Below are 288358 nucleotides of genomic sequence, written 5' to 3' on the forward strand. Positions count from 1 at the left end.
AGCACAAGAAAAAGCTTGTACTACTAATACATTTCAGGAATCTGCAGCCAACATTAAACACATGGTAGTATCTCCTTTAAGCCCTAACAGTAACATGATGTATAGAGACATCAGTGGATCAAACCATCATTTTTATAATTCACCTTTACAAATGTACATTCATCCATGAAGAGAAACAGTCTTTGAAATCAAGATGATTTACTCTACACATCAGAAGGAAAGTCAGAAACTAAATCTTAGCAACAAGTGTTTTCTTTATTAGGGTAACTTCTTTCTGCAAGTTTGGGTCAGTACATGATAAAGCCCTCAGCCCCACCTACACACAATTGAAGTTGTTGCAAAAAGCTTTGAAATTCAGCCACGGGACTGCATTGACATAATAAATCCTTCGCTACTTACACAGACAACAATAAAATAGTGAGCACAACTTAAAATCTGGTTTGTTTAAAAAATGAACAATAAAAAAAAAAAAATCCAAGGCAACATTTATTCAGACTATTACCACAGTCCTTAGAGAATACGCTTTTGAAACATGGCTTCATCCAGGGATCTTAAGTGCTCTTCTTCTCCTCGAAAATGATGTTTGCTGTTGCTTTTTTGGCTGGAAAATACAATAAGAAGTACAGTTTGTTAGTAATTGAATTGACACTGCCACCCCAAAAAAAAAAAAAAAGGATAACATGCCAGAAATCATTATTCAATTTTGCAGAAGTAAAACCAGCTGTACTGAAAACAGGAGGGCTTTTTAAATAGTGTTACCAAACAGCACAGAGCTGGAGAGGAATTAAAGAAGATGAATGTTCACACCCATGTCATGTGATTCACAAAGAGAAAAGCCTGTGCTGATCATCACTATTAATAATGCATTGTATCCTGGTATGGCTGTATTGTCAGACAGTCACCAGTACAAAACGTCTGCGCATTAATGTTTCATAGGCAAAGCTGTATCAGTTACCGTGGCCCCACCTTTTTTCTAATAAACTCTCTTACCAGTTTACTGCACCTTAATGTGTTAGTCAGCACCGTGACCTTCATAAGCCACTGCATGCATAGCAAAAACAATGAAAACAAAAGGTAAAATAGAAACCAAGATAATTCGTTTGCAAGACAACCCAACCAGTCAGCTTACTATCTGATGTGCAGTTAATTGTGACAGAGTGCTCTGACAGTATATTAAGCGCTGTGCACGACAATGAAAGTGATAATTGTGACTAATTTAAATTCCACTGCAAGAATTGGAGAAGATCTGTCACCTCTGAAAAGCAGTATGCAAACAATGGATGGCATACAGACAGAAATACGGATTAAAAGTACAGTTCCTCAGTGCTGCCCACCCTTATAAAGTCCCACAGGCCTCTGGTCACATCCAGGAGAGGATACCCTTTTCCACTTTCATGGCGTCGCTGCCTGTGCGCTTACCCATCAGTAAATATGAAAGAATCATAAACAACAAGGGCACTATAATATATTAAAAGTGGAGCAAGGTGCCCTTACCCTCATTTTTGAATTTGTCAGCAGCTTCCGAAGCCTTGTCTGTAATGTCTTTCGCAAAGCGGTCGATCTTGGCCTCGTTCTTCAGGAAGATGGGACGAATGACCCGTGTGTAGATCTGGACTGAGCCGTTGGAAGGAGTGGGCGCCATGCACCACACCAGGAAAGCGCACTGGAGAGAGAAAAACACAAACAGTCATCCTAAGCTTTTCCCTGCTCAAGGTCAAACACACACACACACACACACATACAACAAAACCGGTTTCCAAAAAATAAAATATACATAAATTAGTAGATGTCCTTGCATTTGCGAGAAGAAGCTTCTTGGATAATTTAATTACTTTTGAAGTAAACTCTCAACAGATCTTCATGTCTTTCAAACATCTCCCAAAAGAAAATTCAGTAATGGCCATAGCCTTGAGAGACCAGATCAAGTTCACTTGCCAAACAGGCTGTGATTGCAAATACACTAAGCTGCTCTTGAGCAATGTGTTTCTCTCTAAATATACCAAACCACACCCAATGCCTGCCAAAGACTGACTCAGTGTGGTCCAGTCCAGCCTCTGAAACATTTGCAGGTGCCAGATCAGTAACACGGTCAGCAGTCTGTGCAGGTGTCCATCTTTATTCATACTGCAATTGGCAACATGCCATGTTTTCTTGCATATCAGCTTAACATGCACGACTCAACAGCAGGGAATGGCTAACTTTCCCTGTTCCTGTTGAACTGAGCAGCCTGACGGTACAAAAACACAGGATTTGTGCAAAATATTGTACATCCCTCTGGCAATTTAAATACAGGCTGCTTTAACAGACTACACAGCCAGACTGGGTTATTTTCAATGCTTGCAATATTAATGCATCATACTGCTAACATACTGCTAAAGTTTGAACAGACTACAGCCATGCAAGGTGTGCTGTGCTTGCAAAGTGGAGTTTAATTCTTATTTTATTTAATTGCAATGGATGTAAATGAAAACATGTTTTCCAGGAACTTAGTGCTTGCAAACTCTCTGAGTAGGTGCTCATGTGAAGTGCAGCTCACTATTGGTCAATTAGTCTCTCTAGTTAGTAACTGGGCCCTTACACTGCAGAGCGAGGAATAATCTCTGTATTAACACACTGTTTTGTTCCCAAGAGATACTAAGAACTCTTGATTAAGAATGAACGGTCTCTGTTTAATCAGCCATGTAAGGAATGATTGAATCATGTCTGCACAACAATATGTTTTTTAAATTATTGTTTTTTGGCTGCTAAGCAAAGGCATCGGGTTTCAGGGAAAGCAAAATAATAAAAGGGCATCGAGATTTCAGGTGAAAATATTAAATAATATTCTTATTATTATACCAACTTATTATCACACAAATCTAAAAACAAAAAAACAATAAAACAACAACAACACTGACATTAAAGTGCTGTAGCTCATGCCTGTATACAAAGCAGTACAAAATACATCACATCCTGTGAAGTACTGAAAGCATTTTAAACACAGTGTATTTAGAAAAATATGTAACTATTTACCTACTGATACGTACAATATTGATAGTCAAAACTGGCAGTGCCACCTACACTACTAATATTTACTTCTGCCTTATTCAGCTTTACCATCTATTGCATTTAGATCAACACAGCTTTGATTGTATTTCCTGATAGCTAGATCGCTAGTTACATAGAAGCTAAATGACGAGATGGGTGAAAAGATTATTTCTTGCTCCACTCCCGTGCTAAGCTCTCATACCCACAGATGATCATCTCTGCAGGCAGTCACCTTGCTTAAGCTGCTCCTGTGTCCTGCTGTTTCCATCTGTTTTTTACAAACCTTCAAACTGTATTCTTTCTGTTTTGGGATGGTGAGGACTCAGGTGGCTAAGAGGACGTAACACTAAAAGGTAAGGTAGTATACTGAATAGCTGTATGTCACCATGCTGAGATTGTAGTCCAGTCTATTATCTTTATTATATATAATTTGGGGACTTTATGATGTATTATCATTATTATTATTTGGCAGACACCCTTATCCAGGGCGATTTACAGGCTACTTATTAATGATCTACTTGTTACAAACTAAACAGCGATCTGCCAGATAATCTGTCCATTTCATACATAGATAAAAAGGTTGTCGGCCACAAAAACGCCAAGAAAGACAACAGAATGTTTCATTTCTAAAGTACAGAAGTTCTGGGGTGAAAAAACAAAGTTTGGTACTACAATGTTTTATTGTTATTTAAAAGAACCTTTGCATGCGTTTCAATGTTTACTTAATTCTTTACATATGGAAAAAGATAACGGACACGTCACTGTGACTCTGTGGTCACCCATATCTAATCAAACAGCTTTTTCACTAGAAATTCTCACTTGTCTGTTGCTGGCGTGGTTGGGTTCAGCTTTAATCACGCTCAAGGAGGCCTCAAGCCATCTGGTCTAACAAAGAGCAACTATAATGACAAGACTAGCTGTACTATAGTGTTAGAACAGCACCAGCAGTGAAATATTTTAGAACAGATCTGGTCTTATTCAATTACTATGGAAATGGCATGGATAATTACATAACATTTAAAACGATTTTAAAGAGCATATGACCCTGACGTTTTCAAAACAGTCACAGATTCACAGCCAATTTTTCACAACATAATGACATGTTGAAATATATATAATGCACTGCTTTCATTCAGCGTGTAATGCAATATAACCCCTTTCTCCCTGAAAAGCCCACTCTCTGTAAGCACAGCTGACTGAAGACACGTCACCGATGCACTGCCATCAGTTGCATGGTAGTTCGAATTAAGGGACTGGGAAAAATATAGAACATTTTGATCTGTGAAGATAACATCGGAACAAAGGTTTTAAGCTTCCAGAGTAATTTGGATAGTTAACGGGTATCCACTTTCACGTCATTTATTTTATTGAAAAAGAAGACTGTATCAATACCGTATAGAGCTGTTTTTCTCTTATTTTCATAATATTATTAAAACCAGAAAGAAAAACTGAGACATCATGCTATTGAACGAACTCCAATGCATGATTAAATATAATTTTGTTTTTTAAAATCATTATTATTATTCTTAAAATAAACCATTGTTTGTAATTCTTAACAGTGAAACTCATTTTAGTTTTCACAGTTCTATTAGATTCTTGTTTTCATGTGATTTTCATTAGGGATTCGCACAATAGATACCAAATTCATACATTCAAACAAAATCAAGGCAGTCTGTAATAAGCATTGTTTCAAGAGACAAACAATTTCCTGACAGCCTCTGAGATGCAGCAGAGTCTTAAGTCCTATATCAGACCATATCAATGCAATGTTACAATTTTTATTGCATTTATTCCACTGAAATGTACTGAAGAAATTCAGATATATAATATCCAACATGTGACCCTCAACAAGTGGTGGTAAAACCCAGTTACACATTCCCTTTTACTAATAAAATAGCAATTTGTGATAACTGGTACGGTCGACAGCATTACTCAACAGAAAATCTATTATGTACTTTTTATCTTTATTTATCTTTTATTTTTATCTATTATTTAACAAACAATCAGATATGGTTTTCAGTAATGTGTGAAATAACTGACATTTCCCATGATCCTCTGCTCTACTCAGTGGCTGACTGTTCCATTTGTTTTCTATGCAAATATTTATTGTGCACCCTTTCTTGCTTCTAAAAACATAGTAAGACTGGTGTTAAATACACCAAAAAATGTACATTGACAAAGTTAGCCTATATTTTAAATAAGCTAGAGAAGGGTTTAAAGACCACTAAAAAGTTACAGTGATGTTTATTAAAAGATATACAGTGCAGGGGTTCTGCTAATCCTATCACTTGTGTGAAACATCATATACAGCCTAAATCAGCAGCCGCCGAACAGCTTTCCTGTTTCATACTAACCCATAATGCTTATCTGAACTCAGTGTATGAAAAGACAGAAGTTAAAGGTTGTGTGGCTACGTTTGAATAAACTATCTAAATCACATATACACATAAGCTGTTACTGAAATTTGATACAGTATTTTCTGGAGTGCATTTTCACATTTTGAAGCTCAGTTCTGGATGAGTGATAAATATGCAAATACTCATCTCTGAACCAGGGAGCTTCAGACTTGCTTTTCAGCACAAGCTGGTTTACATCGCTGATACTGTATTCTGTAATCCACTATTCTGTCTCCCACAGGCAATTAGTGTTTCTGAGACAAAGCCCTGTTCTTCTTCACGTAACAAAATCAATCATAGATGGATATAATACAATATTGCTTTATAGTTTGCACCAATACATGCTAAAAACACACTTACCACTAAAAACATAAACTGGGAATGTTTAAATATGTTTAAAATATAAGACAAAAGCAGGATGCAGTTTTAAATTCATATTACGTAACACTTCTAACTAATACAAATGTAATCATGGGTAATATCCTTAAAATTGGTGCAGACACTAGACAGTAAATCAATTTAGTAAAAGGCATAAAATAGGTTTACACATTTGTAAACGTTGTATAAGCGAAAGTATTGGGAAATACCAGAAAATGCTTGGATGTTGCAGGAACAGGATAGACAAAACATTATTTTAGGCAACATAAAGGTTTATTTTTCATTTGTATCATTTGTGTTTTTTACATTATAATGTTTGATTATTGGATAAAAACATTATTTAATTGATACAAAAATTTAAACATTTAGCATCTTTACTTTCACTCCTTAAAGAACCACATTTAAATAAAAGCAAACACACTTGCACTAACGAAATAAAAACACTTACCTTTCCCATGTAGTAGAATGGGAACCAAGACAGAAAGATGTCGGCAAAGAATTCAGCCACACAGAAAACCCCATTCACCACCCAGTATGTCAGCCATTTTGTGTCATCCTCTTTGGTTGCACTTTCAATAGCTTTGATCCTGCAAATCAGAGAAAGAAAAGGTAATTCCTTGGGTTTTAAAATATTTATACATCCTCCATTGGCAACACAAAGTGCTTGGCGAAGACATTCACTTCAGTGCGTATGAGGGAACCACATTTAGAAAGGCAAATCGAGTGTCAGAGTGTCATGTTTTCAGCAGGTGTTTCAAAACGAATGTTGGGAAGGTCAGTGTAACGGTCACACGCAGGTTGGCTCATCATTGTTCTGGTTTCATTCTACCTGTGCTCTTAATTAGTTAATTTAAATAATTATTCACTGATCTAAATCTATTACACCCCATTCCTAAACCTAAGGTGACGTTAAAGAGACCTATAAAATCTACTGCATTGTGGCCCTTGAAAACTGTCTGAAGGACACTGAATATTTTGCAATCTCCCCAGTGATTAAATATAAACATTTCTTCACAGGGTGAGGCTACCCCAAATTGTGATCCCGTAATCCATATGTTTTAAGGAAAAGATGACTCACAGAAATTTGTCTGGTAGAGCAATAATTATGAAGTAGATGTACTAGCTACATTTGCAACAACACATCAACAATGCAGCTATTTCTGCATTTTTTAATATTACTTTTGTTTCTTCGATTGTGGGTGCATTTGTAATGTCAAATTCTATGGCTTTACAATCACAGGAAAACCCTGTAAAAATCATAGTGCAGATATGCAGCTGTAAAACATTATAGAATGTATTAGTGGATGTCTCTGGCAGTACATATTTTGGCATCAACAATAAGCCGAGACAACTTTACTGTAGAAGTACTGCATCATAAAAAGGATAATTGCTAATCTAGTTCACTGCACCGCAAATTGAGATTAAGATCTCTTACGTCGTTGCAAAAGCACAGTGTGCCTCAATGGTTCTTCCAGATAATCATAAATTCCCAGGTATAGTAAGCAAAAAAAATGTACAAAACTCCTAATGATGAATGTATCGCTAATGAACGACCTTTAGGCACATGTATTAAATAGAAAACGTTCAGATGGTTCTCAGAAGGGAATTCTCTGAATTCTTCCTGTTCATCCCAAACAAAAGCACAGTGAACTCAGTGCCAGTTTACTGTGCTCATTATTAAACCCTGCTTTAGACAAGTTTCACTCAAGCACTGTTAATTCTCTTAATCTAAGCCAAGGTGCTCCGTCCTATTACTCCAACAACAAGTACCTATTTATCCTGTACCTATTTATAATTGTACTCCACACAAATTAATCTGCAAATTGGAATACCTCTGTTGTGTAACATCTGCTTACAATATAGTTTATTTTACAGTTTCATAATAAAAATTGATTATGACTGCTGATTCATAATTGACTGCTGCTTTACATTGAAACTTGCTATGCACTTTAATATGGCCAGTGGCTACTAATATCTAGGATGATTTATAAGAATGTTAAATTCTCATTTCAGCACTTTATCCGCTGCCCTGGAGAGGGGGGTGCATCCTTAAGGTTGCCATCTGTCTGAAGTCCCTTGCAGCTGCTGCAAAAGGAACAACGACAGGCTTCGATTGTGACTTGCCAAGATGTAGGCCTGAATAAAGTAAAGACATTCTGTAGACTCATGTCTTAAACGGTTGACGTGGTGAGTTGTCATATTTAAGATCTTTTAAACTATCATTCTATTCCTTCACTACAGCAAAAGAAAATCAATTTATCTCCACATACTGTTGTCTTTATGTGACACAGATACCAGTGGTAGAGAGAATGAAAAGGCTAACAACATTTCTGCTGTGGCTTCCGTGGGCAGAAGCATGTGCCACTGAGAAGAGATTTCCTTCCTTGATGCAATTGTTTTTATTATACTTCATTTTTTTTGCATTTTAACAAAACAGCAAGTCTTAGCATTATGACAGTAGTAAATGGATTTAAATAAACAAAAAGACCTATCAGATATTTAACAGCTTAGTAATACTAGAGTGAAACATGACAGCCATGCTTTGTGTTAAGGAAAGCAACTTGTGCTATAATTTTCTTTTACCACCTCAAGCGGTGATTCAGTAAGTACTTCAGGTTTAATCCTTATAGCTGAAATATTAAAGCTTTTCTCCATTCATTTCATGCAGAGTTGCCAAACTATGAAAGCTAAATTGTCCTTGTGCTTGTAGCATGTGGAGTTGACTCATGTTAATGAACACCTTGTGTCTGCCCAGTACAAATGAGTCGATGCATGTGGGTGAATTTGAGTCTGATCAGCACGCAAGCACTTCCGGAGGCATGTACAACTCTATGACAGCATGCATGCTTCACTAAAACTACTACAAGAAAGGGGATCTGCAATATGTAGCCTGATCAATTAAGCTTACATCTCACTGAGACTTTAATTTTGGATACATGTTTCTTTAAACAATTTCTGATGTTGAAATCTGACAACTATGATATGTGCTAGAAAAACAAAAAATGATTTTGATAAAGATATGAATGAACAGAGATTATAACACTTCAGGCCTCACAGACCACATTATCTCAAAATTACACTATGCTTTACAGAAGATGGACAGAATTTTGCAGTTTTGCTGTGTCACTAACTGTGTCTCTGACTAAGAGATTTATCCAAATGCATTTATCAATATCCTGAGCACCTTCTTTTGGTTTAAAATAATTCTATTTTTGTACCTTATAGCATCCTATATTATAGCAGATGATACTTAAAGGTATAGCATATCAACAGAAATTGTTATAATTTGTATTTCACAATCCATTACATTTCCACCACAAAGCATCTCACTTAGCAACAGTACACTCCAACAGTATAAAGAGAAGTCTCTGCTTACTTTGAATTGCAATCAAAACTAACACTGAAGTAAACTGAAGGGTTACGATACTAAATCAATGTAACCTGGGAAATAGTTGGTAAAAATAATTAGTGTAATTACTGAAGTACTGTATTAATTACATTTGCATGTAGTTTACCACAGCAATATAATGCCGCATTTCCCGTGTTTAAGATGTTTTAGTTTTATTCTTTTGCCACTCTTGATAGTATTTTTATTGTGTAAACATAGTCTATGCATCCATATGACTCTTGCACATCAGATCAGAATTTTAATTGATTAGAAAGCAAACTTAAAATTGTTCAGGCTCTCTCCAGGTGGATGGGGATTCTTGGTGCACATCATTTGTTTAAGTCTTGCCACAGATTCTCAAACAGATTAAAGTCTGGGCTTTGACTGGGCCACTCTAGGACATTCACTTTCTTATTTTTAAGCCACTGCAGTGTTGTTTTGGCTATGTGCTTGGGATCATTATCTTGCTAAAATATGAATCTCCATCACAGTCTTTTGCAAAAACAGTTTTTCCTCAATAATGTACCTGTATTTAGCTCAATTATTGCCCTCCACCCTGACAAGCTTCCCAGCCCCTGTCACTGCAAGACATTCCCACAACATGATGCTGCCGCCACCACGCCTCACTGTAGGGATGGTGTTACCTGGGTGATGTCCCAAGTTATTTATTCATTTATGTTTGCAAATTCCCAGCATGATTTTACATGGGCTGGTATTTTCTACTATACTGGCAGGATAGCTAGTCTACCTGGGCAGGAATAAGGTCTCCCTGATTGTTTTGACTGCAGGATTAGGAAGATTAATTAATTAATTGTTAAAAGTCCTGGCATTAAATGGCACCCTGTACTATCACTTAATTAGACATATTCTTAATCTTTGGCAGGGCCAGCATAAATCATCAGCAATACCAACTACACACATCAAAATAAGGTAATAAGCAACTATTAGTTATATGTTTGAATATAAACTTCTATTAGGCCTAATTATATATTTTTATTTGTAGACCATATATTTTGAGGTGTGGGTAAATGTTATTTTGCATTATCTGTACTGGTATATAATAATTTACTTCTAATTCAGTGCTCTCAAAATAAGAATTGATATAATGTACTACACAGAGTTATACAACTAATTTGCATACAAGGTGTGGGGTTTCGCTCAGTCCATTCAAAACACAGAACTGGGTAATGTGTACAACACAGCATTGTAATTTAAAAGGCAGTGTTAATTGGATGAAATGATACAGATAAAACAGAACTACTAACACCACCATCAGAAAAGAGATGTCCTTTATTCATGGTTCAGTGGTAGGCACCAGTAATATTTAATCCCATTCCTTCAGACAACCACATTTTGTCTTTAAATGGAAACTGCAACAACACTGTCACATGGGAACTATGATGTAACCTAAAACCAAAGCAGTGCATAGGTCAGGCAAAATCTATTTTTTAATTGTCAAGCCGCCAGTCTAGATAGGGGCTCTTGGTTATTCCTGTTGGCACAGGGTGGGGCACTTCCTGGTGTTTATTGCAAAAGCCATCAACACCGGCTCCTGTATGTCAGGATAGCAGGTAACACACTCCAGTGCAACTGCACCGTCATTCAGAGCAGACCTTATGGGGACGGTGGCAAAGAGGGCAATGGGATACAGCTGCAAAAAATGTGTTTCGTTTAAGACGATTCAGTTATGATGATTCAACTGACAGAAGTGGTTGATATAACTGAGAAATCTATTTAATAGATATCAAGGTTTAACAAAAAATATATATAATAAGATGGTTTCAATAAAACACATCCAAACCTATCAATATATTGCACATTTTCTTTCTTGGTCATGTCACTCTCTTAAGAAGATATGAAAAACGTCTATCTACTAAATTCAAATAAATATGGATTCACATTAAGATGGATCATTGTCATGCAACCCTTTTGATGAATTTTGAAGATGCATTGTATCATTTTAGTTGTTTTGCACAAGGGGCCTACACCTGCCTACCATTATTATAGCACTCCTGAGAAAGACTAGACCTGTAAGATGCTATGATGTGCTGAGGAAAAACGTGTGAGGGAAGCATGACGTAACCCCAAGTCACGGCCTTGCTTGGTTGAACATGGGTCCTTGGCTGTGGCAGCAGATCGTGTTTCATTTCAATGCAGACAGTACATCATTATAAAAAGATCAACTTACGAGACATATGCAGGATAGACGAATCCAATGAGGTTACACAGCAGAGACGCCCCGTAGCCAATCACAAGGTAAATGGCAATTATGGCAATTGCAACTGGAAAAGAAGAGTCTTTTAGTTCATTTCCATTCCAGTACACATTCAACCACCAAATTACATGAATGAAAACGAGAAGCACATATATCAGGTCGTCGTTCTTGACTGTCTTGCAAAACAGTCTCAATCGTAAGAAATAATGAATCTCTCCTGCAAGTGCCAACAACTGCGTCAATCAACAAACGAAAATCAGCAACAAAGCTATGAAAATGGCATTCGTAGTTCACCAGCAAATACGACATCCGCAACTGGGCTGGATTTCATTCAACGTCTAAGAAAAGGGTCGGCTATGACAGCTCGTTGTGCACATGTGGGTAAATATCAGCTCGGTTATCCGTGTGATCATAATAATTTCATTAAAGCTGGGAATGCTATTTATAGTGGATTCTGCTCCTAACACACTGCTGGCACGCATCCTACGCAGCGGCGCGTTGTTTTCCCCCAGATTTCGTCTTGACTTACCCAGTGCAATGTAGGTCCTATTGACTCCCGTTTTCGCTTCAATCTTCCCCAAGACATCAGTTACGACATTTTTCTCCTTGAGGAAGTTGTCAAATCTTTCTTTTAACCCTGCTGCCATGATTGTTCTCCCCGGATGACTGTGCAGATGACTAAGCCAACTCTCCCCGTCAGAAGTTGCGATGCACTGCAATACTCGGCGCACAGACGGGGCTGCGGGCCGTCAGAGCCACGCCGCGCTGCGCTACGTCACGCATGCGTCTGCGGCCACACCCTGGCCCCGCGTAGGCATTGGTCGTGCTGTGTGGCGTAGTTTTCCGCAGTTCTGCGCTGCTTCGCCAATGGGATTGGTGGGATTGTGCAGAGCTGCGCAGAACTGCGGACATCTGCGTTACAAGAGCGCGATCATTTAGTTAAACGGGTGTTACATCAGCGAGGCGAGGTTAACTTAATACGTATATATTGCATTATCTTAAACAACTATTGAATTGTGCAAAACCAGGAATTCGAGGGAAAAACTGTCACACTGTTTACCTGAAGTGTCTGTTGAAATGTGTTTACCTCCCGTTATCCAGTTTTATACTCTTCTACATGTTAATGGCTGCATTATCTATTAAATCGTAATATTTGACCACCATTTTTAACAAATGTACATGATTTAATTAAAGACAAAACACAGATAAATCCATCTGAGTTTATACTTTAACATCTCTCGATTTGGTGGCCCACATGGGTTTGTACTCTTCGTAGTGTATAGCAGTACACATGTCTGCCTCCACTAAAATGGAAAGATGTGGGCAGCACAACTGGTTCTACTCACCTGGTGAGTTTATCAAGTTATTCATAATCAAAGCACTTGTCTTTTCAGGGAGAAATGAGTTGACTTAATCCATTGCAGGGAGGTTAATAGTTAATCTGAGTGTTGCAACATAGTTCAGCCATGCCTAGAAACCAATACATTTTGAAACCCATTAGAACTTCACAGGTTAGAGAATACATGGGTTGTATAACAAGGATAGATTTTATATTAGTTTTAATCTGATTCCTCCTGAAATGGAGTTACATGTACTTGTACTTTAGAGGAGAGTCGTACAATATTAGACAGCTCTTTGGTGATGAGCAGGATTCAGAGTATAACAAGAGTATAATCAGAGTATATCAATCCAAACCAATGTCCATCCAGTTCCATTTTAGCAGGGAGTCAAATCACCACCTTTCTCATCTTTTTCCACTGTTTTTCTGGATATGGATTTGTACATTCATTTAAAATGGACACAAGACTTCTGCTTATTTTTACACTCTGACTAAAATATTTATTGAACATGTTATTGAAAATTGATCAGTATCATACATATTCCAGGGCAAAATAATGCTGCTTTGAGTTTGGTTGCAAAAATAGAAAAACTGGAATGGCAGCATGTTTCAGACCTCACCCAACTACTCTCCCTGGTATAAGAGGAGTGTGCTGTATGATACATTAGTAAAGGATTTTATTCGTGCAGTAGGAATCACATTCAACAACAATGCAGTCAATTAATGTATATGGTTAACACCAGAGCTGTCCTTATATAATTACTTATTTCAAAAATAGTTTTTGTATATAGGAATTAATCAAAATATTTATCATTAGAAAGACTGTTTTGTTAGGACAACAGCCTTACGTTTGAACACCTAGGCATTGCAGCACCTTACAATGCCAAATAAATACATCATAGTTTGTAGTAGAAACAAATTAGAGTGTATTTAGGGTACAAATATATTTGAACAATGTAAACATTTAGCTTTGAAGTTGAATTACTGTGAAGAAAATCAGACCATTATTTATTTAACACCATTGTTTAGGGACAAAGAATCTGTCAACGTACTTCTGCATTGTTCCATTCAGAGAGCCACTGTATCCATACTGAGAAAAAGAAAACAACTAAAGTTGTGCCACTAAAGAGACTGCTACTCTCTCTGTGGTAAATTTTCAGGAGTTTAACTTTATATACACTGTCTAACTATACATCGATCAGCCATAACACCATGACCACTTACAGGTGAAGTGAATAACACTGATAATCTCGTTATCATGGCACCTGTCAGTGGGTGGGATATATTAGGCAGCAAGTGAACATTTTGTCCTCAAAGTTGATGTGTTAGAAGCAGGAAAAATGGGCAGCGTAAGGATCTGAGCGACTTTGACAAGGGCCAAATTGTGATGGCTAGACGACTGGGTCAGAGCATCTCTGTGCAGTACTGTGGAATGGGAACTGGAAGGTTGTGGGTTCAAATCCTGGGTGTTGTACCCTTGAGCAAGGTACTTCACTTAGATTGTGCCAGTAAAATGTCCAGCTGTATAAATGGGTATAAATAATGTCCAAAACTGCAGGTTAAGAATGTTATGGCTGATCGGTATATATACACTGCCATTTTAAGCAGACCAAATGAACAAAAGCTCTGCCTGAAACCTCTTTGGCCTAAGCCCTGAGTGAATCAAGACTTGATGGATGTAGGTACAAATTATCACTGCATAGACAAAGTAAAGCAAAACAAGCTAGTAACCTTTAGTTAAAACAAACAACTCAGAACAACTAAATATACAAATTCTCCCTCAACATTGTATTTTATGTTACAGATGCAAGTTCCATTAGACAGTTGTCAAATGTCTTTGATATAAGACATTATTTTAATGCTTTAATGTTGAAGAAATGCATGGAACACAGTTATCCTTATAAACATCATATTAACAACACACAGGTATGCATTATACACAGTAATCGAATAATCCTCCAAAAGACATAATGTATAACAAGGGTTGTGGCAGTTTACTTAGGGATTTGTATAGGATATGAAAAGTAGATACAGAAAGTGTCCCTGCAGATTGTACCCAATGCGCCAAGCGGTGTAGCACTGCGGCCACACTGTGTTACACTATACACTCACCTAAAGGATTATTAGGAACACCATACTAATACTGTGTTTGACCCCCTTTCGCCTTCAGAACTGCCTTAATTCTACGTGGCATTGATTCAACAAGGTGCTGAAAGCATTCTTTAGAAATGTTGGCCCATATTGATAGGATAGCATCTTGCAGTTGATGGAGATTTGTGGGATGCACATCCAGGGCACGAAGCTCCCGTTCCACCACATCCCAAAGATGCTCTATTGGGTTGAGATCTGGTGACTGTGGGGGCCAGTTTAGTACAGTGAACTCATTGTCATGTTCAAGAAACCAATTTGAAATGATTCGACCTTTGTGACATGGTGCATTATCCTGCTGGAAGTAGCCATCAGAGGATGGATAAATGGTGGTCATAAAGGGATGGACATGGTCAGAAACAATGCTCAGGTAGGCCGTGGCATTTAAACGATGCCCAATTGGCACTAAGGGGCCTAAAGTGTGCCAAGAAAACATCCCCCACACCATTACACCACCACCACCAGCCTGCACAGTGGTAACAAGGCATGATGGATCCATGTTCTCATTCTGTTTACGCCAAATTCTGACTCTACCATCTGAATGTCTCAACAGAAATCGAGACTCATCAGACCAGGCAACATTTTTCCAGTCTTCAACTGTCCAATTTTGGAGAGCTTGTGCAAATTGTAGCCTCTTTTTCCTATTTGTAGTGGAGATGAGTGGTACCCGGTGGGGTCTTCTGCTGTTGTAGCCCATCCGCCTCAAGGTTGTACGTGTTGTGGTTTCACAAATGCTTTCCTGCATACCTCGGTTGTAACGAGTGGTTATTTCAGTCAAAGTTGCTCTTCTATCAGCTTGAATCAGTCGGCCCATTCTCCTCTGACCTCTAGCATCAACAAGGCATTTTCGCCCACAGGACTGCCACATACTGGATGTTTTTCCCTTTTCACACCATTCTTTGTAAACCCTAGAAATGGTTGTGCGTGAAAATCCCAGTAACTGAGCAGATTGTGAAATACTCAGACCGGCCCGTCTGGCACCAACAACCATGCCACGCTCAAAATTGCTTAAATCACCTTTCTTTCCCATTCAGACATTCAGTTTGGAGTTCAGGAGATTGTCTTGACCAGGACCACACCCCTAAATGCATTGAAGCAACTGCCATGTGATTGGTTGGTTAGATAATTGCATTAATGAGAAATTGAACAGGTGTTCCTAATAATCCTTTAGGTGAGTGTATAGCGCCATGTGCCCTCCCGACACCCGCATCCTGCGCTTTCAACTTTGGCGCGTTGCTTCCTTCAGCGCATGCGTCACCGATGAGCCCCTGCGATCACCGGACTGTGGTTAAAGTCACCAGGTGGCGGTGGAGTGAATTCCACTCACCGAGAAAAAAACCGAGGAGACTCACCATAAACATTAAGGACAACATGGCTGCCAACTTTGTTTTGTTTAGGGGACACCAAAATTAAAATAAAATTAGAGCCAGGGGCCACACAGTCCTACCGATCATATAAAACAATTATAATTGTCAAGCATGTGATAGGCTATAAAACGGTAGTTAAAATAATCAAATGTGCACACATATAAAAATCAGTAAAACGTTATAGTTAAAATCCGCAGAAGATAATAGTTTTGAAGGAGTATTGAAAACGTTTATTCAAATAATTGAGCATAGTTTGTGTTTTTTAAACCTTATTTTTAATTTATTTCAAGATGTTGCGTAAGAGCTGAATGTATCTCACTTAATACGTCCATAAAGCTACTTCTGCAAAAGTTTCATCTGTTCTTGTCGCCATATTTCTTCACCAAACTGCGATTTCAACCCCGTCACCGGTTGATGTGCTTCCGCCTCAACCAGACATCAGCAGTGGTGAATAAAACAACGCACACATTGGGTTTGTTTCAGATTTCCTCCATATTTTGTACACTGTCCTTTAAGAAAAGACCGCGCACATTAATGCACCTAAGAAATGTGTATAGCGGAATCGCTTCAATTCAAAATGAGTTGCTATTTATTGCATTACATGGCACACACCCCGAGGAATGTATTAATCGTTTTAATCGTGTCAGCAGGGGCACGTCCGAGGCCAGGCATGCTGCTCCGGACAGCATATGACACACACACACACACGCCTGCTACTTTTCATATGCAATCCTTCAGTCCAAAGATATGAGATACAATTAAAAAAACACATCGCAGTCACACTGCATCACTATTCATCAGTTCATTTAATTTCACGCACACATGCGCATTAAACTCAGTTCGCCAGCAGGAGGCATTTGTTTCAGTTTTTCAATGCGTTCCTTCTTCCTTGTTCTCTCAACCAAACTAGGAAAATAACAACCGTGGATTGGTCAGTGGATCCCAACCGCGTCTCCTATTGGTCCACTCTGGAGCCAGTCACGCCCTCTTACAAAGAGACGGCCCTAGCCTGCCGCCTTTCTCCCGCCCTCTCGCCGAGCCGATTGGTTCAAATGATTTACGTCTTTTCCACGCGTCATTTCCGCTCAGTGTGATAGAGCGGCGCTGGTGTCAGTCTGCGCTTTCGCCTCCTGAATGGTCTCGGAGTCTCCCTCGGTGGGTCGCACTGATGTATCCTTGCGTTTCGCACTTTATTATTCATGCGAGGGTGAAGACATTTCAGTTTCTGCGCGCTATTTGTCTTTTCTTATAAGCAGTTGGGCTATTTCGGGATGTTCTTATCGTCATCATGGAGACCAAACGAGGGGAGATTCCCAGTGGTGTATTGGACGACCTCTGCAGGTAAATGTTATTAAGTGTTGTATTGTCTCTTCTTGTTCGGTGCATATATAAATATTTACCGGGAAGTCTAAAATAAAGTGTTTTCTTTGGTTGGTTTTGCTTTAGTCTAGTCACAATATGAACGATTTCTTTTTCAGCAAATGCATTGCTTGAAAAAGTGTTTTTCTGGGGGGGTGGGGGTGGGGAGCCTGCTTTATGATACATTATTTGAAATAATAAGATAAATCCGCAATATAAACGTGTTTTTTTTTAATAAAAGCACTCGTATTGTAGGAGTGTATATTTTCCCAGATCCACTGAATCTATTTCCAACAAGTCGAAACACGTTTTTGGATGTTTGATAGGTCTGCTTTAGTACTAGAGTTAAACCTTCGTAACTATTACTAGCCAGCTGTAGTGTTGTCTATGCAATGCAAAGTCTTTGTTGCAGTTTTTGTAGAACTAGATTTGTTTTGTTTCATTAGTTAAAACGAGTACGTAACAAGCAGACCGCTTAGGTTTTCATTTCCTGGTCAACATGCTTGAATTCACTTTTTTTTGTTTTAACTCCTTACCGGATTCTGTTTGATCTTTTAATGACCTTTCGAATACGATTTCGATTGTTTTTTCCACCACATTTTTGTCGCTTTAATAATGACCCCAATATAGAAAGCAATGTAAGTGAAGTCAATCGATGTTTGTTTTTGGAAAACTGCTTTAGACTGACTATAGGATGTTTCAGCGGGATTGTTGGGAAATGTTGGACTATGGGAATTTAACAGGCGCACTGGAGTAACGGAAAGGATTTGGATTTTAGGTTTTGTCTCCAATTGTATGTTTTTATATTCTGTAGCTGTATCAAAGTATCACTGGAGAAGAAAACAAGTGTCCAAGAGCAACAGATTTCCAGTAAATTTAGGCAAGCCGTTACCTCTTCCTGGTGCTGCCTCCAGCTAACAGATTCTCCACCGTTTGATCTGCTGCCTTGACTCCTTGATTTGTCTTCATAAAGAGACCGGAGTTTATTATGTTGCTGCCATAACTCTGTCATTCGTATCATTTTCTGTTGCGTATGAATAGGAGGTGGATGATTTTAGTAAAACAGTTGATAGAATTAGTCGAGCATAAAAAAGCTCCAGTTATTGTCTATATCGCTCTTTCAGTTTAGTTGCACGGTTACTGTATGATTGCGTGTGTGTTACATATTGTATTTACATGTGTATCAGTCTAACACTATGCATATACTGCGCATCTACATTTGTATTTATTTCTCCCCTTTCTAGCCGATTCATCCTGCACATTCCCAGTGAAGAAAGGGATAATGCAATCAGAGTTTGTTTCCAGATTGAGCTTGCCCACTGGTTTTACTTGGATTTCTGCATGCAGAACTCACCAGGACTGCCTCAGTGCGGGATAAGAGACTTTGCAAAAGCTGATATCCTTTACAAATATCTGTGCCATGGGCTGTGGAGTAAGTGGCATGCTAGAGAATAGCAGTTCTCAACTGTACTCCATGTAGTGGTTACACGCATACAGTATACCTAAATCAAGCAAATGTAGTATAGTTAAAAATACTGCTTATAGATCTGTATAGCATTCATTAATAGGGAATCACAGTTATGTGTTTAGTATTTACATTGCCAAGACCTCTCTGTTCAAAACTTGGCACTACTTGTGAGTCAGATTTACAGTCTTCCCCTAGTTTCTGTAAAGATGCAATAGGGTACAAGTTTGTACTTTGATTCATGGTTAGGTCAACGTTTTGATTTGGTCTAGGCCTATTTTTATTTAGAAGCTGGATTGGTTATTTCATTAATACAAAATTGCAAATCAAACTAAATGTTCTATAGCATAATTTTTAAATGTAAAATTAATTGTCATTGTAATCAAAATAGATTTAAGAAATCTAACATTTAACAGTTTTTTAATAATCCAAATATAAAATATTTAAAGTAAATAGTGTTTACAGTTGGAAAATGTCTGTACCAACATTTAGAGCTGTAACAATTTATTTCCACCCTTAGGATATAGCAACATTGGTGAGAAATTAGTAAAGACTTTGTACAGTTCATTTTATTTTTTTTCAGAGAAAATCTGATAAGGTAATTACTTGAAAGCTAGACACTATCCTCATTTACTGCACTTATCAACTTTCTCCTTGACATTTTTTACTTTTTAATCACTGTCCGTTTCTGTTGCCTCATGGAGAAGATGTGCAAAAGATTTTGGAGCAATGGAAGGAGTATAAAATGGGGGTTCCAACATATGGTGCAATTATTCTTGATGAAACACTTGAAAATGTAAGTTTCTTCCTTGTTCAAAATATACATGCCAGAGTTTAGAGTAAACCTGCATACAAATTATAATGCCAAAAGCATACAGAAGTGCTGTGAAGTATGATGAAAGCATTTTTAGTGGTAAGCAATTTAAGTTGATTGCTGGAAATCTAGTGTAAAAGATTGTATAAGACATTGTTAATGACTGGTAGATTATGCATGTGTGTTTCTGCAGTGCTTTGTCAATATTATAAAGCTAGTCTGACATCTATTTTAAAAATGCTGCAATGATTCAGTGTTTTATAGAATTGTATATATATTTTCTGAGTCATGATTACACTAGCTACAAATACAATGCAAAAGGAAATGAGAATTGTGGTTCATCCTCATCCTATTCACACTATATAAATTGTTAGTCGGTTGAGTGACATCTTGTTTTCTTTCTTTAGGCACTGTTAGTGCAGGGTTATCTTGCCAAGTCTGGCTGGGGTTTCCCCAAAGGAAAAGTCAATGAGGAGGAAGCTCCCCATGACTGCGCAGTACGAGAGGTATTGTTGGCAATTCTGATTTCAATTGGTGTTTCTCTGTATATCTAACCACTTGAATTAAAAGTAGAAGAAACAATGCCGTTATAAGGTAAAATAGGCGAACATCAAAACGACACATGCTTGAACATGAACATGTCCTGTGTGATGCACCGTGGGACTTAGTCCACGCCCTGCCCCCTGCTCTTAATTCACACCGGCACTGTAGACAGCACAACACACCTGGGTCCGCTTCGCTGCAGAGCCCTATGCAAAGGAAGTGTCCCCATCTTCTTCGCATGGTCCCTGAAGGGAAGTGCAGGAGGGAGGGAGTGCTTCAGAGCAATCGTAATTACATTTTATTTTATATAACGCTATCGTCCCTGCTTAGGTTTTACACACCCTAGACTGGCTAATGATCCCGCTTACGGGTAACACTCCCCTAGTATGGACAACAGCAGAGACCGCCTACCGAATCAAACTTTTTGCTGAGTTTTATTTGGGAAGTCGATCAGCCATAGTCAGGGACCCAACATCAGTGTTGGTAAGTGCCCTCACCCGGGCCAGGATTTGTGTATTTCAGCTTTTTTGAAAGCTGCTTTATTTTGCCAACAACCAGTGATCAGCCCACAGCACAGTGTCCAGCCTGGGATTTCAACCCCGAACCTGGGACACCCAGCACCATGCCCCACGCCCCACAGTGCCATACTGGTTTAGTAGTTTCATGATGTGGTTGTATGAAATTAAATTGTCCATCCAATTATCATTTAGCAGTTGTTCTAGTAAATGAGCATCTTCATTTAGTCATCTTATTGATTATTAGTCTTAATTGTGTGTCTCTGTGTTAGTGGTGTGATGTAATGCCTCTTCTTTCTATTTTATATAAATAAAACATTTATTTGCATGATAAATTACAGCATTTAACTTTTTCTTCAAGGTGCTGGAAGAAACTGGTTTTGATATCCGTGATCGTATCTGCAAAGACACCTACATTGAGCAGAAAATAACTGACCAGTTGGCCCGACTGTATATAATCCCTGGGGTTCCAAAGGAGACTAAGTTTAACCCCAAAACAAGAAAAGAAATCAGGGTAGGTGAAATATGGGAATTTTGGGGTAGGAGGTTAACAATCTTTGCAATGACTTCAATTTATAAAAAAAACAAAAACAAACATCCCAAGTGCTTAACAAAAAGAAGTGAGAAGCAAGTGTAAAATAGTCAAACAAATGCCCACGTATGGAGATGTTTTCAGTTCAGACTTAAAAACACTGATGAAATCACCATCTCTTATGTTCCTTGGCAAATCATTGTAGTCTAGGTGCAAAGGAACAAAAAGCAGAGTTGCCAGGGGACTACAGTATTGTTTTAGGCACAGATGGAAGGCCAGACTCCCAAGAGCATATGCTGCTTTGGTGACTGAATGGTAACCGATCAGAAATGTAGGCCGGTGCTTAGCAGTTTAGAGTTAAAGGGCTGGTTTCACAGACCCACATTAGCACTAGTTAAAGTTCATGTTATTTTAATAGTTGTTCTTGACTAGTGCTAATTGAGGTCTGAGAAACCAGGTCCTGGGTCAAAAGAGGGGTTTTACATCTGAGGCAGCCAGTGCAGGCCAAGACTGGTGAAATGTGGTTGTGTTGATTCTGGTCTGGCCAGTTCTATCAATTTAGACATTTTCGAGCCTCTCGAGACCAGTTCTCAATCCTGATCCTATTGGAAAACTGACCTTTCTGGTTTTTGTTCCAACTGAGCTCTCAATTACTTAATTGAACCCTTACTTGAAGTAATTTGATTACATTTGAATCTTGTGTAACTGATAAAAAGTTGGTTCTTTAAGATACAAATTTCCTTATACAATTTTATACTTAAAACCCCTACTGTTAAAATAATAAAAAGGCTCTCATTTAGGAAATTACTTCAATTAAGGGTTCAATTACATGGAACACAAACCAGTAGGGTCAGTGTTTTGCCAGGACCAGGATTGAGAAGCACTGCAATAGACAAGGCATGAAAAATAACTCGTCTTTACTTTGCTGGGTACAGCTTCCTTTCCATTAATGGTCAGATTAGAGTTTTCACACTTAAAATATTAACCTTTGTCGTTGCAGAATATTGAATGGTTCCCAATAGAGAAACTTCCATGTCACAGGAATGACATGACTCCTAAATCCAAGCTTGGACTTGCACCCAACAAGTTTTTTATGGCCATTCCTTTTGTACGGTGAGTTTGACTGACCTAAATATTCTGCCACAAAAGCATTTTTCCAGATGCTTGGAAAATGTTGAATTTAAGGAAACCAATAAACCAGTTTCTTCATTTTGATTACTACAATGTAATGATACTTACAATATAAAGGTAACCTGAGTGGAATTCTTGAAGTCTTGGGTTTTAATTACTTCAATAACATAATATTAAATATAGCAGATTGTCAACATTACAAAATGGACAAATCTGCATCCATTTGTTTTATTAATTTATTTTGTAAATTGTTTGGTAATACAACATCTGAAGTTGATTGCAGGGGTCCAGAAATAATACCTAAAGCAAATTATGAAGACTGTCTGCAACTAGTTAACATATTTTGGGTATGAAGTCAATCAATTAAAAGGACTTTAATTTATTTTATGTTCAAGCATGTGTGGTTTTGATGTTTTTTTCACAAATGCTTGCAGACCTCTCAGAGAATGGATAGCTAAAAACAAAGGAGAATCTTCAGACAGTGACAATGGTTTCACCTCTAATGGCAGTACTCCCTCCAAGCCTCTGGATAAAGTCCGGTAAGGGATACTTTAAATGTATTCTTCCCTATGTCAGTCATTAAACCTTTTGCAGAATTTTTGTAGTTGTCTGCATTACTCTATGATCTTTGCAATAGAGATTCCAGCTTTTGTGTCTAATGTGCAATGCTGCAAGTGGTGGAATGTTTTTTCTGATATTTATGGTTTGCATGTTGCAATATTATCTTGTTGTGGATTTAATTTCAAATCAAAATTGTTTTTCCTGTATTGGATTTCTGGCATTCTTGAAAAGTGCATTATTTGTGTGTGATGTGATGCACAGAAATCCAGCAAGAAATATTGCAATTTGATTGTGCTTAAAATATGTTGGGCGTCTTAAAGTTTTTTTTTTTTTGGGCTAGGTCAAGAGCAAAACCAAACCTAATGGTAATTGATGGATCTCCAGGAGAGGGTTTGGTAAAACAAAAGCAACAAAAGCCATTCACCCAATCAAATCAAAACGAGCTGACTGAATTCTTAAAAGTCAAAGTAAGTTTAAAAAAAAAAAAAAAATTAGAATTGTTTGTGCAAAAGTAGACATTTTGTAAATGGAAGAATGTGGCACTCAATTGATACATGTTTGAAGATACTAAATCAAGCAATAAGTATTAATTCTTAGTGTATTGCACTAACCAAATAGTTGATTATTTCATGTGAAGGCTATAAACAACGTCTACAGTTACCACAATTGATCAATGTCCTTGCAGAGTCAGGGTCTGAAAGGAAATGGAAAAAAACACCAGGACTCCCCAAACCTGAAGAAAAGGGCGAATGGAGTCGGCAATCAGCAGGTTAAACATCAGTCAACAGTGAGTGGAAGCATCCATATTTAACACTATACCAATGCCCAAGTAAAATGCACTGTTTTGTCATTTTGGCTTTAACCTGTCCCTGTATTACATTTCTTAGAGGTCTTGGATTTCATCAGGCAGTTTTATAAAAATGTGTGATTTGTAAATTACAAATACAGCGGTAGATGGATGTTGCGTGGATGAGTGTCAGAATATAGTGCTGTTATACTAGAGGAGGTATCTAGAAGGGAGATCTTGAATATATTCAAAGCATGCCATCTACAGACGGGCTTTGTCTTCACTAGCTCCAATTAAAACCTGTTTTTATTTTTACACCTTGGCTAATTGTTATTTGTCACCTTCTTCCTCTAGAAGGTGGAGAAGAAGCTTCAACCAAGACGACTCCAGGACAACTTTGAAACAGGCAAGTATATGGTATTCTAAATAATATGACTAACATATTGTGGTTAATATACATTAATATCACCGCTAATGAGTAACACTTGGCATTTTTGTGATTCGTACAGGATTTTTTTTTTTTTTGCATATATTTGAATTCCCAAGCTTAAAATGGCCTTGATTCCTAAGTTGTCAGCCCCCAGGCCTTATTGCAGTGTTTGCCTCTTTCCCAGATGCAGGTTGTGATCTGTGCAACTCCAATGACGAGCAGCATCTCAATCACAGCGACAGACACCCGTCTGCGTGCAACGGGGAGTGTGACAACGTGCTTTCTTCCAGGTCTTTTCTTAGCTTCAAGTTTGATCGGGAAGCTATTATGAAATGCTTTGACCTTTGACCTACTGAATGATCTAAGAAGGGGAGGGTTATAGAATTGAAACCTAGACTTTTTCTAAATGCCAAGCCTTTCTCTCTCAGGGGACAAAGAGATGCAGGGATACTGGAAAAAAATGGGTTGGATTTTACTCTGCTTGTAATGGAAGGGTAAACCTGTTAGCACTGTAAATGCATTTCATCTTTTTTTTTTTTCCTCCATTCTACCTTTTCAGTATTTAATTCTATGTTATAGAAGCAATGGACTGCAAACTTTTTTTTTTTTTTTTTTTTTTTTTCAAATTGTTTGGGCTTTTTCCCCTCATCATTTGGTGGTCTGGTGAATACAGTTTTGAAGGCACTGTTGCACTCTATAAAATCATGTCCACTCCAAGAGAGTGACTAAGGACATTATATTAATATTTGCATTTGAGACGACGCATTTTGTTTACGTTAAGCACTACTTTTGTGATGTAACGCAAACCATGGCGTTCTTCATTATGGTGTGTGTATGTTCCTTATAAGTGTGGGTTCTATAGGGCTGTGTTCAATGTTTGGGTTACAGATCTAATCAGTTGGGTTCCAAAGAGATGCCGATCATTGTTCGCACTGGAATATTTTATGGGCTGTGGCAATTCTTGTTTGGAGTGCAGTGGCGAGTGCAGTACTTCCCAGCCCTGGAGGAATCCCCTTGTTGACTGGTGCTCGCTCCAGCCTAGCTCATAACAGAACAAATGATTCTTTTTTTAAACCGGTGGAGATTTGGAGATGGCTGACAACTGGGCTGGAAGGAAAACATCCAGGGTGGGGAAGCACGGCCAGAGGTGCAAAAATACAGCTCACATTGCAGGCCAGCCAAACTGAGATTTAAGGGGCAAGAAATCAGTGTAAACAAGGAACAGAAAAAAGTCTGCCTTAGGCCAAGTGTGAATACAGACTATTTTTTTTACATAATATAGTATAGTTTAGCTTTAAGGCAGACTATGTAGACCTTGTTAGGGCACTCAAACTGAGGTGTGTCAGACTCCAGTCCTGGGGGGCCACAGTGTCTGCTGGGTTTCGTTCCAGCCCAGCTCTTGGCTCCTTAATTGGTCTAAGTGGACAATTTTAACCCTTTATTCCATGCTCTGGAATGTTCTGTATATTCAGAGTAATCCACAAATTGTAAGGGATTGGCTATAAAAATAAAATATGAAAGTTTTAGATCCGCCTACCTGAGTAAGTTAAATTTAAGTAATTGGGAGCTCCTGTTGGAACAGAAACCAGCAGACACTGCAGCCCCCCAGGACTGGAGTCTGACACCCCTGCCAAACCCCTTGGAAAAAGTTCAATGTACGAAAACCACCGGTATGACCACAAAGCTGACCTGGCATTCTGAAACTGATTGAATTGAAAAATCCTTTCAAGTTAAATGGTCATCACTCTGTTTACTTTTTTTTGTAAGTTTTCAGCCTTACTTATTACAAATGTAAATGACTTACTTTTGATTTTGAGGGTGCTATCTTCAGGGGGGGTTGCCTGCAATGGAATGTTTAGTATAGCACCTTCTGTGAAGATTGTTGTTTACAGGAATAGCAAACCTAAGTGGTATCTTACATGGACCAGAATAATCTGATTTTCTTTTTTTCCCCCATCTAATTATTTTCAGATAAATCAACTATTCTTTTCTCATTGCCCCTTTAGTAGCAAGCCAGTGTATTTTATTTTAAACAGACTGCAGTCGTGAGGTGGTTTTCAGAGTCTAGTTTTTTAAAAGTACATATCTTATATCTTTTGTATAAATAAGTTAACTAACTTGTATTTTTAAGTGATCTGTATTTCTCTCTTTCTGAGATGTGTGATGTCATAATTGTAGAATTACTTTTTAATCAGTGTGAAATGGGAAAAGATTCTGATTTCTTAAATCTTTTCTTTCTAAGCGGTAACCTACTTTTAAAAGTAATGCATTATGTTCAAAAGGCATGCGTTTAAAATGAACTTGCTTTTGAATGTTCCATAGCTCGAAAGGGATGGATATCTCAAGTCATTGCTCTCTCAGCAATAAATTGAGTACTTTTGGTTATTCCAGAAAGTATGCTAAACATCAACATTTGAAAAGATTCCTGGCATAATACAGAAGTACTATTTATTATAATATTTAATGGTAGTATTCATTTTGCTTCCCTGGCTTTTTCTAGCATCACTGATTTATTATAATATAAATTCATGTAGATCATCCTTCAAGGCAGCATTAGAAGCCCAGCAGATTCGTGTTTTAGTCTATATCCTGTATCAGGAGAGGTCTTCAGAAAGATATGGGAAAATGTAGCTGAAATGCAAGTGCCATCATGATCAAAAGCTGCTAGTAACTCATTAAAGATCTGCAACATTATTTAAGGAGAAAAAGTTATTGTAGAAAATTAAATCTATTCTCAACTCGACTCAAGTTCATTTTTTTTTTTGTATTAATAAGCTGAACAAAATAATGTAACCAGTGACAGTCAAAGTTAATGTTTGCTCACATTAGTGTTATGATTTTATCTAGTACTTGCATACTTTTGAACCACCAGATGTTTCGTTGTCAGTTGTTCGATTTTAATATTCATCTGAATAAGTTTACTGGGGCCATACACCTCTTTTGTTTATATACTTGTTAGAGAGGCACTTCCATTAACTCTGAAAGAGACCACAGATTATATTATTTAGTTGGAGCTTTGTTTTGGGGGGAAAAATATCCAAAGTTAAACAGCAACACCAAAGATGGAGGAATAATCTATAGAAGATACTAACACAATTATTGCTCAGCCATAAACTGGGAAGTGCTAAAACCATTAACTGTGAATTGAAACCCACCAGCCTGCATACCTGCTTCAGAGGGTATTGGTCAAAGCAAGTAAAGGGAAATATGTGAAGTTTAATTCTTGGATAATGATATATAATTATTTTATGCTTTGCAAGAGTTGGCATCTCTATTAGGGTCAGAAAAGCTGTACTGAAGTGTTTGACTATAGTGTAAGGGATTTTTAAGAGAGATGCAAGTATTTCAGTGTTTTCAAATATTAATTTTAGTGGAATTTAACCTAGATTGTATGGAAGGCGTTTTAAAAATCTAACCCAAAAAAACTTCAGCAATATTAATCACTTCAGGGATTTTACTGAATGTACTTGAATAGCTTAGTCAAGTGATGCTGATGATTATTTGAGTGATATTATACGTTAATGATTAATTAAAAAATAAATACATCTATTTCTCATAGTATGTTACTGTAAAGCAAGTGGGATTTGCAGCTCCCTGATTTGAATGTGCATATTTAAAAAGGTTGGCTGATCCCTGAGATTGTAATTTATCTAGGTCTGTAACAAACTAGAAACGACTCTTACTCCTTAATTTCATATTTAGTGTTGTGCTGTTCTGCAGCAAATGGAAATTGGAGGGACATTGTTATCAATGGTATATTTAATCTGAATTAATGTGTTTGGAGTGAAAGAGAAATTCCTTCCAAAATCTGGGTTTTTGAGCACGGAATAAATGCGTTTTCTTAGTTTTTGATTAGTGCAAACCTAACTGTAGATTTTTACATTCGGAAAGTTCCATATTAAATCGATGGATTACTGATGAAAACATTAGTAGGTAACGGGGTGTCTAACCTTTGTGTTGCAAACATTGGTTTTGAGATTCTTTTAAGGCTTTGCACATTTTTCTCCCTTTACTATTGATTTGAGGTTATCAATAATAAACTGCATTTAAGGGATGTGAAAAAATAAACATTTGCAGAGGCTACTTTAACAAGTCTGTCCCTGCTTAAGGACATTGCAGAAGAAAAACTAAAGGCTTGCTAGTTTGGGCATTTTGTGATGGTAACTATGCACAGACTGTATTTTTTTAGATTTGTCCCTACAAATATTAATAGGGTACTGAACATATTTTTCAGCATTGAAAGTGCAACTACATGCGGTTGTTGCAATGCAATTATCTCTTTGCAGTTTAGGCTTTCGGTAAAGCATCTGATGGGTGACCTGCCAGTACTTCTCACTGGATGTGAAATGGTTTTGGTCATAAAGTCAATGGATTTGATGTATTAAGAAGTGTGTGTTTGAAAAACAAGTCCATGAATGAATTTGATGGCATGTAAAGGCATATATTTCTTCTGCAAAGCTATTTGCACACTTCTTTCCTCTTGACAATGTGAACCACTGTTCAACATGTTTCACCTTATCCCCCCAATACTATGTTCTGCATTGATATAATTTGTTTTGTTTCATGTGGTGTTCAAATGCTGGTTGGTTAAGTGCTTTCTTTTAATGTATATAATAAGCGCCATATGTAGCAAGTCCGGGGTTGTCCTATGCAACCAGGTGGCTGGTTGTGTGTTTTTGTATGCGTGAGTTAATATTTTTAAACCTGTTGAGAAGGGGAAAACTGTAGGAATGCAAGACATCCAGGAAAAAACAAGAGAAAACAAGCCAACTTTTTTTTTTTTTTTTTTTTAACACTGCAGTAGAGCAATATCTTTTGATGAAAATTGCAGAGTTGCTCTTGGGCACAGTGCTGGATTTAGCTGAAATAATGCATTGCTTGATGGAAGGATTATTGATGATATTGTTTACCATAGTGTGAATAGATTGTTTGATAGTTATATTTGACAAGTGCTTTATGGGTTTTAATGTAAGTAGATTCATTTGATGGAGCAAAATTACTGAATTACTTGCAATTTAAAGCTTGTTTTATAAAGTACTTAGTATATTAGTCTCTAATGCCAGGAAATAGGTTTAGTAAAAAGTGCAAATATATAATTAAGGTCAACTCATAAATTGCACTGCACTGATTAGAACAGCAAATCGAGTGGTTTACAGTGACTGATTGAAATATAATACTAAAATAAATCAGTTATCATAAATGTTCCTATGATCATGTACCACCTATGTGTGTGCATTCCTTATTGTAGTTGAGAAATGTAAGAATTGTAATGGATAGTTATTAAGCTTTGGTGCCACACACATGATGTAAGCAAAAGTATTGGGACAACAGGACAAATAACAAGTAGGCCTGACCATTGGTTTTGGTGACAGCTACGGTCCAAGAATGGATGTTTTCCACCACTGCTTGGCAGATGGTCAAAGGAATATTGTGCATTTCCCTCTGCACTGACATTTCTAGTGGTGCAACAGAAGTTGCTCTTCCCATTGGAAGAAAACTGAACGACTCATCACCCAGTTGCATGCATCTCCATGTTTGTTTTTATCTTTTTTTTTTTCAGCACTGCTTTTGATGGTCTTGGGACTCTACCTAGGCCTTTGTATTCGTATGTTTTCCTCGTGGGCAACTTGCCTGCCATAAACTGCTTGTGCCTCCCACCTTACACATGGACACCCTGACCCTAGCAGGGACAGCTGGACAGGTGTTGTTCCTCACCTCATGATTACCTGTTTTCCTGGTCCTCGTCTGGGTTCTACTCGAGCATATCCCACAGTCCTTCACTTCTGTACTGCATTCCCCAAAGCTGACTCTGGGAACCATAAAGTGTCTGCAATCTTATGGACAAGCATAAGTGCATTATGGGAACCAGCTACTGTTTCACGTTGAAACTGTTGGCTCTGATCCATGTGCCATACTGGCAGGAACCAGCTGTAACAAGTTGCAGATTACCATTAATACACCTTTGGAAAACTACATATGGGCTTTAGTTGGCAAATAACCTTTGCAGCAATCCATTACATCTGGATTTCGACTTGTCCCAATACTTTGGTTATTATAGTGCTTTTATGTCATTAGTAAGTCTCTTTTATAATGTCCTCACCCATAGCTTGGATTATATGAATCATCCATGACATGATGTGATACATTTCTTAGTTATTGGCACTTGTCTGGCATATTGGCATTCTGTGTTTAAAAAATAAAATAAAATAAAAAAATGCTGATTTTATTAAATTGATCTACAAGAAACTAAGACTAAAATGTAATGGGAATGGCTTATAATTGTGTTGTAGTAATAACTACCAAGTCAATTATAATTTGGATCAGGTTCTGTTTAGAGACCTATAATCCATGTCTGCAGAATATAAAATGTACTTTGGGTTAGGTGTAAAATTCAGTCCACATTGATGTAACCTAAAATAAAATTGGTGCACCCACATGCAAGTACTTCATAATGACAGTCAGTCTGCAGATTGATTTGGTTTTACCATTTAATTTTTTTTTTTTTTTTTTTTTTTTTTTTTTAATAGCTGCATCATTAAGTGGATGTTTCTGGACTATAGAAAACTGCTCTCCAGATCTAGGTTTGCATCACTTACTGTTCCACTCGGTTCAGAATGTCCATTGTTGTGGGGCTGAGAATAAAACTGAAATATTTATTTTCTTCCTACAATGTTAATGTTGGGGTTGTGACCTTGGGTTTGACACTTTGTGCATTATGATTTTAATGATTTTAGTGCATCCTAGATTTAAATATGACAACTTGCCAAGGCACATGGCAAAGGTAAAAAAAAAGTCAACTTCCAGCCATATTATAGACATGAATGCAGGCTGTAATGTCATTTGGGAGAGTTTGATATCTAAAAGACCTGCCAGACCTTATGTAAGACAAATAGTTTTGGTCCCCAGCAGGGGATAGGACTAGGTGACCCTCCTGCCTAGGCTGGGCTCTTGTGTGAGGACCTGTGAGCCGTTTGCATCGTCTCACCAGCGTGGTCCTGTGATTTGCAATCATGAAAGAACTTGGGTGGTGTTGGTTCACCTCTCTGTGCAACAGTGAAACCTACGGATCGTGTCTGATAAAGCCAGGTGGACACTGCAGCAGACCAGGCTGGCCTTGTGTCTATTGGCAGCTTAGTCTTGTTTGCCACATTATTAGGAAAGATGGGTCAGAAAATATGAGGGTTTCAAATTGCCAGTCCTCCTGGTTCATGATCTGTCATACTTGAGGTGAAGAAGTGGCTTTCAAGTTGCATAATGAAGTCAACAAAAAAAAACATTGCATTTAGAAAACATGGCAGGCATAGTGGGCTGTGTATTGGGTTCCGTTTATGCCTTCAAATGAATTCTGATGCATTTCGTTGTCTAATGTTTTTGATGCACTAAAATATACTTTTCACTAATTTCCTCTTATTCTCGTTGGATGCTTTTGGAGTGGGGGTGGGGGAGAAAGTTACTCCAGTCCTGCTCCTCTCCCTCCCACTAAAGTCCAAGTGTTTTTGTTAATGTAATTCTGTAAAATGTATCCAACCTCATTGCAAAGACATTAAGGAGTATACATCTGTTGCTAACTTTTACTATGTTATACAGTATTTATCTATTTGTACCCTACTTAAAGGTAAATGGTTATCTGGTGTTATTTAAGTAAGGGGATCTTGTTCCCTCCTGTTTTTCAAATGAATACATTCACCTAAACATCAGGTTTACTTTTTTTTTTTTTTGGGGGGGGGGGGGGACCTTCAAAGAAAATGTTCATTTCAACTATGCATGGGAAATATATGCTCCTATAGATGACCTGCTTTGTGGAACATTATTTTTGATTTTGGTTTATTTTATTTCAAGACCTGTCTTATGTTCATGTTGTATTCCATATTTGCTTTGAGTATCACGTGAATGTTGTAATATAGGACAAAATAACTAATCCCAAGAAAACCATGCTGTTGACACCATATATAGGTTTTAATGTTGACAAGACCTAAGAGTGGTCATCAAAATGTGAACAAGTGTTTGCTCTAATGTGTATAGATCCAATCCAATCCAATGTATTATATTCACCCCTTATCCTAAGTTTTGCTGAAACTGTCACTATGTGCATATTGTTGTAATGTTTGAACTGTGCTGTGAATAGCAGCTGTGCATAGCATTTTCTGTTGCATAATCACCTGATACATAATGATAATATTGGTTCAGTGACGGTAAGACATAGGCTTGTTGTTTCCAGGTAGTGAGGTGAGAACAATCAAACCACACTGTTTAATTGGCTGAAGCATTCAAACCAGGTCAGAATCAATGTTCCTTTAAACACAGATAGCAACTACTTTCAACAAGCAAACAACTAGTGCAGTAATAGTTTGAGAGGTTAAGGAGGGTAATGTAAAATATTACTCTTATGAAGCCCACGGTTTTGTGTTAAAGGCTTTTTGTGTTTTGCTTTCTCAAGGAGGTAGCTGGTTCCTGAATTCTTATTTCTGTGCAGCAATAAACTAAAGGTACATCAAGCATGTTCCATTTATCAAAATCTAACACTTGGATGCAGTCAAAGATAAAGTAAGACTTCCAGGGACTTAAACATTCCTGTTTGTTAATGTGAATTTTGTTAGATATTTAGAACCTTTTGCATTTTCTGTTTGTATTGTGAAATTATTCTGAACATAACATGTGCATCTTGTTACCCATGTAGATGCTTATACAGGAAATGGTAGCACAATTAAAAATTTAAACAGATTTCCATCAAATGCTATTATGTGTCCATAAAACAAGATTTTTAAATTGGCATTTTCATTATTTTAAGTAAGCATGCCAGTAAATAAAATTTGTACAGATCTGAAAAAAATGTTGAAGAAATGGAAGCAAAAGGGTTTTAATTTTAGTTTTTCAGTATTTTGTCATGGCTTATGTAAAATTCTTTATTGACTGAATGTGTTTCTAGATCCTAGAATACATAAATTTAAGAATTTATTAGCTCACCAGATTGGTGTTTTCAGATTCTCTGGGTGCTTTAGTGTTAATGCCTTTTTGATATCCAATATAACCATGAAGCACCTATTAATTTACCAAACCCTTTTTCAGTTGGTTTCTTTGAATTCACCAGAACATGGTCTTGCATTCTGGATGGGGGACTAAAACCCTTGAACGTGTCTGGCGTGCACTAGATGTGGTACGAACAATAACAAATTAAGACGCCTTTATTCTATCCATTACTGTTCTGATCATATTGCATGTACTGTACAAGATACAAGATACCTGTTCAGGAAATTGGATTTCCAGAATGATGTCAAATGTTGCTAAAATTGGGAATTCAAAACATTCCAAAATGTTAGTTTTGTTGTGAAAATGTGCATAAATACAGTGCATCCATACAACTGAACAGTTGTCGGTTGGCAATTTGAAAGGTGTCCTTAAAATATCTATGAATAAAGGTATTGATCATACAGTAATAATACGTTAAACTGAGGGTGTCTAAGTTGCGGAAGGGGGGTCATGTGCCTTGATTTCAATGGACCTGGTATTTGTGTTGCTCAGAAATGTACTTGCACAGTATAACCGATGGGAATGGGTGTTCATTAGAGATGATGCTTTAGCTCAGCTTCTTGATTGCAGGTTTTTACGTCCCTAATATATTAAATTGTCTCCAGTAAGGTTGGTCTTTCTTCACCGGTGAAACCACAAGAAAGAAAACAATTGTTGCTAACTTTAGAGTGGTTCTAAGTTCTCAAATGGTAATATTCACAAATTCAAATACATTTTGTAACTTTAAAATGGCATTGTATAGGAAACCTGTTTGATCTGAGCCTTAATAAAAACTGGGGAAATATAAAGGGTGTGGGTGTGGTTTCTGAAAGTCTGCTGTATGTAGGTTTGCCATGGTGTATTATAAAAATAAAAGGACTCCAGCAGACACTTTGGCTGGGATTTGTGCTAAAGCTCAAAGTTTAAAGTTGTGTCAAATGGCTAAATTACTATTAAATCAGTACTATAAAGACTAGGTTTAATGCAGTGTCAGTCTACCAGAATTAGTATAAATGACTAAGGTGTTGTAATTGCTGCATTTAACAATATGAATTGGGGAAGTGACCCAATTAAGCCCATGTACCATATAAGCCCACTTGCTCTTTTATTTTGAGAAACAAAAAAGACCGGAAATATTGGAAGGATGATCTGTTTCACAGCAAATGCACAAAGTTGTTACTCTCATGTTACTTTTCATTTGGAGCCAATCACATTATTTGTTCTTGAGTTTTGTATGACTTTGTGCTGCCACTGTGCGGCAGCCTTTTTAGAAGTCACCCCAAAACTGTGCTTTAGGAGGGGCCGTCCCAAGAAGCCATTTTTCTGCAATTTGGTGACCTTGATGAATATGGATAATTGTAAAACAGATTAATAAATCAAATGAAACCTTATGATGAATTTGCTTGGTATTTAAAAGCACTTTTGTATTTTGGAAATATAGATTTCATGAGTTTCTGGCGCTATTAAGGGACACTGTCAGAATGAAGGTCACGCAGATAGATATAGTAGAACAACAAATTAAGAGAGTGCTGATGACCATAGTAAATCAAAACATTTTAGAAGCTGCTTTAGATAGAATATTACATTGTTTTATCAGTTATTCTAATCTTAATGTAATTGCTTTTGTCATATCGTCTTAAATGGAACGGCACCCCAAAAGCTTATTAGCACATGGCTTTATAGCAGAATAAATATTGAATGTGTTCTACCAACAATAATAAACATGGTCTAAGTTGTAAAGAATAACTTATTTTATTAAGATTACATGTTTACACTAACTATACAAAATTGAAGTTAATTTCCCATGGACCACTGTTGTTCTTAATAAGCCCACTGTACCTCATATTACAAAAGCCTTAAATGAATTAATATTACTCTGAAAACATCCTTTTCATTCATAAACTTAACTACTTACCTTATTTTCATTATGGAGACAAAAGAAAACATTATAGGGACTCCCAAGAACATAATGGAAGCTTGCTGTGAATTTTGGGCGGATCACTGATGGACAGAGAAGAATAAAGAGTATTTTGAGAAGCTGTTTTCGCCAAAGATCTCTGACATGGGACTGCCAAGAGTTTACATTTTTGGTCATGCCTCAGATATTCCCTGGCACTTGTGAGCAAGGCCAGACAAAATGGGGTTGTGTTTCTCCGGCTCCCATCTCTCCTCACCCACATCCTTCAGCCACTGGACAAGACGGTGTTTGGTGAAGTCAAATGTAGGGATGATCTGGGCCGATTCCGATATTCATATAACAAGATCGACCGATACTGATATTGTCCTACAGAACGAGAGCAGGTCTTGGGGGGGACTGCATTACAGTTAATGTGCTTCATTCATATTTTGTTAAAACTACGCGAGTAGAATAGAACAAATCAAATGCTTATTTAGACGCAATAAAAGCTGCACCATCAGAAATATCAGTCATTAGCCGATATAGTAATTTCTTGCCATATCGACCCGATACTGATCGGTGCATCCTTGGGTCAAAAGGTACTGGAGGAAAGAACTGCGCTGCCATTCCCGTGTTAGCAGGGGCAAAATTTGAAAGGAGGAAATCCCTGTGAAACTTGATGTGCTTTACACTGCTCTCAAGCCAGAAAACATCATCGGTGGCTGTCATCACCTGTGAGCCAGAGCCAGGTGGACAGATAAGTGTCCACAGATCATGCTCCTTTTTCTGAAGCACAATAGAAATACAATTTTAATTGGTTAGGGTGGTTATTTTGGGTCTGAATTCAATAATCTATCAAATATTAGGTGCTTAATCAATACAATTTGAAGTATTTACTGTTAAAACTCTTGTGGTCTTGCGGTTAAAGGGTACATATGTAGCTTATAAACCCACTCTGGACTTCACTTTTATAATTAAATAAGTTAATTTAGTCAATTTATGACTAAATTTACCACATGTACTTAGATGAGAGATTAATCTTTGATTTAATACCCATTTTATTGGGAAGCAATCCACATATTTATAAGAATACATGTAAAACTGAATTGGGTCACTTCCGCTACCTGTAGTTAGTCAAATTCAGCATAGCATGTTGGCTAAACTAAGAAAACTAAACAGACGATGGACGATTTCATTAATAAACATTTGCAACTTTTTCCCAATAAAAGTATTTATTCTGGATATAAGACCTTTTGTAAAATAAAGGTAATTTTAAATGTCTCTTTTATAAATAAATGCAGAGGTTTTTTTTTTTTGTTTTTTTTACAATTCTATATAAAATGAGTGGATTAACCAATATACAGCCACTAGGAAAACACAAAAAAACAGGAAGACAACATTTAAAAGAGACAACCAGAAAAACCCTAAAAAGCAATTAACCTTTCTACATACTCTGGAATGGCACTGTACATAACATGGCATCTTTGCAATTTCCTTCTAACACTTACTCTAGCAAAGTGTTATTTAAGAAACCGTTCACTGTACATTCAAGATGGTGTATATATATATGTTTTTTTCTTTTTTACCAAACATTTCATAACATTTTCTGCAGAAAGAAATCCACCAAATTACGCTGGTGTGAAAAACTGAAGACAGGTATGAAAATGTACCTCAGTTGGTTTATCAAATAACTGCAGAGGCCTGTAGTTTTATTTTGTTAAGAGAAAACTGCAGCAATAAATCAGACACCTCATTTGGCCAACCATTTATCTCCTATAGCTTTGTTTCTTGTCATATAAACAATTACATTCTGTATTAAAATCAGTGATGTTTTCAAAGATTCGATTCTAAAACCGGATACTGTACAAATCACCCCCTCTCCCATTTCTAAATTACCCTACAAAATCACTTAAGATTTACGAGAGAATTAATATCCAGCATGACTACAAATGTACTTTTTTTTGTGTAGGTGGAGATTCATAGTAGAAGGTTTAAATATTACCAGGATGCACAGCAAAAGCAATCACACCAGTTGAATGCACTGAACAGTCACATTCAAACCCTTTATTGCATGGGATTGTGTGATGTTGAGTAATGGAAGCTGCAGCAAGATATTGCATCAATATTTCCCATCATCACAATTTTGCTTCATCATGCAGCACATTGTCTTAAACTATACAGAACTTACTCAATGTTTATATTGCCTGTGATGCATTTCACTCCTCCTCCTTCACAGCTTTTGATGAACGAAGATGTGTTAGTAAACAGATCAATACGTATGCTTGAGTCTTTTAAAAATCTCTGCTTTGTAAAAAAATAAATAATAATAAAAAAAAGTTCTTATACTGACAGCCACCTCCCCCCCTGCATCTTCACTCTAGGACAAGAGTTTCAATTCCATGGAAAGGTAAGGTTCAGTTATTTTCACTTTCATATATGACAATATGTTTAGAGCTAATGAGGAGCATTTGCCCTAACCTGCCTTGGTCTCAGATCTATAGGGCCTGTATATCTCTGTTAAGAGAAAGGATGCAGACAGCGCAGCAGTTTAGTCACTTGTTGCTCAGCCGTTTAATTTATTTTATGTAAACCAAATGGCATGTGCAGAAGACAATTATCTCTTATACTGAAACGTCAATATCTAAAGGGAAGAAGCAGAAAGGGCAGAGCATTGGGGGAAAAAAAAAAACACCTTCCGTGTACGTCTCCTGTCAAGATGGTCAGATGAATCCACCAGATTCACTGAATTAATATATTTGAACTTCTTATGTAAAATGGCCAAATGCAGAGCAGACCTCGTTATGTGTATATTCAAACATTTTACCCCAAACCAAAAAGTAGTTTGTTTGTATTCAGGATACGTACCTTTTCGGAATAAATTAATGTTAAATAGAATGGAATGAATACACATATAACTACCACACAGCTTGAAGAAAAAAAAAAGTTCAAATGATAAGCCAGGGAGTGCAAATACATTATTTTCAGCAGTTTAAGTCTCCAACAGCTTCCTACTAATTAGCCAGGAGTGAAGCCACTATTCCATTAAACTTTTAAAATATATTTTTTACAATTATCTGAAGAGCACAGGCGAAGACTGCAGGCTGAGAACTGGAATAATGCAAGACAGCTGTATAATGAAATGACACGCCAGGTCCCCAGTTGAATTACCTTCAAACTCCTTTAATTTGCGAAACTGATTAATTAGGAAACTCTACACCTGCCTCAAATATGCAGTCTATGTTTTGCACGTGAACTGAAATAAACTGACATCAGACACACGAAGACCGATGAAGTATTGGAAAAACACTTATGTGGTACAATGCAAGTGTTAAAATGGCACTTTTTGTGGTGGCACTCTTTGCCAGGTTGTTCTTGTGGTGACAGAACAGAAAGGGCAAAGGCAATTTCATTATCAGGCAAATAACAAGTTCTTCCGAATAATGATTTCCTCCTTGGATATGTGCTGGGATCAATACTCGTTCTCCACCGAGAGCCGCGGCTGAACGTTCAGTCAGGCCGGGCTATGGCGGATTGCGGCAGCAACATCAAATCCACTCCACATGTAGGTCCTTCTCCTATGGGCCCTGAAGGACTGCCCGGGTCCCTTCGCTCCAGAATGACTTCAAGTTCAGCAGCTCTCAGGATGATGCAGCTGGATTCGTCTTCTCTGCACGTACAATGTTCATGCTGGTGTCACGTGAGGTGTATTGATGAACAGACATGAGAGGGCACTCCGAAACGAACAAAACCCACAAACGTGAAATAAAAAGAAGTTCTCAAGGTCACTTTATGCAGCACAGAGACACATTTGTATCTGTTATGAACGTAGAATCGGTTCGTTCTCCGTATTCGTTCAGAAAAGTGCCCGGATTGGCGAGGCCCTTCAGAGGGAGGTTTCGTTGGTGTGCGGTCGGGAGTTCTCCTCCTCCAGCAGCGCGATCCTCTGCTTCAGCATCCGCACCTGTGTCTCGTGCCTCTCCACCATGGCCATCATTTGAGACTCCAGTTTTTTCAGTTTGTTTTGGTGCTTCTTTTTCGCCTTCTCATACGCCGCCACAAGGTTGCTGTCACAAGAACAGACATTTCCAGATAGGAGAGAAAAATGGGGAAGCAATTACTTACACGGATCCATAACCTGACAGCTCTTAAAGATTGATTTAGAGAACATTCCTTAAAATGCCATCAGAGTTTCCAACACGTATTTCATTGTGTGTCTGCCAGAGCCACATGCACTTAGCCAATGACTTCACTGTCAGCTCTTTAGCTCCCAAGAACAGACGTCAATTAAATGAGGATAGACTTGCTGGTTAAGAAACAATTCAACATAAAATATAGTAATTAAAAACGTGCATTGGTGTTATTTACAGAAAATATCCTCTTATACATGTTGAAAAAATGTATGAAAGATGGTAGTAGTTACAATCAATTGACACTAGGGGGCTTTCCAAGACTACAGTAAGCAGTCACCCTTAAAAACAGCTGTGCCAAGTGTTATAAATGCTTAGCTATAAAACAAAAACTAGAACTCTGCATGTCACATGATTTTTATATGAATTGTACTATAAAATATCTAATATATGAATGGGATCTTTTCTAATTAACTACATTAATTAATATTTTCCCAAAAGTGCTTCAGAAGTCAAACCAGAACTATTGCATTTCCAACTTGTGGGACATTAATATCCAATCACAGTTCTTTAAAGTGTTTATTAATAGGAATGCACATATCTGGGGTTAGCATTTAGACGGAAAATCCCTGACTCACGCTCATGCATTCAAATACTCCTCAATCAGCGATGTTTTTTTAAGAATGAACTACATCTCAAGCCTACCCTGTAACACATGGTTAGCATTATGTTAATTGCAGAGCTGCTCACTTATCTCAACGGCCAGAACCACACCAGTAACCTCCGCACAACCAGCCATAGAGACGTACACATGCGAGACGAGAGCCGAAGCCAGTGCTCGGGACTAGAACCGTTTGCATCGAGGGGAAAGTAAATAAATAATAATAATCAAATGAATCCTTCAGACAATGTGGTGCAGTCGAGCGCAGTGGAGAAGACAGAGATTAAGGCCCCATTTTGTCCAAACTCTGGCATTAGCTGCAGAACTGTGGCGCCAGGTCTTGAAAGCTCTGGTCTCTGGTGGGGTTTGACACTCCAACACTTGTGTGCAACCAGTAACCTGAGCCTCCAGCAGCCTCCCCCACCTACTGCAGCCATGCGAGGCCCAGTCTGCCGGCACGTTAATGGCCCCGTGTGAAGCCTTTTCACAGCCCTTACCTGTTGGCTCTCTTCAGGTCGTTGACGAACTCTGCAGACTGCTGGTGCCGCACTTCGCTGCTCTTGGTCAGTCTCTCCAGCGCAGCCACCAGCTCCTGAACTCTGCTCTTGAGTTTCTTCTCCCTGGAAAAGCATTGAAACTCTCAGTGGGAGAAAACTACGGCAGGATGCACAGTCGTGTCAGATCCACAGCATCGGGCTGTTTATTACATCATGCCAGTCTGATGGAAGGGGCATCGTTTCAGCTCCCACTATTCACTAGACTCGGAGACATGCAATTTGATTTGAGATAAGGTTATCACTTTGGAAGGAGCTCATGTTTATAGTAATATTTAATAAACAATTGTTTCAAATGCTAAAAAAGTAAAAGTTCAAGTTTTTATATTTAATAACAGTTTTGCTCTAGAGAAGAACAGATTCATCCCTGCTGCACGTCTCCAGCCGCAGCCAATAAGTGTGCCACGAAACGGCACCGTGCAGCTCAGCAGTTCTGTTTAATGCGCTGCTCACCGTCTGAGTGCGTTGGTCAGCTCTGCCGCCAGATCGCTATCGTTGAGAGTCCTCAGATCGGCCAGCGTTATAGCAGGTGTTCCCCCATCTCCGCAGTCCTGTGAAACAAACCAATACAGTGATGACATGGACGTTTATTGCCCCTCTGGGAGCATAACTGCCAGCGCTCGACGCACATGGCACATATGCTGAACTCAGAGGTAAATGAAGCATTCACTTTTACAAGGGCTATATGAGAACATGTTACTGTGCTGCAGGGATAAGGGACCTCTTGCCCATAAATTTCTGAGGAAACAGCTGTTACAGCATATTTCCAAAGTTCATTGCTAATAAATCAATTTCATTCTGTCGTGTTCATTTTAGACTTCGATGAATTAAATGGCAACTTCTGAAAAATCCTGAACTTTGAACAGGGGGCTGAAGGGTGTCACAGCTGGGATGTGGGGTGGGGGGGGTTGTGATGACAGGCCTGAGGAAGTGAACACGCAAACCCTTGTGTAACAGATTTGCACTTTTGCAGTTTTTTACAGAACACAAACCATGTTTGTGGCTACAATCAGTTATAATTTAAACTTTGTTCTGCCGGTCAATATTTAGGAAACTGAAGTTGTACACTCAGACAACTACATTAGGCTTTTTGAATGTACATTTTTAATAATAACACAAAACCAAGAACCCTGGATTACTCATTCTCCAAAGTATTTCAAATTAAAGATGAGTTTATGGAAAATTGACTTGGCTACTGTCCTTGCATGGTGCAACAATGCAAAGACTGAACAGGACCAGCAGTTGTAGGAACACCTCTCTCCCACAAGGGGACACTAAAGAGCTGAAGTTGTTAAGCAGGATATGCAGAAACAATTATGATTAACATGCAACAGAAGTACAAATTCTACTATACCATGAAACTCACATGCATGCTTATATTTTAAGTGTTCATTTGTTGTCTATTCAGTACCATCATATGTATTGTATTTATTGTTCGCCCTGCTCATTTCATTAGCAGTGCAGACATCACATTTAGTTTAATGTATGACCAAAACCATCAACCTTGATATAGTCTGTGCAAGTTGAGATGTGGGTGCTCTTATTAACAGAGGGACGGTGAAAAGATACAATCAAGATGACCTTTTCAAAAACAAAACAAGTATTTTTTTATGGTTATGTAAGGAATAAAGGGCTCTGAAGGGTTTTAGGTGCCAAACGCAAGGGCTCTCTCCACTAAATTGCTGTTTTCCACGGCCACTTTGATAATCGGTTGAAGATTACTTTTCTGTGGCAACACAGACGGTTCTGTTTGATCTCCCTGTGTTTGTGATACAATGGCCGGATTCCTAGGATTTGTAGTCAGACCCAAAGGAGGCAGTGTGTGTGTTGTGAATGTTTCTTATCAGAGACAGAGGCAATGGACAGATTTGAAAGGCACTGTAATCATGCCCTTGAGATTATAGCGCTGAGTTTAACGAACGGGCAACCACACTGATGGAGGCAGTGATATGCCTACTTATAGCAAACTTTTATCTCCCATCTAAGATCAGCATTGCAATATTTTTGGGGTGGGTCATGTATGAAAACAAATTGGCATCTATACATCACTCTTCAAAACACAGTATCCATAAGGTGTAGATGATAGGAGTTGAATTACTGCACCACTCGTTCTGTTCCTCTGCATTTAGGGTTTAAAAATTAATAGGTAGATCTTTAACCACCTAAGAACAACGCAGTTTTGAAACAGTTAAACTATGTTTGGTTTTGTTTCATTACTGTTCAACAATGAATGCCTTTGGGTCAGACCTATTGAGCAACTCAAGAGTAGGAATGTGGTTTCAGACTGCTGAAAGAAGCAGCTTTCACAGGCAGGTCTGCAGCTAATAGCTACAAAGACACTGCATGGGGGGAGACAGAAAAAGATCCTCCAGTCATGTTTCTTTTTAGTAATACCCCCTTGATTGAAAACGTGTTTTCTGTCACAACGCGATACATTTTAGTATTTTATGTACGTGAAAATATAAACAAGGTACATGAATCAGAGCCCCGCAAGCGAAATGATTTGAAAGTCGGGAATCTGCCAGGGGAAGACGTGTTGAAAAACCATAAATCAGATTCACGATTTCTGATTCTTTAAGCTTGATTGCATTATATATGCATATTCTTTTCTGCCTGAATATCCCAGGAACCAATGTAAATAATGCAAGGGCTGGCGCTGATGGAATATAAACAAGTTTACATTTGTCTGTCTTTCTTCCACTCTGCTGTAGACAAATAAACGCGTTTAAGTGAGAAAGATTAAATATCTTATTAACTTTCTTGCCTAGATGCTAATGTTTAAGTAATAAGATTGCAGTTGACTTATATTAGAGAAGCAAGAGTGGAAGTATAATTTTTTCTGTCTGGAGAGTTATGAGGGCTGCAAATCAGTATGCTTCCTTAATATAGAAATTTAAAGCAGAATTTAAAGAGAGCGGCACTACAGGTAGTGCCGTGTTTGGACGCATTATTCCTTCACGATAAACAGGCAGGAGTGCGTTTTCAGTGTGAAAAACGGCGCGAGCTGAATATCAAACTGAATATTATTTTAAACCTGTGTCAATGCTAGTCCTCTCGCCAGATGAATAACAATGACATCTTAATCAATAACCATCTCCCTGCCACTCTTCTGTCCTCTGCCACTCAAGATTAGGCTGTGGCAAGCATGATTGACATATTGTGCCTCATTAGCCCTCCTTTTACAGTCGGATGTTAATTCTTTAGTAAGTGCTCAACTGCAGTTAATCCTTAAAAAGACGATGAAGGGAAAAAAAGGGTAAACACCGGTTGTACCAAGTGCTGCAGTACTGAGAGCCGAGGTCACGGGTCTAGGATGAACAGGAAGGAATCTGTCAGCATGGCTTTCGAAAGTCATGCTAATGAGTCACTGAATCAGGAAACAACACTATCATTTTTTTCAGCCGTGCAATTAAGCTTTCTGAGGAACAGGTAAAGGACTGAGTGTCCTCCACGCTGACCCACTAAAGCTTCTTCCTCACAGGCCAAGGTAATAATCCACCTCTCATCTTCTTTTTTAGGCCAAATAAATGCCAATTAACCAATAAGTTTGGTTTCCCTTGCAGCCAGCAAGCCAGTGCCAGCTTGGATTGTGTCCTCTCCCCACCCTGACCCTTCCAGGATGCCCTACCTTGCCCATGTCTTTGCTGCCGCTGCTGCCAGTGGAGCTGAGGGACCTCATGCGCTGCTCCTTGTGCTCCTCCACCTCGGACTTCAGGTGCTCGATGTGCACCAGGTAGGCCTGCTCCTGGGCCTCCCGTGTGCTTAACTTGAGCTCCAGGGCCTTCTTCTCCTTCTCAAGCAGGTACAGCTGGGCCTTCAGTTCTGCCATCTCCTCCTGCCAACGGCACAGCACAGGGGACACAGGTCAGGCCCGGCGCCAGCGAGAGCCAGGCAGACCAAGAGAATTGGTTCATCCTTCACTTAAAGAACCCAAAGAATACTGCCATCATCTTCTAAAAGGGCTTGTAGGGCACTGGAGATAACAGTTATGGTCTGCTATTATGGCCAGTCACCTGGACAAGAGTCACCCATCCCCGACTCTCTGAATAGACGCTCAATGGAGTGGAATTTCCTTAGCACTGTTCTCATTCTCCGACTAAAGGCTGTGAGGATAGAAGAAATGCAGCCCGGACTAATTGTAGTAGACAGGTAGACCCACTAGTATTACTCAGCCCAGAGGATTTTAATAGACATGAATCACAATTAAGTTTTGGAAGAGAAGTCGTTTTCTTTTTCTTTTTTTTCTTCCCACCCTCCCAAAGAAATGAATCATCGCGGATTTCCGTACAGGACTGCACTGTGAATGTGAGACAAGGGGATGGAAAGTAGGCCAGACCTGCACCACATGGGAGTTAAAGGAGTGACAAGCACTGTTCACTGTAACCTGTAAAGGTTATAAGTATTGTATATGTCTAAAGTGGTGTGGAACAATACAATGACTAATCTCCACGCGCGTGTGTGTCTACAGTGCGCTTAGAGCGAGTCGGGACCTTCATGGCCATGAGCTCCTGCATGAGCACGGCGTTCTCCAGGTCGAGCCGCTGGCTGTCGCCCCGGGCCTTGACATCGTAGCTCAGGGGGTCGATGTGGATGCTCTCCAGCTCCAGCATGGTGAGCTTCACGGCTGCCCGGTCGTTCCTCAGCTGGTGGATGTAGTCTTTCAGCCGCTGCTCGTCCTCCTTGGTGAAGTCTGTGTCGCAGCTGCTCGCCGTGGAACTGGTTGTGCTGAGGAATGGATTCAGAGGGTCAAAGGTCAACAGGGCATCAACACACCTTTTAAAACAACAAATTATATATTTACAGCTCTGGAAAAAAATTAAGAGACCACTCCAAGTTCAGAAATCAATGTTAAGTGGTCTCTTAATTTTTTATTTTATTGTATGATATTTAGAGTAATAATACTGATATATGTTTCTATTTGAATACCAAATGGTGTTCGGTTACAATGCAAATAAAGACATGCATAAATAGATCAGTTGCGATAAGTGTTTGCATATTGAAGAAGTAAATCACTGAGGAAGGTATGACCTAAGCCTCCGATCATCCTAGCTGAGGAGTCTCAATCAACAGAGCCTGCGGGGTTAAGTAGTTATTCATTAGGAGGCTTCCCGGAATTCCACATGATCTCACAGTATCAGCAGGGGACCGCAGGCCTGTAAGTGTGCCCTATCACATCGCTAAGAGGACTCTCTGCCTTCTGATAACAGACGGAGGGAACGGACACAGACAAGAACAAGAAGAGCACATTTACTGTATAGATATCAACTCCATAAATGGATCTGGCAAGAGTTACATTTAAGATCCGTCAGCATGAAACAGTGCAGCACTGAAATGGTACTTTACTGCCAAACAAATGAAATCTCGACACTTTCAAATGAATTGGCACACTGTTTTTTTTTTTACGTATTGGAGGTTTTTGAAAAATTTAGGTTGTGTGAAGAAGTGGATTTATGTGCATATCCCACAAGGCTTTTTTGTAGTCTGAATACTTAAGGAACAGATGAGAAATAATATATGTAGAGATGACAGGTACTGCACACTACACAAAAGCTAACCTGTTACACACTGACGAAATGTCATTATAAGTAACCTTATTTCTTTATTAATTGAAATTGTACATGTTTCACAAACAGTGACAAAATCCATAATATTCCAGAGCTGGGACACGATCTATCCTTAAGGGTTTATAATGGGGGATATTATTTCTAAAGGCACCTGAAGTTGTTATAGCAAAGTCTGCTGACAGCAACTGAAACATTTTTCGTCAAAGGAAGAGGCTGTTTATCTAAAAAGAGACCGTCAAGACCCACCAGCTGTTTTTTCTTATGTCAGACATAAATAATAAATATTCATTCCAAACAAAGAACAGGACATGTTTCCCTAGTGGTTAAAAAGGAAAAAACAAACACAAAAAATTGTTCCTGGTCTGCAACACTGACATTCTGGACTTTGAACAACGTCACTACAAAGCAGAAGAGTAAAATCAAAGATGAGATTTGAGTAGGACCTTCCGGAGGTTTTTAAATAAAGTATAAATAAAAGCAAACTATAAGTCTAAGGCGCTGTGTAAATTATATTTTAAAAGTATGGCTGTTTTAATGCTGGTAACAAAATCATATGACTAATAGCTGGCATTGCAGTTGGCAAGTTATTGCACCAGAGATGATATTTCTTATTGTACAAGGTAAAATTATTACTGTAAAAACAATTTAAGCCTCCAAGAAACAAGTCAAAAAACAGAGGCATGACAAGTTTTGAAAACCTTTACCATAATTAGCATATCAAGTAACAGGACAATGCCTTAAGTGCAGGAGTAATTAGATATCACAGGCATAAACAGTCTCTAAATTAAACCAAGCATTGTTTAATTTCAATGAATACAAAAGATTGGTTGCTAGTAATTTTATTTGGCATTTGTCTAATTGAGCAAATGAGAACACTTTTGATCCAGAGCCCAACGCTGCGGACTAGAACACAATGTACTGGTCTTGCCTGAGAAATGGTACAGGCGTCTCACTGAGGAGCTATTAATATGTCCCAAGGTGGCTGACCAATTTTTCTAGCATCTGTGAGACAGTAAAGGGTTCAAAGTGCTATTTTGAATGCATTTCCCAAAGTATGGCTTAATGCTGGTAACTGAAACAACAGCAAAACATTGTGTACACTGCAGGCTATAGAAATACACACTAATTAAGATATTTAATAGGAATTACAATCAAAACCTATTGTTAAAGTGGAGAGAATGCTGCACCAGAAAGCTCATGCCATATAAATTGAGGCGGCACCTCACGAATCCAAGTTCTAATGTTTCGAATTTCAATACAATCACATCTTCAAATATTGCATTTATCACAAAGACACCTGCAACAAAGTACTTAATCACTGTACAGCACCTACATTTCGTATTGGTTTTAAAAATAATTTCAAACTACTTCTTCAGAGCATAAAATAGCTGCAGTACAAATGATTTTAGCCCTGTGTAAAGAGTGAATATCATTCAATTTATTTCTCCCTTTTTCAGTTTTTTTTTTTCCCTCTGTAATTTGTAAAATTTTACCCACTGCACATTTCAGATTCACTACTGCTTGCCTACATCTCCTTGGAAATAGGATTACAAACTATTTCCGACATCCATATCCATGGCTCTTGGCTAGCTCAGAATTTTAAATTTCCAATCACATTTTCAACAGCCATGCATTTTTGAAAACGCAAAAACTAATCCCAGTATTTCATCATACGCACTGAAAACTGGCAAATCTTACCAGAGGAGGTGACAAGAACCCTGTTTATCTACTGCCAAACAGAACACGTCGTTCCTGTCGCATTTCAAACAAAAATCACTAAATGTTGGCAATTATCTTCAAACAAACAAAAATAACACACCGATGTAATAATTTTCATAGGTAAAGTGGACAAATGTACAAATGCAGCATCCTTTAACGATGGGACAGAATAAACCTCAACATTTTAAGCACATACCTGGGACATGACTCTATTATGTCTGCACTTGTTAGCTCATTTGTAGGGGGACGTATGCTTAGTGTATTTTGTACTGATTGTATTTACTGCACTGTGTAATGCTGTGAAAATGTGTCTTATAAAACTATAAGCATTGTGGGGAGGGCTTCTGCTAATAAATACATAATCATCATTATAATAAATAATACATTTAAAAACTGCTCTCAAATGTTCAAACAGTTTCTCACAAAATGTAACAAGGGTTGTCTGGAGGTTTGTAGAGACTATGGTTTTAATTATCACCCTTTCACCACCAGACGAATAGGATATCATCTCACTAGGGTCTGCAGTGAAACAAGCTTTGTCTCTTGGTTTCAATCCACAGTGCGTTTTAATTCCAGAGGGTAAAACTTCAACAGAGACAAGTATTCCTAGGTGGCCCAAGTCCCAGAATTGATAATGGTAGTATTCAGATGAGTAGTGGGGTAAAGAAGACCGCTCTTTCCTGGTTACTGGTGAAGAGTGTACAGGTAGTGCCTCCACACCTGTGCCTTTCGTGAGCAGTCAACTAATATTCAGGCGAAACCGTGCTGAAGTCATGGCACTCAGCTCACCTTGTGTGGCTGTTTGAGGAAAGGCTCTCCCAGGGCTGGACGCTGCAGCCCGTCACAGTGAACGCGGCCCCACAGCTCCCGTCCAGCTTCATGAGCAGGGCTTTGGCAGCGTTCTCGGCCGTCTTCCTGCAGTCGTGGGCCCTCTTCAGGATTTGGGTGATGTTTTCATCTCCGGTTTGGTCTCCTGGTTGATGCAAAAGAGGCTAAGAGTTATGATTCTCTCACAGTTAAACAGACAATGAGGCGTGTAGAGTTAATAAGCTTCTATAAGGATGATGGATCATCGCAGCTCCCCAAGTAGAGCGCCCCATTATCTTGCGTTAATTCCATCTGAAGCTGCAGTGGCTCCCGAATCTCGAAACTCCCACTGTAGCAGCGGCTTAGTTACATGCAGCACAAGCACTATAAAATATATATTTGGACTTCCTCGTTTAGCAGCATGATTTGCTCTGCTGTGCACATGACTTCTATGTTGCAGTTTGAAGTATTTTCTACAATGTAAAGAGTCATCCAATGATATGATGAGACTAGCAGAACAAAAGCAGAATGTGCATGAAAACTGTGCAGCTCCAATGCAGGGGTAATGCGTTTATGAATGCTGCATTGCCAGGACATAAGGCAGATGAACCTCAATCTCAAACAGCCCAGAGATATAATATTATTGAAAACAGCTTCTCTGGAAAACAAATACAAATCAAATGATATCGAATCAATCAATCTGCCCTTTATAGTACCTGGGATACACTTTAGGAACAGGCTGGTATGTCTAATATCCATTAATAACAAAACACGTCTATTAACATTGTATTTAAAATAAATAAATAATTGAAGTTAAATCAACCATCACTTGACTTTCACTACCACTTGTAGAGAAAGTCCAATAGGCTGCAGGTCAATACCTTAATCTCTTTTGCTTTTTCCTAATGCTAATTTGTAACTGCATGACTCCAAAAGCGAGTTAAAATAAAATAAAAATCTAGTGCCACTGGACAGCTGTGACTCATCTTCCTGAAATACAAACGGGGGCAAAATAATACAGAGATTCAACTCCTATTGAAATCAATCGAAACTGATCCAACTCCATTTTTAAATACAATCAGCTTTGTAGTCCTCTACGGGAAGATAAAAGCTGAGCACTAATGAAGAGTTTTACAAAGACGGATGACAGGATTCTTCACACCAGAATTTTAATGGTTGTCGTCAATTTTTTTTAAATTTTTTTTTTAGAAGTGCAGAGAGGGCTATTGCACCGACTTACTAGAAGAATATTAACTCTGCAAAGTCTTTCTTTCACAATCATGTACGAAAAGCCTGAGTGGATGCTGCTCAAGAACATCACCATAAACTGTTCTCAGCTATAAGATGGTCACAGGTAAATCAATGGCAATAAACAACACAATTACTCCATGTCACTATTTTTACTAAAATGTTTCACAGTCCCATTTGACTAAGAATTTTGACTCAACTAGCAGCAGGAAGGAGTCTCTGTGTCAAACAATATTCAATTTAAGTAGATTAATTGGAGGACTAAACTTTTTAATTTCTTTCGGATCATTTTACACATTTGAACTGGTACTGAAATGCCTGAATACTTGGAAAATAAGGGGTATTTATAGATTCACATTTGTCAGTCTGTAAAGACTGTCTCCATATGTGACACTTTGTTTATCTGCAATTATGGGTCATTTTGGCCTGAATGGAAAATATCCAGGCTTGAGAAAAATCGAAATGTGGTGAACGGATTCAAATGAAAAAATAAATGTACATACAAATATGTTATTCAGATCTTTCATAAAATAAAACTACAATTTCAAGTAATACTTAATTGTTCAATGATTCAGTATCAATATGACAATGAATCCTTGAACAATGAAGTAGTACATTAGCTGGTTAAACAGACTGGAAAACCTTGAAATCTTATTTTTCCCCTCTCCTTTTCTTTCTTCTTTAATACGTAAAACCTAATAAAATCTGTGCAGTTGATGGACTGCTTGCCATACAAGTGAATTAAACATTTTCTTTGTAGACATAAAAAAAAAAAAACCTGACAGCAGTGAGAAACATGGGGGAATAAAATGTTATTCATTAAAACTCCCAGTTCAGCACTAAGAGGGGGACAATGATTGTTCTTCAAAGTCTTTGCAAGTTTGTATAGTTCTCCTTTGATCACTCTATCCTGGATAGGTTCAATTTAAGGTCATGGCATTATAAGGCAGACCGGACTTGATTAAAAACCACTAACCCAACCAAAGTATGTCCTTCCTGTTACAGCACACTCTGTGATCCTGAATCATGCATTACTTACCTACAGAGCCGACACCAGCAGCTCTGAACTGGCCCAGAATGAGACTCTGTTCGCTCTCCGCCAGGGCAAGAAGTAACTCGTAGGCTTCGATGCAGTGCTCACTGCAAACAAACGGCAAATCGCATGGTAAGAAAAACATGCTGATGACAGCTCACAGCACAGGAATGCAGCACCCGTTTTGTCAAACCTGCACGAGGAGCCTGATTAAAATAGTTTATGTAAAATCAAATGATCTGACTTTGTGAAAACAGGTTCTGTAATTTTACAGACAATAAAAGGGATGCTGTTTAATAAATATAATACCATGGCTACCATGGCTAGTCCGTTCCAAAAGTCAGTCCCCTCTTTTCTCCAAGAAGAAAACATGTTTTCTTGGTTTCTGAGGGAAATATTACCCAGTATCTGCATCCAATCCACCACAGAATGATTCCAATTGAATTTTCCGAGCCTGTATCAAGGGCATGTGTACCATCTTTACTTACTGTCCAGCTGTCAAAGGCCAAGAAGGAGCTGAGAGGCAGAACAGGAACCACAGAGACCACAACATAATAAAGCACCACTCTTTCTGAAGGGTAACCTTGGCCTTACTAATAATGCCAGTCTGTTCCTGATAGTGAATTTGTGATGCAATACAAGCTGTCATACAGAATGCAGGTCACTGTGTGATGCAGTTTACAACTAGTGATCACAGTCATTAAAGTGTTCAAAATAAAACTATCTTCATGTATTTTGCAGTTTCCATCTTAAACAGAATAAAAATTTGACAGACAGTGAAGTGAGTCCAATATTTAATAAATCATTTGGCAACAGCAGAGGAATCAGCAGGAAACTTGAGGTCCCCTTTTACCTACTGACATTTTGCTCACATATTGTTGCGCTAAAGTTCTTGGCTGAGCCCCATGCAAGGAAGATGCTTCAATTAATTTACATGCAAGAGATAACTTCACCTTTATTCTGTATGAGGCAATGACCTGTTTGAAAAACACGCAATTTCCAAAGCAGGACTGTGTTCGGTGCCTTTAAATAAATCCATCAATAAAACAAGCTGGATCTCAATCTGTCCATTACTGCTTCCTAATTGGAGATAAAAGCCAGCCTATTCATCAGCTTCTTATCTTCTGAGTAAGACGTTGGGGTGATATCTAGACACAGAGATTTGCAATCCCCATTACCTCGGTTACAGTTAATAATTGCCGTATGAAGCTCTTGCGTCAGAGTAACCTTTCTTCCAAGGCAGGATTGTCAGGATAACAGATCTTTTTGGAGTGGTTTGTATTCCTCAGTCCTTAACTAATTTGAGTAATTATGCATACATGCACACTTGCAGTGATAATAAATGACACCGCTGCAGAGAGTGAAAGGTTTCAGATGGCGTTTCTCTTAAAGGGACAGCGGGAGGATGCTGAACACACACCTGTACTGCAGGGCCAGTCTGAGGGCTGTAGCATTCGACTCGTATTTCCCCACCAGCATGCTCATTCGCTCAGCATTGCTCTTGCATTCTTCCAGTGTGATTGTTAGCAAGTCATTCTGAGACTTCAAATGTTCAATGCGGCTGAAAAGCAGAAATAAACACAGACATCAACAAACAGAACACAATATTGTAATACAATACATTTTGAAAAGTAGAAATGGACTTCATTAGTGAAGCAAGCTGGCACATCACCAGTGTTGACAAACTATCAATAATGTTGATAAGTGTACAGTGCCACCCCCATGATTTAGCAGGTACCGTGCAGCAAATTATTATTTTTGATTTAATTCTTAATTAGTGTCCACTGCTGAAGTTATACAAAACAATATTTGCATGTTTTACATTTTAAGAAGTAAATCTAGTATCAGATACAGTCACAACAGATTTAATTTGTTTTCTCAAACCATACAGAAGGTATGTAAATATATCCCAGTGATAAGTGGTTTCATACACTATCTTAATATCTCAGAAATGTATGTTTTTTAAAACTATTTGACCCAACTTGTACTTTGCTTATCATTGAATTATACAGCAGCCTCATTTTCCCTATATTGAAGAGTATCTGGAAAGGAACTTTTATTGAATGCAATTGCAACATTCCATTCCCAGATTTAACTCTGAAGTTTGTAAAGATTGTTAAAGATCACTTATAACAATCAAACTAAATGAGCAACAAACCCCTCTCCCCAAAAGAGAGTCCATCTGCACTGGAAATACACATACAAGCATGTATCCTAATGTGTTAAAGTCATCTAAAGAGTCTGGCTTATTGAAAAGCCTGTCTCCAATCTTAAGGCCATTGACAATGCTCTCCGTTTATAAAGATAAATCATCCAACGGCTTGACAAGTGTCTCGTGGATGAGCCCACCTGTTCAGCCTTTCGGTTTCCACTTCAAACTCCCGGATCTTGTTCTCGGAGATGGCAGAGCCGTGCGAGTAAAGCGTCTGGAAGATTTCCTGGATGTTAGAACAGTCTTGTAAGGAATGAGCCAAGTGCTCGGCTACACTACTGGACACCTGCGCAAATAAACACAACCGTTAATCCACCCAGTATACAGTTCAGCATGCTCACACGATTGGGTGTGGCACTTCAACACTTTGTCCTTCTTTTCATCAGAACCCAAGAAGTTAAATACATCGAACTTCAACGAAACACTGAATCTTTCACAGTGATCTCATCTCTACTTTTCTGAACATTTCACAGGTTTCTGTCTTTCATTTTAAACCAAGACATATGTTGGCAAAATCAAGAAATGTGAAGTTGAGCATTCTGTGGAGTTTCCATTACCATGAATACCTAAAATTGTCAAATAAATATATAAATAAATAAAAGCATTGACTAAAATTGTGGATTATTTGTAATTTTTGCGAGTACATGCATCTGAAGGAAAGCAGGTGTCGTCCCACAGCATGAAGGACAATATCAGGTAATCTTGTAGGTTGTTAGTGAAGTTCAGAACCAATTGACAACCAAGCCCAACAGATGTGGACATAGTTGTTTTGTTTCCTGAAGAACCTTAAATCCCAAAAGCATTCAGAAGCATTCAGTTCTGGAAGAAACACATCTACATTAAGCTGACAAAACCATGGAAGACCTCCCAGCACATTTCACCTAGAGAGGAGATGGAATATATTTTAAGCCATCAGGGCTGTTATTAAACCCAAAACACATCTATTCATGAAAAAGTACTGGTTGGATCTGGTGTTCTTTACAATAGGTTCCTGCAACATTTCAGTTGAAGAGCAGCATTTATGACCCTCACGAGGGTTTTTTGGCCATGCTTGTCAGATGTATCCTGTTAGTTTTCTGCATCTTAAGCTGCCAAGTTGGAGAAACTGTCTGACTTAAAACAATTGTTAGTTCTACTGAATCCTCACTCTCGGTGATATTTTGTTTGTTTTTTTACAATGCAATAGAGCAGCTTATTGTTTTTCACAATAATAAGGCAGCTGAAAGTATTTCAATGCTCAGTATCACATGGGTCTCCTGAGACCCATTTCCCCACTCTGGGCTGAAATAGATGGGGTTCACTTCTGATTAATATTCATAATAGGCCAACTCACTGCACCAATACAGTTGGTATATTAATCGGGCAAATTATTTTTTCTCCAGGTTATGTTGAACATTAAAACATCCAGTCGCAGATCGAAAAGCAAGAATGGCAAATACAAATAATTTGTTGATGTTTAAAAACATACAGGATGACTTTCAGAGGCGTTTGCTCCAGGTTAGAATTCACTCTGCTTTTTTACAACTCCAAATACAATTCTGAATTTAAACATATTTCTCTTTCCACAGCAGTTTGTTGGAATGACACCTATTGTAACTTTTAGTTACTTGAATATTGGGAGCAAAGCTTAATCTAACACAAATAGCTTTGAAAATCACCAAGAAATAAATGCATAAATTAAAATAACAAATAAATATGTAAACACATAACAAATGATGTAATATGAACCACAGTACTAAACACAACAGTTGCTAACTACGAGCAGGTGGGACTGACCAGATGTTAATAGCACAAAACTATAAACTGTTTTTGTGTATTTCATATATAAGATTAGATTTTAATTTATATTGAGATTCAGATTTTTGGAGCATCTAATTAGATATGGGTATCCACTGTGTATATATTAGTGCTATAAACTGGTACAAGCTGTAAGTCATATTTTATACTAATAATATCAAATGGCTTTCTGAAGTCTTGGAAGTTCAAAGCATAGCTATATAAAATAACTGGTGCATTTCAAAATGACAATCCTCTAATATTGCTTTTTCATGTAAGTCTCAAGTTACTTCCCAACTTGCAGCATTTAATTCCTCTGCTGGCTTTAATAAGCTACATATGGCCCAAAAAAACCCTAGTAATTGGTTGAACTCTAGTTAAAATTAATGATACATTTAATTTTAAACTTGATATATTAAATATGAATAAAATACTAATTCAGATGTCACATGTACGTACCAATGTTTGCGTTTCATATCAGGGCCAACACGATGCCAACTGAAATCGAATTGTAATCGAAGTCAAATTAGCTTTTACAATGTTTTTATAGGTTTTATATAATCATCGTCTGAGGTTAATTAGCAGTAATTTGTGCAAGGCTGCAATGTATATCCTGTTGCAAATCTGCTAGAGCCGCCAATGGTGGTAATGCTATCAGAATCATTATAATCGATTTTCTTTCATGTAAACAAAGTACATTCCTATCGTGCAAACCGGAGGCCTCGAACAGCATTCAGATGATCAAAACAGCAAGTTGAATCTACAGACATATAAATCAATGAACCGACCCGAATGTGACTCCAGCAGCTTTATTTATCCCGGGATGGAAAAAATAAAAGTACTGACACTGCCGGTGCTCCTATTGTATGTTTTTTAAAGGAGGGGGGTTGTGTATTGTGTTAGAGGTGGCTGTCTTAGATTGCAATGAAGAGCTAGATCAAATCAGGATGAGTGACATCTTACTGCCCAAGTCCTGACCTCTCTCCCTGCAAACTGCTGCTCTTATAACCAAACTAATAATATCCAATTGACTTGGGGGGAGAAGGGCAATCCACTTTGGTTTGGAAATTGCGGGTCACATCTTACCCCTATACTGCTGATTTCCGAGCCCAGAACTGGCCTGTCTGAAGATGAGGACTCAGACCTTGTTTTGGAGAGTTTAACTCGTTCTGCAACCTATCGAAATGAAATATAAACAAAATGAAATCAACAGACAAATGAAACACAGCTAACAATGGCCACAGATGAACTGGTGCATAAGCCACGGTGAGTGAACAGAGCAGGAAACGGCAGAGGAAGCTTTTAATAAAAAGGCGTCTATAGTGTTCAGAGAGAAATGTGACAACTGTAAGGCATTCAGACACATTTAAAATGATTTTATTGCTGTCAAGTCCCCTTGTAGCATAAGGCAGGGGGCAACGGCAAGCAGAGACAGAAGCTCCTCAGAGGCCCAAGATGTTACTGCCCACAAAACTGCAGCCTTTGCCCAGAAATAGCATGCACCGAGAGCCACGTTGCTGATTAATTCATTTGTTTGTTCAGGGTCACGGCCTTCTACCCTGCCAGCTTGCCTGTAGCTGCATCCCTCACCTTGGCAATGGGGATGTCATTGCTGCTGCTGCTGGTGCTGAGCTCTCCGGTGCTGGGGTTGATGGGTCGGTTGGCCGGGGTCAGTCTCCCTGGGCTGGACGGCCCAGATGCCTGGACACTCTGCAGCCGTGTCTGTAGTTCCCGTACCTGAGGAGATGACCAGTTGAAAGAGAGTTGATGTCTCTCTTCTAGTCTCCATGCAGCAGACAAGCCAGTACGCCAGGTAACAAACAGAATGGGTTCAGAAAAAGTTCAGCCTGTCAAATCAACCGCTGCCAACACTTTGATGAAGAAGAAAAAAAAAAAACACCAACCAGAAAACACACTGAGGTTGTGTCATACATCTCAACATTTTAATGAGAATAAAAAAGACAACAAACAACTCCAATAAAGTAATCCCAGGTAACACGCAACCTTTTTATGTTTTAAATTCAAAAGCAGTTTCTCTGCTTCATGTCAACCACGGGCTAAACGCAGACAACAAAACTTCATAGCTTTCCTCCCAGTTCCCTAATGATCAAGCATAAACGAAGTTATTATATTTCAGTTAGATCTAGATACATCAAAGGAATATCACATTTTCTAGTTACAAGAGAGTGGTACTTCAACCTTCAGAGCAATAAGGACATCGTTTTGTGCTCCATGTCATCATTAATAAGTATTAAAACATTAAGGAGGAATTTCCAGAAAACCTTAAAGCATTAGCATTACCTTGCTCATAATTATTGTCTATTTATTTGGCTAATGTTTTTGTCCAAGGCAAACCACATTCAACAACAAACTACATTTTAAATATGATGACTCTGAATCAATCAGGCTACTTAAGACTATTTTAGAAAATGTGCACAGTGGAAACAAAAGTTTGCTATGTAGCATACATGACCTAAAAGTGTTAACGAGCTGTAAAGCTTTTCCGTTTGACCTCTCTTTTTTTGGACTGCAAATCCAGATCTGACCAGCTGGAAGCCAAGTAATGCATGTATATTTTGCTACTGATAGTTCCCCAATGACTCAGTTGAAAATATCAAGTATTCATTTCAGAAAGTGCATTTGGCTGTAACCTTCTGGTCATTTTCTTTTCCAGGAATATACAAGTCCCTGTCCTTGTGCCAAAAACATCCTAACCTTCTGTTAGGCACAGTAACAGTTTTTATAGACTTTACATTTACTTCCATATTAGACTCTAGACAACTGTGTATGGTCAACTCTTCCTTGTTTCACTCCTATTGAGGAGAAGCCAAACAACAATGACATCTCATTCTGCAACCAGAAAGCTCCCCAGAAACATTGCATTCACAGGCAAGCCCGATCTCAGAGAATTCATGAGGTCAGATAACACCGGCACATCTGCTGCTCTCTCCTGCCAACCAACAGTTCTATTGTTCGCATGATAATGGTTTTTGTTCCCAACATAACAAATGCAATAAAAAATATATATATTTGTCTCAGAAAAATATATATAAAAAAATCTTATCAGCATAAGCAGTTAGTGTTGAGAAAGAAATTAATGCAGGTCTTTAAATAAAACTAGATATTTGATGTTGGTTTTAAATAAAGCACGTTTATTACCAATTCTTGCAGTTTGTGACACGCAGTTTGAGGTAATAATGCTACAACACTTTGACACAGTTAACATCAGCCTGGAACATTTTTAAAAAGACAGACATATTTTAAGCATTTAATTTTTGCACAGGCTTAATGCATGTGTTAGTAAATGGCCAAATTGTATTCGGGGAATTCTATAGTAAAGCAATACAAAATGATTTTCTGGAGTGGCTAAGGGTTGCTGTGCATGCTGTTACTTAGCTACTGCTCCTACAAATGCACACAGCCCGTTAACAGCAGGACTCAGTAACTGAATGTATTTAATGTCTAATTTTATTAAAGGTCTAACAAGCCTCTGAAAGTCTTTGGAGAACACAAAATTCGATTACAAGTCTTAAAGTGGTAGACGTATTGATTTGGTCATCTCCAACTTATTTTACCCTGACAAAGTAATTCATTCAACAATTAAATCCAAAGCACATTTTAGTACTTTTTACAAATAAAAGCATATAATAAGAAACGTGTGTTCTCATACAAAGCCGTGTCCTAATATACAGAGTTCTACTTTTATTTGTATGCTGCTATCTCATAAAGGTGTAAATAAAACAATTAAAACATGTGAAAAACAATTAAAACATGTGAGTGATGAGTCTAAAGGGCAGAACAGAAGCAAATCCAAAATTTCAGATGAATTACCGTTTTCGCAAAAGTTGTCTGTGCTAATTAGTATTGACTGTTGTGAGCAATGCAGAGCAGAATAATCAATTTCTGACATTCAAAAAAAAAACTCTGAACATCACAAAACATGAATTACTCCACAAGCAGAAATAATTACTATGTGACTTTCTTTATACGGGATAACTAGCAATAAACTCTAGTATTTGTTTTTATGTAGGCCTTAATGTCTTACTATATATATGAAGACAACATTTTCATAGTTTACTTTGGCATGATGACCAGTACAGACAGGCCTATATTTTAAAAACGTGAAATTAATATTAGCAGAAATAATCTATTATTTAACAAAAAAAGAATTCATGCAAGTATATTGAATGCATTTTACAATGTCTTATTTCTACTACCTGTAAGACATCCCCAGAGGTGCAACACACTTTACTACGATACTGTGCACACAGAATTATGCAAAACCTTGGCTATCAGAGAAGCCCAGCAAAATGTTATAATCGTTCAAAGCCATACCCCCCCACCCCTCTTAAGAAACACCATCAGGGTTTCCCACAGCTATATTCAGGCCAGGCGGCCCGCCCGGACAAAACTTGGTGCCGCCAAACAAATTGCGTAAACGTCTTGGAAAAAAAAAAAAAAAAAAGATTGTTTGATGGCCCCCTCACGATGATAAACAAACATTATTATTTCCCCCATACATGAAAAAGATTATCAGAAATGTATGGGCAACACACACATTCCTGTAAAAGATGCACAGTATTGTACGCGTGAGTGTGTTGTAACTGCTCTGCTTGGACAAAGGCAGGAAGTCCATTTCCTTGACTACTCACCCGTCTCCTAAGGCGGTCCCTCTCCTCGCGGATGGCATTCATTGTGGCCTTCGTCCGGTTGAGGTCTTCCTCTTTGCTGCAGAGCATTGCCGTCAGGCTCTCATTCTCTTCCCTCAGGCCAGCCAGCTCCTTCTCCCAGCGAGACCGCTCTTCGGCCAGGCTGGGGTAGAAATCCCTCCCAAGAGCCCCCTCGATCTCCTCCACTGTCTGCATGGGTAACACACCACACCGAGAGGACGGTCAACCATCTGCAAAACCTTACGGTGTCCCGAGTTCACTTCCATTCACACCATAATTTATAAGCATCCCAAAAGGGATAGAAAGTACAACAACTGTATTGATTACACTATGTAACACAATTTTTGTTCCTGGGTAGTAAGTGTTATTTCCTAATTGCTTATGCCTCAAAAGTATAGAGAATGTCTATTATTCCCCACAAACTTTGCTTTTGTGACCAGGACAGTGATATTTTGAAATGCATCCATTTCCAATGAGGAAACGGGCGACTTTGTCTTTTCGTTCACTTAAAGTCAGAAAAAAACAACATATGAATCCAAATTAACATGTATTTACAAAAATGACTACAAAAGATTTAGAAGTGAGTAGTTTTTTGAGATTTACGATTATACTGTAAATACACTATAATCGTAAATCTCGAAAAACTAATCGCTTCTAAATCTTTTGTAGAAGTGTTATCCAGCGGCAACCTACTGAGAGATTCAGACAGAACCACATAGTTAATGTAAGAGGGCCCTACAGTAAATGTTGTGTATACTTTGATAAGGGGCTTAAAGACGGCATTACCAAGAAACAAAAGCAGCCTACATATTGTTGTATCTGGGGTAATATGACTAGTCTGAATAAATAACATGGTAAAAAGCATTTTGTATGCATTAAGTGCAGTGGATAAACATGTGAGCCCTATACTAGATGTGATTTCTATACAACTGTACTGTGTTTACTCTCCTCACTCAATGGAGGAGTGGAACAGGAAGCTGATGTCACCACAGAACACATCGGCATTAACAGATTTGCTTAATGCCAAGTCGCTCTGCACATAAAGCATTTGTTTGAAAAGTAAATCATTGCATTTTCTGGGAGAGGAGACAGCCCTAAGCCCAGGGTTTAATTCACCCTACGAGTGACAATTGTTATCGCCCTCGTCTGCCTCCTCTCATTCCCTAGACAGACATTTCACTTGAAAAGGTTTTGACACAGCAATTTAAGAGGAAAAACGTGAGCTTTACAGTCTTGGAATTCTGCTAGGCCACCACAGATGTATACATTTATCTTAATTTCATATTCAGAGTGGTCTAACTCATGTTGACTGCAAGGTCTGCCTTATAACCCTACAGTGGAGACAATAACTTGTCTTATGGGAAAGTAAAAGCCCACATTTAAAAGTCTTATTAAAAGAGTGTCAGTACTGTCTATTGCCACATCACTCTGCACTCGCTTAAATGATCACTAAAACACATTTATTATCTGGGCTTCGTTTTAAGAAGGATTAGAATCGGTTTGTTGCCGACTCATTCCCCAATAATCTGCCCTTCGAAGCTAAGTATTTGCTATCTCATAACAAAGGCTAATTGGATTAGGATTTAATGTACTTTGGGAGCAAAGATACAGTGGACCTCTATTTGGAATCATTTTAGCTAATGAAGATGACGAGTTCAAGCTGCCAATATGATTAACACAACAGCAGCTCTCGCTCTTCATTTACCCTGAGGAAGGATTTCACCTATGCAGTTGATCAGCATACCCTCTATGCTGTTTTAAGCAATTCTTTACATGTCCAGTGGGAATGATGAGCACCAGACTCTCATACCCTTATTACTGAGCACAGGCCTTGGCTGGCATACGAGATGAGTGTTGATAACAGGCCCCATGTTGTACAAGACACTACTAGACAAGTCATGAGGGTTAGATCATCTGTTTTATGATAAATCTGATTTTTTTTTTTTTTACATTATGCAGCATCTGACCCAGATGTAACTATTCACTGCACAGGCACTGAAGTAAAGTGTACATAACTTTGCCTATACCAAAATAAGTTTAAATTAATCTATGCGTTAGTTGTCAAATGTGCATATATATAATAACCTATAAAAAAAACACACACACCAATATATATCGTATGTATAGGTTTTGTTGCAGGACTCTCCAGTAATGAAACAAAAATCACATTGTTTCACTGCAATATATATATCACCATCACCACCATACACACATATATATATATTCTTCTCACTCAGTGATACAGAAAAAAGGTGAGAAATGTAAAATTCTACTCTTGTCATATGCTGCAGGTTTCAGTCATTTGTCCTGCCTACTCTTTTGCTTTAAGCCAGCAGTTGACATGTCTGTAATGAATATTCCTGCCACAACATCAAATCACATTCCATTAATCAATTTCTCACCAAACAATGAGCAATCTATTCGAGGCCTGCCTGGTATTTGTCTATCAAGAAGGCAATATTCAGCATTTTCAAGTAGTACTGTGACAGTTGTGCCAAGCAGATTATGACTGAGGAGCCACAAATAAAATTTCTGTCAACAAGAAAGCTGAGCAAAGCTCTATTATAAAGAAACTGGTTCTCGTCCAGCGGCTATAGCCTTTGGAAAGCAAGGCAATGGAGCGCAGATAAGAAAAAAAAAACAACAACAATTGCTCCGTATTTCACTATGACGACGGAGTGGAATAACATTAGAACGGTTTTACAATTTGTGTGCGTCATTTCCACAATATTCATATAACACTATAACATTCATAGTTTCTCAGAAGAGGAAAAACGAAGGTAATGACAATTATGAATGTTTACAGCTTGCCTCATATGAGACATTGTCAAGCACCACCCTAATTTCTTACTTGGTTGTGACGTGTCAAAAGAGAATGTTAGAAACAGCTCGTGTCAAACTAGCAAGCGGGAAAGCTGTCACCCGCTGTTTGAAGGCTGACAGTGTAAAGCGGCTGCATGTGTGCCACACAGTACCTTGATCGCCAGGTCACAGTGCTCACTGGCAGTGGTCAGCTGTTCGATGTGCCGGTCCACATCCGCCACGGACAGACTGCAGCTGCTCTTCTTCCGGCCACAGACCACGCTCTCCAGGCCAGTCAGGACCCTCTGCAGCTCGGAGTTCAGGTCACTACAGTTATCTGTCAACACAACGGAGCACAAGAGAGGACCGACCTAGTCTTGTGAAATGTCATATTCCAGCTCGGAAGTTTTGGTCGGGTCGTACAGTGTGTGATGCTTTGAGATGAAAAGGCATTTGAGAAAACAGAAGTGGAAAGACTCAAAAGGAAACTACATTGCCTTACTTAGGCTTTGGACTGTTGTATGATGCATAATTAATATATATATACACTCACCTAAAGGATTATTAGGAACACCATACTAATACTGTGTTTGACCCCCTTTCGCCTTCAGAACTGCCTTAATTCTACGTGGCATTGATTCAACAAGGTGCTGAAAGCATTCTTTAGAAATGTTGGCCCATATTGATAGGATAGCATCTTGCAGTTGATGGAGATTTGTGGGATGCACATCCAGGGCACGAAGCTCCCGTTCCACCACATCCCAAAGATGCTCTATTGGGTTGAGATCTGGTGACTGTGGGGGCCAGTTTAGTACAGTGAACTCATTGTCATGTTCAAGAAACCAATTTGAAATGATTCGACCTTTGTGACATGGTGCATTATCCTGCTGGAAGTAGCCATCAGAGGATGGGTACATGGTGGTCATAAAGGGATGGACATGGTCAGAAACAATGCTCAGGTAGGCCGTGGCATTTATACGATGCCCAATTGGCACTAAGGGGCCTAAAGTGTGCCAAGAAAACATCCCCCACACCATTACACCACCACCACCAGCCTGCACAGTGGTAACAAGGCATGATGGATCCATGTTCTCATTCTGTTTACGCCAAATTCTGACTCTACCATCTGAATGTCTCAACAGAAATCGAGACTCATCAGACCAGGCAACATTTTTCCAGTCTTCAACTGTCCAATTTTGGTGAGCTTGTGCAAATTGTAGCCTCTTTTTCCTATTTGTAGTGGAGATGAGTGGTACCTGGTGGGGTCTTCTGCTGTTGTAGCCCATCCGCCTCAAGGCATTTTTGCCCATAAGACTGCCGCATACTGGATGTTTTTCCCTTTTCACACCATTCTTTGTAAACCCTAGAAATGGTTGTGCGTGAAAATCCCAGTAACTGAGCAGATTGTGAAATACTCAGACCGGCCCGTCTGGCACCAACAACCATGCCACGCTCAAAATTGCTTAAATCACCTTTCTTTCCCATTCAGACATTCAGTTTGGAGTTCAGGAGATTGTCTTGACCAGGACCACACCCCTAAATGCATTGAAGCAACTGCCATGTGATTGGTTGGTTAGATAATTGCATTAATGAGAAATTGAACAGGTGTTCCTAATAATCCTTTAGGTGAGTGTGTGTATATATATATATATATATATATATATATATATATATATATATATATATATTAAGGGGATAATATTTAACAAACAAAGTAAATAAAGAAATAAGCTTATTGTGCAATGTTCTATTCCTGTAATGTGATGGCGTACATTCCTCTAGGTCTGTTATCTTTGCCTGTGAACTCAATAAAATAGGTAAACAGCCCGAGAGGGAAAATGAACAGTTTGTGCAAAAGTATCAAAATAATCGAAAAAACCAATGGTAAGTGAAATGTTATATTCACTGGCTCTTTAAACATTAAACAGAGACCCAGGGCCATTTCCCTTTTGCTTAATCTCTTGTTAAGGGCAGCCAAAGAAAACTGTAGCTGAAGGCAGATGGTTGTCTATCGAATGCCAAGGTTTATATCCTCTCTCTGCCCTTTTCTTAAAGGTTTCACACTGCAAATGTTCACAATGGAAAATCAACAAATTAGTGTTAAATTGCTGGTCTTAGAGAGGATAGCCCATATTTATTAAAACATAATCTATGTGGCAGCGATAACACACTTTGCTTAGTTTGCCTTCTGATGACTCAAGTTTAATTCCCATTCCTCATGTGCTGATGAGCCGTTTTTTTTTTTTTTTTTTTACACGCAGAAGTCAGTCCCTCAGTTCAAACAGATAAGGTCTGCTATTCAACAGCTTTCAATACTTCAAGGCTGGAACTTAGGTGTTACAGAGTAGGGAAAATCTCCACACCACATGTCACTATCTTGCTTTTGTACAGGACAGGGGAATTGATTTAGCCTGAGAATAAGTTTCAGTATATGCACATCAAAATATGCTAATGCTGTTTTTAAAAAGGGACATTATTTTTCTCTTGCAAATGCAAATTCAATTAAAAACTTTAAGGGATGTAATGATTAACTGAGAATGCTTAATGCTTCAGGCATAGTTCCTTGTTTACTTCTAAAGTTGTATTCCTCTGTGTGAGGGAAAAATCCATTTACATTAGATTATATCTGCAATGTTCTGTCAAAAGAAAAGGTTATATGAAGGGATAATTAAAAGAGTCAGGGAACTGAAATAATGAATATCTTTTCACATAATGACAGGTAGCCCGGTACTGTTATTTTCAAAGATTACCATGTAGGTACAATCATGTTTTCTAATATAAATTAATGCTGTATAATTAGATTCTATTTAAACATAATAACATCAGATTAACATATTACAATTAGCTGCTCAATTAAATCTGTCCAGAACTGACAGTCAATATACAACAAACAATTAAACTTCCATTTAAGCACCTCAAGCTTGCACAAGAGCCTATATCCTACCTGGGCAATATAAAGAGATGGGAATGAATTCCTTCAAACACAAAGACAACAATCGTCTGCTTGCACATATATTTCAGAGTTACTCATTAGAAGTGAGGGTTCATTTCAAATTAATGAGCTGAGAAACATATATACTTAAGTTAGAACAATCTTCTCAGGAGATGTACACTTACTCTATCCGATCAATAACCTTGTGTGCTGGAATAGCATGCCAAGCAAGTCTGGCAACTGAGAATGAAGGCTTGCTATAGGTTGCCTATATGAAAGGTATGATCCTTATCTTATAATAAACCTTCAAAGCTGTTCTGCATACATTACATTTTAAATGACTGTTTCTATCCCAAAAAACTACTCTTATCTTGATTCCAGGGTTTATTGAGAGATTCCCTCCATCTTAATCATAGACTCTGATGAACTTTATTTACACACAAAGAAAATAATTAAGGAAACAGAATTCTACATACATCCAGTGTGTGAACTGATTCAGGGACTATTTCATACAGACTTATAGTGCTAAATTTCCGTTAGGCCAGTGACATCTTACACGTTCAAATTAAAATCAATTTGGCAATAGATGACTTGTAAACCTTTGATATGAGAATCATGAAGGCCTTGCCCAACACATCTACACAACCTATTTAAACCACACAGCCTTCATCAAACGGTCTACTGGTCTCCTTTGGGGGCGGGGCTTCCAGGAGTTGGTGATGTCTTACCCATGTCGGCGGTGACCATGGTGGACTGGTTTTCGGGCACGGAAACAGAGTTCTGGTCCTGGTCTATACTGCGCCCATCCTCCTGGGCCTCTTGCTGGCTGTGACTGAGCTCCGAGCGCAGCTCCGAGTATTCATCCTCCTCCCTGAGGAAGACAACACAGCGAGAGCTTGGGTGATGATGAAGAGAGAAAATCTAACAGGTAATACTTCCAGGAAAACCCTAAAAAAGCTTGACCTCCCCACCCAATTAGTATTGGTAGAAATGTAAAATTGACAATTAAACACATAAGTTAAATTACACTATCTGATTGTATATTATACACTACATTTAAAGTGTTATAACTTTATGGGGCCTCTAACCTACAGTGACTTAACAGCAGACAATAATATCTGAGTTTTAATAAATTTGGTTTAAATCTCTGGTTGCTGGGCTTGGTAGGATTCACATGCCACAGGCTGGGGAATAATGTGCAAATATACACACTTAATCCAGAATTTATAGTATTTCTTAGTTAAACTTCAAAGTGTGTTTTACCAAGATATATTACATATATCTTTTTTCTTTTCTTTCTCATAAGCCGACTCAATATTGTCTGTGTTGAGAATCACTGCAGGCACTGGCAATGCATACATTTGAATAATCGTTATCTGCTGGTCATATCCAAGTTTCAGAGTGTCCTCCATTTTCACACCTCTATCAATAAGTAGATATTAGCTCCTTACCATCTCTGGGAGTAAATCAAAATAGGGAGAGAAAATATTTGCTGTGGCACAGATCCTGTATAACATAGGCTCCATACTTTTTTAATAGGATCCCTTGTTTTCCAGGGATTAGATGAGAAAAAATATTCATAGATACACACTCCTTCACATACACCCACACATACAAATACGGAAGGCAACCATATTGTCCAATTGTTAATCCACTGGTGGACAACAAAAGTCTGTCCCTCACTGAGTACTGTCCATGACTTCCCTTGACAGACAGGTTGCTGAATGTACGGGAACAGACAGAGATTGCAGTCCAGATTCTAGCAATCGTAAGCATCATTTTTCATCTCCCATTTTTGATTCTTCCAGCCTTCAGTGTCTGAAGGACCCTGTGGGTGAAGTATCTGGGCATGAAGTAAGTCTTTAAGCTGTCGGTAAATCAGATGCTGCTTGGAGCAATGTATATATTATAACAGGCACAACAGATTGATGTGTCTTTGTGACGACCAATAATGCACTCTTCGCCAAATATCCAGTTAAAAAAAAGTACTGCTCATTATAAAACACGTTTTCCTGCCAACTCCTCCAGCCAAGGAGAAAAAAACAACAAACACAAATAGACACGGGGCTTTTCCATCACTGTTGACATACGGTGAGAACTGGGCTAAATACTGCACACGTTTGACAGGCTCGAAGCACACTGTGACATGAAACTGAATTTCATGTCTGTGTAAAGTTATGATAGCACACAATACAAAGAGTTATTAGGAGCAATATTTTTATGTGGTTCTTAAACACCAAACATATGTTGTCTGAAATGCTCGAGAGCAGGCTATTATTTCTCAGATCAATGAATACGGTTGCTGATGGCGAGCTTCCTCTCGCTTCGAACTCTTTTGTAAACAGGACAATGACAGCGACTGTGCTCCCCAATTGAATCGTGCTTCATTTAGGAGAGAGAGTCAAGTGTGCAAGGATGCTAGAAATTAAAAAGTGTACTTCACAGAATTAGAATTCTACATAATGAAACCACTTAAATATCAGTTAACATTCTATGAATAGATAATTATTAGTTGCCACACATGAGTTAACAATAATTAGCTTTTTTTTTTTGCACTTAGTACTCACGGCGATACAGGTTTGTCAAAAGGGTAATTCTTCTGCTCACTGACATGCCAAGGCTCATTCGAAAAGGTACTTAAGCTTGCAAAACATCTTACTGTAGAGAGGGTATTGGCTACTGCTCTTATTTAGAGGATACAATGCACTATTCCCACAGTCCCATTCCTAGCTTTTAATACTGACTCCCAAACTAAGTCAATTGCAAAACAAAATGAATTCATTTATCTAAACACAGATTAGATTATATCTGAAAATTCAACAGCACATGAAAAAATACAGAAGACCCATTCTTTCAATTAGAACATCAGCTGCTCGTAAACTGCTTCTGAATACATGCAAGCCTTTTCCCACCTGTACTGATTTGAAAATCTTCCAACAGCCACACATAAGGCTATGAAACCAAGAACAAAAAATGCTATCACTTGTTTATTTTTCTAGGGAATGCTCATTCTTATCACCTGAAAGAGTTGGGTTTTAAGATGGGAATCATATCTGAACAGATATTTTTAGTTTTATTATTTGGCTATAGATGACTAAAACAAGTAGCGGTATGAAACCACCACAGTTAAAAAAGGAAACTCGAGTGATTGATAGTCTTCTTTCAGCACCTGTGGTTATAGTTTTGTACGCAGTTATGAAGTCAAGTGAGATTAATGGTTTAAGAGTGGTTCAAATGTTTCATAGCACAGTCCAGCCTGCAATCTCTGTTTTAAGACCTCTGAACAGCTCAGAACAGCCTTGTGAGATTCAACAAGTCCTTCACCAGCGGGAACAAAATGTAATACTGATCAAAAATGGCTTTTCTGTGACACTACAGTTGAAATGTATCTAATTTTATTACTACAGCCTTTAAAAAAAAAAAAAAAAAAGTTAAGGTTAAAGTTAATTAAGCCACTGCACTTCTAAGGACATCTGTTTTTTTTCCAGCTTCTGGCCTTTTCTGGTGTAATCAAACATTTATATCACAGGGTGTGTAAAACAGAAACCTGTTGTACACCGCACACAGGCAAACAAGATGCAGTATACTGGCATTTTGTCCATCCACTGCAGAAGGCTGACAGGAAAGAGAAATGACCTTGATTATTGCAAGTGCAGTACAAGCTGGAATCGAATTAATCATGAAAAAGTGGAACGCTTCTTACTAGGATACGGGGGAATATGTGTTCAGCAATCTATACAGGAAGAACACTGTAGGCAAACAACCAGAATTAATTCCCCCACCATCACCTTTTTTAACATAACCTTTGCTGAGTCTCATAAAGAACCTCATTGCATCTGGCAGGAATTGAACTTTTTCTTAGGGGAAAAAACTCAATAATTTACAGCTGCATTTTATAATCACTTTGATGGAGAAATCAAGTGAAGCATTTTAAAACAAAACACCTATCAAAACGAGTTATGGATGTTTTCACTTCAGTCTGTATTTCTGCTCACTTCAGGAGAGGCCTAAATCTGGTCCTTCGGCTTTATAGCGAATATAAATATGCCAGTAAATCTCTCCCCAGCCTCAATCCACTATTTTTCTCTTTTTTTTTTTGCCTGGGTGTAAAATAGAAGGAAAAATGAAATAAGCGGACGAGAGCACATTATGTTCATGATAAAAGCCACTGTACATTAAACCAGTAAAATAATATTTTGCTCTGACATAAAAAGAGGGTCATTAACTTATACCTTCAAAATACTCACTTTCTCTACCCCCTAAAGGGATCAGAAAATAAGCAATCTGTCCTCTATGAAATACATTACCGTGTGAAGTTGGTGATCTGCCCTCCAAGGGAGAAGCAGTGCCCCCGTAAAATTACTTCTTTTTTTTTTTTTTTTTTTTACTTAGCTGACAGTAAATTGCCAAAGTGCACACAATCACCTTATGTATGGAGCCTGTGTTATGATGGAACCTATTGAGTAATTTCTCGATACAAATACATTGCACACAAATCAAACTCTTTATAAACGGATAATACATGTATACTGAGAAAATAATAGGAAAATATTATAGGCAAAGACACCCAGAACATTTGCAATACTGCAGATTTCAGTTTAGTTTTCAAAAAGTTGAAGAAGGATTCAGTAACTTTATCCAGGTATATGTAGTCAGTATTTTAGAGAAAGGTTACATTATTTTAAGTACAATGATTTCCATAAATTTCTCCTTTAACCACAAATGTATTACGTTATTATACAAAGTTGCACTGCTTCAAGAGCGTGTTTTTCAGCGAATACATTACACACCATGGCTTCTGTTCTGAAAATGGAATTGCTTTCATGACCTAAAATCACCTAGGTTTTGGTGTTAGCCTAATGTTGTGCTCGTCTGTATCAAAACTGTATAATGGGAGAAATACAACCGAGAATAACATTCTCTACATGTTTGGCATTATTTTTCAAAAACCCAATAAACAAAAGAGATAGTGGGAAACCTGATTAAGCTGATTGATAGCTTCAGTATACATTAAAGGACAAAATAAACAATGTTGAAAAAAGTGTTTACTTTGAGTGGTTCATCAGGGGGAAAAGGACCTCATGTATGCTTAAAATCACGAAACAATATATTGTTTTTGACAAAAAAGATCTTCCGATCTTAGATAACTTGGTTGCTTTGAGCATCAAAAATAAATAGTTGGTTTTGGAAATGTAACCATACCAACATATTGAAATGTAATCAAGGAAGCTTGGGTCTGGTTTCTACATGGACGACCGACCTCCAAGGAAATCAACTTCTGCAAGTGGTGTCGGCATGGTACAAAATGGCAAGTCTCTGTAAACTTATCTTTCACACATTGCCCTAAAGTGTACTTGTGCGAGGTTCCATCTTCAGAAAAAGTGTTCTTATTACCCCCTATTTACTCCAAGGGAATTAAAAGTCCAATACAATTATTTTGATACAGCAAATGCTATCCCTCGTGCAATGGTCTAAAACATAATAATAATCTGCCCCATTACATGCTTTCATTCCTTGCACTTTCAACTTGTTATCTGCACTGATGTTGTGACATAGCACTAATAGACTAGATCTATTTTCTACCTCAGAATTAAAAGCAGCAAACGCTTCAGCCTATGTCCTCGACTTTGACGAAGGAAATACAGTCGTCCTCTCTGACATTCCTAACTGCAATGAAAGGCATCTATACGTGAGGCCATTACAGCAGGAATTAGTAGTTTTAAAAGTGGAGCTATAATGACATAAATCACAAACTAACACAAAATAATTAATACTAGCGCTGAGGGGGAACTAAATGGTTGAGTTGGCCATTTCAATTATTATAATGAAAACAAGTTTTTAAGGTAAAAACAACAAATATCCCAGCTGGGAAGCCAAATGCTTCAATTGTTCTCCCCTCCCCCAAAGTCTCTCTTCTAAGCACCTCAGACAATGGGGCTCCAGTCCGTGGTTCATTTGATGAAGAGCTGCCCTTATGCCCTCTGTCTGAAGATGTTACGCACTGCAGAGCGGCCTGCGATGTGAAACAGGTCACCATTAATCTTCAACAGGTAGAAGACCAGACCATGTAGCACAACCAAGAAACTGTTTCAGACATCCAGGCTTTAAAGAAGTCACACAACAGGGCAAACGTATTCTGAAGCAAAGTAACTGATATTTCTTTAGGTAAGGCACCAAATCCCTTTGATTTGTGTGTTAATTAAAATAAGGAGCTATTAACTTGTCATTATAATAATTTCTCTGCACAATCAAGCTTGCATCCCTGATTAAAAAATAGGAAACTGCATATCTGGTCTGACTGATAACAAGGCTTTATAACACATTATTCACATATTCACTGCGTAACGGCATTGTTCTCTCACATGAATGGTAAAAAAAAAGAACAAGTTCAATGCTAAAACCTTTCTTTTTTGTCTTAACTACAGGATGGTTAGACAAAAGATCCAAACCTGTTAATTTTGTACCCTTTCTTATTGCTTATAATGCACTGTACACTCCTGACTGAATCAGCCCAAGCTTAGCACTACTACTGCTGAAACTATCTGATGAGGAGTTAACGGCTCCAAACTGATCAGAGATTGCAGGCTGACTGTGCATGTGATGGCCAAACCTATACCTGAAATTAATTATCTAAGGATTTATGTACAGATTGTTTTTATTTTGGGCATACAGTATAGTTATTTACTTATAGTAATCCTTGCTGAATTGACTTATTGTACTGTTTTATCCCATTTACATGTATTACTCAATCCCAGAATCTACTGAACTCACAGATCCTTATCTTCATTACACATTTGTACATTTTCATCCCTGAGCTATATGAGCATGCGCCTCTCCCCTCAAATACAATTAATTAACAATCAGAGTTCTCGCTATCTTTGAACATTTTGTTTGAGCGACGCCACAAAAAGATGATACCACATCTGATAAGGGTACAGTCGGAAGCCTGTTGATGGTCGATTGAATCTTTAAAATAATGCATTTGCATGATGCATTTATTACGGAAATCTACATGAGCTCATTTTAACTAGAGTACATGTATTAGTTTACAATACATATATGAGATAATTATTTTATCCTGATATACAATTTAGATGTAATCTAAAGAAATGTGACTATTGAGGCAATAGATACCTGAACTTAAGTAATAGCTACCCACATTTCAAGGGACATATTTAACTGAGATTCTTCTCTAAGAATTTAAGCAAAGAGAAGGTAAACTATAATAATTTATCTTGGCTTTATAAAAGTCTGTGTTTTTCAGTACACAATTTCACATTACCCAGAAATATTGAGATGTACATGTGTGTGTGCATAGTGTTAAAGATTTCCATTAGATTCAGTTGATGCATGTAATCTGTTATTTCAAATGACATGGTCTAACTAGATTAAATAAATATATCAAATAATAATCAATGCTTTGTTTTCTAAATAAGCAGAGACAAGGAACAGACACCATAGATAAAGACAGGCAAATATTTCAAAACATACTTAAAAAAAACAACAACACTAAAGTGCATGGACATATAGTTTAGTGTGCTGAAGCAATATTGCCAGTTAAGAATAACTTAACTGTTTGATTCAATTCCCTCCGTAGCTTGAGCATAATAATCAAAACATAAATAAAATGTTAAAGGTTTTAAATATTTTCGGAATATTTCGCTTCTGTAATCTGATTTTGACATATTTTGTAAGAAATATATTTTTACTTGGGTGATTATTTCAGGTTTTGCGAGCAGTCCATGTGAACACCCCCCTTAGAATATTTATTTAAGCTGTCACACATATCAAAAGGAAAGACTTACAGCATCTGCTTTTTCCTGTTGTTCAATTTCTTTCCTGTTTAATGCCATATTGTGGGTGTCCCTAATTCTGTGTTATTGTTTCTGCTTCGATTGTTATCAGTCAGTCATTCTAATTCCAGAAATAATAGCTTCTGTATAGAGTCCTTAAGGCTTAAAAGGATAATGGAGAGGACATCACTGCAAAATGATTCAATGCACAGGATTCAATGCAAAATTCAAAAATAGTATCCTTAGACTTATTCCCTATCCAGCAGTTACTCAAAATGAGCTTTACAGGTATAAGGAATATATGTTTAGCTGTAGTTATGAAACAGCAACCTGTAGTCACTTGCAACACTATAACTTAACATTAAATGCTAAAATAAAGACAATTAAATAAAGAAAATACAGAGAGCACATACATTACTTAGGACATACAATCTTTACTTTGGGACAAATTAAAGCATTTATGATTGTATAATATTTCAAATACCAAGTATCAGATGATTTAGAGCTTTGGAAATTGAAATTCAGCCATGACAGGAAATCAATGGCAAATCTGCATTAACATCAAACTTCTTAGCAGACATTAAAGAATATGCAAATCATGGTGTTATCCTATTTGGTCAGTCTAAATCATATAGGCTAATCCCTTCTTATCCCTATGGCTAATAATGCTGGCGGTAGGTAAAAAATTATTCACAGATTGACAGAAGAATAACTCAACCAATTCCTATTCATCACCCTGACCCTTTTTCTCAATTATCATTTTTCAAATTAATTGAAGGAACAAAGGAAGTGAGGTGATAATATCCCGTTTATCTTAAAATGTAATCCCTGTATGCATCTAGATAAAACTGGTTCCTCTTAAGCAGTCTGTAAATTGAATCTAATTATTTTATGTTGTCAAGAAAAGCTAAGCTTTTGTGCTAGTTTTATTGCTAATAAAGCTAAGACTAATTGAAAGGATTAATCTTAGAACGTTAAAGCTATTTCTTAGGAATCAAGGCAAAATACTGCAAATCCTTGGGGTGGATTAGGGAATATTGTCTTCTTCAAAAGGTATTGGTTATTTCTTAGTGGAAGGCATCAATTCAAAATAACCAAACAAAACAAAGACTAATACGGAAGATAGATAGACTAGTGTGTGGTATATAGTTTACTGCCACATAGTTTTAGATAATCTGCACCAATTTGGAAGTTCAGAATCACACACATACCATTTTTAAATATAAAATACATTAAATAATTAAGTAGCCACATTAATTAAGGGATTGGGCAAATGGTCGCAGCACATTTCAAAATACAATACAGACAAATGAATGAGGTCTCTGGGAGTTGTTCAAGGCAGACCGGCTTTTTAGAAGTAGCCACTTGATTTGCATGGTTTTACTGCAATCCATCAGTGAACTGTCCTGAGCTTAACACTGTCCTGCCCTTGTTCCCTGATGAAATACTGGGCCAAAGAACAAACGCAATGGCATCTGAGATCCGGCATAAAACATGGCGCTCACTCACCTTATGGTGGTGCCTTGCAGCCGGTCTATCTTCTTGTTGAGCTCGGCGATGATGCTGTGCAGCTCTGTGATCCTCTCTTCATAGCGCAGTGTGGTCCGCTCCTGCACCTCCTCGTGCTCTCGCATCAGGTGGGACTGCTCACACTGCCAGCGAAAAACACGGTCAGGGTCAGGACTGAGGCCAGGGGTGCCGATGTGAGCGGTAAACACGATCCTGTCCTCACATTCAGCTCTGCAGTATTGTTGCTAGCAGGCAGAAGGTGCTCTACTGTGACAGATAGTCATGTCTATAATTTTCTCTACACCTGGGTCACAGAAACCAAAGGACATGTAGATGTAACCATAACCCCAATAATGGCTTTAAGCCAGCAGTTTTACATGGAATTATTATTTATCTCTTTATTACTATTTATGGCTTTCTTGTATTCGTGTCCATCAATTCTGCTGTAGATCTCAGGCGAATACAAATATAGTTTAGTGAGCCTAATCATAATCTCGGCCTTGCCTTCAAAATCTGTTTCAAGCAGGATCCAAGCCACATCAATACAATGCCTTCAATCTAAAGTCCCCCCTGGACATAGTCTGCTGACTTTCATTGAGGATGTTAAACACATTAGTTACAGTGATATCTGCTTCTAAATTTAATATGGTGTAAATTCATTCTGGGAGCTATCAATCACAAAACAAATACAAACCTAGGTATCTTGGAATTCCATGCAATATGAGTTGTATTTTTTTTGTAGCACATTGAGTGGATTTTAATGCTTTCCGAACTAAGTATAATCAGTTTAGCAATGTTGTACAACAGTGAAATGGATTCAGAGTTTCTCTCAAATGTTATTTAGATAATTTGATCAAGTTTGTCTGATAGCCCTGATTTAAGAACACAATTTGTCTTCCTTATGGTATCTGTTTTGTAATGATGTTAATAAATTGCCACTAGCTGCAGGACACATGGCAGTTACGATTTGTTTGCAGATGTTCATGTACTTGTTCAGCTCATATCATTTAATTATTAATTTAATGTATTATTTAATTAGAACTGTGCTTTGAAAACAATGTGTATTGAATTGCGTTTTGAATTTCCTTATAATTCCTTATAAATTATAATATAAGTTTAAGTAAAATGTACATACTGTAACAAGACAGCAAGACCCACGCTACGAACATTAACATATATAGATCTATATTAATGAACTTTATCATGTCTAATTAACCACTGCTTTAGTTGGAGAAACAAACACCCAATGGTACAAAAAAAGAGAAGCATTTAATTTCCTTTTGCTAAATTAAATTAGCACTCTGAAAGTTTAATGTGACACTTCCCCACCTGTTATGGTTTCCTCATTAGGAAGAACAGGTGTTAACTTAGCATAATGGTAAAAGTTTTAAAGAATATGGCCTATAATAGCCGATTCAAAGATGGTTTGTCCCTTCACAAATTCATGTGGTTTGTGTTTTTTGCCTGCTGTACACAACACATCCAAAGCATATGGCAGTGCCAGGTTTCAGTCTATTAATATGCAAATTCATAAAATATCTGAATAAAATACTGAATGCAAAAATATATTGAAAAGAAGAAACATTCCTGCTGAGCTCCTCAGCAGAAACACATGGCACTTTACAATTGAATAGAGACCTCATAAAGAATAGTGTTTGAAAATGAATTCCAAATCCGGGGTCATAAATATCTTTTTTGCTCATGAACGCATTTTAAAACGTGTAAAGATACACCTTTCATCAAATATCTTCCGCCTAATACGTGGCATAGCATTTACTGCTCTGTTGCTTTAAAATGGCAGAAGAGCAGTGATGAATGCTACAAACTGGCCCCGCTTCAAGGCTGTATTCAAGGAGATAAAATGACAGGTTGGCATTGTGGCTGAGCACTCCTACCGAAGCAGCCGGCTCAAACCAGGCATTCGAAATCTGCAAAAGGAGGCCGATTGCTTTACTGTGATGAGAACTGAAAACCAGAACCAGTTTTTGGCAGACACTGGTGTTTTTGGCAAAAGAGTTTTGGAACATTGAGTGGAGTTTATTTTGGGGGGAAAAACATAGTGAAGCAAAATTGGGCCTTTACCCAACACCCGTCAAGGTTGTCCACTTTCTCAGAGAAGAGCAGGGATAATGTGAGAGTGTAGCAGGGCTCCTCGCTCCACAGGATTTATTCTATACCCTAATTTATACTAAAACGTGCTCAATACGATCACTGGCTCTCCAGGCGTAAAAACTTGTGTGTGCAATTTCCCACCGACAGTGGACACACTTGTGAGGGCACTGATTTCTTAGGAGATGTTTTGATACTTGACATCCAGGTTAGTCTTCACTGGTAAGTTTTCTGCTTCTGTGCAATATACCACACAGTGGGCTTCAGCAAACAGACTCCAAACAATTGTATGAAGCATATGGCAACAAACTAACAATCTATATTGCAACACTGTAAGCATTGCTTGATAGAATATACTGGTAACAAATGTGGTAAAAATAAATACACTTCTATTAACTGTGGACTATGACACATGCCTAATCCAGCGCACATCTGGTACAATCTATTACCAGCTTGTTCCAATAACAGTGTGAACATCGTGTGTGTGTGAATACATACACATACATATACTTATTTTGAGAGACACGCAAGAGTGATTTTTCTTGGTTTAAGGACCAAACGTTCCTGTGCAAGCAGCAGTGAGTCAGTTCAGTTTACACATTGAAATGGAATCCTTCACAGTCCTTCGGAGATGATTTGCTCCTAAGGGCCCTTCTGTTCCCAGGGCAGGCTCCCTGACTGAATCTCAAAATGAGAGCTATAAGGATGTTGATCATTATCATGGCCGGGCTCCAAGCCGGCAGAGCACATCTGGAGACCTCAAAATGTGACTCTGGGTGTCAGCTTTCCCAGACGCCTCGCTATGAGTGCTACAATTAAAAAAGGGGGCTTCTTGGGATGACTTAGCCAAATTGGTATGCGCAACTGCGAGAGCGACCAGGTTTGGGCTGGGATGTGTAATAGTGGATTTGAAACAAACAAAGGCACTAATGAGCTGGCATGCTCATTTTCAGCCGATTAAAAACATGTTTATAATAAAAAATAAACTGCTAATGTCTTCCTAAATCGCAAAGAGCACACCCTAATCACATAATGCATAATTAGACTATTATAGCACTTAAGAGAACTGTATGAATTGTAATAAAAACAGATGACAACCACCACAAACAACAAAAAAACACTATACAGCTCTGCATTATTAATGTCAGTTTTTGTAAATACTCCTTAAAACCGATGTGGAATGATCCCATATCAATTTCAACAAAGAGTTAACCTGTGATGCAAGGATCACTGCCAACATTGCCATTACTCATTTTCAAATGTCATGGAAATGAATAGTATCTCTAATCACTCAAACCACAAACTCTGTGGCGTCAGAAAAAAGGTATTTTTTTTTTTTTAATTATTAATTGTGTTAAACATTTACACTACCTACACTGCATTTGTGAGCATTCACCGAGAAGCAGGTTTTCCCCATAATGAACCCTTTGTTAGACACTGCACAACAAGCACAATAAAGGAGCAGGAATGTTTCCCATCTAATCCTGTTCCCCTCAGGGCCACTGTGTGGGAGCTACTGAACTTCTGCAAACCCAGCATTCAAAATGGGAGGACTTGCCACCTGCACTCAATAAAAAAACGAATTTCTCAAAAAACCTGAAACTGGTCAAGAGTTAATCTGTGCTCCACAAATCTCCCAAACCACAAAACTGATCTACTCCAGTTTGCAAGTTATCAAATAGATATCTACCACACAAATGTATCTACCATACTTGAGGAAGCAGGGAGGTTAAAGTCTGTGATTGTAATAGACATTAAAAAATGCCATATCAGAATCAGTGCCTTAAAGATTATTTTATTTTACTATACTGTAGTATTGTGTTTGCTTCATGATGAGTCAGAAGACCTTAAAATCCTCTTCTGGTAAAAAGCTGCAGGTAACAGTTATAAAGGCTTAACACTAATTATTTTGCAACAGGAAGCAGTCAGCTTCAAACACTGCTGAAACTAGCTCAGCTGTTACACATTACAATTAGCTTGCTTCAATTGTAGAGCAGAACGGAGCGCATCACACATTACATTTCGGTAGCATAAATAACGACAATTACAATTTTATACTCATAGTCTACAGAGAACATACTGCAGCAGCGAAAGACACAGGTTTGTAGGCCAGCAGCTTTTATCAGATCATAGGTAAAAGACATGTGCGCAAACAAAACTCTATACTGTGATGTCAGAACAAAAGCATGTGTCAAGAAAAGCTTCTAGGAGAATGAGTCTATTGAGCTTACAACAACGTGATGTATAACTGCTCTGAGAAAATCTATTTCAATCACTCCAAAGTGAATGAAATGCACAGAGAGTGAATGACATATGGAATTAACATTAAGAAAGACGTTTACAAAGAAGCAAGGCATACAATTGCTGGAGCTGGAAAAAAAACAACAATATTTTACTTACAGGTCTTAACAAAATCATAGGCAATTATCAGCACAAAGATATAATTTGTCAGAATTATCGGTATGAAAAACCCAATGATTGATGAAAGAATGTTTAATTTTGTTAATGACAAAAAGCCTATAATATTCTTAAAAGCTTTAGGGATAATTCCTTATAGCCATCAAGGCCTCAAATCATTGAACAAAGATAATATTAAATGATACATAGCAAAAATTACAACCAGATTGTAAGGCCTTGTAAAGACAGTAAAATGATTCAGATTCATACTACCACTGTTAAACTTATGCATACCTCGCTCCCTTCACTGGTTCCAAATCTTGGCTTCCTTCAACTTACCTACCATTGTCTCAACCAGACTGCACCTCTACCTTCAGACCCTCATCTCTCCTTACACTCCCTCCAGACCTCTCTGGTCCTCCTGTGCCAGAAGATTAACTTTGCCCTCTCCATTCCCCTTCCTCCAGAGCTGCTCCTTTTCAACCCTTACCCCAAAGTAGTGGTACGACTGGATAAGGGCATCCGCCGATAAATACATCATAATAATACTATACATTTATTTATTTTTCTCCACAGATCAATTTGCCCATTTTACTGTAAGGCTCTGGACCAGAATAGTGTGACCTATGTAAGCCTTTCTCCTCTGTCACCAGCTCAATTAATGCCAAGGTCAGCAGAGATCAGCAGTGATGTGGACCTGGTGTTTTTCTGAGCAGATCTGAAATAAGTCCCAGTGACATTCACACCAAAACAGTGACCCCTGCTTTACTATGAGCTCCCATAAGCATACTATTTTACAACATTCCCCTCTTGGTTTCTCTTCCCTTTAACACTCTGATTTTCTGTCTGTTTTGGGAACTGAACACAAAAGACATTTATGCTAGAAAGCTAAGTATCTAATTGGCTTAACAAAATGCTGTAAGGTTCTAATGTTTGAATAGAAATGTATTCCCTGCTTCCCTACACCCCATTTATTTCGTTTTAACTAGTGTACACATACATGCAAACACAAATGAAGTCAGCATCCTCTCTCTACTGCACGACTTCCTAATCAAAAACACGTTCTGATTATCTTCACTATGTATTATGGTTTGCTGGCCCCGGTGTCAAAATAATGGAGACAAACCACTTTACAGAACAGAAAATTACTGAAGGTCCTTTTAACATTTACAAAATGCACAAAATCTGTGTGCCACAATGGCAGAATGACTTTCATTATGTGACATAATAGCTTTACATGCCAGACATAAAAGCTAACACTATTATACTTAAGAACTCAGAAGTGTGGAATAAAGATTGATTTGCTCCTTTATAACAATAGCTTTGGCTTTGAATCTTTTTCGAGCAGAGCCCCAGGATCTGCATTCATATCTTTCTTTTGAAAAAGGAACTGGAGTTTAGACATTTAAAATGGGTATACAGCACGAGCCTTTGATTTCCTCATGCCTTGGGTTCTAAAATTAAATATCCCACTGCTATATGCACAAATTAAATGCTTTGGGTTCACGTTCTGTGACTGACATTACTGGACCACACAGCACTGCAAATGCAGTCATTTTTTTATACAGAATGTGAGAGACAACAATATGTTAGGTAGTATATCATTCAGCAATAATACAAAAACATTCTTTCAATTTTGTTCATCCTCAGATTGTAGACGCCAAAAAAAACAATTTTTGTGGAAAAATAGCTCCTAAAAAGGACCTCTAAATTATTGGATATACTGAAGATTCCACGAGGGGGTGGAGCCCCATTCACGAGAGGTATACAACCAATTTCACTTTTTTAAAAGCTTTGATGAACAATTATGTATTAGGATAAATTACCTAAGTAGACACTAAGCCAAATAGGACAAAATTAAAGAGCTTAAACTTTCAACAAGACCATTTCTTTCATGACTGATTTAACACATGTGCAACCACCCTTTAATTGATTTTAAGGGGTGGGGGGAGGTGGTGGGTTGGTTTACTTCTGAAAAATCAGCAGCTTTTAGTTCCAATTAGAAAAACACTGGAACAAACATTTGTCCTGAAGCAAAGCTTAATAAATCTCACCAAAATCGTCAGTGCTCTGATTGGAATGTGACAGAATATGAATAGTACACTACATTTGTTTCTGGGCCAAAAAGCTGTCAACCGCACTAGTCAGTCTTGCTGTTCAGCCTGAGGCAAGGCTGTTCACCCATTTCCCTTCATAAACCACATTATTCCACACAATTCAGAACAGTTCACCCAATTTCATCTGAAAATACGGTGACAGTTCGCTGTGCATTTTCCTAAAGCTAATGATAACCCTCAACTGCCTCTCTTAGCCTGCTACTGAAATAAAGAACAGTCAATTAAATTCATGTGGGACTACATTTAAGAACAGCTGATTAATTAAATGTGCGGCTAAATTCTGCTTAATTACTTCGGCAGTGGGGCCATAGCTGCTTTAGCCTTTAATATTCCCAAACACACTCTTATAGGATAATTTAAATCCAGTGGTGAGTATTAATATTTGAACTGTTGCATTAAATTACTTTCCCTTTTCTTCCTTCTTAACTGTGTTTCACACACACGACCTTTGTTTCAGAGGAACTATTATCTAGAACAAGGTAATGTGTAGCAGGGATTTGAAACTGTACTGTAACATAGGCAAGCTTTAACTGGCTAACTATCTAACTGACATTAATTAACGAGAACCTGCATACATACATGACTAATGTACGTGTTGTCGATATCATGCATTCGTCAAGAACAGGTGTAAACCCTCTCCAGATTTCTTTGGCCAATCTAATATTCACCAACTGCCGAAATTACGTAGACACAATACCAGCAAGCAGAATTACAAGCTCTACACTTCCTGCAAATTAGTTCAGGTGTATGTTACTGAACGCCAAAGAAAGTGCCTCGTAACTAACACTTCCAACGTCCAATGAGACATACAATAAACCGTTTCTTTTTCATCTTATCCAGAAGGTAAGATATTGAGAGAGACGTGGCAGGCTGGACTGTGCAGGGGTCAGGGAGTTCCCAGAGGCGGACGTTACGTTGGAAGGAAACATTTCCGTTAAATGAAAACAAATGTCATTTATAAAACAAAGGGAAAAGGCTAAGTAAAGGATAAACTGCAGTCATGCGATTGTGTGCGTCACCGAAGGGATTTATAATGTATCGGTAGTGCAGGGGTGAGTTCTTTTGAGGGTACTTGCCTGCGCCTTGGCCAGTCTCTTCTCCAGGAGCTCCCTCTCCCTATCGGTTTGCTGCAGCCTCTTGTTCAGCTCCACTATGTCCCCTTTCAGTGATGCCAGGGCTGCGAGATGAAGCTGTGAGGAAACACACAACAAAATTAACTTAGTTATCACACAAAATCTGTCATACGTGTACCAGAAAACTCTGGATTCAAGTCAGAGATACTGGAGAAAAGCTGCCATTGATGTACACCTAGACCACATATTTTGATGGAAAGTACAATATATGTGCCATTAGAACTGGTTCTCATTAGTGTATGAAGTTTATACTGCATTTGTTATAGCAAGATTGAAAGCATTTGTGTCCGAGGAATCTGTTCCTCGGTAGAAAAGCTGAACCCAGTTCCAGCATTTAATTGGGACAGAACAGATGGGAAGGCTTTTCCTTGAAGGCTTGTGAACTGTTGCTAACCAAAATTGAATACAGGTAATAGAAAAAAAAAGGTGGACTATCTAAACTCAGCTAATACTAAAGCCACTTGGGTTCTTACTCTGCCTGTGAGAAAACTGTCTCATCCATAGTAAGTGAATGAAATGGATTTTCTACCCAGTTTGGCTACAGGGAAAACCAGAGTTTGTATTCCTCACAACATCAAAGTGTGTTTTCTTCAACAGTAAACCTGACCTTTCTTAAATGAATTTCTTCAAAATAACATTAAAGGACAGTAAACATAAATGTAACATTTCTGACAAATGAACATGCACAAGACAAATGAGCTGAGCTGTACCACAGTTAAACAAACAAATACAAAATCCTGTTTCAGATTAGCAATGCATTAGGACAACATTTTAAAATTAAATTCACACTTTAAAACTCATACTTTTATCACATGTAATGTAGAGTACAGGCACAGTGCACAAAGTAAGACCTGATAACCATTTGAAGATAAACTAAACAGATTTAACCTTGACAAATGTGACGTATGGCAAGCAAAATACTTAACTTGAGAATTAACTAATTAACTTTACATACCAGGATTGATTTCTCTCCAATTAGGAAAACCACAACAGTGCAAAATCAGCCCAATGCATATCTTGCAGCTTTAACAGTATGTTCGAGTGCAGCTTTTCAGTTTGCGTTACCATGCAGTAACAAAGTTGAAGCACATGATCTACACTACAGTCACCAAACCATGAGGAACTAATGAATAAGGTTCATTTGGTTCTTGCACTCATGGGAGGCACCCGTTGTTCACTGGACAGCTTTTTTTTTTCTTTTCATTTCCATTAACCATCTGAAAAAGTTCAAAGATAAAATCCAAATATGCTGAACTGAAGAGGACTATTTTAAGTACATCCTGTAACTTCATGCTGGCTCTGGATCTATTCACAGCCTCTCACAACCCTGTGAATTATTTATAAATGGAAGACCTATAATGAGACTTTCTACAGAAGGAGCTGGACACAGGTGACTTAGATTCATTAATGATAATTAATATGCTCCCATTTGGAATTCTCTGATTAAAATTCTAACAAGTGAACCATAAAAAGATGTTAAATAGTTCAAGTGGGGATTTATTGTAAAGTATTTCAAGGTCCTTACTTTTGATAATATATAAGGTGCGTCCATCTCTGATGATGGAAAATTCACAGGAACAAATGACAAGATCAGCAAGTGATCAAAATAAAGTTGTCATTAGAAATCTATGGTTAAATGTGAATAAATCATGACAGTTTGTGGATCTCCAAGACCAAGGGTGACTTTACTACTCCTTCACCATATAAACCCACATTTGTCATGTTAAATCATTATTTAAAAAAAGTTGTGTTTTTTGCAAATAGTTGCTTGATAAACCCTTTACATTCCTACAGAATGTGTAAGTGTCCTATGGCATCAAATTATTTATAATTGGCCACAATTTGTGAAAAAGTAATGTAATTTAGCAACAATCCCTCTAGGCTTATAAATAGATGCTGTCCTTTAAAATGATACACATCCCTCTTTCACAAATTTCGTATACCGTTTCATAAGAAAAAAAAGCTTTACAGAAAAAAACAATGAAATTAGAACTCTAAATGTACGGTGTGTGTAGCTGTGTGTTTGAGCAATATTTGGCTCAGAGGCATTTACTTGGCAAAATGCCTTTGAAAACCTATTTTTAGTTTATTAACCATCTCAGTAGAAAGAAGGCAGCAGAAGAAAAAAAAAATGCAATGACCTATTACACAGCATATCAAAAACAAAATCTATACTTGTTCACTATTGCTGTAGCAATTCTACACATCAGAGAGAATGAAAATTGCTTGGGCTCTCCAGACAGACAATTAACTAAAACAATTCACACACACGATTCTTGACCTTCTTGCAGACCGATTAGCAATGCACATCCAAACTGGGTAACATAACAAATACCTTTGTCTTTTTCTTATGTGGTTCAAGTAATATGTATCTCGTTTACACCATTCTGGTATATCCTTAAAGTACAATATAATCAATGACCCATGTTAAATACTAAAAAAATAATAATGAAATGATATAGAATGCATACTCACATTCATGAGAACTTTAATGTGTTTTAATAATGTAGAGCATTATTGGATCATCACCTCACCCTTTTGTTAGGATGAAAGAAATTCAGCATTATTTGGTACAAGGACAATCAAGGAAAAGGGAACAACTAAGATAAATAAAGGATTTTCCCCCCAGCATCACACTTATGTTTTATGTTAACTTCCTGGTCCAAAAACACTAGTTAACAGGAGCTTTGGGAAACGGAGGATAGTGGCATTTAATGACATTCAAATTTGCATTCATCCAGAGTGCACTGGTTTCCTAACCCACTGAGAACAAAGTTAAGAGAATTCTCTTAACACATATAGTATATGGTTTAAAGGCTATAGTACCACATTTCCCCCATGTATACGATTAACCCATTAAAGAAGCATCAATACAACACATTTGTAAGAATTAATTAAAATCCTAAGAGTAAAAACTGGTTTGCAAATGTACAGTTGAAGGAATGCATTACATTTCATTTTGTTGTTTTGTTTGTAGCAAACTAGAGGTTGCAGGCATTAATCTTTTAAATTGATGACTGCATTAGAAATCTATCCTGCTGCAGATTAATTGAACCAGGTTGCAGAATGGTGTCAGAGGGAGTCGAGGGAAGAAAGTCATTCAACTAACAGTGAACCTATCCCTGTAATTATTAGTTAGCATTTGCATAGGTTGTTGAAATATCTACCAAAGCAACAACTCGGAAGGAGCATATAGTACAATGAACAGGGCCCTGTGGTTCAAGCACTTATTGACATAGCTTCAGATTCACATCCAGCAGTGTTCAGCAAATAAATCTTGGGCAAGATGCTTTTACCCCTGGGATCACTTATCTTTCAGGGAAAATGACATTACAGCTCTGTAATGTACTTCCATTATCTATTTGGAGGACGGAAACTTATTTTTACAGATGTTGATGAGCTCTCGGGAATTCCAGAGGCTGCTTTCTGATGGGTAATTCTCTGCTACCTCCATCGCTGCCATTTACTATTATCTCATCTGAGTCAGGCCCGGCCTCCTTTAGACTGACAGGTGACAGACAGAACACCGTCTAGTCTGTGGTCTGAAAGTCAGAAAAGCCATCGAAACCGAAGGGCACTCTGCAGTATGAATAAGGAATATTCTCTGCTGTTAATATTTCACCCCTAATTGGCCTCAGTCTCCTTACTAACATAAAGTGTGGATCATTTCTGCAGCCCCGAGTTAGAAATAAATGCATGCGATAATTTAAGAACTGTAAAATAAAATATATGATAGATGCTGATTTCAGCCAGCTTTCAGGACTGTGCGGTGGCACTTATTTTTTATATTATAATAATTTCTGCAAAAGCATTTTCTAAATCACTGGTTATTTTACCACTATAGCTTTAACGCCAGAATGTTCGCTAGTTAGCGATTCAAATTGGGTCCAGTATGTCAGGCACCAAAACATCTTTTACCCAGTGAAAATTAAGTTAAGTTTCAGTTACATATTGTGGTGATTTTAAGACTATTTTCAGGTAAGTGATATATATTTTTAAGGAGTTTTAAGTGCTTAGTCTATGTGACTCATGCTGTTCATGAAATATACAGGTCCTCTTGGTTCCAGAGGGTCACAGATGGGTAGTGATATTATTACTTTTTTTTTAGCCTGTAACTTTACCCAAGGCAACAAACGAGTTAACATCATCACTTTGAAATTCATTTACAAAGTACCGGGAATAAAATTAAGGTATAAGATGTGATGCAATCGCTCCCAACTGGATTAAACATTTAAGAAATGCCAGAAAAAGTTGTACATTGAAGGAAAACATGATTCATCGAGCCAATAATTTTTTCGCCAAAACCCTGTCAGGGATTAATGCACTGCATGGGAACCCTAGAGTACCAAGGCTAATCAAAAGCACAAGTCTGATCTTCTAAAATGTTGTACTTTAGGATGAAACATTCCCCTTTTTCCCCAAAGTGTTAAACGCTATTCAAGCCACTTGAGCAGCATCCATGCAGATACTAAGTAAAAGATGTTCACTTTGGCGGTTGTAATTCAACCACTGCCTCAAAATTGTATCTTTCTTGAAGGTCAATGAATTGTGTTTCAGCCCAAAAAGCTAATCAATGAAGTCAATCTTTTATTTAGATGGTACAAAAGGATTTAAAGACAAGCCTCACACACATACATGTGCTGCTGTACATCTGTCCAGGTTTATACAAAAATGATTAAAACTTCTAACCTCTTGGAGTCTTCCAGTGTGGTATACAATAAAAAAACTAAACTAAACTCAAAATAACTTTTTTCATGTACATACTAAGACAAATGTAACAATATATTTACCATATCCATAGTGCCATTAAAGGTCTATATACATTAAACCCTAAACAAAGAGAAATTAGTCTAGAAACATTACAGTTCTACACAAATACCTCTACTATCTTTACCAAGGCATTTGACAAAGTAGAAAATGTTGTAGACAACAGAAGTTTGGTTGAAGTAAGTTGAAGGTCAAAGTGAAAGATATTCTTTCATTTCCACTGAATTTAGTTTCCATGTGAAGGCTGTAATCTTACTTAGTTTGTTCAATTCAAATTCTATTTAAAGAGTATATTTCTCAAAGGGATCCTTAATAGAATATAGCATACTCCAGAGGGGTTTTAATTAAGGACACTGTTCCCAGATCAGTGCAGATAGTTGGCTTCCAGTATATTTTTGTGAAAGGATGGAACAATACAGCAATGACATTTAAATAGGCAGATTAGGCATTCATGTTAATTTCAAAAAACTTCTTCCTCAGATGTGCATCTTAGTGATGACTGGATTTCCCACTAAACTTCGGCTTCCATTACGTTTGCGTTCATGCTGGGTTAACCAAGGTGAATGCAGCTGTGGATTGGGTGTCACCTCAAAATTGACTGTTGATTAGGGCTGGGGACCCGGCTTTGTTTTGACTAGGTTTTAAGATGGTAATGGCTAGATTGAAGTTAGGAATGGACTTAAGTGCTGGTTCTAATTCCCTATTGTGGAAATTATTTACTGTATTCTACACAACTTAAGTAAAATACAAATGTGGTTAGAATGCCACCCATAGATGGCAAAACAGCTGTAATAGTATGAGAGCATAGTTTATGAGTACAAACAGGCAGTTTTACCATACTACTTTGATAAGGAATATTAATCACCCTTTCAATATAATTAAGCAGAGAATGATGCCAAGATTAAAAGATCCATTCCATGTGGGCCAATAAAGAGTCAGCATTATGTGACATTAATGCAACAATCAATACTGGGAAATCAAATACCGCAGATTCAACAACCGTACAGCACCGAAATGTGACATAAAACTAAGAATTATTGTCTAGTTGGCTTTTTTCATGTCAGATGCAATAATCTACCGATTCAGCTGTGCATTTTCATTTATACATTAAAACTCTTGGGTACAAAACCCACAATATAAATTTCACATGCAGTAAATGCCAAATTTGAACAAACACACCTAAAATACAGAGGACTACAAATTATTTAATTGTCTAATATATATGTATCCTTTTTTGGAAGATAGTGAATAAAACAAAATACATATAACATTTATCAGGGAATGTAAATGTAATTCCAGCTGTGTATTTTAAGTTTAAAATGCTACAATATAGCACAAGATATTATTTAGTCATTATCCATTTCAAGTGCATCATGCTTTAGTACCAGTTTGAAAAAATAAAAAAATAAAAAACCAACAACCACACACTGACCCAAATTCTAAAATATAGGTTGATCCAACCAATTGAAATGTTCAAACAGGCATCAATCGTCAAAAGACAGGAATACTAAGCAGTACAGACGGCTGTTAAAGACATTAATTTACACCAGGAGATGGTTATTTCTGTAATTAACAACAACGTGACAGTTGCCAGGCTGTAGTCTAATATTTATGGAACACTATTATAGCTATGGTAATCAATTAACATTATTTCCAGCCACCAGCTCATCAGTTTCCTCCAATACAAGAGCAAATACCACAAGGATTGCCTTATCCTGCACACTGGCCCCAAAGCGAGGGCGGACGTTCAGTGCACCATGCGTGTCAGATACACTGCCAAGTGCCAGTAGAGCAGCATCTCTAAGCCTGGTGTATGCCAAACATGTTGCCTCTGTATATTTGCTTTCCACGTGGAAGTAAGAAGGATCAAGTTAATAATATATAGGCCTACATATATTGTACATCTCATTTCTATCCCACCTGCCACACACCAAAGATTTCACCAGCACTGCAATTGACTGCAACAGCTTTAAAAACTAAAACCTCAAATTATCCAACCCATCAGGGTGTAGACCTGCCCTGCAGCCCCGAATGGGAAGCAGAAGTAAGATGAAATTGCTGAAAACATGGCCTGAGTGACCGCTGCAAGGCAGAAGCAGTCGTTCGTCGGTGATGCAAGAAGCCAAAAGCATGAGTATAACATGCTTATAGAGACCCCTGTGAAAGTGCTCACTCTGAATTGTTGCTGAGGAGCGGAGTTCAGGTCTCATTGCTTCCTAAGTCTTATTATGACCATTATCTGGAAACTCACAGCAAAAACGTTGTAATTAGCTTGTTTTTGACTGATGTGGGAGGCACTTGTTGCACCAGCTTGACCCCTGAAGGGTCACACATACAACCTTCATTGAAGTTGCTAATTACCTGTCTAGAGTCTATTGGACTATGCAAAATGCATTTTAAACAATAAAAACCTTCCTTTACCAACTGCACATGATCCAGTAATAATGAAGCATTTACCACGGCATTGTGAAATGAATATGAAACTAATGTGCATGCCTTTTTAAGTAGTGAAAGCATGATAAACAAAAACAAAAACAAAATGAATAAATAAATAAATAAATAAATAAATAAATAAAATAATAAAAAAAATATATATACACACACACATATATTCCTTCCCTGCTGAAATAACTATAGTTTTACTTACATTGTAATGTTTAAATTGTATTTTTGTATTCACTTGGCAGATGCCTGAAATGTCTTACACTTAAAACGTCAACACAGAAAGGCAGAGGCAAGGTCTTATGTCAGATTATATGACTTTAATTTAGATATGAAGGACTCGAAGAAGACTAAGCACTTCCCTGTACATCACTGCCAGTTCCCCGTAGAATTATAATTATGATAAAAGCGTGGTGCACTGTGAGAAGACCCTGCCTCCTGTACATTAGCCGAAAACCCACACCGCTGAAAACAACATCCAATACCCAGCCTGTCATTATATGACCCCTAGCTTAGAAAGAGATCCTTGAAAAAAATCTATAGAGATGAAAATACTGCATTGTGTGCAGGGCATGCAACTGGGGAAACAAATCGTATTTAAGAAAACAGTCACAGCAGCACTTTGGAGAAAACTCAACATTGACTTTATAAAGAAGTTCAAATAAGCATAGGTTAGCACTTCTCATTCCAATTCATTAAACCGGTGCATATACTCTATTGACTACATGATTGAATTCTCGTTACAAAAGAACGTACCAGCCCCCGCTAATGTGTTTTTATTATAATTGAAAAGAAACTGAAAGGTACACTAGGTTTATTACTGGAGGGTTGAAGCTAGAAGCAGCACTACGAGTAAAAAGCCCCAGGAAAAAAAAGATTAGTATTTTAGCCAACGCTCACACCACCTGTAGAGGACAGAAGGACTTCAAATTGAGTAAAACTGTACATCGCATTGGATCAGTAAATGTAAAAACAATGTAACAAATAATTTCTACTGAGAGGCAACTTAACAAGAGTTGCAAGTTTAAGATGCATTTCTGAAACATAACTACTGTATGTTGCTTGTGTGAACTTGCAAAGTCATAAAACAAGACAAAAACAAAACACAGCGAAGGACTTAGATACACTTCTCCACCAACAGAACTGAAGGTTAACACTAGACCATAAATATATATGCCCAATGCGGAAAATACAATAAAATAAAAACATTCATATTTTATTTAATTCCAAACTCCCAGGAAAAAGTATCGAAGTTGCCAGGTGTTCAAACTCTATTTTAATTACGGTTATCATCAGTCGCTGTATATATATAACCATAATAAATCAATGAACACTCCCTTCTTGTATGTTAGTCACATTCCAAGCAAATTGAGATGTTCACAACATCAGCTTCCCTGCTTGGAACCTCCCATCACAGATTCTTTACCCCGAGACACATGCCTGCTTCCCACTGCTCAGACGTCAGCTCCCACAGCCTCACCTGCAAACTAAACACACTGCAAATCCTGTCCAGACCAAGCTCCTCCAGCTACCACAGAGACACACACTTTAGCCTCAGGGAGCAATGGCTTCTTTGTTCCAAAGCTGCCAGTTGTCCCCGTTTCTTGCTGAGCTTCAGGAAACAGACATGCTGTACATTTAGTTCTCTCTCTCTAAAAATAAGTAAACAAACACATGCCTTACCTCTGTTATGAGCAAACTTTCTAAAGACTCTTTAAATTCATAATTTTACAGATTTAAAGTTTCCCTTTCTCCTGACTGACTCCGACTACAATCCCACCGAGTGAAGTGAATGAGACAAAAGTTCTCCGAAGCTGCTGGAGTGTTTTCTTCTCCTCGCATGGCAGGGGAGTCTGGACAGAGGAGCTGCCCCGCCTGTAGTCACAGCTGCTTCCTCAATACAAGCTCTTCACTGCGCTGTCTGCTTCACTCCCAGGGCCGTGGAGGGGGGCTTACAGAGGATACATTACTTGAATCCACAACACACCACCCTCCCGTCAAAAAAAATTTAAGAAATACATAAACATCGTAACCTGACCCGGGCAGGAAAAGGAATGCGCGATTAAACTCAAAGGGGCTTTGGCTAAAAGGAAAAAACAGGCTGCAAATGGCTCAGTGTTACTCACACAGACGAGGGCCAAAGGTGCCTTAATATGCTACGACCGCCTGCTTTTCAAAATACAGACACAAGAGAGACACATTCTTAAGCGCATACCATCGTTTGGTTTTGTCCATTCCTCCCCCAAATAGGCCTAATTGCAGCATCATTTTAGTTCAGTGAAAGGACACAGTCAACAGCAATCAGTGTAACGCACTCTCTCTCTCATTTAACTGAAATATATTCCAGAAGCACTGACACTAAACTTGTGAAGAGAGAGAATCTAGTGCTTTTCATTCGAATGCTATGGCAGTTAGGATATCTTTATCCCACGACACAATTCCAACATTTTCAGCAATTTATAAACAAAAGAAGTACAAACTCCTATACTGCAACTTTCACTTTTAAAAGTACATATGAAATTCTGCCAAGTCCAGTCGCTTTCAACAATGCATGGGCCTTGGTATAAAACAATCAGTATAATATTTCCTCTTTGAATCCAACAGTTTTCAAATGATTTCCAATGCAAGAGGAGGCGAGAGCATTAAGCACGGCTGTAGACAACCTCAGTCCTATATATTCAGCCACGATAATTAATAAGATAATGCATCGTGAAGAGAGATATAAAACTTGACGTAGTTTGGTCCCAGCTAATGGGCTACTGTAAATAAATTGCCAACTGACCCTTTTACCTATAATGAAATGCAGATTGATGTAGTACATTTAGAATTCCAATGCAGTTTACTGCGGTGAAAGTCAGAAAGTGGTAGTATTGAACTATTTGAGGATGATATGGGTTTTACATTAGCCCAGTGGCTGACCCAGACTGCAGAGTGTGTCCAACAACATGGAGATTCTTGTGTCAAAAGCTGAATATGGCAGGGCATTCATAATGTTGGTGTAACTATGGACAGTACCACCAATATTGTCACAAAAATGATGCATCTTCCATGCAAAAGCAAACGTTCGCAGACCAGGCCCTTTTGGGACTGAAAGTTCTCTGAATGCCTTTGTACGATTTTCCCATTGCCGCACTGCACTGTGTCCGAATTCTAATCAGAGAATCCTTTGATTCTCCCTGGATAATGTAGGGGTTCAGTGAAGAGTTATACTGAAAGAAAATCAATTTCCAATTCTAAGAGAAGATATAAAAGCAGACGCATATGCTCTCATTAATTTGTGCTAAATAAACAAACAAATATCCTGAATCTACCAACTCGCAGAATGCACAAAGAAGCTGTCTCATTACCGAGGTGTTACCGGCAAATATTGATGCTGACATTTTGTTATTGTGCTGTCTATTTACAGATTCTGTGCTTGAAATTCATAATGGAGAGCTTTCTGAAAATCAATGATTCTGCCGTAATCACATAAAAGTGTTTTAGATGGGTCTTCATCATTTAAATAATCTCATTATATATAGTATCTTATGGATATTATGATCATAAATAGTTTCATCATTTTCTAACACACAAACATACAGTTAAGATAATGATAGAGAACCAAAAATAAACAAGAGTACAAATGACTTTCTGCTGCAAATCAGTGCAAAATATACATGCATACATACATATACAAAATTAGAAATTGTGTATATATTGCGTATACACATATATATACACAATCCAAATCCAATTTGGGTTCTTAACACAAACATGTTGTCTTTAATTATTTTCACATGCGACCGTAATGTTTGTATAAATAAGCGATTACTCAAGTGGAATTTTTCCAGGAAATCCCACCCATGACATCACTAATGAAGCATTAAGTATGCATTATCCTTCATTTTAAAAACTGGCCCGATGGACTTTATTTTAAGAATACAAATGCTGCACAGCAGTAAATTAAATCAGGCTGACAAATATTACATTACAATCTATCATCCTGTTAACTGAATTCCCTTAATAACAAATACAAAAATGCTAATATATCAGTGAGAAAAACAGCCTCCTGCATTTTTAACTTGTCCTCCAAACTGCTATTTTGTACAAAAAAAAAAAATGTCCTATGAAATAAATGTAAAATTCTGATTTGTAAACATGATCCAACTGAAGTTGATGTGTAGGTGTAATATTTTCCATTTCCTATAATGTATTACAGTCACGTCCAATCAGAGCCTATAAGAAAATCCTAATCTGCCTTTGAGAAAAGAGTACATCACCACCCCAAGGCACTCTATCCATATTAAACCAAAACAAATACATTACTTTTTAAATGCAGGGAGCTAAATGGCACATATACAGCATGTGATATAATTGTCTTCATTTCCTAGAGTGTACCCTAAAGGATGGATACTTTTTAGGGTGTCTTTTTCATTCAGGTCCATTAAAGTCCCTCAGTTTATATTCCAATTCATCACCATGTCAAAGAACAGGGAAACATCCATTTACTCTTCATCTCATTATTGTTTCTAACCATGCTGCTGTGTCATTGGTAATGGAGGAGGCACTCGGTCTAAAAGCTCACTCCTTGTGAACTGTGTATATATATATATATATATATATATATATATATATATATATATATATATACATACATACATACATACATACATATATATACATATATACATATATATGAATAAGAGTGTTTTACTATATGGGTGATGTGAGGAAAGTGCTATCTAGCAGTCTGGCTATTTTTACCGACAGTATGGGAATTAAGTGTTCACATCAAGGGAGCACCAAACATAACTCTGGTCAAATCCAATCTATGGTTCTACTGGCCATTCAATGACATGAAAAGAAGATTACTATTACTAGCTCCAAAGGGCTTTTGATCCCACTTCATTTCAAACTGGAATCTATTTTCAAAAACAATGTTAGATAATCGAATCTATTAAAAAATATTTACATTTTACTCTAACACACGCACACACACATATATACACATACACACACATATATATATATATATATATATATATATATATATATATATATACACACACACACACACAAATGTGTGGGTGTGTGTATATAAAGAGGAAAAAAAAGTTATGGTAAACTGCAGCAATAAGTATTCTAGTTCTAGTTAATATCATGGAATTATGGAATTATTCCATGTAATATTTTATCTCTTTTGAAGAACAAGAAATGCATTATTTCAGATGGAAACATTTTAAGCATTTTAGACAGTGAAAAAAGTAGAAGGCCATCTATTCCATAAAATAACAACAATCCTATTATGTTGAGAAAGCTTTACAATATTTTTTATTTGCCAGTGAATAAAAGCTTTAGCTTCTTCCCCTCCACTTTACGTGCGATTCCTGGTGCTTGGACTTCTTTTACTGCTTCAGTGTACTGTACAGTATCCGTTTTGTTATTTTACTATATCTATTAATCATAGCATTTTAGTGTGCCACAGGCTGTTAAACATCCACAATGGGCAAACGGATAGGGTACCCTTTACATTCAAAAGTGTTTTTCCATCTCCAATAAACTATGAAATTACACAATCAAAAAATGCATGTTTGGAAATGGCATCGCATTCCATCACACGGCAGGACTCCAATAACTGTGAGCACGTTGCCCTGTTTTTATAGACATCAATGTCATTCTGCATACAGCTGTAGCATAACTCTGATACCAACAACATAGCAAGTTGTGTGTGTGTGTGTGTGTGTGTGTGTGAGAGAGAGAGAGTATACTTTATTGTATAGACATATGCCTAATTAAACGACATTTACATTTCTAACATATCAATTTGTTATTGTCATTCATCTGGCTGATGCCTACATCGAAGGGTTACACAAATAAAATACACTGTCAACTGAAAACAAGTGAATAGCTTTTCAAAAGAAAGGACTGACAGAGTGCAGACATACACTCACCTAAAGGATTATTAGGAACACCTGTTCAATTTCTCATTAATGCAATTATCTAACCAACAAATCACATGGCAGTTGCTTCAATGCATTTAGGGGTGTGGTCCTGGTCAAGACAATCTCCTGAACTCCAAACTGAATGTCTGAATGGGAAAGAAAGGTGATTTAAGCAATTTTGAGCGTGGCATGGTTGTTGGTGCCAGACGGGCCGGTCTGAGTATTTCACAATCTGCTCAGTTACTGGGATTTTCACGCACAACCATTTCTAGGGTTTACAAAGAATGGTGTGAAAAGGGAAAAACATCCAGTATGCGGCAGTCCTGTGGGCGAAAATGCCTTGTTGATGCTAGAGGTCAGAGGAGAATGGGCCGACTGATTCAAGCTGATAGAAGAGCAACTTTGACTGAAATAACCACTCGTTACAACCGAGGTATGCAGCAAAGCATTTGTGAAGCCACAACACGTACAACCTTGAGGCGGATGGGCTACAACAGCAGAAGACCCCACCGGGTACCACTCATCTCCACTACAAATAGGAAAAAGAGGCTACAATTTGCACAAGCTCACCAAAATTGGACAGTTGAAGACTGGAAAAATGTTGCCTGGTCTGATGAGTCTCGATTTCAGAATTTGGCGTAAACAGAATGAGAACATGGATCCATCATGCCTTGTTACCACTGTGCAGGCTGGTGGTGGTGGTGGTGTAATGGTGTGGGGGATGTTTTCTTGGCACACTTTAGGCCCCTTAGTGCCAATTGGGCATCGTTTTAATGCCACGGCCTACCTGAGCATTGTTTCTGACCATGTCCATCCCTTTATGACCACCATGTACCCATCCTCTGATGGCTACTTCCAGCAGGATAATGCACCATGTCACAAAGGTCGAATCATTTCGAACTGGTTTCTTGAACATGACAATGAGTTCACTGTACTAAACTGGCCCCCACAGTCACCAGATCTCAACCCAATAGAGCATCTTTGGGATGTGGTGGAACGGGAGCTTCGTGCCCTGGATGTGCATCCCACAAATCTCCATCAACTGCAAGATGCTATCCTATCAATATGGGCCAACATTTCTAAAGAATGCTTTCAGCACCTTGTTGAATCAATGCCACGTAGAATTAAGGCAGTTCTGAGGGCGAAAGGGGGTCAAACACAGTATTAGTATGGTGTTCCTAATAATCCTTTAGGTGAGTGTATACTTGTTACATATTTTCCTCATTCCACCCGGCACCCACTGTTATGATTGGATTTCACTTATTTTTGTCAATTTCATTACCAATTGCGTGACTTTTCACAGCAACACAGTGAACAAGGCATTCCAAAGTGCGAATACACGTGGTTGTGCTGGTGTTAGGTGACAGAGGACAAGGTAACTTATGGTCAGTGACCCACTGTCAAGTCAAGTGAACTTCCAACATATGAAAATAACTAGCCAAAATAGTTCACTACATTTCAGACCATCCAAATACATCTGCGACCACATTCCTGGATTGCAACTGATGAGAAACACTGACAAATGAAATCCTTTATATCCAAATATATTCATATTTGTAAAATGCAAACTGAATTAGTTGGTTTAGGAAAAAAACAGCCAAAGCTTGAAATTTGAAGGCATTCCGAAATTGCTGAAGTGTCTGAACAATGAATCAGTTCTTCAATTTGAGTTCACCCTCCTTGGCAGAGAGAGCCATAACCTCCCAGTTATTGCAGCTTTCGCTTAATACCAGATGAACTCGTTGAATTCAAACAATCGCTATTAAATTAAATATTCAGTTTCTAAACATTAGCAAGGTAAATGCGTGCACTAAAATGAAATACAATTAAGTTAATTGTTTAAACACCACACTTATTAATGATTCAGTTCTTCTGATTGCTTAGATAGATCAATGGAGATTAATTTGGAAATTAAAATGGTGTCTCATTGAACCTCTTGCTTATTAAATGAGCCTATCTTACAAATCAATCCAAGAAGGGGGGGATGGTCCACAGCAGGATTAACAATTAGGACAGATTTCCAATTCCAAGCAGGATAATTTAAAACCCCATATAAACATTGTTAAATTATGTAAAAGCTAACAAAACTAAATTATTAATTTAAAATATGCCGATTCAATATCATGTTTCAATTTTATAATCTGAAATGTTGCAGTAATTAGTATAATCCACCTGCAGAAAGGCATATCAACCAGACTCTATTCAGCCTTTAATTACAAAAATACCATAAAAAGATATTATAAGAGCAATAACAGAGAACATGCCATTGTGTTAATATTTCCAAAATGTATAACTGGCAGCTCTGGAATGATCTGTAGGTAAATCTGTTTCTAAACTGATGAAAAGAAAACAAATGAAATAGTTTGATATAAAAACGTAATATGCCATGGTTTGCTTTTAAGGTTTTCATAAAACTGGTGAATGCACAGCTATTTCATCTGTAGACACCCCACTGTTCCCCTGAGCCAGAATGGCACCCTCAGAGTGTACTGCCATAGCAGGAAAGAAGTCCAGGAATAAGCTTTCCCTTCATGAAAGAAAACTAATTTGTTTTGTTCAGACTCAGTTCAGCATTTTATTTCTATAAAAGGATAGTTTGAAATGTTGTTTCTAACTCAATATTTAATGGACAGGATTGCCATATCAGTGAAGTACCTTGTGACATTTTCTGAAACACTTCTCTTGCAATAGACACTTTTCTGGCAGAAGAATATAGTATGGATTGCTGAAACCAATGTCATCACACAATGCAGCTTAAAGTTAGAATATACAAGATAAGACATGCAAATATCACGTTGAAAACTGCTCTGATGTCTATGTCTTTTCTGTCAGGTCAGTACATAGATATATTTATTAACACTGTCTCTAATTCTTTAAAAATTTGAAGTGGGAAGGGGCAAAACAATTTGCTTGCAACAGACACGGGGAAAGGACATTTAAAGAATGCTATTGCTTACTGAGTAGGGAAGTATTCATTTTAGAATGCAAGTTAAGTAGTTAAATAAAATGTTAATTTGTTCACTACTTGTTTAATGTTAATAACATTGGTTCATGTGAAAATGTAAATTTTACCCTACTTTAGCATGGGACGTTGGCTGTGCTGCTTCTGTGGAAACCTTAGATGAAAAGGACTTTACATTTTCACAGCAATCAAAAATGAGAATTAATAATTAACTCCACAGACGTGCATCAGGACTAGACCTTCTGTAATTCAGTTTCTGAATCATTTCCCCCAATTACGAGGAAGATAAAAGAGACAGAATACAAAATTGGTATAGTGCAAATTGTAAGAAACAAAGACATCAGATAAAACACTTAACAGACCTCAAATGTATGGCTTTGCATTAGCCAGTATCATGCAAAATTAAAAATTCTGGGAAAATTTAACTACACTGAATCCTTTTATAATAACCAAAAAAAGCACTTGTGTTGGGAGTAAACACTTCCACAAAGACTTCCGGAAGGAAGATGGACACCACCCATGCTACACAAAGCAAAAGTTTTTTGGATGTAAATGTTACACTTCCTTCCAAGGAAAATTTAGTCAAACCTAGACAAAAATGTACACAACATACTCAATATAGAGTCTGTCAAAGTGGTTTGTGTGCTTTTCTATTAAACATGTGATCCTTGGAAACATAGAAGTAGTTATTTATTTATCTTTTTCATCAGCTGAAAATTGTGTTCAGAAACTATATATTTTTTTAGTTCTTTACATTTTATGAATTTCTGGATTGTATTTGTATTATATGAAATGAATGATTCAACCACTTTATTTATGTTTGGTTTGCTGTTATAATGTGTTCTCTAGTAAAAATCTGATCTTTACCCTGGAAACTTTGTGAAAGCATTTGGAAGCAAGTTACTCAAGGTTAATTTATTTTAAATTAATACTATAAAATATCTGTCTACTGTGAGAGATCACAGACTTAATATACATAATATTATATATATATATAAGGTATTTTTCATCTTGACCGCAAATTAGCTTAGTCTCTAAACTAAAAATACTTAATATATGGAAAATGTTTAAAAATTATGCTTTTCATCCTTTCTAATTCATTAGTTTTGACAAAACTGAAGTTCCCTAGTGTTGTGATAAAGTTATGTGATACTGATAATGAATAATTACATTGTTATTAGTAACTATTTCTGCACATTCAGCACTTGCATCTACAGTTAATGACAAGATAAATTCTAATCCAACAATAATCAAGCTTGGGGGATTATAGAATTTATATGTGAACCAATGGCATCAATAAAACATTAGCCTTGTGAAAAGATATGTTTGTGTGTGTGTGGGGGTGGATGGGATTGTGTTAGGAAACTGATTCGAATAGTATTCTCCAGGATAGCACTGCAGTCTGCAAAACAAAATTAAAAACAGAAAATGAAAACCAACTTTCCTTTTAGTTTGAAGACCTGGAGTCTTCGATTTCCAAGATTAATGATTTCATTCATTAAAATGTATGTATCCTGTAGTAGTCATTTTCTCTAGTGGAGGCTACAGTACAAAGAGTAATACTCTGCTCTGCTTGTGACCCAAACAGATATAAGAACCACACAGCAGTTTATAATGCAAATTCAAGGGTAAAAGAAATGTAGGAACCTCTGGGAATATGAATGTCCTGGGTACTATGCCAAGATGCTGCAAGAATTCACATTTCAAACTGGGCAATGTATGGCACGTTATCTTGAATTACCAGTTGAAAAAGCCCATTTTATATTACTGCATCATGCAGAAAAGGTTGAAAATTGAAACCTCCCAATTTTTATATCAGAAGAAATTTATAATAAACTTCTGAAAACTGATGAGCAGTTGTGTTGAGACTGGATCCTATTTCGCCAATGAACAAGCCACGGGCTCCAAATTGATTCACAAAGTAAACACTTTTTGTTCCACGTGAACACTGCCAGATGCCTGACAGGCTTTAATAGCTGCAGTGCTAGAAAAATATTATTTCAACAGCAGCAAAAACTGAGCATTTTACTAGGAACATGATTTAGAGATTGTGTATATATTAAAAGCTGAACAGTGTACTAATCTTTAAGATGATGAATGTACTGCAATTATCTCCAAGGCGTTTTTGCATTTCCTTTGCAGATACAAAGGCTGGTATTTTCCCAATAGTTCAATAGTACTTAATGCTGTTACTTGGTTTCTTATTCAGTATTGTTCATTACATTCATTACAGTAGGGTTACATTTTGGTCCCGGTTAGGGTTAAAGTCCCCCGTAAACATAGGCTTTTGTCAAGGTTAGGGTTGCTTTTCTACTGAATTAGGCTACCTAGTGTAAATTCGTATGGGCCCTTCTGAAATGTTGGTGTAGGCTAGGGTTGGGGCCAGGCTGTTGTCTGTGCCTAAAACGGGGCAGGTAAGATATTCATATAATAGAATTGTGCATAGTGTCAGCTCTCTCCTTTAATCTAAACTGTGTCACTGCACTGTGAAGCAGAAAGACTCTAAATATAATTTAGGTGTTAGGCTATTTCAGTGCTAGTAACTGAAGAATTGGATGATTCTGCAAAAAAAAAAAAAGATGAAAAAGGAAAATCAGAAAACAGTAAATTTGACCATGTTAAGTTTTACACAGGGGTACAAATAAAGGTAGGAATGGTCTAACAGTTTGGTGATGGATAGGGTTAGTGTAACCAGTAAATGCAGCATTTCCTTAAGGTTAGGGTTGCTTTTCCTTTTTGACTTAAGCCAATTGGGTGTAATTTTGTATGGGCCTACCATAACATTTTGGTGTTGGCTAGGATTCGGATTCAAGCTGTTGTCAGCACAGGAAACCTACTAATGTAAAACAATCGTTTATTGTGTCTCTTCATTTGACACTGCTGTTCATGTATTTATTTTATTTCATTACATTACTGTCCAGCAAAGCTCTTGTTTGCATTACCACAACATTGCTTAAACACGGGGATCCAAAAGGCCAGGGCTGGGAATCCTGGTGCTAAGTGGAGTAGATAATGTATGGGGAGAATTTGGGAGTAGAATATTTTAATAAAACTCAATACACAGAGCAAGAAAAAAGAAACCAAAGTGGGTCACCACTTAAGTACATTCATTAAATAACAGCGTCTCTGAATGAAATCAGATCTCATGCTGTAACTCCCTCCAGGACCCACAGCTTCAGCACACAGTGTGAGATGTAATGTGTTGCATTCAAGAAGGAACACTTACTAGACCTCGACCAATACCATGTCAAAACAATATTACCCACCCCTTTGCAAAGATTACAGATCAACTAGCCTTTATGTTTTGCCGATATTAAACACACCGACAGCAAGAAATTAGTAAGACTATAAGTGTAGGGGTTCCTGATTTAGTTAGTGTTCTATATAAAATGATAGTTAATCAAATTAATTTCAGTAAAAATACAAAATACAAAAAATTAACACATATATGACAGTCTCAGGGTGTACTATGGTTTGTACAGTCTGAACTATAAATAGCAGAGCTTCTAGGCAGCAATGCTGTATTTTAAGTGATCAGATTTGTAACTGTTCAGATATATTTGCACTTACAACAGTTTACATTTCAATCACACCAAGGCCTTAAGCACTTTATAACAAACTGGATCTGCAAATTAATAATAAAAAATAAAAAAACAGCAGCAAAATAGCCATCTAAAAGTGCTCCAAAATATTACTCATTTTAGTTTTCATGTTGCTTAAATACCAAATAGCACTGTAATGGCTCATTGCAATTTAGCTTTAAGTGCTTTTATATTACTTTTTATTAACATTTAATTGGGAGCTATTATGTTTATTACATTTTAAACCTGGAAGGAAGACTTTGAAAAATGATTACACACATAAAATAAATGAAATATCAAATGGTTTTTAAGATCATTTCATAACTGTTCAGTCTTAAGGCTGGGTGTATAAGCAGCATGCAGCTGTACACTGGATCTTTAACAATTAGGACAGGAAGGACTTTTCTAGGCCAGACAACTAAGCAAAGCAGCACCTATTTGTCTAGGTCCCCAGAGGTTCAGTTTTATAGCTACTGTTAAATAATAATCTGCTGGAGACTTTGAAAGATATCAATGTTCTTAAGTAAGTATATTAATTAGTTCAATTAAGTAATTCAAGGTATACTTTGGAGACAATCCAAGAGGAGAGGAGTGGTGTCTTCTCTGACCCTTAAATTACATTTATGTATTTGTTAGACTAGTCAAAACAGATCAGCCAGGAATTTTAGCACAGAACATGAACATTAAGCAACTAACTGTTTTCAGTAAATTATTTTATTTCCACTCACATCCTTAGTTAAATACAATGAAACTGACTTGGGTAGTTACAACTGGCAAATGTTTAAATCAAAATTCATAATTAAATGTTTAATCCACATGTGAGAGCCTGGACTGGGGTCTCTGATAATAAGCAATCATAAAGGCAATAAGCAAAGCATTGTGTTTGTTTTATTTTATTTTATGAGGTAACTGCATCATTGTTACAGTCTGTATGATGCTATTTGTGTTATGGATTTGTAGGAAACAATCCCAAAGGATGAAAATTTCATTAGAATATACAATACACATATTGTTTCGGTCAGCAAAGGTCCAAGGCTGGTGAAAATAAATAAATGCATAAATACATACATAAACACAAAAAACATCTGCAAGGGAAACCATTTTTGAACCTCATGTTCAAACATGTTAAACACACAAGCCTCCCCTGGCAAACCAGCCTACATCACTAGTCTTTGGTTTCTTCCTCATTACCCTGTCCTCTACTCCCATTGTTTTTGCAGGGATTTTCAATGATTCCTGGCATGTTAATGACCCAGGGAGTCCCTGGACTGCTTTACCCTCACAAAAACAAATTCACTCGACATTGTTGTGTGCTACACTAGTCATTTCTTGTTACTTGAGGAAGTGTATGGCGTGAATCTCTTGAGCAACTGTTAAAGGTGAACAACACAATCCTGAATGTAATCACTGCTCAGTCAAACTTGTCATCCCAGTGTGTCCCTCTCTTTAGGGACATGTCCGACAGAAACAGGTTAATTAGAAGAGTTCATCAAAGCTGTATTATTGTTTAGGAGCTTTTCAGTTCCGTTACCACCGTCATAATTATAGTTTCATCTCCCAAGGTTCAGGGATCTAGTATTCCATCCTTCCAGTCTAGGGATGAAAATGATCAAAACTTGAGTGGCTGTAGTCCTTCACTTTCTCTATACGCTCAAAAGATGTGCTTTTTCAGAGACACGTGGCTTACAATATGCAAAATGAAAATGCAAAGTCTATACAAAGACAGCTAAAGCCATTTCACATTCTTAATCCAAATAACTGGAACGTTTAAGAATCGGTGCTACAATGCTATATTGTTTACTAGTGTTGTATTGTTTGACATCAAACTAGATGTAATTCAGCACAATGCTTCCATTATAAAAAAGATGTAAACATCTTAAAGAGCAAGAAGCGGGGTGAAGCAAAATCTGGCACGACATATCCAATGTGTTACTACTACAGGATAAAGGAAGTACTTCAGTTTTTCTCTTCAATGGTGTACATTCTGACAACTTACAAGTTTACAATCCAATGCAAAAAATGTACTATTTGATCCCTGCCAGTGATCGCTGTATTGAGGCAAAATGACAGGAGTTGATTTTCTCCTTCTTTGGCTGAGTATCCCTACAACATGTTCTCTAAGCTATTTCGATGTTGTTTTAACTATACAATAAATCACTTCTCCTTCCATTACATAATATTCTCATGATAATAGCCAATGCAGAAGATTAGTCTGCAGAAAAACAATTCAAGCATTATTCTAAAATCACAAACTTTTGAAGCACAGACTATGGAATCTCCCCCAGATTAAATTTAATTAATTGAATGCAGCAGACCATTTCTGAATGACAGCTGTCTCAACCACAATACAGTGATCACAGATAAAGCAACTGCACCGTGAGCTTCAAAGAACTTCCATAAATCTTTTCATGAAGAATACCCCTTTTCAAAAGGACATCTGCATAATGCATATTTCAGCACTTTATAAATGCCACCATACTGAATACATTCTCTCTAGAAGTTTTTCTTGTAGCATACAGATGTTATACACTGTAGTTGTCACACTGGTCTACCAATAAGCAAACCTACACCATATGAACCAACCACACTGCAAAAACCACATGTTCTTTACAGCAAGCATTTGTTTGGGTTGCATACAGGATGTGAACTACACAATCCCTTACAAAGAACATGTTCGTCTTTCAGCAAGATTTTGATACTAAAATACACTTAAAACTACTTGTAATGGGATGTAAGAATATCGTTTTAAATACCACCAGACCTGCTGTATATAACCTTCAAATGAAGATCTCATAGCATCAAGGGGATTTATGTGCACCATAACTAATCCTATTTTACATTTTACAAACGCCTCTTACAGAACCAGTTTTACTATGTGTCCTTGTGATGATCTTTAAGTAAAATAATATATTGCACAATTGTAAAAAAAAAAAAGATAATTGTTTGCCTGCTCTATAATATACTAAAACAAGAGTGCCCCGAGTGAATGGATCCAAGAAACAGATTTTTCTCGATATCGGTTGCCATCTTGCCTACTTTTCAGAGCTGGAACGCAATAAACTTGGCACTTGAATATCCTTTCAATGCTAAGGAATGATGTGAAACCATTTGAGAGCAAATAAATGGAAAATATTCTGATAAATAAAAAACATTACATTTTTCAGTATGAACTAATACTGGCCATTCATCTAAGGAAGAGACACAAAACTGATTGTTTTATATTTGTGCAGGACCACTTACAGACAAAAAAATATGATCTGTTTTAATAACAGTAAATGCTCGAAGCTCATTTCTTGTAAATCTGGTGTGTGTTTCTATTCTAGGCCAGGTTATTGAAAGCCACTCATAATATAAAGCAGGTTGCTCATTAAGGCCGAATGAAGCATGAGCATTTGTGTGTAAAGGTATTTGAGAGCCCTTGCAGGAATTTCTGATAACCTGTTCTGTCACATAACCTTATTATAGCAAAGCAATTGTGACTGTCTAGTGATTAGTTTTTGGTGATATTCCAGGAAAGCTCTGCTTTATAGGATCAAATCTAAAGATTGTGAACACGAGCCATTTGTGATGGAGCAGTAAGAATTCCAGACCATATTTTATTTGAAAATTTAAGAATTTAAGAACTTAAGAATTTCCTCAAAGACATCAGTGCAAAGATATCCAAAACATCAAATGGCACATGCAGTACACCACTACAGGAGTATTAGGGTGCATAAAGTAGGCAATTAAATATTTCAGTGACATAATGTGCAGAGTAAAAGTGTATTTTTTAATAGTTTGATATTTAAGTGTGTGTGTGTGAGTGAGTGAGAAAGCACGTAAATCTTTGAAATATAAAGATGCACACTGAAAGGTAGCTGAAAGAAATATATTAGTATAAAAGTAGGAATAAATATAGAAAGAAAGACAAAATACACTGATTATATTATATTATCTCTCTGTGAAACGTTTGACTAGTAAATAGAAAAATGTTTCCACACAGGCTATCAATAGATCCTGAATAAATAAGCTATACCCTATAGACAAACTGGTCCTGCAAGTAAACAAGTCAAATAAAATAAAAGCCAAATAAATTAAATAAACCATTACAACAATCCAAGCCCTTATTTAAGTGTTACAGTAAACTATAGTTATTACATAAATTGTTCCTCTCTTAAAGCTACAACACTGTTTTAGAAAACTACAAATACCTAACTAAAAATACAGGCTACATAAAGTGCGTTATCCACATTCGCCTCCATAAACACACATGGAGGCGTATTTGCTAGAAATTCAGTTTGTCTTTGGCATTTAGAAATAGCTCATTTTTCACACAGGCTCAAGTGCTTTGTCTTGTAATCAGTTCCAGTAAGCGACTGTTGTCCTGATTTCTATAGAGAGTATAGAGTTTTATAATATCTATAATATTATAATATAATATCAAAATCACACAGTGTGCGATACTATTAGATTAATCCAGCCCTTGTAGTATGTCTGATTTTTGTGACAATATAAGTAGGACATGGTTTAAACAAACAGTAAAGAGTCTGGAAAGTTCTTTTGAATCGTTCTGCTTACAATAGTCTAATTTATCAAAACAATAACATTTGAAATAATTCATTTCAGCACTAAATACAATAGAGTCCACTTTCTGTTCAACTGCTGAAGAGACAAAAAATAAAAAATAAAGGTCAAAGAACAGTCAAGGACAACAGAAGGGCCTTAGGCCTCTTTGAATGGCTAATATCCAATACAATCTAATTTGCTCTTCATATGACTCCTATTTTCTAAATCCAACTCACAGGGAATTTCCATCAACATCGAAACTCGGCATTCAACTTTTACTTAGAAAAGCAATGTGTACTGGTTTGATTTGTGTTGCAAAGGTATATCCATTGGCATCTTACCTCAAAGTTTAATCAAAATAAATAAATAAACAGTTTAGCAAGTTAGATAAGTATGTTTGGTGATGTACCTTAAATACACTTCTCTTCAAAAATAAAGAATGAAATACTATTTCAACTAAAGGACACATACAATCACTCGTTTGATTTAGTTTATTACTTAATAGCAGTAAAGTTCAAGTTGAGCACTGGCCAGCATGTCCAAATCTGCATTAAATGATTCATTAACTTAGTTAAATTAAATTAGTTAAGCAATAATATGTCCTTGGATTTTGCATGACTGATTCTGGATTATTGCTAAAGTAATAAATATAATAGTTACATGATTCTCTCTCAGGTTTTACTCAATATACTTCAAACTTAAGCAGCCTAAAAGCAAAAATAAAAATATATAGGACTATATATTATGAGCCAAGAACATATACAGAGTACAATCAGTACTGGACATAAATGAGACTTTCAATGGCATTAACTACTTTCATCTACACTTAGCCTACATATCCTGTTTTATCAGACACAGACATCTGGTGTACATTCCTTGAAAGTCAGTAGTACTCTTTGAAATATGCATGTCTTAACATGGTCAAGACTACACTGGCATGATCCTCCAATTTAAGGTACAGCAAATGGGTGATGTGTGTGTAACTTAAGATAAATAAATGCCATATTAAATACACAAACACAATTTATATTACTGCAATATAGCAAATGTTGTGGTTATTGTAGCAATACTGTTTACAAACTGAGCTACGTAAATGGATAACAATCCACAATCGTGAGCAGTAACTGACTGACTACTTTTAAAGAATTCGGTGAGGTGTGCGGTCACCGGCTTTAGATAACATTGTAATAGTATATTTTACGGCTCCGTCGATATGGTTATAAAAGTTCTTGGTCTGTCTTAATACTGCATTACTTCATTTTATGTCTAATCACAGCGTGACAGTTTGTTATCACCTTTTTAAAGCTAAGGACTGTGATTCAAGCCTGTGTTTCTGTTTTTGTTGTTGTTTTTTTGTCAGGTATGGGAGGGATCCTAAGTAACCTAGCAATTCTAAGTCAGTTTTCAGGTCAGAGATCAGGTTAAGTTAAATAACAAGCCAATTTGGTTAGCTGTTGAAATTGTGAATGTAAATGTGGGTGAAGCCTGACCTCAAGTGCAGACTCTCTAAACCAGGGCTGTACCTGAGGGACTAAACGACAATACAGCGTGAAAGCATGTCAAAACAAGTCATGGTAGTAGTAGAGCAGATTAAAAGACTGAAAATAGTGCCTGTAATATATATGTGGGAGCCATGAAGTTGGCCAATGGAGCTGCAATACTTTCTGCTTTTACCTAATGGAAAACCAATCAGGTATTTGCTGTGCTTGTGAAACATGACAATGCCCTCACCCCCCACACTGGGGAAATCACTGGCCATGTGACCTCTGAACGATGTTAATTATTGTCTTAGTCTGCATTGAGATGTCTGAATGAAATCCTCCATGCTGAAATTTGTTTAGCGAATGAGCTTTTCACTCACTAATTTCTTTAATGACAAAACAATATGCAAGGCAATTCGAGGGAAGCAAGAAATCAAGCGTGTGATAGTTGAACTAGATTAATTGTTGAATGTGTGCTGATAACCAGCATCTTTGCAGTCACTACTGTGTCAGGGTTTTAATCAAACGCCCTGATTGTGCTGGAGAAACGTTAATTATACCACGGTTCTGTTTTTCCTCGTTTCTACTGTGAGCATTTTCTTAAAAGACTAAGTAAAGGTTTAGTGACATCACTGCTCTAAAACAGCTGTAATGCATTCAACCATACTGCAGTCAATAGGACTGGGCCAATACCATTGATAACACTGAAGGCCCACATTTCTGTAAGAACTTACATGCTATATAAATCCAATTCATCGTCTAACTGCTATTCAGGTTTTTTCCACCAATAATTATTAACACTACTAAAGACAGTAATGGAAGCAGTGATTTCTGAAAGGGAACATTCTTGCTAACCTACTGAATGCACAGTATTTCAAATAGCTAACCATATATATGCTTTTTCCTGCAAAAAGGCAGGGAGCAGGCAAAGCAATGTTAAAATTCACCACCACCTGTTCCAATGACAAAATGATTGACACTATATAATTTCACCAGAGCGACTTCACAGTATGTGTGCAGTGCTACTGCTAAACATGTACGAGAGTGGGTTCTGTGGTGTGAAAAACCTCCACTAGCCATTCGATTCTCTGCTGTGCTACTGTGTTTAGTCTTCTAACCTCCAATTTCATGCATTTCCTGCTAGGAAGGTCTCCTTATGAAAAATGCTGTACATATAACGACATTATCAGGTCGGCGAAGCAATTATAGTGAATTAAATCCAGCCGACACTGAAAACTGACAGTGTTTACGGTGATACTCGCACTGAAATTAATCACATGCTCTGAGACAGCATCTGGCTGATTAGGAGAAGCCAGGCCAGGTAGGAGGCCACATTAACAATGACTGGCGTTCTCATTTCACAACATCTCCCTTTTCATTTGATGCGGGACCCTCCTCTGTCAATTACACAATGGAAGAAGAAATCATCCCTTCCTCCGGTCGCCTTGTCGGCTGTTATTTGCCATGTGGTCACTCATGTAAATGGATATGTTATTTCTTCAGCTGTGGAAGGCAATTGCCTATTACAGGACTCTGCGTCGGTGGCATTGGAGGCTCTTACTAAGAATGAGAGAGTAGATTGAAAATCACAGCCAACAGTACAAAATCATTTTACTCTCCAAACACGGCTTTTCATTTTGGTCTGCTCTTCCCGCCTGTTTATCACCTCCGCACAAGTTGTACATTCAGAGCGGTTATTTTTTACATTACTTTCCATAAGCCACCATGACTTCTTCAGATACATTTTCGAACGTTATAACCTTTTTTTCTCTCCACCCTACGGGAGCGTGGGAGGGACTGCTAAACCTGACTAACAGGAAGAAACCTTCAGAAGATGTCTCGAGTCATACCGAGTATAGTGCAGCACAGGAGAAATAAAGTAAGAGCTTCACGATAAACTTTGATCGCTGGGAAATCAACTGGAGTCTAGACGCTTCTGTAACGGCCTGCCTTTGCATGTACACACAAATAACGTATCACCCCACCTATTTTCTTTAAGTATTGCACTAAAACCTGCTCTTCTCGCTAACCCCACAGCAGGATGGAGTACAATGAACAGACCACCATGAGGATAATGAACAGAAACATATTTAGCTGCACAATTTATAGACGTGTTTGAAAGGCTGCAGAAACGAAAACAAGCTTCCTTTAACTTCTCTGCACCCAGTTTTTTTTTTTTTTTTTTCACACACGGGTCTATTCATGATTTCACAACCTAATACAAGCTGAGAGAATTGTGCTATACGCCTTAAAATAACTGCACCCATCAATATAAGTACTTTGACCGTTCTTGCTTACTCCTATCCTACTACTACGTACATTTCATTGTCTGCTTTATGGATGTACACTCACCTAAAGGATTATTAGGAACACCTGTTCAATTTCTCATTAATGCAATTATCTAACCAACCAATCACATGGCAGTTGCTTCAATGCATTTAGGGGTGTGGTCCTGGTCAAGACAATCTCCTGAACTCCAAACTGAATGTCTGAATGGGAAAGAAAGGTGATTTAAGCAATTTTGAGCGTGGCATGGTTGTTGGTGCCAGACGGGCCGGTCTGAGTATTTCACAATCTGCTCAGTTACTGGGATTTTCACGCACAACCATTTCTAGGGTTTACAAAGAATGGTGTGAAAAGGGAAAAACATCCAGTATGTGGCAGTCCTGTGGGCGAAAATGCCTTGTTGATGCTAGAGGTCAGAGGAGAATGGGCCGACTGATTCAAGCTGATAGAAGAGCAACTTTGACTGAAATAACCACTCGTTACAACAGAGGTATGCAGCAAAGCATTTGTGAAGCCACAACACGTACAACCTTGAGGCGGATGGGCTACAACAGCAGAAGACCCCACCGGGTACCACTCATCTCCACTACAAATAGGAAAAAGAGGCTACAATTTGCACAAGCTCACCAAAATTGGACAGTTGAAGACTGGAAAAATGTTGCCTGGTCTGATGAATCTCGATTTCTGTTGAGACATTCAGATGGTAGAGTCAGAATTTGGCGTAAACAGAATGAGAACATGGATCCATCATGCCTTGTTACCACTGTGCAGGCTGGTGGTGGTGGTGTAATGGTGTGGGGGATGTTTTCTTGGCACACTTTAGGCCCCTTAGTGCCAATTGGGCATCGTTTAAATGCCACGGCCTACCTGAGCATAGTTTCTGGCCATGTCCATCCCTTTATGACCACCATGTACCCATCCTATGATGGCTACTTCCAGCAGGATAATGCACCATGTCACAAAGGTCGAATCATTTCAAATTGGTTTCTTGAACATGACAATGAGTTCACTGTACTAAACTGGCCCCCACAGTCACCAGATCTCAACCCAATAGAGCATCTTTGGGATGTGGTGGAACGGGAGCTTCGTGCCCTGGATGTGCATCCCACAAATCTCCATCAACTGCAAGATGCTATCCTATCAATATGGGCCAACATTTCTAAAGAATGCTTTCAGCACCTTGTTGAATCAATGCCACGTAGAATTAAGGCAGTTCTGAAGGCGAAAGGGGGTCAAACACAGTATTAGTATGGTGTTCCTAATAATCCTTTAGGTGAGTGTATATTATACTGATGTATACAGTACTACTACAACATCCTATATCCTGCAGTGAATCTTGGAAGAGGAGCTGGTCCTTCTACTGTGAGTCAGATGTCATTGGCACTCAATTTCTAATCAATTCAGACCAAAGAAATACTGCGACTTAAAAGTGAATTGAAAATACATTTGGTGCAAATGAAAGTATTACCAGCAAGCATTTAATTCAGATCCTACCATTTGATGTCTTGTCAACGAACAGAGACAGTGTCTAATTCAAAACGAAGGCTCACGGTTTAATATTAATGTGTTGACTGCCCTTTAGGTTTTTTTTTTCCACATAAGTTAAACATTTGACTCTGGCGGGTTACGGCACAGAGCCTGTCACGGTGACGGCAATTACTCCCCAGTTCTTCTTGGATTTGCCTTTGAGGCCCCTTGAATGATATCTTATTAAGGACTTGCACTTGACAATAAGGACATGAATCAAGAGAAGCTGACACAAAAGCTGAAGTCCAAGCCCCCTGACATAGTGGACATAGCACACAAGTCCATTAGAGCTGTCGTGGGGGAGAGTATCGAGGTGGAGCACTATTGACAAAGGGCTTAGAGGAGACAGACGAGCCACGGCACGGAGATCTCGATCAACCGCAAAGCAGAAAAGGCACTAAAAAAGGCCAGGAAGCTCATTTTAAGAGGCCAACCTCTAATAAATCTGAAGACAATCGTCAAGCACCGTATCTCATTACATTTGGGTTACTGTCTATGTATATTGTACCTGAACAATTCATGGGCAGAAATGTCAGGTCCCTCCTTTTGCTTTATTGGAGTGACGCATTACTTGGGGATCGTCCGACCTAGAACATGCTGATGGAAGAAAACAAGAAAACATACAAGACTTATAATTGTGCAATAAAACCCATCTCAGGGATATCCAAGGTAACGCAAGCATGATGAAGTGCCTTGGCGAGTTTCAGAAAGGCCACTGGACGCGTACTCCCAGTTGTAACTGGTAATTCAGCTGAATACTAATAACTAGCTGTCATTTGCTTGTTAAAATGTGGAGGGTTAGAGGCCAAGGCAGAAGAAGGGGGGAGCGCTGAGGCACACGGCAAGAAGCTCAAGCAGAAAAAATACTAATGGTGAGAACATGCTGAACAATCCTGGCCTCTTTAGGGGGCTGTTTGAAACCATATGCTACGTGTAAATTACGCATATAAAAAGAATTGATGCTTTTCTTTTTGTCCCTCACCAATTTCTTCAACTTCCTTAACTCTGCAGCATGGTTTAATGGTATCTCGGATGAAAAGCAGGCATCCCGACACGAGTTTGCCAAGAATGAATGCAATCATTTTGAAGAAATAAATCATCCATTGAAGGCTGTGAAACTATTTTGAGTTCCATTTTCCCTCTTTGTATGTGTTCATATCCCATGTGGTGGTTTGTGGTTTTCAGTTTAATAACGCTGCCCTTATGTACTGCTGGGCCCGTCCACTGGGAACATTTTATCCCGGCAAATTAAAGGTCAATTAATTATTTTGCATAAAAAGATCTAATATCTTTAATCAGATGCCTACCTAGTTTACCATTAAAATAGAATCTATAAAGGATAAGGTTACAGACCAAGTTTGGGGTTAGAGCTTATACATATGATCAACATCAGAAAGATACATCAAATAAAGGCAGACAATTATGGCATATCGTATTGTCTGCAATGCTTTCTGCTGGAATTTAACATATTGTTGGTCTTGAAGAAAGAGGCCTTACAGATCAGACTAAGTGCTGGATTTACAAAAGGAGAACAATAACCCTCAGCTTGTAAATTAATCTACCTCAAAATCCATTTCATTATAAACATACATAATTATAATATGCAGATGTTTTGGCTTCCTAGGACAGGGTCACGATTGGGATGACACTCATTCTCAACGGAGGCAGTCTTGTGCTGGGCCTGACATTCCCTGTAATTTGTTTCTCATTAATGAGAATGTGTTTAAAATGCCTTATTAGCATATCTGTTTATGACAATTCTTTTAATAACATCACCAAACCGGAGAAGACACGCAGCGCCTGCTACTTTATAAATCATTTGTTTTGTTTCCTATAACACTACCAGCAATTCTCGTTCAATGAGACAGAGATAGACTTCCTCACGGTTTGCCTCCAAAAGCATGTTAAATAAAACATTAAGCTAAGAGACTGGGAGGTTATTCTTTTCTACCCAGTCTGCACAGTTACAATCTAAAGAAACTCTTTTTATGTGGTCTGCAAAGGTCTAAATCAATTTAGTTAAAGGATGCCTCCCATTTGTTAAGAAAATGTCAAAGCAGCAATTAGCAGGGAAGCAACAGAATGAATGGTTATCATCAGAACAATAGAGCTAATTGTTCACAAGACAGGGGGCACGGTTTCTATGCTGTATGGTAATTTGGTAATTAAATTGCGTGGTCTACGTAGAAACCAGGGACCCATAAACACCCAAAATTAATACAGTAAAATGTGCTCTGTAAAATAAATAGAATTATGAAGTATGAAGAATAAAGTCCATCAACTTTGGAATATTGTCTCATTCCCATTTTTTTACCTTGTATTAGTATGTCAAGTTAGAAGGATTCTACAAGTCACCGGACATATATTCAGATGCAGAACAATATTCATTTCACACATTTAAGGTCTGTCGTATTTTGCCCTTTACATGCCAAATGATGAAGTGGAAAAAGAATTTAATATATTTTAACAATATCTGTATATCATATATATTTACCACAAAAATTAAGTAAAATAATAAAATCTTACAACTGCCCCTCCCCCAAGAAGTAAACAAAGAATAATTACATATTACAGATTCCAAGGAAACATACCTGTCTCTCAGTGTTTACATTTCACTAATGCCCAGCCTTTCCTACATTTTATGTCTGTGTAAAAGCTCTGTATTAAGGAGTCAGAGGAGTGTGGTGAGATAAAGAAATTCAGATTGTACCGTGTATGTGCAGAATATTAATTACAATTTCCCCTCTGATGAAAACTGCAAATCATTGAGGTGGGCAATGTTTCAATATGAACATTTATGCACACAAAATGTCCATCGATCAAATTAAACAATGTTTCTGTCCGAGTCCTTAACCAGCAAGCAGCTCGATTGCTCTGATCTGAAGCCATGGTTAGATTTAATTTCATAGCAGTAAGTGTATGCTAAATTTGTCAGCATTGCTGGCGCATTGTCAATAGAGCTGGCAAAGCATACCTTTCGGGATTTAAACTAAATTAACCATTAAGAGATTACATACTGAAAAAACACTATTCTTATAGAAGAAATCTAGTGCAAATTAATCTGAAAATAGATTATATTGTTTGGCTTTCAGATTTGTACCTTCTTAGCCACAGTATTTAAGTATTACTTAAGTTACCACAAACACAAGTGTAAATGTACAGTACAGTTTTAGGGTTAGGCGTAGGGTTAAGGGTTAGGGATAGAGAAGGAATTAGGGCAAGGGTTGGAAGACTTGCTATAGGATTGATTGCTATTGGAATTGAATAATGTTTGTATTGCTTTATGAAATTACATAACAAAACTGACAACGACAACAGAAGACAGAGACTAAACATTTTAAATATATAGCTAGTGATTCACCCTACACTGATATAAATAATGAAAATAAGAACTGTACTGTACTGCTCATTTCTTGCATTTATTTACTTAGGAGACAAGATTCTCTCAGTCAGCCAATGCGACAACACTATTATATTCTCACAATTTAATCATACTGAAAAAAATCAATGGGTAGAGAACACTGGCTTCTCAAGAGCTTTTTAAGTTGTATTCCTGCATTGCAGGTTAAAGTCAAGGAGACAACGACTTGTCAGAAGCTAATATGAAAATTCACAGAAAATAATTAGTAAACTCCACAAGTGATGAATACAAGAATCCATATAACCATAAACCAATTTATTTAGAATTTAAAGGTTTGAGTAATTATAAAAATCTGTCCTGACATTCTTCTGCAAACAAGAATTCCTAACACAAATAATGTTCAAAGGGAAAATGTATAATTATAGAAGTCTGTATACATTCATACATCGTGAACTTGTTTTTCTCAAACATGTCTGCAGTGTGTTTTTCCTTAGGATAAATATTGGATGAAAGAAACATTTTTGGGTACGGTTTCAATTATGTCCACACTTCTGTAAACCATGTTTCCCCAAACAATGAATGAGAAATCCCAGTGGACATGTTCCTGATACATATGATACAGATCGCATGACTGATGATAGAAAATGTAAAAGGAGCCTGTCAGACAGCATCCCAGGTTTAGTCATGTCAATGTGACAATCATTCTATCAGTGTGTTGCAAGACTAATTCTTCAGCTGTTATCAAAAAGCTTTATTACCTTGGACTCTCAAATGCTCTTGATGGCTTGAGCCAGATTAAAGCACAGTCAAATGAGAAAGTTAATTTTCTTCCAGTTCAGGGCCTTTCCGATCTAACAGCAGATCCAACCTAATCGTGTAGCAAGGAGAGCACCAAAATCTTGTCTAAATGCATATATATAGTATGTGTAAAAATAAAGTTCATACAACTATAGTGTATTATACTGTGTACGAGAAATATAGCTCCTCCTGTTGTATTCAAATTGGCATAGACAGAAAGCACAAACCAGAGCAGACGCACAGGGCCATATCATGCCGCTTGCATCTGTACCTCATGCAGGACCTACTCAGAAGCTCAAGCAGAAGGGTGAAATTACAGGCACAGCTGGAAGAAAAGTGGACAATCCCACTAGGTTAGGGGTGATCATTTAACTGTGGTTGGGCTCTGTGTATCATAATTTGCTATCCTTAAAAATTGTCCAGGAAAACAAATCAAGCTGTCACTGGTTTATGCAGTAAGGAATCAAAAACCCTGTGTGTGCCCATTGCTTTTACCAACTGGTGTTAGTACACTAAGCAAAACTATAAACACGCCTGACAGGATATTGTGTAATCATAAAAACAAACACAGCGTCAAGGCTATTAAAAAAATAACACATTAGGTATGCAGCTGGAAATGCAAAACCCAACATCACCCAGCATCTACTAGGTTTCTTAGAGACAGCACGAAAACGTACTTACCAGGATTTGTGGGAGCAGCTAGCGAGTTCTGCAGTGAATACCATTTTCAGGATATGTATCCGCAATCACTAAATGACCCCATGAAATTGAATTATTTGGTATTTTATGCACAGATTGTACAGAAGATTTATCTGTCCTCAATATATCAGGGTGTAACCGAGCTTCCTTGTAAACTTCTAATGGTAAAATAATTCTAAAAATAAATGCCTGAATATTTCGGCATGGCCTAAAAGTCTTCCATTATCCAATGGCACTTGACAGACATAATTAGTCAGAGTTCAAGACAAATGTTCTAGAATATCCAACTTTAACCGAAACAGCAGCGCCCCCGTTTGCACAAGTTATTCTCAGTGGAGAGTGAAAACAAAGAAAAAATATTGTAAATCTGGAGATGAGAGTAATTAAGACTTCATTTTGAAAGAACAGCTGCACTTACTATACACAAATCTCAGCTTCCTCTAAATTTAAACGCTAGCTAATTTGAGCCAAGAATTTACTTAATCATTCTGCCAGCTGAGTATGTCCTGTACAGATGTATTTGTCATTTTACTACAAAAGTTTACGGTTTCCTCAATGGAGCTGCGCTGGCATCATATTCCACTTTTTCAGCTAAAACAACTTAATATGGAATCGCTAGTGCAAGGACTGCCGAGGAGAAACACTCCAAATAAACTCTAAACTTCATTAAACTATTAAAATGCTACAGGAATCACCTCCGGCATATTATCAAAGTCAAATGAGAGACATAGAGTACTGATATGAATAATTGTGAACATCAAGTAGTTAGAAAAATACAATTTTTGATGACAGATATAGACTAAGACTAGACATATTGATAGTTATATAATACAATCCTTTATTATGTAGGCCAATTTGTTTTGAAAAATACTGAGTGTACACCTGCATTTTGTCACCTCGATCACTTCGACAAGAGTACAAATAAATCTGGAGGCTACTGCATGATGATGAAGCATAACCCTAAACAACTCAATGTAACAGTAGTCGATGACTGAAGAGTACATGTTTTTGGTTGATCATGGATGGACAAACTGTATTTATCTTTGCTATTTATGTTCAAAGATGAAATTATCGCTTTCAGTGCAGTGGGTTTTAATGGACAGGAGTGGTGTGATCATCTGGCGCTTTGCGTGTCCTCAAAGTAAGATCTTCCCTTCATGTCTGTCAATGATCAACAAGTGAAATTGCTTCCACAGGATTCTATCATAACATTTCCTGATTAGGTAAAGCCAGACAATAAATCAAATCGGTGGGAGAGATTTCATAAGCAGGAAATGAGGACGGCCTTTTGTTATGCTGCTCTCTTGTGGTTTTTACTGTCCAGGATTGGCAGACGGTCATGTTGCACATCTTGGACAGCAGTGAACATGAATCCAGTCTTCCAACTGTTGGGAATACTATGCGAGAGTACAAAATAAACAACCAGAGGTATAGTTTATCTCATTACTTGCTCAATGTGACCTCCATCCACAACAGCCCTAACCTTCATAGTCAGCTTGACATGATAGATAGTGGACTTGCCAAGCGGTGATTTATTTATTTATTTAACCACAGAAACATGTATCTGGTGAATTCATTACTGGAACTTTTTTATTTATTATTTGCAATGAATGCTTGCTAACATCGTACAATCAAAGATGCCCTACCTCAACAAAGTATATTTTAGCTTACACTTAGCTAATGTCAAAACCAGTTGTTAAGATTTACATTTGCTCTTGAAAGTCTCAAAGGCAAAAAGTAAGAGATGCTCTTTCTATTGCTTATGGTTTCCTCTGTGACAAGGTCGAAGGTGGGAATTCTCACACCTCTAATGACTATTAATTTAAATAACTGGTTCAAAGATGTTATCCAATTATTTGTGAAAAACATGAAGTCACAAAGGCTTCAGGACTTCTGATCTTGAATAAGGTGAGGTTTTCTGTAACGTGTGCCTCTTGGGCCGGAGAAAAAGAAAGCTTGAATGAAAATAATATGGATGAATCCTCTGCTGTACTGCTATATCAACTGCAATATAAAACAGAATTGAATACAGAGCTGCCATTTAACTGTTTTGGCTGACAACAGTAGAGGTCTAGGATATGTGCAGGCATTATGGTTTGCGAACTCTTTCCCTATTCTCTGCACTTTTAAATTACACAAATCTTCTTTGTTACACTAAGAGATAAAGAAAAAGAACTGTCAGTCGATCAGGCAAGAGCCCACAGAATAGGCAAATGCATCACGTTAGAGCTCTAATAGAAAATCATCTGCTTCAGAATAAGGGTATTATTTTATATTTACACTAGGCCTTTGTTTTTAAATGGGTCAGCAAAAGGTTGTAAATTCTACATATAAACACACTTTCCCCCCCCCGCAGTTCAGTAGGTTGAGTCTGCCCTTAACAGAGGTCATTAATCAAGTTGCCAACAGCAGTAAAGTAGAAAATATAACCAGTCATCTTCAGAATAATGCAGTCTTTTAAAATATTCACAACATCAGTCTGTGAACTGTGTTTATGAACACTATACTATACCCCTGTAGTAGTATATCAGTTACTGAAGCCATGACTGAGTGCTGTGTTCACATCTTCTGGCTCGAGTAAAAATTTTAACCTCACAGACACCAGTGGGGTCTGGAGTGAAAGCATATTCTCTTCACAGCCAAAGAGAGAGAAAAAAAAGTACCGCAATACACATTCCCCTCATACCCCTTATGCATGAACTTCTGCTCTTCAACAATTGATAGTGAAAATGCTTTATCATTATTAACATTATTCTATTAACTACAATTCAGTGTGTTTTTTTCCTGAAATGTCTGAAATATGTTTGGTAATGACCTTGTTACCATTATATATCATAGAAATACAACATATTGTATATTTAATTAAATGTTTTAAACTATATTGATATATTCTCACCTATGGGACAGGCATATAATTTAATGAAAAATGATCTAGACAACAGGAAACATTTAACATTGCCCTCAGTTCAGCTATTTGTCCTCATTAAATTCAGTTGCCCAACAGACATTTTTCAATTAGGTCTCTCTAACAGCTGGAAATATTTTAATATCATCTATGGGTTATATAGACCTCTGCTGAGAGTCATTACCTATCCTGACAGCATCATGCGCTTTTAAGTAATCATTTTAAAGTGTGCTGATTTAATAACATTTACCACCAGTATTTGATAAAGTCAATGACAAAACTATTCAGCCTCCTGCATGAATGATACAAAATAGCAAATATCCAATAAAGATAAAATTAAGAAGATGCTAATTACTGATTAACCAAGCTGTAAAGAGGTCTTCCCCAGGTACTTACCCCCCTCCCCCCCATTATTCTGGCTCTAACTGAGCAATTTCAAATATATATTTAACACATTCTTATGAAGAAAGTAAAGCAATACCTTATTAAGCAGTGAATCGGTGAATGCAGATAAATACCACATAAAGGGGGTGGGGAGACAAATAACTAAATGCAAACAGCCAGCCTAAAACATACATTGATAAGACTGAAAGATTCGTTGATAGCATCCTGAGGTCTGTTGAGCCAGAAACTGAACTTCATTGAAAGCACAGTTAGTGAAGACAAAGGGGACAACAAAAAATGAAAAGTCCCTCCTCTTTACTGTCAAGCCTGATAACATTTGCAGCGTGGGCTCTTCAGGGACTGCAGATCTCTGTGAGGTGAAGAGAGGGTTCAATGCAGAACAGTACCAAGCAATCCTACTGACTGAAATTATACTTGGTGGATTTAGGCACGTTGGCCGACGCTTCAGATTTTAGTGTGACGACAATGATCTGAATTTCACAGCTAAGTCAACAAAATAATTTCTAAAGAGGAAAGGAACCAGCTCTGGATTAGTCATAGCACTGGCCTGACTTGAATCCAAGTGAAACATTAATGGTCATAAGGAAGGCATGGCTGCCAGGAACTCACCAATTTAAACACACCCAGTTACTTTAAAGAAATTGAGAAGAATTCGCAAAACAGATGCCTGCATCTCAAAGATATTGGGATCCAGTTATAAAGCTGCAAATTTCTTGGAGAGTAACTGAAAGAGAAAGTATTTACTGAATGGTAACATACGTGTTGGGAAGTAAACTCAAACTTTCGTTATTCAGACATTCAGCACACTATCATGTTTTACTGAATGTTAATTTAAGTAAACAAAATTCTCCAGATCATAAAGTCTCACAAAAAGCGCTCAAAAAATGCAGTTTTACTACAGATGATTAAATTGCACTTTTAAAAGGCATTGAGTAAGCACTAGATTTTAAATGCAGTAAAAGAAAGAAACCATGTTATCAGATTATTGAAAATCAAGTAAACAAAGCATTTGGTAGTGAAATAAACCTCATCTCATGACCTCTGCTTACATTCAGTCTGCGTACGGGGACAAGAAACCTAGTCATAATTTGAATCAGCAAGACATCAGCAATGTGTACACATATTTGTAGAGAGTAACCTCTGCAAACAGAATGTAATCTTTTAAATGGGTTCCCTATACATCCAAAGCATTCTAACCTAGATCGTTTCCAATTAACGGATAAATAAATAAATAACACTATCTAATAAACAAAATAGAAAGCCCATCTGTCATAACAAGCCCTGAAACTACAAATTTCACCTTCCTGGTTCTACATGACAGAAGCCTCCAACAGGGAATATCCTGCATAATTAATTCCTGTAAATTAGGTGATCTAAACAATTAGGATACTAGCTATGCAAAGAATGATGATAGTAAAAGCAAACCACACACATTCTACAATTGCTCTGCTGGAAATGACCTTCTTGCCTTTAAATTCACAAAGGAAAGGATGAAACGGGAGTCTTGTTAAATGACTCTCGTCTGATTTAATACAGCGCTGAAGGTCTATGCCATTATAGCTTTCACAGGTAACTGAAAAGTACATTTACAGCACGGGTTGTCAGTCATCGTGATAGAGTCTGTCAGGCTTATTGATGAGCACAACACCACCATAAAAAGTGTCAAAAAGTGCTTAAAAGGGGCATGTCAATTCAATCTTGATAGGAGTGTGGCTTCTATTACATTAAGGTAAACAAACTTATATAGAATTGAAATCTTCAATACCCCCAAAAAAAGCAGGTCCGGATCCATGTATGGACAAGGAAGTCCATAGTTAAGAACTGTTTTCAAATTTAGCATTCCACTCCCACACACATGCAACTTCCTGCCCCTTCCCCCGGCTGATAACAGCAAACTCCTGCTAGTGGTCAGAGTGCTTTCTGCCTTCAAAAGGTAAAATGACAACCCCTCGCTCCCACACAAACACATGCAAGAACTCTTAACTCATTAATTCACGAATGGCTTAGTTTAATCAATGTCACACAAGGGAAGGTACTGCTCCAACAGTCCAGAGATTTCCACCAGGTATTTCCCCCCCATTTCCTCCTTTGCCTTTTAAATGAGATGCATGGGGAAACTGATGACTCGTAAATTCAGATTATTTCCTGTTTTAGGATTTAGTCAGCCAACAGCACAATTGAAAAAAGGCATGGGGGAGCAGGGGGTGGGTGTGTAGAGGGGTGTTAATCCCAATGTGCCAAACTAATCTTCAAATGACAGCTTACCTCACTCACTTCTGATGAAGAATCATTCCCATATTTCATAGCAACTCCAGAGTTCATGATTCCAGCTTTCTGATTAAATTAGTTTCCAAGAATTGAGCAGGAAATTAGGGGGAGGACGCAGGAGAAAAAAAAGAAAATAAAAAAATCGGTCACCACTTAACAGCTACCTTCAGCTTCCAGTTCCATCCACATTCCAAAAAGCCAGCCATTTCTTTCAAAGCCACCCCCCCTCCCCAAACCTCCCCAAAAACACACCGCCTTCAGCAATTCAGGGTCTCCAGCATGTGTCTGATGGGTTTTAATTTCACACGCAAATCGGCAGCTCTACAGAAACTCATTAGCATCACAGAGTGGAAGATGCAGCCGCTACAGCCCTCTCAATTCTGTGGCAGCTCCGGCAAACTGCACAAGTCCACAAGAACTCGCTGGAGTCTCCCAGTACCTCCCCTTCAATCTGAGCTTCCCTTTTCATCCCAGCGTGTTGGCTGCCTGCACAGGCACCTCCCAAAGGGGCTCAGTTGCATGGAAAACTATTCAGTGAGCCTTCTGTTCATGCAGCAATGTCAGCGCCTCTGCTAGCTCACTCGCTGCTAGATTCCTGGCTGATGGAGATTTGCACTGCTCTCAGCCGCTCCACACTGAAGTTTCTGTCGCACTAGCAGCTCTCTCTCTCTTGCTCTCTCTCTCGCTCTCTCTCTCGCTTGCTCACACTCCCCCCCCCCCTCTCCACTCCAGCCCCTGTCTAGAGTTCGGAGGTGGTATGTGATCAAACACAGCTGTCTTGTTGCAGGCTAGAGGGCGAACCGAATGGGCGGTACCACCCAGACAGTGGTATGTAAAACCGAGTTTATTTCAGAATACCAAGCACTCATCCTGCCTGTTTTTTTCACAACACAAACTTGTCTGTGAATTCCAGGTCTGTTTCTGCTTTGCAGAACCCTGTGAAATGGCTCATTTCCAGCACGATTCAGTATTTAGCCTTCCAAGGACTATGAAACTTATTACAGAACACTCTGAGCAGTGCGGTTGCCTTAATTATCTCATGGAACTGTTTTACATACATTCAGAGGGGTTTTTATTCAGAGATATTTGTGCTTTAATTAAATTGGTTATATTAATGTAGATGTATGCCTAGACACGAGGAAACTGTAAACATACTGCACAGGTGGGTTTCTTACGTAACTTATACATGTTATTTTTGTTATTGAATCAATTCCATTTTTGTGGTATCCCCTCAGGGATTAAAAAAAAAAAAAAAAAAAAAAACATAAAAAAAACTTTAGTTTCCCAGAAAAAAATCTAAAAATGAATTAACCAAAACAAATATGGACACGGTATATACATTTTATTAACATGCATTGTAGAAAGGAAAAAATTGCACAATGTAGGAGAAAACAGGAATATGGGTATGAATTGTAACAAGGGGACAAATAATTTAAGCACACTAAGCACAAGACACAAAAAAGATTCAACAGCACCCCCTACAGATGTCTTGTTGTATTTTATTTGTTCCCTGTGGTTTGTTCTAAGCATGTATTATTTCCATCCCTACATCCAGGTACATGCACAGGGGGTGTGTGTGGGTGTGTGTGAAAGGGGTGATGGTTCCTGCTCTTTTGCCCTGCTACTCGGGAAGTGCCCTCCTGTAGTGCTGCAGTGCCCCCATGGTCCATAATTCGTTCATCCACACCCCCCTGGGTGCCAAACCATCCGCTACACCCCGCCGCCCCCCTCCCCAGTCTCACACAGTCAATAAATAAGAGGAATAGCTTTGCCAAATCTGTCCTGAAATTAGATTTGATATTGTGTCAGTGGTAACCGAAAGAATCCCAAAAGATCAATGCACCTGAAGCTTTTCCAGCAACAGTATGTGCTCCCATTAAATCCTTTGCCGTCCTGAACACCACCAAAGGTGCCAATTACTGTCAGCTGAAGCTGAGGCTGTGTCATGTGTGCCACTTGTCACAATCAGCCGGACTGACATCAACGACTCATTTTCCAGAAGGTGAGCCGACACGGACGTATTTTTCCCATTGAAAAATAAAGCTGTTTAGAGGTTTTATGTGGGTGCTTAAAAAACTAAAAATAAAACACCAACTGAGCCTTAGACATAGCTTCAGCTTGCTGTTAAATCATTAAAACATCAAAACATTGTTTTAAAAGGCAAATACATCCCTTGCAGTTAATCATTGCCAATACAAAATACACTTGAAAACCATACCGTTTTCTTAATGAAAATTGCCAATGTGTATATTCATGTGTCAGTTTCAAGCTTGTCATGCACAATGAGCGATACCACGTCATTATGTCACCAGACCAAGCTCCGCCAGACCAAGCTCTTCAGTGTGGAGCCTCGAGTTTTTGTGTTGCAAACACAATGCTATGCGCTGTGGCAACATGACTTCTCATCCTCTCAACATCATCCTCTCAAAACAGATCTATTGTTGATGGAGCAGATTCACGACAAGGGTTCTATTGTTCTTTCACAGAGTCAAAGTTTCATCTGAAACACATTTCAAATCGTTTTACTGTAAGATGATGCTGAAGGCATATGCTGGCCTAGACAATACGGTCATTTTTTCGTGGTGTGTGTCTGCTTTCTGTTCACATTGGCAAAAAAAGATTGTTGTGACTAATGACAATATAATGGAATACATCCCATGAAGTTACAAGGAAATGTGTCGGATTAGAAACCACTACCTTGTCCTTGTGTCTCTCTGCCCGTTTGTTTAATATCTCTTTTCTTGTTATTCATCATACATACATACATACATACATTAACCCGATGTGTACAACCAGCCTGTTAGTTTATAAAGCAAAAGAGCACAACAGCATCGCACATCTCAACACACAAAATAGGACAATAAGTAGCCTTTACTAATAATGTATTTTTATTGTTAAGTACAGGCATGCAATACAGTGAGGGAAAAAAGTATTTGATCCCCTGCTGATTTTGTACGTTTGCCCACTGACAAATAAATGATCAGGCTATAATTTTAATGGTAGGTGTATTTTAACAGTGAGAGACAGAATAACAACAAAAAAATCCAGAAAAACACATTTCATAAAAGTTATAAATTGATTTGCATGTTAATGGGGGAAATAAGTATTTGATCCCCTGTCAATCAGCAAGATTTCTGGCTCCCAGGTGTCTTTTATACAGGTAACGAGCTGAGATTAGAAGCACTCTCTTAAAGGGAGTGCTCCTAATCTCAGCTCGTTACCTGTATAAAAGACACCTGTCCACAGAAGCAATCAATCAATCAGATTCCAAACTCTCCACCATGGCCAAGACCAAAGAGCTGTCCAAGGATGTCAGGGACAAGATTGTAGACCTACACAAGGCTGGAATGGGCTACAAGACCATCGCCAAGCAGCTTGGTGAGAAGGTGACAACAGTTGGTGCGATTATTCGCAAATGGAAGAAACACAAAATAACTGTCAGTCTCCCTCGGTCTGGGGCTCCATGCAAGATCTCACCTCATGGAGTTTCAATGATCATTAGAACGGTGAGGAATCAGCCCAGAACTACACGGGAGGATCTTGTTAATGATCTCAAGGCAGCTGGGACCATAGTCACCAAGAAAACAATTGGTTACACACTACGCCGTGAAGGACTGAAATCCTGCAGCGCCCGTAAGGTCCCCCTGCTCAAGAAAGCACATGTACAGGCCCATCTGAAGTTTGCCAATGAACATCTGAATGATTCAGAGGAGAACTGGGTGAAAGTGTTGTGGTCAGATGAGACCAAAATCGAGCTCTTTGGCATCAACTCATCTCGCCGTGTTTGGAGGAGGAGGAATGACCCCAAGAACACCATCCCCACCGTCAAACATGGAGGTGGAAACATTATGCTTTGGGGGTGTTTTTCTGCTAAGGGGACAGGACAACTGCACCGCATCAAAGGGACGATGGACAGGGCCATGTACCGTCAAATCTTGGGTGAGGACCTCCTTCCCTCAGCCAGGGCATTGAAAATGGGTCATGGATGGGTATTCCAGCATGACAATGACCCAAAACACACAGCCAAGGCAACAAAGGAGTGGCTCAAGAAGAAGCACATTAAGGTCCTGGAGTGGCCTAGCCAGTCTCCAGACCTTAATCCCATAGAAAATCTTTGGAGGGAGCTGAAGGTTCGAGTTGCCAAACGTCAGCCTTGAAACCTTAATGACTTGGAGAGGATCTGCAAAGAGGAGTGGGACAAAATCCCTCCTGAGATGTGTGCAAACCTGGTGGCCAACTACAGGAAACGTCTGACCTCTGTGATTGCCAACGAGGGTTTTGCCACCAAGTACTAAGTCAAAGGGGTCAAATACTTATTTCCCTCATCAACATGCAAATCAATTTATAACTTTTTTGAAATGTGTTTTTCTGGATTTTTTTGTTGTTATTCTGTCTCTCACTGTTAAAACACACCTACCATTAAAATTATAGACTGATCATTTCTTTGTCAGTGGGCAAACGTACAAAATCAGCAGGGGATCAAATACTTTTTTCCCTCACTTTTCCCTCAAACTTTAAAATGTCTAGTTTTGTTGACTCTTCGCTATGGTAGTAAGATGTATAGTTATTAATTGAAACGTTTGTTTATGTAAATGATCTGAATCCTGTAGCCCTGTAGTGAACAGATACATTTCAAACAACTACAACCGAGAATAAGGAGCCCCTTCCAATAAATCAAAGCCTTCATATCATACACCAGAGGGGGGGAAATCTTCTATGCTCTAAACCTTTGGTGATTCGCCAAACATGAAAGCAGCAGAATGGGGCTGGTTTTATCTCCATTACCACAAGGATCCCCAGCAGTTTAACACAGCCTCCAAGCAATTGCAAATAGAGATTTGCATCTATCCTACATTTTAATAAAACATGTCTCAGATATCATAGTACATTTTTTACAAAAATTGGGTTGCTATATCAAATGTGAAAGCTTTTTTGTCCCCCCATGAATAAATACAACCATTCAAAAAAAAAGAAAAAAAAATGTAACTGATCATTTATAGTGTTGGAATTCAGTTTTTGCAGTTTTATTGAAACAGACGCTGGGGAGGGTGGACACACAAAAAAAAAAAAATATATATATATATATATATATACACACACTTCAGAAATATTACATTTATTAAGTAGGATGGTCTGCGTTTTGTAAAGTTGGGAAAGCTTACAGAAGTCTAATTAAAGCAAGTAGTCACAAAATACCATACTATTTGGTATGTGTTTGTTGTTATAGAGTACTTCGATAAAAACATTATGTTTTCCGTTTGAAGATTTATCAAATTATAAGAAGCTGAAATGCAGAATGCAGAAATCCAATTGAAGCTTCCAGATCGACAACCCTTTGCCCAACCTCACATACAACTCCGGTTGACAGCTGGTTTTGTACAGAAAACATTTCTAAATGTCTAGAAAAATGAGAAAGAAAAATAATATATATATATATATATATATATATATATATTTTAAATGCTATAATACTAAATCAAGCATTTCAAATAAGAGAACAAACTAAGGCCCTGACTTAGTTCAGGCCCTGAATTGTGTCTTGCTTAAACAAAAAACAGGTGCCCCTGTTAATGGTTATATACAGATGTTCAGATTTAAGAAACTACCCTTAAAACAATGAAGCATCAGAAGCATGCATGGGACAGTTAATAATCTCAATTCTGTTTTAACAAAGAGAAACACTCTGTACTTCACATCCTCACTTTTCAGAAGACAGGAGGAGAATAAATAAATAAATCAAGAACATGTCAGTGTTCTCATTGACATTCCACATTACAAGCTAACAGTACCAATAATTAAATCACTAGCACTGTTAGACTTGCACCTGGTACCAAAATAATTTAGTGGGAATATTTTCCCCCCCTCATCTAACAAACACTCAATCGAATCACTTGCTAAAGCTGCAAACACTAAGCTATCACAAGTCTGGGACTAAGCTCACCCCATTATGACGATCCTTGGGGTAATAAAAGCAAAGCAGGTGCAATTTCATGTGTAAGCTCATTTAACCTAAACATTGACCTATGGATAATTTATTTCCTCCTGCTTATGGTACGAATTTAACCATCTTCAAAGAGAAATCCATTCATAAATGCAAAATTAAGCATGTCCTTTAACTCCGGCAAATGTTGCAATCCTGAATGTCCTGGCTTATACAAATATGCATTTTGCCACACGTTTTTAAATGCCCGTTCTCGCTGACCTGCCCTTCGCAAGCTGGTCTGTTTTATCATGCTAATTGTTGGTCTGTTCAGTGGGCCTCCTGGGATGTCAGCAACAGTACCTCTTGCAGTCCCACAGCATCAAGCAGCTTCAAGCGCCCACCTCCATCCAAAGCAATTTTGCACGGACTTTGATTTCTGCATTCACCTGACCCTGCACTACCTCGAGAAATGCGGCAGCATGACAAACGCGCAGGCAAAGGGGGTGGGGAAGAAAAACATGCAGACCAGTAGGCTCCCCTTGTGTCTGATCTGCTTGTCATTTTTTTATCACCCCCCAACAAAGCTGCTGTACTGAACCCATCATATTATTCGATATAATGGTAGTAACTATTCAGAATCACTGAGTCAACTTCTGAAGGCACAATGTTTAGCTATTTTTCACCTTGACTTGATTCTGCTTTTAAAGAACCATTCATACTTTAAACTTGTTTTTTATGAACCCCTATCAACTCCCTCTCCCCCAATAGCAGGAGCACTGAGAGACAAAAGCCTGGAGGCTGTGTGAAGGTGCCTACGGGGGGCAATTAGTAGAGTGTGCCTGAAGGTATGACTGTTACGGTCCTCATGTTGCACAAAATGTGTGAAAATGATCTTTGCTGGTGCCAGACAAGCGGGAAAGTGTTTGTGATGGAGAAAGCATTACGTAACCAGCATGTTTGTTCCCTTGCCTGTTTATCCTCCGAGCACAAAAGAGCCCCCGTGTTTCAGAGCAGTCTTTGAATTAATTGGTTTGTTGTTAGAGAGGCTGTTAACATTGGCGGAATAAAAGTCAAGAAATGTAAAACAATGAATACAGAATGAACAAGCAATGCAGGGATGGAAAGAGATGGCCTCCAATCATTATTGAAGACAAAGTATTGTGTCAATGCCATGCATTTCTATTAATGGTTTGCATTCATACAAAAAACATCCCACAAATTTGTTGCATTTTTCCTGAACTGAAATGTGTGAACTTCTGTATAAACAATCACATACATCTCACTGAAAGCAGGTTGCGTCTTACCAGTAACATGGTAAATGGTCTTAAGGTTACAGTACTAGACTTCAAGAGTATTGTTTGGAGAATTACAGCTACATTTTGCACTAAAATTAAGTTTCATGTTCAAGTAATTTTTGAACACTTCAAATAAGGCCAGGATTAGGGTTGGTGTCCCAAGTAAACCTAGACTTCTGCTAAAATTATCGCCCTGAGTAAGGGCATCTGTTAAGCCTTTAAATGCTGTGGTTAATCTATGTAAAACAATGATGTATAGCATCAATTCTTTCAGGGTGGCACAAGTTAATATAATTTAGGCCTTAGGCTAATTAATTGTTATCCCTGTGAACTGAAGTTTTTGATGTTATAAAAAATAAAAGATGAAAAATGCTGGCAAGTGTTAGGGTTAAAATGGGTTAGGTATTTATGTAATACTATGGTGACTACATTATTGAAACACTGTGTTTCGCAATCGTGTGAAACATTTTAGTTTTGTTATTTTTCAATGAATATTTATCTCTCAATGTCCTCAGAGAAGTCTTCCCTTATTCCATGTTGACTGCAAATAAAGCAACAGTGATTGCTTAGTTCTAATTGTGCTTTTCCTAACCATCTTTATTAAACTCATTCTGCCCCCTGAGAATGTCTCTGAAGTGCATTTCAAATAATATTTAATTTCCCATAATGAATTGGGATATGGTCTTCAGCTCGTTTACAACCAGGGTTAAGGGTCAGATTGCAAATGATATGGAAGTTATTTTGTCATTGTATCTGTAAAAATAGTTTTTTTTATTGTAACATTGTAGGTGTTTGGTGCAATATTAAAGCAACAAACAAACACCAGGCGTCATAGACATGAATAGATCAAACACCTTTGTTTTGCAGTTTCTTAATTTGGCCTATATAAAAAGCCATATTCCTCACCACTCCCACAACAATAAGAAACTTGATTAAAAATACAGACATTAATGTTTGCCGAATGATTAAGAAACATATTTGTGCATAAAGAGAAACAATGCAAGAGGATTAGGTTTTTGAAGTAGAGTTAAAATAGTTAAATTCATAGTAATGCATTGTTGTTTACATTTAATAATTTAATATCAGAATGCAAACTTTTATTATATGCCACACAGTTCATTAATATACTACATGGAGGACACTGGATGTGTTTGTATGAGACTGTATAGAAAAACACTCAATTATAGGGGAACAAAATCATACCCTGGTATACAAATATATGTCTGTTCCATTATGACTTTAAATTATTTGTTATTCCACACTACATGTATTTATTTTACCGGCGGTGTGTGTGTTACAAATCACAATCAGATGCCTTAATTGGGGCCGGCTTCCCTGGATTGTGATGGTTTATCCTTCGAGGTGTCTGCTCAATCCATCAGGAGAGACAAAGGACTGTCACCGAAATCAGGCCCACATGGAGGAAAACATCACTGCACAGATGCTCCAGATACCAGCACTATAGACAACTTACGTATGTGTGTGTATGTGTGTGCGTGACACGTCAATGCAGAATCTACCTGCAAGCTAGATACCAGCTATTTTTACATAAGAGCATATGACAATTTGATTATATGAACACAAATATTTCATAAGCAATTGTTCTTTCCCTAAAAACACTAAGACATTAACTAAAATGTTTTCATTAATAACATATAGACACACACACTCTAAATCTATACCTGCCTCCCTTGCAGAGGGATCTCGGGTAACACAGACAGGTACGGCGAACACATGAGAATATCTGAGCGTTTCAATCTCATAACAATAAGCACCAAATGGCAGTAACAGTATGCCATTTGGAACGCAATAACAGAGTGACATTAGAAAGATGGTGAGCAGCATGTGCAGGGAATGCATGGCCTTTTGAGTTGCAAACAGTGGACACATTTTACTGAACAGCTTACTGAACTTGACCTTTAAAAGGTGCTACAAAATAAGGTGATCCCTAACCTGGGGATGTTTTCTTTCCCAGTTGCTATGAAAGCAATTTAGTTCCACAGTACACCATTAAAGTAAAATAAGTTTATAATAGAGTGTAAAAATAAATAACACAGCTTTCCTGAACAAAAACAAGGCAATACAGAGACAAAACAATGAAGATATGAAATAGGAAATGGTGTGCACAAAATGTAAATGTCTAAAAAACCACTTAAGGGTTAAGGGATACACACACACATATATAGTAATATATATAGGTAATATAGTGCATTGGTTGATTATTTGAAGGCCACGTGACCTTTGATAGAAAAATATATATAGCTCTTAATGTTTTATAATGTATATGTTTAAATGCGCTGATATGGAAAATCTCTTTTTGAAAACCATGACATTGGCTTCGGATAAGACTCCCCATAATTTTAAATAAGATTGTGTATCAGTGAAGTAAAAGTGTGTATCAGTGAAGCTGCAGATGAAAAACCGAATGCCTTCCATTAAAAGCACCTATTATCATGAGACATCCAGCTGAGCTAATGACAAGACATTTCAGCTCCAGAAAATAACTTCTCAAGAGCGTGTGAGCCTCTACGGGCAGGCAGATACAATCTTCAGAGGGTGCTTTCACCCTAAATGAACAGTACTGACAAAGCAAACGGAATTACTTTGGAAGTTCAATACAGCAACTCGATCGTTTACTTTATTCAGCGCTATTCCCAGTATTAAAAGTCAAAATAATGTAATATACCAAGGGTGGACAGCGATGAGATGAGTTACAGCATTTCCCTATTATAGCATTGACAAAGAACTGTGACTTTAATTCACTTTTTATTTGCAAATCTTATTATTCATGGCAGGCCGGTGTAAGCCATGTGCTGCATCAGAGCACAAAGAAATCTAAATGCCAAGACTAACCAAAGCATTTTTATAGTATTGCAGGCTACCCTATTGCACTACTGTGGCTGCGCCTGGTAGCTGCAAAAAGAGCAATGAACATAAATTACATTCTCCTACCCCTTGATAATCAATCTGAAATTAACTCATTTACTTATAGGTATTAAGCAGGATATTAGAACAACTAATATATCACATCAGTTAATTCAAATACCAGATAAAAATAAAAAAAAGTATATTGAATTACTTTTTAGGTGTTATTGACCAGCTGTTTACATTCAATTCTACATTTACTTAACTGAATATAACCGATTGCCATTCTCAAATTTAAACACAAAAACAGATACTGTAGCTGTATTTAACCAGTCAATGGTTAAAAACAGCTATAGGAATCTATGAGGGGCCGTTCAATTAAAAAATAACAAAAAAAATGATTCATATACCAAAGTGGATATATCATATAGCAGAAAAAAAATCATATACCAAAGTGGATATATCATATACCAGAAAAAATATGTCACGTTGCACAAAAGATATATAGCAAAGTCCTGTGGTGGAGATGTTGGGTTGGACATGTGCAGTGTGCCCAGTTGGTTGGAGATGAGAGTGGATCCTTCACAGGGTCACAGGCATTAAAGCCCAACAAGGGAGACATCAAATTGGACATTCATGCGCAGGCACTACAGACATGAGGATTCTTTTGAATCTTGATTTAAGTAGCCTACAGACTATTTTTTCTGTAATTTTTTTAAATCAAAAGGCCCCTAGGAATCAGCCTCAGAAAATGCATACAAAAAATTGAGAATATTTGAATTACACATTGAAGATATGACCAAAAGATACTCCTAAGTGACAGATTACGAGCGCATTGAACATTGAGATTTCATGCACATCTTAATGTAAACTCAATGGAACAGTCTCGTCCCTCTCCAGTGACTTGCACAGATGAAATGTGAAAAGGGATCCTGGTGATTGAATCGCCTCCTACACCACCTGCACATCATTATTATTATTATTATTGGGATACTTTACCCTAAGCACTAGTCTGGGCTCTGAAAGGGAGGCCACTGGAGCTGCATGAACATGGATAGTAACTCCCTCCTTCGCCAGTGAATAATGTGCCACCTGCATTGAAAAAGCCCTCAAACTCCCACACCAGCATAACATCAACTGCAGAGACTACCATTGTGTACATAAAAACTAATACCATTTTGATTAAAGAAAATAATATAAACCCATGTTTTAATGACATCCAGAAGAAAGCCTACATTTGATTTTACAATTAGGTTTCTTATGCCAAGAAACCAGTAGAAAAATAAAATGCTACAAACTCAGCGCCAGTCATTGACACAGCTAGTGGAAACAACCCGAAAAACTATTTCAATTTGTTGAAGGCAATCCAATCCAATCTCCCCTCTTCCCTCCAATTTAAAATGCATCTTCTGCACACAATGAAAACGCATCAGAAGAATGCAATAATGTGACCTGTTGCTCACATGCAAAATAAATCTTAGTCTTCAGAATATTAAGCAGCCAAATGTACTCTTACAGACAGTAATTCAGCAAAAATCTGACTATCTCATTTTCTTGTGCCGTTAAAACCGAGAGCGCCTTTGTTCTCGTCCTCTTTCAGACAGCAATCTCAAATTTCCTGTTCTGCTAATGGATGTTGACACATGTAATCTTTAATCTTCACTTCAGTTGTAAACAACAGATGGACAACTTATGAAATAAGGACAGAGATTGCAGAAACAAAGCAGATAGTACAGCGGTCATCACCTGAAACTAGAGGGACTTGCAACTGTATTGGCACAGATGTCAGCTGTGAATTGTACTGGTGTGGTCCGTTGTGAATTGGCACAGTTTCTAATTGGGAGATGTACCGATATAAATTCAATTACTAATCATACCTCTTTCCCATCAGTACCTTGACATCTATTTATCAGTATTATGCTATCTGAAAGCTCCAGCAAGAGAAGATTCACTTCAGTGTTTACCTTCATGTTTACTTTTAGTGCTGCCTAAAAACCGTAACACACAGACAGATCTGTAGACATGTCGGGTTAGTCATTTTCTGTAGATGCTGTGTTGCATCCAGGCAGCATTGTGGAAATCAACGAAAAAGTCATTCTTCTTCTGCTGACAATTCCAGGGTGAAAAGAGATAGTTGGACCAGTAAGGACATGTAATGGTGGACAAATGTCACTTTAGTTCAGTTTAGAATTGCAGCAAGTATATGTGAAAAACTAAACCAAACCGATTCATTTAAGAACATAAGAAAGTTTACAAACGAGAGGAGGCCATTCGACTCATCGTGCTCATCTGATTAGCATCTCAGCTTTTGTTTTGGTAACCTTCATCTATCAGATTGGAAACACATTCACAACTGTGGTTTTTAGGATAGCTCAGCCCTTTCTTCACCAGTATAAATGCCCCATAAGGACAATGGACCATTGTAATGTTCAACCACTTTGAGAGGCTGCAGAGTCAGCTCAGAGCCATCTCATCTTCAGTGTAAATGCCAGCTACCCCTTGCTACACTCATGCAGGTTAGCATTTGATTCATAGTCACATGTCTTGGCCTGAAAAACATTTGTGTTAAAAAATAAAAAATAAAAAATAGTAAGTATGTTTCACAGAAGAAATTAGACTCTTATAATCAGGAGTTAAAGAGAAAGCTTTGAATACATCTAAGCAAGTTGCGTTACACTTCAAAGCATTTCAGTCACTTGTAATTAACAAGACTAGTGCCAAGATAATACAATACCTAAGAGAAGCAACATATAATATATGAAAGTTTAACAAAGTGTCTTGATAATGTGTGTGTGTGTGTGTTTTCCTACGTTTCTTAATTGAATCTACCCGAGATACTAACCACCAGAGGTATTGGTATCTTGCACGCTTTCATCAAACAATACATATGCCACAACTCATCTGGTGTAGAGGCAAGTTAAATGCTACTAACTAAATGATATTGCCATCTCAACAAAACTCCATGACTTTCACTGAGTCTATAGGGAAAACCTTTTGCCTGCTGTACTCTAAAGCAGGATTGTGTTTGTATGGTGCAGAATCTGCAGAAGAAATACAAAGGTGCTAAACGAATACGTCCGTAATGCTCACTGCATCAGTTAAGCTGGTTGCAGGCGGTGCGTTTGGTCCAGTTCCATGAATAACGAAGCTCTAATGGACATGCCATGAACACCTCTTGCGTTTCATCTTACCTTCATGTACAACCGACAGAAACAATTCTGTATCAAGTAGTTTTCCAGATTTGCTCCAATCCCATGTGTTAAAAGCAAAATAATCAAGTCAACTGCCTTCAACGGCTTAAATTCTAATTACGAGGTTCGATGGAAGCCTTCACAGAGCTGGAGATCAAAGGCGCAGAGTACTAAACGAACAACAAAGAGACGACATGCTTTCCCGCAAATAAGCACAACGCTCATATAAACATTACGGGGCGGAGAGCGAGAAAACAACAGAGACAGTCATTTTGAAACCCACGAACACAGAGTTGGAATATGTAAAACTCCTCTGCTGTCACTTCCAGCCTGCTAGTTTGTTTTTTTGGTTTCCCTCAGAAGTGTGGCTACACTTCATCTATTCCTAATATTACACTTTCAACTAATTCTGCCACCACCATCTCCCTACATTCTCACTGCTGGATAGCATACCCTGCAAATTAGGGCAACAGAATGGGCACTAGGCAGAATGGGCAGCCATGACCGAGACAGGGCACAAATCCTCAAAGTTCTCTTACCTCAAAATGTATCTTTCTGCTCTGAAATATCCACTGATCCACAATCAGCAGCTTTTATGTCTTTGAGCATCAAGTTGAGTTCCAGGTCAGAGAAAACAGAATGTGCTGGGTCTCTCTGAACACTGTGGACACGCAGAAGTAAGCAGATAGTTCTTAATTCAGTGTCGTGGAGCCCCATTAATGCTATTCTGGGCAGACTTCCAGGATAAACACAGTCTACAGAGTGATGAGAAGTCAGCTTAATCCTCTGTGATAATCTTGAATGTGTTATTGTGCAGATAACATCAATTATGTAACTATGTATCATAGCACACCATACTGTGTGTATACTTTTTTTCATGGCAGTTCTGGAAAGAAAGCACTCCTGTAAATGTGACACTCTTTTGTGATGTAGAGCCCTGTGTAACAAAGACAAATCAAAATACACATTTTACCGCATGACTGCATGCTTATATCACCACTGCAAAACATACGCACGACCAGATGCTCTTGAGGAATAAGGCCATTATCTCAGTTACCTTATCCTTTTACTGCTTATAGCTTTAGGGATGCTTCTCCATATTGTCTTGTAAACCACCATTGGTCCCTGTGTTCCCACAAACTACTATAATTAAAGGAATAAACCCAAATAAAATGGGGACAGCATTGGTATGACACAGTATTAATGCCCTCACATCATAAGAAGCACCAACCATCCCATTTAAATGCACGGTTTCAGAAAGTGGCCACAGAAGGATTTAACGTATGGTTATCTTTCATTCAGTGCAGCTGAATCAGAGTAATTACTCATATTATAAAATCCATGACCTATGTAGTCATTCCAATTTAATGAAAGGTCAGTTACTTTTCCCATTTCAGATAATATTTTAAGTCCCAAAATATCTGATACATTCTCAAGCTTCAAAAATGAATTTGACAGATTCTGGATATACGGGGTGGGGGAGAAATTACAGTATTCTAAATAAGCTAATGTTAGAGCTATGGTCATTCAGCTTCCTATTATGAGTTACATTAACTATTTCACTTTATGAAATACAGCAGCATCTGGACTTGCATTGCATTGATTATATATGTGTGTGTCTACATACAAATTATTTTACATATACTATAAGCAGTGATATATTTTTAAAACTACAGGGATGGAAGATTGTATAGGTTCTGGTTAATACTTTTTATATTTACTCTAACCCACAAAAAGAGTATAGGCTGCAGTTACTTGAGCACATCAAACTGATTTCCACTTTCTCTGCTCATTTTATTTAAAATAATTATTAAACTGTTTAATATCTAAGGCCTCCCCAAGGCAAGGAAGGAAATGGCAGGCCCACATTTCACATTCAAGTCACCAGTAGTCCCTTGTCAGCTGCTTTTCCTGTGCCAGATTTTTACCTGGTCAAGCTGTGGCTGATTTGCCTTCCCTGCCATCCTGAGTCATTGCAGAAGAGCTTGATTGCCAATTAGTTTTATTCAATTTGACAGTGCTACTTCATGTTTTATTGTTTTAATTTGTTTAGATTTTTGCTTCTCACCTTTAAAATGTTACAACGATACAGTACATGGATCGCCTCAAAGTCAATTTAGAACTATTTATCATGCTGAAATTATTACGAAAGTATAGTTTTGGAAAACAAATACTCCTTGGCATTTCCTCAATACTATTCAGCTACTCCTATTCATATTGAAAATGACCTCTACATTGTCTTGCATTTTCTTGCTAAAATTTACTTTTAGTTATGCTAGATTAGATTAGATTAGATTAGAATACACCATGTACTTGAATTGTACATATACAGATGTAGAGATTGCAAGTACAACTGCATTTTTTAAAACATAAGTACAGATACTGGTCCCAAACACTGAGGTTAGTGAATATACTCTACTGTAATGTTTTTCATAGAATCTGGCCTAATAGTCTACTGAGTTTGTCACTTTATAGCCTATTAATTTGTTGACAATACAAAGCAGGAAGGCACAATTCAACAGTCAATGTGTTGCTCTGACTTTCTACATTGTTGTAAACCAAGGGCAATTTAGGCTCAGTGAAAATCACTGGCAATTTTTAATTAACATCGTCATGTCAGGCCAAAACCAAATTGTCAATCAAGATCTTCCCATTAAACGAATACAAAAGAACTATTAAGTAATTAAAACGTCAACCATTGCCAAAAACATCAAATATCCCTCAGGACAATTGTGGCTATGTTAGAATGAATACAATTTGTTTTTCTAAAATTAACTTACATATTGAATTTTGTTAAATCAAAGCATTTTAGGATTTCCAATTCATTAAAATAAAATAAAAATGCATGGGAAAGTGTGTTTTAGGTTTGTTTTTAATGAACGGTATACAGTATTTAAGCTTCATCTGTGGAGACATGACCATGTGATGTTCTGCTGTTTGTTGTGACTAAAATATGTGTGTTGTAGGGAAATATTCGATTGCAACCACCAAAGGGAGAAACAATGTGAAAAATGTAAATGCATTTGAAATATAACTTTAAATATGCAGAATATATACAGTATGAGACATGCAATTAAATATCCTTTTAAACTTGAATTACTTTTATATCAAATGAGTGCAAATTAAGTTTTGATTACAGAAAAAAAAAATCAGGGTACAGGGAAAAGAGAAAAATCACCTATATAACTCCTAAACTGCTGTTAGGTCCTTGATAATAAATCAAATCCTTTTTAAAGCATTTCAGAGAATCTGATTAACAACTATGTTGGTCAGATGGCACTAAGAACACCAGTCTGTCTTTAATTATAGCCTCATGCAAATCATTAGGCTTTTTATTTTAACAAACGCACAGCTCTCTCACGATCTATACTGTGGTAATTGGAGGCCATTGTGGTTACAACTCTCAGTATGGCTTCCTAGAAAACCATATAAACCTGGAGCCTGAATTGTCCATTGTCATGAGACTTGACTTATTTACACAAAAGCTTACTGTCAATCAAGTAAAAGTGCCAAAGCCAAAATAATCACATAATAATTCCGCAGACCCACTTAAGAAAATAAGAAGAGTCTTTGACTGATGTTAATTACATCAATGATCAAAGTAAGGCTTGGGTAAGTACAATCTTGTTAAGAGGTTCATATTATTGTATTATTATGGTTTAGAATTTACATATTCTAACGTTAAAACAAAATAACCCAGAAAGCAGTGTGGCATACATTTTTTGGATGGTGAGGTTAGATGTTTCCAAGCAAGGACAGCCACCTGAACATGAGGTGTTAATGGTAAACTGAAGTCTCAATAGTGCCTCTGTACCCGATTTGCCTTGATCACAGATTGCCTGGGCAACTCTCCGTCCCATGACAACTTTCTGGATACAACATGTTCTTTGATGTCTGCAAATCACCAGGTCATCTTCAAAACTGCCTGGCACCACGGGAGTCTGCAGAGTGTATTTTAGCTGTTGCATATGATAGTTTTGCAATGCTGCACAGATAAACTGCCTTTGATGTAGAGTTGTAAACATTGGAAAAAGTGATTTTAGAGTAATGCTCACTTTACTTTATTCAGCATTTACTTACTAAAGCATAAAGGAAAATATACAATATAGAGACTTTGCCATTTGAAAATGTGCGTAGTTGAATGAAAAATAGCTGCAATTGTATCTATTATACACATCGTACACAAACACACACATTATATATATTAAGCTAGTTACTTTGTTTTATATGATTATTAATTATTACCATTATACTTTTACTTTATTTTTACTATTTAAATCACCCACATCATATATCAGTAGAGATGCATGTGGCAAAATATACCATCAATCCCCTCACTTGTGCAGGTGACTGACACTGCTTGCTGGTTGTATTTAAAAAGGGCAAAACAAATACCCTTTAGCCATATAACACATTTACTAAACAGAGACAGCAACACAGAGGTAGCAATGCATTTTCTGGCACATTTGATTCCCGTGACACGGATTAAACACTGCAGTGGTGTAGGTAGCTTCACCACATAATGGATGAGGCACAAAACTACAGTTACAACTTGAGACACAAAAATGTCTTTGCCTCAACAGAAATTACTTAACCTCTAGTTCACCAGTGTCAATAGTAATCTGCTCAAGGCATTTGCCAAAATGATATTGATGATAATAAACCACTAAATGATTTATGAAATCCATAAAAGGCATGGCAACTAAAGTGCGTCCTTGAAACTTGATACAAGACATGACGACACATTAGATATCTACTCACATAAATAATAAATATGGATATGTTAATAATTGTGTGGAAAAGATGCTCAAAGAAAGCAGAAGGGGAACATATTTTTCATTTAGAAAAGCACTGTAACAATTACCAGTGCAGAGTCCTGCCAGAAAATTACGGGAAAAACTGAACAAACCAACATATGGAAATTAAAATTGCAACACTTTTCTCATTCCATTGTATTAAACAAAATAGGCATGTCATGATTAAAACAGAAAAACAGATGTTCAAATTATTTCTGTATTTATCACTCTAAGTGTGTGATGTTCAAATATTACATTATAATTTTGTTGCCTTGACTGATTAGGAAAATCTGTGGCGGATTAATTATGTTTCACACAATGTCCAAGTTTGAATAACAAATAAGGGAATCCTTCATATAAATTGGTGAGTAGCAGGAATCATGGTTAACATTGTTGGAATATACTGATTTTTAATAACTTAAATTATGTAATATTAATTACATAATACTCATTACCAATAATCCACTAAACATGTAATGCATACAATTAATGCCAACTGTATGCTATAAACACCATTGCTGCTTTTCTTATAAAAGACTTCAGTGGTTTGCGGAACAAACTCTACGCCTTGGCTACACTGTCATGTTGCCCCCTTCAGCATAATTGTACACATTACAACTACACTGAACTCACTGATGCTACCCTGTGGACGTTGCTTGTATCCACATAAAAAATACTTCTGAAATAAGTTCAGAATCTCATTCATTCAGTTGTATTCTTACTGTGATTAAATTAGCTGATTTAAAGCTTTAAAAATCCTTGAATAAACATGGACATTTTCAGTCAATTTTCCAGATGTTCATAAAATAACTACTGTGAGCACAAGATTTCCCAAACACAGATCTGGTTTGCTTTCCGCAGGTCCTTTGTCCTATGCAAGCCAAACCACTTCCTTTCGTGACTTTGTAGTTGAGGAAATCAGGGCAGGAGGAGAGCACTTACATATAGGCCTCTTATTTTGGGAGTCACGCTCAGGTCATGAACAAAAGTACTTCAGCGAGACGACTGTGGACCAAAAATAAATACAATTCTCATTCCACTACAATATTCTCCTTTCTTAATGGGAATGAACATACAAACTAACTGCATGTACTGGGCCTACTTAAAGCACACCTGATCAGCAGATAAACAGAACAAAAGTCTTAGATTTCATTAGCGGTGCTTCAATCAAATGAGTGAGACAAAAAGGAAAAACAAGAAATAGGTATTCTGCCAGTTCAATTCAATGCTCCACTTCCAAATGCACATCCACATTCAATTAATTTATCATGGAGGCAGCTGTAGTGTAGACTGATATATTTCAAATCTCACTCCAGCTTCTGAAAACTGACTTATCAAATAATACACTGACACACAGCATGACACTCTAAGCATGTCTTCAAAAATGGTTATCTACTCCTTTGAAGCTCTGCTACTTACAGGTCTCTTGACCTCGACTAGCAGAGATGTGGAATATATTTGTTGTTTCAGATAGGAACTTGATGACCTGGTGACTGGAATTATACATACATTATTTTAAGTAGGTATGTGATTAAAGATCTAATCAAAGAAATGAATTGCCACAGCAACTAAAAGGCAATCCAAGTGTCCAATTAACCAGGATTCCATTCAATGAAAAAAATGTGAATGTATTTATTTTCCATGCAGAACAGACAGGTTCTTATTAGAAACACAAAAAAAAGAATCAAAAGCTCAGCATTTACTTTGAGGACTAAAAATGGAAAATCATGCATGAGAATTAAAGCTAATCCACTGAATCATTATTTATGTAAAAATTAAGCCCCCACTTCCACGCTGTTATTTCTCCATGCTACAAAATAAATAAAATTACATACATTGAATGGAGAAGTACAGTTTTAAACTCATTCGCACGCTACACTTCTCGACCGCAGTTACAATTAAATAAAAGCACATTAACCCTTAGATGAACCTTCAGCTTTAGCCTTTGAAAGAGAAGCTCAGTACCTTCACATGCTAAAGTTCCACAGTGCCCACATACAACCACAGTAAAATTGACTGAATGGTTTTAAAACACCAAAGTATTTAAACTGATAACTGGAGTACAGTCCATCTGTAATGATTACACAGTGTAACACATTTTTTTAAGTTTATGTTCCTGAGTAGTAAGTGTTATTTCCTAATTGCTTATGCCTCAAAAGTATAGAAAATGTCTATTTTTCCCAACAAACTTTGCTTTTGGGACCAGGACAGTGATATTTTGAAATGTAACTATTTCCAATGAGGAAACGGGCGACTGTGTCTTTTCGTTCACATGAAGTCAGAAAAAAACATATGAATCCAAATTAACATGTATTAATACTAAAGTAATACAGAAATTACTACAAAATAAATACAGTATAATCGTAAATCTCGAAAAACTACTCGATTTCTAAATCTTTATACTCATTTTTTTATTACTTTAGTATAAATACATGTTAATTTGTATATACTTTATATAAAAAATACAGAAGTAGTTTTGAGATTTACGATTATACTGTAAATACAGTATAATCGTAAATCTCGAAAAACTACTCGCTTCTAAATCTTTTGTAGTCATTTCTGTATTACTTTAGTATAAATACATGTTAATTTGGATTCATGTTTTTTTCTGACTATGTGAACGAAAAGAAAGACATTTTCTATATTTTTGAGGCATACAGTGAGGGAAAAAAGTATTTGATCCCCTGCTGATTTTGTACATTTGCCCACTGACAAAGAAATGATCAGTCTATAATTTTAATGGTAGGTTTATTTTAACAGTGAGAAACAGAATAACAACAAAAAAATTCAGAAAAGGGAGGGAGCTGAAGGTTCGAGTTGCCAAACGTCAGCCTCGAAATCTTAATGACTTGGAGAGGATCTGCAAAGAGGAGTGGGACAAAATCCCTCCTGAGATGTGTGCAAACCTGGTGGCCAACTACAAGAAACGTCTGACCTCTGTGATTGCCAACAAGGGTTTTGCCACCAAGTACTAAGCCGAAGGGGTCAAATACTTATTTCCCTCATCAACATGCAAATCAATTTATAACTTTTTTGAAATGCGTTTTTCTGGATTTTTTTGTTGTTATTCTGTCTCTCACTGTTAAAATACACCTACCATTAAAATTATAGACTGATCATTTCTTTGTCAGTGGGCAAACGTACAAAATCAGCAGGGGATCAAATACTTTTTTCCCCTCACTGTAAGTAATTAGGAAATAACACTTACTACCCAGGAACAAACATTGCATTACATCGTGTTATCAGGCAACTTCTAAGATGACTTCAGCGAAAGATGGAATGATGGATAACTAACTGAATTAATTGATAAACACATCTGGCAACAACGCTGTTAAACACATTTCATAAAATGCTGCAAAAGAAAAACATGTTCACCAAGTACACAAAGTTTCCCTTTTATTGAAAGCCTAGCAGTAACATCAGAAAATGGAACGTGTGGTTTACCCTCACCGTATTGGCCAGCTCCAGGTAGTTCCCGCCCACAGGGGTGCTCAGGCAGTGGGCCTGTGTCAGGAGTTTGTGCAGAGCGGCCTGCTGCTCCAGCGTCCCTCCTCGATACTCCAGCAGCTTCTGAAGGGGCGGCTGGTGCTGAAGGTCGGGGCTCTGCAGGTCCCGAGCCCCCGAATCGTATTCCCAGCTCTCCCGGGCCCCCGACAAGGCACCTGTGCAAAATACACAGACTGAGCATGAGAACCCAACAGCAGTGGGTCCCCCAGCTCCTGGAGGCCCCAGTGCCTGTTTTTTAATTCGAGCCCCATTATCAGCTGCTTACCTGACTGACCTCCACCCACTTAGGAGTGGAAAACTGCTGACTAGGTTGAAATAAGACAATCGGTTCAGTTACATTCAGTTAAGAGTTTGATTGAGAGATTGCTTAAAAGGAGAACCAACAGACAGAGGCAACCCAATTACACACAAACACACAACAACTGCCACCTAAGGATCTTTGAATAAACTGTAAGTTGAGTAACGCATTGAACAAACATTGTAAATATGTCAGAAAATCTATTAATTCAGCTTGAAAAAGATAAGAAACATAAGAAAGTTTACAAATGAGAGGAGGCCATTCAACCCATCGTGCTCGTTTGGTATCCATTAATAACTGAGTGATCCAAGGATCCTATCCAGTCTGTTTTTAAATGTTCCCAAATTTTCAGCTTCAACCACATCGCTGGGGAGTTTGTTCCAGATTGTGATGTCTCCTGTTTTCCGTCTTGAATACCTTGAAGCCCAATTTCCATTTGTGTCCCGGGTGCGTGTGTCCCTGCTGATCTGGAAAAGCTCCTCTGGTTTGATGTGGTCGATACCTTTCATGAATTTAAAGACTTGAATCAAGTCCCCACGTAGTCTCCTCTGTTCCAGGGTGAAAAGGTTCAGTTCCCTCAGTCTCTCAGTAGGACATTCCCTTCAGACCTGGAATAAGTCTGGTTGCTCTCCTCTGAACTGCCTCTAGAGCAGCGATATCTTTCTTGAAGTGTGGAGCCCAGAACTGTCCACAGTATCCAGATGAGCTCTAACTAGTGCATTGTACAGTCTGAACATCACTGCCCTTGTTCTCAATTCTACACTTTTGACAATATACCCTAACATTCTTTTTGCCTTTTTTATTGGTAATTATAGTGGACATTTTATAGACTTGCATGTATTACTCCACATTGAATTTCATCTGCCAGGTGTCGGCCCACAACTGAATATTATCCAAGTCCCTTTGAATTGCCATACATGACGTCAGACCTCCAAATATTTCTCTGCATATGCTGAAACATTGTACAACTAATTATATATATATATATATATATATATACACACACACACACACTCACACACACACACACACTGTTTAAATGAAATCTGTTGATAAATATATGAAATTGAAAGGGATATGAAATTGTGCATTTAAACAAATAGTTTATTAAAAACCCTACGAAACTAAATATGGGCCTTATGTAGAACATGCAGCCCTGTGGGTATAGACATATTTTTTGGCTGTTGGCAGATTAAAGTAAAGCACTCTTGAAACTGAACTTTCTTTGCAAAATGTGCTAAATATTCAGGCCATTTGTGTTGCATTTATTCCTTTTGAACAATTTCATTGACAGAAATCTGTGATCTTTGACTGCTCTTTTAACATCAAAAGTAAACTCTAGAAATCTCTTTAATCAAACAACTTAGTCTCAGTCAGTCTTAGTCTCTTTAGTCAATCCTTTAAAAACAAAACTGAATAAAAGTATTTTAGTAGACCAATTAAAGTATTCCTCTACAAGATAGTAATTTGAATCCATAAATGTGTTTATCTTAAATTAGAAGTATACTGAGTATACTAACAGTGGCACGCTTAAAAGAACTGTGGTCACTTCAAAAGATTTGATTAATTAATCATTTTAATAAACTGTTGCAGCTTTGAAGCATTACCAGGTTAACATGTGTTTAAACTGAAGTGCAATGGAGTAAAACTAGTGAAATCTGAGCAACTGCTCCGATTTTAATGATCATCTCCAGAAAATATTTCAGTCCAGTACCACTGCATTTCCAGGTGATATTTGTCATCTGCATTTGACGTATTTAAGATAAGAGAACAAGATGAGTTTCATAATAGCATCATAATTATAATCCCAAACTAGCAATTACAAGTGAATACTGCAACCAAACCACAGAAAAGGGCCAACGTGTTATTAGACCAACCTTCCCTGACCTTCTATGCTTTTATAACAGTCAAAATTGCTCTGCTTATTGTCTGGAAAATGAATCAAATCAGGTATCAGGCCGTCACGCACAGTACTTATTTGTTCCAGTGGTGAAGTTGTTTGCAATAATGTCTTACAGGAAGGTTAAAAAAGAACAATGTGCACTAAGATGTTATAGCCAACAAAAACAAACACTAGTGCGCACCATGTGATTACTTAAGACCAAACCAATCAACAGAGCATTCACAACCCAAACACAAAGTCAGGCTTTCTGCTTTCATTTATTTCAGGAAATTGAAAATCCGAACAGGACATCGAGAAGCACTTGGGCACCACAAGTAAATGTGCGTCCAAAGAATGTGAAGTTCTCCGGCTTTGGAGACTGACATAAATTCTTGGAAGTGTCAAGCTGGCAGACACAATAGTCAGCATTCCTCGTCAACATAACGCTTCCTGCATTTGTATAATAATTTAGAAATTGATTAGGTTAGCATTCCAGAAAAAAAAAAAAAAGTGCTGAAACCTGCTGATTGTGTAGAACTAATGAGAGTTTTATTTTTGCTGTGAGTGACAGAGTTGTCAGCAGTGGTGAATTACCACAAGTCATCCAATCTAGGGCACTACTGGGCCTCCATGTGTTCTCAGCTAAATATTTCTAACTCAAAATTGTGTATTTTGAAGAACTTCATTTGAACACCAACTGAAGGTTGTTTGTTATGCTAAAAGGAAAACTAAAAAAAAACAATACACCAATTATCAGTTATCAAATTGAACTAATATACCATATAAGCAGAACAAAGCACTAGTAAAATTAAAAAAACAAAAAAGATTGTTTGGTGTTGCTAATATTCTCAGAATAGATGGAATTATAGAAACACTATTGATTAACATAATAACGAGATAGATACTTTAGGTATGATAACTGTAGTAAAATACCAAAGAACAACAACCCAAACGCAGCCAAAAAATATATATATATATATATATATATATATATATACACACACAAAGAAAAAAGTTTATTTTTTGTGTTCCAAAAAGTTAGTTGTTTTTCCTTCAGTGACTTATTCAGGGCTGCAAAGGTTATAAATAACTCTCAAACTTAGCAATTATTCAAATCAAACCTCTCAGCTGTCAAGAAAGCTTTTGAAAGCTAGCTAATCTGAATTTTGCCTTCAGGCTGTGACACTTTTTTCTGTTTGTCATACAGGCAACCTCGCAGTCTTTTTTCTGAAGAAATCTGACATTATTCATACAAAGACGATTGAGGTGCACACATTACATAAGCTTTTATTCTTTGATATACTGTACCTATGTCTATAAATCACAAATCCAACTTTGTATGGACTAATCTGCTGCCTGAGAAACAAAGCACAGAGTTAGAAGCAAATACATCATGCAGATAAAAAAAATTGGTTTAATCCTGAAATAGACCAAGCTGGTGTTCAATTTTATATGTCAAAAAGCGGTTACAATTCTCCATGAAAAATCTATGGGAATGAACATTTATTTCCAAAATAAAGTATTAAAACTTCATGTTTAAACAAAACCCATTAAGTAAGCATCTTTGATTGATATGTCCATTAGCTTAGAATATGCTATCTTCAATTTTCTTGTGTACTTTAAATTTGATATTCAGATAATGGATAGTGACTGATAAATCTGAGAATGCTTGTCTTTGTTAGGTCAACACCAATTTGTTTCCTGCACAATGTCCAGGGATGATATGATTATGGCAAAATTTAAGTTATTATTAAAACAGGAGGGACATTATGTAACAAATACCAATGGCTTGTGGGAATCACAGTCAGAACCCTGGAAGTCAGCAATGTATTCTTGCTCAAAGTTCAAAGGGCACTGGTAGAGAGCTGCACATAACCATATGATCTCAAACTTGCGGGATGTAAATAAAAAGACTAACAACAGTTATCATACTTAATGTGATTTGTAAATGTTTCCAGAAGTGACCAGAAAACCGTATGATAATAGCTCATTTCATAAAGACTACAGATGGAATTGAATGTGTTTAGCTGGGAAACATGCTTACACCTGAGTCAGGTATACTTACAGTAACACTCTCATACAATAAGCTTTTCCATTTGTTTCTGCAGCATTTTTAGACGTTTAGTGTAGCAGTGCAACATTAACTCAATCAGCTGATTCGGGCCTTCATTTGCAAACATAATATTAAATAGTAAAAGAGGAAATGTCTAGACCGATAGCTGAGCTTGGAAAACAATATCACTGTACCGAAAGCAACACTGGGATTAGAACTAGGATGTTAACTATTGCAGCCAGTATAACAATGATGAAAAAACTTCTCTCTCGACAGGGAATACTTTTGAGAGAAAATTAAAAATCTGAAATATTCCTTCATCGGCAAGATTTATGGAATATTAATGGGGCATTGCTTGCCAACCTTTATTTTTCTTCTTTTCATTCTCTCTCATTAACACTGGTGTTTGTAAAGACAGACTTGGTTATTATTAATTTGTGATATTTCACAGACTAGTAGAGTAAGCATGACATTCACAATTCAACTGCATATAATAGAACATTTGCATATTGAAAGCACTACATTTAATAATTTAACTAATAACCTATGTAGACCACCCTCATGACCTGGATAATTTCTCACGCTTCTCTGCCAGCTGACAGAATAGTGTATGGTCTCATTATGCCATCAGAGCAGAGCAATCATGTATTTAAATACATTATTCATTGACTATGAGCAGGCTAAAAGAATACCCAAACAATTTCCACTCCGAAAGTTATGATCGGCTTTTTGGGTTCTGTATCAAAATAGCTGCATCGTGTCGGTTTGATTCCTCTTGCTTAGGTTTTCACAATGTTCCCAAATGGCAGAGCAGGCAACTTTGATCAACGTTCTCTCAGAGAAACTGACAGCGCATCTGCAGTGCAGCTGTGTGACTCACTTGCTCCACTTTAACTTTCTCTGCCGAAACTCAAACTTAAATAGAAGTTTTTTTTAACAATATCTATAACTTTATATCCTTAACGCACCAATCAGCTAAAATACTGAGATGTTAGATTATTGTTTATAACGTTTTTATTTCTTAATGCAGTGTACAAAATTGACATACTGTTTGATTTCTAGAACTATAAATAAAAATGTATAACAAAACTAAAGTAAACAAGGTCACTACGATGATGCAGACTAAGGAAAAATTTGTTTGGCACTATTGTCACTCCTTCTTATTATTGCTTTCCACTCACCCAAACTGTTGTCGCTGCTAGTTGGCCAGGATGCGATGCGATCTCTTAACTTCTTCTTGCAGGAGTCATCCGATTTAACCGACAGCTCCCCTTCCTCTTTCCTGATCTCGCTCACGAGCTGCATGCGGCATCGTGTGAAATCCTCAAAGGAGATCTTTCCCCGCTCGTCGGCTCCAAGCTGGTGCATGATCTCTGCCACGGAGTCCTCCATATTCAGCTGGCGGCAAACCATCAGCAGGTCATTCCTAAAGAGATGGGAAGGCAGGAAGGCCAACGGGTAGGAAGGGGGAAAAACCATATTAACACTGAGGTGAAAGTTGCCAAATCTGACAAATGAGTTGTTCATAAATGAATCACACACTATCACTGCGTTTACTGCGCAAGTTCCCGAGTTGCCAACAAAACACAAATCAAGTAAATCAGGAATCCTAAGCAAACCATAATTTAGGATAAAAGGCTTTATTGGGAAGGTTATTTAGATCTATGAATATTAATTTGGGCCTAAAATGGGGCAGGTAAGTTACTGATATTATTCTATTAGTTAAAGAGGAAAAAAAATAAAAAGTCTATACTTTCTGCACCACAGTCCAGATTATAATTATGATTTCGTTGACGGCCGCATTTGATGACATCTGTATTAACTGAAGATTTGGATATAGATATATATAAAAAAAAAAAATCTCAATAGTAAAAATGGTAAATCCCAAATTTGATTGGAAAGCACTGTAGTGTATTTCTTCTACCATTTCTATCCTTTGCCAAGAAAGGTCTCCTTAAATATTTTAGCACGGTTTGCTTTGCAAATCCTGAAACAAGGCATAGGATTTAATGGTCACTTTCCTTTGCACATACAATTACAAAAAGAGCAAGTAAAAATAATAATTCATGCAGACGTTTCTCATCATATAATCAGGCATTATAATCACACGCACTTATGAGCAACATTTCATTGTGTAGCCAACTAAAACTAGCTGTTACAATAGGGCCTATTCGTGAAAGCACTGAAATATGCATTAGTTGGTTTTGACAATGATGATAATTACAATACTTCTACCCATAATGTCAGTTAACGTGAGATTTCAAAGCATGTGGGCCTCACAAACAAACACCACAAAAATAAAACGCCACCAAAACCCTAACTGGTGACCGCCTTATGCCAGTTGTCATAATGAGAAGTAGCATTCCACACAGTGAGATACAGCAACTGGTATAAGCATGTTAAAGTATAGTGGGGATTACAGAACAGACGAAAAGTGCTCCATCTTTTTGCTGTTAATCACATTCTGAAAGGAGGCCGTACTTGAATCAAACAGATGGGATTTGCCATCCTTGATATTTAAATTCCAGAGTGGTGAACTCATCAGGGGAGGGGAGTTTCAACACGATCATCACAAGGAAGCGTTTCTCTGAACACGTCTGTAGATCACTGCTGCGGTGACAGTACCGCCATCTTACAGTCGAACACACCTGACCTCAGACGCTGCTACAATGAAGAGCTGAAAGGATGTCTGCACCATTATTCAACATGCTTTTAAAGCTCCAAGTCAGGTGGATACTTAAGTCACCAATCTACTCTCATAGCTAAATTACAAATCACTGTAAAACATGAACACTCCACAAAAGAGGAGAGGCGAGCGGTTATCTTCTCCGGAGCTGTAAGTCCTGTCAAACGCGACAGTAATCTGTTACAGCTGCTTAAGCATACATACAGTACTTATGTGTTTTGCATAATGCTGCAAGACACACTGCCAAGTAAGTTATGTCAGCATCTATGTGCCTTTTATGCATTACAAAAAGGAGGAAGTATGAGGTTTTACTATTCATTATACATTATAGTTTATTACATTGGCTAGATTGTCACACTTTACAGAAACACTCAATGCTTATTATATTTCATCGCCTTCTGAGATGGCAGATGTTCTTAATCAACAGGGGAAAAGGCAACATTTTTCAAAATACAGTACATTATATACACATGGTTTTAATTATTGATAAGAAGCAGGAGTCATTAGACTAAATCACATGTCTTCAGAGTAGAGACATGAACCTTAAAACTGAACCCAGAGTATTCAGAGTTTGCCATACTCTTGCCTGACAAATAAAAGCTGTGATGCTGCATTATAACAATGATTTAATATGGATATGAATGCAGAATAGCAAAAGCATACAAAAAACTGCTAATAACCGGCTGAATTCCACCACAGTTTCACAGGAATGGAGTAGGCCAGGCTAGTCATAGATTTCTGTGGTCCAGCTACCCTTGTTTCATTGGCCCCAGAGGTCTGTACCTTCCTGGTGGGATCCCTCCTGCAGCTGGAAACAGAGGACTGCGGTTTGAATTCCAGAGATCCCGTGTGAAAGGAGGGCTCCCATTTCACTGCATCCAGCCCAGTGGACGGGAGTGTGGTCTGTGGCTCTCCCAGATAGGTGAGGAATCACAGGGGCAAGCAGGATTGAGCAGATACTGGCTATTCAAAATTTGTCTTCTCTGAATATGCATTTAAAAAAAAAAAGTGTACTATCAATTTGCACACAAGATTACTTAATTACTAGGAATAGAGAACATGCTTCACAACTGAGGCAATTTCTATTATGAATACAAAAATAATTGAACTGCCAAGTTTACTATAGAAAACACTAAAGCATTCGGTGCAGCAGAGGGCATTGACACTTATGGTTATGTATCATTTAAACAGCAGTATCATGAGTTTATATGATTTTACATTCTTACATTCTTAATGTAGAATTATTGTATGCATTTATTTATTTATTTTGTACTTCATCCAGATGAGAGGGTGGCTTTGATTTTTCTATCTGACAGATCTTGGTGGAGGAATACTTTGATGACATTTCTCTCTTATCACATCATTCTGGTTCTTGTTGGTGATGGTCATAAGTGGGTTTGACAAAAGACAGTTTTTTACTGTGAACTGAACTCCCACCACAACATGTAGGTGTTATGCAAGTTAACAGACAGGAAGAAAATAATACACAAGGAACTGGGTATAACATTTCCACAAATATGAGTGCCAACTGGTACACGATCAAATGTTTTCACAATGGTAAACACGCTACAAAATATGGCACATAGGTGCAAAACTTTAATCAGTCTGTTTACTGCCAACATCACTGCAATAAAAAATCATTTTGGACAGGAAAGTAAATATAAAAATCTTACAAAACTTAAATAAGTTTAGTAAGAGGCAGATTTTAAGTCAAACATTCACTTTGGAAAAACAAAAGGCGACTTCATCTGCCAAGTCTTGCACAGCTCTTTCCAAATGGGTTTCAAAAGACAATTTAAAGGTTATTCAAATAAGATATATATGATGCACTTCATCATATAAGCACTTCAAATAGAGTGATTGGATGGTAATAGCAAATCTAATCTAATAACTTGGCAAATTATTTTTAAATAGTTTTCTTAAATAGCAAAAACTTAGGAAGCAAAAGCAAATGTAAGATTTGTTCTCATTGCTGTGGTAAGAAATATTTTTTAGTTAAACTCCTGAAACCCCTTTTCAAAGTAATAGGAGTTTTTCTCCACATCAGAGGCTATTTATTTTTATTTTTAAGAAAAGCAGTCTCAAACACTACAGCATTGAGAACAGTACTGTATACGATTATGGCCACTGTAAAAATACACACAACTTAACTACAAGGAAAAGAAACCAAACACATTAAACAATTTCAACCAAACAATATGAATTAAAGATTAAAATACCCGTTTGTCTCAGTATATTTAAGACTAGTCATTTTAAATTATGAATGTAGAACAAAATTTGTATTGACTGGATTTTTTTTTTTTTTGTCATGCTGTTTGATGTTTAATGACAGGAAACTCAACCTTGACATGAATAAATACAATTGTGACATTCATACAAAATTAAGGTGCAAACAGTTTTAAATTCTAGTCTTGTTTTCATAGATGTGATCTTATGGCAAACAACCCCACACGATTTAACTTATTTTCTAGGCTTTAAAACAGAGTATAAGAGTAGCAGCTCCATTTCATCCTTGCGGACTCTGCCCTCGTAACCCCATGGACACTCGGGCTACTGCTCCTCACCCTGTAAGGCAGCCTGGTCACACTCAGCGACAACAGTTAAGTCTGAAGCAGCACTGACTGGGCTAGAGATTCAAACTCTGCTCCAATGAGAGGATTTACTGCCGGAGCCACACAGAGCCTTGGCAGTTGAACTCTTGGCTCAACTCTAAGCAGCAACCCTGTCACTGGTCAGGGGCCTACGAGGCAGTGTTACAAATGCAAACTGTGCCAATCCTCGGTTTGACATGAGATGTGTAAAATATTTTCTGTAATAAGGCTACAGCAAGGGAGTTGTGGGCTTGCATGTTTGAATAATATATTTGCACATGTAATCCTTATAACCTGGTAGCATACAGCACATTTTAAGCATCTATTAAGTCATGCAACATGTTAATTTTCAGCCTTCCAAGATTGTAATAAGGGGGGAGGATAACACTTCCTCACAGAGTTGTCGATTTTCAACAACAAAAATCTGCTCAGTTTTTGGAGAGGACATTCTGAAATAATCTTCCTGAAAAATAATGATAGAATTATCTGTTTTAACAAATGCCTTTTTCTTTTTGATATGCAAATAAACGTATTTACACTACACTGACCAAAGTGCTGAGAAAACAATTGTTTGAGTACAAGCAGCACAACAACTCATTGGTACCCATGACAGAAGGAGGTTAATGTTAGTTGGTTTTGCAGTTCTGCATTAAGCACTTAAATATGCAAGATCAAGAGAACTCAATATACCAGAAATGCCCTGAGCTTCTTGCAGGATCTGGCAATCCAATGGTTAAGCACTTCATTTACATTAGCTGCAGACAAAGCAAGTCTGATGAACAGGTTAACAAGAAAGAGAGCAAACATTATTCTAATGAAAAATGCTGTGCTCAAGCACAAAGCAGACTCATTAAACTAAAGACTGTTAATTAGAAACCCAGTGTTAATATAGTACTTAATTACCACTGCTGTCTAGCACTAGCTGTCTTGACAGAAAGGCACACAGGGCAAGTCCTTTGATGTTATACAGCTAATTGCGGAGAGGAGGGGGGTAAAAACATGTAAATGTAAAATGTAAAATCATCAGCTTCTGGTGATTTTGGGGGTTTTTTGTGAAGAGAAATGACATGCATTTCAAAATTATTATGTTATGAAATTATTTCTGGAGTGCACAACAGTTTTGTTGCTCTGCTGATTCCCCCATGGAGTACAGTGTTTGGAACAGATGTTAAAATTAAGGAGCTACTAGGAAGGCAAAGAAATCTATATATCAAACTTCAGTGTAAAACAGCAAATGGATTTTTGCCTAAAACACATCGCAGAACGGACAAAAATATATATGAAATCAATGAAAAAGCGGCTAAGAAACCAATAAAGACAGAGGATTTAACTGCTAGGTCACCGCACCACAGTCTGTCCAGGACTCAGCAGCTTCAGAGAACAGTGGCTTTTACAGTTACTTCACAACTTTCTCTATACGAACATAGCACAGACATTTAGACAACATTGTAGTGTGCACAAAGACATCAAAATAATTTGCAAAACTACTGCCCTAACTAAGCATAACTTAGGCCACATTCCACAACATTTATGATTTTCTCCATTCCCTGTGGGTATATACACTCACCTAAAGGATTATTAGGAACACCATACTAATACTGTGTTTGACCCCCTTTCGCCTTCAGAACTGCCTTAATTCTACGTGGCATTGATTCAACAAGGTGCTGAAAGCATTCTTTAGAAATGTTGGCCCATATTGATAGGATAGCATCTTGCAGTTGATGGAGATTTGTGGGAAGCACATCCAGGGCACGAAGCTCCCGTTCCACCACATCCCAAAGATGCTCTATTGGGTTGAGATCTGGTGACTGTGGGGGCCAGTTTAGTACAGTGAACTCACTGTCATGTTCAAGAAATCAATTTGAAATGATTTGACCTTTGTGACATGGTGCATTATCCTGCTGGAAGTAGCCATCAGAGGATGAGTACATGGTGGTCATAAAGGGATGGACATGGTCAGAAACAATGCTCAGGTAGGCCGTGGCATTTAAACGATGCCCAATTGGCACTAAGGGGCCTAAAGTGTGCCAAGAAAACATCCCCCACACCATTACACCACCACCACCAGCCTGCACAGTGGTAACAAGGCATGATGCATCCATGTTTTCATTCTGTTTACGCCAAATTCTGACTCTACCATCTGAATGTCTCAACAGAAATCGAGACTCTTCAGACCAGGCAACATTTTTCCAGTCTTCAACTGTCCAATTTTGGTGAGCTTGTGCAAATTGTAGCCTCTTTTTCCTATTTGTAGTGGAGATGAGTGGTACCCGGTGGGGTCTTCTGCTGTTGTAGCCCATCCGCCTCAAGGTTGTATGTGTTGTGGCTTCACAAATGCTTTGCTGCATACCTCGTTTGTAACGAGTGGTTATTTCAGTCAAAGTTGCTCTTCTATCAGCTTGAATCAGTGGGCCCATTCTCCTCTGACCTCTAGCATCAACAAGGCATTTTCGCCCACAGGACTGCCGCATACTGGATGTTTTTCCCTTTTCACACCATTCTTTGTAAACCCTAGAAATGGTTGTGCGTGAAAATCCCAGTAACTGAGCAGATTGTGAAATACTCAGGCCGGCCCGTCTGGCACCAACAACCATGCCACGCTCAAAATTGCTTAATCACCTTTCTTTCCCATTCAGACATTCAGTTTGGAGTTCAGGAGATTGTCTTGACCAGGACCACACCCCTGAATGCATTGAAGCAACTGCCATGTGATTGGTTGGTTAGATAATTGCATTAATGAGAAATTGAACAGGTGTTCCTAATAATCCATTAGGTGAGTGTATGCCCAATGGTTCATCTTGTCCTGTTTATAAACACACACAAACATTTACCCACTAAATTACACAGGCCATTGACTCACACACACTACCAGATCAAGTTAAACAGTCCTCTTTACAGTAGCTCAGAATCACCTACAAACAGGCAGTCTAGCACAAATTAGTTGATTTCTTCCAAAAGACAAGGAAAGTCAAGATTTTGTTTAAACATATTAAACCACATTACATTTTTTTAGGGAAGTGTGTAATAACTTAACTAGCAAGAAACATATGGCTGTTTCAGTCTTTTGGGAACAGTAAATACGACCAGTTGACCCTGAGCCACCCTAAGATTTGTACATTTTCCGAAGTGGCTCAGAGCTGGCTGGCTGTGCAGTAAAGGCAATCCTCGAGCAATCCTTGGGACAGCTATCGCAGTTGGGTTTTCAAAAGGCAACACTCCTATAACATTGTCCAAAGTCTGAAAAATTGAAATGCACAAATAAAGCAAGCATGCATATACCTTTCTACGTATTACTCCTGCAACTTTTTCATCAACCATATCAAAGAAAAAATGCAATTTTCTATTTATGTATTTATATTTCACCTGGAACATCTCCAGTGGCATTTAATAATACAGCTTCTCCAAAACCCGATGAAGGCAACTTATGGTTCTTTTACAACATATACTACCACATATAACTGTAAAGAGTCTTAGGTAACAGTGACAGAACAATTTAATGATAGCTTTTTGTTTCATGTACACATACATGTAAACACAACATGGAAATGATGTTGAAATTTGTTATCTGGCTTAGATACAAGTTATCAGAGTCAACATCTCTGATCTCTGATAGTCTGTGGAAGGGATGTAACGATGCACTCCGAGCCGGTTGAAAATCGATGCATATATGTGACGATTCAAGTCGGTTGAGATGTTAAACGAATCGCGATACACGTTTTAACCCTCAGAGCACTAGGCCCATAGGGGGTGCTCTACGCGTCAGGCCTAGCGCTCTCAAAAACATCACAGCGCTTAACATAGCGCAGCAAATTACTTAATCTTACATAAATACATATAAGCATAATATGAAACCTACATATCACAAGAAACATAAGACACTGACGTTTTCATTCTTCTATAATTCGTTTATTTTTGGAATGAATACAGAAATGTGCATTGGCAAAGAAACTAAACTTATACAGACGCCATTTTTATTTTCAAAACAACCCAGTTTTCAGAAATAACCTGGCTTATAAACACTTAGAAAATCATATTCATATGAATCGCCAGAATTTTCTTTTTAAAATACAAAAAAACGCAGATGTTTACAAATACTTGTTCAAGAGATATAATATGTTTTGCAAGGAGCGCACCTGTCTAGAAACTAGTCAGAATTACACCGCAAAACAAAAATGAAACTAATCGGTTTCTAGTCGGCTTGTGCTGTGTGTTGAATAAATATAAAAACATCTTCAAAATGTGCAGAATATTGGTTGTTGTTGTCTTTATTACTACTAGTAATATTTAATAATAAAATAGCAATACTACTACTACTACTACTACTAATAATAATAATAATAATAAATGTACATAGCTTACTTTGCATTGATTGTAACGCATGTGTTCGGCTCGGCAGATGTGATCTTTCTCCTTTGCGGAGAAAACGGCCAGTCGGGGTTGCCGTGTGGAAATACATCTCGGACTATTACTACTTATTTATTATTTATTAATCTTACCAGCTTTCTTTTGTGTCAGTTTTTCTTATCTGTTATTTATGTTGAAAAGGAGATTCTGACCTTCATGTTGACCAGCGGAAATAAACTAGAAACGTTTAATCTGCATCTTCACCACCTCGTATCTATTCCCGTAATAAACATCTGCCTCCCCATCTTCCAAATCGCTGTCATAACTGTGTACAATACTACTCGATGTGCCAAAGTAAAAGTTTACAATACTAAAAAGTTTATTGTATTTAGTTTTACCAGTCTCGGACGCAGTAAAATGTTCAAAACATGAATAAGTACAGAGCTGAAACCATTCTCCTCAATAGCTGTCCACTCAAGTGGTGGAAAGAGAATGCTAGGCTGTACCCACTGCTCTCCAGTCTAGCAAAAGCATCCCTCTCCATATCAGCCACCTCTGTCCCTAGTGAAAGGGTTTTTCATCAGCAGGGGACATGTGCAGAGATCTCAGCTTCTGCTGGAAAATGTGGATATGCTGATATTTCTTAAGAAAAAAAAACATGTACAAAAATGTTTCTGTTAAAAATTGCACACGTAATTAGGGGGGAAATAATAAAACAACAATTAAAGTTCATTAATCTTCCCTAACAGAAATGTATAGGAAATAAAATCGGTGGTTCATTTTCTACTGCGGCCCCCCATCCCATGCAACCTCGGGAAATTGGCCCTCCATCACCAGACATTGTAACCCCTGGTTTAAATGAAGAGATTTCTTTTATTTGTATTATTCATTTATTTGATGTGGGATTTGTTTTAAAATTTCAATTTAGTTTTGTTATATGACATAAAAATTATTTCAATTTCACAAATTTGTCTTAAATCTAATTTTGTAAGAAAAAAAATTGCGAGAAAATCATATTGTGAAACCAGTATCATGAATCGTATCGCATCGTGAGTTTAATGAATCATTACATGCCTAGTCTGTGGTCATCATTACTTATCAGAGTTGACTTTTTCAAATCCTTTCAGACTTCAACAAATTTGAGATATTTTTTTACATTATGAGTTTCTGCATAAATAATAATAAAAAAGCTCACAATGCAATGAAATATCTGAAATCTTAAACATCTCCTTTGTAGTGCCCCTTCTATGTTTCATTTGATGCCTTGTTTTTTATACACTATTGCTTGCAAGAAAAGTAAACACATTAATGCATTCAATACTTAAAAATGCATCCTGATTCACAGCATGATGTCCCACTTTAGTTGGCTAAAAACAGAAAGTCCTGGGATTCCTGAACCAGGCCATCAGACAAAAAATGAAATTCACATTGGAAAGTGAGTAAATACTTCTTATGACTCCCTTCTATAGGCTGAGACTTCCAAACACATCAGTGCCAAGCTAGAATAGTGCTCTGAATTGGTCTTAGCACCCATGTTGGAAACAGATCAGGACAGAAACTAAGATCAAACAGAAATTAATCTTAGCATAACCATAGTTCTCAACTACATAAGATTTATTTCCCCCCATTTGGTCACAGCTGTAAAAGGTTGAAGTCAAAGTTAAATTTTAAAAGTCAGAAGATTGAAAAAAACAGGGGATATGATTAGACTGATCCCAGCAAGAATCAGATGTTACTACTCCCTTAACTATATCTACTACTATTTCTCAAGTTAAAACTAGAATTCCAACATAATTACTGGTTTTAATTTAATGAACATTAAAAAGAAGCACATATAGAACAAAAAGTGTAAACTGTAAGTCACCCTGCATAAGGGCATCTGACAAGAAATATAATTATTAATAATAATAAAAAAGTTAGCCTCTTCTGTTGACTCACAAGGCCTAGGCTATCATCTGAGCCTTAATTTGAAGTATACTTTAATTGTATTATTAATATTAACAATAATAATAAAGACGATGGTGACGGTGATGCAGAATCTCAAATGTTTTAGGACACTTAAATGTATTGGTTCGGATAATCTTTTTAAAGATTTCTCATTACATTAATTGTGCACCAAGAAGCTTGAGTTATAATGTGATTGCTGTGCAGTTCAAGCACATGGCATAAAACACACACGGTAGTTGTATTTAAGTTCCCTGACATTTTTGTCATATGAAATATATTTTATTCTTAAACAGATAAGTTCAGCTTCAATTGAGTTTGGCTGCTGGTGAAAAGGACGAATAGCAGGTTTCTTCTTTTCATTGTATTTATAGCAGCCAAGCTTATACTTTACATTTTTAACTTTAAAACCTACCTGACAAATGTGGCATGAACGAAAACTCAGCAAGCCCACAACCCAGCAATCATGTAACTCTCTGGAATTGAAGCATACAAGTAACATTCATATGCCAAAGCATTGTTATATGGGAGACAGGCTCTAGGTTCATACTGAAATGGGATTACAGGTATTTACTTTTTAATGTATAATTATCATGAAATTATTTTGAGACATTGGAATAATGATTAATACTCAGTCACTTAAACTGCCCTCTTATTATACATTATATATATATATATATATATATATATATATATAAAAGTCATAGGGGAGATCTGAAGATCCTGTCAATGGTTAATTCGCTTTTTTTTTTAATAGTCAAAAAACTGCCTTTTTCCTGTGTGCAAAAAACAAGAATGTTATTACGTATACTGCAACCTATTTATACCGTATACTGAAAAAAAATGTGCCTGAAGACTGGTTGGTTATAATATTATTTTGCTCTTTACCTGTGAAAGTAATGTAATTGAACATTGCCTTTGATTTTTTATAGTTTGTTTAAACCATATACAGTTAGGTTCATAAATATTTGGACAGTGATGCAAATGTCATAATTTTGGCTCTGTACGCCACCACAGTGGAATTGAAAGGAAACAATCAAGATGTTCTTTAAGTGTAGACATTCATCTTTAATTTGAGGGTAGTTACATCCAAATTGGGTGAACGGTGTAGGAATTACACCCATTTGTATATGTGCCGCTCCCCCCACCCAATTTTAGGGGCTCAAAAGTATTTGGACAAACTAACATAATCATTAATTAAAATGTGAGTTTCAATACTTGGTTGCAAATCCTTTGCAGTCAATGACTGCCTGAAGTCTGGAACCCATAGACATCAGCAAATGCTGGGTTTCTTCCTGGTGATGCTCTGCCAGGCCTGCACTGCAGCTGTCTTTAGTTCCTGCTTGTTCTTGTGGCGTTTTGTCTTCAGCAAGTGAAATGCATGTTAAAATGGATTCAGGTCAGGTGACTGACTTGGCCACTACAGAACAATCCACTTCTTCATCTTAAAGTCTTGGGTTGCTTTCGCAGTATGCTTCGGGTCATTGTCCATCTGCACTGTGAAGTGCCGTCCAATGAGTTTTGAAGCATTTGGCTGAATCTGAGCAGATAATATAGCCCTAAACACTTCAGAATTCATCCTGCTGCTTTTGTCAGCAGTCACATCATCAATAAATACAAGGGAACCAGTTCCCTTGGCAGTCATACATGCCCATGCCATAACATGCTTCACAGATGAGGTGGTCTGCTTCAGACCATGAGCAGTTCCTTCCCTTCTCCATACTCTTCTCTTCCCATTATTCTGGTACAAAGTTGATCTTTGTCTCATCTGTCCATAGGATGCTGTTCCAGAACTGTTCAGAGTTCTTTAGATGTTTTTTGGCAAACTCTAATCTGGTCTTCCTGTTTCCTGTTTACATCTTGTGGTAAACCCTCTGTATTTACACTGGTGAAGTGTTCTCTTGATTGTTGACTTTGACACAGATACGCCTACCTCCTCGAGGGTGTTCGTGATCTGGCCAGCTGTTGTGAAGGGGTTTTTCTTCACCAGGGAAATAATTGTTCTGTCATCCACCACAGTTGCTTTCCGTGGTCTTCCGGGCCTTTTGGTGTTCCTGAGCTCACCAGTGCGTTCTTTGTTTTTAAGAATGTACCAAATAGTTGATTTGGCCACATCTAATGGTTTTGCCATCTCTCTGATTGGTTTATTTTGATTTCTAAGACAAAACTGAAGGCAATATGCCCCAAGAACAAGCAGGAACTAAAGACAGTACAGTACAGGCCTGGCAGAGCATCACCAGGGAAAAAACCCAGCATCTGGTGATGTCTATGGGTTCCAGACTTAATTGACTGCAAAGGATTTGCAACCAAATATTGAAATTCACAATTTAATTTGATTATGTTAGTTTGTCCAAATATTTTTGAGACCCTAAAATTGGGGGAACACATATACTAATGGGTGTTATTCCTACACCGTTCACCCAATTTGGATGTAACTACCCTCAAATGAAAGATGAAAGTCTACACTTAAATTTCAAATCCATTGTGGTGGCATACAGAGCAAAAATGATGACAACTGTGTCACTGTCTAAATATTTATGGACCCAACTGTGTGTTGAATAAATAGCTGAAAACAGGAATTGAATAATAATGGATATAGGAAAAGTAACTTCAAGATAAGGCACCAAAACATCTCAACACACATGTTTTCAGTAGAGACTAATGCTATCTTAATGGCATATTGAAGTCAATGATCCTGCTGGGTTTAACAGGCTTTTGCTTAACAATCTAGTGGCATGCAGCAACATTACTTGTCGGAAAAATAACAATCCGTCACATTTCAAGAGGAAAAGGAATCTGAAATAGGAATCTCCAGCACATGCCTAAAACTGCAGTTAAATGTGTTTTAGAAATGAATCACCTTGCCTACAGCTATCGTGCTTTTATTTTCTACTTTCTACCCACAAAGGCAGGCAGGCAGTCCAAATTCAAGCAGCTGTTCCTCAGCATGAAGTGCTAAATCATTTCAATCGGCACTTCTGAACTCCTCTCCAACTGCTGAGCCCAAACAATCAGCTCACACAATATAACAAAATCCCACCTTTGAAGCACGTGTCCCCTCTCTCAAGAAAAAGCAAATCTATACCAAAATAAAACATATAAAATAGGGCATTACATTTTTCAGGCCTTGTTATCTCTATGTGAGCGGGAAAATTGTTGCGGACATTGTGCATCTGTAAAAAAAAAAACTTAATACAGAAGGCACCTGGTAAAGCACTAAGGCAAGTCTTCATTAAGTACACAAAAACAGTCTCCAAGTCTTATATATTATACAATCCACAGTGGGTGTTTCTACCATCCTGGAAAACACCTGATGCAAAGAATGGATATTTAATAAACTGGTATAACCAACCCAACAGTCTGGAAGCTGCAGGGCATACAAGGTGATGTGTCAGCACAAAGGAGACAGACACAGACACAGATCTTGCTCATACATTCACTGATGGTACACCGAGTCAGAAGCACAGAGATCCCTTTAAGCAAATAAAATGAAAACAATGCTGTAGAAAAATATTAACCCTATTCCTACACTGTTCCCTGGAGTAAGCTATGAAATGAAAACTGAATATTTAGAATACATTAATTTTCAAAATCAAAATGTGCTTTACGCAAGTCTTAATTTATGATCAGCTTAATGTCCTTTCAAATCTCTCTCTCGTTATTTCCAAAGTCAAATAATTTATTTCAAGCTTAATTTTTCTGTTTAAAAATAGCTGGTTGTTGCAAAGACACAAAAAGATTGAAATGACTGCAGTAGTTTTAATCAACTCCAATGTCTTTGAGACTTAACCTCTGACATTTCAATTTAATGTTTCTTCCTGTGCATTACAAAGTTAATACCCATTTATTTCTAATGAGGAAATCAAAATGCAAAAAGTAGGGAAGTGGCACAGACATTTCAGGTCTCTAATTTAGGTTAACAAATGTGAAGTAAATGTTTTTCTTGTGGTCCACTGGGTTTTTGCTTTTCAGTTTAAAAAAGGGCTGGAAAATGTAGTGTCTGTAATGAATAATACCCTATGTATCTTTTGCACTATGCAGCTTTATACACTTCGATACATTTGTAAAGTGTCGCTTTATTTGTAATTTATAAAGACATCAGCCAAGTGCACTGACAACAAATATATATTTTACGTAAACCACAGATATAACCAAGCCAAGCCTAGATTAAAAAATAAAAATAAAAAAATTGCAGTGTTAATGTATAAGGTCTGAAAACCATAATTACAGTTGTGTGCATTTAAATCACTGAAGGCAAATCCTGAGGCCCTTGGTGGCATATTTCAAACACGGTCTTGTGGTTCAGCCTTAACTTATTTACGCTGGCTTCTGAGAGCTTTCTAGCACAAACTGTAATTATCTTAGTCCCAACAAGACTTCACTTCTTACTTCAAAGGTGCACAAAGAGTCGGTTACAATAGATCCCATACCAGTCTCAGATAGAGGTGGATAAGTTTGAAGTGTACAGTTGTGTTAGTTAATTCAAACTCATCGACATAAGTTATTATGTATTCAGAGCATTTAATCTACAATTATTGAAGCAACATGGGACAATGTCTCATAGAACTATGTGATAAACTGACAAACTCTTAACTATATTGTACACTAAAGTTTCCTATCAAGTGTGTAGAGGGTGCACTGATACAATTAACACCACCCAGTCACTGTTCAAACAGCAAACTTCAACCCTAAACCTAAAGCGGTCTTGCATGGAGGTGCAGAGTAAAGTACAAAGGTTGCATTAGGGTTTGGAAAATGCATTCCATGAATACCACAAATTGGCACATCCTAAATAAACGTGTGTGTGTGTGTGTGTGTGTGTGTGTGTGTGTGTGTGTGTGAGAGAGAGAGAAAATATTAATCATTTTTTGTTTGGTAACATATTCAAAGCAAATCCAGAACATTGATTGATTCATTCTTCTTATTCTTATTAATAATAATTAAAACATTTAATTCAAACGCATACAATTACCAACAGCTCTATACAAATCTTCGGAAGAATGAATGTCAAGCACATAAAAGTCCCGTTTCACCCAGATGACTGAAGAAAAAACTGCTGGCTCTACATTGCAAAGAGAATATTAAGTTTCAAAGAATTAATTAAAAGAGCAGCTTTTCAAGCAAATGTAAGTCCATAGACAAATGCATGCATTTTAGTCTGTGCTTTAAGGACCTGGCAGTGATCTAACAGTTTAAGGGTTAGATCTCCTTTTGTTATATCCGTCAAAGAAACATAACCAAAAAAATATAGGTAGACTGTTAATGTGTTAACGCGTTAAGTGAATGGTTATTACTAATCTCCTGACTCTATTCTGTAACGGAACTGCTAACCTTAAATGTCCCCTAGGTGTTGAAACCTAAATTAATTCCACTTTCAATCTAATCCATTTGGAAAGCCAGAACTTTAGATGAGAAAAAAAAAGTAAATTAGGACCATGTGTACAGATTTTCTCTACTGGGCCAGTTGTGGCTCATAAAACAGGGATGTTAAAATGCAGATCTTCGGTCTGATCGTTCTACTTTGCTGCAAATTCAAAAATGAGTGTATATGGGATGCAATCGCATAGAAGCTGAATAAGCAACTGGTGAAAGATTAATTTACTCATTCATAAAATTAAGTTCTTAAGTCAAGTCTTGGAAAGTCAGGCAATCTGTGCGGTACATGGAGTATGTTGATCTTGTAAAGAAGCCCAATGACAAAGATGTGTAGTAATAAATGCATGCACGCTGTAGGGAAATAGCGGAATTCAGCACACAATCAAACTGGCAAAATTAAACATCAGCACTGGCCACTCAAACAGAATAGGCTCATTCTTGTGTTATTTCAAAGATACATAATTATCTTGCCAAGACTGCCAAGTGCAATGTATACCGATGCATTTTCAATACAAAACTGTTCTCATTGAATTTATCTTCGGTACTATGTGTGCCACAAGAAAATGTATAAGAATAATCAGAAACAGTCATCGAGTTTGATCAATTATGTATTTTATAAGAGTTTAACTTTCTAATTGACAGCATAGTTCTTGCATGATGCATACCAAGAAGTAGCCTCTGCTAAGAAGTATGCTGGAAACTACAGTTCTGTCATTTGTACAGAAATACTCATATCAGCTGTATATGATTGCAGAATGGAATTCAATGGGATAATCAGAAAGTATAAAGTAGCTGTTGTTTGCAGCAAGTCCTAAATGCCACCTAAAATAAACCATCAACAAATGTGCAAATGTACTTTTTAGGCTTCCTGGAGATCAGCAAAGAAACGCAATGGCATAAATGGTACTTTCGCACACACAGATGAGTTGGTGCAGGAGTCCCATCGCGTCTGGGACTTTATCCAAATCGATTCGGAAGTTTGTTCAAACTTGTTGAAGCTCGGAAAGGGGGAATTCACGCGTTGCGTGCGTTTGTTTGTTTTCAATCCCAAGCTTCTATTTTGGAATGCCAGATGTGTTCCGCTTCGAAATACGAACTTTCTGCCAGAACACTTTCTCCGATTCGTCCCGTTATAGCGACGAGAGCCCCCTTTTGTGTCGCGATTACCTGCTGATGTATCCGTCTCCGTCCCCGTCGCACGTCTGGAAGAGCCTCCTCATCCTCTCCTCTTCGCCGGTGCTGGATGTGTCGCTGCTGCCGCTGCTCAGGCTCACCTCCACCGCGGCCGCCGCCATGATCTCCGGCCGTGGCGAGTCGCTCTTTCTCCGCCCTGCCGGTCTTGCAGCCTCGGGTCTCGGGTGAAGTGAGAGCCGAGGCGCCGGGTCTCTGCAGCCCCCCTCCCGGAGCACGCGCCGCTCGCGACGCAAACACGGCCCGGGAGCGCGCCGCCCGTGCACGTCGGAATTCCACATTCGGAGCGGGAGCGCGCGGTCTAAAACAATTATCACATGTTCACATTGTGCAGTTTCATCATTTGAACATGTGATAATTGTCACTTCTCGTGTGCGTCTCTTCCACCAAATCGAAAATGTGAGAAAACTGAACTTTTAATGATGCAATACAATGCAAAGCAAAAATGCGGCAGGTACCTATCTAGTGTATTTTACGGGTCCTTAGTGAAAAGTCTATTCTTTCTGCAGTGTGATCACAGTTCAGCACAATTATTACATAGGTGTTAGGCTAATTCGTGTTTGTGTTAATTGAAGACGTGTTTTTTTAAGGACATTTTCATAAGAAGAAACAAACATTTATAATAAGTGCATTTGATCAAGTTTTAATGTAGGGTACATGGCAGAGATAGGCTTAGATGCACATTGTGTTGAGAAGAGAAGCAATTGGCCCATTAAATTGCAGGCCATGCCTTACTGACTGTCTGTTTAAGGTTTTGTAAGGCACAGACTATCTGTTCTTATCCAGTCTCAAAACAGTGTCCATCACAATCAGAGCGTCAGAGTATTCTTTCTCCCCAACATCATGAAACTGAAATATACCAGGCTTATGAAGGGATATCTCTCCAGGAAAGACTAACACCCAGAGGCAAGTTTCCTAGTCAAAGTAATACAAATCTAGAAAGTTTTAATGACTTCCCTCCGCTGGCAAATTAATTTAAAGCCTTATTGTTTTTCTTTTTGTCTGATCCAGGATGCCTTCCTGACTACTGTGTGTTTCTTGTTCAGTCTGGGTAAATGTACTACATAAACAATATATTATTGAAAAAGTGTTGATAATACTAACTGAAACGTTTATGGTCGCTTTTAATGTATTGTTTTTTAAATTATAAACTAGAATTTACAGAATCTGAAAAAGTTTGCCTGCTAGTGACTTTTTGCATGCTATTTTACTGGATATGTTTCATTTTTATGTTAGTATGCAGGTTTATATCAGTGATCGTTTGTAATCCATGTAGTCAAATTATAATTTAGGTTATGAGTAATATGCATCAGTACTATGTAATAGTAAGTAGGTTAGTAGCTCTAGTATAATAGCAGGTATGTGCCATTACTGTTGGCCCTATATCCATTGTTTGATCTTATTGATAAAACTATCGTGAACAAGAACATACATGTTATACTACAGCTAGTAACCTATTTAATTGTACACAGTATTTCTGATGCATACCACTTCTAATCTAAAGGATACAGTTGTATCCTACTGCATTTTGATTGGTTAATATTAGAAAGTGGTTTCTAACAATAAATACAATTATGATAGGTTACAGAATTGTACTTTGCAATTTACAGGTAGGGCAAAGTTTTGATTTACACAAATATTCTTTCATATTATATTTATATATCCTATAAAAGTAATTAATGCAAGCATAAGGTGGATATGTCTTGTTTTTTTAAGCCTCTGTTATTCTAAATGTATGCAAACTGTCTACAACATTGTAACAGGGTTACAATTTGGATGCTTATTTTGTTTGCATAGTTTCATATTTCATATTTCATATCATATTTGGTTTTATATTTATTGATTGTATTTACATGAATAAGACTGGGAGCATCTACCTATTTTAAATACACTTTGTTTTACCCAAAAATAAACACTTAAAAATATTATGTGCCAATTTACCTGATATAAAGAACGAGTGGAATGTCTTTTGCATGTGCATGTTTGAATTTGATTTCAATTAGTATTTTTAACCTCACACTGTGCACCAAACTTAAATTGCAGAAATGTTATAGTTTACACCCATGGAGACCTCGAAATTAACCTTTGAGGGCCTGTAAAGTCCACAGAAGCAAAGATCTTTGATCTTTTCATTAGTAGCCTTTGACATCTCCTTTTAAACCATGCTACATTAATGAGTAACTTTCATGTCTGACCTTTCTTTTTAGTTGCAGTTACCTCAGCCTTCCCTCTGAAAGTGTTTCCCATGTCCACACAGTAATGCAACTGTGTACAACTAAATTCTATACTAAGTGTTATCTAATGATAAAGCCCATTCTTTTGCCATATGTTTTTCAAACAATGTTTAGATAATACACATACTGTGTGCTTATATATTAAACCATAATCCTTAATAGCTCTTTGTAGGCTACTCCTTATAGAATTAAAACCTGTAAATACGGAAATTAATTGAATGCATGTAAGCTGTATTTAGAATAATCACACTGTTACGATGTGCACAAGAACAAGTCCTTTTCTATATACCCCCTTTATCAATAGTATTGTGCTTTCAAAATGTACTTGTTTTGTGCATATTTACATACTTTCTTCTTTGCACTTATTCTAACTAATGAAAAGTGTAATTTAAACCATGCATTAACAGAGCAACATACACATTTTCGGTGTGCAGTGCCATCTAGTGGTGGATATATGAACAGTATTAATTATGTGCAGTAGCTTGCTTAAAGATTTTCATATTTGTAGTGTTTAGACATACGCAGACATGTACTTTTAGTATTATTCAGAAATACTGCCTTTTCTATACAGCCTTACTGTTAATACCTCTCTCCGTGCTGTTTAATAACAGAAACAGCGAGTTGTACTTTGACATTGCTAAAATCCAAGTGGGTGCAGCTACTGATCTTGGGTCGCGTTCACGTAGCGCAGATTTCCGCATTTCTACGCTGCTCCACCAATGGAATCGGAGGAATTACGCACATCTGCGCAAAACTGTGCAAATGTGCAGTCTGGAATCTCTCCTGAACTGCGCAGCCGGATTGGTGCGCTCCAGCCCCGAGGCGGGAGCACAGGAAGCTGGCAGTGACGTCACGGCCGGGTTGCTGGATTCGTCTTTTGAAACCGGAGAGAAACAGCACAACAGCGGCCAGAAGCCCAGGAGCTGAGACGGTCCGGCCGGGCCACTGAAAGGTTAATTTGTGAATTTTGTACTGGACAACTACGCCCTTACACGGGATTTAGAGAATGAAATACCCACACACACACAGATGTATATTGAGAGTTTGGTTCCCCTCAGTTGCACACTGGTGTCTTCGCTCAGTACGGCCTTGTTGCCGTTTCTAGTACAGCAGCAGCAATTGACATTTTTTAAATATAGCTATTATTAGCGTAAGAATTGATTTGCTCCCACATTTTCTCTCAGATCAGTGTTGTTTTAAAACTACGCTAATAGCGTGTGCTGGTGTGGTCAAATGGCACGTTTCTTGAATTAATAACTCGACTTTACTTGGGCAGGGAAAACAAGTATGACTAATTGTAACACTCATTTGAATGATTGAACTTTGTTGTCAAATATTGCACTTCAGATTCCAAAAAATGCGAATGAAACGGCACATTTAAATAAGACGTAAAATACATTAATGCGTAGACTGAAATGCCAGCACTTCATATATATATATATTTTTTTTTGTCAATAGCGGCAAATCTGACCTTATGACAGATGAAACGGACGACTTTGAAGAGAGGTGCAGAAATGCTCCTCAGCGCAGTGTTTTATTCGTGGGTTATCACAAGGCTGAGCTGAAACTCAGTCATTCATTTCCCTTTGAACTTGAGCTGCTTTTTTCACCCGATTCAAGCTCAGCTCCCAACATAGTGCTTTGACATGATGCCCCTGATACATGTGCAGAAATAGTCTTGACAGAATGAATGTGCAGATGCTCCAGGTATGTGAGCTTAAAATGAGAGACTCAAACCCATGAGACTTGACCAAGACCAGGCAGAGACAGTTGTATAGTCCAGGTTAGCCACCACGCATCCATGGGCGCAGTATACATGTGAGCCTTGTGCATGAGGGTCTGTCAGACATTGCATGATGCTGGTTTCTGTTGCTGTCCATCATGCAACAATATCTGTTAAGGCAATTCATGTTAATATTGTATGTCTCTGAATCAACGAGTTGAACAATACTTCTACCCTTATATACATTTATATGAATTTTGTAAAACATAAATAATATGGTATTAAGACTCCCCCCCCCCACCCCCACCCCCTTAATCTATCAATTACTTTAATGGGCAAGCAATGCTTTTATTTACAGTCTGTTTTCAATGAAGTTGTGTAATTCAGTTGATCAAGTTTGCCCAGGTGGGTGGCATTTTAATTTACAGATTTAGGATCAGGACTTGGGTAACTCGATATTGACAATTAAGCTTACAGATCTCGTGCGATTTCAACTGTATTTAAAAAATAATAATAATAACAAGAAACGTTACTTTTATTCTGTTTGTCTTTTTAAGATCAATATGTCACATCATAGCAGCGTTTCCCCCAGGCCAGCCATGGCCCAGTCGAACCACTCTTCCTCGAGAAGCAAAGGATTAAAGGATATCAGGATTGATGAGGAGGTGAAAATTGCAGTGAACATTGCACTGGAGAGATTTCGATACACTGATCAAAAAGGTAACGCATAAACCGTTTACTCGTTAAAGCCAAATGCTCTTCCCTTGTGGTTGTTCATACACTAAACTTGAGTTTGGTTTCCAAATTTCTTCTTTAATTGTCGTTACAGAAATGGAGTTCCCATCCTCCTTAACGAGCACAGAACGAGCATTTGTCCATCGCATGGCGCAGTCTTTGGGCCTAATTTCTAAAAGTAAAGGGTGAGTTTTTATACTGTGACCTATTTATATTTGATAAAAATGTAATTTTAATTAGTTTGAATATAAATGTGGCTTATTAAAAATAACAAACTGCATTTAAGTTTTACTTTCAAATGTATAGCTACTAGTGATCAAACTGCAATCATAAGTAATCTTGTTTAATAAAATATTATACTGAGCTCGGATGTGATTAGCAGTGGATTAAATCTTTGTGTGCAATTTGTTAAGATTTAACAATGGCACAGGGAATTTGGATTCATGTTTCTCCTACGACAAACAATTTTCTTTCTCTCCCTCTCTCTGTCTCTGTTTTGTACTGCAGTAGCAACAGAATATTATTCAGTTATTTACTTGTGGTGTGAGATTTGTGTCTTTAAAATAATTAAAAAGCATAAAAATCTGATTAAATATACTGCCATTTCAGAAAAGGGTCAAACCGATTTCTTACTATAAAGAAGAAGGATGGTTCAGAGGGAGCACAGTCCATAATGAACTTCAGCTTGACCCACAATGCTAAACATGTCGTACGAAATCTGCTGCAGAGATTTCCTGTCACAAACAAAGAGCGCACTGACCTTCTGCCCAGAACTGAGCGTGGCATGTCCCTTGCTATTGAGGCTGGTAAGTGTGTTTGACACACAGATACAACCTTGTTACCATGTCTAACAGCATTATTAATTGTCATTTTTTAAATATAGCTATTAGTATAGGTATTTATTTGCTTCTACATTTTCTCTCAATTTCATGATTATTTTAAAGAACGCTAAATAATGTGTGCTGGTGTGATCAAATGCTGAAATGGCAGCATTTTCATGAAAGGTTTTTCACAATGGCCAAAAACACTCACTTTATAACAGATAAACTACTTTCAAGAGAATTGAAAAAAATGTTACAGTGTAGTGTTTTGCATGCTAAATTATTTTTTCATTTTCTTTTGAGCCTGGTAAGTTTGTTAAACACTGCCTATTATCCATTCAAATAACTTGAAATGTTGTTATAAACCTGTGATGGCAAATCAAAATGAATTATACTTGATCATCTCATTATTATATTTGGAGATTCTTAATTTTCCAATTGAAGGAAATGTTTCTCATTATGTGTATGATGTGTTTTGTAATGTATAATTTCTAATGAAGTTGTATCAAGTGCTAAGTGACATTTATTTGGTTTATAGCTCAAATATGAAGTAACAGGGATATGAATTTAGTTGTCTGCTCAATTTTGTTTATAATTTAGATTGATTAAAATAAACATGAAGTTACTTACTCTTCCTTTTCATTTTCTCAGACAGTGGAAGAGACAAAAACCGCCTGAGTGGGCGTCTCAGCAGTGGCTTTCCTCAGGTGCCTCCCAGGAGGCGAGTCTCGGAGTTGGATTCCTTCAGGTGCTCACTGCCCGTCTCTGAGAGACAGGAAGAAATTGTTAATATTATTAAAGAGAATAGGGTGGTATTGATAGTTGGTGAAACAGGATCGGGAAAAACTACACAGGTGGGTTCTTCTGAAGTACATACAAAGGTGCTAGAGATGGATAAAAATTGGTATATTGCCTTTGAGAATAACAGCTGTCATGCATTCCTCTCTGTTTCAGATCCCCCAGTTTCTATTGGATGATTGTAACAAGAATGCAATCCCATGCCGTATTTTCTGCACTCAGCCACGGAGGCTGGCTACCATTGCTGTGGCTGAACGAGTCGCAGCAGAGAGGGGTGAAAAGGTCGGCCAAACCGTTGGCTACCAAATCCGACTGGAAAGCAGGTATTAGGCATGAAGAAAATAAATGGCACTGGTGCAACAAGCATCAACAGTTGTTTAACCAATCAAACAAAAACACCTGCAGAACACCTTTTTTTTTTTACAGTAATCTTATAAAATTATATTTTATTTATAATGAGTTCTGTTTTCCAGGGTTTCTCCAAAGACACTGCTGACCTTCTGCACGAGTGGCGTACTTCTTCGTACTCTGATGGGCGGAGATACAGCCCTGTCGACCGTCACACATGTCATAGTGGTAATCTTTCACTTTCTGCATTTAAGCTGATGCTGTAGGGGATGGCATGAATGAGTAACATGGTAGCTTTATAATAGTATTATATCTGTGTAAATCACCTGAGTTTGATTTGATTTTATCATAGGCTTAATGTGAAAACTATAAACTCAATTCTTCTGTGAGGCAATAGGACAGATGTTTAGTCCATAGAATGTGTTAGATATTCAGTCCCTACAGTGAAACAGATCTCTGTTAATTTATTTTTCAATCAAACCCAAACTGATATATGGTATCTGTTTTTAAGAATACAGGCATTCTGCTTGAATAAGAAAAGGTAGACTCTTGTCTGATTAACCAAGCGTTTCTTCTCTAAATTAGGATGAAGTACACGAGAGGGATGGGCTCAGTGATTTCCTGCTGACTAAGATTAAAGACATGCTGCAGGAGCTGCCGTCTCTCAGGCTGATTCTGTCCAGTGCCGCCCTCGACGTCAATCTTTTTATCAAATATTTTGGCTCATGCCCAGTTGTTCACAGTAAGTGAATATCTTCAAAACAACATGTTTGGTTTAAATTATCGTGTTTTTTGGGGGGGTTATGATTGTTTTATCTATACATATAAATTGTAAATCTAGCACAATATTGTTAAAATACAATTCTCAATTTTGTCAAATTACTATCATAGGAAAGGAAAATGTAAGTAGAAAGAAAGCACTATAAATTGTAGGGAGAATAAAACACATTAATTGTACTGTATGCTTCTACTTCACTATAATAGGTTGAATAAGCAGTGTTTTTTTGCTAAACAAATCTGTTTTGTATATATATGCAAAATTCTCATAAAATGTGTTTTTTATTAGTAAAAGGAAGACCATTTGAAGTTAAAGAACTGTTTCTGGAAGATATCCTCCGAACAACTGGCTATGCAAATAAGGATATGCTGAAATACAAGAGGGAAAAGCAAAAAGGTGAGGTGAATCATTCTTGCTTGGGGAATCTCAGAGAAAACAGCATAAAGTATTGATTCATAACCCTCTCAAGACAATTTGTAGGTGAAACAATGTTTGTTTTTCAACTAGAAAATGGACACTGCAACTAACCCTTAATTACTGAAATGAAAGAATAATGCATTTTAAGATTGTTGTACAAGTCTTGCTTTCTAAGATGAGCTGGACAGCAATACATTGCTGTTTCATTTGAGTCAGAATGTTTGTGCACCCGTGACTGCCTGCAAAGAAATGTTTAATAAATACGCAATACAACTATAGTAAAACATTTGCCTTCTTGGGTGTTATTTTTTACAGGGTAGTTTACATTTTAATAGTAAACTAGTGAAAAATCTTAGTTGTTTGTCAGTAACAGTGACCATAATTTGCACTGGCGGTGTGCCTGCGTGTGTACATGCATAAGTAAGGATTATTGTGTTTGAGTTATAGTCAAATGTGGCTTGTTAGTGAGTTGAATAACTGCTGCAGTGTCTTAGTGTAAGCTTGTGTATACTTGTTATATACATACAGACGTAATGATTAGATTATGACAGTTCTGAAATTGGTCATTCATACGGTCCTTAACACCTCATAATATTTATGACATTCCAGTGTTATTCAGTGTGTGTTTCCCTACGCAGAGGAGAAGCAGCAGACGTCGCTGACAGAATGGTGCAAAGTCCGGGATACTAACGCCACGCCGGAGGCTCGGAGGGACAAGCCGCCCTCCTGTGCTCTACAACACAATGACCTGCTTGATGATGGTGGAGACAGTGTATTCAGCCAGCTGGTACATTTCAGTCCTGAATCCATGAAGTTGGCATTTGTTTCTGCAATGGCTTTGTCTCATTTATATATGGAAATTAGATGTACTCTTTTCTAAACAAGTATTTACGTTATTGTGTGCTTTGCGTTGTGTTTGAATCCTGAATTGTGTTATGTGAGCAGAATAAAATGTGCACACAGTCACGTAAACAAACATGTGCAATCCGTGTGCTGCACTCCTGTAGACAGTGCTGTGTGATCATGGGGACGTTGTCTATACTGTACATCGGACTGATTTGTATGCCTTTCTACAGCAGAAGCCACAGTAACGGGAGTAGGGAAAACTGAATGAGCAACTCTTGATTTTTAATGAGAAACTAGAAGATGTCAGTCGAGCGACATAAATAACACATTTGCAGATAAATAATGTAAATCAACACTGTAATTATATTTCTTGGGAGATCTGAACAAATTACTTTCAAGTTATTTTTTGAATGTGTTTGGCATGAACCTTTTTGCATGCACTTTTAATTAGACTAATTGGTTTGGTTAAGGATTTGCATAATGTAATACTTACAAGGTGCTGTACATCAACTGATTGTGAATTGACTTCATACCGTAACTGAAACCTCAGCCTTAAAACACTTTCCCTTGCAAATCATTTCCGAATAATCCATTGGAGAAACTTTAGTGTGTTTCTGTACTTTGCAATGCAGAGTGAGAAAGATGTCGCCTCCTTGGAGCCCTGGCTGCTGAAAGAGATGGATGCCTGCATTTCTAACATCTTCCTGAATCAAGATGCCGATGAATTTGTCCAGCTGTTTAATCTCATTTTAAGTGAAAATGTCAGCGGTAAGCATGAACCCTTTTTACTCTTATAGTCTCTGTATTCCCTTTGAATCTTTACTTTTGCTTTACTTTTTAAAGATGTGAACACTGAAATTCAAGGTAACGACATTTTATACTACCTTTCAGATTGTAGTAATTAACTCCGAAACAACAAGCACACTCACACATATGAAAACATCTTGATAGGTTGTAGTTTGAATGTGCTGAATTTGAATATTCTGTTTTATAGGATATGCTTCTATATTAATTGCCCATTGGAACTAAGGGAACAAAAATATATGTATTGAAATTCAGATGCTGTGTTTTCATCCCTTGGTGGTTTGTCATTGTGCACTGCCTTCTCCTAGTTGATTACAGACACAGGGAGACCAGTGCCACTCCGCTGATGGTCGCTGCTGGCAGAGGATTTCTTAGTCAAGTAGAGCAGCTGCTTAGTATGGGGGCCAATGTGAATATCAAAGCATCCAATGGCTGGTAAGAACTGCAGTGTAACTTCTGTGGTTGTGCAATTTATTGTATGTTAATGCTGTGGAGTCTTATAACAGATGTTACTATCCCAGTTAGATATCCCAATTTTTTGCTCTGCATTTTCAAATCAATAACTGAACAATTAATTTTCCTACAATAATATTTATATAATTGTAACCAAATAGTCCATTATGTTTTTATTAATTAAATTAAAATAGCTTTTTCAAAACTATTGGAAACAGTGCTTAGTATGTATATGATTTTTAATAACATGCTGAATTTTCTCCTTTAACTTGCTTTAAAGTCAATGTCTATTTTGAAAATATTTTTGAACTGATATTCTTAACATTACAGTATCTTACAGCAATTACAGTTGTCCATATTGTTGACTTTTTACGATAATCCAGGACAGCACTGGACTGGGCTAAGCACTTTAGCCAAACTGAGGTTGTTGATCTCCTTGAATCCTATACGTAAGTACATCTGTCATGGAAGGATTTTCATAGTTTTCTTTTCTAATTGTAAAATTGATGACTCAGGAAGGAAGATGTGCCAGTAAATGAAACGTGTCAAATCTTACATAAATCTTGCACCGTGGTAAATATTCTGACACTTAATATTAATTGTTTATTTTTTTAATCAATATTGTATTCGTTTTTGAAGTACAGCAAGTAAAATTATACATTTTGGGTTATATGTCTGAGTACCATAACTAAATATCAAATTATCAAGGGATAAATTGAGCATATCAGCCAGATTGGGGGTATATCTGCCTTTCCATGAAAACAGTTCATATTAAATATTTATTTGTGCCATAATAAAGAAAACAGACATTTAGTATAGCTGTAAACAATTAACTGGATGTATTGCAAAATCATAAAAGCATGCGGGAAGAAAAACAAAATGCATAAACAATATCTGAAGTACCTTAGGCTGCCAACATTTGCTTCTTCCTGGAATTTAGCTGTAATTGACCACTCCATTGATTTTACAAGAATGTGACCACAGAGTTAAATATGTAATGCTGGCTAACACTATTAAAAGAGGAGATGTAATCCTGTTAAGAAGCCCTTGGGATTCCATTCATTCTGAAGTGTTGTTCATGTCTCTGCTTGAAGCTCTTCGTTAGAGGCTGGAGACCTGGACGAGAGCTCTCTTGTGCAGGCGCAGAGTGGAGACATGAGTGCTGAGGATCAGGAACTGCTGAAGGTTTACCATCACAGCTTTGATGATGAGAGAGTGGATCTGGATCTCATTATGCATCTCCTGTACAATATTTGCCAGACCTCTGATGAAGGTAAACAGTCCTCTGCCCATACTTCTGGTTTCTTTAAGGTTGTTAGTTGCTCTTCCTTCAATGCAGGAGTACCAGACTCCAGTCCTTGGGGGCAGCAGTGTGTGTTGGGGTTTGTTCCAGCCCAGCTCTAGGCTCCTTAATTGGTCTAATTTAACAATTAGCTGGATGAATAGAACACTTCTCTCCAGACATTAAAGTTTTCGATAAGTCTACCTGAGTAGGCTGAATGATGGCTGCAGCCCCCCCTGGATTGGAGTCTGACACCCCTGCTTAAATGCAGTCACTTTGAAACTTGTGGTGGAATATGAAGGCTATGGTTTCCCTGACATGATTGTCGCCACTGTTTCACATATTGTAACCCTGGTTCATCTGATTGTATTGTAAAAGAGTAATACATTTCGGGCTGGTTTCATAGACCCAAATTAACCCTAGTCACAGTATACCCATTTTATTTTAGATGGAGTACTCCTAATGCACACTGAAATGCCAGAAAATTGCAGGCAACGTTTTGCTGGCATTTGTGACTAGGAACCTTGCCGGCAATGACCCATTCACACAGGCCTTGCTGGCAACAAATAGCCGGTTATTTGTCTAAATTGAAAGAGAGATTTAGACGCAGGTTATGAGAACAATTGTGTATGAATAGGTTGAAGGATACATTTTGCTTTCCTACAAAGATTGATTACATAATTGTTTATAATAATAATAATAATAATAAGCTGTAAATCCATTATTGACTTTGTCAACATTATTTATTTTAAATGTAGGTGCAGTTCTAATTTTCCTACCAGGGTATGATGAAATTGTTGGACTTCGAGATAGAATCCTGTATGATGATAAAAGATTTGCAGACTACTCCCAAAGGTATAGAACTAGAGCACTACAGTCATTTTAAAAATTTCTTTTAAAATTCTTATCTGATATTTAAGCTTCTGTGGCTCTGGTTAAATAATATAAGCCTTCTCTATAAGGTCAAATACTCATTTCTGAAAACTTTGACATTGTCCTTTTCTAAACCACTTGTTTGATGTTAGTTAAAGAGCATACATATCTTAGGTTTGTCTGTCTTCATTGTTAAATTATGTGAGATAATTCTAGGCTATTGTGTTGCAATATATATTGGAAGCATTTTGTATTATTTGGAAAAGACTTGGCTTTTTCTGCTGTTCAATTGCAGGTTTCAGATTTTCACACTTCATTCCAACATGCAGACGTCTGATCAAAAGAAAGTACTTAAAAACACACCTGCTGGTGTCCGTAAAATAGTAAGTACACAATGACAGGAGAGAGAAAAAAAAAAAAAAACAGATTTAGTGATGAATTTCACTTTTAATGGCTTTGGGTCTATTTTGTCTTTCTTATGACAGATTCTCTCAACCAATATTGCAGAAACCAGCATTACTGTCAATGATGTGGTGTTTGTCATCGATTCTGGCAAAGTCAAAGAGGTATCTCTCATCTGCTTCAGTCAAATTCTTTCTGTTTCGCCATCGTTATGGAAGATTGGTTTAATCTTTTCCAAAAATAATTTGTTTTGCAGAAGTCCTTTGATGCTCTCAACCATGTGACAATGTTAAAAATGGTATGGATATCAAGGGCGAGTGCAATCCAGAGGAAAGGAAGGTGCGGTGGGCTCGATCCATTTGTAACTGAGCAAATGTGGCCTAGATCAATACTGTGATAAAATCTAAAATCATATTGTTGACATTTTTTAATTCGTTGTCATATGCAGTGCATCAACAACTGCCATCTGCATTATTATTGCTCGATGAAAATATATTTTTTCCCTACAAATCTAACTTGGGTTTTACTTGAAATTATTATATGTAATAAGGTTTGCAATATTTGAAACAGATACTAATAGAATGTAGTGTTGATTTTTTAATGGCCCTTTAAATTAGTAGGACATAAAGATTGTAGGTAGAGTAATACTAGTGCTTTTGACACCCTGGAAATTATTTCACCGCTAGTTAACATCTCTGTCCATTGAACAGGAATGAAAGGGGCATGTGAGCAGCATCGGCATGCTCCCTATTCAGCCTCCTCAAGAAGTTCATGCTGTTCTTTTTGTGTTCCTCAGAGCGGGGCGCTGTAGGCCGGGCATCTGCTTTCATCTGTTCAGCAGATTGAGGTTTCAAAACATGTTGGAGTATCAGGTCCCAGAGCTGCTCAGGATGCCACTGCAGGTATGCCTGATGGGGGGGGTATGTATATGGTATGTCTGGTATATATGGTAACTTCCAAAAATATTATGTATGCTCCACAGTCGGTCTGACTCAACTTTCATACACATCTTGTTTGCATGGCGTTTCTGTGTTCTGCTTTCTAATCATAAAAAACAATACGTTTCAAATGAAAAGCTCAGGATATAAGCGGACAGAGAGGTAACGGACAGCATGGTCTCTGGCATGAATGTGCAGTGACAATCCAAACTTCTCCCTCCTCTCTTGAAGGAACTGTGTCTGCACACCAAACTGCTGGTTCCCATTACCTGTCCTATTGCTGACTTTCTTGCAAAAGCACCAGAACCTCCTCCAGCGTTGATTGTGAAAAATGCTGTGCAGATGCTCAAGGTAAGACTCGCAGTTACCAAAGCTGAGGGGAGTGAGCTTTCTCAGGTCCTACTTCCAAATGACTGACCACAACAACCATTCTTTACAGACGATAGATGCCATGGACCACTGGGAAGACTTGACGGAACTGGGGTATCACTTGGCCGATCTCCCCGTGGAACCACACCTTGGGAAGATGGTGCTTTGTGCTGTGGTGCTGAAGTGTCTCGATCCTATCCTCACCATCGCCTGCACTCTGGCCTACAGAGATCCCTTTGTCCTGCCTGTGCAAGCAGCCCAGAAGAGGGCAGCGATGCTGTGCAGAAAACGCTTCTCTGCTGGGACCTTCAGTGACCACATGGCTCTCCTCAGAGCTTTTCAGGTGGGACACTAGTTTCGTCCTTGACATCTGTAGCTGGTGGAACTGTGTAACTACAAGAGCTGTTTAAAGAATATATGGGGTCTTGGCTGAACTTGAGGGATGTTTAGTGTGCAGTATTGAAAGTCATTGTTGTCATTTTTCATCAGCACAGTCTCTTTCGTTTATTCTTAATAACCGTTTTTTCTTCTGTAAATCTCAAGCATAACTTTTCAAACCTCGTCTGAAAATGTCAGTTATGCTTTTCTGATTGCATATTTGAGATCTGTTTAGGATTTCTGTGTGTCTGCCGACCTGCATTCCTGACAGCTCGACATATTGATCTGTTCTCTGAAAGACCCTTTATAGCACTCTGTACAAATGGATTGCTATTTGGGAGCTGACCTAAATGGAAGAGTTTGCAAGTCAAAGAACACAAAACGATTACTAATTCATGATCTCATAAATTCAGCTGCCCATCCTGCAGTCTACGGCCTAAAGCACTTAGACTGGTATTATATCCTTGGTAACATGGGACTGGTGCAGTCTAATAAACAATGGGAACATTTGCACTCGCTTTAAAACCACAAATACAGTTTATTTTTATATTTTATAGTGTATGCTAGTTATTCCTGGAGATACACTATCTGGTAGCTTGTGCGTCATGCAGGACCTGATTTGCTCTGGGGGTAAAGTGGGGCAAAAGGAGAGTGCCAGCTGAGCCCTTGGGCTAAATAAGCACCATTCGTATGTATGACAAGGGATATGATGAAGTGCTGGCCCTTGTGTACTGGGAAATCGCTTCTTGGGCTGCATAATATTCAACTTTTATGATTCCATGCTGAAGAGTGTGTATGGGATATATTGGGGCACACTTGAAAGCATGCAAGAGATTGTCAATATATATATGTTACCAATGTCATGAACACCTATGTCTGCATAATATAGCCAATAATAACATGTCTAACGTCACTTTAGTCTACATCAGTGTGCAAATAAAAATGCTTGTCTATTTAATATATATTTCTTCACACAGTTAAGATCAGCCCATACATTTTTAAGGATTACTGAATTACCTGAACGTCCATTGTTTGTTTATAAAGCTTAAGTTTTTGTATTTGTTCATGGTGTTCATGATATTTTATCCATTGTGACTCGAAGGCTTGGCAGAAGGCCCGCAGTGACGGCTGGGAGAGAACTTTCTGTGAGAAAAACTTTCTGTCTCAAGCCACGATGGAAATCATCATCGGGATGAGGACGCAGCTGCTGGGTCAGCTCAGAGCCACAGGTAATAATAATCTACGGAAGCTGAATGAATCGCTTCCTTAAAGACCTCACAGCCCGTTAACTCTACGGCTCATTCAGGATTTTTTTTAAAAAAAATTTAAAATAAAAACACATCTAAAACTATCATTGGTCCTGCAGGTTTTGTGCGGGCAAGAGGGGGTGGGGACATTCGAGACGTGAACCTGAACTCGGAGAACTGGGCTGTTGTGAAGGCCGCCCTGGTTGCGGGCATGTACCCCAACCTCATCCACGTGGACAGGGGGAGCGTCATGCTCACGGGTTCCAAAGAGAAGAAAGTGAGATTTCACCCGGCGTCGGTCTTGAGGCAGCCACAGCATAATAAGGTAAGGATGGTGCTTCTCAAATGACCCTCAAGGTGGTGCTGTTCGATAGCGAATTATGCTTAATCTTTTCTCTGTATCTATTTGATAAAAGTTGATACAATCAAGAAATTGCATACTTATTTCTCTGAAACATTCCTTTGTAAATTTAGATGGATTTTATATGGAGACAGATTATAATATTACATGAATGGCAGCTGTTTAGTATACAGATATATAGTCAGGCATCTATTGCATATCTGCTTAAAGTAATAGAAACAGATGAAATACTGACTTCTTTCTCACTATCACTTTTAGTATTCAAGCAGAGATTAATACATTGGACTGGGGTTCTAGTAGAGTGTGAACACAATATCCTGTGTGATACCTCTTTTCAGTCTGAATTCATTCATTAACTTTATTTAGTACATTTAAGACTGAATGTGAGCTCTGGGTTTGACATGTTCCTGTTTGTTATTTTTCAGATTCCACCAGCAAATGGTGAGGCTGCAGCCGTTCAGTCTCTGCCTACAGACTGGCTTATCTACGATGAGATGACCCGAGCTCACAGAATCGCCAGCGTCAAGTGCTGCTCTGTCGTGACTCCGCTTACAGTGGCGATATTTGGTGGGTGTGCAAAGCTGCCCAGCACGGCGTTGCAGGAACCATCAATGCAGAGAGGTACAGTGGAGATTTTTTTAAAATTTGCTTTTAAAATGTCATCTGCGAGCTGGTGTTGTAAGTGCTGTTTGTCAAACTATAAAAAGGCCACATTTATGCTGGTTTAGTCTGACGCTATAATCACATTGGGGTAGTACAATTTTAGGTTTACGGGACAACGAATATGAAAAAATACTTAAATGTATGTGCTTAAAAATACAAATGTCATTATTATTGGAAATGCTAATTATGATTTAATGTGACTTGCCACTGCAAAGCTGTACTTTGCACACACACGCACTCACGTCCTTCGAGTCTGAGCTGTGTAGGATGCCAAGCCTGTTACTTCTTTATTGCATGGTGAATCCATAATGCCAAGTGGATCTTGAGTGTAAGCCAGAGGAAAACCACTGCTCCCCTGGGCCGAGGCTTTTTTTGGATGATTCACTTGAAATTCTATAACGTGTTCCTTATGCTATGGTGTGTTCCCTGTGATTTTTTTTTTCTTGTGCCTACTGAGATTTTCTGCAAAATCCCTGTTGCCGCAGAGTCCTCTATAAGTAAGGTTGGGAAATGCAATTATTGTTGCGTAATGCAGACTGTAAATTGTGCATTGAAGCCAGTACCATGCTCCCCTACTTTATTTCAAAAGTGACTGATGGAATAAAAGGAAAAAAGGAACTAAGAAACTAATTTTATAAAACAAGAATTGCAAAGAACAGTGTTTTTGAAAATTAATTCAAAATGGATAAAGCATAAAGAATATATGGGACTCCTTGTGGGATAAACAATTAAAATATGTCTCTTACTTTTCCTAGTTATTACTTGAACTGGGGTTGCAATGAATACATGCAGTCAGTGTGCAAGTCCTTATTTTGATGTTTTGTTTTGGGATGGCAGCTGATGGCATTAACGATAGCAGTGACAGTGAAATGGAAGATCGGTCTTCCACAAACATGGGACATTTAAAAATCGATGAATGGCTGAATTTCAGACTAGATAGTGAGGTAAGGAAACATAAGACCTATTATTGCACTTTCTATTGTTAACCCTGGTGTTTTTGACTGTAAGTCTGAGAATAAATGGACATTCAATTCCCTAATATATGGTTGGTATTAATTTTAGAAGTCTGTTTACACGTAGGTTCTGCTTTAGGTTAGATTTTTCCATTTAGTGGTTGATCTTCTCAGAAGTACTGTACAATCGATCAGATTGAAGCATGGAATCCTGTATCTCTTAGCACTGCTGATGAATTACCATAATGTATGAAAAGGGACATATATTTTATATTATATGTTTAAAGATGTATTATACAGGGCCTTTAAGTTTCATTAATGACTGAGATTTATTTTATCTTCGTCATCAGATTGCATTTGTGATTGAAATAAGTACTTTTTGTGCCATGTCAAAGCTGTGATTATGTTGGGTTTAGCACTAATGCAGTCTGACGGATGTGTGTCTTGTTGCTGCAGACTGCCAGTCTAGTTTTCCAGCTGCGGCAGAAATGGCACAGTCTGTTCCTGCGCCGAATACGGGCCCCTTCAAAGCCCTGGTCTCAGGTGGACGAGGCGGCGATGAGGGCCCTGATGTCGGTGCTGACAGCTGAGGAGCACGTGGCCGGGCTGCAGCAGCCCACCGGGATCGGACAGAGACCCCGGGCCGTGTCATCTGAAGAGCTCGCGCAGGCGTCTTCCTGGAGATCCACAAACAGTTGGAAGAGCTCAGCTGACACAGAGGTTCCAGAGGAGACTTCAAGTGGTGATAGGTGAAGATATTCTGCACTGTGTTTCTTTTCACTCTGCAGGCCTGCACTGTCCAGATAAGGAAAGGCAGTGTAGTCCTCTCAGGGAACAGGGGAGTAAATGTGTTCAGGCTTGTCACGTTGCTGCTATCTTGTGGTGTCAGGTCGGATTTGTATTGGATTCTGCAAAAATTCTGCCGTCTACTGAGTTGGGGACATGAAAGTTCATGGATCAGATATTTAAAAAAGAAAACGCCTTTCTTAATGAAGATGGACCCATATGGCAAGTTGGCAATGCAAACTTAACCAACTGGCATTCAAGAAAACAAAAGCAGATGGTACTGAAAGACATGCCCTACAAATTCCAGGATCAAATCTATGCCCAGTGTTGCATTTACTGGGCCATTAGCTTAATTTTTCACTCAGTTTAGTCTTTATGTAATTTCAACTTGACGTTTGGCATTAAGTAATACGTTTTCACTCTCCGTCTTGTTTCAATAAGTTATAATCTAAACATTGCCAGCAAGAATGATTAGTGGGTAGGAGATTTTGGTTCATTACCCAGACCAGTGTTTCTCAATCATTTCAGGCCTAAGTATGTCTTAACATACTTAAATGTTATAATGTTTCTTAAATGTTAAATGTTATGTTATATGTCTAAAGATCACCTGTATCATTTTGTTTTTGTTTTATCAATGTTTAGTCATCATTACATTGGGTATCAAATTACATTTCTCATTTACTATAAGAATTTGTCTCATCACCAAAAATTCTAGTTTCTTTTTTTTTTTTTTTGGATGCTCACAACATAATTTCAACATAGCACTTTTATAAATGCTTTTATTTTTTTACAAAAAGCCTTGAACTATGTGTTATAGTTTTTTAAAGGCAAACAATGAAGTTATCGGTTGTATGGTGGATTATGCAAGAAAGAATGCAAGTAGTATATTTAAGATAATGAAAACAAAAGCTACAATCCATGCTGAATAATGTCTTGCTGTTATCTGGGTCAAGGACAGTAGGATCGATTCAGATTTGGAAATGCCCAGTATAGCAGACTTAATTACTTTCAAGCTGTTTGATGGATTTCCTGCAAGCTTTCATAGAATGATTGTTCCTTGTTAGATGTATTACAGCTGGAAATCAAAGCAGAAGGATAGGGCAAAGTTTTTTAGTTGTTTTTTTTCCAGTCACTTACTTGTCTAGTAACTGCATTATCTAGGCCTCTTTAGGGATCATCAAAGTATCAGCACCTTTTTACTCTTTCAGCGATTCATCACTGTGCCACCAGTGAACTAACTGTTCCTAAGTACTGTTATTTAGATTTATTTCAAATTAGAATCTTGGGTAGGAAGAAGAACTGAACTATTTAGAAAACGGAATCGGGAGCATCCTGAAAAAGATACAGTTCTGTGCATGTCAATACAACATTCAGTTTATAGATAGAGGTAGATATTTCTCTGAAAATGTAGGGTACTAATGCATATGCAATTTTTGGATGAAATGAAGGTCCCCAGTTGTACCAGCTCAGAAGAACCCAGCTGGCAGTTTTTTTTACGGCTGTGTTTCAGACGCACTTTGTAGCATTTTGCAGTGAACCACTCTCTGATCCTGTTGATCTCCACGTATAAAAGATCAGGTTAAATGTCCTGACCACAATGTGCAAAGCTTACAGCAACCCACTGAGACCTGTACCGCTATTGTTACACACTGCAAAAAACAAAAACAAAACCATGCTTCACATTGACAGGACTTTTACCCTTGAGTACCTTCCAATATAAAAAGTAACAAAATAATAATCCTTAAACTGCAACCCTGAAAGTAATGTGTTTTCCCAGCAATACTTCTGTCAACACTTTTAACTAATGAAAACTACATTGTGCCTGTGACTGGGAGAGACAATTCAGTTATCTTTTATTAAGAAATGGGGTGAAGCCAAAGCAGGGCTGTGTTACGGACAGACTCAATCCATTGCAAGAGTTAATGAGGAAAGTCTTTGAAGGGCCATCCATAAAATCTGTTAACGTCTTAATGACTGGTGACATGAAAATGATAGGTTGTGTATGCAACCCTGGTTTCTGCGCACTTCCGTAGGAACCTGATCGAAATGTCACTCTATCAAAGCTGCCATTGGCCCCTGTGCACGTCACTCAGAACAGGTCCCTTCCACTTCCTGTTCCATGAAACGTGACGTCAGTGCCCTTTTTCCGGGAGCCAGGACTCCTGTGTGACCTTGCAACCCTTGGGCAGTGCTTCCTTTTTCAGATAACCGGGGTTGCATACACAACCTATCGTTATCTTTCAAGTCAGAAGCACTGCCCAAGGGAGAGGGGTTACTGTATAACAAAACCATCGCAAGGGAGATGGCAGCGAGCTGATAAGGGAGCTTGCCCCGAGGTGCCCCGCTAGGGGTCTCGGCAACACAACTCCAGACAGTAACCTCAGGGGCCCTGTAGGGCCGCACCTGAGACGCCCAGGAGCGAGGACCGTGGTCAGGCTCTTACCGGGAACTGTCTAGAATCAGCATATACAAGGAGGGGCTACAACTCTTACGCCCTCTGCTCACAGAGTAGCCGAGCTGAACAACAATATAAAATATGTACATATTGCGTGACAGCAAGACCTTCATGCTGTCAGCGCGCAGCACAGGAGCATCCAACTCAACTGAATAGTACAGAGTGGAAGAGCTCTGTTGTGCTGATTAATTAGATTTTGTACAAACAAACTACACCACGGGGTGCAGGAGCCTGCTCATGTGCCACATGTGGGACATCAGAGCGGTGGCAGCTTGCTCCGCTAGCACAGCTAGAAGCAAGGCCACACCAGCTTGACCATGTTGTGACAAACAACCTATATACATCACGGGGCGCAGGAGCGCAGCATCTACTACAGCCACATGCTGTAGTACGGGCGCAAGCCGGTGGAGGAGCACCTCACTCGGGCGAGATCCGTTACGACACACCGAGGCTCAGGCCAGGCAGCCGGGCCTCGGATGTTACTGTGGAGGAAAAAGCCCTGTGGACGAAAAACCAACACAGCAAGCAGTCGGAATATATAAGGCACTATATAAACACTACTATTATTTTTATAAATAAGTGTATTATTTGTAGTCGAAACTGAAACCGAAGTGCACCGGAGCCCCAGAGCGCGGATGGAACAGAGTCGGATTAGCTATCAATAATAATAACTAAACAATACAAATAGACACAGATGTAAATGGTGGTGACAGCACAGCCATGAAGCCAACCAACCGAATAATAATAATAATTATTGTAAAAACTATAATAAGGTCTAATGCACGGACAAGACACAGCGAGCTCACGTTCTCGGGTCCAGGCGAAGTGGCAAAAGAGGACAAACCTGCGCTGACATCACGTTTTATGGAACAGGATGTGGGAAGGGACCTGTTCTGAGTGATGAGCGCAGGGGCCAATGGCAGCTTTGATAGAGTGATGTTTCGATCAGGTTCCTACAGCAGTGCGCAGAAACCCCTCCCCCTTGGGCTTCTGACTTGAAAGATAACTATTTTTATCTTGTGTGAGATTTTGCAGTTTAATTTGAGATTTAAAAAAAATCTGATATCCAGTATATTGCAATTTTATTTAGTGTAAAATAAGGTTGTTTTATATAGCTGTCTATCCCTGTGCAATCTTAGGGCTCAGAGGACATCTCCATCTCCTGCATTTTACCAGCCGAAGGGTTACAAGGAGAAGGGGGTCCTGCATGCCAAGAGAAGTCCTGATGACAGGTCTGATCAGTCATCCGTGAAATCAGCAGACAGCAACAGCTACCCCAGTCCCTGTGCCAGCCCTTCAACTCCATCCTCAGGGAAGGTAATTGACCCTTTAACATCAGGGCCTTTTTATTTTTATCTACGTCCTTGGAAAAGTTTCTTGACAGTTTTAAATTATAAATAGAAAGCACTGTTTTTAATTTTCTGTGAGACTGGAGGGCATGTGGCCTTGACTTGGTATTTCTTTACCCATCTCCTCAGGGAGGCACCATTGCAGTGGCTTTCTGTAGTCAGTCTTAAAGGCTAATGTAATAATTGTATTTGTGGGCTTGCACCTTCTTATGCTTACAGTTTATTGCAGTGCAGAAATAGTGCTAAGAAATTAGCTCCTTCACGTGCATGAGCAGTCATGTGGTATCTTTCGTAACCCACTGGTGGAATAATCTGTTACCATTGAGAACCATTAAAGATGACTCATTTGAAAAAGGCTGCTCTTGGACTACAAGCACAGTGTGTGCTCTTGGGAAAGGTGCTGCTTAAAAGTAAGCAGCATGCAGTAATGATATGCCTTGGGTAGCATTTTTTAATTGACATGGCTATATTTAATGAAATAATGCGACCGGAGTAATGACTGTTAAGCCACCTTTAAATTGTGTACTCGGCTTGTGTTGTAGTGCTCCAAGTCACCCTCACCCAGGCCGAGCGTGCCAGTGCGCTACTTCATCATGAAAAGCAGTAATCTCCGCAACATCGAGATCTCGCAGCAAAAGGGCATCTGGTCCACCACACAGAGTAACGAGCTGAAACTGAACCGGGCATTTGGGGAGAGCAGCATCGTGTTCCTCATCTTCTCTGTGCAGGGATCGGGACACTTTCAGGTGAGTGTGTCCAATCACTTCAGTCACACTTTCTTCCATCAATTTCGGAATGATTCAGAAACTGGGTAAAGCCAGGTGTTCGATATCGGATGCTTAAGAGTGCCGTCACCCCATCAGCTCAGTGGTGCACGGGAAGCCAATGATAATGCATCTAGTTGAACTCGCTCAACTCCTGAACGCTTGGACAGGTTTATGCTGGTCTCTGGGGCACCTGGCTACAGTCAGCTGGATTCATATTAGAGATCTGCATGCTGAGTGGCGTGTACTGCATTGTGACAGGAGGCTTTCGGCAGATAAGCCACTATACAGTCCATGTTTCTTTGCAAATTGTGGACTACATACAATTTGTGTCCACATCTAATGTTATTGTAATTTTATTAAAAAGCATTATTTTGAATAATGCTACTTATGTTTCAGTCATGTGTCATTACTGTGCTGTAATTCTAAACTTAAAACTTACACCTTATTAAGATTTAGTCACTGCAGGGTCCACTATTTCTCTTGTACTTGCTTCACTGACAAATCTGTGAATGAAGAACCTTCACAAAGCATTTCTGAAGCTACTGGTAACTCCCCTGACATTTGCACCATGCTGTGCAAGTCCAGATGGAGACTTTCCACGTTAGTAAGAAGTGTTATGTAGGCTGTATCTTTTTTTTGTTTGTTTGAATCAATATCCTTAATAATCCTGAAAAAGTTATGTAAATCTGGTTATATCTGATTTTCCAATACAATATTAGGTAAACTCTTGTTCAGTTCACTGTGCATTTCTGATGTAAGATGAGTGTTTTGTGTGTTTCAGGGTTATGCGAGAATGGCTTCGGAAATAGGGCATGAAAGAAGCCAGGAATGGGGCTCCACAGGCCTGGGAGGGATTTTCAAGGTGGAATGGATCAGGAAAGAAAGCCTTCCATTTCAGAGTGCACATCAGTTACTCAACCCGTGGAACGACAATAAGAAAGTGCAGATTAGCAGAGATGGACAGGTGAGTGCCAATCCAACTGTAGGAGCACTTCCTATTCATAATGTCATATTCTTCCTCTATAATCTCAGAATACCTGCCACCTTGATCCTACCAAGATATGTGATTTACCTTATTGCTTTTTAGAAACCCATTTAGAGATGTACATACACAGTAGTATGCTAGATCATCTGCTTGTCACCATCCATTCGGTGTGTGTGTGCGTGTGTGCGCGCACACAGTCACATGCTGCTTGTCAGTGATTTGCCGTGCCTTTGCCTGATGGGCAGTCATAAACAAACCCTAGAATCTTACCCTGCATATTGTTCAATCATTTTACTTTGAGCTTCCTGACAAGAAGCCAGTGCTTTTTGTACTATGAAAATGACTGTGATTAAGAGACTTTCTACAAAATACAATGAATTGTTAGCCTTGTAAATCATTTCAGTATTATTCTCAAGACAATTACAATATTGCAAAGTTAGGGAAATGCCTGCTTGGCTTATTTATTTCCTTGTTGGATTTAAATCATGACCCATTTTGCTCTGCATTTTAGAAAAGTACTATTTGAAAGCTAATCATAATTGCTGTTAATTAATAACCTAAGTAGATAAATAATTAAGTAGAGAAAATGCAGGGTAAAAGATTTAATCACATTTTACCTGTGTATTATTAATACGTATAAAATGAGTATTTGCTAATACATAAACCTGTTCCTATTATTTTGTATTCAAGCCATGAGTAATCCAGTTTATTTTTATTTTTAAAAGTTACAATAAACAATTATTCATCCCCTTTTTATTCATACAACCTTCTAATAGCCAGTTATCTACTGCCCAATCTGATGCATCATAACACCCAAGATTTTTAAATTGTAAGAGACAGACGCTAAACAGCCGTGTCCTGGAGAGTCACAAAACTGTAGGCTTTAATGGACTCTACATCGTCGATCATAGAATGTCTTGCTAATTAACTCCAGTAACCGAATGGGTTAAATAGTTAGTGGGATAAAAAAAACAGAAGGTTCTATCATATAAGCTGTCCAAACTGTTTGTTACAGAAAGTAGTAACTGACTCAAATTTGACGCCTTATATGAGTCTAAATGTGTGCTAATTAACGACCGACTGGTTCAATGCACAGGAGCTGGAGCCCCAGGCCGGTGGGCAGCTGCTGCAGCTCTGGGAGCACATGGCTGGTGTGCGGAAACCACAACATGGGGCATCTGTCGAGGTATGTGTTCATTCCAGACACCGCAGTGCAGGCCTGTGCCCGGTGGCAGATTTTTTACTATCGATATACCCATGAAGAATTTAGTGCAGAGGCGGGGTGGGTGTTCCGGAATTCTTAATAAGTGGGAAGACTCTTCAAATTCACTTCCCAATTCTGTTGTATTGCTCAATCTAACAGCAGAACTACACAAATACAAAATTATAATAATATTAACAAATACGCACAAACAGAATAACATTAAGATTTGAAAGAATGATGTGTGTATGACTCCATTGCACATTTGTAAGTGTTATAAAGTTGCCTTTAAAAGGAGCATTGGAGAAACACTTTTTAGGTTGAATATTCTTTTTAAAGAACGATGTGTGCTTTCTGTGATGTTTTGTGTGGAGGTTCTATGCCACAAATACCAACATATTGACTACAACAATGATCCATTGGCTGTTCATTTAAAAACAATTCTTCAGTGGAGCGTCATTCCAGATCACATTATCAAAGCGGTGGAGCCTAAATAAGCATCCCATCCTTTTATAACAATACTGTATACTACAACAAAATAAAATACCTAAAAATGGTAAAAAATAGGATTACTATAATAGGAAACGAATGTAGGTGGCTCGTGGTTTTGCATGTCTGTGGCAAGAGATCCTTTAATAGATTTTGAAACAACCTTTAGATATGCCATTGCACATACATTATATAAGGAAATGTTACAGGAACTGACTTTAGTTCCTGTCTCTCTTTTGCAGTTTTAAAGCACGACACTCTGTGTCCAGGAACTTGAAGATATTACTTCCTCAACGGAGGAGGCTGTAGCATTGTATGTGAAGATAAGTGTGACTGAAGAATGTAACTTGTAATTTACCTTATTTCATTGTTTCTTTAGCCTGTAAAACAAGTGCTGTATCACATTTTTTAATTTAATTAAATTCTTATGCATTTACAGAGTATCGATGAATATAGTTCATACTTGAATATATGTATATTTCAGTATATTGAACAGCTTCTGTACAGCTGTAAGTAACATATTTGACTTTGAAGATGCTGATACATCTTTGCAGGTTGTATACTCTTTCATACTATTGCAAAAGTGCTTTAAATCTGTTCAGGTTTTGCCTTTTATTTTTTGTTTTTTTAATGTTTTTTATTGATGGGAGCTCATCTTCTAGATAACAGTATGTTCATGCTTATGAACTTTATAATTCTCTAAGTTCAAAGTTGTCCTTCACAGAATATTGGTGAATACCTTGTGAAATGGAACATTGGTTTGGACTTGAGATTAATTTCAAGGTGTATAACAGGGTTATAACTGACTGTGATGTTTTGATTTTTTTGCACACTTAAGAATTGTGTATGAAATAGCACCCTATTATTGAGGACCATGCATGCAGATTGTTAAAAATAGAGCTTTAACAACATTCTTTTAATGAGCATTGTAGCATTCTATTGAATAAGAAACTGGCACCTTACATGAGCTTTAATGTGTAGCGGTGGACAAATGTATTGTAGCGACCTGATTTACACATCATCATTTCTTCCCCTTCATTTGTATGTCAGATTGTGTGGGAATTAATCAGCTGCCAAATAGCTGGCCCCCAAAGTCCACAGCTAATACTGGTGGGTACATTAAGATTCTGTACAACAATTTAGAGATAACAGTCCAAATCCATGCATCTGCCATAGCCGGAGTACCTGAATCAACAGATACATCAGGCAAGAACACAGGCTAGATTATCCTAAATTGATTGGGGGGGGGGGAGTCACAGTCTCGCATCTGTGGCACTGTTGTCTTGGAACATTGCCATTGAGATTCACAAAACACTCTTGGAAGTTCAGTTTTAACCTTCTCTGTAGCATCTGAATGCGTTGGTGCCATTGAGGAATTGTAAGCAGCCCACTCCTTGGCTGGAGATTAGAACCCACACTGATGAAAATGTTAAAAGATGCAATCATTTCCTCTATCACTGTATAAGGTGGGTTTGTGACTATTTTATTTTTTATTTCAGATTTTATTAATACATTGGAGTGATAAAAAGGGAAAAACTTAAATACCAGTACAAGCCAACTGTTTTGATAAATGATAAAACTCTTCCTAATATTTGCATCTTACCATATAATGCTAAATGTAAATCTAAAAAACAACAGAAATGCTAAAATCCTGTTTGACAACATTTACACTTCAAAATGTTATAATGGAATTGGAATGGTTGATTTTTTTCTAATCTGTTGTGCGTTACTTCTGTTAACGTTGTGTATGCAATAATTGGCTTGTCCTCAGTGTTATGTTTTTAGTGTTCTAACAAAATAAAACCTTTCAACAATGAAAGCAATTACAGTTGTGTTTCTTTGAATGAGTATGGACACAACATTTATCCATCATAGAATTTCTGTTCACTTGAAAATCAGGATTCTAAACATAAGCAAACTGCTCAGCTGGTTTTAGTTTTTGGGGGAGGGTGACTTGCCAGTTAGTTTAACATTTACCATTGATTTACAGTTGAAATATTGTCTCTATTGTCTACACAAGATTAATCATAATTCTGTATTCTGTGTTAAAAATGCATGGATCTAATTTAAATCTATTTTTCTATTTAATGCAGCTTTCATTTTCTTTCTATGTTTTTTATGGTGCCTTGCTGTGCAGTTTTATTCCAATGTGCCCCTTTTTAGATTTTATGTTCTACAATTGTTCTTTGATGTTAAATTGCATTCTGGAACTGAAAATATTAGAATTGTAATGGATTATAAAGAAGAGAAGGGAAAATATAATGGTTAATTTCTATTACAGTAAAGGATTCCTAGCATTTATTCTGAAATGCTCTGTAGAGTTATGAAAAGTCTTTCATCATTCTATACATTTATTTTATCATTCTATTCATTTTTTTTTCTCCAATTAGGAATAGGAGGATCTCTAGACATATATCACTAAGCAATTATACATACACTGCACTATTATGCCTGTTATTTTTCTAGAAGAATTGTGCTTAGGCCTAGAATCACCTTATCCACAATTATGTAAAATGTACTGTATTCTTCCTGCATCCATACTTTAAGGATGTTTGGTTATTGTGATGCCTCGGCTCTTTGATGTTGCACCAGATGATGTTATTTTATTACGTTATGAAGCATTATTGCATTATTTGCATTATTCATAACTTGTCTGTCTGAGATCAATTAATAAATATTAAAAACCTTTGACGTAGGGCAGGATACTAAAACATTCAAATGGATTTGGCTACCTTGATGGCAAAAAATACAACCAATAATAATAACAGGTCCCAACTTATGCACAGTTCACAGCTTGTCCATAATATTTTATTATTCCCTGAACATGGACTAAGTCCCTGGTTTTTACAGCAGTGCCAGGGGACTATTAATTCATATTCCTGTTTACTTTGGCTGTGATTCAGGATTTCCTCAGTGCTGAGGTCAACTGTTGTAAGAGAATCGAGTACAGGATGACATTAAGAATGACTCACACTTGAAGACCACTCAGGGCGATATTCTAAATCTTAATGCTCACAGATTCATGGTTGTTTCAACTGTTATTCATCTTTATTAGTGTAAAATGGGCAAATGCAAATGGTGCTTTAATTTATAAAGTAAATGAGATTTCACTTGAGGAATTAGTCTGTATTTTTATTTTATGTGTATAGGTGTGTGTGTGTGTGTGTATATATATATAAATCCCACTGTAGTTTCCCCATATACATCCAAAATCTCTTGAAAACATAATTGGTTCACTAATCCACTAAGCCTAAAATAACATCCTTTTATATATTGTGTTGGCAGCTTACCATTTACAACTGATAACTTAATGTACAGAAATAGCTAAGTTAGAAACTAGGATAGGACAAATCTCACTGTGGTTAAAAAAGGATAGTGGAAACTGTAGTTTTAGTCTTCATTCAAAGTCTCTTTGAGTCACAGTTGGGTCCCTTTCTGCTTTCACTGCATCTTTGTAATATTTTTCATGCTCTTTTCGTGCTCTTGCCCAGTTATCTACTGATATAATCGCTCTACCATTTAGAATTGGGAGGTTTATCCTTTACAAAATGTCTGTCTTCTTGAAAATGAAATGCATTCCATTTCAGGCAAATTTCATCTGTCAGAGTGATATTTGAAAAAAAATGTAGCAAACATTTAAAATACTTAATTAAATGCCTTGTCAAAGATTTATTTTCATGAGTGATGCTGCTTACTCAACAGTCTAGGACAGGCAGAGCTGCAAAATTCAGATGATAACTGCTGCTTGTGTACTTTACTTTAGGTCTTTCCACCAAACTTAAAAACAAAAAAATTAACTATTAGATTAATAAAGCACACAACATGCAGCCCATAAGCACTGTGGAAAATATTGTCTGGAAGTGGAAAGCCAGGGGACGCACCAATGTACAACCCAGTCAGGGGAGTGCGAGAATGATTACAAACTGTGAATCAATAAAATATGCAGTGGAGGCAAACCAGATGCCTGCCCAGCTAGCTACACTCCATTACACGTGTTTTTTTGTTTTAATTTTGCTTTACACAAAGTCTGCAAAATAAGGAACAAAGATTAGTGTTGAATTTATATCAATAATACACAAAACAACTCATAACTATATAAAATATATGTATAAAAAATCTTCGGTATGGACAAAAGCCAACTTGAAGTACATTGAAACTGGTTGGTTCTTTCATACCTTTCACTTCGACCCCTCTAGCTCGAATGCTGTATAGACGAACAGAAATAAAAAATGTATAAATAGATATCTGAGGCTTTTATACCCCACTCAAGAGTCCTCCCAGTGTGAATCCTCCATTGCCAAAGCTGTTGCTGCTCCTGGGTCTGTATGTGCACCCTGCATCTAATTAGATTCAGCTTACTAAGATTTATAATTTTTTGAATGAATTGGTGCATTAAGGAAAAGTCCTGAAATGCATTTCTCTGAATGACTTTTACTGTCTGCTGTCAAGGTTATCTCCTACCTACACAGTGAAGTGCAGGCCCGACAGCATCCCAGCCGTGTTCCCCTGACTTCGTTCCAGCAGTCAGCCTGGTGGCAGTGTTGCCTTTCAAACATTATCCTGTCATACATCCTGTTCTGTTTTTTCTCTCCTTAGCTTTGATTTATGATTTACTTCTGTATTTTCATGATAATCAATATTAAGTATTTTAGTTTTTAGTTTTTTACACTGATGTATAATATAAACTAGAATTTAGAAGATACCTTGTCTGCATGTAACCGTAATTGTTTGCTTGATATATTACTGGATATGTATTTTATGTTAGTATGCAGCTTCATATCTGATAGTTTGTAATCAAAGTAGTAGAATTTATGTTATGAAGTAGCATGCATCAGTAATAATATGTAAAAGTAAGTAGGTTAGTAGCTGTAGTATAATAGCATGTGTGTTCATGATAGTATGTAAATTGCTATAAATTATATAAATAATATGCAGTACTCCATCTGCCTCTCCAAACTCTTATGTTTCCTTCCTTCCTTCCAACCTTCCATGTACTCATGGCTGAATTGTGATGCTGGTTCCACGGGTCAACCATAGTGTGTTCTACCCAGCGCACCAGCATGACAACCGTCCAGACTGAGCTAACTAGGGTACATCTCTGGGGTCTTCTGTTCTTGATCATTCGTCGAGTAGCTCACGACACCTCAAGAGGGCCCGATGGTGATTCTGTCATCCCAGAGCCGCCCACTCAGCTCAGCTCTACTTACTCATGCCTCAGCTTTACTTTCTTTCTTACTGTGCTTGCTTGAGGAGCCCAACAAGAATCTCTTCGATTCAACCACAGCCAGTTGCTGCTCCTCTCTGCTGCTTCAGATTAGTTCTTCACTGTGCGGCGAAACACTTGACCACTGAATCCGACATCTCTGAGAAAGCAGGTTGTGGAGTATGCCATGGTTAGAGAGGGTACTGGTACCTGTAGCATTCCTTTACCATCAATTCCCACTGCTCTGTCAATATGGAAATCCCAACCATTTACTGCTGTATGAACTAATTAAGGCTTCCAGCTTCTGCACCGTTGTCAGGGGAGCCTCCTACACAGCCAACAGTGGCCTTGGCAGTAGACCAAACTGAAATCACCAGAGTTTCAGCTTGCCAAGTAAAGTGCTGCTGTCTCTGCTCTCCAACCCTTCCGCTGCTTGTTGTCTCGCTTCTCCCACGCGTGTCCTTTAGGTCTCCTTCATACCGTCTTCCGTCTTCCCAGACTTTTCACCGTCTTCTCAGACGCTGTTGGTATTTCCTTACTATATATGTAGAACCTTTTATCCACTACTTAACTTTACCTATAGAGATACTCCTTGATTTTGCAGGCTTGAACTGAGTTTGTGCCCATTTGATGTTGGTGCTTTATTTTCCAATTAGTGGAGGCTACTGTTGTCATAATTGTCATGTCATCCCTGTATGCTTGAATTGGTGGTAGTCGCATTCCAGACAACAAGCGTTCTCCTCCCACTATCCATTTTGATGCCCTTCCTTTGCAATAGTAAAAGCCAGTGGAGAAATGGTGCATCCTGCTATTGTTCCAACTTCTAGGCATTGCCATGTAGTGGTAAATTCTGCAGTTAAAAAAAAATGTTCCAAAGTAGGTTTTAATTAAATTTGTTATTGTCAACGGTAATGGAAAAAATTCGAAAGCTGCCCAAAGAAGTTTATATGGTACTGAACCATATGCATTAGCCTGACCCAGAAATGTCATGTGGAGCTCCTTCCTCTCCTTTTTAGCTGCTTGGATTTGTTGCCCAGTCACACTGATGTGTTCCATAAATCCTGTAAAACCTGTGATGCCAGCTTTCTGTATCGAAGTGTCAGTGAAGCAGTTCTTTAATAAGTAAATTTACAACATCTGAGCAGTAATGCTGAAGAAAATGTTGCCTTCCACGTTTAATGGGGAAATGAGGTGGAACTGACCTAATGCTTGTAGAATATTTTTATTTTGGTATAAAGACTCCACCTGCTTGGTGTGACGTATGCTAACCTATCTTTTATGTCCTCTTATAATTGATTGAGGCCTTCCTTCCTTCTGCTCTTCTCCATTGCTTCCTCAGCTGCCTCCTTTCGTGAACTAAGCAATCAATCTCTTTCTACTGTCTAGACTTTCTAGGAATAGCCTGAACCTTTTCCTTATTGTTCTGAACTCCAAATCTCTCACTTCCATGTGCATAGTTTATATCTCCAACTTTCTTCAGTCTATAATATAATCATCATCATCATAATAAAGATCTTGCAAGAGATCAAGACTCTGCATGTTCTCACATGCAGACCAATGAAGGGAGTGAACATACAGTACATACATGTATTAGATTGTATATGTGGCACACATGTATGTGGTGGGCAGCTGGTTTAAGTGTAGTGCTGTTAACACCAGGGTCTGAGACAATATCCCCAACTGCTCTCATACAATTAGTAACCTTTGTCCACCAATTGGCTGGAGACGATGCTGATGAAGTCTGACTACCTTTGTTGTATAGAAAGAACTGCAGAGCACAGCTCAGTTAACTTGCTCCAGCTGAAGTCCTGCTGAGACAGCAGTTTGAAAGTCAAAGATTTATACTCAGTCCTGACAGTTATCTCTGGAAATAGGTAACTGAAAATTGACTTTATTTCAAAGAGGCAATCTCTTTCTGCCACTTAAGGAGAACCAAAGACTTAAAGAGCAGATGCATGCCGAGAACCTCTTAAATGGGACTGGCTCCAAAGCTCTAATACAATGAAAACATGTTCTTTGATTGAAAAACAATTGTACTTTAAGACAAGATGGCAAAATATTATTGAGGCTGATTAATAGCAAAGGTCAAAAAGATTTTCTAGCATTTGATATATATATATAATTGCTAAATGTCAAATCTGCCTTCAGTAATCTTCCTTTAGATAATGTTTTGTTTAGATCTACAGACGATGTAGGATGTTGACCTTTTGTTCCAGGTTGTGACCAGGCAGCACAGTTTCCACAGATCCTGTAAAACAGGACTTGGCTGAGAACTGTGATGCTATTTGCAGAGTAAGGTGAGTTTCAACTCTTAGACTTCATGGGCAAATCATGTATTCAATAATATTTTGTATTGAACTGAAAGCAGTTCATTTCCCGTTCTTTTATATGAAACATGGGCCTGTTGATCCTAAAAAGTATGGGTGGTTTTAGGTTAGCAAGTACATTTTGATTAACAAAAGATTGCCACTGTGAAGAGGTTATGACATTATAAAAAATAAATGAACTTAAATGAATTAAATAAAGATAATGTGTGAAGTTAATATTCTTGTTTGTAAATTAAATTAAACATAGTCAAGGGGCTGGTGCCACAAGGAAAGGAGTTTACTGTATGTTATTCTGGAGATGTTATGAAAGCCAAAATGTGTCTGGATTGCCCCGCTGCTGTTGTTTTTAGGGATGGCCATGTATCACTTTCTGTCTAATACATTTTATCTATATATCTATATAAAGTAGCTTCTAACAATAAATTAAACCACAATATTAATTAAATTAATTAGCATGTATTACTTTGTCTTGTTTTACCATATTTATCAGTTTTATTGCACTGTACAATTCTATGGTCCATGTCGGCATTACAGTGCCTGTATAATTTTATTGGCAAATAAATATATACTATAATATACTATAATATATACTTCAGTAATGTAGTGTAGTAAATCTTTATTAATATGCATTTAATAGAACTTTCCTCCATGTAAGACGTGATGGTTGGTACAGTCCATTACCAATAGAAGGCAGCTCCTCCTATTAAGTTTTACAACATATTATGTACATAGTTTGTTTTGGATTGAGAGAGGGTTTTGTCATAGGGACTGGCAAAAGGCCACAAATACAGTCTGGTGCACAAAACCTTAACGCAAATAAAAACTGAAATCGCAAGATACTGCAATTGGTACAATTTAGGCTGAATCCAACACTAAAGCAGACAATTCATTCAATGTGTGATGTGTAAACTGGTCTGCTTTGCTTGGGGGCAACATTACCACCCTGTATGGACACACACATGGCTAAACATATAAGAGCAATTATAGAAGGGATCTGAAGAGACAGCTGACACATTTTGTAATTCAATTAGCTCTTGAGCGGTATCTCCACTGAGTATATAGTTAAATACTAATTTGTCATCTAAATTGCATGTGGTGCTCCAGTGTCCGGATGGCAAAGACATTTTTTTTCAATGTGTGTAAAAACTGATTTTACACAGAAGAAGCAGTAAGGTTCTATTCTCCGAAAGTTTGAAACATTATTATTATTATTACAGTGACTTGGAAAGGTATTTGAGCTCAAAGTTTATTCATATTTTTTCTTAGATCTACTGTAAGCAGGACCTAAGGAAGAATGATGACATTTTACAATGCCCCGTTGAGACCTCCTGGAAAATATTCTTCAGTTTTTAACATTACTGCCCTGGAAACTGATCACAGAAAAGCAACTAGAGCACTTCACAGTATCAAAGGAATGTCACACACCGACATGGTAAAGCAACAGCATCTCTGGAGTCTGAAAGAGAGGAGATGAGGAGAAGGTTTGAAGTAAAGATCCTGTAAGGTATTGATAAGCAAGCCAAAGGACTGTGTCAAGAGATTAACATTGAAAAGAAGAAATTAAGAACAGGTTCATTTACAACTGAAAATGTTTGTCACTTCTATCCATAAGGGGTTGTGGTTGTCTGGAAAGAGACTACTAAGCCTGTAGTTTAGGGCTGACTCAAGAAACAGGTCTAGGGATAGATTAGCATTATTTACAAGTAGCAGTCTGACCTGCTCTTGTTCTTAATCTTACTCGTGTTATGTTATCATGTTCATCTAGCTCGGATTCATTGTCAACAGCCAAAATCAACTATATACGATATATTAATATACACAGAACTGAGAGCTGACTAGCCCTGTTCTGTTATTCATGAGCTATTTGTTGGCTTTGTAATTCCCCTTTTAAAGGAACAGTCTGACAGTATCTTGGCAGGCATTTAAGAAATCAATTTCTTATATTTAATAATTTATTTCTATTTCTATCCTGTGCGTTGATGTTTTACCAGACATGCAATGTAAATGTGTGTCAAAACTTCTGATGTGGAAACAAAGGTAGAGACCCCCTATGATGCATTCCTTTCTGACTGCTGTTGGAGGACAGTGCAAATCATCTTGAAAGTGTACTTCAAAGTTGATTTGTATACCTTTTTTTGGGTGTGTGTATGTGTGTTAGTTAGGGTGGATGTCGTTTCTGTATATTGCACTATAATTATTAGTTATATTATATTATTATTATATTAGTTTAGTTTACACAGACAGTTCTTAAGCTCCAGTTGTGACAGCATTAAGAGAGAAGGATACTATGTTGTGCGAGCAAATACAAGCAAATAAACAACAAATGCTGGCAATATGAAAAGAAAAAAAATATATATATATTACTGATTTATTTAAATTATATATGATACATAACAAAGGGGAGAATATGGAAACTGTTATATGTAATTTAATATTATTTCAACATCAAGAGAAGATGAATGTGAATGATATATTGATTTGGATAAAATTACAACATTTCTGAAAAGATAATATGCTACAGAAGATATTTTATGGCAAACTTCTTTCTTTTAGATGTATTCTAGCTGTGTGTTTTAGGTCATTATCACTGAAACCATTCAGATACCATTTGCCGCCTTATTGCACTTATTGGAAGTATGGAGTGATATGGTTCCGTCGCTTTTTCACCTGTTTGTGCACAGAGTTTGATGAGAGAAAGAAATCAGGAACAAGTTTAGTTGTGGTTTAATATGATTAATGTTGTCAAGGTGCAGAAACTGGCGGCCTGAAACATTTTATATAAACCCTTTTTAAGAAGTTACTGAAGTAAGCTGAATTCCTTTTATGAAATGACCTGAATGTATGTGTTTGTACTTCACACTAAGTCGTCAAAACTTGTCAATGCTAATCTTGTGTGTGATTCAGCTGTTGATCTGTGGTTCTGATATCCCTGTTTTGCAGAAGTTTAATGGTTTCAGATGCTGAATGCTCAGATGTTCCAGTAATGATTATAAATGTGCCCTTCATAATTCCCCCTTTTGCCTTTTGTACTGGAAGATATAGTGTGCAATTTAAATAGATAATAATAATAATAATAATAATAATAATAATAATAATAATAATAATAATAAAGCAAACTGAAGTTACATTAAGAAATTCAAAAAAATGCTAACAAATGAATACATAATTTGATGAATTTCAAGCCCATATGTTGTTGTATACCTTTTTGAGATTTGTAAGTCAAAATTTTGGGAGTATGTGAGGTTGAAGTTAAGTTAAAAAGCAGATCAAACTTTGTGCTAGACCATATCAAAACATTGACCCACCTTGCAAATCGCAAATTACCAAAGTTGTACCCTATCACATTTTCATTCATAAATAGTATAAAGTTCTTTCTATCAATACATTAAACTGCATTAGGGTGCACATTGGTACTTTGTGATTTTGTCAAAGTTTTGATTTGGTCGAGCCCTTTGTCTGCTAACTTGTGCTGCCGGTGACCTTCAAATGTTTTCGTGTGACAGACAAAGCACTCAATCAGTCGAACTGTGCTAATGGTAAATTTGGTCTGACAGTTCTTAAATAGTTCGTAGCTCAGTATCTTTCAGATGGTCCATTGAGGAAACTGAACATCAGAATATCAGAAGAGAAGGCAAATTGACCATGTTGATGTTTTGTTTGTGTGTGTGGTGGGGGGGTAATACATAAATCAATAAATTAATAAATACATATGATTTTGTTGAGCACTGTGCTCTTTGTTGGTTATTGGTTTATCTATTAGGTTATTTGTTAGTAATATTTCTATAATCCTTCTTATGTAACATTTCACAATGTTACATTTTATATGAAAGCAAAAATAAAATAAAAAATGCAAATATCCTGTAACTTAAAGACTTGAAAGATAGTAAAGATACTGAAGGAGGAATACAAGATGGGAAGAATGTATTGCCCACAGCTACTGTATTTCTCAGCTGAAAATAAGAGTTTTTAACATTTGAAGCAAGCTGTGCAATAAGACAAATTCCCAAAACCAAATGTCAGGTTTCAAGTGAGAAAGAAATGCATCTTTTGAATTGCTATGTTTTAGCTAAATTGAATTTGTAATGATTGATGCCTTGTACTTAACTGTATTTTTGCACTTTGTTTGCACTTATGTTGTAAGTCACCCTGGATAAGGGCGTCTGCCAATAAATAATAATAATAATAATCTTTCCTAATGCTGTTCTTTTGGGTGCAAATTCAGCCTTCTAGTAATTTTAATCTGCTTTTCATTACCAACCAGATCAAGGACCACATTATAATTGATTATTATTCCTATGCCTAACCTCTCATATGGCTTTAGTCTTTCTGTAAGTACACTCACCACTCTCCCCGTTGTAGGATGATAAAAGACCATAAACAAATGGAAAGATTTGGATGATCATTTCAAAGATGGAAAACCTAACTGGTATCTGTTCTTCTGACTAGTGTATAAAAGCTCACCCTGGCCTCCTCATTGAAGACCATTCACAATTAATAGTACAAAGCTAATTAAAAGAACACTTGAGTGATGAACACTAAAGATACTTTGGTGGTGTGAGTTAAATATCTCAGTCAAAAAATATTCCAGATGGCTGTGATGTTTGGGAGTAATCATATTCCAAAGGATGACAGTCTAAGCGAACAAATCCATGCAGCTCAGTACACTACAGTAACCCATTTTAATAATCCGCTCACTACGCTTTAACACGATTTTCAAGGTTGTCTGTCGGTTCACTTGACTCAGTCACTTGAGGGCGTTAAAAGTCTTTGGTAATATAAACATATGGACTAGGTATTTTTAGAAAGCAGATAGAACAAAAATAATTGTATTTTCAGTATCTATTAAAAGGAGAAAGAGAGAAAAGTGAATGGGAAAACTTATAGAATGGGGCAAAGTCAAAATGAAGTTGGCTAACACTACATGTACAGTATACATTGTATATGGTGTAGAGCAGTGGTCCGCAAAGTCCTGCCAAGGAGAGGCATCTGCTGTGCCCATGAAGCTTATTCTAAATTTTAAATAAACTAAGTTTCTTGAGGGGAAAAAGCACCAAAAGATTTTAATTCTCAAAAAAATATATTTTTAATTCCAATAATGTACTGCAAAAATGAAACAAAGAATAGTTGTCAGGCACTCTCACGCACAAACGTCCATTGTAGTGAGAGATTGGAGCAGTTTCAGAATGACTTGTCTGTGGAATAGGCACTCAAGTCCAGCAAAATAACAGACTTTTGGTGGCAGTTACCAAACTAAAAATGCAGCTGTTGACGTCCACAAGCACATATCTTTTGCTGAAGTGCCTTTCTGGTCCCGAATGCACCTCCCGCAATGCACCTAAAACGTATATTGCGGAACCCTGGTGAAGAGGGTGGGTACAACACAAAAATATGGAATATGGCACAACACTATAAGCTATACTTTGCCTTGCTGTATTTCATTCATATAAATAAAAAATATAGCACAGGAAACAGCAACAGGATATTTGTGTTGTGATAAAAATGTTATATACAAATACACACTCCAGCTGTCAGATCTAATTTCTGTTCACCAGGAAGATGAAGTGATTGAGACAGGAGCCGATTTAAAAAATCATAAATTATAAAAAAGGTATTATGATGTTTGCGATTTTCAAATGAATAATTCTAAGAAAACATGATGTTGTAAAATTTGAAAACAGTCCAAAAGACTGATTTTTTTTTTTTTTTTTTTTTTTTTTATAAAGTTTGCAGCAGTACCAGCAAGTCATAAAACAAATAAGCTATCTGACACATCACTAGATGGCAACATAACACAAAATAATGCAAGATTTAATTTTCCATTATCGGGATTGATTTCCACTGGATATTTCATGTAAATTACATTACTTCTCTCTACTGTACCATAAAAATGAGCAATGATGTAGGACACAGTTGTATATAAGGAACCCATCCATTGTATCTATGTCTTCTTACATCTAAATTGCAATTACATGATTTAAATGACCTGAATAGCTCCTATATGTGAAGCTCTTTATATGTGCTTGATAATAAATGTGATCAGTGGATGTAAATGTGGGCGGCATCATCTGTTGTACTGGTTATCCTCATAGGTGGATAACAACAAGTGTGACTGGGATGTGTAATGGACGCTTGAAATAATTATATACCGGCCAATTCGAAGACATGAAGGCCCTCCTTATTGCAAATGTATTTTGGTTATAATATAAGAACATGAGAAAGTTTACAAATGAGAAGAGGCCATTCAACCCATCGTGCTCGTTTGGTATCCATTAATAACTGAGTGATCCAAGGATCCTATCCAGTCTGTTTTTAAATGTTCCCAAATTTTCAGCTTCAACCACATCGCTGGGGAGTTTGTTGCAGATTGTGAAGACTCTTTGTGAAGAAGTGTCTCCTGTTTTCCATCTTGAATGCCTTTAAGCCCAATTTCCACTAGTGCTTTGTACAGTCTTACATTACTGCCCTTATTTTAAATTCTACACTTTTGACAATATACCCTAACATTCTGTTTGCCTTTTTTATTGCTTCCCCGCATTGTTTGGATGGAGAAAGTGAGGAGTCCACATAGACTCCTAGGTCTTTCTCATGTGTTACTTCTTCGAGTTCTGTGAGCCCTGACCCATCGAGGCATGGACTCCACTAGACCTCTGAAGGTGTCCTGTGGACCAAGACGTTAGCAGCAGATCCTTTAAGTCCTGTAAGTTGCGAGGTGGGGCCTCCATGGATCAGACTTGTTTGTCCAGCACATCCCACAGATGCTCGATTGGATTGAGATCTGGGGAATTTGGAGGCCAAGTCAACACCTTGAACTCATGATTCATTAGACCAGGCCACCTTCTTCCATTGATCCGTGGTCCAGTTCTGATGCTCACGTTCCCATTGTAGGTGCTTTCGGCAGTGGACAGGGGTCAGCATGGGCACCCTGACTGATCTGCGGTTACGCAGCCCCATACGCAACAAACTGCGATGCACTGTGTTTTCTGACACCTTTCTATCAGAACCAGCATGAACTTTTTCAGCAATTTGAGCTACAGTAGCTTTTCTGTTGGATTGGACCACACGGGCCAGCCTTCGCTCCCCACGTGCATCAGTGAGCCTTGGCCACCCATGACCCTGTCACCGGTTCACTGCTTTTCCTTCCTTGGACCACTTTTGATAGGTACTGACCACTGCAGACCAGGAACATCCCACAAGAGCTGCAGTTTTGGAGATGCTCTGACCCAGTCGTCTAGCCATCACAATTTGGCCCTTGTCAAAATCGCTCAGATTCTTTCGCTTGCCCATTTTTCCTGCTTCTAACACATCAACTTTGAGGACAAAATTTTCACTTGCTGCCTAATATATCCCACCCACTGACAGGTGCCATGATGTGTGTATCCTTTCAACTTCAGGACTTTCCTTCTAGCAGTTTCCCTTTGTTTTATTTCCTTAGAGGAACATCTCCCATTGTTAGAGCTCCCTGCCCCCCTGGTCCCTAGTTTAAATGATTCTCAATTACTCTTCACATACGCTCTCCCAATACCTGTTGGGCATTTCTAGCTCTTGGGATGTCTCTAAGGGATGTGTGTGCCCTTTTCTGTGGTGACGACCTACTGTAACCCAGCAGTTCTGTACACTTTCCTGCTCTAAGGTCTCAACTCTCCTAGGTTTTGGCGTGCACACCATCTCTCTAATGGGCTGATTGACTATTTTTTCCAAATCACTAATACAGCACTGATCAACAAACTGAGCCTCAAGATCACGGACCTTGATCTCTAGGATTTCAACATGCTGACAACGTTCACAAATTAAATCTCTTGGATGAGTTCATCCAGGAAGGCAATCATTCTGACGTGTCACATGCTTCTAAATTTTGCAAGGTTTTTTTATTTTATTTTTATTTGTGGGGCTCTTGGTTTCTGTCCCCAGGTCAACTGCTTGACTTTTTTGTCCACCTGCCACAACTCACTTAACTGAAATCCTGCTAGTCCTAGACTAAATCACCTTTTCTTCAACCTATTTACTTTCACCAACTCAGCAGCTGTACTGAATTGACTTAAATTAAGGCAAACTACAGACAAGATTAACTTCAATTAAGGCAGTTAAAACAAAATCAGGAATGCTTAGACTGTCTGCAATTAACTGATGTTCAGCATTTGTTATTAGTAACAGTACAAAGAAAGGCGGAGAAAGGTCTGTCCAGAGATGAAATCATTGGCAACCCTTGTTTATACATCTTTTCTTACTTTTACTGGGAGTCTCTTGTTTCTTCTGCTTCACTTGAACTCACTGAGAAACACACATACCATTAGTCTGTCCCTTTAGTTAAATATTAAACATCACACACCAGTACAATACACAATAATACAGATTTCTAGAGCTCACCCCCCAGACTGGCACTAGCAGGGAGGGAGGGAGGTGATTTGGAGAGTACAAATCCCCTGGTAGGGATTCAGTTTTGGACTCCTGCTGTGAGTGCCTGCTAATTGGGGCTGTTCTGCTTCCTGGATTGTTGCTTTATTGGTAGCTTTTATGAAATTCATTGAGAAAGTTAATGCAGTTATGTTGATTAATGACCAGAATGAAACCTTGCATTACACCCAGAGCCCCCCAAAAACTACAATGTATAATTATTTATATATGACATCAGTGCCAGGTAAAAACACTAAATTAGCAATTACCACTTGATGAATTGAAGGCAGCAACACAGCATAATTACCAAGTCTCTGATCTCATTAGGAATCGCAGGCAAGTGGAAAAGAGGGATTGCACTCAAAAAAGATTTTTCAAAAATTATGCATTTAATAAATTCGAAAAAAAATTGTGGCCATTAGCAGCTAGAATAACGGCGGACTCTCTACCTAATTTGAATATATAATTTGGTGATCTACACACAGTATTATATTACATTTTCTTGATTTCAATTATTTCTAAGCTCAGGGTCTCTTGTCCTTCAACTCATTATGATGCAACAAGTTTATCAAGTCAAGTAATACAGCTTTGTTTGTGACATTTGAGTAGCCTTGCTGTTTTCAATGATGCAAATAAAGAAAATTATGTTTTGGGTTGGGAATTATGTTCACTGGGTTTAATTCCAGTGAATACCATTTGTATTATTGCATTAATTTGTATACTGAAAATACAGTATGAGGTACCAATATCTTTAAGGGTTGTATTTTTGTAGGATAGTTGCCGAAAAACCTTTGTAAATCAATGGATATCTGTATAGTTCTTTTAAATCCTTGCATGTGAGATACTTTGATTTAACACATTTTGTTTTCTGCATTTCTTTAATACAACATTAAAGTGCTTTGATATAATGTGTGTAGTCCAGCACCCCATTTTCTATGGGAGGCTAATCTGCAATTAAGCGTTTAAAATATGACATAATTCTTCACTTGCCCTCTGTGTAGCAGTTTACAAGAAACTCACATTGAGCAGCTACTGAGTAATGCAATGAAGTAGAATAACTAAAGTTTCTTAAAACTGATAATGATAAATACATTCCCTCGACCCAGAGTGTGTCGCAATTCACAAGGCAGTTTTACCATTTGTGGCTTGAGGGGTCCTATCAGGTCTGCAAAGTACTCAGTCCACATAACTAGATAACAGTGCCCTCAGTTTAATTGCTTTAGCCCATGCTTGTAACGGCTTTTAGTATTTCATTACCATTAAATAAGATCACCCTTTTCACTATGTGGAGCGGGGTTTGTGCAGCAAAATCCTACCGCATTTTGATAATGCCATCATGTTGGGAGGCTTGTAAGGGCTTAGACAAGCTTACCAATAAACCCATCAGCTGAAAAGTCAAACTTGTGAGACCTAAAAATTCAAATCCGTCTCTGATCTGTGACTTCTTTCTACTTCCAGTTTTCAGATGTTATTATTTACCACACTGGTGTATGCACATCTAAGAACACCAGAAAATCTTGCTTTTTTGTTGAAATGTACACACACATAAATATATTTTCATTTTATGGAGAAGTGATATATGAATTCGAAAATTAGTAATTTGCCCTTTTGACATATTTTCAGGATTTTCAGATTTGACTTGTTATATGTTATGTTAATATGTTAATAGGGAATATAAATAAGTGAACTATAGGAATGGATGTAAATTTCTCTGATTTGATTGATCCATGCCCTCTATAAAGAATAGAGATTGATAACATTTACACATTTGAAAGCTGATTCAATGATTGTTACCTGGCTACATTTATGTGTTGAAGTATATTATCTGGTGATATATATTTTACAGTTATACAACTGTCATACAATATTATACATTGAATCATACCATATGCTTTAATAGAGGAGAATTTGATTATTTTTGTCATTTATTTAATATATAAAATACAACACAGAACATTCGCAAGATTAACATGTTTTGGTCAACATCTTTTTCCCCCTGAACTATAAAAACTAGATCCAGAAAAAATAAAAAAGTTAATTCAAATATTATTATTATTATTTTCAACTGAATATTTGTATTTGGGAAACACAGGGTTAATTGTGCTTGTGTCTGTGTATGTGAGTGTGTTAGGCATCTGACTCACACTCTTGTGTTTACTTCTGAGAGATGCATACTGCCAATGCCTGAGAAAATTAATCTGCTATTATTAATAATTCAGAGGCCCTGACTACATTGCAGGGAGTTTTCCTGAGTGTTGGAAAACTCCTGCTGCTGACTAAGGAGATTCCCCCTTTGTGCTCAGTGTTGCAGCTAAGGGCTTTAAAACACATTTCAGTAATATATCTTGGTTATTTCACTGCAGAGAAGAAATTGTTAACAGAGGCATTAACTCTTAAGCTGCAGTTTTTCCGGCTTGTGTTTCCCTCTCACAGTGGTAACAGATTGAAACGTTCAATGGAATTTGATCCAATGCATTTCTTTCCTCAGTTTAAATGGCCGTTTCTGGGTAATGTAATTCCTACTGAAGAGCTATTGTCACAGGCTTTCCCCCCTTAATTTCCACTTGCACTGTTATTTCACATGAAAATAATCACCTGTGAAAAACAATGTTTTTCCTTTGGATGATGATACCCTAGTTATGATGTCAGTGAGAGATGTCGTCTCTGCTAATGTTTCTGTGTTTCTATGTGCAGTAACCCAAATTATAATTATGAATCTAAAAAGTAGCAATAACACACTAAAGCAGTTTGTCACACATTTATTACAATTTGTCACAATAGCAAACGTGAGTAAAACACGACGATCATTTTCAAAAACTACATTAAAACTAAACTATGACAAACTAATATAAATACCCTCCTAGTCTTACATGGGTGGATTGATTAAAGTAAATTTCAAAAGTTTTGTGAGGCTGACCTGCCCAGCTGTGACAGGACTGTGAAAGAACACTCATCTAACTAATGTTTTTTTCCAGGCAACTCCATTAGGTAATAGATTTGAATTCCACTGATGCAGTAAACAACTTGCATTGGATTTCTTAGAGCACAACCTCGCTGTGTTAGTGGAGAAGATGAGTTGTATTCCTGGAAGGCTTATTTCCCTCTGAAACTCCATCTCAGAATTCAGCTGAGAAGAAGTGCGTGGGCACGATGCCTGTGCATTTAGGTGTTTCTCCTCTATCTCATTAAAGCCATTAACAATACTCTAAGGTGGTCCTGGCAACGTCCATTTAGACAATTTAAGTTTAACAGCTTATAAAACATAATTGTGCGGGTTGTACATAAAAAGGTGTTATTTCCATGCTGTACCATTAATACACCGTGCCGTCTTTATTGTCTCATTCATAAAACCACTGTGAGGATAAAGAAAGTGATAATCCTGTTGTACTGGCATGTTTCTTGTAATGAAATTTTGCTGGTAAGTTTCCAGCAACAAATTCAATTTTAAATCAAAATGTACATTTTTGTTATCCTCTAAAACCATACAAAGAAAAAAAAAAGTTTATTGTGAGATAAAACCACCCCGATGTCAGAATTCTTGTAAGACAGAGAATGTGTTCCTCATACTTTTTTATTATTATTTTTATTTAGGTTTGCTTAATGTTTTGTCTGAAGCCATTTTATACTACTTACAAATCAAAGTGCAATAAGATGCAAGTTTGAAATGTGCAATGGGTTCAAATTTGTGATTCTAGCCCTTAGATAAAACTGTGGCCAACATGGATGATTTAACCATTTCAGTTCCTGTTGAGTGATACTATTGATACAGAACAGCTTTAATTGTGTGGTAGACAATGCAGTGTAAGATAAATAATGTAAAATACTCACAGAATGGCGCAAAATGAAGAGATCAACAATTGCCTTCTGAATATTTAAACAATGCCAAATAACTCTAATGTATGAGGAATATGGGTCAAGCATCAGATATGTTTAGTAAAAGTATGACTGAAATAACATCCCCACATTTATTGCAGGTGAATTTACATTAAAATATACATTAAATGCACCCAACACCATAATCCTAATTGGTAACTGTGATAAAAAAAAATAGATATTCTGTGTTCCTGAGCTTAAATTGCAATAAGGTAGTTTTGTGCGTTGTGTTTTGCAGGTAGGCCAATGATGTGATTCGGTCTAACCCTAAATCTGCGACATTCTAGTTAGTAGATAGATATAACACAGTTATATTTAAGGCAGTATTTTTATCGCATAAAATGAAAAGGTCAATTATTTTCCTCGGGTGTTTAGAATAAAACATACCAATCCATATATCAATATCATATATCAATCAGATAGGAGTGAAGAGATAACAAACCTCATGTCCATTAACTGCTGGAAAAATAGCCTCAGCAGTCTTTCTTTGGTATCTAATGCTGAACTAAGAAATCTGGCTGTCATCTTTGATCTCTATTTGGTGTGACAATTTTTCTTCACCCATATAAGAATCATTGCAACATTGAGAGGCATTCTAGCCTCATCAGATGCTGGAGAGATGGATGCTTGCTTTTGTATACTCTGTGGTGAACTACCGCTACTCTACATATATTTGGTTGACCTCCTGGAGAAAAAAAATGCAAAATGTAAAATAAATAAGTTTCCATGCGTTTTGTTTTTGATATATTTGATCAGGCAATACTGTTTGCTTAAAGCTTGGTTTTAGTGTATTATCTTTTGACTTACAAGGTCTTAAACAGTCTGGCACCTTCCTATATAAATTATATATAGTTGTATTTAAACCCCCCGTGTCCCCAGTAATCCACACAAGACGCGTTGACGTACTGTTTACGATGAAGAAAACGAACACAGGTTGCAGAGTTTGTAGTTTTCTAGCTGGAGAACTCCTAAAATTTTTAGCTGCCCCAGGCTGTTAGTGCCGTTTGAAACTAGGTGAAATCTTTTGTAGCCCATCGCACTCATATAATATATACACCAATCAGCCAAAACATTATGACCACCTGCCTAATATTTTGTAGTTCCCCCTTTTGCCGCCAAAACAGCCCTGACCCATCGTGGCATGGACTCCACTTGACCTCTGAAGGTGTGCTGTGGTATCTGGTGCCAAGACGTTAGCAGCAGATCCTTTAAGTCCTGTAAGTTGCGATGTGGGGCCTCCATGGATCGGACTTGTCGTCTAGCCATCACAATTTGGCCCTTGTCAAAGTCGCTCAGATCCTTACGCTTGCCCATTTTTCCTGCTTCTAACACATCAAGTCTGAGAACAAAATGTTCACTTGCTGTCTAATATATCCCACCCACTGACAGGTGCCATGATAACAAGATTATCAGTGTAATTCACTTCACCTTCACTTAACACAGAGAATACGGACACAGCTCTTGCTTTGGGAATAAAAGGACCGGGCGGCCCCGGCACCCCATACTCCCTCAACACCTCCCACAAGACATCCCGGGGAACATGGTCGTATGCCTTCTCCAAGTCCACAAAACACATGTAGACTGGATTAGCATACTCCCATGCCCCCTCAAATATCTGTGAAAGGGCAAAGAGCAGGTCTATTGCTCCGCGGCCCGGACGGAATCCATATTGTTCCTCCTGAATCCGAGGTTTAATTATCGGACGAAGTCTCCTCTCCAGCACTCTGGCATAGGCTTTACCAGGGAGGCCGAGAAGTGTGATCCCTCTGTAATTGGAACACACCCTCTGGTCCCCTTTCTTAAAGATGGGGACCACCACCCCAGTTTGCCAATCCAAAGGAACTGTACCCGTTTTCCACGCAACATTGAAGGGGCACGTTAGCCACGCCACCCCAACATTGTCCAGCGCTTTCAACATCTCCGGACGAATCTCGTCTACCCCTGCAGCTATACCGCCGCGGAGGCCCTTGACCACCATAGCAACCTCAGCTACAGCGATAGGTCCGATCCCGCCAGAGCTATCCAGCACTGTCTCCTGCAAGGAGGGCGTGTCCACCGGGTTGAGGAGTTCCTCAAAGTGTTCCTTCCACCTCTCAACGTTCTCCCCAGTAGTGGACACTGTTTCCCCACCCTTGCTGAGAACAGCTTGGCGCTGTCCCGCTGTCCCCTCCTAAGGCGCCGAATGGTTTGCCAGAACAACTTTGAAGCCATCCGATAGTCATTCTCCATGGCCTCTCCAAACTCCTCCCATACCCGAGCTTTCACTTCGGTGACCTCTACTGCTGCGGCCCTCTTGGCCAGCCGCTACCTCTCAATCGACTCCCGAGACCTAAACGTGAGCATCGCTCGGAAGGCCTCCTTCTTCGACTTGACAGCTTCCCTCACCACCGGTGTCCACCAGCGGGTCCTGGGGTTGCCACCTTGACAGGCACCAACCACCTTCATGCCACAGCTTGTTGAGGCCGCCTCCACAATTGAGGTCTTGAACAAAGTCCATTCAGACTCAATGTCCTTGACCTCACTCGGGATACAGGAGAAATTTGTCCGGAGGTGGGAATTGAAATCTTTCCTCACAGTATCATCAGCAAGACGTTCCCAGCAGACCCTCACTGCTCGTTTGCGTCTCCCGGGTCTATCCGGCTGGCATCCCGTTCATTGGATCCAACTCACCACCAAGTGGTGATCAGTTGACAGCTCTGCCCCCCTCTTCACCCGAGTGTCCAAAACATATGGCCTTAGGTCCGATGATACAACTATAAAGTCAATCATCGACCTTCGGCCCAAGGTGCTCTGGTACCATGGTGGTACCACCGTGGTGGTGACGCGGGAGCTGAGTCCTCGGACAAGGCTCGCGGTTTACACCTCAATCTACCTCCCCATCCTCACCTATGGTCATGAATGTTGGGTAATGACCGAATGGACGAGATCGCGGGTGCAAGCGGTGGAAATGAGGTTTCTCCGCAGGGTTGCTGGACTCACCCTTTGGAATATGGTGAGGAGCTCAGTAATCCGGGAGAGCCTCGGAGTAGAGTCGCTACTTCTCCGAATCGAGAAGAGCCAGTTGAGGTGGTTCGGGCATCTGGTAATGATGCCCCCGGGGAGGCTGCCTGTGCAGCTCTACCGGACATGCCCCATTGTGCGTTACATACACACACATTTGTGGATGATATACATACAGCATTCGAATGTCTGATGTGTGAATCTGTGCTTTTTGCTGCTTCGAGCGCATAAGCTAAGGAAATGATGTGCTGTATACTGGTGCAAAACTGGAATATAAATGATCAGTCCTTGCAAGGGAATCCAATAATTACACTAAATGTATTGGAATCCAGTAACATAACTATTACAATATTGAACTCCTGATAGCCATTAGAATGTTTCCAAATGAATTACACATCATGATGAAAATCGTTACACAAGATTACACCCAGTCATGTGCTTCCTGATTGAAATAAACAAATCTTTGCACATGAAAAACGCATGTCAGAGACAAATAAATGAAGTAGCTAAAGTTTCTGAAAAGCAGATGCGTGATATTTTCAAGGGATATAAGTACTATTTTGACATGCCCTTTGCTTCCATGATTTACACGTATCTAAACATACATTTCCATATCCTTCAACATCTCAGTCACAGCTGAGAGGCATTGAAATTAATTCACTATATATATATTCTTCCTTTGAAAAATACTTTGCTTATTCACTTTTATCCAAATTAAGTATCCTAAAGTTGTTTAACATTACTTGTAACTGATAATATTTTAGATCAGAAGAACAAACCCAAAACAAACAAAAATACCACATACTTATATCATAATTTGAAAAATGATTTTGTGATTTATTTATGAAGCAATACTTTAATTATTTTGTCCTTGAGGCAGAAAATGAAATACAGTTAGCATTGTATCTCAACAGAAGTCCTACAGCAGCTTATAAATAATTCTGCAGTAGTTTCACATAAAACTGATTTACTCTTCACACAGTTGTTTTGTACATATTAGCTGCTTGCCACCTACTGCTGATACCTGCAAAGTGTGACCATTTATTATCTGGGGAAAGCCCTGACAGAGATAAGGTGTCAGAAATAATGTCAGATTGGAGAAATATGATATGTGGGGAGGCAGAACCATATTTCACGTGAAGAAATGTCATCTTACATGATATAAACCAATCTGCATTCTGCTAGTACATTCTGAATTTGACAGAATTTGTGCTTATAATATGCATCTTCAGATTCAGTCTCTATTACTTTATTTTTCAAAACAGATAACTAAAGATTACAGTATGAAACACTGTCAAAGAAAGGAATCGAATGCAGTTCTCAAGGTAAAATACACTTATTGGAGAGTTTGATTAGTTTCGATTTCAAGATTTCCTTTCATGGATGTGATCTATAATACTGAATAGCTGAATACATTGTTTGCCAGGTACTCACTGAATCTGTTTGTTGATGATATTTTTTCTTGTATTCAATTTAAATCAGTGTTTTCCATACTGCATATAAAAAACTGTGTCTTTCACAGTTTAGATTGCTCTGCAGTGAACATCTCTTGCTCAAATTGACATTTCATATAACCTGTTCAGAAAAGAACTGGTGTTAATACCAGTTTAAGCAACAGTACTAGTTTGTTCTTTTTCATTTTTTTTTTTTTTTTTTTACAAGTTCAATTACAAGGTCAATTGTTAAAAATAATTTGAGACCAAACATCAAGAGACCCCGTTCACATGACCTATTAACTTATATGAGATCATATGAGAAAATAATTAAATATCTTAAAATTAATTGATATATATAAAACTAATTTAATTTAAATTGCTCTTATAGATTTCACTAGCTTCCCTGAAGATTCCCTTAAAAAGTAAAGCCCACATTCACCAAATCTTGGCTTTCAGTGCATAACTGTTGGGTTATGCCAGTTTACCACAGCTCAAGGGAAGCCCTGCAAGTTCATATGTATTGGGCTTGATAACTATAGAGCAGATTGTGAACCGTGGGGGAAAATAAATAAATAAATATATGGCAGCAGTTTTGTTTTCATGGAAAATTGATCATTTACTGCCAACTGAAATGCTCTGTATTCACAAACTATATGTACTGGCTCATTGCTAACTAATTTATAACAATAACAACAACCATTATATAATAATCGTCACCAGCAGCAGTATCGCCATAGAATATTAAGATATATTTAAAAATAATGTAGTGCAAAGAGTAGAAATCATATTAAGCAAAACATATTTTTAGACAAAAAACTTGATGATATTGCTTTTTTTTTTCAGGTAAAAATCATAATCTAGTTTATACAGTGAGGGGAAAAAGTATTTGATCCCCTGCTGATTTTGTATGTTTGCCCACTGACAAATAAATGATCAGTCTATAATTTGAATGGTAGGTGTATTTTAACAGTGAGAGACAGAATAACAACAAAATAATCCTGAAAAACGCATTTCAAAAAAGTTATAAATTGATTTGCATGTTAATGAGGGAAATAAGTATTTGATCCCCTATCAATCAGCAAGATTTCTGGCTCCCAGGTGACTTTTATACAGGTAACGAGCTGAGATTAGGAGCACTCTCTTAAAGGGAGTGCTCCTAATCTCAGCTCGTTACCTGTATAAAAGACACCTGTCCACAGAAGCAATCAATCAATCAGATTCCAAACTCTCCACCATGGCCAAGACCAAAGAGCTGTCCAAGGATGTCAGAGACAAGATTGTAGACCTACACAAGGCTGGAATGGGCTACAAGACCATCGCCAAGCAGCTTGGTGAGAAGGTGACAACAGTTGGTGCGATTATTCGCAAATGGAAGAAACACAAAATAACTGTCAGTCTCCCTCGGTCTGGGGCTCCATGCAAGATCTCACCTCGTGGAGTTTCAATGATCATGAGAACGGTGAGGAATCAGCCCAGAACTACACGGGAGGATCTTGTTAATGATCTCAAGGCAGCTGGGACCATAGTCGCCAAGAAAACAATTGGTAACACACTACGCCGTGAAGGACTGAAATCCTGCAGCGCCCGCAAGGTCCCTCTGCTCAAGAAAGCACATGTACAAATCTTGGGTGAGAACCACCTTCCCTCAGCCAGGGCATTGAAAATGGGTCGTGGATGGGTATTCCAGCATGACAATGACCCAAAACACACAGCCAAGGCAACAAAGGAGTGGCTCAAGAAGAAAAACATTAAGGTCCTGGAGTGGCCTAGCCAGTCTCCAGACCTTAATCCCATAGAAAATCTGTGGAGGGAGCTGAAGGTTCGAGTTGCCAAACGTCAGCCTCGAAACCTTAATGACTTGGAGAGGATCTGCAAAGAGGAGTGGGACAAAATCCCTCCTGAGATGTGTGCAAACCTGGTGGCCAACTACAAGAAACGTCTGACCTCTGTGATTGCCAACAAGGGTTTTGCCACCAAGTACTAAGTCGAAGTGGTCAAATACTTATTTCCCTCATTAACATGCAAATCAATGTATAACTTTTTTGAAATGCGTTTTTCTGGATTTTTTTGTTGTTATTCTGTCTCTCACTGTTAAAATACACCTACCATTAAAATTATAGACTGATCATTTCTTTGTCAGTGGGCAAACGTACAAAATCAGCAGGGGATCAAATACTTTTTCCCCTCACTGTATATGTATATATATATATATATATATATATATATAATATGTATAGTTATATTTCTTAGTCTTAATAAACAGCAAATATTAGGGTTGTCTTGCCTGAAAACCAGTTGGTCCGTGTAGTACAACGGCTCATATGTCATCTAGGTTACAGACTCATGTAAGATTAATTTATTTCTGAATGTGTAACATCTTAGTATAAATCTATTGAGGATTATTGATTTTTGTGCTTGTTTAACCTTAACATATATTTAAGTTTTTTTTTCCAATAAAAATTACATTTTAACTTTTTATGTGGGTTTTCATCCAAAAAGCAATATGTCTCAGCTGAAGGTCAATATGAGCTACATTCAATGTAACCTTTTGCTCCGTTTTTTGAAAGTGCATTTACACTGTTACACCATTTTAATAGGGTTGCCACCTGGCTTCATAATCCCACGAGACTCTGGGACAGGAAATACATTTCAACTTGTGTCTTTGTTTCAGAGTATCAGACAACAATTAAAAGACAAACCTTGTAAATACTTTGGTTAGCTTTCTTTACTCATTGCCAGTAATGAGACCCACTGACCAGCTGATTGAATGGGAATGAGGAGGGATCTGTTAAAATGTTTGGCAATGTCCAAATGAAAAGGAAGAATCTCTAATTATCACTCTAAGTATCTGACATGTCATTAGAACATTATTACTTGCAATTACTAGTTTAAATATGATATGAATTAATCAAAAGTGTGCTTCAGTTACTGCTATGGGAATATCTCTAGCAGGTTTCTTGTAGCAGGCAACATATCTTGTCTCAATGCCCAAGGAGTTTCAAAGACAGAAGGGAAGATACTCTACGAATGAAAAGATTATTGTGCAGTGGTGAAATTATTAAATTAATCTCACTGAATCCTTTTTTGCATTCAGTTGAACTGCAATTAATTAATTTGCAATAGTCTACTAACGGCTGGAGTTCCCATGAAACCCTTCTCCTGTGTAGATTCAACACAATCTCTATCATTGTTTAAGGATGCTGTTGTTAGTATATGACAATATATCTCCTGCAGAGCGATGCCACTTGTTGTTCACCACAGTCTGTGTAAAGATCTGTAGGTAAGCGGTCACACTAGGTGATTGGTCATTTTCTTTCACCATGAGATACAGGTTCTCTGCTTGATTCAAATATTAAGGTCTTAGTGAACCCTTGACAAGTTAAGTTATTGAATATGCTCATACGGAATTGTTTATGGCTGATGACTAATGCTTGCTATTGTACCAGTATGTAGCAAGAAAAGTGACAAAGCAAGAGAAAACCAACGATGTATATCTATGGCACGCTACTGTTTCCACTGATAAATAACTAATAAAAGCAGAGTACTTCTAATTGTATCTCTATCTTGTAGCACAACACAACAGATGGCACAAACAAACACATTGAATAAGTCAGCTACTGCTGTCACAAGAATCAATTTTATAAACTGATTTCCATGGCAGAGTATTTAAAACGCTACCCGGCTAGGCCCCAGGTAATTCATTCTGAAATGGAAACTATGTTGGAAGTTTATTTTTCCTCTTTAAAGTTGAGTACTTTATATAGGTCAGAATAAAAAATAAAAAAATATTTATTTTCTAAATCAAGGGTCTACAAATCCTGACCGAGAGTGACAGAGAAACATGACCAAATAAGGTGGTTATTATTAGGCCCTTTTCCACTCATCTTTTAATATCTACAAAATATATGCAAATGAAAGAAGATTTGACATTACAGGAAGCTGTTATACCCAACCTTTAACTTGTATAACAAGTATTTATTATAACAGGTTTTATATTACAGTGAAAATAATGCCTGGAAAACTGTGGCAATATATGTTCAATTCCTGTACATTCAGACTTTTAAACCCTTTTGAACCTTTGAAGCATTCATGCACAGAATTGTCATAGCTTAATTAATTTAACCTTTAAGCTTAAATGTGTCTCATTAAATAGTGAAACAATTGTCCTTAGATTCAAACTCTGAACTTAGTATTCTATACTTTGCAAACTGATAAAGCATGTATCTAAACAAACTCCTTAAATGTTCATGTGTGCTATTAAGCAATCGTTTTAGCTATATATAAGCAGAGAAGAGATATTAGCTCCAGGATGTGAGGTAGTGAAGTGTGTAACAATAAAAAGCTTCATTGTGAGAACACTTGAGAGGATATTAATATTACTTAATTGAAACATGAAAATTAAACAGTACAATTATAATTAACAAATCATCTAGAATATGAATACCTCTTCACAGAGACTATCCTTTTGTATTAATTCCTATAATCAGAGGATGAATGATTAACAAGTTTAGCCTCTACCTTCGAGTGACATTCATCGTTAACTACTTTCCAATAGGTTACACACAGCTGGCTTCTCAGCTCAATAAGTGTTTGTGCAGAATAGCTAGTTAATAGGTTTTTGCTTTCAAATACTGAGTTAAATGCTGCAGTAATGCAGAGAATATGGTTTATAGATAGGGATCTGTGTTTTGCATGACTTGGCTTTTAAACTGTATTTCAGTCTAGCAGCATGCAGTGCCCTACTTACAGACACTGAAATACAATATTAAACAATAGCTTTGTGTAAGTACATTTCAGGTGCATTAGTGAGTCTGAGAAAGAAAAACTGCCCCACTATTATGAATAGGCCATGGTGCACTGCAAGAATCATTTGAAAGGGTACACTATCATATTTGACTTGTGTTTGTAACGCAAGATCAGACTCCTTAATTACAGTAATCTATATTGTGATGAGGTGAAGGTTACTGCATAGCTAAAGGGGGTAGGCAAAGTACAATCCATTGTTCACTGGTGTAAGATATTGTTTATTGATTGGGGGGAAGCTTTATGGCTCACTGGTTTTTAAACATGGAAATTCAGTCATTATAGCTAAATAAAGCGAAGATAAATGTAATGTCAAGGTGACATATGAAGAAGCAACTGTAATTCAGGTCATGTATATTGGGTGTTCTGAAATAATCATTAAAAATAAAGACTTGTTTTAATCTGAGAAGTTGCTTTAGAGAAACAAGATTTAGTAAATAGAAATGTGTCCACGGCCTATGATTATGAGGGATAGGTATCAATTACACAATTTCCTGAAGTATTATTATTATTATTATTATTATTATTATTATTATTATTATTTGTTTGGCCAAAATATTAATCGAAACTGCATTAAGATTAAAAATAACAAAACAAAATAATGACAGCATTTCGTAGATGGTACATATTGCCCTATCAAAGTTTACAAGTAGGAAGCAGGGTTTAAATACACTATGGAGTTTGGATGAATGCACACATGGAAAAATGTGCCAGTGAAATGGGACAGCAGCAGCACAAAACAGTCTTTATGATCTTTCTTGTAGTCTGAAGGTGGGTTTCGAGGGGGTGATGACAGGGTTCTTTGTGGAGGACGCACTGAGCTACTGGTGGAGGTGAGGGATATAGAGATGGAGAAGCCAGAGGAGGGGGAGGAAGAAGAAGGGATACAGTGGGTGTGAGATGCGGTTGAGTTTGAGCTGGTGTAGTGCATCCGGGAGGAGATGACTGAGAGGCAGTTGGAGATGCGGGGAAAAACGTGAGGAAGATCTGAGCTGCTTTTGTACGGTGGTAGGGAAAGGTGTGTGGGAAGAGATTAGAGAGCGGCGGACGTGGGTGTAAAGAAACTGAAGTAATGGCATAGCTACCACAGTAAGCATATACTAATCCAGATGAAAGAAACCCAGGAAACAATCTGTCACAATTAATCTTACGGGTGTCCTCTGGTATAAATATACATTTTAAACAAAAACAGACACCAATCATAACATCTAGAACTTCTTGCCTCTTGTCTTTCATTTCAATACAATTCTGATAAGCCTCTTAAAAAGATTCTGGGTGTTTTAGACCATCAGTACAATATGAGACTCCGGTATGAAGGCCTGTTTAAAATAATGTTTCAGATTAGACTGTTCCTTTTCCGAATTCGTCAGAAATCCCATTCATCATAAGTCTTATTAACTTATTAACTTCTGGGCTCTTTCTCGGATGTTTGCCATAATGTAATTTACTGCATCTAAGTAATCAATAACCTTCCAATACATCTTTTAAAATTTGTATTCAGAGACAGCCATAACTATAAAGACATAGCATCTTGAATAAAACATATTTTCTACAGTTAAATATTTAGATTAACAATATATTTCACTTGGCATTACCATATATCAGATGGGCAAAAATACTGCAAATTACTGATTAGATTATAATTTGTTGTCTCCGAACACTAGACACATTCTGTTGCTTTCATATGATGCACACATTCTTTCTTGATCTTTCCATGAATGAAACAGACGTTACAGATTAATTTTTCATATTTTTTACAGCAGACATGTCAGCTTTTATTCAGATGTCCATAAAACAAAGTTGAACACATTTGATATGACTTCAAATACAGTACACTGATTTCTAGGGTCTTCAGTTCATATGAACAAAACAACTGCTTTCTAACTTGCAGCCACCACAGTGCACACCTTGAAACATTGACCTCCATGTTCATCTGCTAGTGTTGCTTTATATTCTAATTCTGGTCAGGTTGCTTGATAGAAAACGTCTTCAGCTTTTTCATTTAAACAAAAACCTGTTTTACAACCTTTGCACATTCATGTAAATAAAATCGTTAAAAAGGCTTGGGAAGAATGGCATCTGATATAAATTGCAATGCTGAGGAAAATTTTAATTATACTGGCCGTTCATAAAACACATTTTCTGCCTGACCTTCAAAGAAGCATGGAGTGTTTTATTATTGACGAAGTTGTCTATCAGTGGTTTAAACAGACAGAAAAGGTAGTCCTGTTAGCAGCCCTTTGCTATGTGAAAAGTCTAAGAGCTTTTATCCAGCTTTAGAAGGGGATGAATGTGTTTCATTGCTATTCAGGGAAAGCTCAGCAGTGTTTGAAAGCATCAAGATGTTCGACACGTTACAACCACCAGGGAGATTTAACAGATAAATGCTGGGCAGCAGAGTTGCCAGTCAGAAACCTTCAAGGTAAGTGTGAGTAAATACCATAAGTGACTGAAAATGAAAGTCTAGACTGTAGGCTGCATTTAAAGACTGAATATTGGTCTTACTGTTGTAATGTGTTATTTTACATCTATACAGGAGGAGAGAGGGCACACCTTTACTACTGCCCTGAAACAACCAAGAAACCATCACATTCTGTAGATGTAATGTATGAGGGTGTCACTCCAGTTCGAGGAGTACTCTGTGCCATTATGCAGATTATGGATTACATGTATCTGTTCTCCATACTTGTAATACATACAAACATTACACGCAAAGAAGAGAACATTTTTATTTGTTCTTATTTTTTTCATTCTTCATTCTTTCTTTATTTTCTTCTTTAAAGTACCAGGAAATCATGTATAATGTATCAGGGTCTTTGCACTCCTGTTTTGCCAAATAGTGCCTTTCAGAGATTTTTCTATCAACAAATCAGCAGAAATGTACCTGCAAAATCTATTTACTGGATGGTATACAAATACCAGTAGGTAAACGCTGTGCTATGATGAGCTCCATGCTCAGAATAAATAAATCCTTTCCATTTTATTTCCAACAGCAATTAAAGTCTGATCTGAATATTGTGAGTTCCTTTAATGTATTGGAAGGCGTGTATTTTGATACAACAGCACTTGAAAAACAATGCATATGACCTGCTTTTACAAGCACTGAATTGTCATTCTCACATGAGATGTGTATGAAATGAAGTATCAGAATAATGATAATTTTAACTTATTGATTTCAGAAGCACATAATCATACCTCTATGAATTATTCATTCATTGGCAAGCGACTGAGGGCTTATTTGCCTCAAAGAGTTGACTAATTACATAGGTCTTCTTGTGTGAGATGGAGTAAATCAAAACAGGAAGTTAATATAGCAGTGCTACTTTCCACTGGGAAAGATTAGAAATGTGATTTGTTTGCGTTTGTGCAACAGAACATTTGTTACATATGCAGACATTTACACATACTATTGTGAATGACTTTTATGAAGGTATAGATTTTTCCTTAGGAATAATCAGGCTGTTCAAATATTAATTAAATCTATAAATTAGAAAACCACTACTTAGTTGCACAAATTAATGGGGCAGTTTGGAAGATAAAATTGTCCACATAAAACCATGGGAAAACCCCCAACCCCTTGTACAAATGTATTAAGAATATATCCCTTCCCACAAAGCAAATTTTAATTAGATCTAAAAACACACACTCAAGTTATATATAGATATGGGATTAAAATATCTAGCTAGAAAATTGGTAAACAGTATTTCATTTAAGGAAGAGGAAACCATTGCCTGAACTCATTTATTAAGTAATCGCTGAGACTGATATTTAAGTTTCCGTTATACATATATATATATATATATATATATATATATATATATATATATATATATATATATATATATATACACTCACCTAAAGGATTATTAGGAACACCTGTTCAATTTCTCATTAATGCAATTATCTAACCAACCAATCACATGACAGTTGCTTCAACGCATTCAGGGGTGTGGTCCTGGTCAAGACAATCTCCTGAACTCCAAACTGAATGTCTGAATGGGAAAGAAAGGTGATTTAAGCAATTTTGAGCGTGGCATGGTTGTTGGTGCCAGACGGGCCGGTCTGAGTATTTCACAATCTGCTCAGTTACTGGGATTTTCACGCACAACCATTTCTAGGGTTTACAAAGAATGGTGTGAAAAGGGAAAAACATCCAGTATGCGGCAGTCCTGTGGGCGAAAATGCCTTGTTGATGCTAGAGGTCAGAGGAGAATGGGCCGACTGATTCAAGCTGATAGAAGAGCAACTTTGACTGAAATAACCACTCGTTACAACCGAGGTATGCAGCAAAGCATTTGTGAAGCCACAACACGTACAACCTTGAGGCGGATGGGCTACAACAGCAGAAGACCCCACCGGGTACCACTCATCTCCACTACAAATAGGAAAAAGAGGCTACAATTTACACAAGCTCTCCAAAATTGGACAGTTGAAGACTGGAAAAATGTTGCCTGGTCTGATGAGTCTCAATTTCTGTTGAGACATTCAGATGGTAGAGTCAGAATTTGGCGTAAACAGAATAAGAACATGGATCCATCATGCCTTGTTACCACTGTGCAGGCTGGTGGTGGTGGTGTAATGGTGTGGGGGATGTTTTATTGGCACACTTTAGGCCCCTTAGTGCCAATTGGGCATCGTTTAAATGCCACGGCCTACCTGAGCATTGTTTCTGACCATGTCCATCCCTTTATGACCACCATGTACCCATCCTCTGATGGCTACTTCCAGCAGGATAATGCACCATGTCACAAAGGTCGAATCATTTCAAATTGGTTTCTTGAACATGACAATGAGTTCACTGTACTAAACTGGCCCCCACAGTCACCAAATCTCAATCCAATAGAGCATCTTTGGGATGTGGTGGAACGGGAGCTTCGTGCCCTGGATGTGCATCCCACAAATCTCCATCAACTGCAAGATGCTATCCTATCAATATGGGCCAACATTTCTAAAGAATGCTTTCAGCACCTTGTTGAATCAATGCCATGTAGAATTAAGGCAGTTCTGAAGGCGAAAGGGGGTCAAACACAGTATTAGTATGGTGTTCCTAATAATCCTTTAGGTGAGTGTATATATATATATATATATATATATATATATATATATATATATATATATATATATATATATTACTGTACATAAAGGTTGCATTGGTGCATCAGTCAGCTTTGAGAGCAGTACAATTAAAGGGTAAATATATTATTCATATACATTAAGCTTTTTCATATTTTCACCCCAAATTTAAAACTCACATTTCAATGAGCCACCTCATTGCTAGAGACCACACGTGAGCACAGAGAGAAATTGGTGATGGATTATTGTCCTCCTGACCTCTATGTGAGATTATGGATCCTTGGAGCTCTGACCTCAATGACCGCCTCCTTGTCTTCATAGACACCTACTTAAAATGGGGTCAACCCAATTCAACAATGTGAGTGTACTTTTTCTTTCTCAATCCATGGGAACAATATCTTTGACAGGCTATGACAGGCTAAAGATATTCACAATAACTTTAGCAAAGGGGGCAGAATAAAAAGTTGTTTGGAAAGTGATTTTGAAAGCCTGACTGGTGTAACTGGATCAGATCGTGTGACAGCTATGCAACAACTACGTGGACAGATAAAATGGAGAACCATTAGAATGTTGTGAAGGAGAAGGACCAAAGAATTTACAACTAGACAACAGACAGTCTCTTAGTATGTCATCAACTGCTAATGGCTGGGATTCATATGACTTGGAAGCATCATTGATTACCTTGTAATGGTTACTTGAGATGCACCCCCTCTGGTAAGGCCAAATAAGTATCACTAGTGCACTGCATGACAAATTGCAAGAGGCTTCCCAACTAGTACAACAACTACAAGCCATAACACATGGCCTGTATGACACACATCAATCTCACACTGTGCTATCCATCACTGCCTGACAGCTGGAAGTGTGGAGACTGTTGGGGATACCCAAGACCCAGTTGGCACACTCAATGTTTTCAGACAAGACAAACTGGTAGATTCTACACTTCCAAAATGACCATCATTTGGGAGAACTTTTTCAATTGCTTATAAAAATATTAGCATAATTTACCATATTACAAGCAGCCTATGTATTAAACCCACATTGTAATATGAACAAATTGTGATACATCAGAGTATACAGTATTGTGTCATCTAATCAGAGTGAATCATGAAGAGCTGCCCATAAACTATAATACCCAAGATTATATCAAATATAAACGTACCCATATGGTGCAAGTAATTGTCACGTCAACTGATAAGGCTCAGTCTTCATCTCACTGTTTTATTGTTATACTGTGTTTCTTAACTGATATTCATTTGTGTTTATTTTCTTTACACTAATTATTTCAATTACTTTAATTGGTCTGACCAACCTACTTTATTGCTTTATTGGTTGCTGCACATTTTCTTTTTCTGAGCCAATTTACATACTAAAAGGTAAAAGTCACACCTTCGCTGATGAGGGCATCGTCCGGCTCCCAACTCCAGAGACCTGTTTCCCCATTTCTTATCTGGGCTGCAGGCAATAAAAGGGTAGAGATCCTTGCAGCAGCAGATGTATGGATACGGGAAACAGGGTGGACGGAGGAACCGCAGTACTAAGTTACTGATTTAGAAGTGGTTGTTTAGCTTGTGCTGTGCCTATAATTAGGAGAGTGGAGGCAAGAGACTTGACAAAGATACATCATTGACATCCTCTGTTGCCCTGCTGCTAGTGCCGTGCCACTAGGGGGAGCTTTACTGGAGGCCACCCAGGAAACTAAATTTATCTGCTTTGGTGAAAAGGACAACAGAGCTGAGGACAGTGTTGGAAAGCAAGAGGGACTGGTAAGGAAAGACTACTTTTCTTTTTGTATTATTGTATACAATGGGGTGGGGGCAGTTATTAGCTCTTTAAAGCCATGTATGAGTATTTTGTACTTACATGGTGTCCGTGGATTGGGTTCGCTGAGATCCGGTCAGAACCTGCTTTGGTAGAGTAGAGGTAGTGTTGAGGATCCCCATCCTAAGTAAACCTTGGGGTTGACACAGTCTGAGATTTAAGGGACTGAGTGTCACTAAAACCATTTGATGGAAATGTTTAATCTGATAACATTTATTATTAGTAATTATTAAGATGTATTCACTATGGTATTATTCTCTTTAAATAGCAAAAAACAGAAGCCTGGTCCTGTGATTTATTTCTGACAATCTGTGTTATAAATATTAGAGGTTCCACATGCCTTGTTCTGCCATTACTGGCAGTCAATTTAAACGCAAAACAGATAACGTTGCCCCTAGGGAATTTTAGTTTTCAGTGATTTCTTGGACCAGTCACTCTCCAAAATGTGGGATTTCCCTAACATATTGCTTAGGCATAAATATAGGGATCTGAGAACTTGGGATTTCAGGTTGTCTCTGAAAAGCCTAAAGCTGTTGATATTAGGAATCTAGAACTAGCGCGCAGTTGTTTTTGTATTGATGTAGCATGTGTCAATGCTTTTGTTTGAGGGAAGCTGTCAGCAAGAAATTATTATGGCCTTGCAGACTCAATGCGCCTCTTTCAGAGAATATGATCTAGTGAATTTTTAATATAAAGTTATTTTTATACTGATTTTTCTGAGGATAGAGCAAAGAGTGATTTAAAATTCAAAAACTATTTCTCCATTATTTTAATTGCACAATCAAAATTGGTGGGGAAAACAAAATCTTGAGTTGGAATTGAAAGAAAAATCAGTAATAAGGTCCCCATATAATGCTTTATGAAGCCTTAACCGATCATGAAGAACTCATTTATGAAGAATTATCAAATCATGCCATTCATGAATAGATACTTTATTAATGCCATTATTTCTAGTTTATAAAGGACAATACTAAGGATTAAACTATCACTTTTCAAACCATTAATAAATGCTGTTGTCAATGTTACTGAAGCCATTGATATTTAAATCTATTTATTCAACAAATTCATAGGATTCTGCAACAAGTTACAACTGTCATTATTATTATTATAAAAAGTATTTGATGAATCAACTATTAATTGGGAAGGAAGGGGTTAATTAAGAGTTTTTTGCTTACATTTACAGAGCGTTAATTATGACAGTTATAATTTGCTGAATAAATACACTCAATTATCAATGGCTTTAGTAACATCGACAACATTGGATCTGTTAAGGCTTCATAAAGCATTTATATTGGGGACCTTATTAAAAAGTGTTACCAAAAAATCATCACATATGCACAATCTTTAAACAATTTAGTTTAAATTCAGAGTCAGTTCAGTCAAATATTTAGTTGTTTTTACCTTCCTTTTCTTGTATCAGTATTTGACTATGGAAACCTATTTCTGCAACAGATTGGTGGAAAACTGCTAAACAGAAATACAGTCAGGTATAGCACTCAATACATTTCCAGAAATGTCTCAGAAGACCTAATAAAGGATTATTTTAGGAGATCTGCAGCTTTTATTCTCAATCCCTTTAGGGTGTTCACAATGTCTCTCAGCGAAGCCTCTTTGCGGTAAATTTCAAGCCAAGCAGCTTTGATGCAGGCAGCCTAGCGCCTAGAGAAGACTGCCAGGAGTCTTTATATTTAATCCACACTTTTCTCAGATCACACTTCCTTAACTGTATGGTGTCTGACAATAAAACAATTAATTAATTAATCCAAGGTTTATTTTAATAACAATGTAAAAGCAGATGACTCATATAAACAATAAATAAAGGAGGAAGGGAAACAGATAAAGGGCAAAAATTGAGGTATCTTGGAAAACGAACAAGATGTGGCAAATGTTCTAAATGAGTATTTCAGAGAGGTTTTTACAAAAGAAAAAACAGATAACATGCCACAGGTTAACAATCAGTCCAGTCAAACCCTAAAAAAGATCAGGATACATAAAGAGGAGGTACTACAGGGACTAGCAGAATTAAAATCAAACAAATCACCTGGGCCAGATGGGATATTTCCAACAGTACTTAAAGAAATTAGGGAAATTATTTATAGGCCGCTAACTCAATTATTCCAAATGACACTTAGAACAGGGGATGTGCCAACTGACTGGAAGACAGCAAATGTCATACCAATCCACAAGAAAGAGGACAAAACTGAGCCAGGAAATTACAGACCAATCAGTCTCACCTGCATCACCTGTAAAATGTTGGAAAAAATGATTAGACAGAAAATAGAGGAGCATCTTAATGAAAAACATATTCTTGGTGATAGTCAACATGGGTTTAGACGAGGCAGATCATGTCTTACTAATTTATTGGAGTTCTTTCATCATGCAACTGCAGCTGTAGATCATATGAAAGCATATTATATGATATACTTAGATTTTCAGAAAGCTTTTGATAAGGTTCCACACCAAAGACTGATCCTCAAATTGGAAGCTGTAGGCATTCAGGGTAATGTAAGTAGATGGATTATGAACTGGTTGATGTATAGGAAGCAGAGAGTGTCGATTAGAGGAGTTGCTTCTAACTGGAGTGAGGTTGTTAGTGGAGTTCCACAGGGATCAGTATTAGGGCCTGTGCTTTTTCTAATCTATATTAATGATCTGGACTCTGGGATAGTTAGCAAACTTGTCTAATTTGCAGATGATACTACAATAGGTGGCTCAGCAGATACAATCTTGGCAGCACAGGCTATTCAGAGGGACTTAGATAATATTCACTTGTGGGCTGACACCTGGCAAATGAAATTCAATGTGGACAAGTGCAAGGTAATACATGCAGGTAACAAAAATGTCCACTATAATTACACTATGGGAGGAATAGAACTAGATGAAGTAACACATGAGAAAGACCTAGGAGTCTATGTGGACTCCTCACTTTCTCCATCCAAACAATGTGGGGAAGCACAATAAAAAAGGCAAACAGGATGTTAGGGTATATTGTCAAAAGTGTAGAATTGAGAACAAGGGCAGTGATGTTCAGACTGTACAATGCACTAGTTAGAGCTCATCTGGATACTGTGGACAGTTCTGGGCTCCACACTTCAAGAAAGATATCGCTGCTCTAGAGGCAGTTCAGTGGAGAGCAACCAGACTTATTCCAGGTCTGAAGGGAATGTCCTACTGAGAGACTGAGGGACTGAACCTTTTCATCCTGGAACAGAGGAGACTATGTGGGGACTTGATCCAAGTCTTCAAAATCATGAAAGGCATCGACCACATCAAACCAGAGGAGCTTTTCCAGATCAGCAGGGACACACGCACCCGGGGACACAAATGGAAATTGGGCTTCAAGGCATTCAAGACAGAAAACAGGAGACACTTCTTTACACAGAGAGTTGTCACAATCTGGAATAAACTACCCAGCGATGTGGTAGAAGCTGAAAGTTTGGGAACATTTAAAAATAGACTGGATAGGATCCTTGGATCACTCAGATATTAATGAACACCAAACGAGCACGATGGGTCGAATGGCGTCCTCTCGTTTGTAAACTTTCTTATGTTCTTCTTATGTTCTTAATAAATATCCTAATATAACCCCAAACCCTCACCAGAGGAAATGCATGTATCCATTGTCAAGCTATAAGATAAATTATATATATGATTGTTTCAGAAATAAAGGGCTTATGGTTTGTATAAATGTGAGTGTTTCAGTCATCTAATAAAATTTATAAACATTATACAATTATGAATGTACCTGAAGAAAAATGTTCTTAATTTCAGGATTGCATGCAGGCTGGTCTCTGTCTAGACCCACTGGGCTATCACTCCTCTTCAGAAGGTTATTCTGCCATTTCTCCTGAGGTGAGTTATTAATTACTGTACTGTTTAACGCCAGCAAATGGGTGATGGATAATAGTTGACACTTTTTAATAATTATGCATGGTAGCTTTGTAGTACAGTCCAACATAACATATACCGCATAATATAAAATAAATTGACTCATTAAATTATATTAGGCATAGACAATAATCTCAGAGGCATTTCAGCGACTATTGCAGAAAGTCTGAGAAAAGAAGATAGTGTCTGTACAATAGGAGAGGTGTTTTATTACCTAACAGACCTCACAAATACTTGACGGTCAGCTGTGAAGAGAAACTGCTCTTATTGACGTTTCTGCTGGGCTCCAAAGCAAGGACTATGGACAGATTTAGAAAGTTATAGGGGGGTTTGTGTCAGTTGTGGGGAGTGATTCATTATAAAACAACATGAAGATAAATAGACATGGGACCATTAGATTTATAATTAAGATATATAATCAAGGTGGATGGCCAGCAACTGACATTTCACCCAGTAACAAAATTACCAACTCTTCATCCTTTAAGGCTAAAAGTGAACCTGTACCTTGATTAAAAAACAAACAAAATGAAAAGCAATGTAAACATCTAGCATGTCTGCCTTTCATCTATCAATGTAGCCATCACAAAAAATAAGCAAATAGATTAATACATGATTTGTAATGAGTTCTGGTGATACCCTTGGGCTGAAACCTGAGATGATTGTCTTGTCGAGATGCCATTTCTGCTCCCTGAGAGTGCTGGAGGAATAAACCACAGCTTTCCTGTGTGGCTTGAGGTGCAGATATCAAAGATAATTAGACAGAGAAAAGACTCTCAGACCCTCTGAACAGATTTGATCAGGGCATCCTTATGGGATTGACCTATAAATACATGATCTTAAAAAATGTATCATAGGTCATTTTACTGTATGATTCTCCTTCTCTGACCTAATCGCTCGCCACATCCTCTGAGATCTAATGGAAATTTGTGTAAACTATTGCGTTTTTTAATCAATTATAGCAGGAATTAAATTAGAAATCTGTTTACATTCATTTGCCTGTCACCTCAGTAATACACATTCTCACTAGGCTGGAAATATAAAACTCGAACTGCACTATTTTTCATACTCCAAATGAGTCCAGTTTATTCCTTTCAAACAAATTGTCCTGTGGCTGACTCTGCTGTCTCTTATGTATTTGCTCCTTTAGGTAAGACTGTTTAATTAGGGATAAAAACTATTTCTGGGGGGTAAAATTCCACCGAAGACACTGTATGGCAATTAATTATTCAACTCCCACACAACATTTATGTCACAGAAGGAGCTGCCAAGGAGTTTTTACAACAAAATTAACCTTGTTCAAAATACAATGTCGAAATTAACCCTGTACAATAAACACACACTAGGCATACAGACTTATTTAGCTGCTAAATTGAAAACTCATGTGCCAAACAAGCAACTGACAACAGCCACACTTAAAGAATATCATTGACAAGATACAGTGGATGTCCAAGCAAGAACTATGATTGGTCGCAGCCCATGGCCTTTCATTTCCTCTTTAAATTCTTCTCCCCTGTGAGTGCTTCGGCGTTTAGACTTGAAAAAGCAAGAGTGAATCCCAATGGTGTTTGTTACATTAGTGATGATTTTCACAGTCTCACTGAGGTGAAGTCCAGCAAAGGGCAAGCCATTAATCTTTTTGCTGATAATTCCCTTGGAGCCTCATTCACATTGTTTATCAGATATTACCTGCTGGTTGTGTGCTCACCGTTTTCTCTGTTCGTGTTAGACTGAGAGACTGGCTGTTCTTATTGATTTTGTTGGATGAAAAATAAAAGTTATATGTTCCTTTTTGATAGTCAGGAGGTCCTATATCTTATTTGCAACCCGTGGCCATTCTTGTAGGTTATGAAAAAGTGCCCTGATCTTCTACTAAATTATAACGGGAAACTATTAAAGCATGTTAATATTTATACATCAATGTGCAGTACACATATCCTGGCCACCTGAGATTTGCATTTAACTGGCTGGTTAACTTAAATAGACAGAATCTCAACCATAGCCAACACTTCCTTATGATGTTATGTCCAATTTTCAATTTTTCCCGTGTTAGTTTAACAACTTTCAAGACTGTTTTAATACTTTGGTGATGAGGATGTTGTTTTCTTTAAAATAAATCTAATTAAAGTTTTATTAAAAAGTAAATTAATAGTTGCAGAAATGTTGTTGTAATGTTGCATATTTTAAAAGTTAAAGTTCTACGTGAACAAGTACTATTATGATAATATTTGCCACTAAAAATTAGGTTCCATTTGAAATGTTACCTTGTCTGTGTCACCTGTGATAAAGAAAGTGATGACGTCTGTTAACAATTAGAGCACAAGCAGAAGATAGCACCAGCGCTTTCATGAATAATGAAAAGTTCAGATGATGGCAGTAAATGAGTACTATAATTAAAACAGGCCTGTGCATATGTTAATAAGTTATCACTGAAAAACCATCATCTGCATTTAAAGCTGGCTTTTAATATTACAGTCTTGATTATCTGAGTGAGATTCCCAGGCCTTTTTAAAAGTATGGATAATAATGCATTTTTACTGCTTTTGGAGAACTGGCATCTCCCGCTGGTCTGAGGAAAAACATGCTCTGTTAATTTGGTTTATCTGCCACTTAATTTTGAGATAATAAATGTGATTTTCAGAACAGCACAGATGCATGCCAATTCAAAATTAATAGCATCGAGGGTAATAGAATCAGTTGGGAGAACTCATGCAAATGAAATGCAATATAGTGCCACATGTTCTAGTTCTACCGTTTAAATTACTTGGCATTATTTGACCCTTCATTGTCATATGTACACATATACTTGATACATATAGCAAGTCTGAAAAATATTATATGTACAGATATGTATGAGCGTGCAGTCAGTGACAGCATCACATGTTCAGACTAAGCTATGTTTAAAGTAGGTAGGCAGTTACCTAATGATTCTGTGTGTGTGCAATTCAGAGGGAGAATGGGCAAGATAAAAAATTGAAGTGACTTTGATCTGGGTGTGGTTTTTGGTGCCAAACACATTGGTATGAGTATGTCAGAAACAGCAACCCTGCTGGAGTTTCCACACATGACAGTGTATCGAGAATGGTCCACCACCCAATAAACATCCAGCCTTCGGCGGTCCCATGGTCTGCTCATTGATAAAAGAGGCCAATGGAGGCCAACCTGACTTGTGTAGCGTAGCAGACAGGCTACAGTCATTCAAATAACAGCTGAGTACAACAGTGGTGCCGGAAGAGGCGTATCAGATGCACAACTCATCATACCTCGTCACGGATGGGGTCTGGCTGCCGACAACCAAGTTCCACCACTCCTGTCAGCATAAAACAAGAAACTGTGGTTGCAGTGGGTTAAGGAACACAAGCACTGGACAATGGAGGACTAGAAAAACGTTGCCTGGTGAATCATGGCTTCTGTGGTTTCAAGCTGATGGGAGGACCAGGATATGGTGAAAACAGCAGGAGCTCATTAATCTATCCAGGCTGCAATTGGATGCAATGTGATGGTTTGAATTTCACAGGATATCTGAAGATCCATCAGGTGCATCCCTGTATTTTTACTCACGATGCATATTTTCAGACTCTACTTGTAATTTAGTAATTTTTTCTCCTATAAGTTTGCACTTATACAATGTTTTGTCATACTCTTGCCTTTGCATTACTATCACTTGTATTGTTTATTTTGATTCCCCAATGCTCCCTTTCCCTTAGCTCTTAACTTTGACTTAACATCTTGTCTGCACTTTTTCATTCTAGGATGTAAGACCTTATATATTGTTTACTGTATATCTCAAATACATTTGTGTAAATTGTGAATTCGTAAAATGTATTATACGTTGAATTGCACTGTATTATTGAACTTTGTATTGTGCTTATATTTTGTAAGTCACCCTGGACAAGGGCATCTGCTAATAAATAAATAAATAATAATAATAATCCCTTCATGGCAGCAGTGTATCCATCTGTGAATGGGTTCTACCAGCAGGATATCGCTCCATACCACAAGGCTAGGATTGTCCAGGAATGGTTCCCGGGAACCTGACAGTGAATTCAGCTGCAGTGGCCTCCCCATTCACCATATCTCAATCCAATCAAGCATCTGTGGGATGACATGGAACGACCTATTTGGAATAGAGAACCATCCCCAGCTAATTTGCAACAACTATGGGAAGTAATGGAGTCAAAATGGACCACTGTCCCTGTTGTGTGCTTTCGACATCATTATTAATTCCCTCTGTGCCTCCCATTTTATGCCACCACCAGAGCTCAGGCACAAATGGAAAGTATTCCATTATTACCTGTGTACTACATATTAAATTGCAAAAAGGCAAGCTATGCTATTGTCCAAGTACTTCCCAATAGTTCCTGGGAAAAATCATAGTTGGAGCCAGTTAGGTGTGAATTAGGGGCAGGTAGACAAAAGGGTACTTGAAGTTACTGTTCAGAAATAAACAGAAAGATGTACAAGTTGCCATAGACAGACACAGGACAGTACAGGAGGGAGGCAACCATCTTGTTGTGTTCCTAGTTTCAGACAGTCTAAGCATTCCTGATTTTGTTTAAACTGCCTTAATTGAAGTTAATCTTGTCTGTAGTTTGCCTTAATTTAAGTCAATTCAGTACAGCTGCTGAGTTGGTGAAAGTAAATAGGTTGAAGGAAAGGTGATTTAGTCTAGGACTAGCAGGATTTCAGTTAAGTGAGTTGTGTCAGGTGGATCCAGTTGGAGCCAATTAGGTGTGAATTGGGGGCAGGTAGACAAAAAAGTCAAGCAGTTGACCAGGGGACAGAAACCAAGAGCCCCACAAATAAAAATAAAAAAACCTGCAAAATTTAGAAGCATGTGGCCACTACAGTGTCACGTTTGCAGAATGACTGCCTTCCTGGATGAACTCATCCAAGAAGATTTAATTTGTGAACGTTGTCAGCATGTTGAAATCCTAGAGATCAAGGTTCTTGAGGCTCAGCTTGTTGATCAGCGCTGTATTAGTGAAATGGAAGAATTAGTCAATCAGCCCATGACAGTGATGGTGTGCACACCAAAACCTAGGAGAGTTGTGACCTTAGAGCAGGACAGCGTAGAGAACTGCTGTGTTACAGTAGGTCGTAACCACATAAAAGGGCACACACATCCTTTAGAGACATCCCAAGAGCTAGAAATGCCCAACAGGTTTCAACTGCTGGACACCGAGTTGGACGGTGTTGGTTCCGAGGGTGAGGGGAGGCCATGGTGCCCACTCACCCCCAGAACAGGGAGGTAGTTATAGTAGGAGACTCGATTCTTAGAGGAGTAGATCACACAGTGTGTTCAAGTGATAAGGAGATCCAAATGGTATCTTGCCTGCCTGGTGCTCAGGTTGCAGATGGCCAAAGACGGGCTACTGGCCAAAGCTGGGGAATCCACTGGTCATAGTCCACATTGGAACCAATGACATATGAAAAGGTAGGGCAGAGGTTCTGCAAGACCAATTTAAAGAGTTAAGAAAGAAACTGAAGACCAGAACCTCCATGGTTGTTTTTGCTGAAATACTTCCTGTACCACGTGCCAGGCCAGGGAGACAGGTGGAGATTAGAAAGTTTAACACGTAGTGGAAATCCTGGTGTAGGAAGAGGGTTTTAGATTTATTGAGCATTGGTCTATCTTCTGGGATAGATGGGACCTGTACAAACCGGACCGTCTACATCTAAACAGCTAATGCATTGGGAGAGGATATGTGCAGAGAAATTGAGAATCTTTTAAACTAGGGACCAGGGGGGCAGGGAGCTCTGACAATGGGAGATGTTCCACTAAGGACAGAAAACAAAGGGAAACTACTAGAAGGAAAGTCCTGAAATGTTTGTACCTCAATGCCAGTAGTATAAGGAACAAGATGTTAGACCTAGAAGCCACAGTGCTGGTGTGTGACATGTTGTAGGAGTGACAGCAACATGGCTTACAGAAAATGATGGGGATGAATACAAGTTAAAAGGATAAACACAATTTAGGAGAGAGAGGAGGACCTGGAATAAGTCTGGTTGCTCTCCTCTGAACTGCCTCTAGAGCAGCAATATCTTTCTTGAAGTGTGGAGCCCAGAACTGTACACAGTATCCAGATGAGGCGAGCAACCAGGCTTCTTCCAGGTTTGAAGGGAATGTCCTGCTCAGAGAGACTGAGGGAACTGAACCTTTTCACCCTGGAACAGAGGAGACTACGTGGAGACTTGATCCAAGTCTTCAAAATCATGAAAGGCATCGACCACATCAAAGCAGAGGAGCTTTTCCAGATCAGCAGGGACACACGCACCCGATGACACAAATGGAAATTGGGCTTCAAGGCATTCAAAACGGAAAACAGAAGACACTTCTTCACACAGAGAGTCATCACAATCTGAATAAACTCCCCAGCGATGTGGTTGAAGCTGCAAATTTGGGAACATTTAAAAATAGACTGGATAGGATCCTTGGATCACTTAGTTATTAATGGACACCAAATGAGCACGATGGGTCGAATGGCCTCCTCTCGTCTGTAAACTTTATGTTCTTATTTTCTAATACAGTGTTTTTTAGAAAACAAGTGCACAAAAAATACAAAATCTGAATTAGCACAACATATAGCTCCAAATAACTACACAATTACCCAAATAACTCGTTATTAGTCCTCATTTGATATTGATTTCTCATGTAATATTTAATGTGTAACTGTTCTTTTATGCATGAATGTTTTAGCAGAAGCCACAAAACTCAATCTTCCTGCCCAATAGCCCTTCAAACTGAGGAGCTGAAAACATCTATGACTGCTCTTTTAAAATGGGTGCAATGAAAAATGGCTTTTGAGGGCCATATAAATAATTATGTAATGTGCCCCTCTCAACCTAAAAAACAGTTTGTCTATTATGGCCATTTAATGCTATGCAAGTGCTTGTTTTCTTGATACAATGTAATAAACAACTCCTTCTTATCTCTTCTAATCTGCACATTCATGCTAAGAAAGCTGGTATTGAAACAATGCCGAAACAAATGAATTGCAATGGGAAAAGCTCTGATGCTTCCCACATTATAAGGTAATAGCATGTTGTTGTCCAGGATGGTTATAGTTATTTCACTTGTCCTATCACGATCCCTCTCCCATTACATAACCAAATGCTCCTCTGATGAATACCCCACGCCAGTGTTCTGTTATATAACAAAGCAGTATGGCCCTACAAAAAAGGCACTTGAGACCCTAAGGAATTGGCATACATACTTGTCCTAAGTTATAACAATGTCATCTCTCTGAACCAGTTCCATCAATAATTTAAAAGTAGGAAATCTCAAGAAGGATATAAACAAGGAAATTGCTCTTTGCAAGGTTACAATATTATTATTTGAATTGTTCTTATATATATTGTGATGCTATGAGGGTTAGAGGTATAGAAAGCAGGCATTTTGTTTTATATTATTGTGCTTTTGTGGTTTATGCCTCTGGTTGTTTTATTTTATAATTGTTTTATATAACTTTGTGCTAACTTATATTTATATGGATTATTTGAACATCTTGTATTTGATTTTAATTATTTATATTACTGTTAAATGTAAATTCTCTGTTAAAGTGCATTGACTAGAGTTGGCTTGAATGGTGCTATATACATTAATTAATACACCGGCAAAATGGCTACATCTGCTGGAGGTGGACTGTGGAAATTGCCCAGCCAGGAGCCATCATGTCACTGTATATAAAAGGGCGACATTCACAGCAGTTGTTTGTTGAGTATCTTGAAAATGAAAATGCAGGTCGTACTTGTGTGCGAGTATGTGTGTACCTCTATCCCTGAAGGCTTTTTTCAACAAAATATAACAACTTGTGTTTCCTAATTTCTAGCCTAGTCTCACGACATCTCCTTGCTTTGACCCTGGGGAACCAAAAACATGAAACTGTGTCCTCTGTTTTCACCTGCCATAAAAAAAACATCAGAGTTCTAGTGATGGCTGCAGTACAGGCCTACGTCTCAACCCCCATTCGTGCTGGAGCGGGTGATTGGTATGAAGGTGAAGTACCCCTGCTGACTTTACTTACCGCATCCAAATAGTGATAGAGTTGTTCAAGTTCTGCCACAGAAATGACAGCTGGTCATTGGGTAATCTTTAAATTCAAGAATAAGAAAGGACATCATTATAGGTAGGTAATGGAAAAGCATAATCACAAAGTAGAGTCTATGTTCAAAACAGTCCAACAATGATTATTAATGTATTAATAACTGTATTACTGACTGTATTATTATCTCTTTCTTAAACTGGAGGTACAATATGGAAGCACAGGCAATTAATTTTTATTATCCCCCTAGCCCTTAATTTACTCTGAATTATCATATTCACCTACAAATACACCACCAACAATTAACCACACACAATATAATCATGCATCTAATGTATACAAACAAATCTCCTTTTCAAGAAAAAAAAGAGAAATCAAAAGATTCACTCATTGAGGAGCCAGCCTGTGAATGAAATGCAAGAGGACATTGAACCAATTGATTAATCACTGAAAGACACAGAAGTGAAAAAATGAAATGTATTCCTTTAGACCTAAATATAAGGCAAACATGAGTTCATTACAGATGATACAGTTAAACTATATAACAATTTTAGATGCAATATTAGAAATTTAGAAAGTTCAACACCTGATATACTGTGTAAAATATGTAATAGTTAGACATATGTGTTCTTTGCTATAGTTTGACTAGAAATGTAAATATATTTTAATGATAAATTATTAGAATGATGTTTTAGGTCACAGCGCTGCTCGTGTTGCTAATGTTGGGTCCAATTAGTTAGCTGCATGAAGCTAATTGCACAGTACATGGGCCATTTAGCTTTTTCTAAATTTCTTATTTTGTTATGTGGTATTAAATATTGCAATTAGGAAACTAAAAAGTGAAGTAGGTATATATACATTTAGAGTACTTTTGCCTTTCTGATTGAAGAGGCCATATAGTAATATTACTATATTAAGACCAAAAGTGCCTCTTTACCAATATTACTTCTGGTGTAGCTTCCTTTCCAATGTGATTAAATGTGTTATATGAACAGATACTTTGAGATATACATCTTGCAGTCAGATCAATATTTGTGTAAGTGCTAGTCATTTCTTCTTGCACCACTGATGTATTCTGTATGCATGGGTGGACTGGGATCAAAAAACGGCCCTGGACTTTTACCCAGTAGGGCGACGGCTGGTGAATTCTGTGTCTCAATAAAGTGCGGGGGGGGGATGGCGATGTGTGGTTCTGGTTAACGATGAAGTGTGGTCTGTGGGAGGGTGGGGGGCGGCTGGCGATGTGCGGTCCGCTAGTCTACACAGGGCGACCGGCCCACATAGGAATCGACTGGCCCGACTAACTAGAAAATGGATCGGCCCATCTGGCATTTGCCCGAATTGCCAGATGGCCAGTTCGCCTATGTCTGTATGTAAATCTACTTGCTTGAGTTCAAGTGAAGCTGTTCAGTCAAGGACCTAGCTGAATATGTGTCCATTGGCATGGATGGCAGGGGATGCACTGTGTCCAGGTTATGCTTTAGAGTCTCTGTCTAATTTTGTCTCTATTCATAAGAACATAATGAAAAATGACTTTTCCCAAGGGAGAGAAGTTCATACTATAATGATCTAACTAATTACCATCCTAACTATATAACTATTATAGATACAATTGAAGGTTTACTGCCCTTACATCTGACCCATGAAATTGAAAGATGATGATTAATTAAATCAACTTGCATTCATTCCTTTTATTTTATTTTTAATTGAATCCATATTTATCTGTATTGTATTACACAATTACCGCATTATTGATTATTCTGTAGAAAAAAAAATATATAAACCCAGACTTATATAACCCAGATTTATATAAAATATGAGTTTCATATGTAAGAGTTGATTATGTTTTTCCCCCCCGCAACATATTCATTTACACCAGGATCCATTGTTCATAATCTGCACAGAAACACAGCAGTGGACTGATTGATTGAATTTGTTAAAATATTATAAAGCTAAACTATGAGATATGACAGAATGTAAATTGCAGCTATCATTATAATTAAGCAAACAGATTAATTTGGGCTGTTGTATATAGGGAATAATACTATATTTAGAAGTGTTTATAGTAAAAATCGGATACAATCAGAAACATTAGTATCAATAGAAAAGAATAGCATAGTCCATAATGCTTGACAATTATTAAATAACAATATGGTTCCACATGTTGTCTGTGACTAATGGTTTCATACTATAGCGTATAAAGTCTATAGGAAAGTCAATAAAAACAAATAACACTGATCTATGGAAGTAGGGTAAGAATTAATATGTTATGGATATGATGCTTCTTAAACAAGTCTTAATGTAAAACACCCCAAATCCCTACAAAATGTGTTTCTATGCTAGTTTATTTTCATATGAAATTTCCTATATTAAATTAAATGCTTCAGACATTCATTAGCATGACAAAACAATTCTCAATCTAATAGGAAAAAAGGTATGACATCAGTTCTACTACCACAATGGTGTTATTAAACAAAAAAACGAACAAACAAGAAAATCTAACCCAAGCTGAAACCACCAGGAAGATGCAGATAATTCCTATAATGACGAACTGCTGAAGGAAGCCAGTGTAATTTTCCATTTGAAGCCGCACTTTCTTTAAGTGCTCTGCAGTTTTAGTTTTTTTGTGTGTGGTTCCACTGAGCAAATATGATTCCACACAACATAAATATATTACTTTCCCTCCCCACTGCTTGGTACTTTACTTTTATCCTTGTACTTAAGCTGTACTGTTAAGTTGGTATCAAATTATAGCTGTCTGTACTAGAAGATAAAAGGTCCATTAGGAAAGGCCTTGTTAAAGATCAAGCCCACATAGTGCAGCTTCCAGTGCGACCACATAATCAGTATAGTCTATCAGCAAAACAACGGTATTAGATATTTTCTCACTGCTCGGTCTGCACTACTAATTAGATGAAGCTGCTCCATCCCTTAATGTGATTGTACAAAGCAAATTTCATAACCTTTGATTTTTTTTCAGGCCACGTGTCTTTATAGGAGAAATCTGATATTCTTCTCTTTTTCTGGTTTACATTTTATCCTACAGTCTATCTGTGTAAATGTAATTAGTAAATGCCTTTTTTTCCATTTCAGTGTTACACACAGTTTTAAAATTCAATAAGCTTTCTTAAATGTGCAACTTGATTCTTGCCGGGTTTCCGTGTAGGAAGAATTGCTTCATACCTTTGTGGTGCCATCATCACCACCTTCATTTGACCTTTTATCGAGAATTCATCAATACAATAAAAAGTCAGTTTCATTAAAATAATTTTTAATAACATGAAAATGATGCAATGCATGAATATAGCATTGTTAATGAAAGAAAGTGCATGAGTAAACTGGTGTATATAATGAAAATTGTAAGTTGAAATATAAGCATAACATTTTTAAATTAAATTCATTAATCAGAGACAATTCAAAATATACTTAGTCTGGGTAAATTCTGTAAGAAACACATTGGTTAATATTTAAAGAGTGGCTGTGAGTGGGGAGTCCCTGTCCTCATTCATTTCCAGGTCCTGCAGAGACCTTCATCTGCATATTGGAAGAAACAAGCTGATTGTACATTTTCTAGTTCTAGGGAATACATCATTTTAAGATTACGTGTCAGCAGTAAATGGTTGCTATAAATAGCCAACCATTCAGTTTAATTTAATCGAAGTCCATTTCTATTCATGGGCTTTTACAGTGACCATAAAACAGACACCTAATCAATTTGCTGTCACAATCATTCTTGTATTAACATACCTTTAAAATAAAAATAAACTCACCGCTACGGTGCTGATCACAAAGAAATAGGAACAAAATAAGTAAAAACCTGTTTGGTTGTTGTTTAATCTCCTCCTGCCGTGCAAATCATTTTCATGAAGAGTATCAACATATCAGGTTATACTTCAAATCTATGGATGAAGTGTGAGTAACATTGTGGCTGATGAGTGTTTTATGCCTGATATGATATATCTGTGGGTGAACGGTAATCACTCTTAAAGCACTTTAATACTACGCCAATCCATCCCACAATGCACTGTGGCACATAGAAGGAGCTTTTGCCACAAGATATCTGATATGTGTAATTACAAAGCTCAAAACATTGCTAAAGAGCATGAAGAGTTGAAATGAATTGATAAAATACAGGGGAAAAACTTATTTGTAATATGAAAATAAAACTGCAGGTTCTATTCTCTGTCCAAAACATAATGAGGTCTCTGGGGCTCAACTATATATTATGGATATTTTTCTCATTTTGCAAAGTAATGTAGATATCTTTAACCATCTATACCCATTGTGTTCAACAATTCAGTACTGTAATAACACTTTCAAATGACTTTTTGATATGTAAAATATGTGGCTCAAACATTATATTCCTATTGTACATAATATATCTATAAGACCTATTTACTTTTCTTTAATAAAGTTGTAATGAAGTTGTAATTAAGCATATATTGCATATTTATTGAATCATCAATTCAACATCACTATGCAGCACCCTAAAAAAGTGTTACATTTTTAATTGTCTTTTTTTTGGTTCAGTTATTTTTATTTTAACTGCAATGGAAGAACCATTTAATAATTTATTGAGTTTATAAACCCAGTGTCTGCTTTTAGAAAATGAATACTAACATTTGGTTGTTTTTTATATCCATCTTCAAAAGCACATCAATGGTACATAAAATATTAAGTGTGAAAAACTGGGACAAGAGACAACATTAAGAGCTGGCTGACCTCACTGATGGGAATGGGAATTCTGGGTACAAAACAGTTCAAGCTTTACAGGAAGCATGTGATTCTCAGAAAAAAAAAGAAAATGTGTTAAAACAGCGCCATTCTTCCTTTTGAGGTTGATGACAAACCCCTGCTCAGGCTTTGTACTGATGAGTATTTTGATCTGCTCAGTATGCGTAGTTGCAGTTGTTTTTGCATTGTTATGCTTGGAACACTGAAACTCATTACTTGATTAGTAGCATTACAACTAAATTATAATCAGTAGATATTAAGTAGAAAATTAACTAGAGGGTGATTAATTGGAAATTGTTAAAGCTCCTATTTGAATGAAATTACTTTTTATAATTGATTTCCCCTTTTGAAAACCAAATGCAATTAATATATTGTAAACCATGTGGCATCACTTTTAAAGATTCGCAGTTAAAATTTCTTCCTATTTTACCTCTGTGTCAAATAGTAATGAGGGAGAAATATTTCAACTTTGGCATTTATGATATTTTAAAATAATTGTTTATCTGAATCTGAGCTCTGCTGCTTCTAATCTGCTTGAATCACGGAAGCAGAAATAGATGGAGATTTTATTTAAAATAAAGATAAAGATGTATCACTGAATGATTACAGCATGTGGTGTGAGGTATGTTATGATGGTCTTGTTGACGGGAAGGCGATTGATGTTATTTCAACATTATCTTAAAAAAGAAAGAGACACGTTATGAATTTGCTTTGCTTTAATGTCTTACAAAAAGGCAAGGCCGAAGTGTAAATTCTCTTGATAGAAGAGAAGCTGGTCAATTACAGTAAAATGAGACCTACTTTGAATTATACTGCATATTTAAACCGGAGGCGAAGCAGCAAATCATTAGAGTGGAAATTGTAATGTCCTTCTTCTTTCTGACCTGGGGGCTCTTGGGATTGAGCAAAGGAGACAAATCCATCATAATAACTTTAAAAAGCCTGAGAGGACTTTTATTATCAATTAAGCAAAACAATGATTCAGGTAGGGGACTTGATTTAATTATTTTCTAACATGCAGGGAGAAGAGCTTTCTGAAAAACAAAACAAATGATGCACAAAAGACGTAATACCACGACCACCGCTAGGAATTGGAGATCTAAAATCCCATAGCAGACAATCTCTTACTCATAGCTCTGAATATTTCTGCCCATATGAGCATAGCTTGTCACCAGTAACATTGGCCAAAAAAATATTATAAAAAAGTTAATTTGATGTCTAATGGCTAACTAATCAATCTCACAATGTAATCTATGTAGTTTTCTATAAGGTGCAAAGGTACAATAATTCATTATTATTTAAATAAGTGCTATGTTTCAGGAGTAAACTGAAACTGTAACTTGCCTCTTACACAGTTGATACAAAGGCTCAAGGCAGAGTTAAGATTGGAAAACCTTACACTACTGATGAAAAGTTTTGGAACACCCCAATTTTTCCAGTTTTTATTTAAATTTAAGCAGTTCAAGTCCAGTGAATGACATGAAATGATATTCACTTGGGGGTTGGGGGGTCTCATTCAGACGGTCACAGATCACTCATGGGATTTCTTTGCAAATAGGCTTGTTTTGTTCAGAATAACCCAATGATTAATCCAGTATATAATATTTGATGTTCTATCAAACACAGAGAAGTTCAGATCCTATTATGTAAAATCAATGTGTATTAGTACACTGTAAACAGATTTCCATCTTGACATATTGAGCTCTCTATGGGTGTGTGTTGCTTCTATCAAAATGTGGATATCTTGTTTTGATTAGTAGACTCTGGTTCCAGAATACGTCATAATTGTCAATATTTTCTGTTCATACACAGCATAGAGAATATGAAATCCTTACTTGTGTTGTCTAGACACAGAATGATAGGTTGCGAATGACCCCAGTTATCTGAAATAGGAAGCACTGCCCAAGGGGGAGGGGTTTCAGCGCACTTCTGTAGGAACCCGATCGAAACATCTCTATATCAAAGCAGCCATTAGCCCCTGTGCACATCACTCAAAACAGGTCCCTACTTCCTGTTTGTATAAGATGTGACGTCTGCACAGGAACTTCCTCTTTTGCTGGGAGACTTGAACTCCCGAGCGACCTTGCAACCCTTGGGCAGTGCTTCCTTTTTCACATAACTGGGGTTACATTTGCAACCTATGCTTCAAGTCGGAAGCACTGCCCAAGGGGGAGGGGTTACTGTCTAACATAACCGTCGCAAGGGAGGAGGAAGCGAGCTGATATGGGAGTCTGCCCCGAGGTGTACCGCTAGGGGACCTCGGCAACACAATTCCAAACAGGAGCCACAGAGGCCCCTTGGGGCCACTCCTGGGCTGCCCAGGAGCGAGGACCGCAGTCACGCTCTACCGGAAACTGTCTGCAATCAGTATATACAGAATAAGTCAACAGAGGTCAACTCTTATGTCCTCCACTCACAATAGCAAGGCCGGCTGTTCTACTAGTGCAGGGGTAGTCAATTATTCTGTGTCAGGGTCCAAATTTCTTGGTCAAGGTATAGTCAAGGTCCAGACACCGGGGAAATATTGTATATATTAGTATTAAAACAGTTTCAGGCCACTTAAATTTTAATTTGAGATTATTGTAGTCATATAGATAAACATAATAGAAACTTTCAAGCATTTTGTGTCTTATTAGATTGAAGTATTTACCATTTCCCTCTGCCCCACTGTGCACTGCACAAAATTTGTGTTGAAAAATGAGGTCAAAGATGATTGAGTAATTCAGGGTTGGGGTCTGGGGGTCCTCCCCCAGAACATTTTGACAACTGGAGACCAGAAATGCGTGATTCTGAGTCATGTCAAAGTCAAAAAACAGCTCAAAATCTCCATGAAATCAGGCAGATTTGGACTCAAACATATCTTTGCTTCACAACCACATATCACCAGCGAAAAATCCCATACCAACCAACATTATATATGCAAACTAGACGCGGTTTCTGGTGCTTGTCCATCACAGATCTGTGTCGGTGGGTCTGTAATTGAAACGGGTCTCGATTTGTGCACTGTTAGAAATACACGTCTGCACTGGAAATCAGCTGTTTCCACCCCTGACGTAGGAGTTTCTAGGTGAACACAAGCTATGGCACCGTGCACCCCCAGGTCGTGTGTATGCACTTTTATATTTTAGAGGCGAGGTTGACATCTGTCCACACAACAAACGATACACATTTTAGCTGCTTATTTATAGAAATCAGGAAAACCAAATACCTGTTTTTGTTTTGTTTTTTGAGGAGTACAAAGTGCCGCTCTTACCCCAGTCCAGAATGTGCACAGAGACAACGAACAGTGAATCTGCGGGCAATCAACTCACTGACTAACTAAAGGGAACACCAGCTCTATATAGGACATCCCATATTAATACGTAACATCCTATTGGCTAATAACCAGGAATTGCTGCGACTAGGTTCCACACTATAACAAGCACTGAGTGCAACAAACCTCTGTAACATTACATTATAATAAAAATCATTATTATTATAAAAAGTTAATTAAAATTATTCTTGCGGTCCAGTCAAAAGCGTCTGGCGGTCCGGATTTGGCCTGTGGGCCGCCTATTGACTACCCCTGTACTAGTGCATCTAGGAGCGAGGCCGTATATCTACTTGCACAAAATATGGCACAGGCAATCAAGCAACTTGTGCGCCTTCCACGCATTAACGTGGCAGTGGACCCCTGATCCTGCAGGAGCGGGGCCACAGATCCACTGTAGTTCAACATAATATTCAGCTGGCTAGTCAGACATTAGAGTAACAACAGCACAACAGTAAATACAATATGGACAGCAGGAACATTCATGCCAGGAGCAATCTCGCTCAACTGAACAGTACAGAGTGTCCAGCTCCACTGTGTTATATGCTCCACATATATATCTGAGGTGCAGGAAGCAGATCATGGACCCCTGTGATGGCAAGCTCTACTGTGTGAAAAGAAGCAGCCAATATACAAGGTGGGGCAGCAAGAGAACGATTCTTGTGCCCTCACCCACCACAGGAGCAGTCACCTCCTGCTCAAGTAGCACAGCTAGGAGAGGAGTGATGGCAAGCTCTACTGTGACAGTAAGGCTAAATAAAGAAGCGGGGTCAACAGGAGACCAGCTCATGCGCCCTCACTTACCACAAGAGCAGCCCTTGCCGGCCTGACCAGCGCAGCAAGGAGTGGGCAACAGCAAACTCCACTGTGTTGTGGCCAAGAAGCATACACAAAGCGGGGAAAGGGGAGACCAGCTCCGTGCCCTCCACTTAATACAGAGCTCAGTGAACTGTATAGAAAATGCTTCAAAACTCATTGGATGGCACTTCACAGTGCAGATGGACAATGACCTGAAGCATACTGTGAAAGCAACCCAAGACGTTAAGGAGAAGAAGTGGAATGTTCTGCAATGGCCAAGTCAATCACCTGACCTGAATCCAAAAGAGCAGCATTTCACTTACTGAAGGCAAACCTGAAGGCAAAACACCCCAAGAACAAGCAGGAACTAAAGATGCAGTAAGGCCTGGTAGAGCATCACCAGGGAAGAAACACAGAATCTGGTGATGTCTATGGGTTCCAGACTTCAGGCAGTCATTGACTGCAAAGGATTTGCAACCAAGTATTGAAACTCACAATTTAATTCATGATTATGTTAGTTTGTCCAAATACTTTTGAACCCCTAAAATTGGGGGACCACATGTAAAAATGTGTGTAATTCTCATACCATTCACCCCATCTGGATGTAACTTCCCTCAAATTAAAGATGAAAGATTGTTTCCTTTCAAATCCATTGTGGTGGCATACAGAGCCAAAATAATGACAATTGTGTCACTGTCCAAATATTTATAAACCTAACTATATGTGAGTCTGTATGTAATGTTCCTCTGCATCTCTATTAATGGCTGGCTATACTAATGGTTCTCACTCTGCTTCAATTTGCAATACTGTCAAAATGTGTGAAAAATACATTCAATAATGTCCTTTCACATTTTTAATACATCAACTCGCATTTCATAATACATGATTACATTTTAATAAGGCTTTGCCAAATTATATTGTGAAGCAACACTGATCAAAACTACAATCTTATATGACAGACCATTACTAGGAATAGAATAATACATGGAAATGTTTTGGAAAATGCTTTGTCTTTTTTTTTTTCTTTATTATTAATATGAAATATTAGTACAGACAAGAGAAAAGAAAAATGCACTCCTTAAAACATAGAAAAGAATACCTGTACCAGAAGCTATGGATTCCCTCTAGACAACGCAATGTTAAATACAGAGGCAGTTAAAGTAACCAGAAAGTATTTTCGAAATATATTTTTTCAATCATTTCCTTCCACCTTTTCCCCAAATAATTAAATCAATCAATACTGTGCCCAATGTGGCACTAAAGAGAAACGTATGGCATTCAATGGCAACATCCTTCTGTTCAAATGAACTGTAACTTATTATCTTTATAAACAAACTATTTATGAAACTGCCTTTAATCTGTAACTGATCAGGCAGGGTTGCAATGTCCATGACTGAATGACTTAATCCCCTACAGACACCAAATTATAAAATAAACCAATCTGTAGAACAGCAATGGTTTTGTATTAGTTTAATAATCAGTTATGTGTAGGCTTCTGTTCTATTGCTGTCTATTATCAGCTACAACATAAAATTAATTATTTTCCTGTTAATTGAAGTATAATAATTTAAATGTAGTACTAAACTAGAACCATTATATATCACAATTATTTAGATTGTTTTCATATTTTAAAAATAGTGTGCAGCCTTTGGTCCATGACAATATACTTTTTTAAAGTTAAGATTATAATAATTTTAGATAAGGATTATGACATTTCTAATGTAATGCCCCACATGGAAAGCACTCCTAATTAGGGAAACCCTTTTACACTAGGAGATGATAATTAAAGTTGCAGAGCACAGACAACACATTTTCTAATACACCAGGGTGTTACATGCAAAATTACAATCATATGTTATTTATCTACTAAGTAAGTACAGCTTGGTTTATCAGTTATGATTAATATGAATCTTACATTTATGCCTCATCTTTCAACCTACTTGAGGATTGCAATGTGTTCTTTCAAATGCCATAAAGGAGCCACTGATAATAAATACCCAGCTGTGAACCCCCTCTTTACAGAGCAAAAAACAGTGTGACATTAAGGAAAGCCATCAGAGAGAACAAAGTACAATAACAGGCCTTGTTGACTTGACTTAAGGGAGATAATCAGGCTGTGTTTTATTAACACAGTGACACTGCAATTAGAATATTGTTGTGTACTGTGTGTGTAAGCTTTATACCCCATTAACACAAGTTATATTCACAGGATGTCTTTAAAATGAAAGGGAAGGGAAATCTGATACGGAAAGAGATTTTGTTTGTACAGGATGTTGTATCAGCAGAGTGAAAAACAAATAATTTACCTTTCTAATAGCAACGAACCTCCTTCAAAAACGAGTTCCTTGAGCTCCACTTAATTGACCAAATTGTAGTAGTTTTGATGATGCAGTTTAGAAATTTCATTCACAATTCTACGAAACATAAATGCATCTTTAGCTACAGTATCTCCATGTCATTTTAAGTGGCATATACAGCAAACATAGTTGCATAAATATCAATTCCTATTTAATCAGCGTTACAGAAAAAAAGTCTTAAGCTTCACCAACATGCTTAATCTGTATAAAAGCAAAAATGTATATTAATTTATAGTTTCCTAAAATGATCAGCTGGAATGAAGAGCTAATCCAGACTGACCAGTGCAAATTTAAAAAGCATTTATTTTTAAATCTTTTAATGCACCATGAAACTCTTGAAACATGCTAGATTCTTAGCAAATAATTGTATAACTGTACAGCCTACTGTTATGTATACTGCTGTAATAAGATGAGGGGGGTGAATGGTTACACTGCTATTCTTTTAAAACCTGCTAATACATAATAAATTGACGGGAGAAGATTATCCCTGAAAAAGAAAAGCAGAGATCTCTATAAAATTATATGATAGTAATGACAAAAGAACCCCTCCACAAGGAAATCAAAACATAAACCCTATTTAATACATTATAATCATTTATTTCTTCTTCTGTTCATTTTCCAACTTTACTGTCTGGTAGACAAAGACCATCAACAGAAAAAAATATCCTGGCCTTTTGGGAATTGGGCCTAAACTTCCAATCGGTGTATTGAAAAATCAATAATTAAATTAGCATTGACCTACACTTTATTGATCTTAAGAAGTCATATGCAACCTCTTGGGTAGGATATTGCAGATATTTATGGCTGTCTTTGTCAAAACTAAAGAGGCCATCTTATTGAGGAAAAAAAAACATGCATGGTTGAAATTTCATTCACTGAGGAATATAGTTCCAAGTACAGGGATGTCAGCTTGGCTTATTAAGGTAGCATTGTCTAAACCAGGGGAACAATCTCAAAAGACAGCAATGTATTCTAATACACATACTATACTCTTCTACTCTTCAAAGTAAGTGCATTAGCTGTGAAGAGTTCCCCAAAACACTTCTTAATTATCTTTATGACCATTGTGTATGAATTGCAAATTAAAGGTGCATGCTGAGCAGTCATTCTTGTAAATGAAACAATGAGCAAAAAGTATATTTTATTAAATTAAGGTTCATGATATCAGTCATACACTAATTCAAATTGAAAAACATTTAAAAAGCAAATTCAGTTATGTAATATAGATGTGTTTTTTTAAGGAGAAGGAAAACAAAACATTAGCTAGACCCAGAAAAGATTACGGCTCAGCCCTTTCTCCTAACATGAAAACAATAAAGCAAACAAACCTACAAAAGCAGTAACAATATACTTCACAGAATTCATATCATTATTCATTTAATAAAAAAGGGGTAAACATATCAACAAAATGTAAAACTGGATCAGTTTATGCATTGAGAAGATGGAAAGAATTTCCTATAACAGTGAAAAGGTTTTTTAAGTCCTGACTAGCTATAAAAAAGTTATTTGACACATAAATTATAGTTTTCTTATGGGCTGCAACATTTCTTAACAAAACAAAACAAAGACAAGCTTACTCTTTTTCCATTTCATATCCCTCTTATAGACCAGATGGCAGTTTAGCAAGGGAAGAGAAGCACACATTACTATACATTGGGCCAAGATATTAGGATTCATAGTCTACATGCAATAATTAATCTATTGACCTCATATGTTGTAGATTTTAATATAACATTAATCATCATGTTTTTATGCCCATATCTCTACATCAAAGTTAAATGAAAATTGTATCACTGAGTTGATTAATAGCTCCTTCCACCACCTTGTATGGACTTTCGATTAGGCCAAACAATGCCCCAAACCAAATATTAGGCAGGTCTTAATAAAGTGATCAGTCAGTATAGCAGTCTCCTAACCTCAAGGATATTGTATGTATTTGTATGTATACAAATTTACAAATATCAGAACAAATGCAAATTCCAAATTATCCAAAAGCATTGTCCCACATACAGTAACCATGCTGTTCATGTTATATGTACCTTTTATTATTTATAAAATATTCAACATAATGTGGAGATATTATGTTGGCCTTTCTTTAAATAAAATAAAATAAATGGTACGCCATCGCCTCTTTTTTAACACATCATTAGCAGTTTTTAAAACGGAACTCAACTGCTGTCCGGCAGAAGTCAAGGTCACTTCTGACTCCACCACATCTGACATCTTTTGTAGGCAGATCCCATAGATACATCAATGGCTGTTTATTTAGTACAAATTCAATAATAAACATGGCAGATTCATCTCATTTCACCCCAGACAGCCTCTCACGTTCATTGAGGTAACGGATCAATTCAAAGCTAAGAGCATTAGTATAAAGCATTTTGGGTTTCTGGCGGTATCCTTCCCCAACATGAATTTCAGTGGTTTCCATCTTTCACCTTTCTGGACTCAACTTGACCTCTTGAAACGATCTATTTTGCTAAGTGGATGGTATCACACACACACAAATATTTAATAATTACCAGTTTTCTATTCTCAACTATTTTCTCAAAGGGATGTGTGTGTGTGTAGGAGTTATCTAAGGTCTTACATACAGATATATTGTTGTGTTTCTCTTTCTTTCCTGACTGGATAATTGATATGAAGATTAAACTCAGGATATAGACACCAATTTCATATTAGATATTATGTATGTTTATGTACTTGTAGTTGGCTTGCAATGTATTAATTATCTAGATAAATTTAACTAGACATTGATTTAACATAATGAAATCAGAAGAATATAAATTATCTGACTATCAGTACCTTACAGATCAACAGCATCCCTGTCAAAAATAATTACAGTGAGGGAAAAAAGTATTTGATCCCCTGCTGATTTTGTAAGTTTGCCCAATGACAAAGAAATGATCAGTCTATAATTTTAATGGTAGGTGTATTTTAACAGTGAGAGACAGAATAACAACAAAAAAATCCAGAAAAACGCATTTCAAAAAAGTTATAAATTGATTTGCATGTTAATGAGGGAAATAAGTATTTGACCCCTTCGACTTAGTACTTGGTGGCAAAACCCTTGTTGGCAATCACAGAGGTCAGACGTTTCCTGTAGTTGGCCACCAGGTTTGCACACATCTCAGGAGGGATTTTGTCCCACTCCTCTTTGCAGATCCTCTCCAAGTCATTAAGGTTTCGAGGCTGACGTTTGGCAACTCGAACCTTCAGCTCCCTCCACAGATTTTCTATGGGATTAAGGTCTGGAGACTGGCTAGGCCACTCCAGGACCTTAATGTGCTTCTTCCTGAGCCACTCCTTTGTTGCCTTGGCTGTGTGTTTTGGGTCATTGTCATGCTGGAATACCCATCCATGACCCATTTTCAATGCCCTGGCTGAGGGAAGGAGGTTCTCACCCAAGATTTGACGGTACATGGCCCCGTCCATCGTCCCTTTGATGCGGTGCAGTTGTCCTGTCCCCTTAGCAGAAAAACATCATTCCTCTTCCTCCAAACACGGCGAGTTGAGTTGATGCCAAAGAGCTCGATTTTAGTCTCATCTGACCACAACACTTTCACCCAGTTCTCCTCTGAATCATTCAGATGTTCATTGGCAAACTTCAGACGGGCCTGTACATGTGCTTTCTTGAGCAGGGGGACCTTGCGGGCGCTGCAGGATTTCAGTCCTTCACGGCGTAGTGTGTAACCAATTGTTTTCTTGGTGACTATGGTTCCAGCTGCCTTGAGATCATTAACAAGATCCTCCCGTGTAGTTCTGGGCTGAGTCCTCACCGTTCTCATGATCACTGAAACTCCACGAGGTGAGATCTTGCATGGAGCCCCAGACCGAGGGAGACTGACAGTTATTTTGTGTTTCTTCCATTTGCGAATAATCGCACCAACTGTTGTCACCTTCTCACCAAGCTGCTTGGCGATGGTCTTGTAGCCCATTCCAGCCTTGTGTAGGTCTACAATCTTGTCCCTGACATCCTTGGACAGCTCTTTGGTCTTGGCCATGGTGGAGAGTTTGGAATCTGATTGATTGATTGCTTCTGTGGACAGGTGTCTTTTATACAGGTAACGAGCTGAGATTAGGAGCACTCCCTTTAAGAGAGTGCTCCTAATCTCAGCTCGTTACCTGTATAAAAGACACCTGGGAGCCAGAAATCTTGCTGATTGATAGGGGATCAAATACTTATTTCCCTCATTAACATGCAAATCAAATTATAACTTTTTTGAAATGCGTTTTTCTGAATTCTTTTGTTGTTATTCTGTCTCTCACTGTTAAAATACACCTACCATTAAAATTATAGACTGATCATTTCTTTGTCAGTGGGCAAACGTACAACTTCATCAGGGGATATATAGCTAAGTACTGATGTGTAATGTTCACATTTATTCACATTCACAAATGCCATGGAAAAAAATACACTTCTTTCAAACCAGCAAGTACTCTACTGTTAATAAGCATAATACGACGACTGCATATTTTAATTTCTTGTGCTGTTATACGAACCTCGCACAAAATGCAAATGCAAATGATATATAAACCACTTTGGGTACCATATGTCTCAGTTGTGTTCCTTTAATTCCAATTTAAACAAATGGCATCAATTGTGTTGTTCCCAGCAGTGAAAACACTTTAAAATGTATAAGCCTCATATAAGTGCCATTAGCAGGATGTTTGCTACATTGTCAAGATAAAGACAAGATACAGTTGTGCTGCCTAATCTGATAGTATGTTGATACATTTAACAGCAAATATTCTAAACTGTCTAAGGGCACAAAATGTTAATGTATCCACATAACAGATTTGAGAGAATATAACTTGGTTGTATGGATGTTAATATTAATAAATGTATAGATAAAAAGTAAAACGAAGCATTAGCCCTAGATTAAACAATGTCATATTCTCAGTACAGGTGAGCCAAAACTACTACAACAACTACTAGCATTTCCATTACAGAAACTTGTGATAGGAGGTGAGGAGACTCATACTGTTCATTTCATATCCTTTCATATATAGGATGAATAGGTTCTGTCATGATATTGACTGCCCTTGTTTACATAAGAAGAAACATTGAAATTGTCCCCATATTTGATCTCATTCTAGATACTAAGCAAATATTTTACAAACTGATATTAATGCTTACTTTTCATCTACTTTAATTGAACTTATTCAATCACATTATGCCTTCACATATACCATATATACATTAGGATATTTGTAAAGAAGCAATTTTGGGATTCATAAAATAAAAACCACACTGAACCACTAAACAAGACATTTTGACACTGTTTTAACATTGACATTTTACTAAAATTGGTAGCTTTTTATTCTCAATTTATTTTCTACACTTAATACTTTAATATGCATGCAGATTGTGCTATGGAAAGGGAGAGCATTAGGCACAGCATTTCAGGCTTCCCAGTGCTGAGCATTATCAAAAATTGGAAATGCCCTCTGAAAATAGCAGAGAGTGAATTCCGCAGAGATATCCTTGGGCAGAGAAAATCCTTCCAGAGATTACCTCTAGACTCCAGCCTTTTCATGTAATTGACCTCACACCAGAGCATGCTATTTATTTGTTTTTGCAGCAGAAGGAAATTTACCACAGGACATGTTTTGCTTGTTTTGTAATAGAAACGTCTCATGTAAATATTCCACCTGGTTAGCCAACACAGCTGTGCATAGTCTGGTCGTTCTGTCACATAAAATGTATATTATTGTGACAACTATTGTCACAATTCATCTCCCATGTCTCCAGTGTTTCAGTTGGGTTAAGGGCAGGCAGGTGGAGGGGCCAATGCAAAACCTTCTTGTTCCATTTTTTAATGTAAGCAATTCAGTTTTGTCTGGTTGTGTGTTTAAGATCATTGTGATCAAACAAATCCCAAAAGTAATCTTCCCGATGGTATTTCATGACCTTGAAAAGATATCTTGTTATTTTTTAAAATGTACCATCTATGTTTAATTACACGAGCAACAACATTATATCATCAAAGCAGCTTGCAAAACTGAATATACATAGTTTTGAATATCCATACTTCTCTGTAAACCTCCTTACCCCTCCACAACAATAACAATAGATAATCAAGTAAATAAATACATAATTGGACACAAGCACATCATGGAGTATTTTTGTTACTTTCCCTAGGGTCATTGTTTTCTCTCTCTCCTGAGGATTGAGCTGATGGAATTTCCTGCCCTGGGGAAAACGAGATGCCATGATATTAAGCTATCCTCATTATCAAAGTGGACTCCTTGTCCCAGTGTTCAAATTGGTTCTTTACAAGTAAAGAAGTTTCTAATTCTCACAATGGAATATTTTCTCAATTAATTAAGGCTTAAAAAAGGTAAACAGATTGTACATATCATTGTTACAGTGTGCTGTGCTGTACGCTGTATAATTTATTATTACCCTCTCAGTCCCTGCTGTCAAGATTGTGAAAAGTTTCTCTTTGGTGACATGCCACTTTATATTGTTTCCTGTTTATGTTCAACAATATATTTGCTATAACCCGATGAACTACATATATTTCATATTAAACTTTTGATATTAAATTATTGTTCCATTAATTTTTTTATAGGTTTATGTTTCAATATTATGAATTTGTACTAAATTGTCTAAGTGTTAGCATTCACGATGTGGCGAGAAAATATAAAAAAAAACTTTATAAAATACTAAAATTATGAAATGCCACTAATAAAACAATGCTCTATTCATAGCTGCTCTACATAGCACTGAATTGGAAGTCATTAAGCAATTCAAATCAAGGAAATATCCTAAGCTTGCTAAGGCAGTACTGTTATTATTAAATATACTTTTAAATGGTCTGCATTTATAATTGATTTTTAACATGGAAATAAATTACTGTTACTCTTTTAAAAAATCATTAAAAAAGGAATAATATGACTGCATTTATGAGCATAATAAGCTTTTGCCAGTAGATGGCACCAAGCAATAAGTTTAAGAAATGTCTGTAAACAAAGGTAAACAATAACACCTCAAATTAACAGCTTTCCCTCCACACTTATATTAGACAACATTTCTTATATTGTGTTTGCACATGGAAAAGAGTTCACAAAATACAATCTGAATGGCAATACATCTTAATGTACCTATGATAAGCTGTATGCACAGGAAATTGTTAATTTATCTTCATAATATTGGCATACAATTAAACTAGTGAAATAATAATATCAGATTTTGAGAATTACCATTAATTCCATTTGGGCGCCCCATTACAAAAACATGAAATACTGTGCATTATATTACAAAATGTATTAGTATATGACTGGGTGAATAAATAAATGCATATATTTAAAAGCATTTAAAAATGTATATATAAAATGTATTTATATTTGGTGGATTCAAAGTTTCAAGGGCATACAGGTTTTTCATTTAGTTTTTTGAGATATGTATACAGGAGTATTTATTTAATGGATTTTAAATCTTTATATATGATTATTTTTCTTTAATTCATTCTCTCTTCTGGAAAACAATTAAAACATGAAAACTGTATATAACCTAATAAAAATAATCCCCAAATGCTTAATTCACTGTTGTCACTCTCACTGCATAATTAAATGTAATACAGACACACAACTGTCTGTCATTAAAGCCCCACTACAGCAAAACAACAATTGTAAACTAGGTTACAGCATAGTACAGCTGGTAAAGTAAAAAGCCCCTATTTATTTTAACATCCCTTCAGTTATTTAGGTGAACAAGTGGGCCTACCTTGATCGCTTAACATGTAATTTTGGCTGAAATCCCCGAGTACCTTTACAGATTTCAAGCATCCCTGTAACCTCAGGTTATCAGATGTGCGAGAAAATCTCCATGGAAACCCCAGCAAGCCCAATCAAGAGGGAACTCCAGCATGTGCGTGGGCACAGCACAGCGCCTTTCACAAACCCAGCAACACAGCCGAGGTCAGGGGTAGAGTCACATATTCCTTATAAAATCAAGTCAATAAAAAAGAACAGAATGCCTTCTTTGAAAGAGGGGTGATGGGGAACCTTGAAATACAACTGTAGGAGCGAATATTTTGTAACAATTATTTCTCACAAATATTTTGTTCATTTTAACGTGTTAGTAATTATGGCAGAGCAATGTGCTACAGCCCAATATTAGTGCCATTTCTTTGAACCCCCATGCTGTATGTTCTCTTTCCTTTACATCCTATGGTCTCTATATTTGTGCTCTGTGTAAAGTTCAGTATTGATTCAATGTTTACAATCATGAATAAGTGCGCTGTACTTCATAGAGCCCTGCATATATTCAAATCATTCATATTGCTTTTTTTTTTTTTAGCTCAGTTAATTTAAATCCCCTGACTGTTGAATTTCAGATGTATTTGACAGCTCCAGTATTTTCTGCCAAGCCTGCACAGCAATAACAGAGCTTGTTTATATCCAGTGGTATTGTATCATTCTGAGGCACCCTTGGGCATCTTTTTAAAGATAATTCACAAGACTTTTGCCCATAAAGTAAGCCATGCCAAATATCCTTAAATAAATCTCTAAATATTATTCTGCTTTTCTATTCTTTCCTATGTTATTGACAAATTACAAAAAAACATGGAGATGTTTTAATGTCAGAGAGAAACGGATAAAGAAAAGAGGGTCAATGAAAATATGACCACCCAGAGCCCTGTTATGCACTGTCTAGGGCAATGGTTATTCCATGCCTTACAATAGCACTAATTGCACTAATAAGAGCTTGGACCCTCTGGGATGTTCAATGAAACCTGATGGATACAATTAAATAATAAAGTAAAGGATAAAGTGAAGACTAAACTGTGTGGGCAGCCAAAGCTGAGAACTTGTCAGATTGGCTTTGATTCACAGTATTCCAGCAGTAGCTAATGTTGAGATAATTTCCCTAAAATAAATAATTCACAGTTTCCAAGACAAGAAATGTATGTTCATTTACCTTTGTCTTCACACGTCTTATTAAGGATTGAACTATGGGGCGATCTTTAGATGTGTCTAATCAATATTAGACATGAGTAACATCTCATTAAAATGACCTCTCTCTCACACATTCACATAAACAAACAGAAATGGAGAAAGAAAACTTCTTGTGAGGCACTGCATCAAGTGCACACCTCAGAAAGAGAAAATCATTTAATAGTAATCATTGCATCAGACCATTTCACAAAACAATTTCAGCTTCAACTGATAGCTAAATCTTGCAAGGATGGATAGTTATTCCCTAGTGTTGGGTATTCATACCATTGCACACAAAATGATGTGTGAAATACCTGCTCTTTGATTTTGGGAACTAGTGTTCTGAGACAGAAATCGGCTCTGAAGGAAGAGTGCAATCCTCATGTAGGGTTTTAAATACCCAGGGCTGAGACAATGATGAGACTGAGTCATTAATTTTCACTGTGAGTTCAGAGATCTCCGGAGAGGACCACAGGCAGGGCAGTCCCTTAGTGCAGCTCCGCCAGACTTAATAGTCTTTCTATCTTTAATACCCCACTTGTTTACAACCTACAAAGCTACATCTCACACCATAGAAGATTCAGCAGACAGCTCAATGTGAAACATTTCGGGGTTTTACCTAAAATTAACTTTCTCTTATCTAAAGATAAAAAAGTGGTCTTTACAGAACAGGCAGCTAAAACTAATACCAAGAAGGTAACTTCAATACCTTAGCTCAAAAGTTCAACTAACACCTTGATAAGGAGTTCAGTTACAGATACACTGTGTTGCACTTTACCTTGTTATTTATACATTTAAGTATATATATACATTATATATACACTCACCTAAAGGATTATTAGGAACACCATACTAATACTGTGTTTGACCCCCTTTCGCCTTCAGAACTGCCTTAATTCTACGTGGCATTGATTCAACAAGGTGCTGAAAGCATTCTTTAGAAATGTTGGCCCATATTGATAGGATAGCATCTTGCAGTTGATGGAGATTTGTGGGATGCACATCCAGGGCACGAAGCTCCCGTTCCACCACATCCCAAAGATGCTCTATTGGGTTGAGATCTGGTGACTGTGGGGGCCAATTTAGTACAGTGAACTCATTGTCATGTTCAAGAAACCAATTTGAAATGATTCGACCTTTGTGACATGGTGCATTATCCTGCTGGAAGTAGCCATCAGAGGATGGGTACATGGTGGTCATAAAGGGATGGACATGGTCAGAAACAATGCTCAGGTAGGCCGTGGCATTTAAACGATGCCCAATTGGCACTAAGGGGCCTAAAGTGTGCCAAGAAAACATCCCCCACACCATTACACCACCACCACCAGCCTGCACAGTGGTAACAAGGCATGATGGATCCATGTTCTCATTCTGTTTACGCCAAATCCTGACTCTACCATCTGAATGTTTCAACAGAAATCGAGACTCATCAGACCAGGCAACATTTTTCCAGTCTTCAACTGTCCAATTTTGGTGAGCTTGTGCAAATTGTAGCCTCTTTTTCCTATTTGTAGTGGAGATGAGTGGTACCCGGTGGGGTCTTCTGCTGTTGTAGCCCATCCGCCTCAAGGTTGAACGTGTTGTGGCTTCACAAATGCTTTGCTGCATACCTCGGTTGTAACGAGTGGTTATTTCAGTCAAAGTTGCTCTTCTATCAGCTTGAATCAGTCGGCCCATTCTCCTCTGACCTCTAGCATCAACAAGGCATTTTCGCCCACAGGACTGCCGCATACTGGATGTTTTTCCGTTTTCACACCATTCTTTGTAAACCCTAGAAATGGTTGTGTGTGAAAATCCCAGTAACTGAGCAGATTGTGAAATACTCAGACCGGCCCGTCTGGCACCAACAACCATGCCACGCTCAAAATTGCTTAATCACCTTTCTTTCCCATTCAGACATTCAGTTTGGAGTTCAGGAGATTGTCTTGACCAGGACCACACCCCTAAATGCATTGAAGCAACTGCCATGTGATTGGTTGGTTAGAAAATTGCATTAATGAGAAATTGAACAGGTGTTCCTAATAATCCTTTAGGTGAGTGTATGTATATATGTAAATTATATTTTTTTTATTATGTAAGTGATACATATATATGTTAGAGATCCTATCCAATCACACCCCTGCTGCATTCACAGAGTACACAAATGTATCCCTGCCAATAAAGAATTAAATAATAAAAAGCAATAGTAATGATAATAATAAACAATGGCACCAAAATGACTAGCCTTTCGGTGTATTTATGCCCCACTTTGTTGTAATTTATCTCCCTATAGCTAATTAAGTTTTAAGATAACAAGAATTTCAGCATACCATTTTACGTTATTTTAACTGCAAAGTTAATTTTAAAAAGCATAGTGCATTGTGAGTCAAGAAATAGGATGTTGTTTTTTTTATGACACAACTCCCTGAGGCACAAAACAATAATGTTTTTTAAGCATGTAATTTCATCTCCAGGCTCCGGGTAATTTATTACAATATCTAAACAATTGTAATTATGTTGGCCATGATATTTCAGCAATACGTTCTGCAGTGCAAAGCGAAGGTAACATCTTTTAACCTTGTAAAGAGTTATACAAATAATGAAATTGACTGAAAAGCCATGGTAAAATTATCCTTTTAACCTATCAAAGTAGGAAAACCACTGATGAATCATGTCATTGTGCTTTAAGGAAGGACAAAGTAGCAGTCTGCATTAAATAAAATATGAAAATACAGATCCTGCCACGACCTATTTATTTTGTATACTATTTTGAAAAATATGATTGAGATGTATTTCACTATAAATGTATTGAAAGTTAAATTAACTCTGTACCAGAATTTAGTGGCGCAAACTAAATTGGATGTTTGGTCTTATTTGTCATATAGGCTGTTTATTAATGAGTTTCACAATGATAAATTACTTCACAGACAAATGGTGGAGACAGATCCATGCAGCACTGAGTTATGGGTAATTGGTAATTGATTTTGGGGTTTCCCATCCACTACTTGTCTATTGAAAAATAAAAAAATAAAAGAGATGTAAAAGCATTGCGTGTGTTAATAGTTTTTTCCATGGGTCTAGCAATCACTAAAGATATACTTTAAATTGTGTTAGGAAAGCAAATGTACTCTGTTAGGAAAGCAAATGTTAGTCCATAACACATTAGTTTATATATCACTGAAACTGCATGCAATTTAGAAATCAATACTTAAGAAACAGCAAGCTTACATCAATTTTTCACACAAGAACTGCATACAAATTAAAATGGAAAACATAAAGCATCCATTTTTCAAAATATACATTTTTGTCAGTATACCTATGGCCCAGTCTATACTGAGGTTTAACAAGAGTACTTTTTTAACAGCATCTTTCAACACATGAAAGTACTTCTTCCAAGTAGACCAGCTGAACCAGTTATTATAACATGAATGTTAATTTGTAACTGAACTTTTTGTACAAAATAGGCAGTAGAATGTATGCTGTTTAACTAATAGGGGGGTGTCAATCAGGTACAGATGTGTTTGTGTCTGCTCCATTTTGTGCTTGGCATTTTGTGGCAGTTGTATTACCTCCAGGTCAAGGTGGCTTATTTTATTCCTCTGAATTTCACAGAAAGCCTTTCCTATCTTGCCGAAACAATATTCATTATAAACAACTCATGCAGCAATGAAAGGTTGGATTTGATGATTTTAAAACAAGTGTCTATGTTAGATGAACTTCATATTTTTTCCTCTATTAAAAAAAAAACATTTGGAGCACATATGCTTCATAAGCTTGCATTCTTATCTTGGCAATTGTGGAAACTTAAACTGGAAGCCCAGAAAAGAAAATAGATTTTTCAAAGATTATTTTCTGCCCCACAAAAAAGGTATCTCTCCTGACTCATTAATGGGTAGTTCCTGATACCAATTCCCTTCTTTCATTAAAGGAATATCCTTAGCCCAGCTTCATTAACAGGCATGTCAAGTTTTAAATTAACATCCAATAAGGGCCATTCCATATGGTTCAGCAGATTGTCTGCATTCTCATGAGCAAAGCTGTTGTATAACACACTGATCACAATGGGGAAAAAAACATTAATGAACCTTTTCAGGTTTTGTATGGTAATTAGAATAGGAAAAAATAAAAAGGTGCGAGATACAGAACAAGATAGCCAGATTTTTAAGCTTAACACTTTAAGTATTGCAGAAGTAGATAATTTACTGGTGGAATTTAATGTAAAATCACAAAACAACGTTTTCATAAACTTGAGGAAGAAAAGAGAAAAGCACTTTTAATTAATGTTCATATGTTTTTGTCTGTATAATGGAAAAGCTCATTATGTTCGATTTCACATTTGATCTGTCAAACAGCTAATTCATTCAGTAATTTAGTTACATATAGTGTTATCTGACAATTATTAAAAGTCACACTTATTAGAGAGAAATTTTAAAATAACCCTTTTCTCTTCAATCACCGATGGTGGCCTTAGTTTTATTTCATTTTTCTGTTTCTACCCTATTGAATGATGTGTGGGGTATTTTTGGCTGTTGAAATTGAGTAAGAACATAAGAAAGTTTACAAACAACAGGAGGCCACTCGACCCATCATGCTGATTTGGTGTCCATTAATAACTAAGTGATCCAAGGATCCTATCCAGTCTATTTTAAAATGTTCCCAAATTTTCAGCTTCTACCGCATCGCTGGGGAGTTTGTTCAGATTGTGACGACTCTCTGTGTGAAGAAGTGTCTCCTGTTTTCTGTCTTGAATGCCTTGAAGCCCAATTTCCATTTGTGTCCCCGAGTGCGTGTGTCCCTGCTGATCTGGAAAAGCTCCTCTGGTTTGATGTGGTCGATGCCTTTCATGATTTTGAAGACTTGAATGAAGTCCCCACGTAGTCTCCTCTGTTCCAGGGTGAAAAGGTTCAGTTCCTCAGTCTCTCAGTAGGACATTCCCTTCAGACCTGGAATAAGTCTGGTTGCTCTCCTCTGAACTGCCTCTAGAGCAGCGATATCCTTCTTGAAGTGTGGAGCCCAGAACTGTCCACAGTATCCAGATGAGCTCTAACTAGTGCATTGTACAGTCTGAACATCACTGCCCTTGTTCTCAATTCTACACTTTTGACAATATACCCTAGCATTCTGTTTGCCTTTTTTATTGCTTCCCCAAAGTCCACATAGACTCCTAGGTCTTTCTCATGCGTTACTTCATCTAGTTCTATTCCTCCCATAGTGTAATTATAGTGGACATTTTTGTTACCTGCATGTATTACCTTGCACTTGTCCACATTGAATTTCATGTGCCAGGTGTCAGCCCACAACTGAATATTATCTAAGTCCATCTGAATAGCCTGTGCTGCCAAGATTGTATCTGCTGAGCCACCTATTTTAGTATCATCTGCAAATTTGACAAGTTTGCTAACTATCCCATGGTCCAGATCATTAATATAGATTAGAAAAAGCAAAGGCACTAGTACTGATCCCTGTGGAACTCCACTAACAACCTCACTCCAGTTAGAAGCAACTCCTCTAATCGACACCCTCTGTTTCCTATACATCAACCAGTTCATAATCCATCTACTTTCATTACCCTGAATGCCTACAGCTTCCAATTTGAGGATCAGTCTTTGGTGTGGAACCTTATCAAAAGCTTTCTGAAAATCTAAGTATATCATATAATATGCTTTCATATGATCTACAGCTGCAGTTGCATGATGAAAGAACTCCAATAAATTAGTAAGACATGATCTGCCTCGTCTAAACCCATGTTGACTATCTCCAAGAATATGGTTTTCATTAAGATGCTCCTCTATTTTCTCTCTAATCATTTTTTCCAACATTTTACAGGTGATGCAGGTGAGACTGATTGGTCTGTAATTTCCTGGCTCAGTTTTGTCCTCTTTCTTGTGGATTGGTTTGACATTTGCTGTCTTCCAGTCAGTTGGCACATCCCCTGTTCTAAGTGTCATTTGGAATATTTGAGTTAGCGGCCTATAAATAATTTCCCTCATTTCTTAGTACTGTTGGAAATATACCATCTGGCCCAGGTGATTTGTTTGTTTTTAATTCTGCTAGTCCCTTTAGTACCTCCTCCTCATTTATCCTGATCTCTCTTAGGATTTGACTGGACTGGTTGTTAACCTGTGACATGTTATCTGTTTTTTCTTCTGTAAAAACCTCTCTGAAATACTCATTTAGAACATTTGCCAAATCTTGTCCATTTTCTAAGATACTTCCATTTTTGCCCTTTATCTGTTTCTGTTGTAGTATTGTTGTAGTATTGAAAATAACTCTTTGCATTAGTTTGAGCTCCAAGAGCTATATTTCCTTCTATTTCCCTCTTTGCTCTCCTGATCCTTTTCTTAACATCTCTTTGGATTTCTATATATTCTTTGGAAGACATAGGGACACTAGGTTGTTTTGGGGGGCAGGGTTCAAATTCTCTGTTCTGCTCCCAAAACCATTTCTGTTTGATTAGAGTTTCCTTGTCATTAACTGTAATTGCCCTAAAAGTGTATATCCAGAAAAATGTAAAAAAATATATGATAGACATTGTGAGTGTCTGTGTTATCCGCTGTCAGATGTGAAATATTAAGGATGCAGACACATGTCGAATTTACAAAGTTATTGCTAATTCCAGTCTAAGGAATCCTGTAATGCTGTAAAGTTACTGTGGCATGAAATGAGGCCTGTGCTTTGGTCCTCAGCTGTAATTGCCATTTATTTAATTGTCATTAAGGCTCCACTACAATGGTACGCTTAGAATAAAAGCCCAGTGAAATCTACAGGGGAATAAACACTTGCCTTCCTGTAATTTGTGCTTCCACCCTCCTATCTTAAATCATGACCCTTTACAACACTGGCACATTTAAGGAAGTAACCAATGAGGTATATTTCTCTGACCTCTGCTTATCACAATGACAAGCATGACAAAATATGAATAATGCTGTTTTAAAAAATGAATACTGGCTCCAGATTTGTTCAACGCATGAACAAAAACGTCCAGTATTTTTGTCACCTAAACATACCGGACACTCATTCTGAGAGAAGGAACTGGCATTTTTATAATAGTGATTCCCTGCAGTCTTGGAAGAATACAATATGTAGCTATATAGTTGAACAAGTTAAATATACACTTGGTAAACTAACACCAGACCATGGCCCTATCTATCTATCTATATATATATATATATATATATATATATATATATATACACTCACCTAAAGGATTATTAGGAACACCTGTTCAATTTCTCATTAATGCAATTATCTAACCAACCAATCACATGGCAGTTGCTTCAATGCATTTAGGGGTGTGGTCCTGGTCAAGACAATCTCCTGAACTCCAAACTGAATGTCTGAATGGGAAAGAAAGGTGATTTAAGCAATTTTGAGCGTGGCATGGTTGTTGGTGCCAGACGGGCCGGTCTGAGTATTTCACAATCTGCTCAGTTACTGGGATTTTCACACACAACCATTTCTAGGGTTTACAAAGAATGGTGTGAAAACGGAAAAACATCCAGTATGCGGCAGTCCTGTGGGCGAAAATGCCTTGTTGATGCTAGAGGTCAGAGGAGAATGGGCCGACTGATTCAAGCTGATAGAAGAGCAACTTTGACTGAAATAACCACTCGTTACAACCGAGGTATGCAGCAAAGCATTTGTGAAGCCACAACACGTACAACCTTGAGGCGGATGGGCTACAACAGCAGAAGACCCCACCGGGTACCACTCATCTCCACTACAAATAGGAAAAAGAGGCTACAATTTGCACAAGCTCACCAAAATTGGACAGTTGAAGACTGGAAAAATGTTGCCTGGTCTGATGAGTCTCAATTTCTGTTGAGACATTCAGATGGTAGAGTCAGGATTTGGCGTAAACAGAATGAGAACATGGATCCATCATGCCTTGTTACCACTGTGCAGGCTGGTGGTGGTGGTGTAATGGTGTGGGGGATGTTTTATTGGCACACTTTAGGCCCCTTAGTGCCAATTGGGCATCGTTTAAATGCCACGGCCTACCTGAGCATTGTTTCTGACCATGTCCATCCCTTTATGACCACCATGTACCCATCCTCTGATGGCTACTTCCAGCAGGATAATGCACCATGTCACAAAGGTCGAATCATTTCAAATTGGTTTCTTGAACATGACAATGAGTTCACTGTACTAAACTGGCCCCCACAGTCACCAGATCTCAACCCAATAGAGCATCTTTGGGATGTGGTGGAACGGGAGCTTCGTGCCCTGGATGTGCATCCCACAAATCTCCATCAACTGCAAGATGCTATCCTATCAATATGGGCCAACATTTCTAAAGAATGCTTTCAGCACCTTGTTGAATCAATGCCACGTAGAATTAAGGCAGTTCTGAAGGCGAAAGGGGGTCAAACACAGTATTAGTATGGTGTTCCTAATAATCCTTTAGGTGAGTGTATATATATATATATATATATATTAATAATTATTATTATTATTTTAAATACAAACAGATAAGCACAAGTTTCAGATATGAACAGCCAGTTAAATCTACGCCCGTACAAGACATGCCTAAAGTAATTGCCTGAAACTGAAGTCGTAAATCAGTAAATGATAGTAAATCCAGGGTAAGCACGAACTTTTGATACAAAAATGAGATGCATAATTTTGCATCCAAACTACTGTAGCAAAGACTAAACTCAGTTGTGGGAGTCAAAATGGCTTTGTTTAATACATATGAATTCATAATAAAATTATGACATGAAAAAGCCAATGATACATAGAGCAATGGTTTTTAGTCAATATTGCACTCCAACTGAATGATAAATATTGACCCCCCTTAGAGAAAGAGAGGGAGAGAAAATATTACATTAACATATTTACTAGTAGTGTATGAAGTTTCCTTTCAATTACCCGTAATTATTTTGGAGCAGTGATTGTTAGGTGTGTAATAGCCACCCGGTATGGTAGTTAAGCTACCATACTGTCCTCAATGAGGAGATTATCCTGACTCACTGATGTGTGTGTGTGTAAAAAACCGTCAAACACTGCTATATAAAAAGACCAACACTTACCAAGGTCTACTCAGGACTATCCAATAGGACAATTCAAATCCAGCAAGTGGGTCAGAACAGCACAAGTATTAAATGGTTTGATTGGTAAGACATTATTGTGAAAACCACACCTGGAGGAATATTTGGAAAATATTTGTTTTATTTAGCAATTTAACAAGACTACACCCCCTGCTGCTTGGACATTGCCCTTATCATGTACAAAATCCTGAAACATGAGACTGAGCTTCTTATTTTATTACTTTAGTTTTCTTGTAAGTGCATGTGCATGAGATGTAATTGCTTAGTTTAAGAGAATCTATTAATATTGCAAAGCTTTATAGGGAAATGAGAAACAATTAACCATCTGACTGTCCACTTTTTTATAGTCGATCCATCATATTAATTTGCAGAATGCTGGCTCTTTCACTGTTGTGTTTGTCCTCACTCCAGCAGTTTCGAACCAACCCATGCAGTTCTACTAGTTTGCCTGGCAAACTAGTAGGAGCCTCTGAATGACAGGATGGATGGCACCATACATAATAGTAAGTATGAGCAGCTACACTTCAAAGCTTGCTCTGTTAATACTGCAAAGCTCTTTCTCTGTTTTCTTTTTATTCTAATGAAGGGAACTGTCAAAATTGTCAGCTGGATTAATTGAGTAATTTTTTTCTGTGTTGAGATTCATTACTTGGGGAGAACAAGCAGCATGATGGATTAAAAAAAAAAAATCCAACTTGCAAGCAGCCTTGTGATCCTATCAAATCATATGAGGCAGAACATTGTTGCATAGTGTAGTATTTCAAAACTCTTGGTAAGCACCATGCTTTTGATGCAGGCATATGAAAAATGAGCAACGCGGAGGCCACCGTGAGATCTGCTTGCGCCCAGTGAATGAGCGGCATTCGGTTAGCGGTACCTTCAGAAGGACAAAGTGATAAGCAGCTCTAGTTTGGGTGAAATAGCAATATAATGGATTTTTGTAGCACATGGAAACAGTAGATTTATTTTCCTTTCATGCAATCCAATTGCTGTGCCCAGAGTGGAACAATATCAAAGTTTATACAATCTGTGGACACATTTGCTGCTTTTCAGAACCAAGTCTGCATAGAACGTAATTTAGAATCTGTATAAAGTGCTCTGAAGTGGGTTTAATGGGAAAATTTCACCGTACACAATAAAGACGCAGAGTGGTATGTATGTAGGTATTCAGGCCATTGCAGAGGCCATTGTTGTCCTGACTCTTTTTTACTTTTGCATTGCAGTAGCAGTCTGAGCTGGTCCCTATTATCATCAGATATTTAACTTTTTGTGTAGTTTCATCAATGACGCCACTACACTGTAATTTTAAAGAGATATAAATCTTCATAAGTAACTGCAGCTAGAATTTTTCTTATTCAAAGGTAAACATTGCATTTAAGTAAGAGTATTTGCCTCACATTACTCTCTCCAGTAGTGTAATTTATTGTCAGCTATGCAGTTGCCTCCCAGTAATACTATGCACAATCTTTGGAAGAGTAGCAGATTCACTCCATCCACTGCAAAGGTTGACACACATCAACAGAAGCAAAATTTTGATGAATGACTAGTAGCTGTAAAATGATGGGGTGAGTGATTCCGTAGGTTCTGATATTAATCTCTTGTGTTCACCTATTCCACACAGCCAAAGGATGGTTAACTATTTCATATATGCCCAAACAAAAAAACAGCAATCAACCTTCTCCAACAGAGCCTGCACAAGTGGAATAGATGCTGACTCTACAGGATGCTACAGCAAGAAGTCTCTGATTTTTAATTTGAATTGTACCCAATTTCCCACAGATCATTACATTTTATGATCTTCTTTTGTTTTTTTAAGAAAATCTGATTGGATTAACTTCAATTCACAGCATGTTGGTTAAAAACCTGCTTGGATGAGCTTTATCAATTTTTGGGGGGCTTTCAAAGCTGGAATCCTTTACTTCAGGGGGTTATAGTTAATAAGCACATGTTTTCATACAGCATCTCATTAGGCACTGGGACATTTACAAGTCTTACCTTCAGAGAAACAGCAACAGATCTTTTAGAAGGCTGATCGGGGGCTTTTTAATCAACCCGAGTAGTGAGCTTTTATCAGCAATGAAATTAAGAAGAGCCTAGAGTACATCTTACCTTTAGAGAAATAGAAAATAGCTGAATATGTTCATCATATATATAAAAAAATGACTACGGTCCATAAACTGTTGACTGCAGTCACAAGGAGTCAAGAGCACTGTTAAAAGGGCACATTGGAGAGTTAGATTTCTTTATAATATAGAGAAATGTTTTATGCCATAATTACATACATATTTAGATACATAAATAAAATAAAAAAATAAAAAATAAGGCAAGAAATGTATAGCTGTGAAAGGGTAAATGGAAATAAAATTAACCGAGCCAAGACATGTACCTCATTCATATTACTGACTGGGGATGAGAGTAATTGCATTTTACGAAGCCTGAAAGTTCTTTTCCTCCTAAAAATAACAACAACAGCATCATCAAATAGTAGAACCTGGTGATATTTCACTCCTTAATGCGTAGTTTGTACGATTCTTGTCTGTTTTTAACGAGGCACTCAGATCTAAGTGTCTCACTTGTGCCTCAAGTTGTATCTGTTACGATGTTACAACATCATAGGTTTTTCCACACATTAACTCTGATGGCTTTTGGAAGTATTGGATTCCTGATACTTTACATTCAGACAGGAAATGTTTTGTAAATGGTTTCTTTAATGGAAAAACAAAGCAAACTATCACTGTCTTAAAATGAGGAATGTCACTGTATCAAAGACCATACAAAACAGAACAGATCAGTAATAGAATAAGGCTACACTAAAAAGTGGTTTTAAAACTTCTAGTAGCTTTCCGATTAAAGGAGTCCAAAGAAGCTGTTCTGCAAATATTATAATTATTATTTATTTCTCAGATGAAGCACTTATCCAAGGCAACTTACAGTTTACACAATAAACATTTTAAGGCATTACAAAGTACAGTAATACAATCAGTAGAACATACAATAAGCATATGTCCTATTTCAATAAGTGTAAACATAATATAGTTAAGTCCTAGGTATGTGCTAAAGGGAGGGATAGGCATAGGAGAAGTCACAGTAACACAATAGAGGTGTGAACACTGCATACATATGCAGTAGCATAAAGAAGCATAGTTTAATAAAGTGCAAAATAGCAAGAGTGCTGAGCAGCCTTGGAGATTAGACTGCTGTATTACAGGTACAGTCTGGACAGATGTGTCTTGAGTAATCACTGGAAGGTGCTCAGGAAATGTGCGGTCCTGACCTAGGAAGGTAGGAAGGTCGTTCCACCACTTAGGGGCAAGGGTTTTAGAGAGGAAGAGGAGGAAGCAGACAGGATGGTATTCCTGAAGAGAGGTAGGGTCGAGGATGGGTTTTTGAGAAGTGGAATCACCGAAGCTTGTAATTATGGGATATCTGAACATGCTTAGTTGCTTTTTCTTCTCATCCTGCAGATGTGGGCACTTTATATAAAGTAACTGCATTAAATATATGTATGTTGTGTTGCTCTGTGAAAACTGCACTAGCTTATTCATAATTGTTTTTTGTAACATGAATGTCATTGTCTAATTCTCATTAGGGTAGAAATAAGTATGCAAGAGTATAACTTATTTACATTGTTTCACCTTCACGACACATACAAAATACTGCATGAAAGGCAAATATACTAATGGTATGTTTTAATAGTGTGACACTGGTCCTGATACATTTCTGGAGAACCTTTCATAAGATGTGGAAATACAAAGCTCATTATCTATTTAATTGAATTCTGTATGCTTCACTAATAGGCCATGAAATTGCCTGCTAAATAAACTGTCTTCTGAAAGTTCACTATGTTACAGGAATTGTTGCAGTAAATCTATAAAAGCTTTGATGTGTTTCATATTTAGTTTTTCATGACTGTGGTATATTTATATGGATAAGGGCAAGAAATTTAATAATTTTCATTATAGACTATGGTGAAGTCATTATGTAGATGATATGAAATGTGTAAAGTGTATATTTTGGTTACACATTTTTTTAATAATCAACTATACATAAACTATACATATCATTCAGACATAAGAGACCTTATGTTACTACATTTTTACATTTGATTTCCTCAATCCTTTATTTCAATTAGATTGATTTGATTTACTTTTGTATGTAAAGGTATTAATTTCAATAATGCACTCATTGAAACAAAAACACAATATTGCATTAGTGGCATTCACTTGTTGGTATCAATTTCCAGCATTTAATTTTAAACCAATTACATTGAGATGTTCTATTCAGTAAACAGAAAGAAGCAGCATAGCGTGACACTATTGAATTCTTATGAAAAACATTTAAATAAATAGCAGTCTGCCTATTCCGATGCATTTACAAGCATTTAATAATCCTATTACAATGTTTACATGCTTCATTATCAAAAGGTGTTGGTAGAAGTCTTACTTGTCTACTTGTAGTATTAATTTAACTGGCCCTTCATGTGAATACATAACTGCAAACGTCTCTGGGGAAATCCAAGCTGTCATCAGGTGAAGTAATTTAATCTGTCTATCTATCTATCTAGTATGTATTTGTTCATACATTGCTTTGTAGTAATTAGTAGTTTGTTGTATGATTCTAGTCAACTGACATCGTATTAAAGTGTTATTTTCTTAATAATATTTTATATTATTATTATTAAATATATTGTCACCACTTTGCACAGGTTGGAAGGTAGTTTTGAACTAATTATTTATTGTCCAGACAAATAGCCTCCAAATAGCTGACATGATTTAAATAAAATGTGACAACGCTCTTACTTAAAATTACTCAAATTATTCAAATTACCACCCCTGTTTGCCCTTTGATTTACAATAAGCTGATAATGACCTTATTTCCCACGTTATTGGTTTTATGGAGCGATTTCCTCATTAGTATAAAATAAAATGTGATGGCAGCTGTCCAGAATTGACAGAGTGAAGCACCTGTCAATCCAATATTCCAAGCTGTGTTCAGTATAATGTAAATCTCCTCTTGAAGATAGCAGTTAGCTGTCTTAGATGGGCTTCTACTTTCTCTTCAGGGTTGACAAGGTTTAGACTTAGTGGTCTACTCTGTCAGACAGGTGCTCTTCTAGGTTATTGACTTTGTGAATAGTGAAAAATGTAAGTTCCTTTCTAAAGGTGTATTATAAACTTTAATCTATAGGTATTTTGATCTGAATCAACTTCAGATTATATTAAACAAAAATGTTTTCTTGAGAATTAACACAGAATTAGGAATACATTTCAAACTATCCACGTGATATTTTATGAAGTACTCCTACTTCACTATTGCTACTGAATGACACTGCTTACTTTTTAATTTTACCAGTTTTATGTAGCACAGTTGATCAAGTTCTACTATATGGATATTGTATAAACATGATTGAAATAGCCTACAAGATATACTTTGAATGTAGAGATAACTTTTGTTCATAACACTACATAATTCCCCTGTTACATTGTATGTGTTTTAGTCATTTCTGATTATAGGGAATTACTGCAGTGAATGGATGATGAAAACTTATTTTCCTAAGAAGCTTTCAAATCTGTGTTCTGCCCATGACCTTCTGGCAACATTCTTCCTCACTTATTGACCGACCCCTGCCAATGGCTAAGGCTGTCCCGTTGCTGTATGTGTTGCAGTTGTTGAGAAATAAAGAAACATTTGTCAGTTCTAGAATAACAAAGTATTTAAATGTTTTCACCACGGTTGGTATATGAAGAACACGATCATTCTAGATGATGAAAAGGTATACATTAAATGTTAAGGGATGCCCTACTTCAGGAATAAATTGAATTCCTTTGGCATTTTTACTGAACCCAAATTGCATTTGCCTTGTGGAGGTTCTTTGATGTGACTTCAAACAGGTCAATTTCTATTAAAAAGTGCACGTTCTTCAAATGACCAATTACAATTGACGTCTACTATGAAGAACATAGTTACTTAAAAGGTTAATTTCATTAGGTGATTCAATCGTGTTGTGACATTTTACACAGATATATCGCCAACCCTTTGGGGTAAAAGCAGCAGCTAACTTAATGACATTTGAGGATTGACTAAACAGACTGTTCGAGTAGGCTTACATGCCAGACATAGCTGTTAGCATTGCTTTACAGATGGCATCAATTCCACCAGCCAGATCTCTGATAACTTAGATAGCTATGGGCAATCTCTTTCCTAGCCTCCAGCTGAAAAGGCTTTTGGGTAATTCCCGGCTATGGGCAGGATACAAGATTAAGCTGTATTTCTGTGTCACTAGAAAGTGAAAGCATTTGTGAAAGAAGAAATTTGATCAATCATTTCAGCATTTATTAAGTAGGGCAGACCCATTTAGCATCATAAAAAGCAGTTCATGTAGAAAATGCAGAAATTGAGATACAGTAGCTTCTGATGTATTCAGACATTTGATGAAGAATAACTAAAAGTTGATTTAGCAAGAAAATGCAGGTGTACACAAGATATTTTTTACATACAAATGAATCCAAAAGTAAAGAATTATTGGACTGCATCAATAGCATATCTGTCTAAATCGTTAACACATCTTTCTAAAAGCATGCTGTTGAAATTGAATCAGTCTTTAATTGTCTTTAGCTTTGATATCATGGAGAGAATGCTTCCTGTAGCCCTTTCATAGGTTCATCAACTTCTCATCCACCACCCAGTCAGCTCCCCCAGGTTATATGGCTTGTGGTTTTTGGGACTGTTTTCAACAGTTGATACCACATTTTGTTTGTTGGATTGATGTCTGTAGATTGAGATGGACAATCAAGCACATTGATTTTGTTTGCCCTTAACCACTTGGTTGTATGGATGTGTGCCTTGGATTGTTATTGTGCTACAGAAGTCAATTTGTTACCCACCTAGACCTTCTTGACTGAGATTGCCAGGTGCATTGGATAAAATATTCTGGTATATTCTGATATCACTCCATTCCTCAATTCTAACAAGGGTACCGGGAACGCAGGACAACCCCCAAAGCTCCATCCCTGTGCTTCACAATTGGTATCACACAAATATCTTATTGACTTCATTTGAGTTCTGCTGTCAATCTCATGTATGACAAGGATAGGGTCTGTGTTAGGGATACGGTTACAGATTAGGTTTGGGGTTAAAGGCCTATGCATGTGATCAATATCAGAACTTGTTGGAAGTGCATGAGGCATTGGTATGCTATTCCTGTGGGATTCAAACATTAATTAATTAAGAATCGGTGCCCATTATTCTGAAGTGTTACAGGTATATTTCTTGGAACCCCTGCTATCTATTTGCTACTTTAATGGAGTGACTCATAAAAGTTGAAAATGTTCCAAGATAACCTACTCACTTACCAAGATTATATAGCCTATCTATATAATATAAGTGTGTGTGTGTGTGTGTGTGTGTGTGTGTGTGTGTGTATTTTTTGTCAGATTAATGAAACAGTTAGTATGGTAACAACATTAACGGTCTGGCCTCAATACCTTTTTTGTGTTGCTGAATTACTGGCTTTTAAATTCAAAATCAGTGACAGTATGCATTAAATGAGGCTTTCAGACTTTTAGAAAAAAGAAGCTAATAATTATAATGATAATAATAAAAAAAGAAACTCAAAACTACTGAGACATCCAGTTGCACTCGTTTAGATAATTGATGCCCTGCCAAAATTTCAGCTGTATGAACATTTTATTGGTGAAATCATTTTAAAAATTGCATCATTTCATTTTATATATATATGAGATTAAAATCTTTACTTTTATAAATAACTTTATTTCTTCCATTCCATCATCGTAATGAAAAATGCTATGTTACAACAAGTAATTAAAAATGTACTGAATGTAAAAAAGGTTTCCCTGGAAAGTAGCGTTCCTAAGGATGTATTTTTTAAATATAAATTTCCATTTTCTTCCCCTACAATTTCTTAGATTTCTTTTAATGTATACATTTGAAGACAAAATTGTGAGTGAATCCTTTAGTGATGAGGATGAATCCTCTTTACAAATTGCAAAAACATTCATTATGATATTCAAACCTCTTTGCCATAGGTAAAAGGTTAGGTAATGTCATTAATCATCCTGAAAGACTTTAATGGGACTCAGAGCTCCGGTTTTACAAAGATATTCCTCCCAGGGATTAATAGTTTTCATAGCTGTGAAATATCTTTGCATTGAGTAACAGTGGTAGTTCTAGACCATTTCAGCTGGGGGGGCCTGGCTGGGGCCAGTTGTAATATTAGGGTGGCCTTCAATTTCTCTGCGGTGCTGGAGTAGGGGGTTGTTTTGTAACTATGCTAGCTGGGGGGGTGGTGACTATGTTTTGCCGCAGTGATAGCACGGGGGGATGTGCTGACAGTGTTTTGTCTTCAGTGCTAGTTAGGGGGGCAATATGGGGGGCCAAGCTTGCCGCCTCCTGGTCCCCCCTCAGAACTGCCCCTGTTGAGTAATAAGACCAATTAAGGTGAGTTTAACTGTAAAATAAGCTGCGAGTTGATTTAATAATGTAGCTTGATAGAAAATAGCACATTTACTTGATCTCGTCGTCCACCAGCAGTATAACTTCAAGCTTATGATAAGGATCGCCCCCTTGTTTTAAAAAGTGATGATCTCACTTTTAAAACTGGTCAGAAATTAAAATCAGATAATTTAGTTGTCCTCCCTCAGAAATGTAGACAAAACTAATTAAGATAGTGCTGAACAGGAAATGTAAAAGTGAAGATGGAAAAAGATCCTAAATAACTAAATTAGTCTAAGAGGGAGGAAAGAAGGAAATACAGTGGGTCTGGTGTTGATTTTCAAAGATAACATTGTTACTGGTATTCATTTTCCCAGCTCTGGGTGTTAGCAAGCTGAGTATATATAATAATACAGATTTGAATATTTTATTCTCTTGTTTAATAGTGTTTTTGGTAATACCCTATTATAAAGTTCTAAGTTTTAATGCATTAAAATTGATTTTGAATTGATTGAAAACAAATAAGAGACAGTTGAAAATATGTATTATAGATGTGTCCTTGTTTTTCCTATTCTTATTTGTTCATAGTGCTGCCCCCGATGCAATTTTCAGGAAACAGTGGTACTGCGGAAGATAGTACGTGTCACACATAAGAACATAAGAACATAAGAAAGTTTACAAGCAAGAGGAGGCCATTCAAACCAACGTGCTCGTTTGGTGTCCATTAATAACAAATCACAAATCAAACACTGGTAACCAATCGTGGATAGGACTAGTAAAATTGGTTAGTTCGAATTAAATGAAAAACATACCAACATGTATGTATTCAGATTACAATTAGAACATAAGAAAGATTACAAACGAGAGGAGCCCATTAATAACTAAGTGTTCCAAGGATCCTATCCAGTCTATTTTTAAATGTTCCCAAATTTTCAGCTTCAACTGCATCGCTGGGGAGTTTGTTCAGATTGTGACGACTCTCTGTGTGAAGAAGTGTCTCTTGTTTTCCGTCTTGAATGCCTTGAAGCCCAATTTCCATTTGTGTCCCCGGGTGCGTGTGTCCCTGCTGATCTGGAAAAGCTCCTCTGGTTTGATGTGGTCGATGCCTTTCATGATTTTGAAGACTTGAATGAAGTCCCCACGTAGTCTCCTCTGTTCCAGGGTGACAAGGTTCAGTTCCTCAGTCTCTCAGCAGGACATTCCCTTCAGACCTGGAATAAGTCTGGTTGCTCTCCTCTGAACTGCCTCTAGAGCAGCGATATCTTTCTTGAAGTGTGGAGCCCAGAATTGTCCACAGTATCCAGATGAGCTCTAACTAGTGCATTGTACAGTCTGAACATCACTGCCCTTGTTCTCAATTCTACACTTTTGACAATATACCCTAGCATCTTGTTTGCCTTTTTTTATTGCTTCCCCACATTCTTCCCACAGTGTAATTATAGTCGACATTTTTATTACCTGCATGTAATACCTTGCACTTGTCCACATTGAATTTAATCTGCCAGGTGTTGGTCCACAACTGAATATTATCTAAGTCCCTTTGAATAGCCTGTGCTGCTGAGATTGTATCTGTTGAGCTACCTATTTTAGTATCAGCTGCACATTTGACAAGTTTGCTAACTATCCCAGAGTCCAGATCAAAATCTAAGTATATCATATCATATGCTTTCACATGATATACAGCTGTATCTTACAGATGTTTATTTCCTGTCTATGGCTCGAATTCTGGAAAAATGTATATACATGCCCTTGTTGCGATTGTGTCCCTCCAGAGTCCACCCGCCTAACACCTCTGTCGTGGAGATAATCATCATGTAATAATCATATTCAAATGCAAGACTATTGTTTGTGTAACCGAGCTATCAAGCTGAGGATGTCGGGGGATGGGAGGACAGAGTGTGTGAGTGTGTGTGTGGGGGGGGGCGTTACTAGCCCGACAATTCATCCACAGCCCCGCACTATAGTCTAACCCCCCCTTGTTTGAGTCTCTGCACGGCCCTGTTATTGCTTGGCCTTGGTTAATAAAATAAATATATACACATATAGGCAACATAAAGGCACCTTCAAAACACAACACGTTTAAAATGTAGACTATCATTTTTTCCCCTCGATTGCATCACATAAAATGCGATAAATGGAGTCTGTAAGAGACAAAACTGAGACCAGTAAGGCTAAAGCAATATGGGCTTCTTGAGGTACCAAGCTGGAGGGTTAAAACATGCAGTGTGTAGCCCCTGGGAGCTGAGAGAAATAAGGCTGAAGCAGGTGTATTGTGGCTCCTGGACGTGGAGCCTAGCTTCCATACAGAGCGTAATACAGGCTACATGAACCTGTCCTTATTCTATTACGTTGTCTTAAATACCCTACATATACATACATAAATAAATACACAAATGTATAAATAAAGGCTCCTTCAAGACATCACATGTTTAAAATGTAGCCTATCCATTTGCCTCTCAATGGGATCAAATGAAAAGCGACAACTGCAGCGCTGTATATGGAACTGAGAGAATAAGGCTAAAGCAAGTGAATAGCGGCTTCTGTGGGCGCGGAGCCCATGGGCTAAAGCATGGTGTTTGCACACCTGGACGCTGCGAGATGTAAGGCTCAAGCAAGGGCTGGATTCAATGAAAACTTTGATCCACCACAATTAGAAAACTGCAGAACTATACTCAGTTACGGCTGCATTTTTAGTAAGATGCCACTTTCGCTATGATGTACAGGTTTGTAGTTTGTTATTTGCAGGTGGTTCAAAGTTTTCATTTAATCCTGCCCAAGTGAATGCCAGCTTCTGGGGGGCCGGGAAAGCATAGGATAAAGCAGCGTTTTTATGCCACTAGTGGGGACCTGCGGTAGTTGTTCCATAGACTACAAATGGGGGCTATATCGTTAATGCTCAGAAGTATTTACAGAAGGGGTCCCTGGGTCAAAAAAGTTTGGGAACCCCTGGCGTAGAGAACTGCTGGGTTACAGTAGGTCGTAACCGCAGAAAACGGCGCGCACACATCCCTTAGAGACATCCCAAGAGCAACAATTGCCCAACAGGTTCCAACTGCTGGACACCAAGTTATACAGTGACGGCTCTGAGGGTGATGGGAGGGCAGTTGAGAATCAGAGCACCATGGTGCCCACTCCCCCCCAGAACAGGGAGGTAGTTATAGTAGGAGACTCAATTTTTAGAGGTGTAGATCACACAGTGTGTTCTAGTGATAAGGAGACCTGCATGGTATCTTGCCTGCCTGGTGTTCAGGTTGCAGATCTCCCTAAACTAGTAGACGGGTAACTGGCCAAAGCTGGGGGGAATCCACTGGTCATGGTGCACACTGGAACCAATGACATAGGAAAAGGAAGGACAGACGTTCTGCAATACCAATTTAAAGAGTTTTCTCAAAAATACTTCCGGTACCACGTGCATGGCCAGGGAGACAGGCAGAGATTAGAAAGTTTAACACGTAGTTCAAATCCTGGTGTAGGGAAGAGGGTTTTAGATTTATGAAGCTTTGGTCTTTCTTCTGGGATAGATGGGACCTGTATAAACCAGATGGTCTACATCTGAACAGAAGGGGGGCTAATGCATTGGGAGAGCATAAGAGCAGAATAATTGAGAATCTTTTTAACTAGGGACCAGGGGGGCAGGCAGCTCTGACAATGGGAGATGTTCCACTAAGGAAAGAAAACAAAGTGAAACTACTAGTAGGAAAGTCCTGAAATGTTTGTACCTCAATGCCAGGAGTATAAGGAACAAGATGTTAGACCTAGAAGCCACAGTGCTGGCGTGGGACTATGATGTTGTAGGAGTGATAGAAACATGGCTTACAGAAAATGATGGGGATGAATACAAGTTGAAAGGATACATACAGTTTAGGAGGGACAGGCAAAATCAAAGAGGTGGTGGGGTAGCATTATATGTCAGAAATGACATCGAGGCAGAAGAACTCAAATTAGATGCTAGTAACGAAACAGAATCTTTGTGGGTTAATCTTTTGAATAAAAAGTTGAAAAAAATGATTAGACAGAAAATAGACGAGCATCTTAATGAAAACCATATTCTTGGAGATAGTCAACATGGGTTTAGACGAGGCAGATCATGTCTTACTAGTCTATTAGAGTTATTTGAGCATGCAACTGCAGCTGTAGATCACGTGTAAGCATATTGTATGATATACTTAGATTTTGATAAGGTTCCACACCAAAGACTGATCCTCAAATTGGAAACTGTAGGCATTCAGGGTAATGTAAGTAGAGGAAACAGAGGGTGTCGATTAGAGGAGTTGCTTCTAACTGGAGTGAGGTTGTTAGTGGAGTTCCACAGGGATCAGTACTAGGGCCTGTGCTTTTTCTAATCTATATTAATGATCTGGACTCTGGGATAGTTAGCAAACTTGTCAAATTTTCAGATGATACTAAAATAGGTGGCTCAGCAGATACAATCTCGGCAGCACAGGTTATTCAAAGGGACTTAGATAATATTCAGGTGTGGGCCGACACCTGGCACATGAAATTCAATGTGGACAAGTGCAAGGTATTACATGCAAGTAACAAAAAAGTCCACGATGATTACACTATGGGAGGAATAGAATTGAAAGAAGTAACGTATATGTGGACTCCTCACTTTCCCCATCCAAACAATGTGGGGAAGCAATACAAATGTCAAACAAACTGTCAACATTGTAGAATTTAACACAAGGGAAGTAATGTTAAGAATGTACACCACACTAGTTAAACCCCATCTGGAATACTGTATACAGCTCTGGGCTCCACACTTCAAGAAAGATATCGCTGCTCTAGAGGCAGTTCAGAGGAGAGCAACCAGACTTATTCCAGGTCTGAAGGGAATGTCCTACTGAGAGACTGAGGGAACTGAACCTTTTCACCCTGGAACAGAGGAGACTACGTGGGGACTTCATTCAAGTCTTCAAAATCATGAAAGGCATCGACCACATCAAACCAGAGGAGCTTTTCCAGATCAGCAGGGACACACGCACCCGGGGACACAAATGGAAATTGGGCTTCAAGGCATTCAAGACAGAAAACAGGAGCCACTTCTTCACACAGAGAGTCGTCACAATCTGAACACACTCCCCAGCGATGTGGTTGAAGCGACAATTTGGGAACATTAAAAATAGACTGGATAGTATCCTTGGAACACTTAGTTATTAATGGGCTCCTCTCGTTTGTAATCTTTCTTATGTTCTAATTGTAATCTGAATACATACATGTTGGTATGTTTTTCATTTAATTCGAACTAACCAATTTTACTAGTCCTATCCACGATTGGTTACCAGTGTTTGATTTGTGATTTGCAGGTAAATCAAAGTTATGAGTTGGTCTAAGCCGAAGAGAAGCATTTTCCTTTCTGGCTTTAATATCAAAGAAACCAATCCAATTTAACTCCTGATAAGCATTCCTGCTGTCGAAGCACATTAGTGAGACAGAAGTTTTACTAAGACATTTATTTGACAAAGGAATCTTTAATTTGTATTCAGACAGCATTTATGTGGCAGTACTCTTTCTGACTGCTTAATTTTTTAAAGTAAGTCTCAAAGAATAGTCTTAGATTTAGATTGGGGATCAAATTTAAACATTTTATGTTCTTATTTAAAATTCTGAATATGCTTTGACAATAATAGGCACCAGTGATTAATTTCAAACATCCAACAAAGCACAAGATGTCCCCTTTGCTGCACTCATGGAAATATATAGTAAAAAACAGCTGTTGTTCTCAGTTTTAGTCTCTACATTCATTCAACTTTAAGTCTCTGCATTCTTTTGTATTAGCATTACTAGGATTTATTGCTAGTTCTAATGGATACATATCTGGGAAAGGATCCAGGGTAGGTCAAAGCTGACTCAGCTGTGTTGTAAAAACAAAAGACCTGGCAGGACTGTTGCTGTATAATTCTACTGTGGTCCTTGAATGTCCTTCAAAGAAAAAAAAAAAAAAAAAAAAAAAAAGAGATTTGATCAATTTCAGAATTTCTTCTCATTTAAATGGATTCAAACCAGAACTTTTTTTTCTGAGACACAGTATATATTTCTGCACTGGTATATTCTCCACCGCACACTCACGGCTGAGCCGCAGTTCTGTAGACACAGCTGTAAACATCAGTAATAGGTTAGTGGGTCATTTGTCTCTATTACACCATATATTTAGTTTTCTACTATTTACATTGAATGAAATAATCTCAAAGGACATGCATATTCAGGTCATGTATTGCTCTGCACTATGGATAAAAACAAAAACAAATCAAAATAACTTTCATGGATGGATTATTGCCTATTTATTTTGGGCTGTTTTCACATAGGAAGAGCATAATCTGGCTTTGGTTTTGGGTTATCATAGTTGTTATAAATAGAATATCAGAATTTGTCAGCAATATCTAGATGATAGAAAAGATATATTGCTCGCATGCCTATATGAGAGCCTGTACATTTTCCCCATGCATGTCCTGTCTGATACATGTGCATCTATTGCTTTAAATGTTTTGAATATGCCACGTGTGTCTTTCTCTAATAATAAAAAAGCCTATTTGAAGTTTAGTTCACTTAATGTATTCAAAGCTCAGTGTTGCTACAGGAAGCATATTCTGTGTAATTTAAAGGAAGAGCTTTAATTAGATACCTGCATTATGAATATGTAATAATGACTTGCAGATCATTGAACAGCAGTAGCAGCGTGACATTTTCCTCCCGTTGATTGCATGCTCTCTGTATGTTGCCAAGATATCTGAATTGTTTAGATTCTGGAATAATCACTTACTGGAAAATATCCAGCAGACCAAATTGATGAGGTAATGGTATTTCATTCCTACAACATGATGCATTTAATGAGTAGATTATGATCATTCCTCTGCTAAATTCTGAAGACCAGTTTTCTGTGAAAACTGTAAAGGAATATGATACAATCTCAGAAGAATCACAGAATGAATCCCAATAAAATATCTGATGACCTTAAAATCAACACCACAGTTGAAAATGTAACATCAGAAAAAACATTCAAACAAATTAATACATGTATATAAAAAATCTGTGCATTTCATGTTTAAGGCTGTGGGAAACCTTTTTTCAGGCCAATAATTGTTTCCCTGTAATTTTTCAAAACATTAAACATGTAATGGAAAATCCCTGGGGTGTTCTACCAACACAATCACTTTGTAAAATGTCATTGTCCTTGTGGCAATTTTAGAGGTTTTTAATGTTCACGTTCAAACTTTCTTTACTAACAATTTATACTCCCCCTTAATTTGGCTGCTAATTTCAAGAAGCAAATTTTAGGAAAATCACCCTTGAGCCCTCATGTTTCCTTTTAAAGTAGTTAAATTCTAACAGTACAAACTATATTCTACAATATTCCCCCCTACCCCTGAAACAAATATTTTACACAGAAACAAATCCTGTATTATATTCGTTATTATTATATTTGATGCGGTGGCCTCTGCTACTCACACACTTCTAAGTATGGCAATATGTATTTCTCCACAATGCTTTTACTTCCAGATTAAGTGATCAAATTCTCTTACATATTTTTTAATGTTGTTTATTTCCCCCTGTTATAGATTATCTTTATTCAATACATGTTTCACAACACCTTGAAGTTAGAAATAATATTTAAGTTAAATACATTAATATGGGTAATTAAAAAACTGATAACATAATTGGCAAAGTAGTACATTTAGATCAGGGGTTCTGTTCCTTTGTCATGAAGTCCATTAAGATCATTTTAGAGTATTGAAAGAAACAAGAAAGCACACAGCTGAAGCATCTTGCAGTGTACATTAGTCATTAAAACATTAATTTGAGGCATTTAAATCAGAGCTTTGTTGTATTAATGGTTTATTCAGGACCAGACGTACGTTTATTCCACTCAACAACAAACCCCCTTTTAAACTGTCATAAGACCTAGTCATCAAATTAGAAAAAAACTATTGGGATTTCATGACCTTTCTGACGTTCTCATTTGCTTGCCTAAATTGTTGCTAAAGATGTAGAACAATCATTTCTTAATTTGAAAAACTCAAACATTCCCCCTGAGAACTGACTTTCTCATTTCTGACTTTCAGCCATTTTAGGTTTTGATATACTTTGGGACCCAAGCAATCCTTTGTGACATAAGTATTTTAATCTTGTGTTTGGTAATACAATAGTTTCTATAAGGCACCTGTTAGAAAATGTTACATATTTGCAACCATTTTTTTAACACACAGTACTCTATATCAATGAATTTTCATCCATTAACAGAATTTAGAAAAAAAACATTAAAAAGCTCTGAGATTATCTCATTTGTATGTGGTTATTTTTATTACAGATAAAATATGGATGACAGCAACAGATTATTTTCTGACCTTCTTAGGAAACTAATGCCATTATTTTAATCATCCGTTTTGACTAAGTGGTATTTTTATACAAAGCTTTGGGATTTAGAACTAAGCTCCTCCTGAAATGCTTTTTTATTTCAGAATGAATGACTCTGCACCGCAGTTTGATAAGGAATCTGTGCTATTGTTCCCGATGTCCTGTTCCCTGGGAATCTTCCAGCCACGGCCATGAGACGAAACCCTAACAGGTACTTAAGATCTGAAGCAGAGGCCTTTGGCTCATGTTGGAGCTTGTGCTAGATGAGAATAATTAAAATGGATATTTTAGTTCTTTTGAAAAGCAGCAATAGATTCAGGCCTTTTGGTGTCTTTGTTTGTTATCAATAGTGAAAGCTACGGATCATGCAGAATATAAACGAGAAGTTCTGTTCTGTTAATTAGTATGCAGAACAATAATCACTATCAATTGAAAAGCCTTTTAAACAGAAACCTACGAAGTGCAAATGCTTAGGGATTAACTTTAAAAACTAGCATATTACATTTGATTTCACAAGCTACTCTATATTGCTTTTATAAGACTGGTAATAGGTAGTATATCATTTATATGCAGAATTAAAGTGCAATTCAATAATTAATTAATTGATTAATTAAGTTTTGTGGATAAACTTTTTTCATAAATATGATGTAGACAGATTGTGAATACATTTTCAATCATAAATGTGATCTTCCTCACTAATATGTGAATGCTGTGCTAGGATTAATCAAAGAATAAGATACAAATATTATGACCCAACTGAAGACTACAATAAAATAATTGAATGAAACATTTTCATTATATTACTTGAATTTGGTTTTACGGTTTCCTGAATTCTACTGTGCTTGTTTTAGTTCTCACATTCCTGAACTCGACTTTGATTCGATTTGTAATCTGAAAATGAATATGTCTGAGGATGTACATTACAATCAGATTGTCAGTAGCTGGGAGACATCAATAAGGTTCTCAGACTTCAGTGTGTTTTGACACTGTGGACAATGAAGACCAGGGACAAATGTCCCTTGAGACCTGAGCTAAAGACCCTCTGCTGTATTTGCATGGGATTTGACATTAAACCAAAAGTAAGAGGCAAAGTGTGGACTTAAAAAAGAGCGAGATTGAAGGCATTTTGCATTTTTAAATGATGAAGGCTTGTTGACATCTGGCATGCCACAATGTACGGATATGTGCAGATGAACTTGGTTGTATTTTAATCATATAAGGGGGCTATTTATGAAGTTGTGTTTCAAACTTGGCCGTTTTAATTTTCTTTTGGTGTTGAAGATATGCCTCCATCTGTCTTCAGCTTGTATTTCGCTTGCGTGAATGATCAGGTGATGGGTTGTTGTCTAACTCCCGCCAGCAGTGTAAAGGGAAACATCAGAGACAATCTTTTCCAAACACCGCCCCCCCCACCCCGTCCTCAGGGAAATGTGGTAGAACAAATGGTCTGGATACATTTTGATCATATCAACAATAACACACTGTTGCACACTTTGGACAGCATCAGTATATGCACAGGAGGCCTATAATAGAAATCCATAATAAATAGCTCTTCCTCAGAGGATGTAGTGGCTGTGGACTTGTCTTTTTCAGTCATGGAGCGGCACCTGTGGGGTGCGGTACCCACGTAAGACTGGGTTGCACTGAATCTACAGATTGAAGATCATTGCAATCTGTTAACCACATTTAGACTGTTGTAATACTCTATTGTAGACACTGTCTCTGTTCTTAAGTACTGAAAAAGTATTTCGTATTTAGCACAGCTATCCAGTGAGATAAAACTGTTTTGCATAGTGCAAGAATTTGTGTATTTTCTTAGTAAGTTGTTCCATCTAAAATCTTTTGTAGCTAATGTATCCAATTTTGTATTAAAAACATGTGGTGGACTGTTTATACTACAGAAACAATGCTTAAAGACGATAGTTGATACCCTGGCTAGGAGAGTACAACTATTATTTATTTATTTATTTAGATTATTTTGATTATTTATGATTGATTTATGATTGATTGTTTATGAAACATCTCACTTCATTCTTTTAAAATCAAGACTCTTGAGTAGAATGTTAGATAAGCCATATATAACGTAATTATGCTCATAATGGGGGAGAGTTTAAGTATAACACACTCATCCTTTAAAATTAAAAATAAAGAAACTAAAATTGTGGAGATGTCTTGCTTTTTATTAAAGTTGAAACTTAAGACTCTTTTGATTAAATAATTTGTTGAATGTTCCTAAATTGCAGCAATGGAAGGTTTCTATAATATAGATTTATATAATATTTTTTCAAACATTTTTAAAATATATGAATAAGTCTATTGTAATAATAAATGTTGATAATAAACAAAATTATTTTGGCTGAGGCTATTTTATAGGTGGTCTAAATGACAAACTTCAAAGAAAGACATTAAAGATACGTATCAAGACAACTCAGGGGTGGAAAGTATTGGATGATCTTACTCTGTAACGGCTCAGAGAAATGAACACCACTAATAGTATCCATTTACTGCACCTCATAATACTGACAGAGATGAATTTTGCAGCAGGCCTCGCTGTTGAATTGCCCTGCATCCTCTTCAGTCACCTTACAGTGGAGACCCGGAGAACCTCACACACTGCACTTCTTTATTACACTCCTGAAACCGTGATTGATCTTGACATAACTGCCAGGGTTGCAACTAAAATAGAGAAAGCAACAAGACATTTCATAATAGGGGCAG

General features: G+C 37.5%; 4 protein-coding genes across 7 annotated transcripts; 2 read left to right on the plus strand and 2 right to left on the minus strand.

The window, feature by feature from the left end:
- Positions 1–236: 236 nt before the first annotated feature.
- Positions 237–12137, minus strand: reep5 (receptor accessory protein 5). The gene is made up of 5 exons (XM_066711279.1): positions 11934–12137; positions 11378–11471; positions 6250–6388; positions 1495–1663; positions 237–601 (listed from the first exon to the last, which is right to left on the minus strand). The coding sequence occupies exons 1-5, from the start codon at positions 12049–12051 to the stop codon at positions 552–554; spliced, it is 570 nt and encodes a 189-aa protein (XP_066567376.1). The 5' UTR covers positions 12052–12137; the 3' UTR covers positions 237–551.
- Positions 12138–17359: 5222 nt separating this feature from the next.
- On the plus strand, positions 17360–34210 carry dcp2 (decapping mRNA 2). The gene is made up of 11 exons (XM_066711280.1): positions 17360–17599; positions 18862–19013; positions 19751–19878; positions 20304–20402; positions 21316–21468; positions 22487–22599; positions 23052–23156; positions 23519–23645; positions 23864–23965; positions 24320–24371; positions 24580–34210. The coding sequence occupies exons 1-11, from the start codon at positions 17547–17549 to the stop codon at positions 24741–24743; spliced, it is 1248 nt and encodes a 415-aa protein (XP_066567377.1). The 5' UTR covers positions 17360–17546; the 3' UTR covers positions 24744–34210.
- Positions 34211–37845: 3635 nt separating this feature from the next.
- Positions 37846–166619, minus strand: mcc (MCC regulator of WNT signaling pathway). 4 transcript variants are annotated; one of them, XM_066711282.1, is made up of 19 exons: positions 166328–166619; positions 149401–149645; positions 143930–144141; positions 82405–82518; positions 74706–74848; positions 66132–66274; positions 62645–62808; positions 59652–59858; positions 56590–56736; positions 56086–56175; positions 53361–53509; positions 52432–52572; positions 51018–51118; positions 48713–48896; positions 45131–45365; positions 44269–44475; positions 41094–41191; positions 40584–40706; positions 37846–39362 (listed from the first exon to the last, which is right to left on the minus strand). In XM_066711282.1, the coding sequence occupies exons 1-19, from the start codon at positions 166453–166455 to the stop codon at positions 39182–39184; spliced, it is 3012 nt and encodes a 1003-aa protein (XP_066567379.1). In that variant the 5' UTR covers positions 166456–166619; the 3' UTR covers positions 37846–39181. The 4 variants fall into 4 exon arrangements, with proteins under 4 accessions (XP_066567379.1, XP_066567378.1, XP_066567381.1 ...); XM_066711281.1 differs by having other exon boundaries at positions 143924–144141; XM_066711284.1 differs by lacking the exons at positions 143930–144141; positions 149401–149645; positions 166328–166619 and adding an exon at positions 122416–123059.
- A 2826-nt stretch (positions 166620–169445) lies between these two features.
- On the plus strand, positions 169446–193629 carry ythdc2 (YTH domain containing 2). Its single transcript, XM_066711286.1, has 31 exons — positions 169446–169537; positions 170866–171028; positions 171138–171228; positions 171653–171849; positions 172516–172718; positions 172819–172985; positions 173136–173238; positions 173596–173752; positions 174077–174184; positions 174844–174992; positions 175684–175819; positions 176164–176290; positions 176692–176757; positions 177403–177581; positions 178349–178445; positions 178759–178846; positions 178949–179029; positions 179122–179204; positions 179662–179767; positions 180035–180154; positions 180243–180515; positions 181653–181779; positions 181917–182122; positions 182584–182779; positions 183659–183765; positions 184231–184523; positions 188155–188332; positions 188907–189110; positions 189913–190095; positions 191213–191302; positions 192049–193629. The coding sequence occupies exons 2-31, from the start codon at positions 170872–170874 to the stop codon at positions 192052–192054; spliced, it is 4278 nt and encodes a 1425-aa protein (XP_066567383.1). The 5' UTR covers positions 169446–169537; positions 170866–170871; the 3' UTR covers positions 192055–193629.
- The last annotated feature ends 94729 nt before the right edge of the window (positions 193630–288358 follow it).

Source organism: Amia ocellicauda, chromosome 8, assembly GCF_036373705.1.
Source record: "Amia ocellicauda isolate fAmiCal2 chromosome 8, fAmiCal2.hap1, whole genome shotgun sequence".
In the NCBI taxonomy this organism is placed as follows: Eukaryota; Metazoa; Chordata; class Actinopteri; order Amiiformes; family Amiidae; genus Amia; species Amia ocellicauda.

What these genes read in the sequence shown, in the direction of transcription:
- dcp2 (XM_066711280.1), top strand. Translation starts at nt 17,547, where the DNA reads ATGGAGACCAAACGAGGGGAGATTCCCAGTGGTGTATTGGACGACCTC. An exon ending in TTGATGAAACACTTGAAAAT is followed by an intron (nt 19,879 to 20,303) that starts GTAAGTTTCTTC and finishes TTCTTTCTTTAG; the next exon opens with GCACTGTTAGTGCAGGGTTA. An exon ending in CTGAATTCTTAAAAGTCAAA is followed by an intron (nt 23,646 to 23,863) that starts GTAAGTTTAAAA and finishes ATGTCCTTGCAG; the next exon opens with AGTCAGGGTCTGAAAGGAAA.
- mcc (XM_066711281.1), bottom strand. Translation starts at nt 166,455, where the DNA reads ATGGCGGCGGCCGCGGTGGAGGTGAGCCTGAGCAGCGGCAGCAGCGAC. An exon ending in GGAGACGGATACATCAGCAG is followed by an intron (nt 149,646 to 166,327) that starts GTAATCGCGACA and finishes CCATCTCTTTAG; the next exon opens with GAATGACCTGCTGATGGTTT. An exon ending in GACCTGAAGAGAGCCAACAG is followed by an intron (nt 39,363 to 40,583) that starts GTAAGGGCTGTG and finishes TTCTTGTGACAG; the next exon opens with CAACCTTGTGGCGGCGTATG.
- ythdc2 (XM_066711286.1), top strand. Translation starts at nt 170,872, where the DNA reads ATGTCACATCATAGCAGCGTTTCCCCCAGGCCAGCCATGGCCCAGTCG. An exon ending in GATCGGGAAAAACTACACAG is followed by an intron (nt 172,719 to 172,818) that starts GTGGGTTCTTCT and finishes TCTCTGTTTCAG; the next exon opens with ATCCCCCAGTTTCTATTGGA. An exon ending in AGGGATCGGGACACTTTCAG is followed by an intron (nt 189,111 to 189,912) that starts GTGAGTGTGTCC and finishes TGTGTGTTTCAG; the next exon opens with GGTTATGCGAGAATGGCTTC.
- reep5 (XM_066711279.1), bottom strand. Translation starts at nt 12,051, where the DNA reads ATGGCAGCAGGGTTAAAAGAAAGATTTGACAACTTCCTCAAGGAGAAA. An exon ending in CATTCTACTACATGGGAAAG is followed by an intron (nt 1,664 to 6,249) that starts GTAAGTGTTTTT and finishes TTCTCTCTCCAG; the next exon opens with TGCGCTTTCCTGGTGTGGTG. An exon ending in TGACAAATTCAAAAATGAGG is followed by an intron (nt 602 to 1,494) that starts GTAAGGGCACCT and finishes TGTATTTTCCAG; the next exon opens with CCAAAAAAGCAACAGCAAAC.